The sequence below is a fragment of the Leptodactylus fuscus genome, chromosome 2 (assembly GCF_031893055.1).
Source record: "Leptodactylus fuscus isolate aLepFus1 chromosome 2, aLepFus1.hap2, whole genome shotgun sequence".
Lineage (NCBI taxonomy): Eukaryota > Metazoa > Chordata > Amphibia > Anura > Leptodactylidae > Leptodactylus > Leptodactylus fuscus.
Window position 1 is genome coordinate 218,738,847 of NC_134266.1, and position 282,885 is coordinate 219,021,731.

Genomic DNA, 282,885 nt, shown 5'->3' on the forward strand with positions numbered 1-282,885 from the left:
ATTCAGGTCCGACCTTAGACTCCGCCTCCTCCAGCAGAGCCAGCGCTGATTGGCCGAATTCCGTACTCTGGCCAATCAGCACTGGCTAATGCATTGTATTGGCGTGATGAAGCAGTGCTGAATGTGTGTGCTTAGCACACACATTCAGCTCTACTTCATCGGGCTAATAGAATGCATTGGCCAGCGCTGATTGGCCAGAGTACGGAATTCGGCCAATCAGCGCTGGCTCTGCTGGAGGAGGCGGAGTCTAAGATCGCTCCACACCAGTCTCCATTCAGGTCCGACCTTAGACTCCGCCTCCTCCAGCAGAGCCAGCGCTGATTGGCCGAATTCCGTACTCTGGCCAATCAGCACTGGCTAATGCATTGTATTGGCGTGATGAAACAGTGCTGAATGTGTGTGCTTAGCACACACATTCAGCTCTACTTCATCGGGCTAATAGAATGCATTGGCCAGCGCTGATTGGCCGAATTCCGTACTCTGGCCAATCAGCGCTGGCTCTGCTGGAGGAGGCGGAGTATAAGATCGCTCCACACCAGTCTCCATTCAGGTCCGACCTTAGACTCCGCCTCCTCCAGCAGAGCCAGCGCTGATTGGCCGAATTCCGTACTCTGGCCAATCAGCACTGACTAATGCATTGTATTGGCGTGATGAAGCAGTGCTGAATGTGTGTGCTTAGCACACACATTCAGCTCTACTTCATCGGGCTAATAGAATGCATTGGCCAGCGCTGATTGGCCGAATTCCGTACTCTGGCCAATCAGCGCTGGCTCTGCTGGAGGAGGCGGAGTCTAAGATCGCTCCACACCAGTCTCCATTCAGGTCCGACCTTAGACTCCGCCTCCTCCAGCAGAGCCAGCGCTGATTGGCCGAATTCCGTACTCTGGCCAATCAGCACTGGCTAATGCATTGTATTGGCGTGATGAAGCAGTGCTGAATGTGTGTGCTTAGCACACACATTCAGCTCTACTTCATCGGGCTAATAGAATGCATTGGCCAGCGCTGATTGGCCAGAGTACGGAATTCGGCCAATCAGCGCTGGCTCTGCTGGAGGAGGCGGAGTCTAAGGTCGGACCTGAATGGAGACTGGTGTGGAGCGATCTTAGACTCCGCCTCCTCCAGCAGAGCCAGCGCTGATTGGTCGAGTTCCGTACTCTGGCCAATCAGCACTGGCCAATGCATTTCTATGGGGAAAAGTTAGCTTGCGAAAATCGCAAACTGACAGGGATTTCCATGAAATAAAGTGACTTTTATGCCCCCAGACATGCTTCCCCTGCTGTCCCAGTGTCATTCCAGGGTGTTGGTATCATTTCCTGGGGTGTCATAGTGGACTTGGTGACCCTCCAGACACGAATTTGGGTTTCCCCCTTAACGAGTTTATGTTCCCCATAGACTATAATGGGGTTCGAAACCCATTCGAACACTCGAACAGTGAGCGGCTGTTCGAATCGAATTTCGAACCTCGAACATTTTAGTGTTCGCTCATCTCTATTTATATTTAAATGTATTGTCCAAGAAAGATGCAGACATCTTGGGTTAAGATAAGATAATCCTTTAATAGTCCCACCATGGGGAAATTCAGTGTGTACCAGCAGCATAGATAATACAGTAATATAATACAAGAAAGAACACATACAAGCTCATAACAGATAGAAAGATACTAGGAGTCATAACAACTAAAAAGAAATAGAAAGACTTCAGGATCATTTAGTTCTCTGTGCGGAGTGATCTTCGCTTAGCTTGATGGGTCTCCGATAGCGCTCCTTCTCACACTTGGGGTAAAGCAGTTGGTTACTGACAGTACTGCCCAGTTCTATCACAATCTCATACATGGGATGGGAATGGAGCATGGAGCTCACCAAGGACAGTGTCCTTCTGTCACCCACCACCTGTACTGGGTCCAGGGAGCTCCCTAGAACAGAGCTGGCCCTTCTAACCAGCCTATCAAATCTATTTCTATCCCTAGCTGGTATGTTACTCCCCCAGCAGGCCACACTGAAAAAATGACTGATGATACCACAGAGTTGAAAAAGGTCCTATGAAGTGGCCCCTGGACTCCAAAGGCCCTCAGCCTCCTGAGCAGGTAGAGTCTGCTGTGGCCCTTTCTGTGCAGCGCCTCCAGGTGATCAACCCAGTCCAGCTTATTATTGCGGAGCACACCCAGGTACTTATAGGTCTTTACTATCTCAATGCCTGTCCCCTGGATGTCCACCGGATTCGGAGCACCTCTCCGCTTACTATGTTAGTTTGACAGAATCATCCAGAATTTTTATAGAATTTTAAAAATTAAAATTAAAGGGCGCTTTCCACCTCCCCCAAGCATATTCGACTGCTATCACTGCATTACAGAGCACATTACATTTGTATGCACATAGCTTTGATATGTATGTTACTTTAGTAGATTTAGAGGAAAACAATGTTGAAATATTATGCAAATGAGGTAGTTGTTGCACTGGGGGCGGGCCTTCAGCCTTGGGAGCATGGTTCTTCATGTTCAACTAGGATGAGCAGGAGAATGAACTCCCACTGTATAGGGTAGCAATGGTAGGAGATGGTAGGAGTCTGAGTGACAAGAACGGTGATCCAGGGAGCAGAAGGCCCGCCCCCCGTGCACCAACTGCCTCAACTACAAAGTTGTTTGTCCTCAAATCTATAAAAGTGACATACATACTACGTTATGTTGTGTATCACTGTAATGTGCCCTATAACATGGTGCAGACAGTTCAGTACACTTGGGATAGATGGTAGACTCCTTTTAATCTTTCCATATGATACATATGATCTTGCTCTCACAATGCCTGTGACTTTTGCATGATAATACTGATCTATGTATTTATTATAGCCTATACAATTATATGAAATGAATGCTTTGTAATGTATTGACCATCACAATTTCACAATGTGCTTATATCCATACATACATTTTCAGTGTGAATACCCGTATGCACAAACATTATTGCTTTTGGTATATTCTGATGCACATGTTTTTTCGGAAGGTCTTTTTATTTTACACTTGCCATCCTGTTTCTCAACTATTATATATGTTATATCAAGTCACTCCTTTGAAGCTCTCCTTCCCTTCCTCCTCCCAGTACCAGTTTGGCTCCCCAGATCCTCCTTTTTCCTCGTAGCGGGATATTTCGCTGAGAGTCAGGTTTTTTTTATGCTGTCTTTCTGATTAATTCCCTTGGTCAATAGAAGATTGGCTTTCTCTGGCTGCGTGAGACACACACTGAGTTGTGCTGAGGCATCCCCATTCACTGCACTGCTGTGGGAGTGAAGACATACTCCACTTTAACTCCATAACAAAGAGGCTATCGCTTCTCCGCCACAATGATTGTCAGCACTCAACAGAACCTTGGGACAGAGCTGGTCAGTATATATGAAGATTCATTTACTTATGTAGAGGGATGCAATGGAGAGCTGACTATAGGCACAAATGAATAGGCTCACTGCAACATGGGGCTAGATGTGTAGCTGATATTATTGCTAACTGCATGTCTGGTACCTTCACTACCTTCACTTCTACATGGGATGCACCTTTCATATATACAGATAACTTCATTGTCCAGGTTTATGCTTAAATAACCACCAGAATCCTCAGGTTAATACGTCTAGAGGTTTATTCATCCCTTGACAACTGTGTCTTATGTTATTGATTATGCATTGTCTATATAGAGTCTACATTCCAGAACTAGAATAAGGGAATTCCACATTGCATTGGCTTAGACTCACCCTTCTATAATGGGGCAAACACCTCCTATTTTACTGCAGCCTTTCCGAGAACACTATATATACCAGTGCTAACCTATATATTGCATGCACTGTATATATTTTCTTCCATGTATCATACACAGACAAATAATTCTCTAGGTTCCTCTTCTGCTTTTATTAACAACCTGTAAGTTAGCAGTATCCTGTTGCAGCATACTACTATATAGCCAACTGTCAGACACAATAATGTCTATTATGTACGGGTTCTCGCAGCCAGATGGCAGGATGTCACCGAAATGCATGAAATCTACTGGTGTCTGTTTACGTTGAAGATAGCAATTAGTAATGGCAGGGCTGCATGTCACGCTTTGTGCACATTTCTTCTTTTTTATACAGTCTGTATAATGGTGAATTTATCACTCAGTTATTTTCTGCAATTGCAGTCACGGCCACACATTTGCAGAGCTGTAGGGAGATTAATCTGCATGAATAGCTCGGTTTACATGGTGTGAGCTTCAGTTTACAGTCTGGAACTCAATGAATGCTCTGCTGTAGCGTACTACTCTGTTATGAGGACATGCATGAGTATCTTTTAGAGAAAAGCTTGGATATCTATCCAGTGTGACCATCATCATCAGTACTGACAACCTCTAATGTGACTGCTCATTCTTATAGAACATGGTAATCCTATATAAGACGATAAGTCGGAAAATAAGTATCCAAATATTTTCCTTCCCTTGGAAACATTGGTTAATAGAATTTTACAGACATGGTTATTAGAGATGAGCGAACACTAAAATGTTCGAGGTTCGAAATTCGATTCGAACAGCCGCTCAATGTTCGTGTGTTCGAACGGGTTTCGAACCCCATTATAGTCTATGGGGAACAGATACTCGTTAAGGGGGAAACCCAAATCCGTGTCTGGAGGGTCACCAAGTCCACTATGACACCCCAGGAAATGATGCCAACACCTCTGGAATGACACTGGGACAGCAGGGGAAGCATGTCTGGGGGCATCTAACACACCAAAGACCCTCTATTACCCCAACATCACTGCCTAACAACTACACACTTTACACACTCAATACCACCTCTCTGACAGTAGGAAAACACCTTGAAACATGTGTATTTGGCACTTGCAGTGAGGAGAGCTTGTCACCAGCAGTGAATTTGGCCCTTGTAGTAAGTTGAGGTTGGCACCAACATTTGTTTTGAAAATCAGGGTGGATTGAGCCTCTAACCAGCAGAGTTTGGGCAAATTCATGGTGGAGGGAGCCTCTAAACACCCCAGTTTGGGCAAATTCATGGTGGAGGGAGCCTCTAAAAACCCCAGTTTGGACCAATTCATGGTGGAGGGAGCCTCTAACCAGCCCAGTGTGGGCAAATTCATGGTGGAGGGAGCCTCTAAAAAACCCAGTTTGGACCAATTCATGGTGGAGGGAGCCTCTAAACAGCCCAGTTTGGGCAAATTCATGGTGGAGGGAGCCTCTAACCAGCCCAGTTTGGACCAATTAATGGTGGAGGGAGCCTCTAAACAGCCAAGTTTGGACCAATTCATGGTGGAGGGAGCCTCTAACCAGCCCAGTTTGGACCAATTTATGGTGGAGGGAGCCTCTAAACAGCCAAGTTTGGACCAATTCATGGTGGAGGGAGCCTCTAAAAACCCCAGTTTGGACCAATTCATGGTGGAGGGAGCCTCTAACCAGCCCAGTTTGGGCAAATTCATGGTGGAGGGAGCCTCTAAACAGCCCAGTTTGGGCACATTCATGGTGGAGGGAGCCTCTAACCAGCCCAGTTTGGACCAATTAATGGTGGAGGGAGCCGCTAAACAGCCCAGTTTGGACCAATTCATGGTGGAGGGAGCCTCTAAAAACCCCAGTTTGGACCAATTCATGGTGGAGGGAGCCTCTAAAAAACCCAGTTTGGACCAATTCATGGTGGAGGGAGCCTCTAACCAGCCCAGTTTGGACCAATTAATGGTGGAGGGAGCCTCTAAACAGCCAAGTTTGGACCAATTCATGGTGGAGGGAGCCTCTAAAAACCCCAGTTTGGACCAATTCATGGTGGAGGGAGCCTCTAAACAGCCCAGTTTGGGCAAATTCATGGTGGAGGGAGCCTCTAACCAGCCCAGTTTGGACCAATTAATGGTGGAGGGAGCCTCTAAACAGCCAAGTTTGGACCAATTCATGGTGGAGGGAGCCTCTAACCAGCCCAGTTTGGACCAATTAATGGTGGAGGGAGCCTCTAAACAGCCAAGTTTTGGGAAATTCATGGTGGAGGGAGCCTCTAACCAGCCCAGTGTGGGCAAATTCATGGTGGAGGGAGCCTCTAAAAAACCCAGTTTGGACCAATTCATGGTGGAGGGAGCCTCTAACCAGCCCAGTGTGGGCAAATTCATGGTGGAGGGAGCCTCTAAAAAACCCAGTTTGGACCAATTCATGGTGGAGGGAGCCTCTAAACAGCCCAGTTTGGGCAAATTCATGGTGGAGGGAGCCTCTAACCAGCCCAGTTTGGACCAATTAATGGTGGAGGGAGCCTCTAAACAGCCAAGTTTGGACCAATTCATGGTGGAGGGAGCCTCTAACCAGCCCAGTTTGGACCAATTAATGGTGGAGGGAGCCTCTAAACAGCCAAGTTTTGGGAAATTCATGGTGGAGGGAGCCTCTAACCAGCCCAGTGTGGGCAAATTCATGGTGGAGGGAGCCTCTAACCAGCCCAGTTTGGACCAATTAATGGTGGAGGGAGCCTCTAAACAGCCAAGTTTGGACCAATTCATGGTGGAGGGAGCCTCTAAAAACCCCAGTTTGGACCAATTCATGGTGGAGGGAGCCTCTAAACAGCCCAGTTTGGACCAATTCATGGTGGAGGGAGCCTCTAAACAGCCCAGTTTGGGCAAATTCATGGTGGAGGGAGCCTCTAACCAGCCCAGTTTGGACCAATTAATGGTGGAGGGAGCCTCTAAACAGCCAAGTTTGGACCAATTCATGGTGGAGGGAGCCTCTAACCAGCCCAGTTTGGACCAATTAATGGTGGAGGGAGCCTCTAAACAGCCAAGTTTTGGGAAATTCATGGTGGAGGGAGCCTCTAACCAGCCCAGTGTGGGCAAATTCATGGTGGAGGGAGCCTCTAACCAGCCCAGTTTGGACCAATTAATGGTGGAGGGAGCCTCTAACCAGCCCAGTTTGGACCAATTAATGGTGGAGGGAGCCTCTAAACAGCCAAGTTTGGACCAATTCATGGTGGAGGGAGCCTCTAACCAGCCCAGTTTGGACAAATTAATGGTGGAGGGAGCCTCTAAACAGCCAAGTTTTGGGAAATTCATGGTGGAGGGAGCCTCTAACCAGCCCAGTGTGGGCAAATTCATGGTGGAGGGAGCCTCTAAAAAACCCAGTTTGGACCAATTCATGGTGGAGGGAGCCTCTAACCAGCCCAGTGTGGGCAAATTCATGGTGGAGGGAGCCTCTAAAAAACCCAGTTTGGACCAATTCATGGTGGAGGGAGCCTCTAAACAGCCCAGTTTGGGCAAATTCATGGTGGAGGGAGCCTCTAACCAGCCCAGTTTGGACCAATTAATGGTGGAGGGAGCCTCTAAACAGCCAAGTTTGGACCAATTCATGGTGGAGGGAGCCTCTAACCAGCCCAGTTTGGACCAATTAATGGTGGAGGGAGCCTCTAAACAGCCAAGTTTGGACCAATTCATGGTGGAGGGAGCCTCTAAAAACCCCAGTTTGGACCAATTCATGGTGGAGGGAGCCTCTAAACAGCCCAGTTTGGACCAATTCATGGTGGAGGGAGCCTCTAACCAGCAGAGTTGGTGGAAATCAGGGTGGAGGGAGCCTAGTATTAGCAGAATTGTGCAACGCTTATGGTGGATGAGTATGAGGATGCGGAGGAATTGGAGAGGTTGAGTACAGACATGGAGTTTCATGTTGGGGTGCTTTACACAGGTGGGCACAAAAATGACGGCTCTACCCAGTGGTGGTTCATTTTTATCAAAGTGAGCCGGTCGGCACTCTCAGCTGACAGACGGGTGCGCTTGTCAGTGATGATGCCACCGGCTGCACTGAACACCCTCTCAGATAGGACGCTGGCGGCAGGACAGGACAGCACCTCCAAGGCATATAGGGCAAGTTCAAGCCACAGGTCCAACTTCGACACCCAATACGTGTAGGGCGCAGAGGGGTCGGAGAGGACAGGGCTGTGGTCGGAAAGGTATTCCCGCAACATGCGCCTATACTTCTCACGCCTGGTGACACTAGGACCCTCCGTGGCGGCACTTTGGCGAGGGGGTGCCATCAAGGTGTCCCAGACCTTAGACAGTGTGCCCCTCGTTTGTGTGGACCGGTGAGAACTTGGTTGCCTACTGGAGGAACTGCCCTCCCTGCCGCCAACGTCACATGCTGGAAACATCTCCATCATATTCTGCACCAATTGCCTGTGGCAAGCATTGATGCGATTGGCCCTCCCCTCTACCGGAATAAAAGACGAGATGTTGTTTTTATACCGGGGGTCAAGGATAGCAAAGATCCAGTACTGGTTGTCCTCCATGATTTTGACAATACGCTTGTCGGTTGTAAAGCACCCCAACATGAACTCAGCCATGTCTGCCATAGTGTTAGTTGGCATGACTCCTCTGGCCCCACCGGAAAGTTCAATCTCCATTTCCTCCTCATCCTCCATGTCTACCCATCCGCGCTGCAACAATGGGACGATTCGAAGTTGCCCGGAAGCCTTCTGTATCACCATCACATCATCGGACAACTCTTCTTCCTCCTCCTCCTCCTCCTCCATTAAACGCAGTGAAGCGGACAGATGTGTGGACCTACTCTCCAGCTGTGACGGATCGGATGCTATCCCTAACTCCTCTGTGTGATCTGAGTTATCCCTGATGTCAATCAGGGATTCTCTCAGAACACACAAGAGCGGGATTGTAAGGCTCACCATCGCATCCTCAGAGCTCACCCTCCTTGTGGACTCCTCAAAGACCCGTAGGATGTCACAAAGGTCTCTCATCCATGGCCACTCATGGATGTGAAACTGAGGCAGCTGACTTTGTGGCACCCTAGGGTTTTGTAGCTGGTATTCCATCAAAGGTCTCTGCTGCTCAACCACTCTATTCAACATCTGAAACGTTGAGTTCCAGCGTGTGGGGACGTCGCACAAAAGCCGGTGTTGTGGCACATGCAGGCGTTGCTGGAGAGATTTTAAGCTAGCAGCGGCTACTGTCGACTTGCGAAAGTGGGCGCACATGCGCCGCACTTTCACCAGTAGCTCTGGAACATTGGGGTAGCTCTTTAGGAAACGTTGCACCACTAGGTTGAAGACGTGGGCCAGGCATGGAACATGTTGGAGTCCGGCAAGCTCCAGAGCTGCTACCAGGTTCCGGCCGTTATCACAAACGACCATGCCTGGGCTCAGGTGCAGCGGCTCAAACCATATTGCCGTCTCATCGAGGAGGGCATCCCTCACCTCGGAGGCAGTGTGCTGTCTGTCCCCCAAGCTGATCAGCTTCAGCACAGCCTGCTGACGTCTACCAACGCCAGTGCTGCAACGTTTCCAACTCGTAGCTGGGGTCAATCTAACAGCGGAGGAGGAGGCGGTGGCGGAGGAGGAGGCGGTGGCGGAGGAGGAGGCGGTAGAGGAGGAGGAGGAGGGGGGTGTTCTTCTCGTGTCCCTGCCAGGAATGTTAGGCGGGGAGACGAGGTACACCGGGCCAGTTTGGGAAGCAGTCCCAGCCTCAACTACATTCACCCAGTGTGCCGTCAGTGAAATGTAGCGTCCCTGTCCGCATGCACTTGTCCACGCGTCGGTGGTCAAGTGGACCTTTGTGCAAAGCGCGGAACTAAGGGCCCGCCTGATGTTGAGTGACACGTGCTGGTGCAAGGCGGGGACGGCACACCGGGAGAAGTAGTGACGGCTAGGGACGGCATAGCGAGGTGCCGCAGTTGCCATCAGGTCCAGGAAGGCGGGAGTTTCAACAAGCCGGAACGCCAACATCTCCTGGGCCAGCAGTTTAGCGATGTTGGCGTTCAAGGCTTGCGCGTGTGGGTGGTTAGCAGTGTATTTCTGCCGCCGCTCCAATGTCTGAGAGATGGTGGGTTGTTGTAAAGAAACGCCTGATGGTGCCTTTGATGGTGCAGGAGAAGGAGATAAGACAGGACCAGGGGAGGATGAGGTAGAAGTCAACAAAGTGGCGGAGGCAGATGAAGTGGTGTCCTGGCTCGTCCTCTGGAGTGCATCGCCAGCACAGTCAGCAGTGGCAGTGGCAGAGGCAGAGGCAGTGGCAGAGGCAGTGGCAGTGGCAGAGGCAGTGGCAGTGGCGTGAACGGCAGGCGGCCTTTGTCCTGCCGTTGCTGCCTGCCACTGATTCCAGTGCTTGGATTCCAAATGACGGCACATTGAAGTGGTGGACAGGTTGCTCTTCTCAGAGCCCCTAATCAATTTCGAGAGGCAAATTGTGCAGACAACACTATATCTGTCCTCGGCGCATTCCTTGAAAAAACTCCACACCTTCGAGAAACGTGCCCTCGAGGTGGGAGTTTTTCGGGGCTGGGTACGAACTGGAACATCTTGGGAGATTCCGGGTGTGGCCTGGCTTCGCCTAAGCTGCTGACCTCTGCCTCTGCCTCTAGCTACCCTTTTTGGTGCTGCACCTGCCTCAACATCCACACTACTTTCCCCGCTTGACATCCCCCCTGTCCAGGTCGGGTCAGTGTCCTCATCATCCACCACTTCCTCTTCCAACTCCTGTCTCATCTCCTCCTCCCGCACAATGCGCCAGTCAACTGGATGCCCTGACGGCAACTGCGTCACATCATCGTCGATGAGGGTGGGTTGCTGGTCATCCACCACCAAATCGAACGGAGATGGAGGAGACTCTAGTGTTTGAGCATCTGGACACAGATGCTCCTCTGTTAGGTTCGTGGAATCGTGACGTGGAGAGGCAGGTTGAGGGACAATGAAAGGAGCGGAGAACAGCTCTGGGGAGCAGGGACAGTTTGGGTTATTGTTCTGTAAAGCTTCGGAATTTTGGGAGGAAGGAAGACAAGACTGTTGGGTAATAGGAGGAGAGGAGGCAGAGTCTGACTGGCTGCTGGACAATGTGCTGTAAGCGTTCTCTGACAGCCATTGCAAGACCTGTTCCTGGTTCTCGGGCCTACTAAGGTTTGTACCCTGCAGTTTAGTTAATGTGGCAAGCAACCCTGGCACTGTGGAGTGGCGCAATGCTTGCTGCCCCACAGGAGTAGGCACGGGACGCCCTGTGGCTTCACTGCTACCTTGCTCCCCAGAACCATTCCCCCGACCTCGCCCACGGCCTCGTCCACGTCCCTTTCCGGGAGCCTTGCGCATTTTGAATTCCTAGTTAGAAATTGGCACTGTATACCAGTAGTAAAAATTGTGGGTGCACGTAACCCCAATATATTCTTTGAATTCCCAGTCAGAAACTGGCACTATATGGCAGTAGCAAGAAATGAGGGTATTTATAACCCCAATATATTCTTTGAATTCCCAGTCAGACAATGGCACTGTATACCAGTAGTAAAAATTGTGGGTGCACGTAACCACAATATATTCTTTGAATTACCAGTCAGAAACTGCCACTATATGGCAGTAGCAAGAAATGAGGGTATTTATAACCCCAATATATTCTTTGAATTCCCAGTCAGACAATGGCACTGTATACCAGTAGTAAAAATTGTGGGTGCACGTAACCCCAATATATTCTTTGAATTCCCAGTCAGAAACTGGCACTATATGGCAGTAGCAAGAAATGAGGGTATTTATAACCCCAATATATTCTTTGAATTCCCAGTCAGACAATGGCACTGTATACCAGTAGTAAAAATTGTGGGTGCACGTAACCCCAATATATTCTTTGAATTCCCAGTCAGAAACTGGCACTATATGGCAGTAGCAAGAAATGAGGGTATTTATAACCCCAATATATTCTTTGAATTCCCAGTCAGACAATGGCACTGTATACCAGTAGTAAAAATTGTGGGTGCACGTAACCCCAATATATTCTTTGAATTCCCAGTCAGAAACTGGCACTATATGGCAGTAGCAAGAAATGAGGGTATTTATAACCCCAATATATTCTTTGAATTCCCAGTCAGACAATGGCACTGTATACCAGTAGTAAAAATTGTGGGTGCACGTAACCCCAATATATTCTTTGAATTCCCAGTCAGACACTGGCACTATATGGCAGTAGCAAGAAATGAGGGTATTTGTATTCCCAATATATTCTTTGAATTCCCAGTCAGACAATGGCACTGTATACCAGTAGTAAAAATTGTGGGTGCACGTAACCCCAATATATTCTTTGAATTACCAGTCAGAAACTGGCACTATATGGCAGTAGCAAGAAATGAGGGTATTTGTATTCCCAATATATTCTTTGAATTCCCAGTCAGACAATGGCACTGTATACCAGTAGTAAAAATTGTGGGTGCACGTAACCACAATATATTCTTTGAATTACCAGTCAGAAACTGGCACTATATGGCAGTAGCAAGAAATGAGGGTATTTATAACCCCAATATATTCTTTGAATTCCCAGTCAGACAATGGCACTGTATACCAGTAGTAAAAATTGTGGGTGCACGTAACCCCAATATATTCTTTGAATTCCCAGTCAGAAACTGGCACTATATGGCAGTAGCAAGAAATGAGGGTATTTATAACCCCAATATATTCTTTGAATTCCCAGTCAGACAATGGCACTGTATACCAGTAGTAAAAATTGTGGGTGCACGTAACCACAATATATTCTTTGAATTACCAGTCAGAAACTGGCACTATATGGCAGTAGCAAGAAATGAGGGTATTTATAACCCCAATATATTCTTTGAATTCCCAGTCAGACAATGGCACTGTATACCAGTAGTAAAAATTGTGGGTGCACGTAACCCCAATATATTCTTTGAATTCCCAGTCAGAAACTGGCACTATATGGCAGTAGCAAGAAATGAGGGTATTTATAACCCCAATATATTCTTTGAATTCCCAGTCAGACAATGGCACTGTATACCAGTAGTAAAAATTGTGGGTGCACGTAACCACAATATATTCTTTGAATTACCAGTCAGAAACTGGCACTATATGGCAGTAGCAAGAAATGAGGGTATTTGTATTCCCAATATATTCTTTGAATTCCCAGTCAGACAATGGCACTGTATACCAGTAGTAAAAATTGTGGGTGCACGTAACCACAATATATTCTTTGAATTACCAGTCAGAAACTGGCACTATATGGCAGTAGCAAGAAATGAGGGTATTTGTATTCCCAATATATTCTTTGAATTCCCAGTCAGACAATGGCACTGTATACCAGTAGTAAAAATTGTGGGTGTATATAGCCCCAATTCTATTGCTAGGGGACTTGCAGGGTATTTCTGGGGTGAAGGTGGGGGGGCACACCGTTGGAACGGGTATCGGGGTATATATCGGGTATACGGGAATACACTGACAGTGTATTCCATTCAGGATCCTGGGAAAGCTGGGTTGCGGCGATTGAGCCCGTTAGTGCCACGTTACACTGACAAGCTTCTCCCTGGAATTTAGCTCTTATAAGAGCTGTTGGTTGTCTTCTCCTTCCTATCCTAGCCTGTCCCTGCCTACCCAGAATCTAACCCCTAGCTAACTGGACGGAAACCTCCGTCCCCGGTGAATTGCAAGCTCAGAATGACGCGAAGCTGGGCGGCGCTGTTCTTTTAAATTAGAGGTCACATGTTTTCGGCAGCCAATGGGTTTTGCCTACTTTTTTCAACGTCACCGGTGTCGTAGTTCCTGTCCCACCTACCCTGCGCTGTTATTGGAGCAAAAAAGGCGCCAGGGAAGGTGGGAGGGGAATCGAGTAATGGCGCACTTTACCACGCGGTGTTCGATTCGATTCGAACATGCCGAACAGCCTAATATCCGATCGAACATGAGTTCGATAGAACACTGTTCGCTCATCTCTAATGGTTATATGTAGGACATAATTACTATGGAATATTGAGATCTGTTAAAGCGTACCTCCAGTATTAAAACAACTTTTCATAAATGAATAATGCAGGTGAATATAAGAAATTCTGTAATATATCTTATTAAAGAAAAAGGCGTTGTTCTCCATTTATCAGGTGGAATTACTTCTACCATAGAAGTGTATAGAGGGGAATAAGAAACCATTGGAGAAGACACAGATTGCAGCTTCTAAGCTCTATTACACTTGGTTTCTTTTTGTGCTACTATATGTAGTAAAATAATGCTCTGCCGCTGTGAAGAAGGCTACAAATCATTTAGTAGCCAGCAGAAGTTTCTCCTCCCCCCTTCCCTCTCCATATACTTCTGTGTGTGACAGTGGTTACAGATACAGGTGCTATTAGAGATAAGAGACTGATGGAAGGTGAGGGAAACAGCCTGATAAGTGAAGAAAGAAACATAATTACTTAAGTGGATTCTACTGTCTCCCCATCATATTCAACTGCTACCACCACATTACAGAGATGACTACAGCAAAAAACAACAGACCTTTTGTAGATTTAGAGAAAAACTACTTTATACAGGGCAGTTCAGGAAAGAGATGTTCGTGGTCTGTAGAGCAAGAGCAGTGCTCCAGGAAGCTGAAAGCCCACCCCCAGCGCACCAGTGAAAGCAGTTGAATATGCTTGGGGTGGTCATATTCTCCTTTTAATGAACTATATTATAAAGTTTATAATATTCACATGTTCTTCTTTTCTGAAAAGTTGTTTTATCATTTTAGATATTCTTTCAATTATTATTACTATTATTCAAGGTCTGGAATAGGTCAAAATTAGAGATGAGCGAATTGCGTTCGATCGAGTACATGTTCGATCGGATATCAGGCTGTTCGAGATGTTCGATTTGAGTCGAACACCAGGTGGTAAACTCACTAAAAATTCGATTCCCCTCCCACCTTCCCTGGTGCTTTTTTTGCAGCAATAACTGTGCAGGGGAGGTGGGACAGGAACTATGACAACGGAGGCATTGAAAGAAAATCGGAAAAAGTAATTGGCTGGCTAAATCAGGTGACCTCCAATTTATATGAACAGTGGATTTAATATCTGGTTCATATGAGACTGTGAACTATGTGACTGTGAGACAGGGATAGATGTACTGGCAGGGTTAGCTAGGGATTACCTTTATTTAGGTGGGAATGTCACCCACACAGCTCTTTGGGGCTCTATCTGGTCGGGATCCCTGTCAGCTTGCGATATGCGCGAGCTGAATTTTTCCCATAGGAATGCATTGACCAGCGTTGATTGGCCGAATGCCATACAGAGTACAGCATTCGGCCAATCAACACTGCGTTGAATGGCCGAATACTGTACTCTGTATGGCATTTGGCCAATCAACGCTGGTCAATGCATTCCTATGCTGAGATGTAGCAGTGCTGGCCTTGCGCTCAGCTTGACTACTCTGGAGATGCAGCCAAGCTGAGCGCATGGCCAGCATTGCTACACCGGAGAACTACTGAACCCTGCTGCACACTCAGCTCTACGGCATCAGAGATGCGCTGAACCCTGCTGCACACTCAGCACTGCTGCATCAGAGATGTAGCAGAGCTGAGTGTGCGCTGAACCCTGCAGCATACTCAGCTCTGCTGCATCTCAGCTTTTTATTTGGTTTCTACTTTTATCAACTAATTTAAATATATATACTGTATTTTTCGGACTATAAGACGCACTTCCACCCCCCACCCCCCAGATTTAAGAAGAAAATGGGGGGTGCGTCATATAGTCCAAATGCATTGCCCTGCTCCTGCCACTACTGGCTTCCTGCAGTAGTGGAGAGGGTGTCCCAGCGGTGCAAACCCATCTCTATCTGTTGTGCTATTACGGTGGATGCCGTGTCTGTAAAGATAATGGCGAACACTCTGTTGCAGAGTGGTCGCCATAGCTACCGGGTCTCCGCTATAATGTACAACCGAAACCCAGAGTTAATGCCCATGATCAGAGTCCACTCTAAGGCTGGTCTTACACGACCATAGTTTAAGTCTGCAAATGGTCCGCAATTGAGGGTTTTCAATTGCGGACCATTTGCGGACACATTATACTCAGTGCGGCCTCTTACACCACCGGATATTTATCCGTGGTGTTGGTGTGCCGGGCTGCAACCGAGGTCCGCACTTTTTAGAGCATGTCCGTAATGGCCGCAATTCACGGCACTGCACGGGCTCGCCCATAGAACTCTATGGGTGAGTGCGGCAGCTCACGGACATCTGCGGAGTGTAAGTTGATGATCAGCAACTAGTGTTGTTGATCAGCAACTTGCGGACCGCAAAGGCATTACGGTCGTGTAAGACCAGCCTAAAGCCTTAGTCTTATGGTCCGATGCGTCTTATAGGCTGAAAAATATGTTTGTTTTTTTATAAAACATACACATTAAATCACAATTCCATGAAGGTGCCTGTTCTTATACAGTACCAAGTGGCAATTTGACAATACTGCCAATGTCTACTTTCTGAAAATATATAGGTGGTGGGGGGGGGGGGGGTGATGATTTTTTAACATTGTAATTTTTGGTTTTATATGTTCATCTCAAAACTGTAAACATTGCTCTGGCTGCCAAAGGTGCAAAATATCCAGAGACCCCTGACAGCGAAAGAGTTAAAAGATAATTGTTACAACAGCAAACATCAATGGATGGAATGTATTAGGCAATTGTATTAGCAGTCAGTTCCTGCAGTTGACATGTTGACAGCAGGGGAAATAGACACGCATAAGGATCTAAGAGAATTTGACAAGGGTTAAATTGTGATGGCTAGATTTGTTCATAGCATGTGCTAAGTTGCAGGTCTTCTTGGGAGCTGACAATATGCAGAGGTTAGTGTCTAACAAATGTAATCCAGTAAAGATCAAATACAGAAATGGTGAGCAGGTCATTTGTTCACGCAGCTCATTGATGCATTTGGAGAGTAAAGGTCAGCACAAACCGTAGCACAAACTGCTGGAAAGGTTAATGATAGAAAGTTGTGAAAACGCATAGTGTATCACAGCTTGCTGTGCAGGGTTGACTAACCACATACCAGTAAGGTTAGATTCACACAGACAAATTTGCCTCCCATTGTTTTCAATAGGAGGCAGTGATGGGTACTTATTTTTTCAGCATGTATCCTGTTCTATCTGAGGCTATTCAGCATGCAAACCAAAGGCGGATAGCTGATGCTCTGCTTCGACTTTCTGCCACAGGCTATACAGGGATATGAAGAGGAATTTGAGGCAGAAGACCTCAAATTCCTCTGTGTGAACATGCCCTAAGAGTGCCCATGCTGACTCCTGTCCATCTCAGAAAGCACCTACAATAGGCACATGAGGATCAGTAGCAAACCGCGGTGCAGTGAAAGGAGGTAGCCTGGCCAGAGGAATTACAACGATCATATTAGGGCTGGACAATTTTTCCTAAAATTAAAATTTGAGTCTTTATTTAAAGAGCACCTATGCGCCGCACCTCCCATGAGGCGACCTGAAGCGAGCACTTCAGGCGGCGCTATGTCAGGACCCCAGGGAGGGCGGCATTTTTGATTACGTAAGCCAGTCCAGGACAAGCTGTCCTGGACTGGCTTAGCACCGAGCGGTGGTTTGGGGAGGCCACTGGAGCAGCGCTGCTCCAGCAGCTTCCCCTCACGCTCAGGCAGAGAGCAAGTCCTCTCCATGCCTGCTCTCTGCCTTCGAATGGCACTAAGCCCCGCCCCCTTCATGGCACCACGCCCCTTAGCTCCTCCCCCTCCTCCGGGGGGGGGGGCTTTCTGTAGTTCGCCTGGGGCGGTGAAAGGGGTAGGTTCACCCCTGCCTATCGCTACCTCCACCATCTCCAGTTCTTAGCATCCATTAATAGGCGCGTTCTAGCAGCTTCTACAGTTCCCGGCCCCTGGTGGATCAGGTGACTGCCGGGTCAGAGGGAAACCATATCATGGCAGCTCCCATAGCTGTGTACACAGTGCTTGTTGAGTGCTGTGTACACAACAATCAGGAAGGCATGGATTGTAATAAACCCTCCCTGCCTTCTATAGAGGAGCTCCGACTGTAGTTACAGCCGCCTCTCCCGGTCTGCAGCTGTATGGTTTCATGTATAGGCTTAACACTGAAAGCACATACAGGTATGTTCTTGTAGGGTTAAGAGTGGACTGCCCAGATGTATAAAGTCTATGGGTCTTTCAATGGGATAATGCGCTCTGCCTAAATCGTTCAGTAATTATTTCCTTCATTTATTTTGCTTACTTATACAGCGCCATCATATTCCACAGCACTATGCAGATATTTTTATCACTTACTGTCCCAAGTAGGGCTCACATTCTAAATTCCCTATCAGTATGTATTCTATATCTAAATTCTCTATCAGTGTGTGGGAGGAAACCAGAGTATGTGGAGGCGACTCATACAAACACAGGGAGAACATACTCAAACTCAAGATTCCAGCGCGGCTAACCAATGATCCACCATGCTGCAAATTATTCAGGAATGACAAGGCTTTCAAGTGTAGACTTGGCCTTCAAAGTCCCCACTTCTCATTCCAGTGGAATGTCCTGGAAGAACAAGTCTAGTTCATAAGGATCACATATTGCAGGTTCTAGGATATAATGGATCTATATCTTGATACCAGATACCTTTGCAGGTCCTGTGTCCTGTACCATTCAGTGTTGTTTTCCCAGCAAGACCAGAGCCTACATAATACGGAGCAGGCGGTAGTGTTAGTACTGATCAGTGTATTTCTCTATGAAGTAGGAACCCGTCTATAGAGGGTGTCTGCTTAGGTAGCCTTGCTGTGTACAGAAGAATACGATTTCTATTGCATTCATTCTTTCGCCTGTGTAATGGATAGTTTATGCAAATGCACGGTATGTTGGCTATGCCAAATTGAATTCAGGCATGTGTATGGCAATCCTAATTCTAAGGCTGGGGCCCCACATGTCAGAAATGTTCGGAATTTGCTGGTGGAAAAACCACGGGAAAAATTGTGGCGTTTTACAGTTACTGCAAATAGATGGGATTCTTACAAATCCCATACCCACTTTGTGGTAAAAACCGCGTCGCGGACACGCCGCAATTTCCCAAACTGGTGCGGTTTTTGAAATCGCAGCATGTCAATTATATCTACGGAAACGCAAGCGGTTTCCCCATAGATATATTTGAAGCAGAAAGTCTGCAGAGGAAAACTCTGTGAACTTTCTGTTTAAAACGCTGAGGGAAGAACCGCAATGCGTTGCCACCGCAGTTTTTCCCGCAGCGCTTTATAGATGCAGGTCATCCCGTGGGGCCTTAACCTAACAGTGTTCTCTCTGCCCCATGTTATTTTATTTCTCTTCACCTTTGAGGATCCTTTAGCAGTTGAGGTCAGCTGACGTAGCTCCTGGGCAACATAAACTTTTGCTCTGGTCATTGGCAACTAGACTTTTGTGACTAGTTTATCTGTGGCCATGTGGAAGTGGAGTGGACACGACTTGTCTGGGATCTTTTTGGTTGGGATTTATTGATGATCTGAAGGCTGATTAATAAAAGTATTACATGTAACGTGGTTGGGACTCGATGACTTTGTTGTCCTGCTGTTTGCAACTTGTATCTTGGCCATGTAACATTCAGCGTCGTAAGTACTTGATACATATCAAGGTTTGCTTTTACTTATTCCCTGCAAGGACTTTTAAATGTAGTAATGGGGGTTCTTGCTTCTTTTTCACCTTTCTCTATTAGTTTATCTACTGTAAGGGTGCATGCACACTACGTAACGCCGGGCGTGTATGAGAGCCGTACACGCCGGCGTTACAGCAGGGCTGCCGAACACTTCCCATTCACTTCAATGGGAGCGCTCGTAAACGCCGCTGTTACGAGCGCTCCCATTGAAGTGAATGGGAAGTGTTCGGCAGTCTGCTGTAATGCCGGCGTGTACGGCTCTCATACACGCCCGGCGTTACGTAGTGTGCATGCACCCTTAAGATGCTAGTACATAAGATTTCTGTATTATCACAGCTTTCTCATCTGATCTCCCCACATAAATGTTTATACATAAGATTCTGGCAGCAGCTTATCTCCTACCATTGAATATGCCAAACGTGACAGATCCTCATCTTTGGAAAATCTGCTATGAGGCTAAAAAAGAACAGTAAAAGCAACATTTATATTTTAGTATTTGTATAGTTTTTCACACTTAGAGCGGATAAATGCCTTGAATGATGTGCAGGAGGAACGTGCTTAGCTGTTGTCTCTTCCGCCTGGTGTAATGCCCCTTATGTTCAGACAGAAGAAATGCTTCTGCCAGTCACAGAGACTGCCATCAAGCTGTTCACTTTTCCTGAAGGAAGCCAGCTCTTCCCTTGGGAAGACTCTTTGTACAGTATATGGAGAAGGGGTTGCCTTTCGCGCTTTAGGCGATCATGGATGAGTACATTCACACAAAATTTATGCACAAATGGTGTAATAGATGTGGTGTCTAAAGTTTATAAAAATGACAGTAGAAAATAAATTGCTTTGTGGCGTAACTAAAGTCTTGTGGGCTCCAGTGCAAACTTTTGTCCCGGGCCCACCACCACCCCTGTAGAGCGAATTCTTGATAGTGGTGGTTACGGGTGCTGCAGTGATACTTGACATCAATCTCAGATACATGAAAGGGATACAGCTTTAGCACCCACAACTGCAGTAATCAGTGGATGTATTACATGCTCCACAGTGGCCCAAACACACTATTATGTGCTCCACAGTGATGCCCATACACTATTACAAGCTTCATAGTGGCACACACACTATTACGTGCTCCACAGTGGCCCCCAGACACTATTAAGTACTCCACAGCAGCCCTCACACACTATTACATGCTCCACAGTGGCCCACATACACTATTATGTGTTCCACAGTGGCCCACACACACTATTATGTGCTCCTTAGTGGCCCCCAAACAGTATTATATGCTCCTTAGTTGTCCCCATACAGTATTACGCCGGCGTGCCCCACATGACGCCTAGGGCCCAATCACAGGCCCCATTAGTGAGGTCTGGGGCATCTGACCTCAGTTACTGGCCGGAAGAGCCCCGGAGCAGATGCACAGCTCAGGACAGGTGAGTATAAGTATTTTTTTATTTTTAATCACCTCCCATGGGCTGACATCCGACCGCCATTAACAATACTGTGGACTTACTGTGAAAAGCAATGTGTTTCCACTGCAGTTTTTCCCACAACGCCTTTTGGTTGCAGCTCAATATGTGGGGCCTTAGCCCAAATCACGCTCTTTTTTTTCAAACATGAAGCCTTTCCAAAATCTCTAGCATCTCCTGGGGAGCCCCCTGGACCCAATACAGGTGATGAGTGACAGAAGGATACTCTGTGGTGTCCTCCATGCGGGAGAACAAATCCCACCCCATGTATGAGACCTTGATGGCACTATAAGTGACCGTCTGCTTCACCCCAAGTGTGAGAAGGAGTGCTATCGCAGGTCCTTCCTTCCAAATGCAATCAGGCTGTATAATCTACACCAGACCAAACGAAGATCACTCCGCACAGAAAACTAATGAGTATGATTATGAAGTCTTCCTTTATTCTTCTTCTGTTCCTTAGCTGCTATGGACTCCTAGTATTTCTTCTCTTCTCAGCTTATGTGTGTCTACTTCCGTAATATATTACTGTGTATTATCCTGTATCTGTATTACTATGCTGCTGTAACATACTGAAATTTCCCCACTGTGGGACTATTGAAGTATTATCTTATCTTATCTTATCTTATAAAGCCATTGTTAAATTCCTCCCACACCCTACTCTCCAGATTTTTTAACTCCTAACGAAGAATTTCTGGTAAACCCGCTAATGGTGAGACCAACAAACTGTCTAATATGTAAGGTGATGTCCTGAGTCATCCTCAAGGACACATTGCAGGGGAAATAAGGGTCAAGCAAGGTGAAATCCAACTTGGTGTCTTACAACTGTTTACTCCCATCTAGCCTTAACAACTATTCAGCTAGTGCTTGGTTCACACATCAGTATGCTATTCCGTCCGTTTGAATTCAGTTTGAGACTTTAAAACGGACTGATGCACATACTGATTGTATACTGACACCTTTTTATGCTGATATAATAAATGTCCTTATCTCTACTCTGTTTACAATTGCTACTTTTAATCCCCTTATCTTTCCTCTAGGGGACAGAGAACATTTGCTATCAGCATAAAAAGGTGTCAGTATGCAATCAGTCGGTTTTAAAGTCTCAAACTGAGTTCAAACGGATAGATGGCATACTGATGTGTGAACCAAGCATAACAGCTATTTAGAGTATATCACTAGCTAAAGCCATCACCTCTATTGATCTTTTATCTATAACTGAAATTTAGTTCAGAAACGCATATGTATTGCCCAGGCTAATATTCTATACGCACTCCAATAAAGAAGTTTTTTTGTCCCTCCTTCCCGATATGAGCCTGTATGTAGTATAATGTATGTAGTATAATGTATGTAGTATAATGTTGCTGAAGAATTATTAAGAAGTTATGTGCTCTCTCCAGAGCCGTGACCCCTCCTCTGCTCCTTTGATGAAAACAGTGTTTTCTGTATGAAAACTCTATTAGATCCTTGATCTGACTCCCATACACTTGCATTAATAATTTGGCCTCCTGTTCATACAGGAAATGTTGTGTTCATCAGAGGAGCAAAGAAAAGGTGAGCGCTCTGGAGGGGAGCACATAACTTCACAATAAAGCACTTCTTCCTAGTATCCCTCTTATAACACTTTGATCTTTTTACAGCATAAAAATAGTTAACATATTTTTGCAAAAATGACAAAACTGTTAAATAAGCAAACCGTTGTAAATCGTGATTGAAACCGTAAGGCAACATGAAAATGAATAACACTGTGTGCGGTTTATCATCTGGAGGGCATGAAATCAAACAGAACTGGATATCTTATTTAAATGTACTTGTGAGGAGTTTTGCCTGAGAAAGGAAAAGCTGAGTAAGTAAGGTGAGAAAGACAGAGAAGATTTAATAGTGATCAGTAACTCCAACTGCCCATGACAGCTTGTCAATACACAGCAGATTTCTCTCCTCAGCAGCAGTAGTAACCTCATATGAGTCATCAGATGGAGACATTCAATTACTGGCACACTTCTAAACTAACCATTTCATTTGGGGGGCTTTATAATCTATCTATGGGCCGATGCGAGAAGTGTGGCAGCACTCTATACACTGAACCAGGACGTATACAAAATAGAGATCACAATTACATTACTGCTATTAATAGATATCTACACATATAAATAAGCTAATATGATCTATAAACTAGAGGCTCTTTGTTGTAGATATTTCACCAAACAGTAAGAAACCCATTGAACCTCATTCAGGTAGGACCCTACACCAAATAAACATAACTCTCTTGGACCCAAAATATGTCTACAAATGTAGATAGTGTAATATTGCCACAGTAGCTTGTACTTGTTCACAGTGCTGTTTCTTTTGTATGTGTATTGAAAGGGGTGCGTGGTTACCTCAGAATTACACTAGCACTACTTTTGATTTCACAGATCTATTTGATTGGAATAGTGTATGGTCTTCAGTTTCCCATCTGCTTAAAGAGGACCTTTCATCACTTGGGGCACATGCAGTTTTGTATACCACTAGAAAGCCGCTGAATTCAGCGCACTGTCGGCTTTCACGATCTGTGCTCAGGTGAAGAGCTATGGGTGCCAGTACCGTAGCTCTTCACCATCAGAAGGGCGTTGGAACGCCCTTCCTCACAGCAGCGTCTATAGCGCTATACTGTGAGAGGGGGAGGAACACCCCCTGCGTACTCATCCATAGACAAGCACTATCCGGAGGGGAGGGGGTGTTCCTCCCCGCTCTCACAGTACAGCGCAATAGGCTCTGTACGGCTCTGGATCCTATTTGCCCTGTATTAACATTTTTAGAACTATCCTGGGTCTAAGTCTGCATTCACACAGAGTTTGCTGCGGAAACACAGCTTTTTTTATTGCAGATTTTGTTGCAGTTTATTGAGCCAAAGCCAAGAGCGGCTACAAATGGAATCGGAAATATATAGGAAGCTCTTATACATCTAACTTCTGCTCAATCTAGTCCTGGCTCAAAAAAAGGCAACAAAATCTGCAACAAAAAAAGCTGTGTTTCCGCACTGAGTTTTTTAGGCAGGAATTTGGTTAGGAATCTGCCTCAAAATCAGCCTTCAAAAAAAGCCTCCCAATAGAGTGAAAGCATGGGGCCTCTTCAGTGGTCCGGATCCTGGAAATTCTTCATCCCTTGTGGATGTTAAGGGCCCCAGCAGCTATATATTACTCCACTCCACTCTTCTACATAGCAGAATCGTTTCCCAGCGAAACACGGCTATCTAACTGAGCGCTCGGTACCCTCTACCTACATACAAAGAAGGAGATGTCACTCAAGCAATTGGGGGAGGAGCTGGAAAGTAGTTAGAGGCAGTTATCTAAAGCAAAGTCAAGTCTCACCATGAGAAGAAACACCCCTAAAGCTCTCTTAAGCTAATTTTCATAATAATAAAATGCAAATTTTCATGAAAATGGAGCTGCAATGCAGAATACGGAAGGCATCTTTGGAAAGAGTAGACACAACCCTACATGGTACCGTCATTAGTTTGATACTGTTTTTCCTACTGACAGACTCCCTATAAACCCAAAGCTAGATGTGCGTTCAAAAAGAATGGGAAATATAAAGGAAGGACTTGTATATAAATCTCCGTGCTGCTGAATACATTTCTGGCTTTGGCTCGAAAACTGCAGTGCCCGTTTAGAAAAATAAAAAAAATCTCTTTATTATTCCTTTTGCTTCTGAATTTTGTGTTTTAGTAGCTTCTGTGACTTTTTAATACATTGTGGATAATGTATAATAGCTGTGTACCATTTGTATAGAGCTTTGTGCTCCTTGTTTTACAATGGGATCCCGGTCTATTGGTTTCACCCTAATTCATTATTTGCAACTATTTCAGAATTTTCTTTCATAAATTCCCTATTGTTTTTTGCTGAATTAAGAGCAGATCTTGAGTTATCTGAGGGTCTATAATGGTGCTCTTTTTTTGAGCCTGAGAAGGAATAGCCAAGTAAAAGGAGAGGGAAGGGAAGAACGGAACATTAATTCTGTCCGCCAGCACCAATGCACATTACAGGACTGCATTCTACACATGTAGCTCCCTGGGAACTGCTCCAATACTTTTTATCATGGAAAGTGTGCAGCTTGCAGTACATTTCCTTTGTCACTTTACGAGTCTCTTGAGAAAGCGGTATGCCGCATGCGTGCCAAAACAGTTTCTAGACATTATTAAATAAGCATGCATTTTTATCTTGTGTTTACATGTAGCCCCAGGAGCCCATTGCTTTGTTCCGGGCTTGGATCTTCTCATTAGTATAGTCTGACCATGATCACTGTACATGGACAGATTGCTTAATATATGTAATGTCATAGACAAGGACAAGAGGGGGGGCAGACTTAAAGGGAACTTCTTACATAGGCAGATCACTTAACATATATTACAGCAATAAGAAGCAGGGGCAGACATGCTAAATGTGCACTCTGTACAGGGTTCGGAAGGGAAAGCGGCCCTCTTAAAAGCAGCAACTATTAGACTGAGCTAATGAATTACAATTATAATTACTGTTATATTGCTAGAGAGACATAAGGGAGATATTCTTTAATATGCGGGATGTGATAATATTGGAGAGCAAGGGACCTATATACTGTATTCATATACTGTGCCTGCACAGCCCTTGTCTATACACATCTTTGCTAGGGTGTAATATAGCACTGATCCGAACCATTGAAAGCCTTGTATTCCATATTAAAGAGTACATATAACTGGTGTAGCAATGAACATTATGGAACAAAAACACATTTTTAATTGCATTTTTACTTTGTTTATTCCCATGCACAAAAAAATTGAATATTTAAGTCCAAAACGATAATAATGAAAATACAACTTGTGTCACCAAGGTAGTAGGGTAGGTAGTAGTAGCAGCTATTATGCTCCAGTGTGTATACCATAGCCTCCCCTCTAAGATTGTGCATGGTAAGAAAGCTGACAATCACTGATAGAACCACCCTTTTGACTTCGCAAAGAAAAAGCAGATGTTGTAATGGTAAAATATACATTATCTGGAATACTTTACCACAAACCTAAACATCAATGTGCTCAGGTCCTCCTGCTCCACATGGCGATGCCGGCAGATTGCTCTGCTTTTTCCTGGTAACAGGTTCCCTTTAAGCATAACACTTTGTAGGTATATTAGACACTCCAATCTGCATTGTTAATGTAATTGGTAAAATACAAATAAATCATTTATTTCACAGTATGTATTTTTGGAATTGAGCGTTGTATTTTCATTCTCAGGACATGAGCTCTTCGGGTGCACCACCTCGTAACTGGCGTGGAATTGGCCTGGCAGTGCTGGTGATTTCTGTGGTTATGTCACTTGTCCTATTAGCAATATTCCTGCTTTCTCCAGGTAAGGAACAGTAACATTTAATATTACAAAATTAAGAAATGATCTGATATGTCCTATTTCTAAAGCAAAAAATTGCTAAGGTTAAGGTCAGACGCTGACTTTGCAGTAGGGTGCCCAAAGCAGGCTTCCTACAGTGGACCCACCCATACAAAAACCAGATGAACATAGCTGGTTGGTGCGGCAGACTTCCAGGGGGCTTCCTGTACAACCAGCCAAGGTTTCAACCTCTGTAGTACAACAACTGCGTTATTAAAATCCTATCCACTACATTTGTATTGTACTACACAAGGGGTTAACAGCTGGCTATTCTGTCACAGGTAATCCGTTACAAATTCATAGCCTCAAACTAAGGTGACATTTGCTTAATGAAGTCGCACGAATGAAATGCAAAATGGCCGTGAAAAACATCACGCCCAAAGGACATCCATTTTCATGGATCCCACATACATTTGAGTGAAAGCAGCCAAAAATAGGACATGACCTATATTTTGATAGATTAGCAAAATAACGGTCATGTGACTAGCCCCCATTCAGATGAATTGAGTTTAATTCTGTTGTGTGATGTCCAATAAAAAACACATGGAACACGGCCATTGTTCACTGACATGTGAATATAGTTTGATAGTTGATATATGATTGGTATTTTCTTGTAACAGCAGTGATACGGGGATGATTTATCAGAAGACTGGCATTCAAGCCATGAAAAAGTTGCAAAGTTTTTGTACAAGTGAAAGTTTCTTTGCAAAATTTGTGAATTTACTGGTTTATGTACATGCTATACTGTCTATATGCTTTACATGCTGCATTATCTCCCAGATAAGGGTTGGTTCACATCTGCTTTTGTATTCCGTCCGGAAAGAGTCTGCATGGAGACCCCCCGAACAGAACAAACGCAATTGTAAGCGCTGTGCTGTAAAAGCACATGGACCCCATTATAGTCTATGGGGTCCGTGTGCTTTTACAGCGCAGCGCTTACAATTGCGTTTGTATTCCGTTCGGGAGTTCTCCATGCAGACTCTCCCCAGACGCAATACAAAAGCAGATGTAAACAGGGCATAATACTTTATCACTGGACAGAATGAGGCAATGAATCAATTACCGTAACTATGTACAGCACCCTCTTCTACTCCCCTCCCTGCTCCATAGAGTTCTGGATATGAGCTGGATATGGAGAAGACATATTGAAGATAAGGAGAAGGAAAGAAGCTTAATAAGTAGTGAAAAAAAAAACTATAATTAATAAGAAATACTACAAATACTACTACTATATTACCATATACTTTCACCAACCACTAACTTATTTAGCATACAGTACATGTATATGACTACTATTGACATTCTTATATTGCTTTTATGCTAGAAATAACTGAGATTTTGTGTACTGAAGCGATTGCAATTACAAATATTATCTCAATGTGTACAATGTTAAAACTTCAGTAAATAGTAGAAATATATTATATACACTGGTGTTTTAACTGCTTACCTGACAGATATCCCAAGACAGCCTGAGAAATTATACCTGACATTATCTGACCTTGAGAATCCAGACTACCAAGTCTATATACCCAATCTTATCTGGGCAGGAGGTAAGTACAAGGAACAAGTATGGAATCTGTAATGGAGCCCCCTAGCATGGATGTTTATTAGCATTATGTGAACCTCGTGGTCTTGGTTTTGTACTTTACTCCATAGAAATGATCAATGCTGACATTAAAGGGAGTCACCAGAACCCAACATATCATACCAGCACTGCAGATAGATAGCTTAGGGTCACCTGAATCTAACAGAATATCCCCCTTGTGAATTGGCGCCTCCATTGCCAAGTTGTCACCGAGATCTATGGGGTGCTTATAGTATTGGGGCTTGGCAGTGTGCCATCCAAAAACTGTATAGAAATCTAGTTATCATGTTCTGCTGCACAAAACTAGGTTCGGGTAATATAACACCAGTACTATAGATATTGCTGACCCCCAGTGGGAGGCGTAAACACTCTATCATTGTCATGTAGCCAAAGACAAGAACAAATGTGGATACGTTCCACAGCAAGACCAAAAACACCACAACAATATGTACAGTTTACATGCTCTGGTAGTATTTCACTTTTTTTTTCTCAGATTCGGAAATAATTCAAGAAACCAGAGATGGTAATTTAATGAGACTGAATTTAGAAACCAAAAAGACCTCAATTCTACTGAGTAATATCACCTATGTAAGTATATGAATAATCTACCTACAGTGGCTTGTAAAAAATAATACTACAGTCGACTCTCGACATAACGTATCGGTATATAACGTATATTTTCTCAGGTCCCGACTAATCTACATGTATTTTTATCCCGTTATAACGTAATACGGTTCGCATATAACGTAGCTCTTTTTTGGACCCCCCAGCCAATTGCATGCACTTTTCGCCGCATATAACGTAGTATATGACGAAGCCTGCCTATGTGCAGGTGAAACGCGCGTCGGGCGTTTCCTTTCTTGTTGGTAGGTAAGATGGCAACATTGTATTGTTATACCACCTAGGAGAGATACTGGGTTCCTGGCTTTTTCACACTGCTGTCAATGGTTAGGTGCATCCTGCACCATACATTATTATATATTGTTGTTCTTATCCAGGACCATTCCTACTTCATGTAATTGTTATTGGCCATCTGTTTTCTACCTACTACTGGCTAGTTGGTACTGTGTAGTTTTGTCTACCCCCACTTGCTTATAGCAATTGTATTATGTAATTGTCTCTCATATATGTCATGTGATTCTTACTGTTTTAGTAGGTATTAATAAAATTTATTATGTTTTATTAATCAATTGTGTGGTAGTTTTGTACTGTTGGACATGATTGTATACCCACACATAAGTTTACATTTTTGCCTCTTTTATGTGTTATGGTCTATATAACGTAGTACGTTGTGTACAGGCGGGCCCCACCCAGCCAATCGCATGCATTTTCTGCCACGTATAAGGTAGTACGTTATACTTGCGAGCGTCTGACGAGACTCTCACCGCAGTGCCCTCTGGGTAGATTAGTTCGCCGGAAGCAAGGCGCAAGTGTCTCGTGTTGTGTGACGTTCCAGTTTTCGTTGTTTATTGACGTCGCAATGCCTCCCAAAAAGAGGACTAAGCTTACTGTGCGGCAGAAGGTAAGCCTGACATGGAGTTGCACACTGTTAAAGATCGTTTTGTGTCAATTGCATCGCGATTTCATTATGTGTCTATTCTCATCGATCAGGTTGAAATCATACGGGAGTTGGAAGGCAACTCTAGCCTCAGACAGATCTCGCAAATCGCTACAATATGCCTCTGACGACGGTCAATACCATTGTGAGAAACAAAAAGCATATCCTTGAGCAGAGCGACAAACTCGGGAAGATGTCAGGAAAACGTTCCAAATTCCGCAAAGCAAAGCATGAGGAATTGGAAAACATTTTGATGAAGCGGATTAACCCTTTCCTGACATCCGCTGTAATAGTACGGCGCATGCCGGGTGTGTAACTATGGCTTTACGCAGTAGACAACTGGCGCTTATGTCTCCGATCAGTCCCCAGACCGATCGGAGGCATTAACTCCTCTGGCGCCGCGGTCAAAGGCGCCGGAGGCACCATTTTCCCAGCGGCGCATGGGCGCCGCCATTTTGCCAGTGATCGCCGGCGCCTGGAGCAAGCTCCAGGGTCGACATCACGTTTCCATGACAGCCCAAACGGTCTGCATTCACTTTCTTTTGCAGGCTGGTCTATGCAGCCTGCAAAAGAATGATGATTTTTTGCAATGCGTTCGTATTGTTGAGGAACCAAATTCTGATTCTGAAAGCAGCAATTCCGTTTCCGAAACAATCATGCCAAAATATTCCAATGTTCTCGATTCGTTTCAAAAGGTGAAGACTTTCATTAGCGCTTTCGATGTCGGTGAACATATCATTAATCAGGTAGCAAACGTCGAAAGTGTGCTGTACGGGTTGCTCACGAAAGCTGTGCAAAAGCAAAACCGTATTGAGGACTTCTTCTATCCTAAAAAGTGAATGATATGGACACACCTTGTACATATAAATAAATGTAAATATTTTTAATTTGGCTTTTAATACATATCTAATGAATTACCTCTGACATTCTGCGTTCTGCGCATGACGTATGCGCACGTACGTATTTTATAGGGCCGAAAAAGGTGCTAGTGTGAATAACGTATTCAGGGTCCGGCACCGTGAAACATACATTGGGAAAACGACATATTGGTTGGGAAAAGTTGGTGGTCAAGTCCCTCTATTGAATTACTGAGGTAGTCTGGCGTGTTTTTGGACTCCTGTTGGGCTGGTGTCCCGAGGAGTGGTTTGTTTATTAACTGCCATTCTGGGTTGTATGGTGTCCCTGGGCCTGTCCTCGCGGCTGGGGGTAAAGGAATTTGTTTATGGTGAACAGGCTGGTGGCCAGACTTTTGGAGCTCCAAGGACCTCCCCCTCATTGGGTATGTGGGCTCGTTATGGTTAATTTTAGTTAGTCAGGATGTTAATTAAGCTATGGGTTAATGGTTGAAGGGGTTTATAAAAAACTGATTATTTATTGGTTATTAAAGTATATCTTATAAGAGGGTAAATATTTTGCATAGTGTTATCTTATTTGTTATGTATGTAATAAAATGGCTGCTGTGGCTAATAAATCCAACCCCCTGTCTCGGTCTTTATTTACTGGGAAGGTTTGGCTAGGGGAGGGGGTGGGGGCTCTTTAGGGGGTGATCATTTTATTAGCAGTCCAGCAGTTGGTGGTAAGTAAGGGTTTTGATCCTCATTTCCTCATGTTCCATTGTCATGCAGAATGTTAGATTTTCCTGCGGAAATGTTGCATTTTCCCCATAGAAAATGCAAAGGCAAAAATGAAACACACATGGGGAAAGCAGTAAAGCATACAAGTGTTTTTTCTGCGCTCTTTCCTTTGAGTTTCTGATGCATTTTTTTCCACAGCATTCTTTCTTATGTTTTGTTACATGTGTCCTTGGCCTAAAGGGTTTTTCCATTAAATAAATTCATCGACTTTCATCAGAATAGGCTATAAGTGTATCATTGCTGGCAGGTCCATTGCTGTAACTGTAGAAGAACATGTAAATCCCGCACTCCAACCAGGCATTAAATAAAACCTGACTTTTATTAGAGTATTAAAACATATCCATCCAAGGTAAATCCAATACTAGTATACTTAGCACCCATGGATATGCTTTTAATTCTTCAACGAAAGTCAAGGCTCCAATGAAGTGCTGGATACAGAATTATGTATATCAATCTGCACCCTGAAGGACACTGCACAATGGAATATACTTAGGCCTGGTAAGCTGAAATATTTGCTCTCCGCAAATTCATCTGTTCTGGTTATCCATTCCTGTAATTCCCATGATCACAGTAACACGGGTCTTGAATATATTCTGGTGATCATTTGGGTCTAGCGATCGCTTGATAAATGTGTTTTGTGAGAAATCCCTTTTTTAGCATTTCACCATTCAATGTCTTATATGTGGGAAATATAGCTCAGATACATTTGTCTCTAGTCACATATATGTATATATAAGTCACCCTAATATTAGTAGTCTAATTTTTTTGTAGACGTCTCTGCAGATGACCAGTGCAAAGCTTTCTCCAGATCTCCAGAATCTACTCCTGACTACAAAAAGCCAAAAGGTATGAATGCCTTCTATATATGTTGTATTTGTGGTTGTGTAGGGGTTTGGAGATGTTGTTTTGACATCACGGTGAAGAATCTGTAATTTTTTGGTTAAAGTGGCTGAATTTAGCTGTTTTCTGGTATCTCTTGTGGGACTGTCAAGTATCAACTGACAAATGAACAAATATAGAATATTAAAAGGATTGTCTCGAGACCCCAGAGTATAATAATTGTTCATGGGTGGTCCACAGTGGGACATAATATTGTGTGCAGTGGCCACTATGGGGAATAATACAGTGTGTGCAGAGGCCGCTATGGGGCATAATACTGTGTGCAGGGGCCACTATGGGGCATAATACTGTGTGTGCAGGAGCCTCTATGGGTCATAATACTGTGTGTGCAGGGGCCACTATTGGTCATAATAGTGCGTGCAGAAATGCAGGGGGGGGGGGGTGTCGGTTGGTCGGGGTTGTCGGCGTCAGTTTGGGGGGGGGACTCCATGTCAAAAGTTCGCCACAGGGACCCGCCATTGTTAGTTACGCCACTAGTTATATAGTTGTTGCTCGTCTGCCATCTTCTACAAGTAGCCAGCTTCAGAAGAGCCACTCATCTCACCTACCTTCACTAAGAATTATTATTAGGGTCACTCATTTTTGGATACATATTGTAATGGAAACCGCCCCTTAGCCCAGTTCCTTTGTAGTTCTTCTTGAATAATACAAGTTAACATTAGCAAGAAAAATGTTTCTCATTCACTGCTTTACATCGTCTGCCAGACTCCGATTAAATGCATTAGTGGATGGCACTGAAACTTTTATGATTTATGAACTGGTGCTGAATCCGCAAGAAAGCTAATAGGAGAGAAGCTGAAGTGTGATATATGAGCTCCCTGAACCATGGGTGGCAATGACAGCCGAGAGGAGCTGCTAATATTCTTGTTTTAGTTGCTAATCAATTCCAATAACAAGTTCTTCTGTACAGATGATTATATGAAATTTGTCATTGCTAAATATGTAACAATTAAAGCATAGCTCAAATAATAAAACTCTTTGCTTTTCTCATGTCCGTGATAATACCAATGCAAAGCTATTATATTCATGGTTTTTCTGCCTTCGCTGCCTACTGGGATTACTGCACAAGAGGAAAGCAGTCTTAGGCCAAGTTCACACTGCCAGGACAATAAAGGTTGTTGTGACCTGTGAGAGAAACAAAACTATCATTATCAAAGTTTACCTTCTTAACGTATACAAATAGATGACTTTACATTTGTATCCATCTTCATTCACCTCAATGATAAAAACATCAGTAACTGAAGATTGCTTTGTTTTATTCAGCTAGAATGAAAAATACTGCGGTCTGTGTAAGGCCCGGTTCACATCTGCGTTCGGTATTCCATTCAAGGAGTCCAGATGGGGAACCCCATAATGAAATACTGAACACATTGACAAGCGGTGAGCTTAAAGAGGACCTTTCATGGTCTGGGGCACAGGCAGTTTTATATACTGCTGGAAAGCTGACAGTGCACTGAATTCAGCGCACTGTCGGCTTCCCCGATCTGTGCCCCAGGTAAAGAGCTATCGGCCCCGGTACCGTAACTCTTTACAGTCAGAAGGGCATTCCTGACAGTCAGTCAGGTACGTCCTTCTGTACAAGCAGCGCCAATAGCGCTGTGCTCTGAGCCAAGGGAGGAATGCCCTCTCCCCTCCTGATAATACTCGTCTATGGATGAGCACTGTGAGCAGAGGGAGGGGGCATTCCTCCCCGCTCACACTGTACAGCGCGATAGGCGCTGCTTTGAAGAACGACGTACCTGACTGTGGGGAATGCCCTTCTGACTGTAAAGACGGTACCGTGACCAATAGCCCTTTACCCGGGGCATAGATCGGGAAAGCCAACAGTGCACTGAATTCAGCGCACTGTTGGCTTTCCAGCAGTATATAGAACTGCCTGTGCCCTGGACCATAAAAGGTCCTCTTTAAGAAAGCACACGGACCTTATCCTAAATGGGTTTTCTTGGATTAAAATATTACTGGCTTGTTCCTAGGATAAGTCATCGATATTAGATCAGTGAGGGTCCAACACCCGAGACAAATCAGCCAATTGAAGAGGTAGAAGCTCCCTGGTGAGCTCTGCCTTACAGGTTATGGTTTTTTGCATTTCACTTCAATTCAAGTGAATAGGGTTGAGCTGCAATACCAAACACAACTGCTGTACACTGCGCTTGGTAATTAGGCTGCAATGTAGTATCCAGCTGAGCAGTGGCGGTGCTGGGTGTTGGATCCCCACCAGTCTACTACTGATGACCTATCTTAGGTAGAACATCTGTAAATATTATCACACATACAATTTTTTGTTTTACAAAACTTGTTCTTTGTTTCTAGGTTAGAAGAATTTATAACTGGTTAATGGCTAAGGGGGAAAATTTAGAACCAATGATGAGAGTGTAAGGAGCCCTCACTCACTTTAGATCTTCTCCCCATCACATCTGGTGTACCCCAGCACTGTAGTCGGGAAGTATCAGTGGCAGAATACTCTTACACATTTGTAGTAACAAGAACACTGTATATGTACTTCGCTCAGATATACTGTACATCAGCAACAGCATAAATATGTACTAGAACTTCTCACATATACAAAAGCCACTCAGAGTCCATGTACCACAGTCCATGTACCACTAAACTGCTGGTTGTCACTTGATGTAAATCTCACAGCACATGACTGCCCATATATCTGACAACCAGCAGTTTAAGCTGAAGAAAATGTGACATGGTACACGGGACTTGGCTTCATACTACAATTCTGAATGTGGCAAAGTCATTTGACATGCATGGAGAGAGACATGAGAGGCAAACCTAATGAGGTAGCAACACAATTCACTGGAGTGACTTGGCGACACAGTTCATGGGTGCACTTTGGAGGATGGCACAAAGGTGTTGCAACGTAAAACAAGGTTCTGCTTCTTTAAAAATGTCAAAAGGCTGGTCTTACACGACCGTATTAACTATACGGTCCGCAAGTTGCTGATCAGCAACACTAGTTGCTGATCGGCAACATAGGCTCCACAGATGTCTGTGTACTGCCGCACTCGCCCATAGAGTTTTATGGGCGAGTCCGTGCAGTGCCGCAATTCACGGCCATTACGGACAAGTCCTATAAAATGCGGACCACGGTTGCAGCCCGGCCACACCATGGATAAAACATCTGATGGTGTAAGAGGCCACATTGAATATAATGTGTCCGCAAATGGTCCGCCATTGAAAACCCTCAATAGCGGACCATTTGCGGACTTAAATTACGGCCGTGTAAGACCAGCCTAAAAGGGGAAACAGGATCTCATCACCCAATGCAAAGAGAAGATAACATTAACAATCTGTATACACATCCATGACATGTAATACATGGTCTAAGTCAGTGGTTCTTAATCAGGGTTCGATCGAACCCTAGGCCATATGCATGGTTCATTTTGTTTACCAGTAAAAAAACATATATCTATGTCTTGAATTTGGAAAAAAATCATATTTGATTTATCACTAAAGAAGGGTTCGGTGAATGTGCATATGAGGGAAACTGGTGGGTTCGGTACCTCAAACAAGGTTAAGAACCACTGGTCTAAGTAAAATGTACTCGATAAGTATATGTCAATGCATCATAAAATGTAGATAGACACATACCTAAGGCAAAACATAAGACCATTAACATAAAGTGTCACAGGGAATGGAGCCGCGCTGAACCAAGCTGCCCAGATAAGCAGTTAAAGGGGAACTCACACACTAAAGGTTGGTTCAAAACTTTATAAGAGCAGTTTTTATCCCAGGGAACCTTCTCCAGTCAGGTCAAGTCATACGGGATAGTTAGATCCACTTCTTATCCTCACTTCTATCATAAATTTCTCACGTTATTTGTTATACTGCTTCATGGTACTCTCATAACAACTTCATGAATGGTCACTAAACCTTTCAGGAACCCTTGCACAAATCAATAAAGTGAATCTATGAAAGTGTATAATATATCTTATCAGAAAATAATTCCTCTTTCTATATATCTAAACTGACTTCCACCCAGACATGTTTGTTGAACTTTGGCTGTAGCAGAAACTCACAGTCATCATGTTGTCATGGTATAAACTCACAATAGAAGTCTATGGAGATGGACCTCTGGAATAGTGAGCAGCTAAGGGGGCATACACACTACTGTTGTTAGTGTCCATTATTGGCCTCCATCAGAAAATGTTAATAATGGACAGTAACAAATCCGTTAAAAATTCCATTAATTTCAATGTGATTTGATCTGTTGTTCGTTAGTATCCGTTTTCACCAGATCTGTCACAGGTCCATTACTTTGGCAGACATAATAATCCAGGGTGTAGGGCTTTTGGCTCTGTTTAAAATGACGGACTTATGATGGATGTGACCTGTCTGTTATTTTTTTAGCATTAATGTCTACGGCTAATGGACATATGACGGATAGTAATGGTTAGGGCGGGTTCACTCCTGCGCCCGATCTCCATTATGCTGGTTTCCGTCTTCTGCTCTGAGAAACTGTTCAGGAGACGGAAACCGGCAGGCAGTTTTCAGACCCATTCATTTGAATGGGTTTGAAAAGTGTCCGCCTGTGAGTGCCGTGAGCATCTTCTGCTCTCCGCGGCAAAACTGTTTTTTTTTTAACCGGACACAAAGTTGGACATGCAGGACTTTGTGTCCAGTTAGAAAAAAAAACTGTTTCGCTGCGGAGAGCAGAAGACGCTCACGGGCGCTCACCGGCGGACACTGAATGCCAGTTTCCATCTTCTGCCGACAGAAAACGGAAACCTGCATAACGGAGATTGGGCGCTGGTGTGAACATGCCCTTAGTTGTCAGTAATACCATCCGTTATATCTCTGAAAGCAGAACAAAAAAACAGACGATGTAATAACGGGCATTAGTGGACACTAACTGATGTTAATGTGTCTGTTTATATATCAGTTAGTGTCCATTTCTGTCTATTATGATAAGCATCTGTTTTTTCTTTTTGTTTAATCGACCCTATAATAACAAACTTTCAAACAGTAGTGTGAACATCCCCTAATTTGGAAGTTTCTGTCTCACCCCGAATGCTTTACTAATCTCCATACTTCTCTCTAATGTCCTGTATGATCCCGCTGCACCTTCTGTTTGTGAGAGAGAGTTATGTCTATGTCTTTCTATCTATGGGAGACATCATCACAGCTAGTCTCCAGCCAACCAGCGAGAAATGAAAATTAGAGTCCACAGAGGAGAAAAACTACTAAAAATGCAGAATACAAGTCACATAAGGCCAGAAATCCTGTTATTCTTCTAGTACACACATTGTACTATTGATTTATACAAAGGTTCAGTATGCGTTTGACTTATCACCAGAGGCTGTTTTCACCTGATCTATGAGAGATTCAGACAGAATGTTTATTCTTAAATGTAGCTGCTCTGGTAACTTGAAGTTTTTGCAACTAAAAGCATGCTGCTTGCTGCCCCTGTGCTAGCTTTTATATTTCTTGCACAATAGCATTAAAGGGGCTCTATCATTGGGAAAAGTCATTTTTAACTAATCACATCCTTGCATAGGCTTTAGAAATGCTATTCCACACCTACTTTTAGTATGTAAATTGTCTCAGTGGTTTTTGAATAAGTCAGTTTTTATTCATATGCTAATTAAACTGGATGCATGATGCATTGTGCACCCTCTTTGCTATTGTTTCCTATGAGTGTATACAGCACAGGCTGCTGCTGCTGATGATGATGATGACTGAGCTTCCTGTTTGCACACACACACAGGAGATAATAGCAGAGACGAGTGCTGCTGGGAACTTCCTGTGCTGGCTGGAAGCTCATTAGCATATGAATAAAAATTGACCACTGAGGCAATGTACATACTAAAGGTAGGTGTGGAATAGCATTTCTAAAGGCTATGCAAGGGTGTGATAAGGTAAAAATGACTTTTTCCCAATGATAGAGCCCCTTTAATATATACGTTCATTGTGATAACCTTAGATGGAAACCTCCTTAGAGGGTGTTATGTAAGAGTGTTTACAAAATGTATCAAAGGAATTGCCTAATCTGGTAAATGATTGTGCCCTATCTTGCAGAGGAGGAAAATAAAAAGTATTTTAAGCATATAGGGTTAAACATAATTCCACTTCTTTTGGTGAATGCAGATATATATTTTTGTACAAGGGTCATTAATGCAGGGCAGGATGTTTGAACCCTGCTCTATTTCATTTAACGTATGCATGCTGTATATTGCATTATATATATTTGTTAGTAGTTTTGATTGGAAACAACACCCTAAAGACAACATTCTCATTTGATGACATACAGTCCTATGAAAAAGTTTGGGCACCCCTATTAATCTTAATCATTTTTAGTTCTAAATATTTTGGTATTTGCAACAGCCATTTCAGTTTGATATATCTAATAACTGATGGACACAGTAATATTTCAGGATTGAAATGAGGTTTATTGTACTAACAGAAAATGTGCAATATGCATTAAACCAAAATTTGACCGGTGCAAAACTATGGGCACCTCAACAGAAAAGTGACATTAATATTTAGTAGATCCTCCTTTTGCAAAGATAACAGCCTCTAGTCGCTTCCTGTAGCTTTTAATCAGTTCCTGGATCCTGGATAAAGGTATTTTGGACAAACAATTCAAGTTCAGTTAAGTTAGATGGTCGTCGAGCATGGACAGCCTGCTTCAAATCATCCCACAGATGTTCAATGATATTCAGGTCTGGGGACTGGGATGGCCATTCCTGAACATTGTAATTGTTCCTCTGCATGAATGCCTGAGTTGATTTGGAGCAGTGTTTTGGATCATTGTCTTGCTGAAATATCCATCCCCGGCGTAACTTCAACTTCGCCATTGATTCTTGAACATTATTCTCAAGAATCTGCTGATACTGAGTGGAATCCATGCGACCCTCAACTTTAACAAGATTCCCGGTGCTGGCATTGGCTACACAGCCCCAAAGCATGATGGAACCTCCACCAAATTTTACAGTGGGTAGCAAGTGTTTTTCTTGGAATGCTGTTTCTTTTTGGACGCCATGCATAACGCCTTTTTTTTTATAACCAAACAACTCAATCTTTGTTTCCAAAATGAAGTTGGCTTCTCCAAATGTGCTTTTGCATACCTCAGGTAACTCTATTTGTGGCGTACGTGCAGAAACGGCTTCTTTCTCATCACTCTCCCTGACAGCTTCTCCTTGTGCAAAGTGCGCTGTATTGTTACCGATGCACAGTGACACCATCTGCAGCAAGATGATGCTGAAGCTCTTTGGAGGTGTCTGTGGATTGTCCTTGACTCTTCTCACCATTCTTCTTCTCTGCCTTTCTGATATTTTTCTTGGCCTGCCACTTCTGGGCTTAACAAGAACTGTCCCTGTGGTCTTCCATTTCCTTACTATGTTCCTCACAGTGGAAACTGACAGGTTAAATCTCTGAGACAACGTTTTGTATCCTTCCCCTGAACAACTATGTTGAACAATCTTTGTTTTCAGATCATTTGAGAGCGGGCTGTTCATGTTCGGCGACCATCAAACTTAACTGAACTTGAATTGTTTTGTAGAAAGAAATGGTCCAAAATACCTTCATCCAGGATCCAGGAACTGATTAAAAGCTACAGGAAGCAACTAGAGGCTGTTATCTTTGCAAAAGGAGGATGTACTAAATATTAATGTCACTTTTCTGTTGAGGTGCCCATATTTTTGCACCGGTCAAATTTTGGTTTAATGCATATTGCGCATTTTCTGTTAGTACAATAAACCTCATTTCAATCCTGAAATATTACTGTGTCCATCAGTTATTAGATATATCAAACTGAAATGGCTGTTGCAAACACCAAAATATTTAGAACTAAAAATGATTAAGATTAATAGGGGTGCCCAAACTTTTTCATAGGACTGTATGTAAGGATGGGCCTCAGAGCTGGACTTCACACATGCTAAAGAATCTTGTGTTCATTGTCTTCCTGCCCAGAATATTCCATTCATTCCAGAAGGGTATTTAAAAGTTATATACACTTTTTGGTTTTTGTCTATTGCATATATCTTTTAATAAACATCATTTTTCAGGATTGCATTAAAAATGTCTTACAGTTTGCTTTCTGAAGCTGGCATGTGTTGCTATGCACTGCAAGCTGCCGTGTCCTTCGCTTAGTAAAATCCATAACAGAATCCCTCAAGCCTCTCCTAGGCATGTAGTACCGTGTACAGTAACACAGACAGTTCTTCCGACTAGAAGTACAGTGATACAGTTCTGTGATGGGAAATCCACACACAGGGGTCTAAAGCTGGGTTCAGACAGGGTTTTTTGGGCAGGATTTTGACGCAGAATCCGCGTCAGAATCCAGCTAAAAAAAATGCCTCCCTTTTTCCGCAAACAGTTTGTTCCCGCTCAAAGAAAAAAGAAGCGACATACCCTTTCTTGAGGCGGATTCCGCGACACGAACACTTCCTCTCGACTAGGCCCATTCATTTGGGCCTAATCTGGAACGTAATGCTGTGGCTGGATGTCGGTGCACTGTATGTACTGGACTAGCATCCAGTCGCGGCTAGCCACTACTTGGACCGGATTCTGAGGCTGCCTCTGCCTGAAATGAGCGGAAAGATGCCCCCCCCTTCCCAAATAAAAAAGATATCCAATCCGGCTATCTTTGGATGCATAGTGGAGCCCCACTAATTAGAACAAGCCCCCCTCAAAATTGACAGACCAAATTTCCCCTTATTTGGCCCCCACATAATAAACAACCCCCCTTTTTTGACACACCACATGATACATGACCCCCTTTTCTGGACCCCCTTTTCTGGGCCCACCACACAGTATATGACCTCCCGAACTTTGCCCACCATAAGGTATATGACCCCCTTTTTTGCACCCACAGTATATAACCTCCCTTTTTTTGTCTCCCATAAAGTATATGACCTATTTTTATTGTCCCCCACATAGTATATGACCCCTTTTTATGCATTCCCCCACAGTATATGGCCCTCTTTATGGCCTGCACTCAGTATATGAAGGTTTGTTTTTTTTTACCTCCCCACACACACAATATATATCTCCCTCCTAGCATATGTTACCTAGCATATGTTAGGCGACTACCTATGGTATTATTGAAATAGGTAGCAGATGATCATTTATTCACCTGTCCATACTCCTGTCCAGATCTCCCTCTGCTGACACCTCCAGCGTGTGCTGTGGAGTGTGCGTTCTTTGGTATTGTGACATATGCTGCCCCCTTAGTTTATTCCATGATGCGCCGCCTCAGGTCATTGCTTCGGGTCACCTCATGGAAGATGCGCCACAGTTGAGCTATATGTGCATGGTTATGCAAACTAGTAAGTGGAAGGTGAAGAAGGGAGGGGGAGAGCTGAGCTGAAGCTGTGAAGGTGAAATGAAAGCAACGAGATCATGTGACTGGTGCTAGAGAACACCCATGAGGTGGAAATTGGAAATAAAGGTTGCTGAATGCAAGGGAAGGAATGCTCAATGCCAAAAACAGGTAAGTGCAACTTTTTTTTTTTAATCCAGCAACTTAGTTAGATGTGAGTTTATTGAATTTTCACAAACAAATTTGTCCATAGTCTTGAAAAATTGTAACCTCACAAACAATAATGTGAAATCCCTAGTTTGTCGAATCTGAACCAAATTTTACCACAACAGGAAAAGAAAGATTTGGGGATTTCTTTGGCAGGTGAAATGAGGTATACGGTTCTGTCCTGTAACCCTGAGTCCAATGAGACAGTATTGCACTTGTTTTGTTTGTGTGGCTGAAAGTAAGCCACATGTATAGTTAGGTTATCAGTTCTGTTCAGCTAGTGGCTCAGACGAGCAGGTATTTATTTTGTTTTTGCTAGAAGTTAAAGCTGTATTTTGTTTTGCTCATTTTATGCCTGAAGTCAAGGTTTATTTTATTTCCTGTTTTATTTCTAAATAAACCAGTTTGCTGCATATTTTGTGTCCCTGTCTTGACTGTTTGGGTCCGCACCACTGCTTCTACCGAGATAACTTCCCCACAATACATAGATACAAGAAAATAAAATCCTACACTTTTCTCTTATCCCCCACTCAGCAGCCTTTGGTATATACTAATACTGTACCAGGCTTTATTTAGAAGAAGGCCAGCTCTATATTACAGTCATACATATAAACCGCAATACTTTGTCTAACCCTTTGTACTAACCCTTGTTCCTAACTTTATCTATATATGAAGACGTATAACTTTATTGTATCTTGAGCTGACTTTAGAGTTTTTAATAAGAGTAAAAGTCTCATACATAGCAGTTTGTTGTGACCTTCACACTAATGTTTTTACATATTTCATTGTGCTATATAAGTACATTACATCATTTACCATATTTTACAGTTATGTTAGAATACCAGTGTCTTAGAATTTACCAAAGTGACAACAGAACAGATCTGATTTACTAATACGTCACTGATTCTATATTACATAGCATATTACAGCATATTTAAGTAACAGATCTGCTTTTTGGGGGGTTCCTCCTACCGAACTGCTTCACATGATGGATGTCATGGTCTATCTATTGACTTCTGTTATATGAAGCAAAGGAATTATTTCATTTTACAGTCGAACCAAGTTTAGTGGAATAGAAATGTAGGTTTCCGCATGTTGTGGCAGTAATACAGTCCCTAAAATACAGCAATATTACAGACTATGCAATATTTTCTTGTTTTTGTATATTTGTTTAGTTTGCTTTAAACTTTACAAGGAAATTTGTCTTGCACATAGAAATTAAACTTGAAGTTATTTTTATTTTCCCTGCCAAGATATTAATGAAAATTAAAAAAGACATGTTTCTTACTGGAATCTTACTTTACCTTGTTATGTGGGCTTTTATATATTGCAGATTGCAGGGGTGTCTTTCATTGCTTCATATAATGTGTACGATATCAGAAGCAGGTAAGATTACGAAGGTATATTAAAGAAAAATAGCGCATCTTTATGTTTTGTGTGGCAAAATGTACTCAGCGTGAGCCAAATGCAGATAGATGGGGTTTGCCAGAAATTGTTATTTATCGACTTTTCTTATCAGCCATTTGATCAGTCATCAGTATCAGATTGGTCCAACACCCAGATCCTGTCCCAATTAGCTTTTTCAGCCATCATAAACCATATACCGTGCTCCTATTCAAATGAATGGGAGGGTTGCTGCCAGAGCCGCACCTCCGGAGGGGGCAGCAGCCACGGCAATCTGATTTATTTATTTTTTTATTTCTTTTTTGTCTAAACTAGCGCAGGAAAGATCCGCTCTGAAAACAACCCGAACGGCCCTCTCCTGCACTGGTTTATACCTCTGTGTCTCAGCACAGGAGGCGTCATCAAGCCTCCTGCGCTGATACGCAGACATCTTATTGCCGGGGAAGTGAAGAGGTGGCGGTAGCGGGAGCAGCGGCGAGGTTGGCAATTTTTAATTTTTTTAATGTAGATTGTGAGCCCCACATAGAGCTCACAGTGTACATTTTTCCCTATCAGTATGTCTTTGGAATATGGGATGGAAATCCATGCAAACACGGGGAGAACATAAAAACTCCTTGCAGATGGTTTTTGCCCTTGAAGGGATTTGAACACCAGGACTCCAGCGCTGCAAGGCTGCAGTGCTAAGAACTGAGCAACCGTGTGGCCCCCGAGGTTGGTAATTTAAGTACCTTTTTTTTTGTTTTATAATAGGCCACCACCTGCTGGAGTATTCCCAGAAGGTAGAGACCTATTTACCTACCTCCCCGTGCCAGCTCATAGCCGCCCCCTGCTTCCCCTTCTACTATAGGATGCAGGGGGAGGCTGTGAGCAGGCCCAGGCCTAGGCCACGATCCCACTACCGCTATTATTTTACTCAGGGGTCTTTTCAGACCCCCGAGTATAATAATCGAAACCCCAGGGGAGGTGAGAGAACATAATAAACAGTTTTACTCACCTCTCCAGGATCCGATGTTAATCCTAGCAGGCTTCAGGCCTGTATGGTAATGTCCCAGACGTCACATGGCCTGGGACATTGCCATACAGCCCTGACGCCTGTCCTAGTAGTAACAGCCTGTTACTTCTAGCGCAGGCTTTGGGCCTGTATGTATGTGCCAGACGTGACAGGTCCGACTCCTAGCAGGCTTCAGGCCTGTCATGTCTGGGACATTACCATATAGGCCTGAAGCCTGCGCTAGCAGTAACAGGCTGTTACTACTAGCACAGGCTTCGGGCCTGTATGGTACTGATAGCACAGGCCCGAAGCCTGCTAGGATTAACATCGGATCCCGGAGAGGTGAGTAAAACTGTTTATTATGTTCCCTCACCTCCCCTGGGTCTCTGATTATTATACTTGATCATCCACCTCAGGCAGCAGAGAGGCTAGGTTCACCACTGGTTGCTGCAGTTCCAGCTTCTACTTCTGGGTGTCAGACCCCGACCATTCTTATACTGATGACCTATCCAGTGGATAAATCATTAGTATCAATTACCTCCAGATCCTGGAAACCCCTTTAAGCATGCCTGAGATAAACATACATATAAGCAAATGATAATACTATAAGGGCTGACTAGATGGCCATGTGCTCTTTTTCTGAAGTCAGTCTTCTGTCTCTAGGTTTCTTTGTTTCAATTCCCATTTACTTCAATGGAAGCTGAGTGGTAGTACCAGCTCCTGGTTACTGAACAGGATATAAAGCCATCTGCTTCCGTCTCTGTGCAGTGTATAGTATAGGCATCGGAGGTGTCCCCAAACAGATGATCCATTTATCTTACGGATGCCCCATAAAAGTCTATACATTCTGTATACTAGTTTTTTTTTTTGTTCCAGACATATACTGCCAACTGTTTGGAAAAATGTGGTGTGAATTGAGCCTATTAAATATTTGTGGAGTTTTATTAACACTAGCTTGCTGTTTGATTGATATGACATTGTCTGTCCCAGAACAGCAATTGCCACATTTACCAATAAAGCCCTATAGATATATGTTGCAGGTCTTCTTAGAAAACCATGACCAGCATTTTCCTTACTTCTGGCTAGCACTGGTCCTCTGCTCCCTATACAGTGTCAATGAAAGATGTGTTTAAGCGAGTGCTAAAATATTTACCAGGCTTGTTCCTGAGAGGCGCAGGTACAGTTAATAGTAATTTAACAGAATCAAATTTGTTGAGTGGCCTAAACCCAAGTAATATTAATTTACAGAATATACTGCAATGCGGGAAGTAGTTTTTTGCAGTATGAGATAAATGTCAGAATAAAATAGAAATGCAACAAACGTAAAGATTTTAAAGCTGAGGAGAGCAGTGCAGTCCTGGTTTTATTATTCTATCTATTTCTGTATCTCTGGCACTAGTACACAACGACACAATCCTTCAGTCTCTTCATATTGAAGATTGGAGAAATGGTAGCAAATAAATAGTGCCCTAAAAATATACCCCCAATAATACAAACACAGGGGGCCACAGGCTACTTACTTAACTTATTGCAGGGACAAGAGGTGCATTGATAGTACTGCTTATCCAGCCAGTCAGAATTCAGTAACCATTACTTGAAGATGATCATTCACCACCTCCACCAACTCCAGTTCCTTGCATCACTTAGTAGGCGCAGCTCCACCCCTTATTCCGGCAAAGTTGCAATTTCTTCTTTAGCCCCCACTGTTCCCAAGAAATCAGTGCAGTCAGCTTTGGTGCCTGATATGCTCTTTACTTTCTCTATGGTCAAGTAGGTGGTATCTAGCCAGAACAGACAAAGGGTGTGATTCAGACTGGAGAGTGTTAGATAGCTCAGAAACATGACCCCTTGCCTGCCCCTACTTGACCCTGACACTACCTACCTGACAGTACAGAGACAAATTATCAGACAAGCACCAAAACTAATGGCACCAATTACTCAGAAATGGTGGGGGCTAGAGAAAAAATTCCAGTTATAATGAAATAAGCACAAAAGCACATATTAAAGGAGACAAAGAACTAAACTTGGTTGAGATGGTGTGAGATCCTCTTTAAATATCTACCTGCGTTCCATAGACTTCAGATCTTAGAACATTTATATCTATGGTTTGTGACCTTAATTTTTTGCAACCATTCTCCTGCCTTCTTTTTGGGTTGCTATGATGATAATAATAGTAACAGATTATACCAATGTATTGTCATCATTTCCAGGGAAGTATGGAGTCTCAGCCCACCCGGAAAAAATAATACCAATCTACAGTATGCCGACTGGGGACCACATGGGAGTCAGCTGGTAAGTCATCATGAAAATGGTTACCATTCCAGTCTCCATAGCAGGCAATAGGCAACAGACATTTCAAGAGAAATTCTCATTTTTGCCCAAAGAATTTAAATGTTATACTTTATTTTTACTTCCTGTATGCTTATATAACACTAACATATTCCATGGCATTGTACACAGTTTATCACTCACATGAGACCCCTTTCCCCAATGGGGCGCACAATCTAATTTTACCAGGCTATAGACACACACCATTTTCATAGGAAGTCAGCTAACTATATACTATAAGCTATATACTATACAAATGGATTATATTCTATTACTAGCAGTACCCGCGACTTCGTCCGTGGAACCCTGACCCCCTGTGTGACCCACCTGTAGCGCCGCGCAGGCTTCTTCCTTTGCCTTGTGTCCACAGCGGCTCCCTTTTCCTCATCTCCCCCCTGGCGCCCGCCAACCCCCTTTTTTTCTACCCACTCCCTCATGTGCTTGCTTCTTTCTCCTACCCTGTGCCCCTTTTCCCCCCTCCCCATGCCCCCTTCTCCCGTGTTACCTACCCCATGCCCCCTTCCCTGTCTTACCTACCCAGTGACCCCTTCCCTCCCCCCCCCCAGACCCTGTGTCACCTTTCCCCCCACCAACCTGTGCCAACGGCCTCACCAAACCCCGGGCTCCCCGTGCACCGATGTTACAGGGGTGCCTATGAGGGCCCCCCTCCCGCGGCAAGCCATGTGCCCCCATTCCATCTGTGGGCGCTGTGGCGGCCCTGTCCCCATCCCCCTACCAGGGGCCCCCCAGGTTTACCTGCCCAGGCCCCCCCATTCCCACATCCCCCACTGGACCGGCAACCTCCTCACTCCCAACACCCCACCCCTCTCCCTTCTCAAAGTCCCCTAACTCACCTGTCGTCACAACCCTTCTCCTGCGGCCGAATGACACTGTAGATAGCCCTGAGCAGACATCTGTAACATCCCCGACGGACATGCAGAGTCCAGAGGCCGCAGTGGGACAGCAGGCCGAACCAGCATTCCAGACCGCGGCGCAGGCGACCCCCTGTCCGGCCGCGGCAGAGCACTGCGGTCCTGTGGTAAGCCCACACAGGCGGGGCAGTGTACGCACTTCTCGCTGCCCCAGAGTACGGGCACTGGTTCAGGATGCTCTGGACCTCTGAAAGCCGCCATGTTCTTGTGGACGCCGGCCGATAGCTCCGCCCACATAGAGAAGCGGCACCCATCCAGGTGAGCTGCTGATGGGGCTGGGATGACGTCATCCCAGGTCCTACAGCGTCCCAGGTCCTGCAGCGGGTTCAAAAGTAAAAAGCACCGGTCACGGGAGTGAATTGCAGTAGTGTACAGGAATTCCATGTAGCCTATCGTTCAATCCGGGACCCAAGGTATGTATGTGGGCAATTTCAGCCAAATCCGTTCGCCCGTCTAGGTGTCATTGTCTTTGGGAAAAAAGAGTTCTGTATTTATCCTATATACTGTAGTTAGATATAAACCATCTAATGTATGACCCTTAGTAACCAGAACTATCTAAAACAGCTTCAGGAAATGCAGCTCATACTATGTTCTCACCATTATCATTTCTACACACCGCACTTTATGTCACCCTATGTGACTATACTATAACTTTACTGTAAATTAAAAAAGTTATTAATTGAGCTCAAAATTGCTTAACAATTGTAACTAGTGCTGCTGTTGTTTTGTATATAGACTTTATTTTATTGTTTGATTTAGGTGTTCATCTTTGAAAATGATATATATTATCAAGAAGTGGCTTATGGTCCTGCGCTCAGACTTACATCATCTGGAGATCCAGAAAAAGTGCTCAATGGGATCTCTGACTGGACCTACCAAGGTCAGGCTTTATAAAATGCATTCATCTATGTAAGCATCCAAAAACATCTCTAATCTGAAACTATAATCTCTCTTAAAGGGTACCTAAGTTTTTGATAGAATTTACATGCCGAATCTTTTTGGGGACATCTCTCTGTGGATGTTTGACCAATCAAATGTGTTAATTTATTCTTTTTTTCTGGGGACAATCATGGCATTTTGTTTGCAACTTGATTTGCAGCTCGCTCACAGCAATGGGGCAGGTACATAGTGTGGACCACTGCCAGTGGTTTACTTAGCAACAATTTCCATGATGCTCAGAAGTTTGCAAAAAGCTTCATCCAATTGTCTATGTATTAGTTATGGCACTATTTGAACAGGTCTTATACAGTATATGTACTGTATATACACTGTCTACCAATAAGTATTTGGACACCTATGTAAATGAAGATATCTGCGGTGGTGATGTACATCACACCTTGGTCCCAGTGCATGGTAAACTCAACTACAACGCCTATTGCACTATTTTAGATAACAGTGTGCTTCCTACATTATGGTGGTTCTATGGGTTGGACCAATGTTACTTTCAGGATGACAACGCCAGCTGTCATGTAGCGAGGTCTACCATGGCTTGGTACAGTGACAATCAGGTTAACCGACTGGACTGTCCTGCCCAGAGCCCAAACTTGAACCCTATCGAGTTGGATCGCCAAACTAAGAGGTGTAGCAGCCGTCCAAAATCGGTGAAAGAACTTAGGGGGCGTTCACACTACCATCAGTGTCCGACAGGTAGTGTCCGCTCCTAGTGTCCATTCAAAATCTGGCACGGACATTAGGAGCGGACACTAGCTGTGTCCATGACACTTGTCATTCATTTAAATGGCGATCGGGTGCATTCTTTTGCACTCCATGCCTGTCCTTCCCTGTCCACTTGTAAAGATGTCCGACATGTAGGTTTTTTCCACAGGTGTCCAAATACTTATTGGTAGACAGTGTATTAGGTCCTACACAAGCTAATCTTTTCACAAGCACCTCTCACCTCTCATCCCCATGCCAAGTCAGAGGAGTTAACCAATTTGTATGTCTTTTCCCTGCTTTTCTGTTATCATAGACACCGATCTTTGCACTGATAAAAATACCTCACTATATCCAGTGAAGAAATGCTAGCCAACATACACAAAGCTGAGAGGAGATAAGTGCCTTTACAAAGATAATGTCTGTGAGGGAGCAGCTTGCTCAGTCCTCCTATTTCTTACATTGCTGTCTCAGAAGCCAAGGATGTATTTTACTTAGCAACAGCTCGTAGGAAGTGGATTTAAAAGATAGCAGTCCGCTAGTAGTGATTTCCAATGTTGCTTAAATCATAGAGTACCCCATCCTGAATATCCTCAAGTGATGTGAAAAGTTAACGATCATGTAAACTCCACTGCAGAAAGTACCCACTTCATGTAGCTGGTTATCATATATCAGATATCAGCTGAGCTGTGTTTGGACCTGTGACCTCTAGTAAGGTTTGGCTTGCTTGGTATCTAGCCTATAGTAGGAACTAAAATATGTTCCCAGTACCTGTTACTTTGCGGTACGTTTCTAATGGAAAAATTACAGAATTGGTCCTAGGTGAGCTCAGGTGATCTGGTGCCATTATTCTATATGGTCATGTCCTAAACGGAGACCTGTCTTCATCTGCCTGCATTATCGAACATAACGTAACGTATCTATTTTATTTGGATTTTTTATATTTATTGTATACATTTTGTAACATTTTGTAACTAAAGGATCTTTAGTATAAGACCATTTGAAATACTGAAGTATACTGTATGACTTACAGGTATTGTCCAGTGTTAAATATCTTGTATTTGCCGGTGAGACTTGTGTCCACTGTTAAATATCCGGACCTGGCCTTGTCCACGATAGGAAGAAGTCAGCTTGTTATAAATCAGTGTAGAGGTTTATTAATATCTTGAAGGAAAACACAGGAACAGGGAAAGATGTCCAAATAACACAAATATCAATCAATTGTCAATAGCTTACATCTTCAGAGAAGTTAAATCATCTGGATATCTTGTAGTTACAGCTTGGTTCATGCTTGTCATCTGGTTGGTGGACTTGGGTTGGTTACGACGTCCATGGATGTCCATCTGCCTGGACCACCCACCCTGGTGTTCCCAAAGACAGACCTCCTGGTCTTCCCCTGGTCTTCCCAAAGACAGACCCAGACATGTGTATTTCTTACTCATTTATATTCATGAGAGTGGGTGTTACCTTCCATCTTGTAGCTATGTAAGGAGATTTCTAAAATAGTGTACACTAACCGCACCCATGTTCCAAGAATATAAGACTATGATGTCAGTAGAGTGTTAACCCCATGTCTGCTAGAGAATATTGTAAATATATAATATTTAACATTTCCCCCTTTTGAGAGTGAAATATCTGTTTGAACTCTCAAGATATACCATACGACAATATTCATACAATTAGATTATATCTTCTTTCTTCTTTGCTGAATACTGGAACTTAATTTTCATTAATTTTCCATATAACAATAATTTCATCAATTTACAATAAATTTTATCATTATTAAATGTTATGTTATGGTAAACTGTGATCAAAGAGGAAAACAATTTGATCCACTATCTAACCTACACCTGATGAAGGCTCTTCTTTCATCGTCTGGTCTTCTGGTCATCTTCTTCCATCATAATAGAAGGCTTACCACAAATGTAGTTCTTGACATAAAGTCCTTTAGATTTCCTCCATGTTGTGCAGATATTATAACATTGTCCATTAAAGTTCATATTATGAAGATATTGATATAACAACAAAGTCCATATGTTATGTTTCACTTTACCAAGACATAGACTGTAGAGGAGTTTTTCCTTTTGTAATTCCCTTGACCACCTGTCACTGTAGAATCATGTGACACTTCTGGAGCAATACTGCAAAAGCAAGGCAAGTGTGAATTCTGACATCATCCCTGCTGCTTGTCAGTAAGGTTCAGTCCTGGAATCTCAGTCTCTTGGATACACAATATCTGTGTTCGGGTTTTATCATTCACAACCCTTTTGCTCACCAAACACCTTGAAGTCTTGAAATAGAGAGGATCCCACCAAACATTGATGAGGACGTCTTTATATCTGTCCAATCATCAGCTGATCAAAGGTTCCAACCTCCAGTAATAATTTTTAAACACAGTCCTTGGCATAAGCATATAGAATCATACCTTCAGATTTTGTCTTTTCCCGCACATCTTCTTCTTGTAACTGTCAAAGTCTTTTTATTAACATTTGATATCAAACTTTATCATAATCTTGGACTTGATTGAAGAAATTTTTCTTTCCCTAATAACTAAGCCAAATTAGGCAATTAACTAAACTATAATATCACAGTGTACCATACCACTCATTTATATATCATACTTCTCTTTATATTGTATCAATATTTATATTTGACTTATAAAATATTGATATTCAATACATTTATCAAACTATCTGATAATAGTACTTTGGATACAATAATCTATATAAACATCATATATCAACATATATATCTTTATATCTATATGTATGAATATATATGTGTACTTTACTTGTGATGACAAATTGCAACATGACTTTGAAATATAATGTGATTTCATTATTAACTACCATTCTATAGACAATCACTATATTTATTCTTCAGTTAGAACTTTTCACCAATTATACTAAACATATGTTCCTATATGAATGTGTTATCATACTTAATCATACATTTTCCTAAAGTTTAATCACTTTATTTCCTTTTTAATAAGATATTATTTTATTTTAAACATTCATTTATTAAATATCATTGTGTTCTTTATCTGAGACACAATATTAACCTTTATTCATAAAAACGTATGTGCCTAAAGTTTCCTCTTAACACCTCGTCACTTCACAGATTCCTGTGACCTTTTTCACCTTTCAGATACCTCCAATACCAAGAATAGAGACAAGACTTAAGACATTTGACTCTGTCTTACACTTAACTGTATATATTCTTGTGTACTGGCTGTATATGAATACCATATATATGAAATAAGTATATAAAACATAAACATTTCAAAATGTCACATCCTATAATCAGAAGTTTAAAGAATAAACCAGAGACTATCACTCTTGATATCCCATATCCTTTGATGATATTATGCTTTTCCTTTCATGAAGATGATAAGCTTATCTCATTTGCATATAAGACATTTATGTTTACCCAATGTTGTTTTCCCAATGTTTGTGGATGTTGATGTGTGTAAGTGTATGCAAGTGTGTGCGTACATGTAAGAATACATAATCAATAATAATACAATAAATCAATACTGGCTATAGCTAACTAGATTTTCTGCCATAACTAATATATTTATTATCCCATGATCCAATTACCCCAATAAACCTTTATTGTTTGTCAGGTTTGAACAAATATATTGAAGAGCTATCTATATCATAGCCAAAAGCTTCTTCTTTTGCAACAAACTATTCACAAACTAAAATAACCTTCACCCTAGTGCAGCTGTCACCTTTTCCTCAGCTCATGTGACTTAAACACTTGGTATAAACATATGAGGTTCCTTTCAATGGATTTCACATATATTTGCTAATTTCCCAATTTAATATAGAGGATCATATAAGATAAAAAATAGAAAGAAATAGAAAATAGAAATAGAAAAAGAAAATAGAAAATAGACATCTCTTTGTTGGATAGATGTTTCTTTTTCTCCTTGTTGGATGCATCCTGATTTTCTTAGGCCTATTTGTGATGTCACAGATCTGTTGTATACACGAGTCGACTCGACACATAACACTTAACACTTATACTGACCAGCCCATTAGGGTCACAGGTCACAATGTGTTGCTGTCAATCAACTGACCACATGAACGAACACTTAATTCACAGTAAGTAAGAGCTCCATGCCTAGTTACATGCCTTTAAACAAAATGGATTATAACTTGAAAATCCTAAAAACATGGACTTTACATGAAACTATTGAAAAACATGCTTAAGGTAAGTTATAACTTATATCACTTTATCATGCATTGTTATTAGTCACACCATGTTAATCTCTTTACTCATTAATAGTTAGACACTCAATGCATTCTTTTGGCTAGAAGAAAGAATGATGAATGAATGGACATCACTGATTGAACTGCTGCATTTTTCCATATATCTATATCTGAAGAGAAAAATAGATAAACTTTAGCAAAAACCAAATTAATACAATAATGATTTTAACCAATGGACAGTTTAATAACTTTATGGATTCCTAATACTATTTGATCATATTCATATATTGTACATATATTCATATACATGTCATATATTCATATATTGTACATAACATGTTCCCCCTCTCCCTGCTTCCAGAGAGTGGGCTATGACAAAAAGTCTTCACCACACATCAGGCTCTCCTCCTGTGTGTAAATATATATTATGATTATGATCCAAAGTATTATTCACTATAGCATAATTATGATTATTTATGAACATCATCACATAATCATGTGGATTATACCTGATCATTGGACTTTTCCTCATATAAAAGGGATTTTTTTTTTTTTATATAGCCAAATAGTACGTAAGTAAAACTCAGTAGACAGTCATTACATCAGAGATACTTTTAAATTTGATCCCTGACCTCCTTTCAGATATATATTTTTAAGTTAAACCCATGAACTTCCTGTCAACACGTCCATCCATAATAGCCTCGCCAGGTCATGAGAGAATGCCAAGCTTGCCCTTTTCCTAAGAATATAAGACAGGTCAGATGCCATTGGGTTACTGAAAAGATCTGACATTTTGGAGACAACTGGTACATTCCCAGATACAATCTTTTGACTATCAATAGATTTGGTTGGCTGCAATTCTTTAATTTCAGTTAATACTGGAATTTCAATTTGTGGATTTTCCTGCATGGCATATGGTTTATATGCAACATGTAATTTCCTACGTTTCTCATAGATTTTGTCACTTTGGCCAATACCTTTCCTCCTACAAATAGGGGACACTATAACCGGATTTGACAGATGCCTTTTAATAGGCTTTGCTTTTTGCTTTGGACATACTCGGTTTGCTTTTGCCATTTGTCTCTCATGTGTTCTGGCCACATCCAATAAACTAGCAGCTTCAAATAAAGTCTTCTTATCTGAGGCACTGGCAAGGGTGACTGCATCCAAAAATGTGAACTTTTTAACAAAACTTTTCACCATAGATGAAGAGTTCACCTTTTGAATGACAGTTTTGTATGTCCTTTCAAATTTAGACATGAATGCATATGTACATTCTTTTCTGCCAATCTTTATCTCACTCAGTATGTCAGATGTTGGCATGCTGTCACCTCTAGTGCACCAGATTAGTTTCTTTAATCTCTCCACATCACTGTCTTTTAACCATTCATCTGACTCATTATCATAAGACATTTTTGCAGACAAACGTTCTGTAAAATCAATAGGAAGCCATAATTTAAACATTTTGTTTTTTTGTTCATTAGATAGATCAAATTTCTCTGCATGGCTTTCAAAAATTTCTGAGTTTCTACACACATGGATCTTTACATCATATGTGAGAATGGCTTTACTCAGATTGATCAAATATTCCTGAGATTTTAATTTCAATTCAGTTTCTTGTATCTGTAATTGCTTTTCATTTGCTGACATATCTATATCTGTGCCGTTACGAAGGTCACCTTGGATATTAGGACTGGAGATGACCTCTGCTACAGACTCTATTTCTTCCACCTCACCATCTATGGCCATTACTGCCACATGGTGCTCTTTGTCAACATGTTGAGATTTCTCATTATCTGTCTGAACAGATTTATGCATACTATTACTTAATTTCTTTTCTGTTACCACGTCATTAAAAATCTTTACCAAAGAAGCAATATTCCTAAATACCTGCTTCTCTTTTGTAGAACAAATTCTATTTTCAATCTTAGAATTTGCCTGTTCACATTGTGTATATAAATCTTGCCATATACTCGCTAAATTGTCACTAGACAAAACTTTATACTCAAAGTTACACTTTTTAGACAATGACTCTAATTTTTCCATACTTTAAAAGTAAAATCTTTACTCACCACTATAGAAAGCTTTAGCTTGTCCTTGGAACAGCTGGTCCCTGTCATCAGAACGTCTCAGTACGTCTGGCACTTGTGGTCCTTCTGTGTTTCCTCACAGGCTTTCCTCACACAGGCTTCCGTATCATATAACACGTACAACAGTCATCTGTATCTCACCAATATAAGTTCTTTTTCGAAGTCTTCCTGAATCTTGCAATTCATACAACTTGCAAAATACACCTCTCTTCCCCCTTAATTGCAAGTGAACGGAACAAGAAAAACAGGAAAAAAACGACCGTGCTTGGCTCGCCACTGTTAAATAGCCATGAAGTAACGGAGGAAGGCTGGCTCGCCACTGTTAAATATCTTGTATTTGCCGGTGAGACTTGTGTCCACTGTTAAATATCCGGACCTGGCCTTGTCCACGATAGGAAGAAGTCAGCTTGTTATAAATCAGTGTAGAGGTTTATTAATATCTTGAAGGAAAACACAGGAACAGGGAAAGATGTCCAAATAACACAAATATCAATCAATTGTCAATAGCTTACATCTTCAGAGAAGTTAAATCATCTGGATATCTTGTAGTTACAGCTTGGTTCATGCTTGTCATCTGGTTGGTGGACTTGGGTTGGTTACGACGTCCATGGATGTCCATCTGCCTGGACCACCCACCCTGGTGTTCCCAAAGACAGACCTCCTGGTCTTCCCCTGGTCTTCCCAAAGACAGACCCAGACATGTGTATTTCTTACTCATTTATATTCATGAGAGTGGGTGTTACCTTCCATCTTGTAGCTATGTAAGGAGATTTCTAAAATAGTGTACACTAACCGCACCCATGTTCCAAGAATATAAGACTATGATGTCAGTAGAGTGTTAACCCCATGTCTGCTAGAGAATATTGTAAATATATAATATTTAACATCCAGTAGGACACATTGCCTCTCATGGTGTGTTTGTGTTGCAGAGGAATTACTACACAGCTATGCTGCTCACTGGTGGTCTCCTGATGGAGCAAGACTTGCCTACCTGACTATCAATAACACACTTGTACCGAAGATGGAACTTCCTCACTTTGTTGGTGCTGACTATCCAATATGTGTGCGATATGCCTACCCTAAGGTATGACTAGGAAGAGCTCTGGGACTGTTAGTTCTCCTGAACGCTCCATTGTGCCATTCTTCTGTTATTCTTTCTGGAAGTAAAGATGTAGCAAGCACCAAAGTGAGATCCAACACACTGCTCTATTTATGTAAAGCTCCATTATAATAAATTACAGTCAATGGCAATGACAGTCTCACATATTTACTAATATTATACAAGTATTACATGTGCTGTTGTACCCCTGTACTACTGTATTATGGTGGTGCGTGTTTATATTTTTAATTTACCGGGTATGTCTATGATAAACTGTAGTTGCTTTCAAGGGCTGTTTTCTTCATGTTTTTACACACCTGTCTTGTGAATTTGCATGTTAGATTGCCTATGTATTCTGACTGGTCCATTTTGTTCTTACATATCCTTGTAATACCACATACAGTAGAGTCAGTGGTGTAACTAAAGCCTTGTGGGCCCTGGTGCAAACTTTATCTGTGGCCCCTACACCCTCCCTACAGCGTATTCTAGATAGTGATGATTATTGACCCTGCAGCAGTATCTCAGATACTTATAAGGGATACAACTACAGTACCCACAACAGCAGTTAGTAAGAATACCATGAGTGAGTAGTGCAGCACTCGACATGTGAGGGTAAGTTCATAGGGGATTTTTTGTTACCGGGAACCTGAAGCAGAGGCCGCCCCAGGTTCCAGATCAAAAACTGGGTAGCCGGAACTGAAAGTCAGTGCAGTGCATCGGCATCCAGTCGCGCACTCCACTTCGGATTAGGCCCAATGAATGGGCCTAGTCTGGAGGAGGGAGTGTCTTCAGGTCAAATCACGAGGCGAAATGGCCCGAAGAATCAGCATCTTGCTTCTTTTTTCCAGGAGCCAGAAAAAGACCTGAGCGGCTCCCATTGATTTCAATGGGAGCCGTCTTTTTGGTCAGGATTTTGTGGCGGATACGGCCACACGTATCGGATACGGCCCTATACAATAGGAGTTGCGTGCTCTGGGAAACATCTGATCTGCAGGGTCCCAACAATTTAACATCTAATAGATCAACTGGAATCCAACACTGAGGTCCCTGCTGATCAGCTGTTTGAAGGTGCTGTGGTGCTTTTGCGATCGCCATGACCCTTTCACATAGCACAGGACCTGTTTTATACTGACCATGCAATGTAATTACAGCCTTTAATAATATGGCATAGCTGCTATAAAACAGATGGTATGTGATGTGCTTAGTGAAGGGAACCCACATAGTGTATCATGTCCCCAAGAGCCACCTTACAGTATAATGCTCCACAGTGGTCCCTGCACAGTATAATATGCTCCACAGTGGCCCCTACACAGTATAATATTCTCCACAGTGGCCCACACACAGTATTATATGCTCCACAGTGGTACCCACATAATACAATATGCTCCATACAGTATGATGTGCTCCTCAGAGACCCTCACATAGTATAAGATATTCCATACTGGCCTCCACACAGTACAATGTGCTCCACAGTGGCACCCTTCAAAGTATAATATGCTTCACAGTGACCCCACACTGTATACAATGCTCCCATGCCCCCTAGAGCTGCTTCATTGAGCCACTTCAAATTTTTATTCCTCAGACCCCAGAGTATAAGTTGAGGCCCAAGAAAGGTAATTAAAAATAACAAACACTTATACTCACCTTGCCTCACCTCTCCTGGGCATTTTTATTCTGTCTTGCTCTTTCCAGAATCTTCTTCAGTTCTCTTCTATCTGCGATTGAGGTTATGGGCGCTAGAGGTCATTGTTGGGACCTGCGATTGGTCATCAGTGGTCACGAGGGGTGTGCTCATGTCATTACACCCAAGTGACTGCTGAGGCCCAATCCAGTACTTTAGAATATATACATACAGTGGGGCAAAAAAGTATTTAGTCAGTCACCAATAGTGCAAGTTCCACCACTTAAAAAGATGAGAGGCGTCTGTAATTTACATCATAGGTAGACCTCAACTATGAGAGACAAAATGAGAAAACAAATCCTGAAAATCACATTGTCTGATTTTGTAAGAATTTTTTTGCAAATTATGGTGGAAAATAAGTATTTGGTCACCTACAAGCAATCAAGATTTCTGTCTCTCACAGACCTGTAACTTCTTCTTTAAGAGTCTCCTCTTTCCTCCACTCATTACCTGTAGTAATGGCACCTGTTTAAACTTGTTATCACTATAAAAAGACACCTGTGCACACCCTCAAACAGTCAGACTCCAAACTCTACTATGGTGAAGACCAAAGAGCTGTCAAAGGACACCAGAAACAAAATTGTAGCCCTGCACCAGGCGGGGAAGACTGAATCTGCAATAGGCAACCAGCTTGGATTGAAGAAATCAACTGTGGGAGCAATAATTAGAAAATGGAATACATACAAGACCACTGATAATCTCCCTCGCTCTGGAGCTCCACGCAAGATCTCACCCCGTGGGGTCAAGATGATCACAAGAACGGTGAGCAAAAATCCCAGAACAACGCGAGGGGACCTAGTGAATGAACTGCAGAGAGCTGGGACCAATGTAACAAAGCCTACCATCAGTAACACACTACGCCGCCAGGGACTCAGATCCTGCAGTGCCAGACGTGTCCCACTGCTTAAGCCAGTACATGTCCGGGCCCGTCTGAAGTTTGCTAGAGAGCATTTGGATGATCCAGAAGAGTATTGGGAGAATGTCCTATGGTCTGATGAAACCAAACTGGAACTGTTTGGTAGAAACACAACTTTTCGTGTTTGGAGGAAAAAGAATACTGAGTTGCATCCATCAAACACCATACCTACTGTAAAGCATGGGGGTGGAAACATCACGCTTTGGGGCTGTTTCTCTGCAAAGGGGCCAGGACGACTGATCCGGGTACATGAAAAAATGAATGGGGCCATGTATCGTGAGATTTTGAGTGCAAACCTCCTTCCATCAGCAAGGGCATTGAAGATGAAACGTGGCTGGGTCTTTCAACATGACAATGATCCAAAGCACACCGCCAGGGCAACGAAGGAATGGCTTTGTAAGAAGCATTTCAAGGTCCTGGAGTGACCTAGCCAGTCTCCAGATCTCAACCCTATAGAAAACCTTTGGAGGGAGTTGAAAGTCCGTGTTGCCAAGCGACAGCCCCAAAACATCACTGCTCTAGAGGAGATCTGCATGGAGGAATGGGCCAACATACCAACAACAGTGTGTGCCAACCTTGTGAAGACTTACAGAAAACGTTTGACCTCTGTCATTGCCAACAAAGGATATATAACAAAGTATTGAGATGAAATTTTGTTACTGACCAAATACTTATTTTCCACCATAATTTGCAAAAAAATTCTTACAAAATCAGACAATGTGATTTTCTGGATTTGTTTTCTCATTTTGTCTCTCATAGTTGAGGTCTACCTATGATGTAAATTACAGACGCCTCTCATCTTTTTAAGTGGTGGAACTTGCACTATTGGTGACTGACTAAATACTTTTTTGCCCCACTGTATATGTTCAGAGATCACACAGTTAGGCCTGGGCTACATTCAGATTTAATGAGTGTTAAGTACTAGCTGCAGTTCACAATACCACAATGGAGGACATAAGACTGGCATTTCCTATGGCATTTTCTTCATTAATTTCATCACTGGAGAAAAATTTCCTCATTGACCTCTTAATAATTTAGGAGCACTGCAGGATGTCCCATGCACCAGACATTAAATCTTTGCCAGTCAGGAACTTGCATAGATTTCAGGTATAACTTATCCCTTGCTCTGCCCAGCTCTGGCGAGCAGGTCACAGGACAAATAATGTGACATATCTTTGGCGCATAAAGGGCTTTGTGCTGAATATGTGGCACATTTACATCCCATCTATGCTAGAAAACAGGTATAGATAAATTAGTACATTTCCTCCAATGAATTTCTTAAGGCTAGGGTCATATAGGCAGAGATTACAGACTTGCTGGTGGCTAACCCACTGCAATCTACAGTACAGTAGCAGCTCTCACCTACATGCTGCAACTAAAACTTGTAGTGCAAAGTGACTCCATGTATTGCTGTGGGTTATATCTGTGACTGTCAACCTTTGCAATACAGGTAAGCAACCAGCAGGTGAATTCAGGTAAATTCTGCCTGGTGTTCACAGTCTGTGTCCTTGGCCATACACTTCAGCTGAGTTGTGCCATTTATGTGCCCTTCATTCCAACCTAAACTTGATCATAACACTTGTCCTTGGGAGAATGGCGTACTAATCCAGTGAAGCTGAATTGCGACAAGGTGTGTGGAGCATGATAATTACCGCCAGCTCATTATTAAGGCAGTCATTAGCATATAGATTTGCGAATAAACTTTACTACGGCCATTTTGCCTGTCTGGCTGTTTTTCTCCAGTTGTTATAAATGTCACTATCATTTATTGATTTATGTAAAACGCTTTCCTGCCCTTTACTTCAATGAGGAATAATTACATTGTTCAGTTGATGGCTTTGCAATTCTTCAATACTTTAGCTGCTGCAGAGAAGATATTGTTTCCTGCTTCCAACACTGATCTTTATACTTACTTACGTACTTTACTTACTTATATAGCGCCAACATATTCTGCAGCGCTTTACAGATATTGTCATCACTCACTGTCCGATGTAGGGCTCACAATCTAAATACATAATGCTGTACATAGGGGGGTACCGTTATCCAACATGTTGCTGGAAGGGGTTTTTGGGCTATGTCAAAACGTGCATTTGCTTGAGTTCACATTCCACCATAGACATATATGAGGGGCGTCTGTTATCTATGTCACTATTGTAGATATGGAGAAAAATAACTTTAAAGTCTTATGCAAATGAGGCATTTGGTGCACTGGGAGCGGCCCTTCAATTCTCTAGAGCTAAGCTTTTGCAACCTACCATCTGCGTTATGCTGATGCTCCCACTGCTATGACATCACCCATTTTACTTGAGCAGTAAGAGCAGTGCTCCCAGGAATGAAGGCCTGCCCCCAGTGCACCAAATGTCTAATTTGCATAAGAATTCAAAGTAGCTTTTCTCAAAATCTAAAAAAGGGACATCTATAATAAAGGTATGATATTTATCACTGTAATACGCTCTGTAACATTGCAGTAGCAGTTTGCATGCTTTGGTGAGGTGGTATTATAGGTCATTTAAGTTATAGTTAAGTATATTATACAATTATAAACACTGTATATTGAATTAGATAGTAACTTTTACAGGAATTCAGGAACATTTTGAAAAGTTATCTTATAAATATGTTCATGTTCTGTTAACCTAAAGCCCCGATATAAAACTAATATAGACAAACAATTCTGCCTTTTCTTGGCCACTTGCTGCATTTTTTTTTAAGGCAAAACCAGTTTTTTTTTAGCAGAATTGAGAAATATAAGGACTTACTATATATTTCCAATTCCTTTAGTATCCATACTTGGCTTTGGCCAAAAAAAAAACATAACAAAATCTGCAACATGGGGCCTTAGCCTTACTTTCGTTATTTTGAGCCAAAGCCAAGAATGGCTACAAATAGAATGGGAAATATATAGGAAATACTTATATTTCTACCTTCTGCTCAATCCACTCCTTTCTTTGGCTCGAAAAACTGCAGCAAAATCTACAATGAAAAAATCTGAGTTTCAACGTCGGGCCTCAGCCTAAAACAGTGATTTACATTAAATGGGGGTACAAAATTGATTAACACAGGCATACTTGGAAACTGCAGAATCCTCTCTAGCAGGTACTAGGATTAGGTTCTTAGAACAAACGTACTGCTCACAGACCCCCTTTAAAACCGTATGCAACTTGATGCACAAGTAAAAGACACTATAAGGGTGAGTTCACACTGAGTATACGCCAGCTTATTCTGAACGTAAAACACGTTCAGAATCAGCGGCGTATAAAGCAGTTCCCATTCATTTCAATGGGAGCCGGCATACGATCGCTCCCCATAGAAATGAATGGGCTGCTTTTTTCACTACGAGCGCTCCCATTGAAGTGAATAGGAAGTGCCCGCGTGTACGGCAAGCTCTGCTCATGTTGAGCCGTACATGCGAGCACTTCCCATTCACTTCAATTGGAGCGCTCGTAGTGAAAAAAGCAGCCCATTCATTTCAATGGGGAGCGCTCGTATGCCGGCTCCCATTGAAATGAATGCGAACTGCTTTATATGCGCTGATTCGGAACGTGTTTTAACGTTCAGAATCAGGTAGCGTATCAGTAGTGTGAATGCACCCTAACACCATATATTATCATTCCAATGCTGTTCTACAAATAAATTTCACCTGTCACTTGTTAAATCTGGACTCCTACAGTCCCAAACAGAGAACAGCATGACGTGGTATCCTTTGGTTCACATTTTAGTATAGTAAATGCCTTCATTAATTTGATTCATATTCAGTTTAATGAAGTTTATAGAGCATTGGAGAAATCCTGCCTAGTGTTCGGGAACAGTGGTTAATATTCTTGTCAATTTCTGGGTAATAATGCATATCAGTAATAGTAATGCAGATCTCTTCAGAGGATTTGCTTGCTGAGAATATCATTCCAGTTAATGTCCATAAAATATCTTCGCTTTCTATAATTTTGCTTCATTAAATGTTCTGCTATAAAGTCTCTATTGTTATACCGTTACATAATACAGGCTAGTCCCTATTCTCAGTCCTAAAGTGCTTATTAGGCTTACCGCCTGCTAGCATTTCTTATCAAATTCTAGAAAAAGTGAATTTATTATACTGTTGGGTGGAGATAATTGTCAGGCTTTGACGTCTATTAGAATCCTTTAAACATAACTGGACATAGCTGTGTGGCTAGTAGGCTTCTTTCAGGGGCAGACTGTAGGGGCCACCAGCAAGAACCTTTTACAACTAGGATCTCATACTGTAGGGACTATCACTCTATCACTCTATGGCATGGTTATCCTGCTAAATGTAGTATATTATGCAGCCAGAAATAAAGATACAGCTTTTAGTTGCAATATGAAAACCATACTTTTTGAGCCGGATTCTGAGGCGGATTCCGCGTCAAAATCTGGTCCAAAAACCCAGTGTGAATTCAGCTTTACAAAGGACTATCTGCTGTGTTGTACAGTAGCAAAATCATGGCTAAGATTTTTCTAGATCCACATGCTATAAAGAAATATTTTCAACCCGACCATGTCATCTATTGCTGCAAGTTTTAGCAGCAGCTTTCAACCTTTACAAAGTGATGGCTATCTTGATTTATGGCCGCTTAGAGCACTTCTGAGAAAGGCAATAATCACTTACTAGACAAATCCCGCTGTGCTCTGGGGCTCTTGTCTAGGTAAGACATCACCGGAGAGATCCCAAAATCCAGCTAAATTAAATTTTTAGATATTTCTTCAACCACAACTACAATGATAGCTATATAGAGATATAGAGTGATTTACTCTGTGTATCCAGTAAGGAATAAGTGTGCAGTCCTTTGTAATAGGAATAGTATGTATGTAGCGTGTAATTATTATAGTAGACTTCTTTTCTATGCACTCACCAGATATTGTTTCAATACCTGCAGGCTGGACAACCCATTCCTCAAGTAAAGGTCTTTGTTGTGAATCTACGCGGTCCGTCTCATACAGTGGAGATCTTACGTCCTGATACTTTTGAGATCAGGTATGAAAACACTACAGATGTAAAAGGGTGTTTGTCACGCCTATAACAGTGCTGTGTAAGGGCCCCTACCAGAAGCTCTATTTTGTGCCTCTGTAGTATGACAGGAACAATGTAGTACTGCCTGTGACTGTCTGATGTCCCTTCTGCCAGTTACATAATCTACTATCTAGAGCAGGGGTCCTCAAACTGCGGCCCATGGGCCACATGCGGCCCGCCAAGCACTTCTGTCTGGCCCCGCCGACAACGCCGGCAGGTGTGCATTTATAATGAAGCTCCTGGGGGGCTTGGGCCAGGCCATGGAGCGCACTTCACTTTACCTATTGGAGGGCACTGCTCACGATGTCTGTGCAACCTGCTCTGCCTCCGGCCCACTGTTTAAAAATTTTGAGGACCCCTGATCTAGAGAGTCCCCTCTCATGGTCTGTGAATGGGATGGAGTGAACAGTCTGTCCCCCAGTTCACATCTGCATTCAGTATTCCATTCAGGGAGCCCAATTGGGGACCTCCCCCAAACAGAAACCTATATGCATTGAAAAGTGGTCAGCTATGAAACCACATGGACTCCATAGACTATAATGGGATCCGTGTGGTTTCCACTCAGTTTCCGCATGAAACATGCGGAGAGAAAAGTGTTGCTTGCAGTACTTTTCTCTCTGCATGATTTGTGCGGACACTGAGCGGAAACCGCACGGACACCATTATAGTCTATAGGGTCCGTGTGGTTTCTTAGCTAACAGCTTTTTAATGTGTATAGGTTTCCATTCAAGAGGGCCTCAAGCGGACTCCCCGAATGGAATACCGAACCCAGATGTGAACCGGGCCTCAAGTAGCAGGAGAGTAAGAAACTTTTGTCATACCATAGGACCAGTGGCGTAACTACGGCCGTAGCAGCAGAGGCAGCTGCCACAGGGCTTGGGACATCAGGGGGACGGTGACAGCCGCTACCGTTGCTATCATTATACTCAAGGGTCTTTTCGGACCCCCGAGTATAATTATCGGTGGCCCGGGAGAGGTAAGAAACATAAAAAGCACTGTTACTTACCTCTCCACGATCCGGGCAGGCTTCGGCCTAATCGTCTGATGTCTCATGACCCCGGCCTGCATCCCGGGTCATATAACGCCTGACGTACTTGAAGATGGACTACTTCAGAGGCCAACAGCGTAGGAGCCGGGAGATAGGTGAGTAACAGAGTTTTTTTTAATGTTTTTCTCCCCCTGGGTCTCCAATTATTATACTCTGGGGTCTGAAAAGGGCCCCGCCAAAGTTAATTGCCCAGGGCCCCGCAAAGCCTGGATCCGCCACTGACAGCAGGACTCATAAAAAAATGCGTCCTGCTCGATCTTGCTATAGATTATGCAGCTTGAGACTCCCTGCTGCTTAGGCTCATTCATCCGGGCCTAATCAGCAACGGAAATCCGTGACGGAATGCTGATGTCCTGCAGGTGAAAATGCCGACAGCGGAAGATTAAGAGGAATTCCTGTTCATTTTCCACCAAGTGAACATACCCTAAAAGTGACTCTCTAGTAATTTTTTGCTAATATTATGTACCTATTCCTACAATATATATAATTCAGCTAGTATTTATTTATTGCTCTATATATGAAAGGTCCTTCTTTTCAGTTGGGTCATGTGACCTCAATCTGACCTGATGAATATAACATGCTTGTCTGTCTCTCCCAATGTCCATTATCTTCTGACACTACATGGACCGTTTGATACAGCCTTTCCATAGGGGAAACAAACTGCTATCAGAGCTCCGGCTTATAGATAGCTCTTGTCACACCATTATAATGAAGGTCGCTGGCAGTACAGCCCGTCTGACTGTATATTTATGGCCTTTTAGATTATTTAGGAGAATATAAATAGGAAAAGGATAATTACACAGCTTCTCCACAGGCTTAGAGGGTGCTCGGTCTAGCTGCCCATGTGACGCAGTGCAGGGATTGGTAGCAAAGCACAAAGAAAGAGAAGGTGTTGGGTGATAGCAAGCAGACAATGAATAGCAGGGATATGATATAATAGCAGTATACATAAAAGAAGTCCCGGCAATCAGGTGAAGGGTGTAGTGATAGAAAATGTATTTTCGCTGGACTACTTCTTTAAAGTGAAATTCTCATCTTCAAGATCATATTCAGACTTGTAACTTAAACTAACTTAAGTGTTCGCTCTGTTTGGCAGATACAGTTCATTGTTCCTCCCTGGTTTCAGACCACCTCCTAGTCACCTATATTCTCTTCTCTTTCTCTACAAAGTGCTCAGAGCTGCTGAGCCCTGAATTGGTCTAGAACAGTGCTTGATCAGAGCCTCTGTTATCTCTGGATGTAGATCCAAAGATTGTACAATATCCAACAAATACAGAGTTTGCTGACTGATCCCACCTTTTTTCTTTCAGAGAATATTACATCACCATGGTCAAGTGGGTAACTAACACTCAGCTTGCTGTGCAATGGCTAAGCCGCCCACAAAACTTGTCTCTTCTCACCATTTGTGATACAACTACTGGTATCTGTCTGGAGGTGAGTGTTTATTATACCTATGGGTAGGAGGGCAGAAAATAATACATCTGGATGTCAGACCTGTTAAAAGGATTTTTTGTCACCAAATATTTTTTGGGGGAGCCAGAAGCTGGTAGTGCACGTAATAGAAGAGAACGTGCAGCACCGCTGCTATATATGTAATAGGAGTGACATAGCACCCTATCCATTCATAGATGCTTTGGAGGAATTTCAGCGCCACTCCTATTACTTCTATAGGAGCAGAGCTGCATGCTCTTACCATCCAATAACAGCTTCCAAGCACAGCTGATCTGTCTGGGTGTTGGACCTCCACTGATCACATACTGATCACATACTATCATATGCATAGGTCATCAGTATGAAAAAACTATTTGGGTTTGGAAAACCCTTTAATTTATTAACAAAGTAGCAAAACCACAGTGTTATATATCTGGGGGAAAAAGATTCATTTTATCTTACAAATTGATGTTAGTGGAGGACATTAGTGCTCTAAAGTAGTCTAAAGAAACAAATATCAGAGTAAGGGTGCATGCACACTACGTAACGCCGGGCGTGTATGAGAGCCGTACACGCCGGCATTACGGCAGACTGCCGAACACTTCCCATTCACTTCAATGGGAGCGCTCGTAAACGCCGCTGTTACGAGCGCTCCCATTGAAGTGAATGGGAAGTGTTCGGCAGCCCTGCTGTAACGCCGGCGTGTACGGCTCTCATACACGCCCGGCGTTACGTAGTGTGCATGCACCCTAAGGGCCCATTCACACTATTGGTACACTGCCTGATTCTGAACATTAAAACACGGTCAGAATCAGCGCGTATAAAGCAGATCCCATTCATTTCAATGGGGAGCTGGCATACGAGCGCTCCCAATTGAAATGAATGGGCTGCTTTTTACTCTACGAGCGCTCCCATTGAAGTGGATGGGAAGCGCTCACGTGTACGGCTCGGACTGAGCTGAGCGCCGGGCCCCTTCACACGGCGAGCCATACACGTGAGCGCTACCCATTTACTTCAATGGGAGCGCTCGTAGAGTAAAAAGCAGCCCATTCATTTCAATGGGGAGCGCTCGTATGCCAGCTCCCCATTGAAATGAATGGGATCTGCTTTATACGCGCTGATTCTGACCGTGTTTTAACGTTCAGAATCAGGCAGTGTATCAGTAGTGTGAAGGGGCCCTAAGGGAATTGTAAACTAACCATGAAATATAAGATCCTAACATATGAGAAAATCAACCCTTCCTAAGATCTGGAGTCGTGTTTTTTATAGATAAGAGTATCAATGTTATCATTTGTTCTGCAGAACTCCACTTAAAGTCTTTGCAACAGTAGTGTATTGTACTGAATTAAAGGGGTTTTCCAAGCTACAAATATTTGGCAACCTATCCTAAGAATAGATTATCAATATCAGATTGGTGGGGAAACCCATCACCCAGCATCCCCACCTATCAGCAGTTCTCCGCAGCTGATGTACAGAAAATGGGGCAGGAAGCAGACAGCTCAGGTCTCTGTGGAGTGACTGAACTCTTCAAATGAATGGGAGCTGAGCTGTAGTAGAACATAGCTGTCTGCTTACTAGTGTCAGACCAAGTCACTACAACTTAGATTCCATTTAAGAGAATGGGTCTGGTCTGAGCACTAACAGCTCAATTCTCTGCGTACCATCTACTGAGAACAACCGTTAAGTGGGGGTGCTGTGCGTCAGATCAACACCAATCTGAAATTGATAACCTAGGCTTAGGATAGGTCCTCAACATCTTTAGGGTGCATGCACACTACGTAACGCCGGGCGTGTATGAGAGCCGTACACGCCGGCGTTACAGCAGGGCTGCCGAACACTTCCCATTCACTTCAATGGGAGCGCTCGTAAACGCCGCTGTTACGAGCGCTCCCATTGAAGTGAATGGGAAGTGTTCGGCAGTCTGCTGTAATGCCGGCGTGTACGGCTCTCATACACGCCCGGCGTTACTCAGTGTGCATGCACCCTAAGCAAGGAAAATCTATTTAAGAATATTGGTGTTGCTTTGCATATTATTAAATCTGCAGTCTCAGAAGGAAAACCTCATTTGGATTATTTTTTTCATCCAGAAACTCAGCACTTTCCCATAAACATGAGACACTGACTGCCCCACAAAATGTGCAGCCTGGGGCATGTGCCTCAGAAATGCACATTATTAATTTATTACTGCTTTGCTGGATAGACATTTTGTGTCCTATATCTAAGAATGTCAGGCAACAGAGTTTTATGAGCATTGTTTCTTCTTTCCTTTGACATTTTTTATTGTAGTAATTGTGTATAAAATCAATAGTAACCATCAATAATGGAGACATCATACAACACCTTGGAATGAGATTGCTATGTGACACTGTTCCTAGTAAACTGGGCTATCCAGACACAACTGAATCGATTGGTTTCTCTAATACTGAATTTTACATGTCAGGTTGTGTTTCATCCCTTAAATAAATTTACTCAATTCAAGTGCATTTTCTTCACTTCACCTCATTCCCCAGGGTTTTCCATCCTATATAACATATTAATCCATTGTCTCTCTCCTTCTAGACATTCCCATGTAATGAAATGGGAAAGAGACATTAATCTTTTCTTTGAAACAGAAGACTAGACTCATTGAACATTATGTCTCACTGGTGTCTGAACACAATAGATTCAGCATACAAAATACTATCCCATTAGTACTTAGTCCCAAAGAGCATTGAACATTCTTTCCCAGGATACACTGCTGCTTGTTTAACAGGGCTGTCTAACCACAGGTGCCATGCTACACATATGGTTGTGAGTGCAATACGCTCTAAGTATCACCATATTGAAGTCCGAATGAATAAAGTTGATGTATAAACTAGCTTAGAGAAACATACATAAGATAAGATAAAGATGAGATAAGAAAATCCTTTAATAGTCCCACAGTGGGGAAAATTCTGTGATACAGTTTTATGATAGTACAGTAGTATAACAAGAGAGAAACGCATCATAGCAACTAAAAAGAAAGAAACAAAGACACGCTTCAGGATCATTTAGTTCTCTGTGTGAAGTGATATTGATAATACAGCCCGACCGTGATTGTAGGACACGAGGAGGGGGTCACAGCAGGTAGATATAACACGCAGAAACTTTTTTTGCAGAGGTGGGGGACATAGTCAGCTATCATGAAAACATGTGGTAGTTCCTTTGGTTGGTAGTGAGATCTCCTGCTCACAGCTGATAGTTTGGTATCTTGCATCAGCGCTATTGTTCCTTAAAGGGGTATTCCCATGACGCTTGTTCACTAACCTGCAGGCTGTTGTGCTCTCTTCACTTCCTGCTTCTCTCGGCACATAGGTGGGTGGGGTTTCACTTGCACGGGATTGGTTGTAAATGAATTACCACAGTGTGAAGCTGATGTAGCAGAGCTGGATTTGAATCAGTTTGCATTACATACAGAGGTTACGGACTCCCTATCTCAGCCCTTATCAGCCAAATTTAATTAAACCAACTGATAAGAGCTCAGAAACCCCGGAGCTCTCACCTCCCCTATCTGTGTCATTTAAGTAGCGGAGCTTCTCAAACAGCTCAGAGCTGCTCCCATCCCCTCCCTCCCCCCTGAGAGCAGGCAGCTACATCACTTGACATTTGAGCAGATAATCCCAAGCGCCATAGAAACGAAGTGTAAACAATGAAGTGAATAAATTAAGATAGCGGCCAAACAAAGCAGTTTTGATAAAGCAATGCATTTAGGAAGTCTTAAATCCACATAAACTAGCAGTATAGATAGGATCCTTGTGATGGGACAACCCCTTTAACCAAAAAAAATGCCCCAAATGTCCTTAACCCCTTAAGGACACAGCCCAAATGTATGTTAAGGACCAGGCCTATTTTTTCAAAATTGACATGTGTCACTTTAAATGGCAATAATTTTGAGACGCTTTAATTTACACAAGTGATTTTGGGATTATTTTCTTGTAACACATTATACTTCATGTTAGTGGTAAACACTAATCAATATTTTTGTATTTACTTATTAAAAAAATAGGAAATTTGATGGAAATTTGGAAAAAATTGCAATTTTCAAAATGTGAAATTCTCTGTTTTTCAGGCAGATAGTTATACCACCCAAATACAGTAATAAATATTATCTCCCATATCTCTGCTTTATATCGGCATCATCTTTTGATTGTATTTTAATTTTATTTTGGACGTTATAAGGCTTACAAGTGTAACAGCGATTTTCCAGATTTACAAGAAATGTAACTATGTTTGTTTTTTTTTGTTTTACACTTTATTTTTTTTTTTTTTTAAAAACTTTTTTACATTGTTTTATTTGTGCTGCAAGCACACTAGAACCAGTGATCAGAGAGGATCGCTGGTTCTATACTAACTACAGACTGCAATACACGTGTATTGCAGTCTATAGAGGAAGCTAGCTATGCAGATGCATAGACTAGCTTCCCCTCGTCCTGGCATCCAAGGGGTTAACCCTCCCCCCATCGGAGCTCGCTCTGATGGGGGGAGGGTTTAAGGAGCAGAGTGTAGCTGTAAATTACAGCTCACACAGACTCCTGCTGCTGGCAACATGATTTATAGCCCGGCCAAACCCCTAGGGTGCCATGATCACTATGGATCATAGCACCTTAAGGGTTAAACAGCGGGGGTCGGTGCAATCACCGTCCCTGCTGCTACAGGGGAAGCCTGGCTGTCAGATACAGCCGGCCTCCCGTGGAGATCGCACGGGCTCTGCTTCTGAACCCGTGCGATCTCTATCACGTACAGGTACGTGGGAATGCGGGAACTAACCACATTCCCTGACGTACAGGTACGTGATTTAGCGTTAAGGGGTTAATCACAAGCCCTCCTCCTTTCTTCTTACCACTGTGTTCTACTGCCCAAAGAAGTCTAAAGTCATCCAGGTAACCAGGGTGCTGCTCTCTTGCCACGCTTACACACTCAGCTATGGTGTATACAGTGGATTCTGCTTTAATGGAGGGAAAGAGGTAGTTTTAATATATTGTATAGACAATGAACAGGTTGGACTAGTATACTTAGCATAACATGATTGGTGGCAAAGTTGTAAAATAGTTCTGGCACATGCTTATTGGATAAGAAACTGGAGAGAAGTCGCATCGCATTAAGGCTGGGGGGGGGGGTTAGCGGTCTAAACAAAGAGGAGTGTAAATTGACTGCAGGCATGGCACCACATGGCCCTGGATTCCAAGGCAATGCATTTCTGCCGCAGTCTTTTTTGCAGTGATTTTTGGCTGCACCTTGCTATGTGGGGTCTTCGCCTTACAGAGGTTTTTCACTGATTCAGGAACTTCTCACTTGTCACTCTTCTACTCTTCATTCTCTTACTTAAATTTTCTTACTTATCATTGTTATCAAGGTTTTGCATCAATACAAGTGGTAACAAGTATATGCATTTTTAATCTTTCATAGAGAAAGCTCAGCATAGTCAGCAGAATTTATAACAGTAAAAGGTAAATGTCCTGATACAGACTCTAAGCATTTTGGAAAAATCCATTATATAAGCACATCACCACTCTCCTCCTTATCCGCAAAAAGAAAGATAAGAACAATGATTCAGGACAGTGCAGCACAGAGTGGTGAGGGGCTTATGTTTGCTTTCCCTCAGGTCTAGTAGACATCTGCGTTCGGTATTCCATTCGGGAAGTCCACTTGGGGACCCCCTGAACGGAATACCAAACTCATTAAAAAGCAGTTAGCTAAAAAAAAGAAAAAAAAACCAAAAAAACGGACCCCATAGACTGTAATGGGATCCGTGTGTTTTCCGTGCAGTGTTAGCACGAATCATGGGGAGAGAAAAGTACTGCAAGCAACACTTTTCTCTCCACATGATTTGTGCAGAAAATACACGTGTGATGTTGTTATAAGTATGTTCTGTATGTTCTATTCTGCTTACTTATTCTGCTTTGTCTGCCTACCAACAGTGAGGTAGTAATAAGATAAGATAAGATAATCCTTTAATAGTCCCACAGTGGGGAAATTTCAGTATGTTACAGCAGCATAGTAATACAGATACAGGATAATACACAGTAATATACTACAGACGTAAGCACTAGAGATGAGCGAGTAGTATTCAATCAAATACTACTATCTGATCGAATACTCGTATCGGTCGAATACCATGCCAGAAAATTCCATTGAATTCAATGCAAAAACCTCCTCGTGCTCCTCGTCCTGCTACTTCCGGGACTTAGAGGATTCAATGTGTCGAACTTTGGTTTCCATGGAAACCGGAACAACATTCCTGTCTTTTCCCATAGACTATAATATTATTCGATATTCGATCGAATACTACTCGCTGATCTCTAGTAGGCACACATATGCTGAGAAGAGAAGATATACTAGGAGTCCATAGCAGCTAAGGAACGGAAGAGAAAGAAGGAAGACTTCATGGTCATCGTCATAATCATTAGTTCTCTGTGTGGAGTGATCTTCGCTTGGTCTGATGTAGATTATACAGCCTGGTCGCGGTTGGAAGGAAGGACCTGCGATAGCGCTCCTTCTCACACTTAGGGTGAAGCAGACGGTCACTTATAATGCTGCCAAGTCCCATCAAGGTCTCATACATGGAGTGGGATTTGTTCTCCCACATGGAGGTCACCACAGACAGTATCTTTCTGTCACCCACCACCTGTACTGGGTCCAAGGGGCTCCCCAGGACAGAGCTGGCCCTCCTGATCAGCCTGTCAAGTCTATTTCTGTCCTTAATTAAGGAGGAGTGGAGTTTAGGGGGAGGAGTTGTTAGACAGGGAGCCATGATGGAAGCATGGAATAAAGTGTTCTGATCTACAAAAGTAACCATCTCATAGTGGACTTGCATCCTCACTACAACACGGATACCATTATAGTCCATGAGGTCCGTGTGGTTTCTTAGCTAACCGCTCTTTAATGCGTTAATGCCTCACTGCTTGAATTCTATATCAGGACATCTACCTTTATTATGATATATTCTGCTGTCCATGCTGGGATTTCTCGCTAAGAAGCAGAAAGAAGGCCTATATCCAGCCTAAATTATATCTCTCCTGTTTGTTTCACTGATGATACCGCAAAATCTGTACTGTATTCTACCGGGTATTCATGATTAACAGAGCCTCAGTAGAATGAAATGTGCAGACCTACATGAAGGCAAAGCAGATTATTATTATAAGACCTATTACAAGCAGATAATTACTATATTTATTTGAGGAAACTTTTTCATAACAGTACTAATAACAATATTTTATAAGATTACTCTAAAATGCATATTTAGTTTACCTATTGCCTTTTGTACTGATGCCACCCACCCATGCCTAGCACTCGCTATACCCCCTTTTAAAAAAATGGCGAGGTAGGAAAAAAATAAGAAAAAGTTGCAATTTTTTGTGCAAAAAATTACTTGTACAAGGCATAACAAATCTGCATCAATATGTCAGTTGGAGAGTCTGAGTTTTGATCATGTGACACAGCTGAGGACCAGAAGTCAGTATATAACTCACAAACATAGTCACTGGTAAGGCAATCACTTTTACTACAACATCACGTACCCTTCTGAAGACCAAAGAATAAGCCTTGGATCATCAAGGTTTAAGGTTTTACTCTCCTTAGAGATGTTTGTAAAATATCCAGTATTTGGTGAAACTTGTGATCACGTGTTAAGAGGCCTTAAGAAATAGGACTCATAAGGTAACATGATAGGAAGAGTCAGCTTGTTATAAAACAATGTAGTGGTTTATTAATGTCTCCAAGGAAAACACAGGGAAAACTTCCAGAATAACAGAAATATCAGTAAATGTCTCATTAGCTTACATCATCAGAGAAGCTCATAGTTAGGTTTCTTCATCTGGATATCTTGTAGAGTTACAGCTTGGTTCATACTTGATCATCTGGTTGATGGAACTCTGGGTTGGTCACGACGTCATTTCCAATATAACAGAGAGAGATAGCAAACAGACGTGCCGTAGATCCTCCATGAATGACCACCACCCTCCACTACGACGATCCCCCACAATGACCCAGACATGTGTATCTGTCACTCATTTATATTCATGAGAGGGGGTGTTGCCCTCATCTTGTTACTTTATAAGGACAACTCTAAAATGGTGTACCCTAATTGCACCCATGTACCAAAATATAGAAGAGTGATGTCAGCAGAGTATTAGCCCTATGTATGCCATGAATATTGTAATATCATAATATTTGACAATATTCTACTCAAATCTGTGTACTCTTTTGTGTGGAAATATTCGTTTAGATACCCTTGTACTTTTGTCCAATATTCCTGAGCATTGTTAAACTCAATAAGTATAATAATTATCATCAATCTCCCCGCCAAACAAGTGATATATGAAAAGCCAATGGTATTGTCAATCTACCCAGCATCCAATGGGTCATGAAACCACACTGAAGTAAAATAATGAAACAAATATCCAAACTTCAAGGTGTCATAAGGAAGTTACAGTTTAATAATATCCAAATAAAATAATACTTAGGTATAAAAAAAAAGTACAATAAAATACTGTAATAGAAAGCTGAACAGAATTTAGAACAGGGGGTCTCAAACTTGGCCATGTAAATGGGCCACACAGAAAAAGTTGATGGTTGCATTCTTTATGCTGGGCCCCATACAGTAAAATGGTCCTTACCTGTGGTAAAAAATAGTAAAATGGCCCCCACCAGTTGTCTCCCATACAGTGGCTGGGTCCCATCACTGCTCTTATACAGAGAAAGTAGAAGATATGGGTCAAGAATCTTCAAAATAAACACTTTCATGTTTTTACTTATCTATTTAGTCCGAGTGAGCGCGTTTTACTTTCTTTATTGGTATATCCAATACGCATTTGCTCTTATACAGAGGTTATTATTACTACAGTACTTACCTCACTGCTCCCTGGCCACACTCTCCCCCTGCTCTGGGTCCTTACCTCTGCACTTCCTGGTACTTCCTATTCCAGGTGCCCATGATACATCACAGCAGTGTGCCTGGAGCAGGAAGGAATGGGAAGAGGAAAGGTAAGTACTGAACTCAAGCTGCTAATGTGGTCTGCAGCCTACAAGATGTAAAGTGGTAGGGCAGGAAGCCAATGGCTTCCTGCTCTGCCAGTTTCAGGACTGCGTCAGGGATCTTCTTCTCACCAGTTCTACAATACTGATGCATTTTTAAAAACTACATTGGCAGAACTAGTGGGCCGCAGATGACAGCATCAGGGCCAAATCTGTGAGACTCATGCCTTAGAACCTGCAAAATTTTGATAAGGAAAAAGCACATGAGAATATCTACATGTTCTTTTTGTCTGCCTTTACCTTTGTCAATGTCTAGACTTAACAAAGAGGATGGAATGGTTATGAGTGCTTTATGCTCATTATGTCATGTAATATCGCCTTCATTTGTCTCATAATAACAATGACAAATTATTTTCATTATCACCAGTGATCACTTACTGACATCAGCATGGCCATCTCCAGAACAATATCCACTTGTCATCTCTAACACAAGAGGACAATACCGCCTTGTCTATTACAAATCTGATAGCTCTCAAGAGATGCTTTACTGTCAGCAGGAGCATAAGTATCTCCATATATTGCCATTGGGCAGCTATCATCATGCCCACTCTCATCAGCGCTTATTCAAGATAATAATACTGTTGCTTATTGTGTGTTTAGAAGTACAGAACGTCCTCGGATGTGTGGATCAGCAGTCAGGTAAAGATATCTCAATTATGTCATAGTGCCGTCACTATTAATAGGTTCTGCTAATGAAAAATGTAAGAAAATTAGATAACATTTGGCATATGTCAAGAAGATAAAATGTCTTCTTAAATTTATTCAGTAAACTAATGTGCAGATTATATCTGAGTGAAAGGAACCATGTCATATTGAAGGGTATGAATGGATTAAACTATCACTGATCGCTTGAATTGTAAAAGGTTAAAGGGGTTTTCCGGGCACAAAATCTTTTTCTTTTTTTTTTTTTTTTAAAAAAAGGTCTGTTAGAGTTAGTAATGGGTTAATAATTATACCGATACACCTTTAGCAGTGTTTTGAGTGATTTCTGGGTGTCTCTGTGAGCTCATGGTATCTTCTGCATTTATTTACTTGGTGTACAGTAGCTTCCATACTACCTCCCTCTCACTGCCGCGCCTCTCTAACTCCATTACACCCCCTCCCTGTCTTCCTAGCTATCCCACAACTAGCCCTTCCCAACTATCTAACTAGTTAGTTGTGGGGAGAGGGTTTATTTTAGGGGTTAATTTTTATTTCAATTTGCATGGACAACCCTTTTAATGTTGCCTCTTCATAATTCTTGCTTTCTTAGTATATTTTGTAAGCTTTCTAGAACGTCTTGCTACTGCCTGATACAAAAAGTGTAAAGTCAAATTCCGAACCAGTGACCATCAGACATGCGTACATGCAGCATCTGGAAAGTTCTATAGATCAAGAAGGGGGGGTTGGGTTGCTGGAACACTGTAATCATTCAGAATATGATATGCCAGCTAACCCATTTTGACTTTAGGTGTCATCTTTGATTAACCTCTATATCTTGGGGTGTCAGGCTTTTCTTGACTCATTCCCCAAATTGTAAATGATTGATTCTTTCTTTTTTATTATTTTTTACTTGCTTGATTGTACTTACTTATTTTTTATTCATGTATTAGATCACTTAAATCAGTAGTATGTGGCATTCTTCATTATCACTATGCCCAGAGTCCACAGTAATACAGCGTAATTGTATGTGAACTGTAAATGAGGAGACAATATCTAAGGCTGGGTTGTCATGAACTAGTGTGACAACTGTAGGGCAACAGAACATGCAATGCCATAATGAGGTGGTGACATCACAAGCTGCCAGACAGCCATGGGACTCGCAACCTAGGGCTGGAATGGCCTATGGCAAAGATACCACGCTGCAGTCTCTTCATGCCGGGTGTCTATGTTGCAGTCTATGTTGCTGAACTATCATTAGGATAGGTCATCAATGTTTTATTCCTGGAAAATTCCTTTATTATAAATGATTTTATTCTATACAATAATATTTTTCCATTGCAAACTGTACTTACTGATATATCTAATTTATACGTTGCTAGAAATATCTTTAATATATCATTTTTAAAAATTACTTGCTAAACGCAGAGATAAGTGAGCGGCTTTCATGATAAAACTGCTTTGTTTTTATGTAGCTGAAAAATAGTCAAATTTCTAATAATCAAACCTCCAAAGGCAACTGGTGCAGTGTTCACAATGTTCCCCCCGTGGCACCATTTTAATTAGTTTAATGCTGCATCCGGTGCATTGGAAATCTGCGCATGAACCTTGATGTCCTACTTTCTTATTTGCGACATTGTCTCTTTATATTATTCTAACATTCTGAACATTCTGCTCTTTTTGCAGGCTGACCCCTTTTTTTCTGTAGATTTGACTTTCTTCTTGGTACCAGTGAAGCAGGGAGGACAGGGGGAGTATGTCCATATTGCCATGTTCCCCACACAGGTAGTGATGATATATGAATAATGTAATATAATCTTAAAATTATAAGAAATACATTTTTGCAAATATAAATAATTAACAATTTTGCATAGAATATTACTCATCTCTAGGGACAGTCTGTTGTTTTGATTGGTTACCAATGGATATGATCATGAATGTAAGAAATAAGCCATGGCTGGGATTCTGACAGACCTTGGAAAGTTTCTGCTTTCATAGTCGTATCCACTCACATACAGTCAAAACAAAAGACTTTGAGCAGACTAGAGAAAATCTTTAAAACTTCGTAAAATTTTTATATCATGTGGGGGACACTAAAGTGGCATTATACTATTAGTGCCCCTTTACACAATAATGCTCTTTAGTATCCATACAAACACAGTATAGATCTCCATTACTGCCCCACACACAGTATAATGCTCCTGAGTGTCCTCACAAAGAATGGACTCAGCCGTGAGGAGAAAGAAACACTCTCCTGACCACTGTACCCTGACCACTGGATACTTTAAAATAGGGGCAGTAGAGACAGGCAGTCGTCCGTGCAGTTTGCACAAGTGTTGCCCTTACTACAATGTATCAGGGATTATCTCTAATCTACAGGAGCTACCTTCCAAAGGGTGGCACTAGAGAACATTTCCTTTTTACCTTTGTGTACACAGGGGGAGGTGAGAGCAGGGAAGGCTGCTGCTGCTAATGATGATGATTACTCATCAGCCTTCGAGGCTCTCATCTCCCCCTGTGTACCCAGATCACACAATGTTCAGAGAGCATCACAGACATTTCCGGGTGCACCGTGGAGGCTAATTAGCATATCAATAAAAGCGGGCTCATTCAAAAATGGCTGAGAGGATTACTAAATAAAAGGTAGGTGTGGAATAGCCTTTCTAAAGGCTATGCAAATATATGCTTAGTTAAAAATCACTACAACCAATGATAGAATCCCTTTAAGACAAATATGATTAATTCAGGCAACTATTATATGGCTGTATTATATTGTCTGTATTATGGCCACAAATTTCAAACAAAGGTCTTATGACATGGATTAGCAAAGTCATAACTATGTCATATGGTGCTGTAAATTTGGGTCATTAAGTCTGCGGTCATGGTGGGATTTGCTGTTGAAATACTGACCATATAATATGATCACATTCCAGCCATCTGAATAAGGGCTTACTTTTAGGCCGCTTCTTTCCTTCTTGTTTCCTTGGCCGTTGCTTTAATCTGCAGCAGATTCTCAGGAGTGTTGCAGCGTATTAGTGTCTAATGTCCACTTCTTATTGCTGCAGCTAGGTGGGAAAGAAAACTCTTTACAAATGTTGACTTCTGGAGAATGGGATGTGACAAGGATTGTGGCCTACAATACAGACAACAAAACAGTGTGAGTATTGATTTCTGGTGACTGCTAAGAGGGCTGGGAGCTACCTTATAAAACCCTTTATTTTATAGATGCTTAGAACTAGTATAATGGAGTTCATGTGTTTAATAGGAATAAAACACTGGCTAGAAAATGCAAATATCATAGCAAATAGAATGGTGATAAAGAGGGAAATAAGAGTCACATAGGATGGAGGGATCCGATCTTGAAGGTATGTAAGAACAGATGTAAATAACAGTGCGGCTAGAAATGCAGCTGCCATATACGATATATATCCTGAACAAGTCTCACTTGGAAAGCCCTTTTTTACAAATCTAAGAGAGTGCCATTCGCTTAATAACATTCCACATTGAGTTTTGTCGCTGGCGGGTACCTTGGCCTATAAATCCATTTTTTCCTGATTCTGTATTTTTATTGGGTTTTAACCAATTATATAATGCAACAAATCAAAAACATACATAAATCAGATATATAGTCATCAATAGCAATAATAACAGAACTGCAACAGGAGGGATGGAGCTGGGGGCATCCAAATAATATACCTATAACAAGTGATCCTAGAGAATTATACAGTAAGGCATGTCGTAGAATCCACATGTAATGTCACAATATCGTGTGTGATTCCCACCACTGACTTTGTTTGGCTTCGACAACCAATTTCCCACTGTGTAATAAGCTGTTTTAGATGACAGAGGGGAAATAAGATCCACAATGAGCTTATAAGGTCTTGTCTATTAGATTATAAAAAGACTTTAGTTTGCTTCTTATTGACTTTGTTCTGACCCTTCCCGTCTTCTATATTGTACTAGTTATTTCCTGAGCACTGAAGACAAACCCAGAACAAGACATCTTTACAGGTATGCAACAAATGAGCCTCAGTATTTATATGCTGCTCCTAGACACTCTATAATACATATACTACTTACCCTACATTGCTGACAGGATAGTACAGCACAAGTTGGACTTTCCTGTACGGTCAAAAAAAAGTTTACATTGGTGTGTTTGCCAAACATTCATATTTAACGTTATTAAAATAGTACTGCTAATAGACAAGTCAACATTTCCATGACGTTCTCGGCAAACCATTGTATAATGCATATACTGTACATGAGATAAAACTAACGCACCCTTTTCCTTGTCTTAATATAGTGTGGAAACCTCAGGTTCTCTTAACCGCACATGTTTGACTTGTGACCTTATTCCAGACTGTCATTTTGTGGATGTGGAGTTTAGTCCTGGGGGCAGCTACTTCATCCTATTCTGTAAAGGTGACCAACTAACATTAATCCTTTGTATTCTTAGAAACCATAATACAATTGTGTATTAACCCTCATCTCATGTGAAACAGAATCTATCCGTAAAATTAAAGGGGTTGTCCAGGAATATTGAATATTATTGTCTAGCTTTAGGGTAGGCCATAAACATCTGAATGGTGGGGGGCTTTCCAGCGGCACTTAGACCAATCAGCTGTACAGGACCGCTTCCGGTGCCCAAAACATACACCACACAGGGCCAGAAAATTTGGCTCCCTGCCCAGGGCATGGGTCTGACTGCTTCTGGCCCTGTGTTGTGTATAGTTCGGACACCAGAAGTAACTCTGTACAACTCTCCAATATGGGTCTGCCAGGTTTGTATACACCATAAAATCCATATTCATAGACAACCCCTTACTAATAATCTACAACCTCATATGGAAACTCAAAATTCAGTTCAAGCCATTCTCTGAACTCTTAGGAAATGTTGTTTTACGGTTTTAGCCAACATTGGTTCATGAATATGAGGGAAGGATAAAGATACCAATGCAAAGAGATTCTGGACTACTCCATACGTACCATGTACCATGCCTGATGCAGATACATAAGTAATCTCGAAAGCCTGCTACTGTTATCATCTTTCTATTACTGCATAAGCCTTCATACATGGTATCCTATATGTTTTTCTGCCGCTTATAGTCCCAATATGGCTAAAGCGCATTTTGCAGTTCTGCCACCTAATCTATCCATTATTACTGGTACTGGTAGTAATTGGCTTCTTTACATGTAATAACTGTAAAATAGCAAACAAATAGCTGACGCTAGGTTCCCACTAGGGTTCGGCTTTCCATTCTTCAGGTCCATTTGGAGACCCAAAAAACGGAAACCTAATCTTCTTAAAAGGCGGTTACCCACCAGGTTTCTGCCAAAAAAAATGCAAAGTCCTGCAAGCAAGTGAATTCAGGAACAGAATCTCTGAACGGTGTGCAAATGCTGGTGTGAATCCAGCTTGAGAAAAGCACAAGAGAAATTATAGAAGATCCAGGTAGACTGGAGTCTGAACAGCAAATTAGCTATAAGGGAGACATCTAGTGGCAGCAAATCCACAAAGGCAGAAAAATCCATTACAAGTGCATTACATTTTGGTCCAGAATAAGATGTTCTATTAAATGAGACTTAGTTGTCTGACAAGCTAATGACCTTTTGTGGATACACTTCTAGTTTTGGTTTGAAAAACATCAAAAATTGCTGCAAACTGCCCTCTGTGAACACTGCTTATGTTGGCTGCATGTCTGGTGTCCAGAATAATCCAATGTTACTCTCATGTCAGATATATTGCTCATTTTTTAATATGGTTCATTATGTGTCCCAAAGGTCCAGGAGTACCTTATGTCTCTGTGCACCAAACCAGCAACCCAAAAGGTAAGCGCCATAGTCTGTCCACAACTGTCTAGTCTACAAATGTATCTCTATATCTACATCTGTATTCTGTTTACTGTAAACGGACAAAAACACGCAGTCCCATACATTCCTTTAATTCCAGTGAAGTTACAGGTTTTTTTTATATCTGTGGATCAAAAGATTGAAAAGGATCCAGAGGGCTCCTTTATGTAATTTATCTTCCAGTATGCATGGAATAATCTATAGGGTAGATTTATGGGTTGAGACCCTCAATTTGTATAAATTAATTTGTAAATATAAAATATATACGTATGTAACAAATAATGGATTAAATGTATATTTTCACTGCATAATAATTATACTATATATCATGGCAGTACTGTCACTTATATATTACTAGCTTCTGCCCACAACTTCATCTGCGGGTTGTTGGCGTTGATGATCCGTTTATATTCAGAAAATTGCTGCCGTCGATGGTTTGCCTGCTCTGGCATTTTGGCAGCTCGCAAGCTGTCCTGCTGCTGACCTTGTTCCACACACTGTGCCTGTGATTGTTGCGGTATCTCAGCAGCTCACTGGGACGCCATATAATGAGCGTGTTGTTGGCGTTGATGATCTGGCTGCTCCGGCGTTTTTGCAGCTGTCAAGCTGGCATGCCGCTGAACTCATTCTTTGAGCTGTGCCCGTGAGTGTTCAGGTATCTCAGCAGCTCGCTGCGATGCCACGTAATACATGTGTTGTTGGCGTCGATGTTCCCCCTCAGCTGCGCTTCAGGAGAGCTCTGTGACTTCTTGCTTCCTTCATAGCCCTCGTTGTTTGCAAGAAATTAGATTTTCTTTTTCCAGGTATGTTGAAAATTGGCAAATTGCCAATTTGGATTCAAGGTGTTTGCCCATGTCAGTTTGTCATCAGTGCCTGAGGCAGAGAGATAACAGCCCTGGCTTTCTGAGAAGCTGAGATAAGAGCAGTGTAATATAGTATATGAACATAAATTCATAACAGTCATGAAGCCATGTCATTTACCGGGATAAAGGTAGACTATATTTTAATCGAGGTTACAATCTATCTATGTGCCGAATTTCATTCAAATCCGTTCAGCCGTTTTTGCGTGATTGAGTAACAAACATCCAAACATACAAACGTACACAAACATACAAACGTTCACATTTATAATATTAGTAGGATACTATATACTTATTCACATTATGCAAGGTTACAGTTCATTTTCAATATCATAGATTTCCAAACGCTAGAGGACAACCAACCCTTGAAAATGTCCCTTTTTGAGAAGGATATGCCAGAGACACTGTACAGATCTGTTCAGATTGATAACTATGGTAAGTAAGATGCTCTGTTAACAATATTTCTGATGTGACTTCACTTAAAGGGTAAGTTCACACAGAGTTTTTTTACAGGCGGATTTTGTCACAAAATCTACCTCAAAAGTCGCCTACAAAAAAGGCTTCCATTCATTTCAATGGGAGCCGCTCGCTTTTTTTTCCTGCTAGCCATTTTTTTTTTTCAGTTAGCGGGAGAAAGAAGCGACATGCCCTTTCTTCCCACGGATTCTGCGGCTGACTCAGCCACGGCGTCTGGGCATGAGACTCACTCCCGGTTAGGCCCAATCATTCAAGCCTAATCAGGAGCGGGATGCCGCTAGCCGTGCGGAGAAATCACATGGTGGAAAAGGTTTCTGATGTGTAAACTAGCCCAAAGAGAACCTTTCACCACCTCCAGCAATTTAATAACTTAGCATGTGTGAGTAGGCACCACTTGACTAATTGAAGAGCAATTTTTTTCTCTAACCCCCACCATTCCCAAGCAACAAGTGCAGTTAGTTTTGATGGTATCAGGCAGGTGGGAATGATTCATAGCCTACATCTCAATGTGAATTCCCTTATATGTGACACTTACATTTGGTTTTAAGAGAACATTTCATCACCTCCATCAGTTCCAACTCTTTGCACGTTTCAATAGGCCAGTTGTGACAGTTTTGGCATCCATTATGTTAATTCGGCTCTATACTGTCAGGTGGATGGTCCAGGGCTGCAGAGCACAGACATGGACCGCCCACTTGACAGCCAAGACAACTAACTGCACTGACTGCATCCTTCAATAGACTTTGCTTTTTCCAGGAACAATATGTTCCAAACCCCCATTGTTCCCAGGCAAAGAGATAGAGTTGACAGAGGTGGTGAAAGGTCCTTTTTAATTTTCATGTCCTAACACATTGCAAATAAACTTTATTACTCCTCTTAGTTATTCCAGTTTTCTCATGATACTACTCATGTCTATCAAAGTAGCTTTAAGAGGGGTCAGTAATGCTATAAAATCCACTTTTGGGTAATTTGTGGTAAATGTGGTTTAGTAAATCTCTCCCACTAAATGCATACGGTTACATTTTCATCATTACATTTTTTCTTTCCTACCTGTCAGATCTTCCTGTCCAACTGACTCTCCCTTCAGGATACCAGGATTCAGAGTACCCTTTGGTTTTCTGGCTGTAAGTGATATTGCCTATGGCTAGGTTATCTTAGTTATCCAAAAATCCCATTCTGCAGTAGTTATTATGTCTGGAGTTGTATTCAGCATAAATCCTAGAAGTGCCATACATTGATAGCACAAAGGCTTCTACAGTTATCTTGTACCCTCTGGGTATTAGGTTTACCATTATGTTCTCAGATTTCCACTGTAGATACCTACATACCTGAGAGTGATCTAGATGTAGGGTTCATAAGTCGGGTACATGTTTTTCTAGATGTTATGTTATATTGCCACAATTGTCATATTACTAATTTCTATGACATGGCAGTGACAATGTTGACAAAGTCTTTTTATAAATGGTCTAAGACCATTGTGGTTTTATATGACTGACCTTATTACCTATACGTATTAGTATTTAGTACGGTACTTACTATATACAGGAAATGATATTTCATTATTTCAAAACTAGAACCAGGTTTATTTCACCACTTATAGGCCCGAAGCTCCTGGGGTACAGCAGGTCACAGAGGAGTTCTCGCTTGCATGGCAGTCGGTACTAGTGAGCTCATACCATATCATCGTAGCCCGTTTTGATGGCCGAGGATCCAAAAATCAAGGACTGAATTTGCTTCATGAAACTGATCGGAAACTTGGTTCTGTGGATGCTAAAGATTATATGCCGGTGGTGCAGTATGTCTGCTTTATATAGTCACTGTCTGCTTTAGAAGACTCTTTGAGTTCTTTCTATAACATATTATCTGCTATTTTATGCTATATTATGCTATTTTATTTCTAATGGCTATTTATATACAGTTAAATACTACTATGCAGCAAATTTAAAACTTAGACATGTGCTGACATAGCAAGAGTTTGTGTTGCTGGATTTTGTATTATTCTGTATTACATTTTTGTAGTGGATTTTAGCCTTTGCATAGGAATGGGTAAAATTTGGAAGACATTTCTGATTTGAAAATGCTAAGGCACCACGTTGGGGAAACGCAGCAGAAAAAATAACTACGTTTTATAGCACCAGCAGAGTGAATGAGATTTCATTCATCCCAACCGCACGTTGGCGGAAAAAAAATGCTGCAGAAACGTGTTTTTGAAAGACACATCATGTTAAAGAGGACCTTTCATCAGATCGGGCACATGCAGTGTTATATACTGCTGGAAAGCTGACAGTGCGCTGAATTCAGCACACTGTCGGCTTTCCCGATCTGTGCCCGGTGTAAAGCGCTATCGGTCCCGGGACCGTAGTGCTTTAGTGTCAGAAGGGCGTTTCTGACAGTTAGCCAGGGACGCCCTTCTGCCCAGCAGCGCTTATCGCGCTGTACTGTGGAGCGGGGAGGAACTCCCCCCTCCCGCTCCTGATAATACTCGTCTATGGACGAGCTGTGTGAGCAGAGGGAGGGGGGCGTTCCTCCCCGCTCCACAGTACAGCGCGATAGGTGCTGCTGGGCAGAAGGACGTCCCTGGCTAACTGTCAGAAACGCCCTTCTGACACTAAAGCACTACGGTCCCCGGACAGATAGCGCTTTACACTGGGCACAGATGGGGAAAGCCGATAGTGCGCTGAATTCAGCACACTGTCAGCTTTCCAGCAGTATATAAAACTGCATGTGCCCGATCTGATGAAAGGTCCTCTTTAAGTTTTGTTGCAAAATTTTTAGCTTTTTTCTCTATATATTTAACAAGGGAAGGAAAAAAAAGAGCAAAAATAATGCAGTGTTTTGTAAAAAGAATCTGTCAGGGTGATTTGGGACACTAAACCACCCACAGGTTCTTATTGGCTGGGGGTTTAGTTTCCGAAATCACCCTGCCTTATATTCCCCCTGCCACTGTAATCCCCGCGCTGGCGCAGTTCTTCACTGAAGCCAGAGTAGTATGCATCAGCCTCAGTGCACATGCCACTGTACCTCTGGGACCTGCACAGTGAAGCTGGGGTGTATGTCCTCAGCGTCACTGAAGAACTGCGCAGATGCCAGGAGCACCAGAGATGAGTGCAAAGAGACTCTTCAAACTCATCTCTAGGAAAGTATAAAGGCTTTGTAGGGTCAGGTTTACACTCTGTTAAAAATGTATTTTTCCACTCATGGTATATATATGGTATATATATACATGTTCAATGTAATGCACAAGTCTGTAATAAGGCAGAGGCTTCAGTAAGATGGGTATCCCTTGATTTTGTATAGTAATGATCCTAGAAGATGTAATCGATATCGGAGATGTATAATTATAGTGGAGGTTTTAATTCACTCTTGACCTAATTAAACAATCATCTTTTCTCAAGGCAATTGAAACAGCTGCCGTTTGTCGACAAAAATCGTATTGGAGTATATGGAAAAGTAAGTGAAACTTGTCTGTTGTAGAATATACTTAAAGACATTTCAACACTTGCATTAGTATGCCCAGCAATAAAAACTGCACACATTATATTGACAATTGCTGCGGTTTTCAGTGACAATTTCAGCTTTACATGCTCAGGTGAGACATGTCTTATATTGTTTCACTGGTTAAAAAAAACAATGTACAGGCAAAAACTGGGACAATGCTCAGTAAACACAAGCTCCATGAAAATAAGCCCTAAGTGAAATCTTAAATTACTGTCTGGACTGAATATGTTAAATTTGTTGACAGCTGTCACTAGACAGAGCCTAGATACTAACTGTATACTGGTAATATAGATAATGTATTAAGACTGTGGACCCACTTTGCAAAAAAGGCATTGAAAAAAAAAAATTGTCTTACAGTATAAGCAAAGTGAACATTATTTTAATCCTATCCACACTGCAGAAAAAAGCCTACAGAAAAGCTGCGTGATTGTCTTAACTGCAGAATTGCGACCATTTCCACTATAGATTTGATAGGGGAAGGACAAAAGCAGAGAACATTGCAGATAACAACACAGTGAATTTTCACTGTTTCTTTCTGCAGTGATTTTTTTAGCTGTATTTTGCCAATTGGGGCCATATTATTATTATTATTATTATTATTATTATTATTATTATTTATTTATATAGCACCATTAATTCCATGGTGCTTTACATTTGGGGGATAGCTGGATAGTATTGGAGATCTTACCCTTCTTAACCACTTCAGTACCGGGCCAATTTGTGGTCCAGGACCAGACACATTTTAGGTCTATTTTGTATGTGCGGTTTTGAGGTCTGTAACATTTTCTCGTATGTCTCAGTCAACTATTTTTTGCGTCTTTTTTCGGGGACACATAGGGCTTTATTTTTATGTTATTTTCATTTTCAAATGTGTTTTAATTTTTTTTATATCCAGGAAAATATAAACAAAATAGGAGGGAAATTGTGTCTAGTTTTAAATGTATTTATTTTTTAATTTAATAACACAAAGTGTCACTGAAAACTTTATAATATAGTTTTTCTCTCCGTTACGGTAATTTTTATTTCGTTGGTGTCATCGGGAGTGAGGCTATAACCTTTAATAACAGCGTTTTATTAGCGTATTATTTATTTATTTTTTATTATTATTTTATTTGCATTTTTTTAAAACTTTTTTATTATTCCAATCCGGAAGTGGTTAAACACCCATTTTTATCCCCATTATACTATGAAGCTGACCTTCTATAAGAAGAATCCCCCATTCCTACCAAAGACCATTTTTTTCAATTTTTTTTAGTGGAACCCTATTTGAAAAGAGCACACATTGTACCCGCATACACTATGAATCTGGGTCTGGGTCTGCACCGCTCTACTTCACTGGATTGAAGTGAGCTGGAGTAGGAGATTTACAGGGGACATTTGGGGAGAGAAGCTGTGGACATTGTGCCACATCATTGGAACAGAAAGAGGAGGACCAAGGTTCATAGGAAGAGGAAGACGGCCAGAGATGGGGAGGGTGCACTGATCTGCCTGCTTTATTGCTGAACAAGGGAGCTCGCAGACTGCCACTGAGGTGTAACAATCCCAATTTTTACAAGACAATTCTGGGAGCTGGTTTGCAAAGCAGCAGAGGTTTATGTAAATCCCATCCAGAATGCGCTTTAATGGGGCACAGTGAGAGCAGAAAAAATGAATAGTGGAGCCATGTTATTGACTAGGAATGAGACCATGGTGGAGACCATAATGCTGGTGCCAATTTGAGGTGAGAAAAGGAAAGGGTCACCATAAGCGCTAAGAAACGGATGGGGGTCACCTATAATTATGTACAGTAACATGGCTGTATTATTGGTCCTAGTCTGGCACTGGTTCTGTGTAATATGTTAATGTGATCTCAAGCATAAAATATAGGATTTTTGGCTTTCTTATCATTATTTTTCCTTTTTTGGGGACTGTAAATGTTTTATGACTCTATTAGATACTTTTACTATTTTCTAGGAGGGGACCAGGGGTGGTTCTCTCAAAGAGATGAAGGAAAAAGAATGCAGGTTAATGTGACAGTTTTTCGGTGCAAATTTGAATTGTTGTCTCTGAGAAGTTCCACAGTGAAAAACTGCAGAGCTAGACATGTATCAATCTGCTTTGGTACATGAAAATAATGTACTGTATTTTTTTTGGAAAACCACAGCAAGTCATAGTTTTGCTACAGTTTCAAATTCCATTTGCTAGAAGTACTGTATAATATTGTAAGATGTGTTTTTGCAATCTTAGAGTTTTTCCCCTAAATGGTCACCATTTTGCCAGTCCAGTCTCAATTCATAAAGGCTGTTGGGGGATACACTGCACTACACAGTATTTTATATAGGATTTACAAGTATCACCTCTTTCTATGACCAGACTATCAGACTATTAAAGGGTTGGTAAACTGTCAGTTTCTGTTATCTCTAGTTGCTGAATGTTATCTATTGATGTGGGTTTATCTTATCTTAGTAGCTAAAGTTCAGAGACATTTATCTTTATGTGACAATAAAAGCACTTTCTATAGATTTCACTTTGGATGAATTTACATTAATGTGTAATATACAACCGGTGTATTGTTGTGGCTCTTCCATGTTTTCTGCAGATCCATTCTGGAGAAAACAACTAAGTACAACAGCTCAAGGCACCTGACATAGCACTACATAGTAACACATGGAGCACATATCTACTGTGTGCATGAAGCCGGATTGGAACATGCCCAAACGTATATGTTTTGCTACCCAACCTCCCCAAAAAATATATTTAAGGCAACATCACCATTAATATCTTCTCACATTTTCACACCCATAAATGTTTAACGAGAATCACCTCCACCAACTCCAAATCTTTTTTTTATGTAGATTGTGAGCCCCACATAGGACTCACAATGTACTTTTTTTTTTTCCCTATCTGTATGTCTTAGGAGTATGGGGATGGAAATCCATGCAAACACAGGGAGAACATACAAACTCCTTGCAGATGTTTTTTTTTACCCTTGGCAGGATTCAAACCAAGGACTCCAGTGCTGCAAGACTGCAGTGCTAACCAACGAGCCACCATGTGGCCCCCTCCACAACCCCAAATCTTTGTATCCTTCAATGGTTGCCGATCCACTGATTCCAGCACAGTTGGAACTTTTTCTATAGCCCCCACCATTCCTGAGCCAACAGTGCAGTTAGTTTTAGTACAATTATGCTCTCTACTGTGAGGTGGGTAGTCCCTGTCTTTTTGTCTTCATCTATTGAAGAATGCAGTTGAGTATGAGTTAGAGATGGGGCAAGTGGTGAAAGGTCCTCTTTAACATGTGGTGCATACATTAGGCAGACCCATAGGTCCACATTATACCAACACAGGCCAAAATGGTGCTCATTTACAGTATATACCGGTAGTGGTCACATATCAGTTGTACATAGGCTCTCTGCAGACGATAATGCTTGAATATTGTATAGTTAAATCCAGTAACACATAGGTGATGAATCCTCTAACTGGAGTCATTCGCAATTTGTATTCTCCTCCATTCAGCCCAGAGTGCCATCATGATTTCTCCTATATACGACTCATGTCTTCGGCATTTGCTGCCCAGAAGACTTTCTGCCCAGTGCTAATGCTCTTTAGTGCATCCACAGTCATGATGACTCCCTTAGTGCCAACACAGAGTAATGATACCCCTTAGTGCCTCCCCAGGTAGGGATGCTAGATCATCTCTGTAATGATGTCCCTTTAGTTCCCTACCAAAAGTCTCCACACATAGTAATGATTCTCCATTTAAGCCCCCACTCAGTAATAATTTCCCTTTAATGCCCCCAAATGGTAATGATGTTTTTTTAGTCCCTTCCAGCACAGTAGCGGCATGGCAGCAATAGACCATTGAAAGTCATCATCCAAACTGGTGATGCCTCTGTGTCCTAATTTGAATACGAGGGGCGCAAAAATTAGCCATGCCTCTTCCACGTAAATAAAGCGCCAATACGCATGTCTGACCAGTGTTCAATTTACTTCTCTGTGGCTTCTGGTGAGGAATCCCCATAGCATTGACTATAGTTCCGGTCATGGAACGCACTTGAGTTTCATTAACATGCAAGAATCTACTGATACAAAACCCCAGAGATCTGACACTTATCACCTATCCACAGGATAAGTGTCTTTAATGATAAAAACCTCGTTAAGAACCATAAACCAACCCCCAATGCCTAGTACCTCCTGTATGTAAGTATTTTGCTGGAGTACTTGCTAAGACTGCGCTAGGTTCCAATAAATCATAAGATTAGAGAGTTCATTCCATCATATTGACTCTAATTGGCTGCAGACCATTAGTTTAATTTACTGGAACCAATGTCAGCTCTGCGTATGTTATGCTAAGATTGAATATCACACTCCTCTTGGTTATTTATGAGGTGAATACATGACAAGTAGTAATATTCAGAAGCTTTTTGAATTTTGCATAAGCCTACAGATTTTTTGCTCTAGCTGATCTTCAGCTGAACTTGCAAAGTTCAGTATGACGAAGCAATTTTCTAAGGTGTATGGGAGTGACTCTTCCCACAGGATATAAACTGCTAGAAGTGTCAGGGGAGATCAGAGGAGACTGACATAAGAAAACATGTGCACGTTCTGCTGAGCTGCTGGTATATATGTGGTATATTGGAGAGTCATGATGAGTAGCTGTCAACTGAAAATACAGTCACATCCAGCCATTGCCTCCTTCTGTAATCCTGAGTGTTTGCATATATTTTACAAGTCACAGGGTGAAGCCCACTACTTAGTGTAATATTGATACAGCCCCCTGTTTACTGTCATGGTCTGTAGGTTATACAGGTTATGCAGCCTAGACATGGGGCACATTGACCCCATAAAAATCACCTTCCTGTACTCAACTTCAAACAGATGAAACAAAAGTGCCATTCCAGGAGCGCCTGCTCAGCTATTACAATACTTGTGGCCTCTGAATCTGGCTGTCAAATAATAATTTCATTGTGTTACGGCCGAGTTGTTGTTAGATCAATATCTATCGATTACTTCCCCCCTCAGTTATAAAACGTCTTTGTTCTCTGCTGGCCTCGGCTTGAGTACTCAATTACATTACTTTCCAGGTAGGAGCAGAAGAACCAACAAGGCTGTTCTTTTTCCTCCTCTCTGAATTATAGGAAATAAAAGTTTCCTGTATTTGTGGGAAATATGATACAGAGAGATTGTGTCAAAGTGCCTTTCCTTATGTGAATGATAGCCCAATTTACAGTACATTGTGTAGGCTCTGTAAAATCACAGCTGGGATGTAGATACGTCATACATATAGTGTCTGTTGTGTTTATTCCTAGCTATAAATAAGCTTTCCATCACCCTTACTCTGTATCTGTACACATAAAAGTGGCACCCCCTAATAACCAGCACCCAAGTATTGTGCCCCAGTTGCCTCCTCTAGCTACGCCCCTGGCTTCTTAAAGGGGTTGTGTAGCCTCATGCAAAAAAAAAAAAAAAAAAAAGCATACCTAAACGTTTACAACCTCTTTAATGTTAGAAATCATAGTGCTGGTGATTGATAATAGTGAACTTCGTGCTACTATATTAAAGCAAAATGCTTTTGTCTCCTGCTATTTCCTCCTCCTTCTCCTGCACTGATCTTTGCTTTTGCATTTATTTCTCACAGCCTTACTCAAGCAGTCCATAGCCAGAGGGCTGAAAGATAAGGAGAAATGGCTAAGGCCAAGTACACATCTGCATTGGTGACTCCACCGCAGATTCCACCTAAATTCAGTGGAGAGAAGTTCTGGAAGGAGGACTTTTCTCTCCACCAATTTCAACATAAAACTGGTGGAATCCCAGCAGACCCCATTACAGTCTATGGGGTCTGCAGGTAACTTCTTTTTACTGTAAGTGGATTCACTCTTTGTCTTTCAGGTCCAAACGCTAGTGTGAACCTAACGTCAAGCTTCTAATGATTTACCTTCCACTGAGCTGAATAATATTTCACCTGAGAATAAAGAATCTGTATAAAGACATAAGTCTGTTACTTCAAGGTTTAGTCACCTCTCCTTATCCCCACATATGGCTGGAGTAAGCATGAGAGAAGTGAATTCAGTATCAGCAACCAGTGCAGGAGAAGAGGGGGAGAAATAACAGGAGAAAGAATCATTTTCCTTAATAAAATACATTATGGAGTTTACTATTATGACCCACACTATTGATGAGGAAAAGGTTTCTGAATTTAGAGGGTTATTTTCATCTGCTGACCTGATAACTTTGATAGGACTTATTGCCATCCCATGTAAGAACAGTGAAGGGACTGCAGTGCTGAGCAGGACAATAATGTCCAAAATGGGAAGAACCCTTTAATCACCAATTTTTTATCACTTCTGAAAGTCAGGTATGTCTTGGTAAGCAAATGTATATTGACAGGGAAGATGTCATTAAGAATATGGTCCATCTTCCTTTGGTTTTCAGTATTGGAAGTGACAATGGACATGTATATCATAGCCTAAAAATTGTTAGAATTTCAGTCAGGCAAATTGTATTAATTCATCTTTACTTTTTAGGCTTATGGCGGGTTTTTGGCACTAAAACTGCTGTCACTTCCCGATGAGCTGTTTGCTTGTGGTGTAGCAGTTGCTCCTATCACAAGTTTCCACTTACACTGTGAGTATTTATTGAGAAACACAAATTTAGACCAAATACTCCATTTATACAGTGCAGTTTAGCTTTTTCTCACATTATTGTAATGCTGAATATATCTCTGCAACAAATATGTCATTAGTACAGTATACAATATTAAATGGGTTTTCCAGGGGTGAAATTTTGTTTCAAAAACACTCAAAGGTGGATACAAAAATAAATGAAGGAATAATGATGACTTCTGGCTGATCCCCACTGCTATGATTCAGGTGCTGCCAGTGTCTCCATACATGCGGGAAATGCCTGCGAGTGTCCATTCAGTCATTCACTGGTCGAGGGTAGGTCACTGGTGCAGCGGGCAGGGGTTTTAGCGCAGTGGCTTAGTGGTTAGCACTGTTGTCTTGCAGCGTTGGGGTCCTGGATTCGAGTCCAGCCAAAGACAACATGTGCAAGGAGTTTGTATGTTCTTCCCCATGCTAGCCGGATATTCCAGATTCTGCCCACACTCCAAAAACATACTGAACTTAGATTGTAAGCACTACATGGGACAATGACTGCAAATGACTGTAATGCACTCAGAATATGATGGCGCTATATAACTCAACAAAATAAAATAATAATTTTAGTGTATTTTTCCTGTTTGAGAGACACCAGGAAGTAAAGACCAGCAGGAACGCAGGCAGCATCTAAACTGGTGTGGTGGGGGATTAAATAGAAATGACCATCTGTTCATTAAATTTTTTTTAACCACTTTTGACTGTATAGACAGACATGTGAATGGATTATATCCAGAGATGTAAAAACTACCCAATTTTAGATGTCTGTTTTAGGCTGGAGCCTAGCTTTTTTTGTTGTAGATTTTACTGTGGTTTTTTGAGCCAAAGCCAATAATGTTTTGAGCAGAAGGTAGAAGTATTAAGTTCCTATATATTTCCTATTCCGCAGGCTAAGGCCAGGGCCCCAGGGGCGGGAAACGCTGCAATTTGGCCGCGGCGGAAACGCCACGGGAAAAATCGCGGCATTGTACAGTACTTGCAAAGAGGATGGGATTCATGCGATTCATGTCAATTATATCTACGGAAACACCGGCGACTTTAGATATAATTGTGACAGAAAGTCCGTGGAGGAAAACGCTGTGAACTTTCAGTTCACAGCACTGCGGGAAGAACCGCAATGCATTTACACCACGGTTGTTCCCGCTGCGCTTTAGCGCTTTAGCCTACGGTCCCACGTTGCATTTTTTGGAGCCAAAGCTAACAATGACTACAAAAGGAATGGGAAATATATAGGAAATTCTTATACTTCTACTTATTGCCCCATACATTCATGGCTTTGGCTCAAAAAAACACAGCAAAATCTGCAACAAAAAAAGCTGCCTTTCCACAACGTGGGGCCTCAGCCTTAAAGAGATTTTGGTGTCTTAATTTTTGGGACCATAGTGAGATAAGCTTAAATATAGCCAAGAACGTTGCTGTGTCTAAATCACATAATGCTAAATTAATAATTCTTTTCTTTTTCTGATGTAGCGGCTGTACTTTCAGAGCGTTACCTGGGGATGCCATCACAAGAGGGTTCAGCTTACATGGTATGTTTTCTGATAGTAAGAAGATATATATATATATATATATATATATATATATATATATATATATATATATATAATGAAGGAAATAAGTATTTGATCTCTGATTTTGTAAGTTTTCTCACTGACAAAGACATGAACAGTCTATGATTTTAAGGGAAGGTTAATTTTAACAATGAGAAATAGAATATCAAAAATAAAATCCAGAAAATGACATTGTACTGTATACATTTTATTAATGTATTTGCATTTTGCATAGAAAAATAACTATTTGATCCCTCTGGCAAACAAGACTTAATATTTGGTGACAAAACCCTTGTTGGCGTGCACAGTTTTTTGTAGTTGATGATGAGGTTTGCGCACATGTCAGGAGGAATTTTGGTCCCCTCCTCTTTGCAGATCATCTCTAAATTATAGATTTAGAGCTTCTTTTTGAGCCACTCCTTTGTTGCCTTGGCTGTATGTTTTGGGTCATTGTCCTGCTGGAGGATCCAGCCGCGACCCATTTTTAATGTCCTGGCGGAGGGAAAGAGGTTGTCAATCAGGATTTTACGGTACATGGCTCCATCCATTCTCCCATTGATGCGGTGAAGTAGTCCTGTGCCCTCATCAGAGAAACATCCCCAAAATATAATGTTTCCACCTCCATGCTTGGCAGTGGGGATGGTGTTCTTTGGGTTATAGGCAGCATTTCTCTTCCTCCAAACATGGCGAGTTGAGTTAATGCCAAAGAGCTCAATTTTTATCAAATCTGACTACAGCACCTTCTCCCAATCACTCTCAGTATCACCAAGATTGGTCAGATGAGACAAAAATTGAGCTCTTCTGCAAAAACTCAACTCGCTGTGTTTGGAGGAAGAGAAATGCTGCCTATGACCCAAAGAACACTGTCCCCACTGTCAAGCATGGAGGTGGAAACATGGTTTGGGGCTGTCTCTCTGATAAGGGACTCTTAATACCAAACTTCATCTGTCAAATGTTTCCCTATCCCTAGGTGATAACCATAATAGGAGTCCAAAGCATTCAAAATCCTCCATTGGACCCACACCCCTCCAACCTTCATTTGAAACAACCGATGCCAATAGTACAATAGAACCTCCCCCTTTCAATACACAATTAAGGCCTAAATCCAATTTTTATCCTACGTACCATAGAGGAAGTAACATCGAAACGTTTTATTCGCTGGTGGCCTCAGATATTAGACAACTCAATACAAATTCCTCATTAGACAATACCAACCTTACTCTCAAAGAGAAGCAAGCTCTTAAAGAACTAAAGGAAAACACGGACATTGTTATCCGCAATGCGGACAAGGGGGGAGGAGTGGTAATACAAGATAGAGAAGTTTATGTCATCCTTTCCGACACACAATATTACACACCCCTACATATTGATCCCTCAGTCGATCATCTGAAGGATTACAATAGACTTATAAGGGAAGCCTACATCAATGGGGTCCTCACAGAGAAAGAGTTCCCATTTCTTAATGTAAAGAATCCTTCTCTGGCAATCTTTTATCACTTACCGAAACTTCATAAGGATGCACGTAACCCCCCTGGGAGGCCAATCATTTCAGGCATCAATTCAATTACCAGGAACCTATCCCAGTACATCGATATCATGCTACAAAAATATGTCATCTCCCTACAGTCCTATTTAAAGGACTCTTCCAGTTTGATCAACTATCTCCTGCCCTTAAAATGGAAACCCACCTACAGGTGGGCAACCCTTGATGTGAGTGCACTGTACAGTAATATTTCACATAATCTGGGCCTCTCTGCAGTAGAAATGTTTCTTACATCAGACCCGACAATACCTTCTTTGCAGCGCAAGTTCATTCTAGAGGGAATAAGTTTCATCCTCAATCATAACATTTTTGATTTCCAATCACAAGTGTATATACAACAGAAAGGCACAGCAATGGGGACCCGCATGGCCCCCAGCTATGTGAACCTGTTCATGGGGGTTTTTGAAAGAGATTACATACATTCTGAACACACCTGGAAAGACAATATAATATTCTACCGTAGATACATTGATGACCTGATATTTGTGTGGGAAGGTACACAACAGTCTTTTGAGTCCTTCTGCCATTATTTGAACACCAACACTTTTGATATCCAACTATCAGGGAAATCCGATCCAACCACCATCGAATATCTAGACCTCCTTTTGATTGGTGATAAAGGCAAAGTCCACACGAAAACTTTTTTCAAAAGCGTGGACTGTAATAGTTTATTACATTTCGAGAGCTTACATTACTCAAAATGGAAGCATAACATTCCCTTCGGACAGTTCCGCCGGATCCGACGGAACTGCACAAAGGATGAGGATTATGACTCCCAAAGCTCCATTTTAGTGAACCGCTTTAAGGATAAACACTATCCACCTGACCTCATAACAGCAGCTATGGAGAAAAGCAGGTTCCCTTTCCCAATAGGACTGCCTAGAAACGAAACAAAAACCTCCAACCAACGATTTCCATTGCAATTTTATCACAGCGTTTAGCTCTATGCATAGGGATATACAGAACATTCTAAACAACCATTGGCATATTCTACGTAATGACCCTTTCCTAAAAGATCTACTGCCTGTTCGACCAGGGGTAACCTATAGGAGGGCCAAATCTTTAAAAAACTTTTTAGCACCTAGCAGGTTAAGACCTATCAAGCATTCTAACCCCCAATCAGCTGTTCTGACCCCAGGGAGTTTCAAATGTTTTAGTAAACGTTGCAAATGTTGTTTTTCCATTGGCCATCAGGTAAACTCTTTTATCAGTTTTAATACTCAAGAATCTTTTAATTTACAGTATCATTTCGATTGCTCTTCTTCTTGGGTCATTTATTTACTTCAGTGCCCGTGCGGCCTACAGTATGTGGGCCGCACCACCAGACCTTTGAGGGAACGAATATGCAAACACCGTTGCAATACCACTAATGGGTATCAAAAACATAGCGCGCCTCCATTTATCACCAAAATTTTTTTATAAACTTCCAAGTTATCCCCATAGATACTGTTCCCCCGTCCATCCCTGATCGTCTTAGAGCCCTTAATGGGAGGGAAATGTATTGGATTCATCGTCTCAATACACTTCATCCCGCGGGTCTGAATATTGCATCAGAAGATGTAACCAAATAGCTCTCATTCTACAATTATTTTGCTCTTTACTAGCTATCAATTGTTTTCCTTTTTTTTTTTTTTTTTTGATCTATCCCACACTTCTTCACATCTTAGTATTCCACCATGTGCACGTTGTGTCCAATATTTGATATTTCTTTCTCTTGTATTTCAACTATTTATCTCAAGTTATTTCCCAGTACGATGTGTTTAACCCCTTAGTGACCAGCCTATTTTAGACCTTAATGACCAAGACAAATTTTGAAAATTTGCCCTGTGTGACTTTATCAGTGAATAATTCTGTAACAGTATAGCGCATCCAAGCGATTCTGATATTGTTTTTTCGTGACATGTTGTACTTTACTGAGAAGGTAAAATTAGACTGATATAACTTGTGTAAATTTATTAAAAAACTCGCAAATGCTGAAAATTTTGAAATTTTTTCAATGTTTTCCATTTTCAGCTGCGATATCTCACATATGCACAATAATACAGGGCAAAAAAGTTACTAGTTATATATTTCCAAATGTTCCTTTTGTGTTTCAAGCATATTTGAAATAATTTTATCATATTTGAGTAATTTAGACAATTTAGAAGTTTATCAAGTTTATAAGCAAATTTTGGAAATTTTGAGTTTGTGATTTTTTCCTGTACCAAGCTATGTTTGCAGACAAGAATAGGTGACATAATGACAGAACCTCCCATTAAATGACCCAATTTGTAAAACTAGACCCCTTCAGGTATTCTTTGAGGGGTATAGTGAGCATTTTGATCAAACAAATATTGTTTTGCAAGAATTATTACAAATGATGAAAAAAATTACATTTTCATTTTCTTCAAATATGTGTCATTTTAAAACCAGTTTTTTTGCACACAACACATCAAAAAGAAGAAACACACCCCAAAATATATCACCCCACTTCTCCCGTGTTAAAAAATGTACACTTTGTGGCCTTAGTCCTATATATGCATATACAGTAGGGCCTAAGAGGTAGGGAAGGCCAAATGGATTTCAAAGCACAAATTTTGCTTGCAGATATTTTAGGCCCATTGCACATTTGAACAAGATTTGAGTTACCAAAGCAATTGAAACCCCCCATAAATTACACCATTTTATAAACTAGACCCCTTAAGGTATTCATTGAGGGGTATAGTGAGTATTTTGACCCCATAGGTTTTAAAAGAATTTGTGTCAAACAAAAAATTGTCATATTCTGTACACAAAAGAGTCATTTTAAAGGCAGTTTTTTTGCACACAAGGCATGAAAATAAAGAAAAACACCCCAAAATAGATGGCCCCATTTCTCCCGTGTTCAAAAATGTACACTTTGTGGCCTTAATCCTATGTACGGACGCACAGTAGGGCCCAAAAAGATGGGAGCACCAACTGGATTTCAAGACACAAATTTTGCTTGCAGATATTTTAGGCCCATTGCACATTCAAACAAGATTTGAGTTACCAAAACAATTGAAAACCCCCCATAAATGACCCCATTTTATAAACTAGACCCCTAAAGGTATTAATTGAGGAGTATAGTGAGTATTTTGACCCTATAGCCTTTTCACAGATTTTACTAACCTTGGGATGTGTAGGTTAAAAATTACTAAAATGTCCCTTTATCCCCAAAGTTTTCATTTTCACAAGGGGTTAAAAGAGAAAAAGCCCCCCACAGTTTGTTACACAATTTCTCCTGAACACGGCAATACCCCATATGTGGTCATAATCTGCTGTATGGGGACATGGTGGGGGTCAGAATGGAAAGAGCGCTATTTGGGTTTTGGAGGGCAGATTTTCCTGGAATAGTTTTCAGGTGCCATGTCGCATTTGCTGAACCCCTAAAGTACCAATACAATGGAAACCCCTCAAATGTGACCCCATTTTAAAAACTACACCCATCAAAGAATGTATCAAGGTGTATTATCACTCTGAGCCTAAAAATGCTTCCCAAAAATTAATGTACAAAATGAAAATTGAAATTTTGAAAGAAATCTGCCATTTCGGTGCCCAATACGTTGCACCCACTTTGTTTTGTCAGAGACCTGCACTCCTGAAACTATTAAGTGGGCCATCCCGGGTAGAAAAAAGTTATATATGTGGGTGTAAACTGCTGCTTGGGCACACAGCAGGGCTCAGAAGGGAAGGTGCATTGCACTTTTTAGATTTTGGGGTACAGAGTTAGAGGGACCCTCTGGGCGCCATGACATTTTTGCAGAGCCCTGGAGGTTCTAGTAAACTGGAATTCCCTAAGAAGTGACCCCATTTTGTAGGGGCAATTTTAGGGTCTCTGCAAATGTGACGTGTCCAAACACCAACAATCTAAATCTGCACTCCAAAAGCACATAGCGCTCCTTCACATCTACGCCCTGCTGTGTACCCAAATGACAGTGTATGCCCACATGTATGACGCTGGTGTACCCCGGATAACGGACTTAATGCCATATGTGGGTAGAATCGGCTGTTTGGGCACAGCCGGGGACAGAAGGGAAGGAGCGCTATTTTGGTTTTTGGAGCACAGTTTGGTTTTTGGACGTCATGCCACTTTTGCAAAGACCCTGAATTGCCAATAAAGTGGAATCTGCAGACATGTCACCCCATTTTGGACACTAGCCCACTGATGGGATTTATCAAGTGGCGTAGCGAGCGATTTTAACCCTTGAGGGTTGCATTTATTTAGTTTCCAGAAATGAAATCGCAACTGACAATGAGAAGTTAAAAATTTTTTCCAGAGATTCGCCATTTCAGTGCCCGATATGTTGTGCCCAACTTATGTCAGCAGAGATACACACTCCAAAAACTGGTAAGTGGGTATCCCGGGCACAACAGCTTTCAGAGCGTTCATCTCTGATACAAGGCGGGCACAACATATTATGCACTGAAATGACAGATTCCTGGAAAAATTGGTATTTTCACCTCTCACAATCAGCTTCGTATTCATTTATGGATAATAAGTTATAGCAACACTTGGGGGTTAAAAATGCTCTTTGTACCCTTGGATAAATCCTTCAGGGGTGTAGTTTCCAAAATAGGGTCACATATCAGGGGATTTCACTTTACTGGCGTTTCAGCTCTGCAAAAGCGTCATGGCATCCAAAAACCAAACTGTCTGTGCTCCAAAAACCCAATAACCCTTCTTCCCTTCTGTGTCCGGCTGTGCCCTAATATCAGTTTATACTCACATATGACATTACGTCCATTATCCCGGGTACACCAGTGTCATACATGTGTCATACCTGTGGCATAAACTGCAGTTTGGGCACACAGCAGGGCGCAGAAGGGAAGGAGCGTGATTCGGCTTTTGGAGCACAGATTCAGATGTTTGGTATCTGGACGCCATGTCATGTTTGTAGAGCCTGTAAGGTACCAGAAAAGTGGATTCCCCAAAGGAGTGACCCCATTTTGAAAACTGCACCCCTCAAAGAATTTATCAGGGGGTGTAGTGAGTATTAGTATCCCGGACGTGACTGCACAGCGGATGGCGAAGAGGGAATATATAAGCTGTGCAGAGGACATTGCAGACACCAAATTCCCTACTATGTCCCAGTAGCTCCTATAATTGGGGGAGTCACTCTGGGGGTCACTTTGGGGGTCATTTCTGGTGTCCGTTCCCTCATAAGGTGTAAATCTGGGGTGTCCCCTGATATCCGCTCGCACACCTTATATATTCCCTTCCTGCCGCAGCCAGTTGTATTCTAATGATTTGGCGATCTAGTGATTTTTGCGGGTTTTTGTCTTCACATTATTAGATGCTATATTTTCTTTATTTTTATGGTGACGTGGCCATATAAGGGCTTGTTGTTTGCGGTATGAGGTGTATTTTGTAATGACACCATTTTTGGGTGCTTACAATCTATTGAGTACATTTTATTAACTCTTTTTTTGCTGGATTTAAAAAAATAAAATCAATTCTGGCATTGAGTTTTCCCTTTTAAATTTTGCGCCATGCAGCGTATAGTATAAGTAACATGTGACCTTTATTCTGCGGGTAGGTACGGTTACGGCGATACCTCATTTATAGTATTTTTTATGCGATACTAATTCTGCAGAATAAAAACACATTTGGGGACATAAATCAGTGATTTTTGCATCGCCATCTTCTGAGAGGCGTAACATTTTTATTTTTCCGTGGACAGTGTTGGTTGGGGGCTTATTTTTTGCGGGACAACCTGCGCTTTTTATTGGTACTATTGTGGGGTGTATATGACTTTTTGATCACTTTTTATAGCAGATTTTCTAAGGTGAGATGGTGAAAAATCATTACTTCCGGCGGGTTTTTTCAGTTTTTTTCCCCCGACGTTTACCGTATACATTAAATATTATTTCAGATTTATTGTACAGATTGTTACGGACGCGGCGATACCAAATATGTATTGTTTTTATTAATTTTTAGTTGATTTTTTTTACATAACTCATTTTCTATAGAAAAAAAGATTTTTGGGGCTTTATAACTTTATTCATTTTTTTCAAAAGCTTTATTTATTTCTTTTTCACTTTTCTTCACTTTTTATTTGACTTTTTTATGTGTCTCTTTTAGGACACTTGATTCAGCAATGATTTCATTGCTGAATCAGTATTACAGGCTGGTGACACAGGAGACACAGGCTGCACGTGTCTCCAGTCTGTAACAGGAAGCCAAGCGATGTAGACGCATCGCTTGGCTTCCTGAGTATGGGGCAGGATCAACAAGGTAACAGGGGGCTCAGGCAGTCTGGGGTCACTGGCCAGACCCCAGACTGCATGTTTTGTATATCGGCACCCCCCGATCTCGCCGCGGGGGGTGCCGATCTGACCGGCACCATCACGGAACCGCTTCAGTTCTGTGATCATATTTGATCACGGAACTGAAGGGGTTAAAACCCCCCCATCGGAGACCCCTCCGATGGGGGGTTATGGAGCAAGGTCTTAGCTGTAAGATACAGCTAAGATCCGCTCCAGTTACGTCGGCACTGACAGGGAATCCTTCCCTGACTGCCCGACGTAGTTTTCCTATAGGGCAGTCAGGAAGGACCTGTCAGTGCCAACGTAGATTCCCTATGGGCCGGTCGTTAAGGGGTTAATATTTAATTGATATTTCCTTCTCATGTAATTTCAACCCGGTATTTCTGTACTCATCCAATCTCCAGTCCATCCCTATTTCCTAGTCACCTCTGGGGTCCATGCATCCACAATTCTTTCACAAATCTTGATCCATTTTACCTAACCGTATTCCAGCAAGCTGGTTAACTTAGTATTTTCGTTTTATTTGTTCATTTTCCCAGTACTTAATTAATACACTTATTTAATTCATTTTACCAATTTTATCAATTTTCCGTTTCCCTTACACTCTTTTTTGATCCAATTCATTCAATTATTTGTTTTTTCTTTCATTTCTTTTATTTATTTAAACACATTTTTTCCTTTCTGTTTCCCATATTTATTTATTTATTTATTACTTATTTTTATATCAATTTATCTTATCACTTCTCTTTATTCAATTATTCATTAATTTATTTAATATTCATTCATTCATTCATTCATTCATTCATTTACACTGGTCAACAAATTTTCAAAAGTTGTTTGTTTCTGAAATGAAATGAGTCATTCCCTAATGATTTTTATGTGCTGAATTCAAATATCACAAGGAAAACTGTCAATTGGCTCTAGTTTCTATGATATCGAAGAGTTCTCATTTTACTGTTTTGTGAATTGTATAGAATATGATACATATTTATTACTTCTGCAATAATAGAGGTGCAAGTTTACTGTTTTTAAAATTTTGGAAATATACTCTTAGGAAACTTAGTTTTATCTAAAATCAACTATAATTTATAGTCATATCTAAGAATTTTTTTACAAATGAAGTATCTTTATTGAACTTTGGAACGTAGATCCTTATTGAATTGCTATTCGGCTCCTTTACTCACGTCTCTTGTATTCAGACATGGGATTGTCTCTGATAATTGTCCAGCAGTAGTCTGCAAGCATTGATGGGTTCCATTTACCCTGATATCTCTTTTCCATAGTCGCAATTTCCTGATAAAATCGTTCACCATGTTCATCGCTCACTGCTCCACAGTTTGGTGCAAAGAAGTCTAGATGAGAGTGTAAGAAATGAATCTTTAAAGACATGTTACATCCCAGGTTTTTATATGCCTTCAGGAGATTTTCAACCAACTCTTCATAATTATCTGCTTTGGTGTTTCCCAAGAAATTAGCCACGACTAACTTGAATGCTTCCCATGCAGTCTTTTCTTTGCCACGCAGAAAATGGTAAAACTCGTCATCTTGAAGAAGCTTACGAATCTGAGGACCAATAAAGACTCCTGCTTTTATCTTTGCTTCACTCAACCTTGGAAACTTACAGAGGAGATATTTGAATGCCTCTTCATTTCTATCCATTGCCTTTACAAAATTCTTCAAAAGACCAAGCTTGATATGTAAAGGAGGTAACAGAATCTTTCCTGCTTGAACAAGTGCTGGATACATAACATTTTTAGTCCCTGGCTGCAGTGACTTTCTGAGTGGCCAGTCTCTTTTCTTGTAGTGTTCTGATCTTGCACGACTGTCCCACTCACATAGGAAGCAGCAGTACTTGGTGTATCCTCCCTGTAGACCAAGCACTAGCGCTACCACCTTCAAGTCACCACAGAGCACCACAGATGTTGATCATAGTTTATGCATCTCAAGAGCTCTTTCATGTTGTTATAGGTTTCCTTCATGTGAACAGCATAACCAATTGGAACTGATGGTAGTGCATTGCCATTGTGAAGTAAGACAGCTTTAAGACTTAGCTTTGATGAATCGATAAATAGCCTCCACTCATCGGGATTATAGCAGATTTTGAGAGCATCCATTAATCCACAAACGTTATTGCATACAACAAGATGACCCTCTATGAAGAAGAATTGGACAAGAGACTGTTGACGGTTCCTAAAGAAATAAATTCGAACATCTGCCAACAGATTCCACTGTTGAAGTCTGGAACCTAAGAGCTCGGCCTTACTCTTGGGCAGGTCTAGATCTCTAACAAGATCGTTAAGTTCACTTTGCGATATAAGGTGCGGTTCAGTGGAGAGTGATGCAGGAAAGTCTGGATCTGACGAGGTAGATGGTTCATGACAAACTCCTTCTTCTTCCTTGTCAGTGGAATCGAGCGAGAATGTTTCTGGAGCATTTGGAACTGGTAATTCTTCAGAATGAGCTACTGGGCGTATCGCAGATGGAATATTCGGATACTGTAAAGTCCACTTCTTTCTTTTTGAAATTCCTTTCCCAATTGGAGGCACCTTGCAGAAGTAGCAATTGTCACTATGGTCAGATGGCTCTCTCCAGACCATTGGCACTGCAAACGGCATAGACTGTCTCTTCCGGTTCAACCACTGTCTGAGATTTGAAGAACATGTATTACAGCATATGTGTGGAGCCCAACTCTTTTCCTGGTTGCCTATTTTGCAGCCAAAATACAGGTGGTAGGCTTTCTTAACCAAATATAAATAGAAATATAAAATGCACGTCTATATCATGAAAAGTAAAGCCAATTTTAAAATTTTAGCATCAATTTCAATCTCAGCACCCCAAAATTAGTTAAGAACAACTGGTTTGATGCCCGAAACATTTTGGCTGTTGACCAGTGTTATTTTTCACTTCATCCTCTCAATCATTCCTTTTCTTTTCATACATCTTCAAATCTCATTCATTTCCCCTTCATCTATCTAATCGTTTCCATGCCCTTTCGAGTATAGTCTTTCCTCTCTCTGCTCATGAGCGCCAGTTGTTCCCTCTGCATATGTACGCCAGTCAAGCTACAGCCCTACAGGCACCGCTAAACTTTGCCGAAATACTCTTTGACGCATGCGCAGAAGATTAGCCAGGACGCTGATCCTTCGCGGCCATAATTCCACGTGGGGCACACTGCGCATGCGCACCTTTTAATTTGAGCGCGCGGAAGCACTAGCGCTCCAGCCACTTTATAAACCAACAGTTTAGACCAGGGAGGCACACATCCTGCCCGACTTGTCTTTTTTAGTAAGTACCAGCAAAGGTTCATCATATTTGTTTGTTTTTTCTGGCACCCTGAGCTTTTATTGATACATATGTATTCAACTTAAGATAGATGTTTTCAGTTTATCTTTGTATTTTATCAGCTTCTGTTATATGATGGCACCTTCTAGCTCTAACTTTGTGTGGGGCTGTTTTTCTTTCAGTCCCTATATGGGTAACAATCAATTTGGTTATATAGCACTATGTATGAATTATGTTTTTAACATGGAATTTCCTTGGGTATATTCTTTTTTATTCTAATGTTCTACTGTCCCTTTTTGTGGACTCTTATTTATTAATTGAATATTTTGTGTCGCGATCTAGTCTTAACATTTTAATTGGTACATACCATCTATTTAATGTAGTTCTTTTTGCACTGACAAGTACCACTTCCTAATGTTCTTAGACTCAGTTTCATTTTATTTTATGTCTATTGTATACCTCCTATACATTAATTTATATTTCTATTTTCCATTGGGCCAGATGCAAAACTTTGGTTTTAGATCTATAATGCATTTTGTTTATTAATTTATCATCCCTTAGTATATATTTTTATGTTTACAGTACTGTACGCACTTGAAAAAGGGTTCTACCCGAAACGCGTTGTGCTTCTTCTGTACTTTACATCAATAAATATCGACTTAACTCAACCTGTCGATTGGTTTTCGTTCTCCCCATATGACCATTTGAGCGCGGATCCTTGCCTCCCCCTTTATATTACAAATGTTTCCCTAGAATATTTATGACCGTGTGCAGATATCCACCATCCTCTCTCTTCTTCTGTCTGTATCACTAGGTGGCCTCTGTACTGAATAACATCCAGAGGTTACGGGACCAGCGTCTGCTACTGGTCCATGGCACTGCAGATGGTGAGACACGCTCCATGGAATGAACAGGTGCATGTTGTTCCACTTCATTTGAAATGCATTTTAATACATAGCATGTATTTCTTGTAGAACAGGAATGCACACACATTGCGGATACTTATTAACTGGTATGAGAACCCATGAACATATTACATTGAACAATCAGATATTAACAAAGCATCGGCATCTATCTGGCTGCTGTGGGTTACTGCACATTTGGCCTTTCAGTGGATAACCTTTCTGGTATGCATGATGGAGGTAGACGCCTGTAGGAAACATTAAAGTGTAAGGAAACTTTTATTTGTTTTTACATAGATCAATAGTGCAGGTAAAAGGAACAAACTTGCAATATAATTCACTAAAGCAAAGTGCATGTGTCTTTAAAGAGACTCCTTCATGTCCTCGTGAATGTGCGGTTTTATATGCAGCTAGAAAAACTGAATTTAGCACACTGCCTGCTTTCCCAGTGTTGTGCCCCTGTGGTAAAAATATCGGTGCCGTTAATTGGTGAGATACCTGTGCCAAAATTAACGGCACCAATATCTCCAGCAACCATGCACATAGCGGGAAAGTCAATATTCAGCGCACTGTCAGCTTTCTAGCGGTATATAAAACCACACATTCATGAGGACATGAAGGGGTATCAATAACTATTACTTCTGTCTTTACATGTTATATGAGTGATTGTGGTCCTAATTCCATACAAGCAGTATCACTTTACAATCGACTATATGGAGAGGAGTGAGGGAAGAGAAGGAGAGAGACAAAGATATGAGGCTGTCTACAGAATTAAATTAGTCATTTCTGTCAGAAGAAAGCTGGATAGTAAGTTCTGATAAACCAGTTGTGTTGAGAAACAAATCTGTCTCTCTCTGCTTTGAGGAGCTTGGTTATTCCCTTCCCTCTCCATAGACTTCTATTGTACAGATTTGATTGGTGCCAGAAGGAAGCAAATACTTAAAGAAACAGGCCATTTTCTTTAATAAAGTAGAGTTTGTTATGTTAACCTGCACTATGAATTTTTTCTAAATAAAAGTTTAGTTACGTTTTAATGTGGAATGCTTTCAGGCTAAACAAATGAATATCATATTGCATAATGAATGCATGTGCTTTACAATCAGGAAAACAAGAAGTACATGGTGAAAATGGCATAGTAGCTACTCCTTTATATAATGTTATTCATAGTTGATAAATGTTTAAATGATTGTATTAGGGCACACAGAACTCATAGAGGTGGGTTCTACACCAAGAACTGCTACACTATGAGCAAGAATGGAGAAGCAAAAAGCAGATCCTCTATTACATGGTCAGCATTTAAAGGAAACCTGTCACATGGAAAATGCAGCCTTCTGATGATGAAACCACTTGGGCCAAATGGAAGTCTTGGTACCAAGGCATAACAAAAAATGAAATGACATACTATTCAAATAAAATGCAATTTAAGTGAAAAAGGAAGGCATGGGTCGCACATCCTCAGCATTATCTGCTGCCATTGCTGTGATGCTGTGTCTGTGGCCTGGTGTTACCCAGAGCCTGCGGACTTAGCCTGGCAGCAGAGATGGTGTTGGGCTGCTGGGGAAGAATAGTACTAATAGCTGTAAGGGGGTGCAGAAGTAGCAATTGCTACCGGGCCCAGGAGGGTCACAGAGCCCAAAAGCCTCTCTACAATCTAAGACAACAGGATTATAGACAACACATGGTAAGTGGGGCCTCATAACATATTTGCATTTGGGATGAAGTGCTTCAGGTTATGCCTCTGGACTGGAGCATGAGGTGTTTTTTTTTTTTTTTTTTAATGTGTACTCCCTGGAAAAACCATAATATACCTGTAGACCAGTTGACTCAGAATTTAATGTTTCTAAATTCTCAACCATATCATTGTTTGTATCTAATCTTTTATACTGAAGTGAGGGTTACAATAAAAAAAGAGAGAAAAACTTTAAAAAACTTAAAAAGCGGCTTTTCACATACTCTGTACTGGCTTCAGTTACAGTGTTTGTTTCACTGTAGAGAGAACATCGGCTCCTAAGTTTGTGCTGCCTCTGGGCAAGAGTCTGCTTTTCCTATTGATAAAAGACAGGTCAACTAAATAATTCATTGTTTTCCATTATATTTCACTTCACTTACAGTATTAGTCTTTGCCCTGTTCTCAAAAGAATTAAAAATAATTGTAGAGACTTCTAATAAAAAGGGAGGGCTGAAAGTCAATAAATGTCTTCCCAAAATACTCAGAAAGATCCCTGCCCAACATGATCCACCCAATATCTTGCATATTTTGTTTGGCCAAACATGTATACTAAATGGTTTTACATACTACAGTAAGAGGTCTTCTAAAACAAAAAACTAATTTTTATTACGTTTTTTCAAATAACAAATCATAGAACATAAGAAAAAGAAAACTACCACACGTGGCAAAATAACCATTGAGAATACAGCCATTATAAGACATCAGAGGTAGAAGTCTTTTTTTAAACCCACTTAGGCTGGATTCACATCTGCGCTAGCAGCTCCAAAACCAGCAATTTTTGGGAGGAAACCCGGCAGACGCCATTATAGTCTATTGGGCCGCGGGTTTCCACAGATAACTGCTTGCTAATCAGATTGGATTTCCGTTTTCCAGGTCCCCATAGAACTGAAACCGAAGCGCTGGAGTGAACCTCACGTAATTCTATTAGGTTCCGCCTTCAATACCTACAAAGCCCTAGGCAAATACAGCCTGCTAAATGTGTTATTCCTGAACCTGTCAGACTCATAGACTTTAAAGAGGACCTTTCATGGTCCGGTGCCCAGACAGTTCTATATACTGCTGGAAAGCCGACAGTGTGCTGAATTCAGCGCACTGTCGGCTTTCCCGATCTGTGCCCTGGGTAAAGAGCTTTCGGTCCCGGTACCGTAGCTCTATACAGTCAGAAGGGCGTTCCTGACAGTCAGTCAGGTACATCCTTCTTCCCAGCAGCGCCTATCACGCTGTACAGTTTGAGCGGGGAGGAACATCCCCTCCCTCTGCTCACAGTGCTCGTCCATAGACGAGTTTTATCAGGAGGGGAGGGGGAGTTCCTCCCCGCTCCACTGTACAGTGCGATAGGCGCTGCTTTGAAGAAGGATGTACCTGACAGACTGTCAGGAACGCCCTTCTGACTTTAAAGAGCTATGGTACCGGGACCAAAAGCTCTTTACCCGGGGCACAGATCGGGAAAGCTGACAGTGCGCTGAATTCAGAGCACTCTCGGCTTTCCAGCAGTATATAGAACAGCCTGTGCCCCGGACCATGAAAAGTCCTCTTTAAGTGGAGTGACAGGGCACATGTTCAACTGCTCTGCCATTTAAAAAGGGAACACAAGACCCGATTCATGTTATCACTGAGTGTCCCAGTGGTGAGAGGCATAAATTAAAGCTCCTGTAAAATCTCTAATAGGGCTCCCATTTACCATCTGCAATCTAGAATAGTGTTTTTATGTGGTATACTATCCTTTGGGGCCCCTCAGACTCCAGGGCCTGGTAGTGACCACTGTACCCCCTACCCCCTACACCCACACTGTGATCAGACACTTCTATGGATAAGAGATAAGTATCGAGTATGGAAGAAAAAAAATATTTAAAATACACAGGCCATAAAGTAGAAAAATACCATCTTAACTTCTACAATTAGATCCCTGGAATAACATCCTACATTATTGCCTGTAGTCCTGTATATTGTGTTTTACAAGGAAGCAGACTAAAAAAGAGTTATCCAGCTTTTACTATTGATGGGATTCCCTTGAATAGGCTATCAATATTAGATCTGTGGGGGTCTGACATCAATACAAAGACACAAAGTGTACTGCATAAACACAGTAAAAGAACCAAGCTCACTGTATAGCTATGGTACCAGAATCAAAGTTGACTGCATATATACAATAAATGAACCAAGCTTGCTCAATAGACTCAGTACTACAACCAAGTCTACTGCATAGATACGGGATAAGAACCAAACTTACCACATAGATATGGAACTGAGATTTCTACATAGATACAGTACAAGAACCAAGCTACAGTGGAGACTCAGTGCCTATAATGGAGCCCATGTGACTTCTCAGAAGGCGACAACTTTAGAATGTAGAAATCCACCTTGATAGTATGATGAATGTCGGCAAGAGGTTAAATTTGTACATTAGTAAAAGTTAAACAATTTTTGCAAGTGAAAGCCTATTGAAAGGGAGGAGAGATATAGTGGATGAGAAGGAGATATACTGCAGGGGAGGAGAGATGCTGCAGGGGAGGAGAGATATAGTGGATGAGAAGGAGATATGCTGCATGGAAGGAGAGATATAGTGGATGAGAAGGAGAGATGCTGCAGGGAAGGAGAGATATGGTGGATGAGAGAAGGAGATATGCTGCAGGGAAGGAGAGATGCTACAGGGGAGGAGAGATATGCTGCAGGGAAGGAGAAATGCTGCAGGGGAGAAGAGATATAGTGGATGAGAAGGAGAGATGCTGCAGGGGAGGAGAGATATAGTGGATGAGAAGGAGATATGCTGCAGGGAAGGAGAGATATAGTGGATGAGAGAAGGAGATATGCTGCAGGGAAGGAGATATGCTGCAGGGGAGGAGAGATATGCTGCAGGGAAGGAGAAATGCTGCAGGGGAGAAGAGATATAGTGGATGAGAAGGGGATATGCTGCAGGGGAGAAGAGATAGTGAGGATTAGAGAGAGATGCTGCAGGGGAGGAGAGATATAGTGGATGAGGAGATATGCTGCAGAGGAGGAGAGATATAGTGGATGAGGAGATATGCTGCAGAGGAGGAGAGATATAGTGGATGAGAAGGTGATATGCTGCAGGGGAGGAGAGATATAGTGGATGAGAAGGAGATATGCTGCAGGGAAGGAGAGATATAGTGGATGAAAAGGTGATATGCTGCAGGGGAGGAGAAATAGTGAGGATTAGAGAGATATGCTGCAGGGGAGGAATAGGATCTTTGAGTGAGGGAAAGAAACATTTTTGCTGGAAGATTTTACAGGAATACATTGCCATCAGTTGAATTCCCTATCAAGACTTTGTCACCCAAGGGCCCACATTAACCAGGAGCTGACCTTGCCTTTAATAATTGCTTATGGCATATAGTGTGCCCGCATGATTGAAGCAAACTGATGGCATAATATAGGATGGATGCCCAGCTTGTCAGCAGACACTGATAATGTGATGATGATGGTCCATGTGCCATACAAACTATTTTCATTGAAGAGATTCTGCATCATGATGTTTTATAAGATTGCCTGACTATGATCTGCAATGCATTTTGCATAGTACTGCATGCTTACTCTTGTCATTGAGCAAAAGAGTTATTTCTGAATATCAGAGTACCAGATAAATATTTCATTTCATAATAAATAGAAAATCATGAAAATGGGAATTGATGTCCAATTTTAAGGCACATTAAGGTGACATTAAATGAATGGAGCATTTGGGAGTATTTAAGTAAAATGGCATGCAACCAGATCTGCCCAACCTTCAGAATGTATTTCTGTCTATGACATTGTACTGCTGTATGATTTAATAGGGAGTCTGTTAGCACAAACCTGAGATATAAAATAATCACAGTACATTGTAGGGCTGTCAGCACAGTGTACAATGATTTATTTCTTATACAGGACCGCTGCTCCATTCTTGTAAAGATCAGACTTTTATCCCTATACAAATGAGCAGAAAATAGCATTGGGGACATTGATTTCTATCATTGGGCTTTAAAGGGGTTGTCCCACATCGCATACTCACCAGTCTTCGTTGCTCTAAAATCTTCTGTCTTCCGGCTTTGTTGCGTCATTGGTGGGCGGGGTCACATATGCAAAGCCAAGCGGCGAGATGCCGCTGGCCCTGCGTGCGCGCTCATAGACCAGTCTAGCCTTCACAATGCGAATACAGACCCGGCATCCGCCTCTCTCTATTACAGCGGATGCCGGGTCTGTTTTCGCATTGTGAAGGCTAGACTGGTCTATGAGCGTGCACGCAGGGCCAGCGGCATCTCGCCGCTTGGCTTTGCATATGTGAATACAGACCCGGCATCCGCTGTAATAGAGAGGCGGATGCCGGGGAGTGTAGACGCCGGCACAGATGTACAGATGCCGGCACAGATGCCAGCAACATCGCTATGCTCCTGCCCTGCATGAAGCCAGCAGCGGCAGAAGCGATGCTGTTATTCCGCTCCTCCGCCCCCCAAGTGATCACAGGGCTGGAAATATTAATACATTTATATTTCACTGCTTTTAATTGAACGGCTCTGGTTAGTCATTTTGATTGTCATTATAAGGTTTGTTTTCTATATTGTTCATTAACTCTCCGTTTCCCTCCATGTCTACTTTCTTCAATCAAAAGCCAATGTGCATTTCCAACATACAGCTGAACTCCTAAACCGTCTGATCCAGGCTGGATCCAATGTCACTAGCCGGGTATGTCCGCAAACTTAGGTCAATTTAAGTGTATGAGGGAAAAATATTGAAATACGGTAAATACTGCATACACATATGTGTGTTAGCATTGCATATTGCTAAACACTAATGCAAATACAGATCCTATGTACTCTACAAATGTTGACATGTTGTAGATCAATATTCGCCATGCAAAGTTAAGCAAGTGAAATTGCTCTTAAAGGGGTTATCTACACAGAATATGGGGAAAGTGTCAGATTGTTCGGGTCCATCCTCTATAAACCTTAGAGATTAGGAGAATGGGGACTCAGAATTTTCTCTGACTGCTCCATGTAAATCGAGCGCTGGAGCACGTGTCAGCAGATTATGTACTTATTTTATATCTTGCTCTTAGATTTATCCAGATGAGGACCATTTCTTCCTGTCAAAAGGCAGTCAACATCACCTGAGCCTGTCAATAGTGACCTACCTGCAGAGCTGCCTTCAGAGCGAAGGTATCAGACAGACAGAGGAGTGAGTAAGGACCCTGTAAGACTTACAAAGAGCACAAGATGTTGATGGTCTCCAAGTGGGCAGAAGGAACATTGAAAGATGTATCTGCTGGAAACCCTGGAACTCAAATCAGCTCAGCATTTAAGAATGAACTAGATCCGTGGCAGTGAATATCCTCAGCTGTCAGGGAAGACCTGGGTAGATCATTTCCAGATAAATATATAGACACTGCAATCCTGAACGAATAATCTTACATCATGTGTTGTATATCATTCATGCAGTCATCATGTTGTTTCTGTGTAAAGACAGCCATACACATAAGACATTCGCTCTACATCCTCCCTCCTTAGACATTTATGTTCAGCTCATCCGCGCATGCTTGTTTATTTCAGTGGGAACAAAATACACAATGTCCAATCCTCTTTGATCCTTAAAAATGGCATTAAGAAGTTACTTCAAGCCATTGATGGTTGGTGGAATCCACAAACATTAATATGTATCGATCTTGGGTTGCATATACTGTACAAATTACAACTAAACTATATGGACAAAAGTATGGGACACCTAAATATTAAACCTACAGGAGCTTTTATGACATCCCATTCTAAATCCATAGGCATTGATATGGAGTTGGTCCCCCTTATACTGATATTGGATGAGAGGGTCTGGCTCACGATCTCTATCCTAGTTCATCCAAAGGTGTTGATGAGGCCAGAGCTCTTTGAAGGCCAGTTGCGTTCTTCCACAACAAACTCACCTGACCATGTCTTTATGGACTTTGCTTTGTGTACTGGGGCATAGTCCTACTGGAACAGAAAGTCAGAAGAAGGAGAGCGTAGTTGTCCATAATATCTTGGTATGCTGAGCCATTAAGATTTCCTTTCACTGGAACTAAGGGGCCAAGGTCAACCCCTGAAAGACGACTTCGTAACATTAACCTTGCCTTTACAAAACTTGGCATGGTGCTGTCAGACAGGTAACGTTCTCCTGGCATTCACCAAACTCATCCAACAAGCGGCCAAATTTTCAATAACTCCACTGATAGGTGATAGTGGAATATCTAGGAGGGAAGAAACTTTCCAGACAGACTTGTTACAGCAGTGGCGTCCTGTTACAGTCCAGGCTGGAATTCAGTTTATTCTTTAGAATGGAGCATTCTTTCACCTATGTCTATAAAAGTGACTGCATGTATAGGATTTTATACTCCTCTGTAATGGACTGAATTCAGGTTCAGGGCTCGTTCACATCTGCGCCCGGTCTCTGTTCATACAGGTTTTCGTTTCCTGCACAAAACAGAGCAGGAGACGGCAAGCAGCAGGACTCTTTCAAACCCATTCATTTGAATGGGTTTGAAAGGTGTCCGGCCGTGAGCGGCGGTGAGCGTTTTATGCTCTCTGCCGCAAAACCATTTTTTTTAAACCGGACACAGATTCGGACATGCAGTACTCTGTGTCCGGTTTTAAAAAAAAACGTTTCACGGCGAAGAGCATAAAACGCTCACTGACACTCACGGCCGGACCCGGTCTGACAGCTTTCCATCTTCTGCATGTAGAAGATGGAAAGCTCAGAACGGAGTCCGGGCGCTAGTGTGAACTCAGCGTCAGTTATGTGTCGCAATACTTTTGTCCCTATAGTGTATGATTAAACAGTTGTGCTATTCTGTAACTCTAGAGGGCAGCAGAGCACTCTCTGTGTATATTCCAGAATGGAAATGAATTACATTATTGGATATTTAATAAACTGTCTTTTTTCCTTTACATATGTATTTTTGCATGTATAACAAATGCTCCTATACATTTAATTTGCACTGAGGAATCTTGTAATAAACTAAAGCCGTACCTTGTACAAAGTCCTATACCCTGTTGTAATTTGCTCCCTTTTCAGCCATTTACAAAAGTTGTGAGTAATTATAAGGGTAATTTTACTGAATGGTGATGAAGCATAAGGAAACACATAGGTTATAATCACATTCCTATAAAGCTAAGCTCTAATTACTTTTCAGAGGCTGCCAAGTCAGTTTATTCTCCTGCCTAGTGTGTAAATAATGGAGATTTATTCACCAAAATGCAGCAGAGCTCTGGCACACATGCCAGAATTTAATAAGTGCTTTAGACACTTTTGCTCCCTGACAGACAAGGGATGTGGTAAGTGGGTAAGACAGTGTTTCATACAACTCTATATAACCAACAAGTAAGTGCCAGCACAGTCAACAATGAGCATGTCAGATTACTGTTTTCCCCATACTGATTATGTGGGGGCGGTAGCCTCAATGGTGTACTTACACAAATGATATGGGCCAATGAAGAGAGGGGCCCAATGCTTAACTCATTACCCTATGTGACAAAGATTTATAGCTTAGCAACTATGTGCTATGTACCCTAGTGTTCTGTCTAAATCCCTATGAATTGAACTCCTCCTAGTGGTGACGGCACACACACAATTATGGTATATTATGTACTATTGGAAAAGAAACCGAAGATTTAGAACTGTATAGGGGAGGTTTATCAATGTATTTTGCCATATTGAATAATATGGTGTTGAGAATGAGCATTTATTCCACTGTTTTGGATATAGAAGTAAAGTCGGCATGACGTTTTTATTTAAAAAGTGTTCCTCTTACATAAAAAAAAATGAATAAGATATGTCTCTGGGTGAGTAGCTCCCTAATACTCCTATGTAGGCTGATGTCACGCTGACATCCAATCTCTATGACTACTGATAATAAACCTGTAGCGGAACAGTAAAAGCTAAAAGGGAGCCTGTCAGTTCCAAAATGCTTCACAAACCAATAATTGTTCCATATAGGGGACTTTAAACATAACTATGGGGCCACAAAGCAATAAAGCACTTCAGAGATCATCTTATGGAAATGCTGATCAGCCTGCTAATGCTCCGGCGGGTGGGGAAAGGGGTCTGATTTGTCTACAGTGGTGCCCATTGTATCCACACTTGATTGACATTTTCATCCTCTGTCTGCATCATAGGCCAAAATAAGCTTGACCATATGACCTATGAGCATACTTTTATGGTGGAATGTTTAGAAGGTTCCTGGGAAAAAAGATCTCCCAGGCAAGTTGATAAATCTCTTGAGAGTGGAGCAGTAATATTTTATGTACGAGGGACAGGGATGCTATATTATTAGAATCTCAGTGGGAAAGGTGGCAAGAAGAAATGGGAGGAACACGACACTAAAAGATGTATTCTGTAAAAAAGGGCTCATGACTATGCAACAAACCTTCACCTCCAGGACAGTGGTCCAGAAATGTTTACAGGTATTTAGTTAAGGTCCAGTTCACATCTGCGTTCGGTATTCAGTTTAGGTAGTCTGCTTGGGGACCCCCGAACGGAATACCGAACGCATTAAAAAGGGGTGAGCAATGAAACCACATTGACCACATAGACTATAATGGGGTTCGTGTGTTTTCTGCACAGTGTCCGCATGAGTCATGTGGAGAGAAAAGTACTTCAAGCAGAACTTTTCTCTCTGCATGACTCATGTGGACACCACATGGAAAACACACGGACCCTATTATAATCTATGGGGTCAATGTGGTTTCATTGTTCACCCCTTTTTAATGTGTTCGGTATTCCATTCGGGGGGTCCCCAAGCAGACTACACAAATGGAATACCGCACGCAAATGCGAACCAGGCCTTACTGTGCTATTAGATAACTTTAATGTATTGCAAATGGAGGCAATTATTTATTAAACATCAAATTAAAAATTTTGCTCGCCGTACATATAACATGCATGGGTGCTATAATTCTTTAAAGAGGACCTTTCATCACTTCCACCTAGTCAAGCTTTAGCATATATCAATAGGCACTGCTCCACTGATTCCAGCGCAGTTGGGATTTTCTCTCTAGCCCTCAACATTTCCTAGCAACAAGTTCCTTTGGTACCTAATGTGCTGGTTCAAGCAGCAGCAGTGTCAAGCAGAGGCTGTGATCCAGAGCACCAATCAGAGGCAGCCTGTGTCGGAGCTCAGAATCAATCCTGCTTGCTCCTGCCTGACACCGCTCTCCTGATGCAATGTCCTATTTAGTGCAGAGACTAAATAGCAAGGCAGCCAAAACTAACAGCATTAATTGATCAGGAATAGTGGGGACTAGAGAAAAAATTCCAATTAGAGCAATGACTATTAATGATATAAAGGGCTGAACTTGTTGGAGGTGGTAACAGATCCTCTTTAAAGGAGAAATTATCATTAGAGATGAGCGAACAATGTTCAGATCAGCCGTTCTGAACAGCACGCACCCATAGAAATGAATGGAAGCACCTGGCACGGCGATCAGCCGCCGGCAAAGTGTACGTGCCAGGTGCTTCCATTCATTTCTATGGGAGCGTGCTGTTCGGAACGGCTGATCCAAACAGTGTTCGCTCATCTCTAATTATCATTACTAGAGATGAGCGAGTAGTGAAATATTCGAGATTCAATATTCATTTCGAGTAGAGCCTCAATATTCGACTACTCGATCGAATATCGAATCCCATCATAATCTATTGGGAAAAATGCTTGTTTCAGGGGAAACCACTATTCGCCACCAAGTCCACGAGTAGAAGAAGGAGAGTGTTTAGGAGGAGCGTTGTGCAGTTAAAGCGCACGGAACCCATAGACTATAACGGGCCCGTGTGCTTGCTGTGCACTGCCCGCAAGAATGATTCGTGCGGGCAGTGCGCGGCAAGCACACGGACCCCTTATAGGCTATGGGGTCCGTGCGCTTTAACTGCACAGTGCTTGCTGTTGCGCTGATATTCCATTCGGGGGGTCCTCCTGCAGACTCCTTCCGGGTGGGAGGCAAGCGCTAATGTGAGCCGGCCCTTACTCGTCCTGCAGAACCAGCATTGATTGGCCCAATACTATACACTGTATAGCATTAGGCCAATCAACGCTGGTTCTGAATTGAATATTTACTGCGAATACCGAGTAGTATTCGAACGAGTACGAGTATTTCGATTACCGTAGTATTCTATTGAATACCTACTCAATCGAATACTACTCGCTCATCTCTAATCATTACCATTAGGCTACCTTGTGGTATACAGAGACTTATTAGACCATGAATGCCTTGTTAAGCATTCTGGAAAAGGAATATGCAAATAAGTTCTTGCTGTTAAAAGGGCAACTTGCTCAAGTGCCACGCTTTGAAAGGTAGCTTCCTATAAATAATGTCTGTCTTTCATGAAACCTAGCAGCATAATCTGGGAATAAAGCCAAACCATAATATTTCCTCCTACAGGGAAAAAGACCCACCTGCAGAAATCTGTTTAGAGGTTATTGCCTCTCATCAGTGCAAAGCAGGGTACTGCTGGATACTGGCTTCTTTAACTTTCTCTGCAGTGTCTGTGTAATTTTTTCAATTTTTGTGTTTGGAAAAAAAATATTAATAAACTGTGGATGATGTGAGATTTGGGTGAAAAATTACTGCGGCGGGAAGGGGTTAAATCCGCTGAAGGCTTGTGGATGCTTGAAGTCAGTTAACAGGAATGTGTCTATGCAAGTCTGTATTTGCTATTAGGCATTAGAAGTCCAGTGCAAAAAGCACCTCTGTGCCAACCCTACACCAGACTCCATAGAGAAATTGGCATCTGTCCAGAAGGAAGGGAGATGGGGTTGTGATTTTGAAGGTATCCACACGTGTAAGCCCTCGTTTACATCAGCGTTTGCATTCCATCCGGGGGGAGTCCGCATGGGGACCCCCTGAACAGAATACAAACGCAATTGTAAGCGCTGGTGCAGTAAAAGCACACGGACCCCATAGACCAGGGGTGCTCACACTTTTTCATGTGAGCTACTTATAAAATGACCAAGTCAAAAGATCTACTACCCACTTCTTGTGGGTGAGGCCTGGGCCTCAGCATTGTCAGATTGACATCGGATCCCGGAGAGTTAAGTAACATTGTTTATTATGTTCTCTCACCTCCCCTGGGGCTCCAAATATTATACTCGGGGGTCTGAGAAGACCCCCGAATATAATAATAGCGGTAGTGGGATCACGGCCTGGCCCGGGTTTATTCACTACCGCCCGCCACGGCCTATAGTACAAGGGGAAGCGGCGGTGGCAATGAACAGGCCCGGGGAGGTTGGTAAATAGGCCGCTACCTGCTGGGAATACTCCAGCAGGTAGCAGCCTATTATAAAACAAACAAACATAAAATTCTCATACTTACCAACCTCGATGCTGCTGCTACTCCCGCTGCTGCATCTTTTTCTCCTGGCAGTCGTCTGCATATCAGCGTAGGCAGCGTGATGACGCCGCCTATGCTAAAACGTAGGCATCTGAACCAGCGCAAGGAGAGCGGCAGCTTTCCTGCGCTGATTCAAACAAAAAAAAGTAAAAATAAATAAATAAAAAATGTCACGCGATCGACCCATACGTCCTTTGCGATCGACCGGTAGATAGCGATCAACGTTTTGGGCACCCCTGCCATAGACTATAAGGGGGTCCATGTGCTTGCTGTGTGTTGCCTGCACAAATCATGCGGACAGGAAAGTAGATGGTGAACTACTTCCCAGCGGAGATCTGGCAGCAAGCACATGGACGCCATTATAGTCTAAGCGGTCCGTGTGCTTTTACTGCACCAGCACTTGCACTTGCGTTTGGTATTCTGTTTGGGGAGGGGGGGTCCTCATGCGGACACCCCCGGACGGAATTCAAATGCTGATTGAATGAGGGATAAGAACAGTATACAGAGGGAAGGAGACAAGTGTTCTCACTCTGTAGTGAATGATGATCGGTGGAGCAGAAGCTTCTGTGTACTACTCCACCAATCATGACAGCCAGTGGAGTCTGAAAGAGGTATTAGGGTGCATTCACACTGAGTAAACGCTAGCTTATTCTGAACGTAAAACACGTTCAGAATAAGCGGCGTCTAAAGCAGCTCCATTCATTTCTATGGGAGCGGGGATACGAGCGCTCCCCATAGAAATGAATGGGCTGCTTCTTTCACTCCGTGCAGTCCCATTGAAGTGAATGGGGAGTGCCGGCGTATACGGCAAGCTCTGCTCATGCCGGAGCGTACACGCCGGCACTCCCCATTCACTTCAATGGGACTGCACGGAGTGAAAGAAGCAGCCCATTAATTTCTATGGGGAGCGCTCGTATCCCCGCTCCCATAGAAATGAATGGAGCTGCTTTAGACGCCGCTTATTCTGAACGTGTTTTACGTTCAGAATAAGCTAGCGTTTACTCAGTGTGAATGCACCCTTACACTGTGTGTTCAGGACATTATACTATAAGGGACCCCTACTTGTACAATATACTGGCATATAGAGATATATCTCTATATACCAGTAAATAATCCATGAAATAAAATTACTATTGAAGCTTTGGGGAAAAAAACTCCTATATTGTGAAGAGCTGGGGCTGCCTGCCTTCCTTCTGCTAGTGCTACTTCTGGTTAACAGAAATAAATAAGAGGCCAATACCACATACCGTATTTTTCGGACTAGGTTTTAGAGGAGAAAAATAGGGAAAAAAAATTTTCAGGCAAAAAATGGTAAAATATTTAATATATGGGAGTTGTAGTTTTGGAACAGCTGCAAGGCCACATTGACAGGTGACCCTGCAGCTGTACGGGGATGTATAGGGCGTTTTTTTTGTGGGGCCAGGTGTAGACCGGGCATCTTCAGACACAGGGATACCTAATGTATATGTTTCACAGTAATGTTATACTTTTATATGTATTCTAGGGAAAGGAGGTGAACTTTTATTTTATTTTTTATTATATTTTTTTTAAGTGTTTTTTTTTTTTTTTTTTTTTTTTTTTTTTACTATTTTAATATCCCCCGCCTAGGGGGCTTGAACCTGCAATCATTTGATTGCAAGTCCCATAGACGGCAATACAAGTGTATTGCCGTCTATGGGAGATTCTATACATTACTATCGCGGAGGGTCATAGACCAGCCGCGATAGTAATATATAGCTATGACAGGCCTCGGAGCCTTCATTAGGCTCCCAGCTGTCATCGGAACAGGTCGGCTCCTGCGGCCTCGCCGTGCAGGAGCCGGCCTGCATCACTAAAGGTATGAGGCCGGGGGGGGGGCTAACTAACTGTCGGGACCTGCGGAGGAGCAGTGGGTTTGCAGCATGGCCGTGCTACTGCCACCGCTGGTTTTCTTCAGCGGCAGTAGCACGGCCCCGGCAGCTGAGACAGTCCCCGGCATCTGCTGTAATAGACCGGCGGATGCCGGGGAGTGTCTTAGCTGCTGGGGCCTGCAGTATTGTCACACTCCTGCCGCTGAAGAAGACACTCCCCGGCATCCGCCGATCTATTACAGCAGATGCCGGGGAGTGTCTTAGCTGCCGGGGCCTGCGTATTGCCGCAATACTGCCGCTGAAGAAAACCAGCGGTGGCAGTAGCGCGGCCATGCTGCAATCCCACATTCAGACTATAAGACGCACCCTCATTTTCCTCCGAAATTTGGGGGAAAAAAAGTGCGTCTTATAGTCCGAAAAATACGGTAATAGGGGTGGGAATTAAATCAAAGATAATAAGGAAGACAACCACACTCAAAAAATATACACTGCTCAAAAAAATAAAGGGAACATTCAAATAGCACATCCTAGATCTGAATAAATGAAATATTCTCATTGAATACTTTGTTCTGTACAAAGTTGAATGTGATGACAACAAAATCACACAAAAATAATCAATGGAAATCAAATTTATTAACCAATGGAGGCCTGGATTTGGAGTCCCCGCAAAAAAAAAATAAAGTGGAAAAACACACTACAGGCTGATCCAACTTTGATGTAATGTCCTTAAAACATGTCACAATGAGGCTCAGTAGTGTGTGCGGCCTCCATGCGCCTGTATGACCTCCCTACAATGCCTGGGCATGTTCCTGATGAGGTTTCGGATGGTCTCCTGAGGGATCTCCTCCCAGACCTGGACTAAAGCAACTCCTGGACAGTCGGTGGTGCAATGGGACACGCTAGAGGCGCTACCAGGAGACATGTCAGTACATCAGGAGATGTGGAGGGGACCGTAGGAGGGAAACAACCCAGTAGCATGACCGCTACCTCCACCTTTGTGCAAGGAAGAACAAGAGGAGCACTGCCAGAGCCCTGCAAAATGACCTCCAGCAGGCCACAAATGTGCATGTGTCTGCACAAACAGTTAGAAACCGACTCCATGATGATGGTATGAGGGCCCGATGTCCACAGATGGGGGTTGTGCTCACAGCCCAACACTGTGGAGTACACTTGGTATTTGCCACAGAACACCAGGATTGGCAACTTGGCCACTGGTGCCCTGTGCTCTTCACAGATGAAAGCAGGTTCACACTGAGCACGTGGCAAACATGACAGTCTGGAGACGCTGTGGAGAGCGATCTGCTGCCTGCAACATCCTTCAGCATGGCTGGTTTGGCAGTGGGTCAGTAATGGTGTGGGGTGACATTTCTTTGGCCCTGGATTCCTCCTAATGCAGGATAATGCCAGACCTCATGTGGCTGGAGTGTGTCAGCAGTTCCTGCAAGGTGAAGGCATTGAAGCTATGGACTGGCCCGCCCACTCCCCAGACCTGAATCCGATTGAGTACAACTGGGACATCACGTCTCGCTCCATCCACTAACATCACGTTGCACCACAGACTGTCCAGGAGTTGGCAGATGGCAGTTGATGGCAGTTGGCAGATCTCCTCCCAGTCCAGGTCTGGGAGGAGATCCCTCAGGAGACCATCCGCAACCTCAGCAGGAGCATGCCCAGGCGTTGTAGGGAGGTCATACAGGCATGTGGAGGCCACACACACTACTGAGCCTCATTTTAACATATTTTAAGGACATTACATCAAAGTTGGATCAGCCTGTTATGTGTTTCTCCACTTTAATTTTTTTTGGGGGGACTCCAAATCCAGGCCTCCATTGGATAATAAATTTGATTTTCATTGATGATTTTTGTGTGATTTTGTTGTCATCACATTCATCTTTGTACAGAACAAAGTATTCAATGAGAATATTTCATTCATTCAGATCTAGGATGTGTTATTTGAGTGTTCCCTTTATTTTATGAACAGTGTACAAACATTTGCATCTAAATATGGGGGTATGCATCCTTGGTGTGCTTCTGGCATCTAAAGGGTGGGCATGGTTCCATGGGGTACTGCTGGCATCTAAAGGGGGAGCAGGTGTGTCTGGGGTACTGATGGCATCTAAAGGGGAGGACAGTGGTCCCTAGGGGGTTGAGACGTGGAGTTCGGTATCTGTGTGGGTTCCCTGGGGTATTGACTTTGTGTGACAAGTTCTTGGGGTACTGCTTGTGTGTGAGAGAGGGTACTGGAGGTGGCCCCAAGGTGCTGCCAACTTTGTGCATGTTTGGGGGTCCCTGGGATGATGTATGTGTAAAGGTGGTACTATTCCTTTAGGTACTTCCACCTGTGTGCGTGTTGCAGAGGGTCCGAGGGGTGCTGCCACTTTCTCAGGATAAGCCAATATTAGATCTGTGGGGGAACCAACACCTGCAACCCTTGCAGATATTTGGTACAAGCTACAGAACACAAAAAGACCATGAACCTACCTGCAGCAAGTCCATTCTGGTCAGGTCAGTAGTGAGACAGCTAGAATGGAGTTGTATGGAGGACCTACCCATCGTAACTACTGAATATACCAAGACCATGAACCTACCTACAGTAACTACAGAATACACCCAGACCATGAACCTACCTATAGTAACTACAGAGACCATGAACCTACCTATAGTAACTACAGAGACCATGAACCTACCTATAGTAACTACAGAATACACCCAGACCATGAACCTACCTATAGTAACTACAGAGACCATGAACCTACCTATAGTAACTACAGAGACCATGAACCTACCTACAGTAACTACAGAATACACCCAGACCATGAACCTACCTATAGTAACTACAGAGACCATGAACCTACCTATAGTAACTACAGAGACCATGAACCTACCTATAGTAACTACAGAATACACCCAGACCATGAACCTACCTATAGTAACTACAGAATACACCCAGACCATGAACCTACCTACAGTAACTACAGAATACACTGAGACCATGAACCTACCTACAGTAACTACAGAATACACCCAGACCATGAACCTACCTACAGTAACTACAGAATACACCCAGACCATGAACCTACCTATAGTAACTACAGAGACCATGAACCTACCTACAGTAACTACAGAATACACCCAGACCATGAACCTACCTATAGTAACTACAGAATACACCCAGACCATGAACCTACCTACAGTAACTACAGAATACACTGAGACCATGAACCTACCTACAGTAACTACAGAATACACCCAGACCATGAACCTACCTACAGTAACTACAGAATACACCCAGACCATGAACCTACCTATAGTAACTACAGAATACACCCAGACCATGAACCTACCTATAGTAACTACAGAATACACCCAGACCATGAACCTACCTATAGTAACTACAGAATACACCCAGACCATGAACCTACCTATAGTAACTACAGAATACACCCAGACAATGAACCTACCTATAGTAACTACAGAATACACCCAGACAATGAACCTACCTATAGTAACTACAGAATACACCGAGAACATGAACCTACCTATAGTAACTACAGAATACACCCAGACCATGAACCTACCTACAGTAACTACAGAATACACCCAGACCATGAACCTACCTATAGTAACTACAGAATACACCCAGACAATGAACCTACCTACAGTAACTACAGAATACACCCAGACCATGAACCTACCTATAGTAACTACAGAATACAGAGAACATGAACCTACCTATAGTAACTACAGAATACACCCAGACCATGAACCTACCTATAGTAACTACAGAATACACCCAGACCATGAACCTACCTATAGTAACTACAGAATACACCTAGACAATGAACCTACCTATAGTAACTACAGAATACACCCAGACCATGAACCTACCTATAGTAACTACAGAATACACCCAGACCATGAACCTACCTACAGTAACTACAGAATACACCCAGACCATGAACCTACCTATAGTAACTACAGAATACACCCAGACAATGAACCTACCTACAGTAACTACAGAATACACCCAGACCATGAACCTACCTATAGTAACTACAGAATACAGAGAACATGAACCTACCTATAGTAACTACAGAATACACCCAGACCATGAACCTACCTATAGTAACTACAGAATACACCCAGACCATGAACCTACCTATAGTAACTACAGAATACACCTAGACAATGAACCTACCTATAGTAACTACAGAATACACCCAGACCATGAACCTACCTATAGTAACTACAGAATACACCCAGACCATGAACCTACCTACAGTAACTACAGAATACACCCAGACCATGAACCTACCTATAGTAACTACAGAATACACCCAGACAATGAACCTACCTACAGTAACTACAGAATACACCCAGACCATGAACCTACCTATAGTAACTACAGAATACAGAGAACATGAACCTACTTATAGTAACTACAGAATACACCCAGACCATGAACCTACCTATAGTAACTACAGAATACACCCAGACCATGAACCTACCTATAGTAACTACAGAATACACCCAGACCATGAACCTACCTATAGTAACTACAGAATACACCCAGACCATGAACCTACCTGCAGCAACTCCATTCTAGTCACCTCAGTACTGAACAGTCTACATTGGAGTTGGCACAAGCAGGTTCTACTCCCAGTAACTCCTCTCTACACTGGTCACTAGTGAGGCGACCAGATTGGAGATGCTAGAGGGAGGACCTAGCAGGACTCCATTCTAGACGCTAATAGTACAGTGTAGCTGTATCAGAACTCCGCCCCTTCTTGGTCACGTGATCTGCTTTAGCGTCTTCTCAAGCCGTAGATTGGAGACATGTAAAGAGAACAGATCTTCTCTCTAGCGCCCTCTAAGTTCCGTGGTGACGTCATCAATAGGCGACTTTTATGTTAACGCTGGAAGTTGTGAACTGCTTATAGCAACGAGATAAAGACAAAAAGCAGGAGGAAAGGAGTGTGTAGAGGCTGCAGGGCAGAGCGGCGTGACAGCGCGAGAAGAGGCCTCCATCTTGTGTCTTGCAGGGCATTCGGTCTGACGCCTGGACATGAGCACGCAGGTGAGGCTTCGCTTCATAGTCCAGTAATAGGCTCCACGTCTGATGCTCACGAGTTCTAGAGCAGAAACCACAGGGCTACAGATCAGCTGGTCGGGGATGCTTTTAACGCTGATACTATACAGTGCTCAATGTCCTGTTAGTAGATGGCTACCATTACTGTTACTCAGTTCCCATTGATATCAATAGGGGCAGAGCTGTAGAAATGGAGTCCAGTCACTATACAGATCATGGAACTGTCTGCTTCTGGCTCTGTGCATTATATAACACTGGACATCCAGTGGATCCATGCAGTGTACACTTACTGCACCCACCCAAACGTGTCATTACAGAGGTTAGTTTGACAGATTGCACACCCCATATATGGTGACTGGAGAGGTTTGGGCACAATGACAGACAGCGGCTTATGAAAGCTGTCAGGACTGCTAGATCTGAATTCCTATTGATCTCTCTGTCAGGAATTGTTGTGTTTTGCCCCCCACTCCCACACAAAAAATAAAAAATTGATAGTCATACATTTCTTTTGACGGTATCTATAAAAATTTCCTGACAGAAATGTATAAAAGATCCAGATCCTTTTATTTTTAAAAAACAGATATAAAAAAATATATACATTTATTTTACTTTAACCAGTAGAGTAAAGGTAACGTCTTGTTGTTACTGCACAATGACAGCTGTGGGAAAACAAATAGGCAAAACCCATAAGGAAATAGTGGGATTTATTTAATAAATAAATAGGTTTTTTCTGGCTTCCCAGTACATCCGATGAAAAATAAAATGGTGCCATTACAAAGTACTATTTGTTGTGCATGCAACAAGACCTCATATGGTTTCTCAATCCACAAAAATAAAATCCAGTTTAAAAACAGGCCTTATAAAAACGTAGCGCTATCCTGCTGCGTACTTCACCAGAGTACTTACTGCTTCTTATTGTCATTGCATAGTACCATGTCTCCATGGAATATGATTGTAGTGACTGCTGTGTGATCTCAGCAGGGTATATAAGGCCACTTCACCCCTAAAGTGTTAATCTCTGTTGTGATCGGCCAAAGGATCCAAAACATGGACATTGTAACTTTCAGATTGATGGGCACAAACCAAACACTTTCCATTTGTTTCCATCATCATATGAAATGCTAAAATAAAAGTGGACGGTCTCTTCTGTCAGCTTCCTATTGTTTTGATGGGGAATAAGGTGTGGTGTGCTGCTGTTGTGGCGATCTCCTGTGATTATAATGTTTAACACCTGCAGAATTTTTTTTTTTTTTTTTTTTTTTTACCAATTTTGGTGTTTCCTTTTTTCTTTCCACAGTATAGTATCCTCTACAAGCAAGAGCAAGGTAAGATTCATTACTGTCTTCATTTTAGGGCTCTTTCACACAAACTACAACTCTGTCCATGTGCTGTTCATGGAAAAAAAAAATTGACAGCACATATACCATTTATAGTTAATGGGGCCATTCACACGTCCTTTGTTTTTCATGGACAGAGAGATGCCGAGAAAAAAAAATTGTCATGCATTACTTCTTTTTCTCATTTCTCTACTCGTCTCCACCAGTCAGGTCTATGGGTCCATAAAAAAAAAAAAAAAAAAAAAACGCTCAAAGACGTTTCACAGATACATTGCTGGGAAATAAAGAAAACGGCGTCCGTTTTTTTTTTTTTTTCTAGTTTTGCAAGAAGGATAGATAGTGTGAAACCATCAATATAAAACTAGACCTGGCAAACAGACAAATTTATAACTGGGGCTGGCACCTCTAGTTAGATGTTTTAGTACTTGTGTCTTCCTTATGCTACCTTTTGGTCGCCTTATTTACTGTCTCAACCCTTTGCTTCGATTTGGCATATTATAAGTAATGTCCCTTTTTTTTAATTAATATATAAATACAATTTTCAAAACTGTCTACTGAGACTCCGTGTCATAATATAATAAATGAATCTGACGCAACACCTGTATGCCAGTGTTTTGGCATAAAGTGAACCAGAATTAACAATATTAGATTGTATATCACAGTGGAACAGGTCATGTGATACTCTGCACAGATATTAAAGGGGTTTTCTAGGACTTTCTGATTGATGACCAATCCTTAGAATAGATTACAAGTTGTCAAGGGTTGGATACCCAGGCCACCAGTGATCAACTGCTTCAAGAGGCTGCAGAGTTTGGGTAAGTACTGCAGCCTTTTCAGTACTTGCCAAGCACAACGCTGCACACTTGTGCTGCAGTTAGGCCATGTGACCGATGGTCTGTGAAGCAGAGGTGACGCTCAGTGAGCTCCAGCGCTGCTTCAACCATTAGATCCACAGCACAGGGGCCTGAGGTGTCAAAACCCCCATAGATTTTCAATTGAAGACTGATCCTAATGATAAGTCATCTTTTAAAAGTCCCTGAAAACTAATTTATGTTGAGGCCCCACGTTGCGGAAAAACACCTTTTTTTTTTTTTTTTTTTTTGCAGATTTTGTAGTGATTTTTTTTTTTTTTTTTTTTAAAAAAACCAAAGCCAAGCATGTGTACATAAGGAATGGGAAATATATAGGAAGGTCTTACACTTCTACCTTCTGCTCAATCCACTCCTGGCTTTGGCTCAAGAAACCACAAAAAACGCAGCATTTCCGCAACATAGGCTACGGTCCCAAGTTGCAGAAAGGCAGCAGAAAAAAACTGCTGCCTTTTACAGTACTATAAAAGTGAATGAGAATCTGGCTATTCCCATCCAAACACAGCATGTCAATTTTTCATGCAAAAATGCTTGCATTTTCCATAGAGATTTAAAGGGATCCTATCATTTAAATACTTTTTTTTTTTCTCCCTACCAGGTCGGAAGGCTATTCGTCTCCTACCTTTAGAAGTCTTCTCCAGGCCGCCATTCGCTTGAAATACCGTTTTTTGCCGGTATGCAAATGAGTTCTCTCGCAGCACTGGGGGCGTCCCCAATGCTGCCAGAGAACTCTCCAGGACCGCCTCCATCTTCATCAGGAACGTCATCTTCCTGTGTCTTCTTCTGCCGCAGGCTTTGAAAATTGTAGGCCTCGGGCAGAGGCATCTGCGCATGTCCACAGGCCACAAGAAAATGACCACTTATTTACTGTGTAAGCGGCCATTTTTCTTGTGGCTGCGGGCATGCGCAGTAGGCTCTGCCCAAGGCCTACACGTTTCAAAGCCTGCGGCGGAAGAAGACACAGGAAGATGACGTTCCTGACGAAGATGGAGGCGGACCTGGAGAGTTCTCTGGCAGCATTAGGGATGCCCTCAGTGCTGTTTGAGCGCTGGGGCACGCCTCCAGTGCTACAAGAGAACTCATTTACATACTGGCGAAAACCAGTATTTCAAGCAAACGGCGGGGCAGAGAAGACTTCTAAAGGTAGGAGACGAATAGCCTTTCTTAAGGCTATTCCAATGTGGTAGGGAGAAAAAAAAATGTGTTTAAATGATTGGATCCCTTTAACAAGGGAAGAAAATCTGTGCAATGAAAAAGCTGCAGAAAAACGCAATGCGTAGCCTTAGGCTAAGACCCCAACATGGAGCCACAGCCTTATATTGACTTTGTTATGGTTTAATAGTTGCATCTCCCACTAATATTTGTAAATGATCTTTGGAAATGTATGGTCACATGGGTTTGTCCCATTCTTTCCGCATACTGACCCACAGGCGTTTCTAATTTATAGCCGCCATAGTACTCTGATGGGGCAACCCCCTTTCAGTCTTATGTGTGTGTTAGAGCGTGTACTGTAACATTTATTATAATTTCTTTTACTATTCTTTTGTGCAGCGCATAATGATGCCATATGGTCTGTAGCATGGGGGAAAAATAAAAATGATGGAACAGAAACTGTAATTAGCGGTTCCCTAGATGATTTGGTCAAAGTTTGGAAATGGTAAGTTGATAAGATCCATATCCAGCATGGTTACAACATTTAAGCTTTGTCTCTGGTCCTCAATGTGCCTGAAAGTCAAATCTACACCAGCTGGAGCTGCCTTGAACTTGAATTACAGCAGTTTCAGGTATAGAATGGAATATGTTGTTTTGTAAATAAATGGATTTGTGGAAAAAGTCAGAAAACTGGTGTAGGGGAATAATGAATTTTCAGTATTATTTCCTGCACTGCACTGAAAATACAGTAAAACCAGTCTCAAAATACAATAGGAAACAGTGAAAGTGTCCAGTGTCCAAATTTTCTGACCTAAGTAACGTAAAGAGCAATGCAAATAAGGGCTGCAGCTATGAAATGTTCAGTAGTTGAGACCGGTTTAGTTAAGCGCTTCCATTTTCCACAGTTCTCACAGCCGCCCATTCCAGCAGCAGTTTTTTATTCTTGTGCTATAATGTTGTTTCTATGACAGAATAATTGTAAGACCACAAAATGTTAAACTTATATGTTGGTTCTTCCCTTGCAGGACTGATGAGCGCCTAGAGCTACAATGGACACTTGAAGGCCACCTTTTAGGGGTGGTATCTGTAGATGTGAGTCCGAATGGTAACATTGCAGCTTCTAGTTCTTTAGATGCTCACATCCGACTATGGGACCTTGAGTCTGGCAAGCAGATCCGTTCCATTGATGCTGGACCAGGTATGAACACTTAGACTATTTTAATGATTTTAATTTAGGTCACATAGTAGCATTTATTTTTGGATGTTTGATTTGTGTCACAATATGGAGATTCCTTTCCATGTATAGAGTACATGACTAACCATTATATATCCCTCCAGTGGATGCGTGGTCTGTTGCCTTTTCACCGGACTCGCAGCATTTGGCTACTGGAAGTCATGTAGGAAAAGTGAACATCTTTGGGGTCGAGACTGGAAAGAAAGAATACTCTCTGGACACCAGAGGAAAATTCATCCTTAGTATTGCTTATGTAAGTTATTGTGTGTGGTTTTGTTTTTGTTTGGGGTTTTTTTTGTTTGTTTGTTTGTTTCACTTTGTTCTGACCCTATGCCTCTTCCCCCCCCCCCCCCCCTCTATCTACAGAGCCCAGATGGAAAATATTTGGCTAGTGGTGCCATAGATGGCATTATCAATATCTTTGATATTGCCACTGGAAAGCTTCTCCACACGTTGGAAGGTAAGAACTTTAACATACAACATTCACAAATTGTTATTAAATCTTCCAATACTTCCTCCATGGGGTCATCAGAAAACAATAACAGTATTCCTAACCCTAATTCAACTGAATTATGCCAACTCTCTTTTACCTTATTTTATTTGTAAATGTCTAGAAATAAGGAACTTAGCCATCAGTCCTGACAGGCATCATAGGGCACCATTTTTTTTTATTTTTTTTTTTTGTTAAAAACTATTGCTGAAATATCAAGCATATCTGAATGGTGTGAGGTTGTAACTGTGTCTAACCCAGTGGTTCTTAACCTTGTTTGAGGTACCGAACCCACCAGTTTCCCTCATATGCACATTCACCGAACCCTTCTTTAGTGATAAATCAAATATGATTTTTTTTCCAAATTCAAGACATAGGTATATGTTTTTTTACTGGTAGACAAAATGAACCGTGCATATGGCCTAGGGTTTGATCGAACCCCAGTTAAGAACCACTGGTCTAACCTCTTCTAAGATCATTAGGTTGTCAGACGCCGTGTGCTACTATGCTGATTGGACATCCTTCATGTAAGGTAGTGTAGATGGACACCTTAAACAGCTTGTTACTCAGAAGGTCTAAACAAATGTGCTGACTGCGCCTGTAGCTGGAGTGCAGAATTAGTAAAGTTAGTGTTCCACGACTTGGCAGTCTGGTTAATGTTACATTATATTGTGTATTGCATTATGTTATATTTCACAGTGACGCTTTAAACTTGCGTTTGTGAGTTTCAACATGGGAGAATTTGTCTATTAATCTACTGTGATATAAGTCACTGACAGTAGTTGCTCCTGCAGTCCAAGAAGGGATTGACTTCATATCTAAGCGCCCTTTCAATCATTTAGATACACAGTCTGTTACATATTTACTTTTCATAGGAAATTATTTAATAAACTCTTGTGTCTATATTGAGATTTATTTTTTTGAAATGTACATAATGACAATATCTTAAACTTTCTCTTTTTTTTCTCACCAGGACATGCTATGCCCATCAGATCATTAACTTTCTCTCCAGATTCTCAGCTGCTGGTTACAGGCTCTGATGATGGATATATCAAAATCTACGATGTGTGAGTTTTATAGCTGAAAGCAATGTTTTCTTCATCTTGTGCTGCATATACCAGATTGTTGTCCAGGAGAATTCTGTTAATTTGAAGCTTTACCTTTTGAAGATACTATAAGCATACCTAACATTTAAATGAGCGTCCCCCAATCTTTTGTACCCCGAGAGCCACTTTCAGCATGGACAAATGGTTGTAAGCTACAGTCAATATGTCCTTTGTGAAAGTGTTCTACTGTAATTAATAGGACCCATATACATTACTTGTGGGACTTCAGGCAGTTTCTTTAGTAACAGTCTCTCCTGGCATGTGGTAGAATCTTTCCATGCCCAATGTCAGATGCTGCTACGGTCCTGAAAATGGCTGCTGATGAGGGGTGTATGATACAACCTAACCATCTGCACCTCACAAACGCGCTATACCTCCTCTAGTTTCTTGCAAACTCAGGAGCTGTGCAAGTGCAAACAAAAGTAGTATTCTGCCTACCTTTTACTGCAGTTACACAGCTTCTGGACATGCAGACATTTAGCATGAACGAGCTGCATTTCAATGGGACGTGCTGATGAGTGGTAAAGTGATTTAACTTGGCCATCAGCAGCCATTTGCAGGACCAGAGAGGCATTTATTTGGTGTATAAGATTTGGTTAACAAGGAAGTGTGACTCTACGAACTGCGAAAACAGGGAAGACCTTATAATAGACATATAATAGTAAGCGGATGTATACTATCCCCTTTAACCTATTAACCACTCGTCTCCATCTGCACTTTTATAATTATACATCCTTGTAGAAGTACATTGTGGCAGAGGGAAGGTAATGGATTTTGGGGAAAAATGAGGAGCCATTCCTGCCTACTTTAGACATACCTGACAGCCTCCTGCAAAGCACTGGTGGCATTAAATCTCACACTACAGGAGGAGGAGGTAGCATGAGCAATGGCTAAAGCCTTTTTTTAATAGTACTTCCTGTTCTTGCTCTCCCCCCCCCCCCCCCCATACTACAGAAAAATGTAGGAGCTATGTGTTCACCCCTCTGTAGATGCTCCAGTCTACCACGCATATGGTTTATAGGCTACAGGTTGGGGATCCCTGCTGTAAACAAACATTGCATAAATCAGTAGTACAGTCTGTAGTCTGCAGCTTTATACTCTAGCTATAGTTTGCATTTTTGTATGAAAACAGGAATTCTGCTCAATAAATTTCTCACTCAGAAACAGACCCAGGACTATGCAGGACATATACAGAGAAGTACTGAAATGTACTGATGTAAATAAAGTATTTTGGTTGCTATAGAAGGCTCCTATTTGGTTGTTTCATCACATGAAACCTCTTTCTGCTGCTCCCTCCCTTATTCTGCCCACTCTTACCCCCTCTCCATAACTTTTGCAATCCAAATCATGTGACCTGCAGTACGCGTTGAGATAGTTGAGCAAAGTAAGGTGGAGCAGAGAAAAGGCCTAATATGAGCAGAAAGAGGAATTTATCTCTAATAAGATATGACACATTATTTTTGTGATTCTGTGTACTATTGATTTATGGAAAGTTTGCTGGAAGGTTAGTAACAAGTTAAAGAAAAGTATTATGAAAATAAATAACTAAGGCTGCTTTCGGGGACTCCGTCCCCATTGTACTTAAAATATGCGGAGAGAAATGTCCTGCAAGCAAGACTTTTCTTTCCTTCAATTTCGGGAGGAGCTGACCTAAAGAACAGAAACTTGAACGCTAATGTCACCATAGCATAACCTAGATTCCCTGCATTCATTTGATTACTGCTGTGTATTAATACCTGAGAGGTGAATACAGTTTGTTCAACTGATATATTAGGTTAAATACATATATTTCTGTTTCTTTTGTTAGACAACATGCCAGTTTGGCAGGAACGCTCAGTGGACATGCCTCCTGGGTACTGAATGTGGCTTTCTCTCCTGATGATGCTCACTTTGTCTCTAGGTAGGAAATATTGATGTGCCACACATCAGTGCTGGTGATTTGGGGTTCTTACAAAATATTCATGTATGTATTATCTCTCTTTAGCTCTTCTGACAAAAGTGTTAAGGTTTGGGATGTTGCAAGCAGAACATGTGTACATACTTTCTTTGACCACCAAGAACAGGTAAAACTTTAAAGTTGCTCTTCTCACTTATTCTGTGTGCCAATGTTAAAAGGTCGCCTGTTAGCATGAGATGTGCCTGAATTATTAAGAGCCTCCAACCTCTTAATAATTGAAATCTGCATAAATTTCACGTATAACTTTTATGCAAGCTATTTGTTGTGAGTTATAGATAAAAAGTGGCGGGGGGGGGGGGGGGGCAGAGAAGGAACAATGAGGTGCATCTTGGATGTTTAAAAAAAAACAAAAAAAAAAAACTGTCCTACAAATTACAAATGTTGACCTCCATTTACACCAGAAACTGTTCTCTGTGACCACTAATGTCTGTCACAGTTGTCCGTTGTTGCCTTCTATCACAGGATATTAGCAATGGTAGTGTGAACTCCCCCTGACTGGTTCTTTTATTCTCTAAAAAGATGAAGTCTTGCTATGGACAATTGCCAAAATATGTAAATGAATTCTAATAGTTTTCTAAATAAGACTAATTTGTGTTTTTCCTTCTTAGGTTTGGGGAGTACAGTACAATAGGAACGGGTCAAAAATTGTCTCTGCCGGAGACAACCAGGAAATTCATATATATGACTGTCCCATTTAAGACTTCCAATCTTAGGGACTGACAGATATCCACCATTCCAGCTTGTCTGTTCCTAATATAGACTGTCATCTATCCCGGACCTGTATGTGCTACTATAAAAGAGGAAGCATATTTATTTGGATGAGATATCGCGACACTGCAATTCATGAACCAACCTCTAACAGAAGTGGCTTTTCAAATACATGTCTATTTTTTTTTTTATGTTGCAATTTTTTCCCATATGGTGATGCGACAAGAATTAAATTTTTTTAATGTGTCACTTTTTAACCGCTTGTTTTGAAATGTGCTTGTTATCTAATGGACATACTCATTATTCACTTAATCCTTTCCCTGCAGAGGAGATCTCTCATGTATACTGTCAGGATGGTACTTGCCACTAACTTCTCTGTCTCTGCTGTACACCACTTAGAGCTGAGCTTCCGGTGTCATGTTAAAGTTGAGATTATTGCTGTGATGCAACCGCAGATGTAGACAGTTGAAGAACTAGTCAGGAGTAGGAGCTGTATATGACTTTTCAGATTTAATATGACATTTTTGTAGTTCAAGGTGGTGTACAGCCTGAGAAGAAGCTATTTGAAGTGCCTCCCCCTCCAGCCTCAGTCTCTCACCTCTTACTTCAAATGGCATGGGGAACAGAATAGGAGCTAAGAGGTATTAGGGACAGGAGGACAGAATTATACATTCTCCTCCTAAGGCCTTATTCACACATCACTGTTTTGGACAGTGATTGTGAGCCAAAATCAGGAGTAGAGTCAAAACCGAGTACTGTACTTCAGCGATCAGAGGTGCTTCAATTGAAGTAAATGGGAGCAGAAGTCCCCCAATGATCAACAATTTGTCCTCTGTGCAGGATAAATATTTTTTCACAGCATAACCTCTTTAAAGGCTTTATACAGTGACTCTTATTACGTCTGCTGGGGTTCTTTAGGCTGCGTTCACGCAGAGTTTTTTGGTCAGGAAACTGACTCCAATTATTCCTCCAAAAAACGCCTCACCATACAGTCTTATGGTGAGGCGTTTCTAGGAAGAGGAATTTGAGTCAGTTTCCTGACCAAAAAAATCTGTGCGAACGCAGCCTTATGTGTTGAACTTCAGGTTTTTGGGCTGGCTCTCACACAGGGTAAAGTGATTGGAACCACCTAAAGCTTTTGTCCTTCTTTCCTCCTTCCTTTTCATGTTCAGTGGTATTACATGTACAATGAGGACTGGAAGCCTAGGCCATTGTAATAGTAAAACCACTCCCTACAGTGCATGAAATGGTGGGAGGAGATACCTGTTCCCAGCACCTGACCCAGTGTCTGTATACAGATACTGTGCCTGAAACCCAAAGTTTGGCACATAAAGTGCTTTTTCAGGGGTTCTTTAACACATACACTCACCGGCCACTTTATTAGGTACACCTGTCCAACTGCTCGTTAACACTTAATTTCTAATCAGCCAATCACATGGCAGCAACTCAGTGCATTTAGGCATGTAGACATGGTCAAGACAATCTCCTGCAGTTCAAACCGAGCATCAGTATGGGGAAGAAAGGTGATTTGAGTGCCTTTGAACGTGGCATGGTTGTTGGTGCCAGAAGGGCTGGACTGAGTATTTCAGAAACTGATCTACTGGGATTTTCACGCACAATCATCTCTAGGGTTTACAGAGAATGGTCCGAAAAAGAAAAAACATCCAGTGAGCGGCAGTTCTGTGGGCGGAAATGCGTTGTTGATGCCAGAGGAGAATGGCTAGACTGGTTTGAGCTGATAGAAAGGCAACAGTGACTCAAATAGCCACCCGTTACAACCAAGGTAGCCAGAAGAGCATCTCTGAACGCACAGTACGTCGAACTTTGAGGCAGATGGGCTACAGCAGCAGAAGACCACACCGGGTGCCACTCCTTTCAGCTAAGAACAGGAAACTGAGGCTACAATTTGCACAAGCTCATCGAAATTGGATAATTGAAGATTGGAAAAATGTTGCCTGGTCTGATGAGTCTCGATTTCTGCTGCGACATTCGGATGGTAGGGTCAGAATTTGGCGTCAACAACATGAAAGCATGGATCCATCCTGCCTTGTATCAACGGTTTAGGGTGGTGGTGGTGGTGTCATGGTGTGGGGAATATTTTCTTGGCACTCTTTGGGCCCCTTGGTACCAATTGAGCATCGTTGCAACGCCAAAGCCTACCTGAGTATTGTTGCTGACCATGTCCATCCCTTTATGACCACAATGTACCCAACATCTGATGGCTACTTTCAGCAGGATAATGCGCCATGTCATAAAGCTGGAATCATCTCAGACTGGTTTCTTGAACATGACAATGAGTTCACTGTACTCCAATGGCCTCCACAGTCACCAGATCTCAATCCAATAGAGCATCTTTGGGATGTGGTGGAACGGGAGATTCGCATCATGGATGTGCAGCCGACAAATCTGCGGCAACTGTGTGATGCCATCATGTCAATATGGACCAAAATCTCTGAGGAATGCTTCCAGCACCTTGTTGTATCTATGCCACGAAGAATTGAGGCAGTTCTGAAGGCAAAAGGGGGTCCAACCCGTTACTAGCATGGTGTACCTAATAAAGTGGCTGGTGAGTGTACATCTGAATGGAGACATGCTGGTATTTATGACACTCTCATATCTTCAGGTTTTTGTAGAGTACATTTTTTTGCATCAAGGTATGTTCATTTTCTGCCACAGGAATAGCCTTGATGGATCACCAGTATAGGGTATCTGCATTGCATTGCAGCTCTCCGCTGCTGATTAGGCACAGATGAATAGGCCACATCTGCAGGGAGTCCTGAGCCGTGGCAAGATTGAGTGTCCTGCTGCAATCTCTGTCCTGGACAAAGATAAAGTATAAGCAAGTAGGTTTAAATAAACAAAACAAAAACATGTTCCATAGCCCCATCTGTGTATAAGTCCTCACTATCCAAACATAGGGTTAATTATCCTGTTTGGTGAATGCCATAAAAAAAAATATATACCAAAGTGCGCAAATTTAACCTATTATGCTGCTCACCACACTTTCCACAAAAAAATAGCAATAAAATTTCATACCAAATATTGATGCCTATTAAAAAAAAATAAAATAAAATAATACAACTTCACTGCAAATAAAGAACCGCCCTGACATATCTCCATCAACAATACAGTAAAAAGTAGGCATAGCATAGGCATCCGAATACGGTGACTGCAGGAAAATCAGTCTGGTAAAACATATTCAATGCAGAGTGAACACCTTTAAAAACAAAATGCAAAACATTCTGATAGAATTGTGGGTTTTTCACAAGGACCCCCCCCCCCCCAAAAAAAAAAAACTAATAAAAAAATACCTGGAAAATGAAAGTACAACTCGTTACGCAAAGAATAAGCCCTCACATAGCTATGGAGATAGAGAAATTTTAAAAGTTAGGAATTCTGGAAGATGAGGTAAAATATTAATTAATAAAAAAAAAAGTTGCTGCAACCGTATGGTGTTAATGTAGCTCAGCAGGCAGTAGCCATCAAAATGTGCCAGCTGCTTGGTAAAAGTTTCCAGTAGAGCAGAAAGTAATGCTCTCCAAGGGTAAGTTCACAATGAGATTTTTACAGGCATAATCCACTTAAAAAAAACACTGCCCCACTCTCCCATATATTTATACGAGAGTCCCATTCAAAATCTTTCAAAGGCCATTGCAGAACGGGAAGCAGAAAAAAATGGTGCTAATAAAAATAAAAAAAAAATATTATTATAACTTGTAATTTCCCCCCTTATAAATAGCTTCCTCTTATGAATAATAGTCTCCATTATCAGTAATATTAATAAATAACAGTGCTACCTTCTAAATAGTCCCCCTTTTAAATAATAGTCCAAACTTAAAGTGAATAGCCCCCTCCTCCCTCCAACACTAAACTATTACTCATGGGGACTATTATTTTTAAAGGAGAACTTTTATTAGAGGGAAAATATTATTTATAAGGATAAAACTGTATTACTCTAGCATGTCTCCACCTTTGCAAAAATGTATCCACGTTATTATGTACAATATTGTTTTTGTGGCTTATACCGTTATACCGCGAAATGGCGTTGCAAGATCCTAGTATGTTCAAGTTTTGTGCTCTAATATCCACTGAGGAACTGGCTTCTGAGTACGTCCACCAAAATGACTTACTTCTTTCCGAGCAACAGCTCCAGCAGCAACAACCACCACAAGAACAGTGTTTTCTTGGCACCCCTCGTTGCACCGGGAAAAGTTAGCAGGCGATCCAAGCGTATCAAATCAAACAATCTTTATTGGCACGTCCGAATAGATATTTGGCATTGCCAAAGCTAGTAAAGTGTGTGGTGGGGTGGGGGTGGTGGGTATGGGGGGGGATTTGGGGTATAACAGTCCGTGGAGTCTCATCTTCCTCTTGTTTGGTGACAGCTGGACACGTATTGGGCAGCGATCTCCACAGTGGCCTCTTCTTCTCCCAGTAGGATGTAGAGTTTCCTCTTCTCGTCTGCAGATATGAAATCTGGGATGTGGGCAGAGAGTCTTTGGTAGTAGACGGCCCTCACAGCTGAGTATTTGGTGCAGTGTAGCAGGAAGTGGGTCTCGTCTTCTAGGGCCCCCTGGTCACAGTGCTGGCACAGTCTGTTCTCCCGTGGCTTGTACGTCTGCCTGTGTCGCCCCGTCTCTATCTCTAGGTTGTGGGCGCTCAGTCTGTACCGGCTCAGGGTCTGTCTGTGTTTGGGGTGGCGTATTCTCTCCAAGAAGGTGGCCATGGTGTAGTCTCTTTGTAGGGATTGGTACATGGTGAGTTTCTTGGAGTTATTTATTTCGTTTCTCCAATCTTCAATGTACCGCTCTCTGTTTGCCTCTGTGGTTGCCTTTATTATGGCCTTGGTTATCATCTGTTGGTGTTTTTGGTTTGGTGGTTGGCTATTGTTTGTTTGGGGGGTGTCTGGTTTACTCAGGTGGCTTAGCCATGCTTGGTGGTGGTAGGAGTCGGGCTTGCTCCCCTGGATGTGCATCTGGAAAGCTAGCGCCCTCTTCTGTATGATGAGCCATAGGGGGAGTCTGCCTAGCTCTGCCCTGCAGGCCATGTTGGGGGTGTTGCGATGGACATGGAGCATCAGAAAGATTACGAAGGTTTCCATTGTAGCAAGTGCAAGAAGTGGAGGGCAGCCAAGAATGCTATAATTGAGGGAGAAATTTGCGGCGCCTCACAGGATGATCAGTTATGGTCGTTTTTTGTCACAGTCGCAGATAATGGCAATGAAATGAAAGAAGAAAAACAAGGCACTGAGCCGTTCCTGGTGTAGTACTTTCAGTATACAAAAGAATAAAAAGGATAACAGGTGACTGCTCAACTGATCAGGTTGTGTGGGACACAACAACCAATAGACATATCGATCAATGAGGTGAAGGTGAGCAGCTGCTAGTCTCTGTCACAGGGATGTCTGAACAGATAGAAGAAATGGACCAGCCTCCAAGGGGATAGGCAAAAACCAGCGCTCACCCAAATGGACAGGTGCAAAAGGCACCTGTACAGACTAGCCCAAAGAAACCTTAAACAAGAAACATAACACGGATGTAATTTGCAGTTACCTAGCTGGGTTTTTTTTTTTTGCAAATCCGCAAATATGGGTGACACACTTATCCGAAATATTGACTGTTTTTGTGGACATACAACACTGATACGGGAGACACACGGACCACAAAAATTTAAAATGTTTAAAAAATCAATTAGTGCTATTAATGGGTTAATAAATGCAGCCACATCCCTTTAGCAGTATTTTGAGTGATTTCTGGGTGTCTCTGGGAGCATCTGGTATCTTCTGCATTTGTTTACTAGCTTCCTGCTATGTAACTTCCATGCTAGCTATCGCTCAACTCACTCCCCCCCCCTTCCTCTCTCCCATACACCCTCTCCCTGTCTCTCTTGCCATCCTGCTCACAACTACTAGTCATTCCCCACCTACTCAGTTAAGCCCATTATATACTTACTGCATTTCTTTCCAGTCTTTCTGGAACGCCCATCCTTCTTTTCTGACTGCAGGCGCGTGCTATAGACCTAGTGCTGCTCTGTAGCCGATGATCCACCTCTACTGTACAGGTCTCTGATGCTGCTCCCACGCCTGAGCAGTAAAGGTGGATTATTGGCTGTACACCCCTTTAACACTGAGTTGTGTTTTGCAGACTGCAATTTAAACATGGTTGTGTGCATGATGCCTTACAACCCTTGTCTGCTCCTGCCTGACTTTGCCCTCCTAACTGTCCAGAGCCTAAAGGGGTTTTTCGAGCAAAAAATCTTTTTTTTTTAACGTCTGTTAGTGCTATTAATGGGATAAAAGTGCACCCATATACTTTTAGCATTGTTTGGAGTGATTTCTAGCTGTCTGTGGAATGTTCTGCATTTGTTTACATGTACCTTACTACTTTATAACTTTCTGTGTACCTGTCACTGCTCCCCCCTCCTCTCTCACTGTGTTACACTCCCCTCCCTGTCTCCCTAGCTAAACTACACTAAGCTATCCCACCCACTACTAGCAGCCTGGAGACACTGCGCACAAACTGAAATGAACTGTGAGGCATGCACAGTAGAGATGGATTGCCATCTCTACTGCACATGTCTTGAACTCACCTCCAGACTGCTCAGCCGCTTCAAGAGGAGAGGAGGACCCATTCCGGACACAGGAAGACACTTAAAGGGGCTCTATCAATCAAAATCAATTTAAAAAATGTATAATTACCTATATCCCTGGAGCGGTCACATGACCGCCCCAGGGACACTTTCTGATAATCCGGTCATGTTCCGTTTCAAGGCTTCCGAAACTGAACGTCACCAGTACTCTCTCCCCCCCCTTTCCCATCCCCATCAATACTTAAAGGGGCTCTATCAGCAAAATCATGCTGCTAGAGCCCCACATATGTGTGAATAGCCTTTAGAAAGGCTATGCAGGCACCGTAAATTTTATATTAAACTACCCCCCCCCCCCCCCCATTTTAAAATAATAACCTAAAAAAGAATGTGCTCTACTTACCGAACGTGCACGCTGGGCGGACATTCAGGGTGTGTCTTCATCTTCATCCCCGCCTCTTCTTCCTCCGATGTCCTCCGGTTCCGTCCTCCTCCGGCGCTCGCGAATGGACTTTGAAAAAAAAAAAAAAATGACCTGGGCGCATGTCATTTTTTTATATCAGTGTCCGCTCGCGAGCGCCGGAGGAGGACGGGACCCGAGGACATCGGAGGAAGAAGAGGCGGGGATGATTTTTTTGCTTATAGAGCCCCTTTAAGTATTGATGGGGATGGGAAAGGGGGGGGGGGAGAGAGTACTGGTGATGTTCAGTTTCGGAAGCCTTGAAACGGAACATGACCGGATTATCAGAAAGTGTCCCTGGGGCGGTCATGTGAGCGAGAAAATTCCAACTGTGCCAGAACCAGTGGAGCAGAGTTTAGTAATGGATGAGTAGTTGGACTTCTTGTTATGGTGAAAGGTTCTCTTTAGCAATATTATAGTCTAATAGCACCACCAGCTTTATGTCAGCACCATGTACACCAGCTGGGAGCCATGTACTATAATGGGAACTGATGGGTTTACAACATTGCAGCATTATTCTGTCCTGCCCCTGTATAGCAGCGCGTACAGAATATAGGAAGTACAATGAATGTCTCTATCCCTGGCTCAGGATAGTACGTGGTGCTGACGTCACAGTCATGTGATCGAGGTCTTTCTAGAAACTAGGTACCGGAGCTCGCCACGCAACTACCTTGGGGGCCTAGTGTAAGATGTAGGTGTCCTCCCTATGCCTGGTCAAAATCAATGAATTAGTTAATTGTCACAGACAGTTTTAGGATTGTTATGGTTTCTGTCCAGTGGAATGACAGGCGATGGCTGATACTTATAAATTAGACTAGCCCTCAAACGAGACTAGCCCTCATTGTAAAAAGGCAGGGTACAAGGCAGCCGCATTGAAGGGCTTCATTGCTGTCAGTGTTGCTGAAGCTGCCGATGTGGACAGGAGCCGGTAACTTGCTGGGCAGCAGGGTGCAGGGATTTGGGATGGGGATGCTTCGGATGATGCTGTGGTGTTGAGTTTTGGGTAGCAATGGTTTCATACAATGGAGTGGTACTAGGAAAGTGAATGACATAATGTTACTTTCGTAGCTTCTGGACAGTACTGCAGTAAGTTACACAAAGTAATGGAGTGACCCATGTGATCTAGCCATACCGCACTGTGTAATGCTCAGGTATAGGGAGCTGTTCACATGTAGTAACTGAACCTGTCCAGATACAAAGTATCCTTCACACCAGGCAGCAGCAGATAATAAGTGAATTCACACATTGCAGCTTTTGCATAAGTTTCTGCAGCTGCTAATTCATGTGAATGACACTTGTAGAGCCCCATGTGCGTCCCACCAGGACAGCCCCATCTACAGACATTTCCGCAGCCATACGTTTTGTTGGAGAGATCTGGGGGAACATTGTGCTCAGGTGAAGCCATCCTCCTGTGTGTATGGCCACTGTCCTATATCACCTTGTCATGTCTCTTTATAAATAGTTCACCAAGCTCCAATTGCAATTTCTGGCCATGACCCCTTTTTGGATGTGACCAAGGTGTTAAAGTTACATAAAATGACCGTCACCCCAACAGCCCAGCCTCTGAGATTTGCTTGTTTTTCCAAGGGTGTTAGGAGGTCACCTTTTTTTCGGGGAAAGTTGGCAAGTATGCTGTGTGTAATACTGAGGAGATGCCACTATCTCCGTGGGTAAAGCTGTTGGTGGTAATCCCATTGGGATCTACATTAGAAGCACTGTGGATGGGATTAAACCAACATCATCCACACACTGTGAATAAATACTGAGTGCCCGGAGTGTGATTATAGGTGGTTCATGCAGCTGGGAATGGAATGGGAACATGGCTGCTTTCGTACTAAAATAGAACCATATTTATCTACTGGTTGCATCTGGTATTTCAACAGAGCTCCATTGATGTGGAAGAAGCTGATCTACAATACTACGTGCAACCTACGGACAGGTATGGTTCTGCTTTTACAATAAAGTAGCCAATGTATTGTCCTGCAGTGAAACTGCCCATGGCGGAAACTATTGTTTAACCTCTGGCTAGCAAAGCTTAAAAACAGCCACAGGATCCACACCAATCGACATGCCGAGAGTTCCAAGCCTGCAGTGCAAGACACTTTGTGCTGTTTTTTTCCCCACTGTTTAGGTGGGAATGGGATTCATTTCACTGCTGCTGTAATATGCAGATGGTTGGACTTCAGCAATTTCACTGGCGGCTGCTGTCAACTGGCAGTGTGTGGCCCCAGTCTAAATTCACATCTGAAACGTCTATGAATTTTTATGTGTGACCATCTAAGGGGGTTGGTATTTATAGAAACGGCAGTGTGTTCTTTTTCTGCAATGTGTGGATGAAGTTACACAAAATCTATTCACTTTGCTGGAACTGTAAAACAAAGTTTTCTTCTTTTTTTTTTCTGCACTTTTTTTTTTTTTTTTTTTAAAGCCAAAGCCAAGAACAAAAGAAATGGGAAATATATATAGCAAGTGCTTACATTTCTTTCTTCTGCTCAATCCAGTCCTGGCTATGTCTTAAAAAAAAAAAAAAAAAAAACCCTGCAGCAAAATCTGCAACAAAAAAACGTAACCTTGGGCCTCAGTGCTAGTCTATGGACGAGTACTGTCAGGAGGGTCGTTCCTCACTGCTCAGTGTCATAGCTGGGCAGGCATCAGACATGACGTAAGGAACGCCCCCTCTGGCAGTACAGTGCTATGTACTCTACTGTCAGGAGGCGTGTTCCTCACAGACTGTCAGAAACTTCTTTATGATAGTGAAGATCTACGGTAATGGCACCAATAGCTCTTCACCAAGGGCACATAACTGGAAAACCGATAGTTTTATATACTGCTAGAAAGCTGATTCAGCGCACTTTCGGCTTTCTAGCGATATATAAATCTGCAGTTGCCTGAGGACATGAAAGGTCCTCTTTATGTAAAGATCTTTCCAATGACCCCCTCACTAAGATTTCTATTGCTAAGAAGTCACATTGTAAGCTTTTGAAACCTTAGATCAGCATACACAAATTTACCTTAACTATTTCTGGCATTTGGGAGCAGTTTCATCTAGTCAGGCTGCCTCTGATTGTAGCTCTGAATCACACCCCCGGCCTGATACTGCTCTTCTGACATTACAGAGCTTAAAGGGACTCTACCATTAGAAAGGCTATCCATCTCCTACCTTTAGATGTGGTCTCCATCGCGCCGTTCCTTAGAAATACCGGTACTTACCGGTATGCTAATGAGGTCTTGGCAGCAATGGGGGCGTCCTTCTTTTTCCTCTGCCTCCTCCCCTTGTCTGTCGTCTTCTTTCTTCGTCATGTCTGACGCCTGCGCAGTCGGCTCTGACAGCGAGACCCCGTTAGAGCAGACTACGCATGTCGGCCGGCGGCCATATTTCCAAGGCTGCAATTGCATGCATGAGCAGTACGCTCCTCACATCTTCGCCGAACAGAGTGTACTGCGCATACTCTGTAAGGTCCGTACAACCCTCCGACGCCTGGATGAGTTCACTTGCGCGTCAGAGGGCTGTACGGACCTTACGGACACTCTGTTCGGCGAAGACGTGAGGAGCATACTGCGCATGCGTGCAATTGCAGCCTAGGCAATATGGCCGCCGACTGCGCAGGCATCAGACATGAAGAAAGAAGACAACAGACAAGGGGAGGAGGCAGATGAAGAAGAAGGACGGCCCCATTGCTGCAGAGACCTCATTAGCGTACCAGTATTTCTAAGGAACGGCGTGACGGAGACCACATCTAAAGGTAGGAGACGAATAGCCTTTCTTAAGGCTATTCCGACGTGGTAATTAGAAAAAAAAGTTGCTTTAATGGTAGAATCCCTTTTAAATAGCAGATCAGACACCAAAACTAACTGTGCTTATTACTCAGGAATGGTGAGGGCAGGAATAGTAAATTCCAACTATGTTGGAATCAGAGGAGGGGCTCCTATTAACAGATACTAAGAACTAGAATTGGTGAACATGGTGAAAGGTCCTGTTTAATATATGTTTAAAAAACACTAAATATAATGTATTTACTAGGACTACCAAGACACCCACCACCGTAACTACCTGACAATAAATACATGACCTCATTTAGGACAATCCGTAAATTTCTGCTTATTTTGTAATGATTGTTTTACCACGATGAATTGTGTGAAGATGCCACAAAGTCCATCTATGAACAGTTCAATCATTTACTTTGTGTTTGATCAATCTACAGGTTTTGGGGTGGACACTATATAAAGATGGTGATCCCTAAATCCCGTGGGCTTCTGCTGGCTCTTATTCTAGCCCCATTTTTCAGTTGTACTCTGGCCAGAAGAGGGCAGGATGTGCACTGCGGAGGTAAGATTACCTAAGGATGCCATTCTGTACTGTCTACCATTTGCGTAAATATTTTATGTGGAACTTATATTTACATTTAGGGCTAGTTCACACGGGGCAAGAGGGGGCGTTTTTTGGCGCGGAATTCTCCTCAAAATCCGCCCCCTCTCAATAGAAGTCTATGTAGACCGCTAGCGTTCTTTTTTCCACCAGCGGTTTGTTCCCACTGGCAGAAAAAAGAAGTGAGCTGCCCTTTCTTCAGGCGGATTCCACGGCTGATTCAGCTGCAGCATCGGCCTGCGACAGAACCCTCCGGACTAGGCCCATACATTTGGGTCTAATCCAGAGCGGAAAGACACAACAGGATGTTGTGCACTGCACTGGCATCCCATCGCGGCAGCCGTGACGGAATATGCACACACGGAATCCCTGTGTGAACTAGCCCTTATATGTGTGATTCTACTTAAGTGTTTAATTTTTTTCTATTTGTCTGAAAAGAAGAAAATAACTTTTGACACAAACCAGTCAAATACAAGCCTAAAGGAGTAAAACCACAAATTCTGCAGCACTTGGTATTTCTAACATATGAAGTTTTTCATGAGTTCTCGTGTCATAGAAGCAGCATTTGCTGCAGATTCCAATAATGCAGTGCAAAAAGTAAAAATCTGTTTCTGAGAGACCATTGTATGACTTTAGCACTTTAGTATGCAGCAGCTACACTGGCCGTATACTATATTTAGTCATCACCGTGGTGGGTTTGCATGTCACTTACAAGCACCCTCAGTTTAGGACTACGTGTTATGCAGCATGTAATGTAGTGACTATAGTGGCATACTGACCTATAGGTTTGGTTCTTTCATCTAGTCACACGGGACTGTGTTATGATAGCCCACCCTGTAACAGAATATATAATCAATGTCCAGCTTATGATGTCCATGAACATTAAAAAAGTTAAACAAAATACACTTGGAACAAAAATAATGATTGTTTTAGCCGGCAGACTGTCATCTTCATGAAAAAATATCTTAAAAGTTGGCTGTCCGTTCTTGTCTTCAGATTTTCCGTGACCGGATGTAACCAGAGAGATTGTCTGTCCAGTGTTTTTGTACATGTATAGCCAGTCCGAACAATTGTATCAGCCATTATAGACTAAGATTTGTATGGCTTCATGGGCAGAACCATTGTTCTTCAGATGACGAATTATTCATTGCTTGTTCGTTCTACTTCTATCTAGGGCTCAGTGATTATGACTAGAGATGAGCGAACAGTGTTCTATCGAACACATGTTCGATCGGATATCAGGGTGTTCGCCATGTTCGAATCGAATCGAACACCACGTGGTAAAGTGCGCCAAAATTCGATTCCCCTCCCACCTTCCCTGGCGCCTTTTTTGCACCAATAACAGCGCAGGGGAGGTGGGACAGGAACTACGACACTGGGGGCATTGAAAAAAATTGGAAAAAGTCATTGGCTGCCGAAATCAGGTGACCTCCATTTTAGACGAATAGTGGATTTCAAATCCGGGTCATATGAGAATGTGAACTTTGTGACTATGAGACAGGGATAGCTGTACAGGCAGGGATAGCTAGGGATAACCTTTATTTAGGGGGGAATGTTATTAAAAATAACTTTTTGGGGCTCTATCGGGTGTGTAATTGTGATTTTTGTGAGATAAACTTTTTCCCATAGGGATGCATTGGCCAGCGCTGATTGGCCGAATTCCGTACTCTGGCCAATCAGTGCTGGCCAATGCATTCTATTAGCTTGATGAAGCAGAGTGTGCACAAGGGTTCAAGCGCACCCTCGGCTCTGATGTAGCAGAGCCGAGGCTGCACAAGGGTTCAAGCGCACCCTCGGCTCTGATGTAGGAGAGCCGAGGGTGCACTTGAACCCTTGTGCACCCTCAGCTCTGCTACATCAGAGCCGAGGGTGCGCTTGAACCCTTGTGCACACTCTGCTTCATCAAGCTAATAGAATGCATTGGCCAGCGCTGATTGGCCAATGTATTCTATTAGCCTGATGAAGTAGAGCTGAATGTGTGTGCTAAGCACACACATTCAGCTCTACTTCATCGGGCTAATAGAATGCATTGGCCAGCGCTGATTGGCCAGAGTACGGAACTCGACCAATCAGCGCTGGCTCTGCTGGAGGAGGCGGAGTCTAAGATCGCTCCACACCAGTCTCCATTCAGGTCCGACCTTAGACTCCGCCTCCTCCGGCAGAGCCAGCGCTGATTGGCCGAAGGCTGGCCAATGCATTCCTATGCGAATGCAGAGACTTAGCAGTGCTGAGTCAGTTTTGCTCAACTACACATCTGATGCACACTCGGCACTGCTACATCAGATGTAGCAATCTGATGTAGCAGAGCCGAGGGTGCACTAGAACCCCTGTGCAAACTCAGTTCACGCTAATAGAATGCATTGGCCAGCGCTGATTGGCCAATGCATTCTATTAGCCCGATGAAGTAGAGCTGAATGTGTGTGCTAAGCACACACATTCAGCACTGCTTCATCACGCCAATACAATGCATTAGCCAGTGCTGATTGGCCAGAGTACGGAATTCGGCCAATCAGCGCTGGCTCTGCTGGAGGAGGCGGAGTCTAAGATCGCTCCACACCAGTCTCCATTCAGGTCCGACCTTAGACTCCGCCTCCTCCAGCAGAGCCAGCGCTGATTGGCCGAATTCCGTACTCTGGCCAATCAGCACTGGCTAATGCATTGTATTGGCTTGATGAAGCAGTGCTGAATGTGTGTGCTTAGCACACACATTCAGCTCTACTTCATCGGGCTAATAGAATGCATTGGCCAGCGCTGATTGGCCGAATTCCGTACTCTGGCCAATCAGCACTGGCTAATGCATTGTATTGGCTTGATGAAGCAGTGCTGAATGTGTGTGCTTAGCACACACATTCAGCTCTACTTCATCGGGCTAATAGAATGCATTGGCCAATCAGCGCTGGCCAATGCATTCTATTAGCGTGAACTGAGTTTGCACAGGGGTTCTAGTGCACCCTCGGCTCTGCTACATCAGATTGCTACATCTGATGTAGCAGTGCCGAGTGTGCATCAGATGTGTAGTTGAGCAAAACTGACTCAGCACTGCTAAGTCTGCATTCGCATAGGAATGCATTGGCCAGCCTTCGGCCAATCAGCGCTGGCTCTGCCGGAGGAGGCGGAGTCTAAGGTCGGACCTGAATGGAGACTGGTGTGGAGCTATCTTAGACTCCGCCTCCTCCAGCAGAGCCAGCGCTGATTGGTCGAGTTCCGTACTCTGGCCAATCAGCACTGGCCAATGCATTTCTATGGGGAAAAGTTAGCTTGCGAAAATCGCAAACTGACAGGGATTTCCATGAAATAAAGTGACTTTTATGCCCCCAGACATGCTTCCCCTGCTGTCCCAGTGTCATTCCAGGGTGTTGGTATCATTTCCTGGGGTGTCATAGTGGACTTGGTGACCCTCCAGACACGAATTTGGGTTTCCCCCTTAACGAGTTTATGTTCCCCATAGACTATAATGGGGTTCGAAACCCATTCGAACACTCGAACAGTGAGCGGCTGTTCGAATCGAATTTCGAACCTCGAACATTTTAGTGTTCGCTCATCTCTAATTATGACTTAAATCAAAGTTGCAATTAATTGGGCATTTTACCTCAATTCCGATTAATAGCAATTATTTTACACCACGCCTCTTTATAATAAGACATACCCCCGAACGGGGTTTTATGATGAGGGCAAAAGGGATTGTTGAGAAGAGCTGCTGCATATGTCTAAAGGGAGTCTAGGACTTCCCCCTAGCGAATTCAACTGCTCCACCACATTACAAAGCACATTGCAGTCATAAACCACATACCTTTGTTATGTCACTTTTGTAGATTTGGCGAAAACCGGCTTTGAATTCCTATGCAAATGAGGCAGTTTTGGTGCACTGGGGGCGGGCCTGCGGGCCTGTCAGCCCTGGAAGCAATACTCTTACTGCTCAAGTAGGATGGATATTGTGAAATCAGTGGGTATGGGAAGAACAAGCAGAAGATGGTAGGGGTCTGAGTGGTAAGAGTTGCGACCCAGGGAGCTTCTAGGCATATTCCAACCTTCCAATATATTCGATCCTAGGGTGTGGATTCCTCATCTATAACAGTAGGCAGGGGCATAGTTACATGTGCATGAAATGACTATATGGTCTTGTGCTCGCACTGACCTCTGTGTATGCACTAAGTTCTGATCTAATAGATCTCAGTATTATTTGGAATAATAACATATCTTTTCTGTGTCAGCTTGTCGGGCTCTTGTTGATGAAATGGAGTGGGAGATCTCACAAGTAGATCCCAAAAAGACAATTCAGAAAGGATCTTTTAGAATAAACCCTGATGGCTCACAATCTATAGTAGAGGTATGTGGAAATTTTACCTTGTAATAGATATTTCTTGCCTGCATTTACATATTTCTGAAAATGACTGTTGAGCAGCACCTTGAACATCTGAAATATTCCTGTGAAGCTAAAAATATCAGACCTGTTTATATACAATAGTTGTGTTTTACAAGCGGCCAAGTGATTGGAATGAAAAGTATCTAGGGTAGATGCACAAAGCCAAGAAATAATACATTTCTAATTATTTTAACACATATATCAAAATCTTGCTTGTTAAATATAAATGTGTGAAAACTTTTCCATACAAGTTCAAATTGTAGAAAGTGTGTATGTGTGTGTGTGTGTGTGTGTATTGGGGGGGACCACGGTGGCTCAGTGGTTAGCACTGCAGCCTTGCAACACTGGAGTCCTGGGTTCGAATCCCACCAGGAACAACATCTGCAAAGAGCTTGTATGTTCTCCCTCTGTTTGTGTGGATTTCCTCCCATTCTACAAAGACATACTGATAAGAAAAAAAAATTACATTGTGATCCCCTATATGGGATCACAATGTAATGAAATGAAATGATCCCTATATGGGGCTCACAATCTACATTAAAAAAAAAAAAAATTGAAGAAAATGGCACCGTTTTGTAGGATAAGATTCAAGAGTAAGGGGATATTCCCACTATGGTTATGAACATTTGTGGCTCTCATCCGTCAAAGGTGAAAATCAAAAAACCATACTCGTCTGTCCCCAGTGCTCCAGTTTCCCCCAAGTCTTGTTCTGGCAGAAGTCCTCATAGCATGTAAAAAATTAGGCCTAAGGAAAGAACCCAAGACATCACTCACATGTGCCTTCTGTGCCATCCCGATTCATTTCCTTAGGCCTGATTGGCTTCACCAGTAATATGCATTGAGGACTTCCACCAGTAGAAGCCCTTGGCTGGACAGTAGACAGGAGTGACAGGTGAGTGTAGTTTTTATTTTTGTTGTTGTTGTGGGGTTGTTTTTTCCACCTTCCCTGGCCTCCCTACCCCTTAAACGGTAGTAAACTGATGAGTGCAGACCTGGCTCCCTTCCATGTATGTACATTTCCATTGACTATAAAGAACATGACTGTTTCTTCTGTCAAGTTTCTTTACATTTGTAACAGAAGAAAGTCCTACATGCATGACTTCTTCTTTTTTTTTCCCCTCCATCGGAAAAGTAAAAAAAAAAAACATGATGGACACACTTTTACACTGGTCAGTATAAGCTACATAGGGGGTGAATGATTCTACAATTCTACATCATACCAGTCAGCTGATTGGGAGCACATTTGCCCAGGCCTAGTAGAGGGGAAAGGTCATTCCTGTGAATGCTTGTCATTGGCCTAATAAGGGCCTTAAAGAGGTTTTACCAAGAACATAGCCATATTTCAATCTGTAGACAATTCAAAGTAAACGGTTTTGCAAATACAAATAATTTAAAAATGTTGCAGAGTTTTCAAGACGTTCTCTAACTATCTTGGTGGTCTTTTGATGGCTATGACCATGAATGCAGGAAATTTCTATGGTCTGGGACTTTTCAGAAAATCAGCTGTGATGTCATTGTGGGCCAGTGATCTGGCAGGGTCGCACAACACAAACACACACACACACAAAGTTGAAGAATTGATAATGCATTATGTCTACTACAATATGGTTCCATTTAAAGATACAACTTGTATCAGCAAAATCAAGCTGGGTCCGTCAATGGAATAATAACATGGTTATGGCTATCAGAAGACAGGGATGAAAAACCAAAACATATGCCTTGTCCTGAAAGCCAAAATAGGCTGCATCATTAAAGGGTTAAGGAGGTAGTATTAGTATTTCTGCTGTTTGTCTTGCTCACTTCATGTCCTGTGGGGATCAAGTCATTTTTATGTCTGAATTTGTGTTTCTCCTTTATCTGCAAAAGGTGTAAAATTTCTATATTTCTTATCATATTAAATTTAGGTGCCATATGCCAGAACTGAAGCTCATCTTATGGAGCTTCTAGAGAATGTTTGTGAAAATATGAAGGCTTATGGTGAAAAGACAGACCCAGAAACGCATCGTAAAGTCTATGTACGCGTCCTTTCCCGTGACGGTAAAAAAATGGATGCCTCGAATGCTAATATTGACAGACAAGTCATATCCGATTTAAAATTTACAGTAAGTATTGTTGAGTCTTGTTTGTAACCTCTACATTGTAGTACATTATGTACCGCTGCAAAGCTGACTTACAATTTTTAAGGTTTGTGCCCCAGTGTCAGACACTGGGCAGTAACAAAAGCCCCCTGATGGTACTCCTCTATAGTCTTGTACTGTGAATGGGGACCTTCCATAACACCCAGCAAAGATTCTGGGGTGTGAGGCCGCCTCCTGATAGTAGCCGAAACTAACAGCACTAATATCTCTAGCATCGGGGCACATACCTGCAAAACCTGAATTCAGTATACTGTCAGCTTTGTAGAGGTTTATATCATGCCACATCTTATAGGACATGAAGGGTCCTCTTTAAATATGATTGCGAATATATTTATTTGCTTCACAGTTTTATTGCTCTTCAGATAACAAAACTCCTTTAATATATTTGTTACATCTTGAACTGTCCTAAAGTAAAATGCATATACATGGGGAAAATAGTAGCACAGATATACACCTGATCATAGCCCATGGTTTGCCTTGATAGGAGTCCACTTTTTTTTTTTTTTTACTGCTTTTTAGACTTCTTCTTTAATAATGATAAATTAGTTGGATAGTTGCTGATCCCAACAACGTTCAGTAATATATAGTCTGTCCTTATATCAGTGGAGCTTGTGGGACACCTATAGAAGAATTCTTTTATATATTTCTTCATTTTGAACAGCAAAGATAATATTAAAGGGAAGGTTTGCTGTGATTTTGTTCTTGATCGGTTCACTTTTCCTTTGTTTGTACATCCTACTTTATAATGGTGGTGGATCTACTGGTTAGCCATATACTATGTATATAAATATTCTTCCTTGCTTTATTGCAGAAGAAGACATTTAGAAAGTATTTAGGTTTTACTAGGCAATATTGTCCTGAGCTTGGGTTTTCAGTGTGGTTTGTAATGTATATGAATACAGAAGATAATATATTATAGAAGTAAACTGTAGTTAAATGTCTCTTTCTAGTTTTACTTTTTAACATGCTTAAAATAGCTGATTTATTGGAGTAAGAGTATCTCTGGCACGTGCTGAATTCTGCCTTATAAAGAGCGTTATTTAGATAGGTAACATATTACAGAGTTTATGACACAGACGGTGCGTGCCTTTAGGGGGCATATGACTTGCTAAACAGTAACTGTCGAATTTCTGCCATGTCCTCAGACTGTTTGCCTTTATTCACACATGCATTGTGTGTGAGATTTGGACATTTAGGAGGGGGATTTATCAAGGAAGGTGTTTAGTGCACATTATGATATAGCTGGGTTCTTCATACAGTTTGTACAAGATAATTTAAAAGTCTTAGTTCACATTAGGGCATATTTATTATGGCACTGTGCCACTTTTGTACTGTAAAAAGGCCTTGGCAGATGATTTGCCTTATAAGTAGGCGCATCCTCCTCCAGAGCAGAGATTATCGAGTCCATTGTAGAAACGGCTGGTTTTGGTAAATCTAACCTAATAATCCCTATGTAGGCTTTGACATGATTCAGGGATGTCCTTCAGGCCGCTTGCCTCCACCCAAACCTGATCATTCAAGCTGCAGATAAAAGGAACCTTTTAGGTGTTCTATAAACCTGAATTGACCCCATTGTGTGCAGCATTATGTAATGACCTTTCCTTGTGTGCCCCCCACTAAATGTTCTGTTGCTGAAAAGTTAGGCTATAAGCTTTTAAAACCTTAGATTGGCATTTAAAAAATTTACCATAAACGGATCTTTCACCACCTCTGCCAAATCCAGATCTTTGTATAATGTAACACACACTGTCCCGCTTATTTCAATTTTTTCTTTAGCCGCCACCATTTCTGAGCAATAGGTGCAATTCGTTTTGGTGTCTGACATGTTACTTAGGCTTTTTACTGTTACATAGTTACATAGTAGATGAGGTTGGATGAAGACATTAGTCCATCAAGTCCAACCTATAACCCTACAATCCCTACAGTGTTGATCAGGTGTCAGACAGGGTCAGGAAAGCGGTGTGTGATTCTGAGCTCTGACACTGTCCACCAATGAATTGGAGATCTGAATGTTTGACAGTACAGCGCCTAAATAATATATCATACACCAAAACGTATAGCCCTGATTGCTTGAGAATGGTAGAGGCTAAAGGAGAAATTACGACTGCAAAGGAGTTGGTGTAGTGGCACCTATTACCAGATGCCATGAACTGGAGTTGGTAGAAGTGACGAAAGGTCCTCTTTAACTAGTCACAGGGGCAGGGAGCAGATTCATCTAGTCATAAAGTCATTGTACTAAATCACACCCTGAGAGGATGACAGTTAGGTAGGGTGTTAGGCTGATGTCAGACAGTGAGGGACATTGTATGCCTAGATGAAGCTGCTCCCGCCCCCATGACTAGTTAAGGTGAATTTGCATATGCTGAGCTAAGACTTTAATAGTGTAAAACAGAACTTATAGTGAGGTGCGCCATAGGAAAGGTCATGTTCCATATGCTGTTGCCAGTTTAGGGTGGAAAAACGCCTGACAGGTTCACTTTAACAACAGTGCTTAAAATACCATTGATTTATAGAACAGCTGGATTGTAGCTTCTATAAACTGTGTCTGTGCTAGCCTACCTATACCTTTCGTGCTCCAGCTTTTGGGAAACTACAACTCCCAGCATGCTTCAGACACTTTGGTGGGAGTTCATGGTAAGAGTGTTGAAGGTTGCTGATCCCTACCATAGAGGGAACACAGTGATTTTTCATAACCAAGCTACCACTTTGATTAATTCTTCAGACTGATTCCTCAAAATTTTTGCCTTATTTTGGGCCTTTTTGAGATGGTTTTAGTGCTTATAAAGTAAATAAATTGAGCAAAACTTATCAAAAAGGTGCTTGAGATGCAACATTAATATGCAAATATAGGTCCCGTTTTATTTTTGTTCGTTTTCACGGACCCCTCCATACACTCAAATGAAGGGAGAAGTACAAACCCAATTCTGAATATAGTACAAAAAAACGCGCAGCAATATCTGCAACAGAAAAGCAGCTTTTCAGCGACATGGCGTCTGAGCCTTAAATAATTAATATTAATAATTGAGAAACACTGTCAAGTAGCCACTACTGATGGCAATAAGAGGGGTGGTCCATGACAATCTTGCCATCTTGCTTGTGATGAGCAGAAACTGTTGTCACTGAAGTATTTGATGCAATTTTATGTTTCAGGTAAGATTTACTGGTACAATAAGTGTTGACCTTTTTTTGTCTCCTATTACAGCCCTAGACCACAGTCTGTTACAGTACTATGGGTGGGTTGCAGTGTGATATGTTCTTCCTTAGCCACCTTTCTACTAACACATAGCTGACTCATTAAATCGGAGCGATCAGTTATGTTTTTGATGTATTGGCGTGATAATGTGCTAACTGCCTTGGCATGTTGCATTTTTATATATTAATATAGCTTTCATGCAGTGTGTATGTACGTGTTTGTTTGTGTATATATACATTATGCCACTTTCTCTCCATTTTGTTTTTCTTTAGCTGATATTTTTATTTGGCAATAAAAAGAATAAGTGCCATGCTTGATTTTCAGGCGGACTCTGCCTTAAAACTTCCATTGAAGTGAATTGGAGACAGGAAAACTCTGCCCAGCTTTTGCGTAACTTGCAGATTTCACAGTTTCACGTTTCCCTGCACTATTATTGAAGTGAAAGCTGCGAATATATGTAGTTTAACCGGTGTTATCTTGGGTCTACTGGAGATGCAGAAGATCACGACTCTAGCTCCCACATCTCCGGAGTCAGAGCCATTTCAATAAACTTCTGTTCGGAGAAAAGTTTAATATTCTTTGCTCAAACCTTGAGCAGGATATAAAAAACTGTTTGCATGCTAAGGGGCTTATTGTCCCAAAATGCACAAGCGTTTTTTTCTTTTTGTTCCATCACATTGTCTTTTTTGTATTTTGTTTCATGGAGTAATTAAAAGTTAAGTTTCATTATAATAATCTCCTGGCTTGTCCTTGGATTGCTGGAACTTTTAGGGCTAGTTCACACAGGGGGTGTTGGGATGGATTTTGGCACCGAGAGTGACACGGGGAGCCGCGTCACTCTCGAGTCAAAACCCGCCTGCTACAACTGTCTGTCGTGGCTTCCAAATTCATTTGAGCCGACTCCGGAGGTTGTAGATACCGAGGCTCAATGAGCCACGGAATCCGCCTGAAGAAAGGGCAGCCCGCTTCTTTTTTTCACTAGCGGCAAGCGGAAAAAAGACCGCTAGTGGTCTCCATAGACCACCATTGCGAGGAGGCGGATTATGACGTGGATTACGTGCCATAATCCGCCCCCTCTGTGCCCATGTGAATGGGCCCTTAGCCAAAGGACTCACATGGCATCCAGCAGCAAAAAAGTGCTTTAGACGGAAAGTTCACAGAGGTTTCCTTTACGGACTTTGTTTCAATTATACCTATGGGGAAACCTGCTGGTTTTGGAAATTGCAGCATGTCCGCACTGCAGTTTTTACCGCAAGGTGGACATGGGATTTGCTAGAGACCCATCCATTTTGCTCTGACTGTAAAATACCGCAATTTTTTTTTCTGCGGCTTTTACACCATGTGGAGCGCCGGCCTTATACTGGTTTTTTTTTTGGATTATTGTTTCTGGCTGAGGGGATTGAAATCTGTGCATGAGGAGCTGGAGCTTAAATTATATCCGGTGTCTGGACATGTAGGTTGGGCTGTGTATACATTTTCTTCTTTTTTTCACGTAAAACTGTCAGGGGGTTATAGTCTGACCGTATGTTCGGGGACAGATGGAAGGGTAGGACTAACTATGGAGACACACCAGTGCAATGTTGCTTCATTTTTTTTTTTTTTTATGTGAAGTAAAGTAATATTAAAATGATATACAAAGCCCAAAAGTCACACAATTGGAACTAGTGACCCCTGCCCAGATCACACCTGATCTCCAATGTTTGCAGGTACCATTATTTCTGTGTGTATATGAGTATTTTACTTCTTTTGCTGTAACTATTTCTAAAACAACATTTCTGTTTCTTCTTTCAGTGTGAACGTATAGTTGAGGAATATGAAGATGAGCTAATAGAATTCTTCTCTCGTGAAAGTGAAAATGTGAAGGACAGACTGTGCAGTAAACGTACAGGTAACTTATTATACCTTACTATAATGTATCATAGATGGACTGTAGGTACTTAGATGTAAATGACTTCTGGATACAGATAGCCGAGGACCCCTAGAGAACAGTTATGGGCCCCTTGTTTTCTGATATCAGATCATCACTCTGTGTAACAGTACACCAATAATTATTAGTCATGAACTTCCTTCACTTAGGCAGTTATCCACAATCTAATAGAAAGCCACTATTAAAGAGAGAGGGCCCCCTGACCTACTGGGCCCCTGCGCAGGGTGCACCAATAGTATATAATCCTGTATGTTGGTCCAATAAATCACCCTGGATTTCATTGGCGCATAGATTCGTGTCCTGCTCTACTCTTTCTTTCCCAAGCTCACTGGTCACATAGTTGCCATTGCTTTTGTCTTTGTGATTGCAAGGAAACCATTATCTACAGAATCTGTATCTTCTAGTGAGGAATTCAGTCCACTCCACAATACCTTTATAATTAGAGAGTGGAGAATACAATGTAATTCTGCAGCCATTATACTGTCATTTCCACACAGGCTGTTAGGGCAACACAAAGTAGTCTTTAAATGGTTGAATAAGCTGGTTTGGTCCGAAAGCTACTAACTATTTTTCTCAACATCCCCTTCTACGTACACTCTTATGTGTTCTCAATAGGAAGATGAAAATAAGCTGCTGCCCTCTAGAGGTGCCATATCTCCAGGTTCAGACTAGCGCACAGGGGAATTCCCATTAGGCCATTAGACTCCCAAGCCCTGCAAGACAGGTGTATAGCACTCGCTGCACTACATACCATGTAATAAAATTTGAAGGATATTTAACAAATTACCCAATTTATTATATAAATGTGTTGTGTGGCAGAGATGACATCTAGGCACAAAGGCAGCTTGCTCAATATCCTCCCTCCTGAGCTATTAGGACCCTCGTCTAAAGCAAGGGCAAGTCAGCAGGTTACTAAAAGGGCCACAGGACAGAAACCGTCCAAGCTGAGGAGTAGGTGACCGGCTGATACTGAAAACAATGTGCATTAACGCAGTTTTAGAAATGTGTGAATGGGAGGCAAGTAATAAATGTAATTTTGATGTTTATTGGGCCCCCAGAATGAATTTCACTGCTGGACACTAAAGCACCTCAGTCCCACACTGGAGATTCAACGGATCTCTTCCACATGATGCAGCTAAAACCTGCACCAAAAAGTGACAGATTGCAGTGTGGCTTTTAACCCATTAAGGACCAGTTGCAGTGTGTCTTTTAACCCATTAAGGGCCAGTTACAGTGTGTCTTTTAACCCATTACGGACCAGTTGCAGTGTGGCTTTTAACCCTTTGAGGACCAGATACAGTGTGGCTTTTAACCCATCGGGGAGCAGCTGCAGTGTGGCTTCTAAACCTGCAACAAGTGATTTATGTAAAGGCTGAAAGCTGCGGGATTCCTGCAGGCGCGAGCAGTAATTTACACCCGATAGTGGGTGATTTTTGCTAGACCGTTTACAGGGGAAGAAGTTGCTGAATTTCTCTGATGGAAAAACAGTAGTATGTTTTGTGGCATGTGAACTCAGCCTTAATTTACAGACAGTCCTAGTACCAGAAATCTGGTGACCTGATTGAAGAGACTTTTCTCTTGACTGTCACAATGAAAGAATTAACCATTAGAACAGGATCTAGATCAGCGGTTCTCAACCTGTGGGTCGCGACCCCGGCGGGGGTCGAACGACCAAAACACAGAGGTCGCCTAAAGCCATATACATACATATATATATATATATATATATATATATATATATATATATATATATATATATATATATATAATACATATTTCCGATGGCTTTAGCAGCTGAGAAGCCGTGCTACTGTCCGCAGCAGGGTAGATCCTAGTGGGCTGAAGGACCTGTGATGATGTCATGACCATGTGATCGGACTCTGGATTGGGCGGAGTTATTCAGTACAGTGCCGAGTTACACAGAAAGAGAAGGCTGCAGTGAATGGAGACTGGAAGGTAAGATGGAGAGAAGAGAGAGCATGTGTAAGCAAGAGGGGGAAGGGGGTTCAGGCTGTGTGTGAGCAAGATGGGGGGTGTTTCAGGCAGTGTGTGAGCATGATAGTGGGGTTCAGGCTGTGTGTGAGCATAATAGTGGGGTTCAGGCTGTGTGTGAGCAAGATAGGGGGTGTTTCAGGCTGTGTGTGAGCATGATAGTGGGGTTCAGGCTGTGTGTGAGCATAATAGTGGGGTTCAGGCTGTGTGTGAGCAGGATGGGGGGTGTTTCAGGCTGTATGTGAGCATAATAGTGGGGTTCAGGCTGTGTGTGAGCATAATAGTGGGGTTCAGGCTGTGTGTGAGCAGGATGGGGGGTGTTTCAGGCTGTATGTGAGCATAATAGTGGGGTTCAGGCTGTGTGTAAGCATAATAGTGGGGTTCAGGCTGTGTGTGAGCATAATAGTGGGGTTCAGGCTGTGTGTGAGCATAATAGTGGGGTTCAGGCTGTGTGTGAGCAAGATGGGTGTTTCAGGCTGTGTGTGAGCATAATAGTGGGGTTCAGGCTGTGTGTAAGCATAATAGTGGGGTTCAGGCTGTGTGTGAGCATAATAGTGGGGTTCAGGCTGTGTGTGAGCATAATAGTGGGGTTCAGGCTGTGTGTGAGAGCAAGATGGGGGGGGGGTGTTTCAGGCTGTGTGTGAGCATGATAGAGGGGTTCAAGCTGTGTGTGAGCGTGATAGGGGGTTCAGGCTCTGTGTGTCAGCAAGGGGGCCCCCCCATTCAGCAGATTTTGTGAAAGAGAGCTTTTGTGATTAATCGCTATGTTTAAATGATGTTTGATTTGTAGCAATGAGAATACATAATGCATATCAGGTATTTACATTCCGAATCATAACTGTAGCAAAATTAAGGCCCGTTCACACGGGCACAGAGGGGACAGATTATGGCGCGAAATCCACGTCATAATCCGCCCCCTCACAATGGAGGTCTATTCAGACCGCCAGGCTTGTTTTTTTGCGTGAGCGGCATGCTGCCGCTCACGGAAAAAAAAAAGCAGGCTGCCCTTCAGGCGAATTCCGCGGCTCGGTGAGCCATGGCGTCCACCTGGCGGCAGCAACCTCCAGAGTCGGCCCATTAATTTGAGCCAACTCCGGGGGGGGGGGAAGCCGTGACAGTCGTGGCAAGCGTGTTTTGACCCGAGAGTGATGCGGCTCCCCGCATCACTCTCAGTGCCTAAATCCGCTATAACACCCCCTTTGTGAACTAGCCCTTACAGTTATGAAGTAGCCACCAAAATTATTTTTTGGTTTGGGGTCACAGCAACATGAGGAACTGTATTGCGGGGTCACGGCATTAGAAAGGTTGAGAACCACTGATCTAGATTGTCATTGTACAGTCAAGCACCAACCCTAGGGCCACATGAAACGCCTGTGCAGTACTTGTTCTACAGCACTCTAAAAACTCTGTTAGGTCTATCGCTACAAAGCATGTTCTATAGAAATGTGTCTTGATGAGTAACTGTTGCAATTCTTTTTCTCTCTCTAGATTTGTGTGACCATGCTGTGCACATATCACATGATGAACTTTGATCTGCAGCTTCTACCTCATAGATGGTCCATAAAGCGTCACAAAAAAAAAAATGTGAACGGGGATTAGTACATTTTGTTTCTTAGTATTTTTTACATTAAAAAGTTACTTTTGTCAACATTTATTTTGTCTGTCTTTTTCATTGTGTACCAGTCTAGGGACATGTATAAGTAGCTGTAGGTTCTGCGTTTATACTGCGTTTTGTATTGCACATTTCTATGACCACATCTTCATGGAGTTCATATGTTCTCTGTGTGTTTACATGGGTTTCTTTCACAGTACAAAAACCTACTGATAGGTAAGAGCCCTTTTGCTCGGTCCAGTGATTCGGAGAATGAACGTTCCTATGAATACTTATTCCTGATCGTTGGCCCATGTCTCTGAATTGCTGACCAAAAAGCAATAACTTATTTGGCTGATCCTGTGAGCATAAATGTGCTTGTTGGTCAGCAGCACATCTCCCCTTCTGAACAGGATGCAACAATAATGGAAATGGTTATGTCCAGGTTTTTTGTTTTTGTGGCCTATCCTTTGGCCCATGCTTGGGCGTGCATCTGGTCCCTGTACTATGCTGCCCACAGAGCCTGAAGCAGATGGATCTATGGACTGCATAGTGGTCGGGCATAGTTATAGCAGTTCAGGTCCTGTTGATGTGAAAGGGAACTGAGCTGCATTAAAGGCCCTTGGCCACTATACAGGGCACTTGGCTTTCTGCCTCCAGCTCTGTGCACTGTATAGTACAGAGACTCACAATCACATATGTATGGGTTATTTTTTAAAGGGGCTCTATCATTTTTAGTTAAGCACATACTTGCATAGCGTTTAGAAAGGCTATTTCATACCTAACTTTTGTATGTAAATTGCCTCAGTAGTTTTTGAAAAAGTCCATTTTTATTCATATGGTAATTAGCCTTCTACATGCACTCCAGAATTGTCTGTGATCACAGTCTGCTATTCTCTATCTGTATGAAAGCAGAGAGGCTGCTGTGTTGATGACTCATCTCTCTGCTCTTGCATACATACAGAACAGCAGACTGTGCACACAGACACATCCGGGGTGCGCAGAGAAGGCTAATTAGCATATGAATAAAAACTGACTTTTTCAAAAACCACTGAGGCAATTTACATACAAAAGGTAGGTGTGAAATATCTTTTCTAAAGGCTATGCAAGGATATGCTTAGCTAAAAATAACTTTTCCCAATGATAGAGCCCCTTTAAAAAAAATAAATGGACAGTTCCTTTAAGTAATTAATATTTATTTGTATGGTTAATCATCTTGCTATATTAGGCCTGGTTAACATCTGTGTTCTGTATTCCATTCGGGGAGTCCACTTGGAGACCCCCAGAACGGAATACTGAACACCGTAAAAAGCGGGGAGCAATGAAATCACACGGACCCCATAGAACAGTGATTTTCAACCAGTGTACCGCGACACATGGTTGGGTGTGCCGCGGGGAAAGTTCCCCAAACGCGTGCCAAGATTGGCACGGGAGACCTATTTTGCTGGCACAGCAGCCAGTCCCCGACGTCCGTGTACTTGTAAATGTAGACGGAGCGTCCCTTCACTGCTCTGCTAGAGCTGAGGTGTAGGACACGCCCCCTTCTCTCCCTGCCCACCAATCAGAGGTGAGCCTCTCACTGCACAGGATAAGGGCTCCTTGGACCTGCTGCTACACGTGAGGAGCTCCTGCCGTCTGCAGCCCTGAGAGGAGAGGAGGAGAGGAAGCTGAACAAAGTAAAAGTAAAAGAAAACACCAGGTTAGTAACTATTCTTATGAATGTCAGGCATTTGGGGTTATTACTTTAGTTTTAGTAACTCCATGTGCCTCACATTAATAGCAATTAACCCCATCATGTCCCTCATATTAAACCCTGTGTGGCTCACATAAGAGTTAATAACATGTGTGACATATGGGGGTACTATATAATGAAGATATTTACTTAATTATTACCTCCATATGTCTCCCATATCAGTATCCCTTATGTAAAGCACACAGGGGGTTAATGTGAGGGACATGATGGGGTTCACTGCTATTAATATGAGGCACATTGAGTTGTAACCTGTAATGTACATGACCAGACTTTTTATACACAACTGTGGATAAAAGTAAAGACCTATACATTTCTAAGGACCCATATATACAGCCATTCTTTTTGTGGCTGTGTATCTGGGCCAAATTGAAGAGCTCAAAATTATAGAGCAGGTCCTATATCTGTCCTATACGTACCCTATATCTGTCCTATACGTACCCTATATCTGTCTGCATTTGTGGCCCTGTCAATTAATTTTTAATGTTTATATCAGTGAAAACCACATGCGTGCCACTTGTATGCAGGAGGCGTAAGGCTGAGGCCCCACGTTGCATAAACGCAGCGTTTTTGTTGCAGATTTTGCTTCAGTTTATTTCAACCAAAGAATCAACCATTTACAATCTATATTATTAACTATATGTATAATATGTACTGTTTTAGTGTCATTTTGTGCCATTTTGGTTGGTGGTGTGCCCCGGGATTTTTTAAGTGTAAAAAGTGTGCCGCGGCTCAAAAAAGGTTGAAAATCACTGCCATAGAATATAATGGGGTCTGCACGAATCATGCGGAGAAAAAAAAAGTGCTGTTTAAGGTACTTTTCTCTACACATGATTGGTGCAGATACTGCGTGGAAAACACACGGACCCCATTATAGTCTATGGGGTCCATGTGGTTTCATTGCTCACCGCTTTCTAATGCTTTAGGTATTACGATCGGGGTATGATTGAGGACACCCCGAACGGAATACTGAATGCAGATGTGAACCAGGCCTAAGGGCTCGTTCACATCTGCGCCTGGGACTCCGTTCTGCAGGTTTCCGTTTCCTGCACAAAACAGGACAGGAGACAGAATGGGTTTGAAAAGTGTCCGGTCGTGAGTGCCGGTGAACGTTTTGTGCCCTCCGCGGCGAAACAGTTTTTTTGTTTTTTTTTTTAAATCCGGACAGTGTTGGAAAGTGTCCGGTTATAAAAAAAAAAAAAAAAAAAGTTTTATTCATGGAGAGCATAAAACACTCACGGCCTGACTCGGCATGACAGGTTGCATGCAGAAGACGGAAACCTGATAACTGATTCCAGACACTGATGTGAACCAAGTATTAGTAAGATAGCCCTGCAGTGTCAGTGCTGCCCTCTCGGCAATGACCTATTTGTTATACTTGTCCACTGTAACAAGTATATTGTAATATGTTGCGATGTGAACACCAGTTGCTACTTTTGTTGTCTCTCCTGGAAATGAACAGTTTAACCTCTAAGTCATTCACCTCTGTCACTTGATCCTTGAGTCTTATACAATGTTAAACTACCTGCTTCATTTCACTATGCTATTTGCACGCACTAGTGTAACGCTAGCCGATAGTGTTTAAGTAAATATCAAATAAAGCCATTATTTGAAGTAGCATCATAGTGCAGTGTCATGACAGATTCAAGCTAATACATGCTGGAGGAAATTTAACAAGCCTTTAATATCAATTTATTGGTGGTTATTGTAGTGACCTGTCTATGAAAAAAAACAACACAGAATTGCAGGTTTTTTTTTTAAATAAATGCTGAATAAAACATTATATGAACCCTAAATGGTTCAAACTAATACAACTTGTACCGATAGTGATGACAATTGGAATGGGAATAGTTTTCCAATGCATTCACAGCACTGTATAAACAAGCTTAGGCTGCACACCAGAACGACAGAGAGCCAGACCACTATAACAAGTTACCCGTGGACCCTGTAGACTATAATAGGGTCCACTAGGTTTTTGCAATAAAACTGACAGACAGAAATTTTCTTTGTGCAGGACTTTTTGATGATTTTTGGCAGTTTCTACAGCAGTTTCTTTGGCGTAGATGTGACCCTAACCGTACTTTATAGCATACAGCTCCCAACCACCCATATTGTCTGAATATGATTTTTTTTTTTTTTCGGCTAGGAAAAATTCTGCCATGTGAGCACAGAAAAAAACTAATTGAAATGAAAGGGAGATAAATTTCAGGCAGAATTTGGTACTGATTTTGAGGCAGAATTTGCCTCAAATTCAGCTGTATGAACATACTTGAAATGTAAAGACCTATGATTGTCATTTTCCTGGACAGGACAACACTTGCTTGGAATGTGCCATAATCCCATCTAGAACCGGATAGTACTTTGTAGTGTAAGTGCGGGTTCACATCTGCGCCCCGGGCTCCATTTTGTAGGTTTCCGTTTCCTGCTTGAAACTGGACAGAAGACGGAAACCTGTAGTCATTTTTCAAACCCATTCATTTGGCCGTGAGCGTTTTGTGCTCTACCACGGACATGCAGGACTTTGTGTCCGTTTAAAAAAATACAAACTGTTACACCTCGGAGAGCACAAAACGCTCACGGGTGCTCACAGCCGGACACAGTCTGCCGGGTTTCCATCTTCTGTCAGCAGAAGACGGAAACCTGAAAAGATAGATCGGGCACAGTTGTGAACCTGCCCTAAGACGCGTTGTTCTGTAACATAATGCTATTCAACATCACAGGTTCAATATAAATGATGGGCATGCAGTTTAGGGGTTCCAGAATAGTATATTATTTGTGAAATGGTGTGTTTTTATTCAGACACATTCATTCTTCACAAGTAAATGTAATTAAAAAAATAAAAAAAAATCTGTTGTTGCAGCGTTTTTTTTCAGTAGGATTAGAGAGGAGATTGATTGTCCTGTCTGTGATTATATTCTGGCCACACCATCCTCAGTCGGTCAGTGACTAATGGTAACTATGCATATCTGATCCAGTTTGTCTACTGTCTGGGCTGCTGCATTTTATGGACTGTAAAAGGCTAGAAATGACTTCTAATGATACGCTTGTTCAGAGCTAATATCCATAGCTAAAGGCAGAAAGTGCCTGCTTTACAGTGAGGAACCAAATAAAATATCTTATTCCTCACAGTAACAACATATTCTCTATTCCCACTACTCTATAAACCAACTCATGCCGGGTGGGATTAGTATATGCCTGTGCAGAGTCTCATTTTGTCAAATACTGTCATTATTACATAATTTTGATGAATATCATTCAGATCTGACATAGTAGCTGTCACATGATCAGCGCAGAGGCCTGGCTGACTGACAGTGGTGGCTTGGACTGGAGAGAATTTTGATCCCGGCCATTAAACCTGTAACATGAGTAGAGACACGCGGCAGGGCTGTCCACTCTCACCGCTGTTGTTTGCTTTAGCTGTGAAACTCCTGGCCAGACGTCTTAGGCGGGACCCTCTCTACCAGGGTCTACTCATTGGCTCCCGGGAGGAGAGAGTTGCGCTTTATGCCGACGATCTCCTCCTCTTCCTGACTAATCCTTCTCTATCATTGTCCCGTGCCATGGAGGTATTAGATGAATTCGGCAATTACTCCGGCCTATGCACTAACTGGGCTAAATCCTCTTTTATGCACATTGATCATGCCTCAGCAGCGGTGGGAGCTGGAATGATGTGTGGGCTGTCGGTCGTTCCGGCCTGTAAATCCCTTGGCATAGTGATTCCCAGGGACCATAAGAGGTTCCTGGACCTGAATGTATTCCCACTCATTTTGCATTTTAAACTTAAATTCCAGACCTGGGCTGCTCTGCCCCTGTATGTCACAGGTCGGATTAACCTGATCAAAATGATAGTCCTGCCCAAATGTTTATATGTGTTGAGCCACTCAGCCGTGCCGGTGCCACTTCAATTCTTTAAATAGATGGACTTTTTACTGACTTCCTTCGTGTGAGGCCATTCCAGATCCAAGTTGAGATTGTCTGCCCTCCAGAGACCGAAACAGCTCGGTGGTGCGTCCCTTCCCGACCTGTTTCTTTATTGTTTAGCTGGTCAGCTTCGCTTTGTCAAGCCTTGGCTCTCCCTGGAGCCACTTTGGGGCCCCAAGCGCATCTGGCTCATCACCTGGACTTGCGTATCCTCTGGCCGGTGTTGGACTGCTGACACCGGGGTTGCCTTGCTCATTGTTGCCACTTTCAGTGTTTGGAGTGAGTTTGGACTGGGATGAGACGGCGCTGTGGCAGTTCTTTGTTTGAAACTTTTCTGTGATTTATTTTATGCTCTTATGTATATGTACTCTCCTGATTGTATTTTATGTTTTGTTATATCACCTTCAATAAAACGAGTTAAAAAAACAAAAACCTGTAACATGATGTAGTCAAGAGTGACCACAGATTTTAAGTAATTTAATAGACGAAGGGGCCCCTAGGTCTGCAATGTATAGGTCTTGCTTGAAAACTAAACCTTGCCCCACAAAAAAACATCCGACATGGGCTGTCACCCTGAGCATTTTTGTGGTTTATTCAAATCTATTCAGCCATTTCAAAGATATAAGCCCTATTAGTGTTGATGAAAAATAGGATAAACTAGTCAAGTGGGCGGTACCACTGCATGACACACAGTGCACAAGGACTCCATCTCCAGAGAAACCACGTTGTTAAGGGAGGTTTCCCACAAAGTGGGGGATTTTTTTTAATCTGGTCACAGCAGTTATCTGTGGTAAATCTGGTGGTTTCGGTGCACGAATGTCACTTTGAGAATGGTGGTCAGAGCAGGCCACACAAAACTATATGCATTCCCTATGAAAAAAAAAAGACTGTTACAGAGAAGGGAAATTAATGAAAAATGTATTTTAGTGGTATTTTGTGCTATTGAAAACATTTTTAAAAAAATGTTAAACACTTTTTTTACTTTTATGATTTTCCTGGATCGTAAAATGAATAAATAAATAGATAAACTATATAAAAATAAACCCCGGTCTTCATATTTCCTGGGCTGGTGGAGGGTGCGAATCTTCTATCGGGGTCCTAAGCCTTCAGTGAAACAGCTCGTAGCTGGCGCAGATCTCAGGCATCTTTAATGTCAGCTTTCTGTTATAAATGATAAGAAATCTGATAGGAATGCCGGCTCTGCCCCCTTTACAGAAACATGGTAAGGTTGGCGTAAAAGAGTAAGTTTTTCTGCACAAACCAAACTCACACAAAATAATGTGACTTTTTTATGCTTTGGCAGCCAGGAAATCTGCCCTTTCACAACTACATGAATGAAAAAAACATGTCTTGCCTTGAGAAAGGTTTGGTTTTGAAAAATAAACCATGGCTGCTGACCATGGCTAGAATCACATTATAAATATTCACATGTACTTTTGAGGAACAACACAACCGGCTCTGCTGATGATCGGCTTGTTTCTGAGGGGGTGGGGTTGGCATTTTTAAAACAAAATACAGTGGGGGATGGTCATGATTCGTTCTCACATAACTTTTTTGGTAGAAAGTAGTAACAAATCTATGATTTGCAATTATTTGATGCCGCTTGGAACTTAAATAATCGTAAGTGGTGTTTATGTGCTAGTCTCACCACTTTTCTGAAAGTGGGCAGGGCTAGGACGGAGTCATTAATTGTGCCGTATTCATCAACATTTACGCCAGGAAGGATGGGCCTCCATGAATTAAGCACGCCCTCCACTGGTGCAAGGGACATTTACACTGGCATAAAATAGGCTGCTCTTGTTAATTCTCCCCGTATGCTTTAAGTACAGTCCTATGAAAAAGTTTGGGCACCCCTATTAATCTTAATCATTTTTTGTTCTAAATATTTTGGTGTTTGCAGCAGCCATTTCAGTTTGATATATCTAATAACTGATGGACACAGTAATATTTCAGGATTGAAATGAGGTTTATTGTACTAACAGAAAATGTGCAATATGCATTAAACCAAAATTTGACCGGTGCAAAAGTATGGGCACCCTTATCATTTTATTGATTTGAATTCCCCTAACTACTTTTTACTGACTTACTGAAGCACAAAATTGGTTTTGTAACCTCAGTGAGCTTTGAACTTCATAGCCAGATGTATCCAATCATAAGAAAAGGTATTTAAGGTGGCCAATTGCAAGTTGATCTCCTATTTGAATCTCCTCTGAAGAGTGGCATCATGGGCTACTCAAAACAACTCTCAAATGATCTGAAAACAAAGATTGTTCAACATAGTTGTTCAGGGGAAGGATACAAAAAGTTGTCTCAGAGATTTAACCTGTCAGTTTCCACTGTGAGGAACATAGTAAGGAAATGGAAGACCACAGGGACAGTTCTTGTTAAGCCCAGAAGTGGCAGGCCAAAAAAAATATCAGAAAGGCAGAGAAGAAGAATGGTGAGAACAGTCAAGGACAATCCACAGACCACCTCCAAAGAGCTGCAGCATCATCTTGCTGCAGATGGTGTCACTGTGCATCGGTCAACTATACAGCGCACTTTGCACAAATAGAAGCTGTATGGGAGAGTGATGAGAAAGAAGCCGTTTCTGCACGTACGCCACAAATAGAGTTGCCTGAGGTATGAAAAAGCACATTTGGACAAGGCAGCTTCATTTTGGAAACAAAAATTGAGTTGTTTGGTTATAAAAAAAGGCGTTATGCATGGCGTCCAAAAAGAAACAGCATTCCAAGAAAAACACATGCTACCCACTGTAAAATTTGGTGGAGGTTCCATAATGCTTTGGGGCTGTGTGGCCAATGCCGGCATCGGGAATCTTGTTAAAGTTGAGAGTCGCATGGATTCCACTCAGTATCAGCAGATTCTTGAGAATAATGTTCAAGAATCAGTGACGAAGTTGAAGTTATGCCGGGGATGGATATTTCAGCAAGACAATGATCCAAAACACCGCTCCAAATCCTCAGGCATTCATGCAGAGGAACAATTACAATGTTCTGGAATGGCCATCCCAGTCCCCAGACCTGAATATCATTGAACATCTGTGGGATGATTTGAAGCGGGCTGTCCATGCTCGGCGACCATCTAACTTAACTGAACTTGAATTGTTTGTCCAAAATACCTTTATCCAGGATCCAGGAACTGATTAAAAGCTACAGGAAGCGACTAGAGGCTGTTATCTTTGCAAAAGGAGGATCTACTAAATATTAATGTCACTTTTCTGTTGAGGTGCCCATACTTTTGCACCGGTCAAATTTTGGTTTAATGCATATTGCACATTTTCTGTTAGTACAATAAACCTCATTTCAATCCTGAAATATTACTGTGTCCATCAGTTATTAGATATATCAAACTGAAATGGCTGTTATAAACACCAAAATATTTAGAACTAAAAATGATTAAGATTAATAGGGGTGCCCAAACTTTTTCATAGGACTGTATGATGTTTTTTTCCACATAGGCTTCTCTATAGGACCTAAAAAAAAAAAAACATTAAAAAAATTACCTTGAAAATCCTTGCTAAAGTGCTGAAAAAATAGTGTGCATGAAGAAGTTTTATTAGGGTGATATTCTAGCAGAAATGCTATCCCCTGTTTACAGTCACCTTTACATCTTGTCCAGTAGAGCAGGACAAGTGTACATAGCAGCTAGGAATGTGACAAGAGCAGGGAAGACAGAACAATGATGGATGAAAGCAAATGGGTGGGCGATAGAATAACAAAGAGAGGGAACATGGAGCAAGAGAAGAACTGTTTCATTCTGTGAACTTGTGTAACCAGCTACAATGAGCTGATACAGATGTCCATAAAATATAGTAATAAAATTATATGGCTGTCTATGAAATTAGCCCTAATGTTTATATGTGTTTGTTATAGTGAGATTAAATTATGAGCCCCATTCCATGATAGGATTGATGTGAGTGATGGTTGTGCAGCGCTGCAGAATATGTTGGCATTATGTAAGCATTTGGTAAATACAATATAAATGTGTAGCATTTAGGGCAGGTTCACACTACTGTTACTTAATGTCCACTGTACTCATCTGTCACAGGATGAAAGCAACATACAATAAATGACAGATACAGACTGAGCCCCCTCCATCTGGTGTCCGTCTGCATTCAACTCAATGGAAAAAACATGACGGCTGCTTTCTTTTGTCATGTTTTTTACTTCTCTGTTGGAAGAAAAAACACAGCATCTATCATATTGTTTACATTAGAGTCAATGGAAACGTACACAGAAGGAAGGGGATCTGTCTGTGTCTTATTACAGTTAGGGCTAGTTCACACTGAGTTTTTTTGGCAGCGGATTTTGACGCGGAATCCACCTCAAAATCTGCTGCCAAAAACGACTCCCATTGACTTCAATGGGAGCCGCTAACTTCTTTTTCCGCCAGCTGGTAGCAAAAAAAAAAGAAGCAACATGCCCGTTCTTCCCGCGGCTGACTCAGCTGTGGCGCGAGACTCCCTCCCGATTAGGCCCATTCATTCGGGCCTAATCCAGAGTGGAATGCCGAGACGGGATGCCGGTGTACTGCATCGGCATTCTGTTGCGGCTAGCTTCGCAGTATATTCACACACGGAGTCCATTTTTCGCCGTCTGAACATATCCTTAGAGGGGTTGTACAGGATAAACTTTTTTTTTATATTAGGCCAGGGAAGGTTAAAAAAAAAATAAAAAAATAAATAAATACTCACCTGTCCCCGATGCTCTGGTGTCTCCCAGCATGGTCTGGTCCTGCTGCTTCAACGTTTTCTTTATTTTTCAGCAGAAGCCCACACGGCACGTAGAAAGAGACACGGGACATCACAGTGCGCCAGAGACTTCCACCGCACGAAAACACCAGTCAGCAGGCAGGACTTGACCGCATTGGGAGGCACCAAGACAGGTGAGTATATTGTTTGTTTATTTTTTTCCACCTTCCCAGGCCTAATATAAAAAAAAAAAAAACATTTATCCTGTACAACCTCTTTAATGTCCGTTGTCTATGTCATATGACAGCAACAGACATTAATACTGGTAGTGTTAACATAGCCTAACAAACCGTAAATGAAAGTGGATCCAAACACAAATAGGCATGTCATAGTCCATGCACAAATTCACATGATGCCATTGGCACTTTATATACCTCTATATTGATGGCTGCTGGCAGACAGCATTTTATATATATATATATATATATATATATATATATATATATATATATATATATATATTTGTTTGTCTATACAAGGCATTTGGAGCTCTGACCACTAGCAAAGGGTTTGTCCAGTCACTTCCAAAGGCATAAAATAAGTAATACCTTCCCAATCCCCCTCCACTGCTTCCTAGGTTCTCTGCTTTTCCCCCTACGCCCAACAGCAGCACAACTGGGGTATTCCTGCCCCTATGAGCTGTTAGGACAGGTGGAATTTTTAATTACCTAACAGCTTTTGACCTCTATAAGAGGCCGGAAGACCTTCTCCTCCCTTGTGTTTTTTTCTGTCCTGTGGGACAGGACAGGTGGTCAGGGGGGGAGCAGGTGTTCTGACCTCCTATAGGGGTCCACTACTCTCCCCACCGGTACCTGACAGCAGAAGATCTTTTTTCTGGACATCCTCTTTTTTCAGCAGAGGTCCCCTTCTCCCGGCGTTGACCCTGCCGGCTCGTGCACGCTCCTGTCCGGCTGGGGCGTCGGGTCGGGGCTTTCCCCTAGGAAGGCTAAACCTAGGAACCTTTCTCAGGTTCCTCCGGTCCGCCATCTAACAGGGTCCGCCGCACATGCGCAGTGCGCGGGTCTCGTGGCGGACGGGAAGAGAACAACCCCTAGACACGAGCATTGCACGGTAGTTCGGGAGGGGGGTCCCCCGGTCCTGGGGACCATACCTGGGTCAGATCCCCCTCCCCCTGTCTTCTCCCCTCCCCTTTTTTTTTTTTTTTCATGAGATTCTGGCTCCGTTGTAGCCCCTGCCCCTTGGGCGGGGCTCCGGGCAAAACCCCGCCCCCTGGCCTATTTAAGTCCCCTTAGAGCTTCAGTTAGTGCTTGTCGCTCCGGTTGCAAGCACATCAGTTGGTGAAGCTCCCTGGTCAATTTCTGTGCTGGAGAACTGTCTTCATTGACTAAGGTTTGGTGGACATGGCCGGGGGGGGGGGGGGGGGGGAGTTGCATCCCTGAGTGCAGTAGGTAGTTAGTGTATCCTTTTTCTTCCTCCTCAGAATGTCTTCTTCTTCCTCCACTGTTCCGCCTAGAAGGAAGGCTACTTCCAAAAGGAAGCATCTGGCGTGCGCTTCTTGTAGAGTGCCGCTGCCTGATGACTCCCAATATCGCTTCTGTCAGGGGTGCAGGGCCCCCTCTGTTGAAACAACTCCCATGCGAGAGATGGTGTCCTGGGTGAAGGGGTACGTCCAGGACTCCATGAAAAGAATGGAAGCCGTCTCCCTGGCCAAGAGGCCACGGCTGGATTGCGAATTGTCCCTGCCGCCTCTGGAAAAGCTGCGCCTCAGGGATGTGGAGTCGTCTTCTAGTACGGAGGAGGAGAAGGAGATTTTTCCCCTGGACAAAATGTCCAGAGTATTCAAGACCCTAAGAATCAGAGACCGGGAAGGCGGGGAAGGCTCTAGCCGTAGGTCTCGTACCTTCAGGCCCTCTTCGGAGATGCTCCGCCTGATGGAGGGCGAATGGAGGCACCTGGAGAGATCCTTTGCGCCATCCACACGCTTCAAGGCACTTTTTCCCGTCTCTGAGAGTCAACTAAAGGCGTGGGGTCCCCCGCCAAAGGTGGACGTCGCCGTGGCCAAGTTATCAAGGCGCTCCATCCTTCCATCAGAGGACGGCTCGGGCCTCAGGGACCCCATGGATCGCCGAGTCGAAGGATCTTTGAGGCGTGTATATTCGTCCGCCTCTGCCCAGGCCTCTTTGGGCATGGTCGCGAATGAGGTAGCAACTGGCTTACGCGCAGAATTGTCATCCCTGGCCAAGGACATCGATTCCGGTGTGGATCGTGATGATCTCCTCGCGGCAGTGTCCGACATCACGCTGTTGGTGGATCACCTGACAGAGGCTACCCATTTTCAGACCCGTCTGGCGGCTAGATCCATGGCACTGGCTGCTGTGGCTCGCCGACCCCTATGGCTGAAGCCCTGGAAGGCTGACCTTACCTCCAAAAATAGCCTCTGTGGTCTCCCCTTTGAGCCCGGACGGCTGTTCGGAAGGGAGCTCGACCACATCATGGAAGGCTGGGCCGACTCCAAGGGCAAGAACCTGCCACAGCCCCTTGAAGGTCGGAGTACCTCCTTTCGAGGAAGAGGCACTCGAAGAGGCGCCAGAGGCCAGCGGCGATCTGGGAAAGGAAGAGGTCGGGGCTCATCTCGTGGCCGTAAGAATGCCCCCTTCTAATTCCCTCTCAGTACACCCCCCCCCTTCCTACTCCCCCCCCCTCCCCTGGGGTGGGCGGTCGTCTTTCCCACTATGTGGAGGCCTGGCAGCAGAATATTCGGGACCCCTGGGTCATCCAGATGATCCAGGAAGGTTATAAAATTAATTTTGTTTCCCAGCCGCCAGAGAAGATGGTAAGAACCCGCCCTCTTCAGGGCCCCAAACAACTTCATCTGGAGAAATTGATTCAGGAGTACGTGGACAAGGCCGCGCTAGAGATGGTTCCTCACGCAGAACAAGGCACAGGCGTCTACTCTCCAGTCTTCTTGGTCCCCAAGCCATCAGGCGAGTGGCGTATGATCATCGATCTCAGGTATCTGAATCACTTCATCCGCAGGCTGCGGTTTCGCATGGAAACCATAAGGTCAGTACTACCTTTCATGCACCCTGGAGATCACTTTGTCACTCTGGACCTGAAGGACGCCTACCTCCACGTACCCATCTTTCTGGCACACCGAAAGTTCCTAAGGATTGCCGTAGACATACAGGGGAAAGAGGCGCACTTCCAGTTCGCAGCCCTCCCGTTCGGCATATCCTCCGCCCCCCACACCTTCACAAAGGTAATAGCTCCGGTCGCTGCCGCCCTGCGCCTTCAAGGCATATTCATAGTCCCGTACCTGGACGACTGGCTTCTGAAGGCTCATTCAAAGGAGGTTCTTACCACGCAGGTGCAGACCGTCGTAGCTCTACTAGACAAGCTGGGGTGGCTGGTAAACTGGCAGAAGTCAGTGATGGTGCCATCAACACGAGTTCAGTTCCTGGGACTTATTCTAGACTCTCTCAACATGACGGTCTCTCTACCCTCTCCTCGCAAAAGGAAAATTGCTCGGGCGGCACATCATTTGTCTTCCACACGGAAGGTCACCATCAGGACGGCGATGAAGGTCCTCGGATTGATGTCCGCTGCCCTAGATGCAGTTCCTTGGGCCCTATGGCATATGCGCCCTCTACAGAACGAGATCTTGAGAGTCTGGAATCACAGTCCTTCAGGTTTACAGAAGCCAATCCAGTTAACCATCAGCACCCGGCAAACCTTGCCCTGGTGGACCCATCTGCGAGATGGGAAGTCCTCGGTCCAGCCCGCCTGGACCCTGTTGACTACAGATGCCTCTCTCACAGGCTGGGGAGCTCATCTGGGGGAGACCCCGGTTCAAGGTACATGGAAGCAGCGGGAGAGGACGCACTCATCCAACTGGCGCGAGCTTACCACAGTTCATCGAGCCCTTCTGTCATTTGCACCACTTCTACGAGGGAAAGCGGTCAAAGTAAGATCAGACAACCTGACGACAGTCCACTATATCAACAAGCAGGGAGGAACCAGGTCCCCCTCGCTCCTGCAAGTCACCAACCTGAGCTTCTCCTGGGCAGAACGGAACCTCTCCCAGCTGGCCGCGGTACATATCCAGGGCCGCCTGAACATCCTAGCGGATCAACTCAGCAGAGGCCGCCCGACCGCAGGCGAATGGTCCCTGAACCAGGACATCTTCCACTACCTGACCAGGAGGTGGGGTCTCCCCGAGGTGGATCTGATGGCCACCCAACACAATGCCAAAGTAGAAAGGTTTTGCTCCCTGTACCGGGAAGACAACCCTTTGGCTGTGGATGCCCTGTCAATACCATGGAGGTTCGAACTGGCATACGTGTTCCCTCCCATCCCGATGATACCGAAGGTATTGGCGAAACTCAGGCAGGACCAGACTTCGGCAATAGTGATCATGCCGTTCTGGCCAAAAAGGGCATGGTTCACCGACCTTATCCTTATGAGTCGGGGGAACTACTGGAGGCTTCCACCAGTCAGGAACCTGGTGTCACTGAACAGTCGGCCGTGCCTGGGCCTAGACAAATTCAACCTCACTGCCTGGAGGCTAACCGCGCCATACGCGCAGACAGAGGATTGTCCCAGGGAGTGCTAAGTATCTTAGCCCATTCAAGAGCAGAGGCAACCAATCAGAGCTACCAAAGGATCGCCCAGATATTCCGAGATTGGTGTACAGGCAGCCACCGCGATCCAGACAGAGATGCAGTCCTAGAGTTCTTACAGAACGGCCTGGAGAGAGGACTAGCACCTGCCACCCTCAAGGTTCAAGTGTCAGCTCTATCTGCTCTCCTGGAGACACGGTTATCACAAGATCCTCTTGTCAAACAGTTCCTTAGGGGGGCTGCCAGGCTCCGCCCCCAGGTACAGCCCCCTGTCCCCAGGTGGGACCTGGCCGCGGTTCTACAAGGGCTATGTGCGCCCCTCTTCGAACCATTATCTGAAGTGGACTGGAAGTACCTGTCATTTAAAGTGACCTTTCTGTTGGCAATAACCTCCGCCAAGAGGGTTGGCGAATTGCAGGCTCTAGCAGCCTCCGAACCTTTCATAACTTTCTTTCCTGACAGAGTACAGCTAAGGTTCGTCCCAGGATTCTTGCCAAAGGTACCCACACTTCAGAACACCAATCAAGTGATCACCCTACCGGGGTTCTTTCCCTCCCCTGCCACTGAGCAGGAGGAGAAGCTACACACACTGGATCTGGTAAGAGCACTACGTATCTACCTGGATCGTACAGCACCGTTCCGAAGATCAGAGAATCTTCTGGTTAATGTGTTTGGCCACAATAGAGGCGCTAAAGCATCAAAGGTAACCCTGTCGAGATGGATCAGAGAAGCTATCAGCTGTTCCCTACGGGCTCAGAATCTTCCTGTTCCAGATTTCCTACGAGCCCATGCCACCCGATCAGTGGCGACATCATGGGCAGAGACACGGTTCCTCTCTCTGGAGCAGATATGTGCTGCAGCCTCATGGAGCTCACAGCTGACTTTTGCCAAACACTACAGATTGGACTGGCGTACGGCCGATGCTACAGCATTTGGGCACTCCGTCTTGGCATCAGCCTGCCAGGAGGTCCCGCCCTAGGGGAGATAATACTTGCTAAATCCCCAGTTGTGCTGCTGTTGGGCGTAGGGGGAAAGAAAGATTATGAATGATAATCTGTTTTCCCTTAGCCCAAACAGCAGCACAAGGCTCCCTCCCTAAGAGGTGCTATTGTACAGATTTTGTGTATGTGTGTGTAGCTCTTGGCATAGATTGCTCTGTATATCATACTTGTTACTAACACAAGGGAGGAGCAGGTCTTCCGGCCTCTTATAGGGGTCAAAAGCTGTTAGGTAATTAAAAATTCCACCTGTCCTAACAGCTCATAGGGGCAGGAATACCCCAGTTGTGCTGCTGTTTGGGCTAAGGGAAAACAGATTATCATTCATAATCTTTCTGTCTTTGCATTGTGGCATTCAATAATGACACTTTGACATGGATATGTGACTGCTGCAAACTATCACTGGCCATTCTGCACATCCCCGAGGTCCCTACTACACCAGTCAAGTGTCTGTGCTGAAATATCATCAGTAAAGTCCAAAATACAGAGACCAGCAGGGAGCCCAGGAACCAGCAGGGGTTGATACTGAGGGTAGTCTCCTGTCACGTGGTCAAAGATCGCCATGCCGCCCTATGACTCCATGAATAATGTAACTGAAGAGCGTCATATTGTAACTCCAAGAACGCTGCAACCATGACTTCAAGATGTAAAAAATCAAACCGCCATTCACTTACATCATGAATGGAGTTGCAGGGCAACATGGTGGTTTTTGATCATGTGTCATAAGTTGTAGCCAAAATCGCTGTGTAGCCTTCAGCTAGGTTCACATAGACATGGGGTTTTTTTCTGTTATACTATAACTCTAGGAGAGAAAAGTTCTCTGTGCAGTATTTTTCTCTTAGTGGAATCTGCGGCAAAGTCTATGTAGGATGCAGATGTGAACGCAACACTGAGAACTGGGAAGTGAATGCAACTTGTAGTCAGTGAATTACAAAACGTGTGTTTGGGTTATACAACCAAGTTATACAACCACTTATATGAGCAATTACACATTGCTATTGGCCTCTAAGGAGTGAATGGTGTGACTGTGAGCAGGGCAGGTAGTAACGGTAGTCCTGTCAGGGCTCCTCACAGATTCCCGCTCTCCTCCCGCCTAGCCCTGCGCCGGCAGCCGCACACCCAATCACAGCTCTGCCGTGTTATGTCACGTGAGTGTGAGCCGGCAAGGGCGCCTTTGTAACAAGAACTGCTGTGTAACCTCTTCGACATTTTAGGAGTTGCCTCGGTGCCAGTCACGTGACTGTGGCACCCTGCCCTAACATCCCATAATGTACCGCGCTAACAGCCGCATACTGTACTATGGGCCCCCGACATATTAAAGCGTTAACAATAAGCTGCACGTCAGGTCAGCAGTGACGTACAGCTCGTAAGATGGAGCGCGTAGCCGCCTACTTCCAACTTCTGCGCCTGCGCTCTAGTGTCATATTACTGGAGGAACGACCCTTAATAGTAGGAATGAATACAGAAAGGTCATAATTCTGCCCCTCGTAAGATGGCGGCCATACGTCGGCGTGCCGAGTGCGGTGACGTCACTAGACAGAAGGCGGGGTCCGAATCCTCCTTTTCAACCTTGTCCCGGCTCCGGCCTTTCAGGCGCCTTCGGCTTTGCCGGTTTAAGTAAGACGCTGCTAGTACTCCGGGCCTCCGCCTTCTCCTGGTAATACACCGAACTCCAGCCGCCCCCACCATGTCTCTCATCACCGCCGGACGCCTGTGCGCCCGTATTCTTGGGGCCAAGGTGAGTATTAGACTGCGAGCCCCGGCTGTAGCGGCTGTGCCGTGCACATGTAACACTGACTGCTCACTAGTGCCCCGTGTAAGGGGAGTCTGTAGGAGCCGGTCCCGCTGTCTAGGACCACACATGGGATGAGAGGCTCTCCCCACCCCCTCCTGTCCGGCTGCTCCTTCTCTATACTAAGGAGATCTCCCATAATCCCGTGCGAGCACCGGCTCTATAACCCGAGCTATGGGTACATATGTATCACATGTCTGTCCTATATAGACAGTGTATTATATGGGGGCATGCACTTGTATACTGTATGTGTCCACTACTCATAAGTCAGTGCAGATCTCGCTGGGCTGTAGCCGTCCCTTATCCGTACACAGCAGCAGTATTTGTAGGGCCGCATGTCACGTATAAGTCATAGTTGGTCTGTAGCTCAAGGTTGTATTGTGGGGAAGATACTAATGGTGTTGGGTGCAACAAAGCTACACAGCCCCCTGAGCTGCTAGTCCTGGGGGGCGACACATGGATAGTAAGTAGATGGAGCGCTCTCTGCTTCTATTCATTGCAAATCATCAAAAAATCCAATCCCTCTCTTTGTTGGGGTGCCATATTTATCATACATCACTTAGGTGATATTTATTGGGGTGCAGGCTGTGTAGCATAGTGTCCAGGCTGGGGCCTGGTGGCAGTTTACTGTTTTCTTGGATGCAGTATCTTGGTCCACAGGTAAAATCTGTCAACATCAGCGATTGAAACCTTAGGGTAAATTCACATACACCAGGTTTTTGCAAAATGAGGTTGTTTGTGCTGTATATGCATGGATTTCTGTGAGCCGTTCCAGATGAATGAGTCCGTCACACAAATGTCTGTGTGAATTCATCCTTACTAACATTCTAGTTCTGAGCATTTGTGTGAAGTCCTATTGACATTCCAGTGACTGCTCCGCTATGCAGGTTAGAGGTCAATAGATGCTCCCAGTCCTACTCTGCATATTGCACTTTGACTGCAGAGTATCAGCTTTGTGTAGGTGAGAAGGTTCCGTCTGCCAGAAGAAGTTTAGTGTATTTTCCTCTGTAGATAAGGAGGGGGTGGGGTTCATGGTCTGCTGGTCAACCTTTCCAAGGAGACTGTGTCCTACAGGTTATCCTAAAGCTAGTGGTGTCTTTGTGAGAGTCATGTGAAGCCTTCTGATGTAAGATGGTGATGGCCGCCCTCAGCACATGACACTGGGCACCACAAGGAAGATTATAAATAATGACATGTAATAGCCCTGAGGTGCCCATGTTCTGGAAGGAGTGTTCAGTGTGTCCCAGGACAGAAACAGCATCTTCTTCACTTGTCCACTGAAAAGTACTAGATGTATATAGATATGGAAATATTACAATCTGGTAACAGTGTTGCTACTTTCCTATGTGCAATATTGGATAAAAGGACAATTTCATTTGGGAATATATCCACATGATAATGCAGAGCCATGTGAGGGGCTGAGCATATCTTGCCCCATATGTCACACCCCTCTATGTGTGTCCTCACTCATTCGCACAGCCCAGAGAGGTCATTTGATACTTCCCTACAGGTCTGACTCATATCAGGAAGAGTCCATTTACTTAGGAAGTAAACCCTGCCCATCACCCCACCACACCCCTATCCCCCTCTTTGTGTGAAATCCACAGCTCATCTGCCCAATATGTGTACAGTTTGGCGCAGATTTTCAGTGTAATGACTGAATTTGCTGCAGATGTGTAGAGAGAATTCCATGGTGAAAACCTGCAGCGCACATTGATACTTTAAGTCTGCAGCACTGGTCAGTTTCTGCTGTGTCTTATTTTTTGTGCAGGGTATATCTGGGATCTTAATTTATCATCCATTTTTCTGCTGCTGTACACACTGAAGATATTTTACCCACAGCTTTGTGGCAAAAAATCTGCAGCACATTTGTTTCAGGTATTATTATGTGCATGTTTAATCCACTTTAGAAAAGTGATCAGCCCTAAAGATATGTGACCCTTTATCCTACAATGGGTTTTGACACACAAGACTCTTGCAGCTAGGTCAGGTGATTGGAGGAGGAGGGGGGGTATTGGTCCCTTGCCAATAAAAGGAACTGCAGTGCAAAGTCAGCAAAAATAAGGCATTTGTGAGAAGTCCTATTTGAGGCTGAGGCCCCAGAAATGCAACCTTTTTATGTTGCATATTTTGTTGCTTTTTTATTTTTAGTTTTTTTGAGACAAGGCCAGGAGTGGATTGAGCAAAAGGTAGAAGTATAAGAACTTGCTATATACGGTATTTCTCAATACTTTAGAAGCCATTATTGGCTTGGCTCATAAAACCACAACAAAATCTGCAACAAAAATAGTTGCATTTCCACAATGTGGTACCTCAGCCTGAGAGTATTTTGCGAATCACCAAGACCCTTTCATTTTGGGAAGCAACTGGTAAAATGACAGTTTTTGTTTGTTTTTGGTTTGGTTTTTTTAAATAAAAGAAAAGGGCAGTAGCGAATTGTTACTTGGTCCTTTGTAAGTATTTACATGTATAAAATTATTTGGCCTCTAAGGGCTAGTTCACACGGGGCCAAAGGGGCGGATTTTGACAGCGGAACCCACGTCATAATCCACCCCTTTACAATGGTGGTCTATGGAGACCACTAGCAGTTGCCGATAGCGGAAAAAAAGAATTGAGCTGCCCTTTCTTCAGGCGGATTCCACCTGACAGCCGCAACCTCCAGCGTCAGCCCATTCATTTGAGCCGACTCCGGGGTGGGGAAAACCGCGACATCGTGGCAGGCGGGTTTTTACCATATTTTGACTTGGCTCCTCGAGTCAAAATATGGTCAAAACCCACCCCACCGCACCCGTGTGAACGAGCCCTAAATCTGATTTTACTAAAACCTATGAAATAATATTTTCAGAATTGGAAGAGCTGACGTTCTTGATCATGAGGGAAGACGTGTGCTACATACGTCAATAGCCCCTTTGTCATACTCATACCCTTCAGTCAGGCCTTGGCCCAGCAGGCTTCCTCACAGACAATTACTCTGAATTTAACCATAAAATTTTTACCCGTCTCTTTCACAGTAGCCAAAGGGATGTATATAGTTGTATACATGGTTTTTGCTTTCTCAATAAGGTAGCTCTCCTTGCAGACTCCAGTTTGTGCAGTACAAAGCAATATTGATACTATTGTAAATTATTACTACTTTAAAGAGGACCTTTCATGTCCTCCTGCACATGCGGTTTTATATACTGTTAGAAAGCAGACAGTGAGCTGTATTCAGGGTGTTCCTCATGGCTCAGTCATCGCTGGGCAGTAAGGAACACTTCCTATGACAGTACAGAGCTATGGACGAGTATTGTCAGGAGGGGCGTTCCTTACAGCCCAGCTAGACTGCCAGGAACGTCCTTCTGACGGTGGGCAGAGATTGGTGCTGAGATTAATGGAACCGATATCTCCAGCCCGGGGACTCACAGTGGGAAAGCCAACAGCGCGCTGAACTCAGGACACTGTCTGCTTTCTAGCAGTATGGAAAACCACATGTGCAGGAGAACATGAAAGGTCCTCTTTAAAGGGAGTCTGTCACCAGAACCTTATCAACCCAGCTCTGCAGATATAGATTAGGGTCACCTCAATCAAACGGGGTTCCCTAAATCTGTCCCTCCATTGCAGAAATATTACTGTTTGTGAACATACAAATGATATTTGGAGCAATGAGGGCATTTCTGTTGCTTTAAAGAGGTAAGCATCATTGCCGTTGTTGCTCCAAAGAGCTCGTTTGCATATTGGTAAAAGCCGTAATGTCTCGGCAGTGGAGGCTCCGATTAGTAAGTGAAAAACACAGGTTAGGGTCACCTTAATCAAACTGTCACCGGAACCCAGCATTTCAACCCAGTCCCAATGGATAGACAAGGTCCCCTTCAGGGTCTTGTTTATAGATATGGATTGTAATGTAAAGTATCCCCTAGAATGGAGCGGCGTGAGAGAGTCTTCGGCTCTGACTAGATATGGGTTACCCCTCACTCACATCTGTTTTGGTATTCCGCCTGGGGGAGTTCGCATGGGACCCCCCCCAAGTATCCCCTGCATACCAAACACAATTGTAAGTGGTGTGCAGTAAAAGCACACGGACCCCATAGACTATAATCGGGTCCTTGTTCTTACCGCGCCCTGCCCACACAAATCATGCGGACAGGAAAGTAGTTTGTGAAGTATTTTCCTGTCTGCATGATCCCTGAGGAGATCTGGCGGTAAGCACACGAACCCCATTATAGTCTATGGGGTCCGTGTGCTTTCACTTGCACATCGCGTGCAGTTGCGTTCTGTATTCCGTTCGGGGGTCCTCATGCAGATTCCCCGGATGGAATACCAACGCAGATGTGAACGAGGCCTTAACCATCTGTATATAGGATTTGCCTGATGCTTGGTCATGAGCTCAGTAGCGTTAAACTTTTTTTTTTTTTTTTCTTTTTTGTTACGCTGAATTGTGCATTTTTTTTTCAATTCCTCATTATTTTAAGAGAACGGTCACATATTGCAGCAAACTGCACGTTTTTTGCTTTTAAGTGTTTACTGAAGACCTCACAAAAACATGACCAAAAATAATCCGCACAGGGAAGAAGTCTATGGATAGCATCATTTATATGAATTTACTATTCACCATTTATCATCTGGTGAATAGAAGTAGTCTCCTAGTAACATTATGTGACTAGTAATGACTGTTCTGCATAGTTATTAAAGGAGTTTTAAAAGTATTGCACTGTCCTTAGGATAGATCATCAATATTAGATCGGTGAGGGATCCAACACCTGGCACCCTTACTGATCAGCAGCCATTCTGTATGTTGGCTAAAATAAGCAGACTCATGAGTTGTCTGTAATACTTCTGGACATCACACATCCATAGTATGCAGATTTGTGAATAAACCCTAAGGCTATATTCAGACGTTGTTGCCTGTGTGTTCTAGCTTTAATGTGTGGGCTACAATATGACTTTTATTGTTTCCCTTCTAATTGATTTTAACAGTTGAATTCCAGCTGCTGTCTAAGTAATTGCTTTGAGTTGTGTGTAGTCTTAGAGGCAGCAGCTGTCAGTCAATAGTTAAACCAATCCCTATACTACAAGCAGTGCAGTGTAGCCCTGGCCTAAGCAGAATAGCCTAGCAGCATAGCCTAGCAGCATAGCCTACCACACCTCTGTGTGCAGTATAATAGACAGCATTGAATTCTATGTAATTCTATGTATTCACGTTGCCATGTGTTAAAACTGATCTGCTCAGTGGATAATAGAAATGTAATGTGAACATAACTGTAGTAAGGGAGACCTTTCCATTGTTCTGATCCTCTGATGGTTCAGTATAACGGACTGGCAATGGCAGCCTAGCTTAAGGCGGGTTCACATCTGCGCCTCGGTCTCTGCTTTCAGGTTTCCATCTTCTGCAGACAGTGCCTGCCCGTGAGCGTTTTGTGGTCTCCGTGGCGAAAGTTTTTTTTTTTTTTTTAACCGGACACAAAGTCCTGCATGACCAACTTTGTGTCCGGTAAAAAAAAAAAAAAGAAACTGTTTCGCCGCGGAGACCACAAAACGCTCATGGGCGGACCCTTTGCAAACCCATTCAAAGGCATTGTGTCTGAGGCAAATCAGGGAGCAAACCCACAGCAAAATTCATAGGGCCAGAATTTGGAGAGGAATCTGAAGTGGAAAATTCCTCTTCATTTTCCGCTGCCGGAATTTTTGCGTAGGCTGGTCGCAACTGAATGCCGATGCAATGCAGCAGCATTCCGTCGCAGCAGCCCACAGCTGATTAAGCCTGGATGAACGGGCCTAATCAGGAGCTTCTCGAACCGTGGAATCTGCGGCAAGATCAAGCAGGACACTTCTTTTTTTTTTTTTTTTTTGCGTCATGCTGCAATCTCTTCCTCCTATTGAAAACAACGGGAGGTTGATTGAGGAGGAATCTGCTCTGGATTCGGTAGTGGAAACTGCCCCCAAATCCGCTGCAAATTCCTTCATTCTGAACTGATCGTAAATGAGTGTGCCGCTGAAGACTAACTCATAGAGCACTTTATCCAATTGAAAAAAAGCTTACAGTGGTGTAGCCTTTAACTAGGTGATTCACAGTGTGAACTAGTGTCAGGCAGAAAGAAGGTAGAATATGCTGTAAAGCCTCTTCCGCATGGTCTATTTTATATCTGTGTCTGCCTGAACTGGAGGTGGGGAAAAAAAAAAAAGGAAATTATGAGATGTACACCTCATCCCTATTTAGAGTCCCTGTCTGGTTTTGGCTTACAAATGCTGATACAAAATACAGCTGTCTGACTGAGGCCTAAAACCTAAATACCAAGAGTGGCTGAGTGCTGCACTGCACCTTGTAACTGTACCCAGAGGTATTCTGTACAGGACTGAAGTGTCCTTGGCCCATAAGGTCAGGTTAAACCAATCTATGAGATGTTAGATAAGGTAGTCATGTGCTGGTCATTTATTATGTCCATATATATTCAATATTAGCCAACAGCTAGAAGTGTCAGTGCACCAGCATCATAGATATAGTATATGTGGTTGGAATGTCTCCTGGAGAGCTATGAGGGTTGAGTGTTTCTGCTCATGTGATGCTGGTGCATGTGATGTCTGTAAGATAGTGTTAGGCTAAGCCCCACGTTGCAGAAAAGCAGCTCTTTTTGTTGCTGATTTTTCTGCGTTTTTTTTTAGACAAAGCCAGCAGCGGATTGAATAGAAGGCTGTACAGAAACATTATATCTCGGAGTATACCATTTCTTTAACTCCCATAAAACTTCACAGTTTTACGCTTTTTCCAGAACTTTGGTTCACTTCAATGGGAGTTACACAAACTACATAGCTCAGAGATATTCCATTTCCATAAAGCCTAACCATAGCTGTCAGTCTTCATAGTGAGGTCAGGGTCACATATTCTAGAAACACTGTTCCCATGTCTGGAACCTCCAATGTTATCCTGTGGATATGCCATAAATGTCTTTCATGGGAAAATCCCTTTACTAGAACATATATGCTATAAATCTATGAATAATTCTTAAACTGCATTTTACTGAGGATAGACAAAGAAAGGTCCACAAAACTCCAGGAAAGTTGAAAGAAAGAATCCAGATGCTGCTACCCATCCGTATTCTGTAAGACAGGCTTTGTTTGGATGGAAGAGGTTGAAGGTCGGCTTGTCTGGTCCTGCTGGTTCTCTGGATGCTGAGTTATTGGAATTGTCCAGTAACTTGTGTTGCTTCGAAGAAACCAGTTTGTTCTTGATGACCTGGATGTAGTTCTGAGCAAACTAGCTACATGATGGTCGTGGTTTGTGTGTGTGTATACATACAGTATCTCACAAAGGTGAGTACACACCTCACATACTTGTGATTATTTCATTATATGTTTTCATGGGACAGCACTGAAGATATGACACATTGATACAATGTCAAGTAGTCAATATACAGCTTGTATAACAGAGCAACCCTGGTGTGCCATCAAAATTGCTCAACACACCGCCATTAATGTCTAATCCCCCGACAACAAAAGTGAGTTTTCAGTGCTGTCCTATGCAAATATATAACGAAATAATTACTGACTTTTCTGAGATACATTGTGTTTGTGTGTTGTGTGTGTATATATATATATATATATATATATATATATATATATATATATAAATGTCTCCTCCCTGTATGTGCTAAGTTAGTTATTAAGTGTATAGGGTGTTGTCTTGTGCAGCTTTTGGTTTCTAGGTCAGTGGGTGTGTGAAGCTCATTTTGCCTTTGTCCCTGCTCTGATGTGGGCAACTTCACCAACCTGTAGGACGTGACTGTTCAGCTGAGTTATTCAGCTTTTGTTACATCATTGAACATTTTGCTCTTTTTGCTTTGTTTTGCATTTCTCCCTACTCAAAGAATTGCACCTTGTGATCTGCATCCGAGTTCAGTGTCATACACCCATAATGCTGTAAGTTGTCAGGGCTTTTGATTCCAGGGGGTGGTCTGCTCCCTACAGTCTCCCATGTATATTGCAGGTGGTGGAAGTATGGTTGAAGTATGCAGAGGCATTGATTTACTGCTCTCTAAGTAATAATATGACACTCGGCTTTATAGCCTTATTTTATGACAGTCTCGGGTCTGTAGCCTTATTTTATGACATTGGTTGTGTAATATCTAAAGGTTGTGGTGACAAAATGCACTTTGGAAGATGAAACTCTAAAACGATAGGCAAGGTTTCCAGACGCACACGTGCCTTTTATGAGGTCAAAGGTTTTTTTTCGCTGTTTAACTTTGTTCAGTGTCTTAGCATATGCAAGTATATTTTTATTTCACTTTGAGTGACTGAAATAAAATTAAAAACTCAAAAAGTGTGAACATTTCAGTTCCCCAATACTGTCAGTAGGGCTCAGGAATTAATAGAAAAATAACAGAAACGTAATGATTACCGGTGATTTTGTGCACATTGGCAATTACGATATTCGCAGGGTACCATCTGCAGTTTCGTTCGAACAAAACTTGTCCAAATCAAAACTCCTATTATATTCTGGGATCTCTTCTGACCCAAGACTATGATGGCCGGTTCTGAACCGGACCGAATCTCGCAAGGTTCGCCCAACACATAATCGTTAGCGGGGCGTGACATAAATCGTCATTAATTGTAATCAAGGTAAAATGCCCAATTAATCACAATTTTGATTAATGCCTTAATCACCCAGCCTTGCTTGTCAGTACATCAGCCCAACACTGACTAGCGGCAATACAATATAATGATTACGGACAATTCTCCTGTTCAAAAGTCTACAGTTACTTGCTTATTCATTTAATTCATCAGACTTAGAATAGTCTGCTGATATTATGCACAGATAAGACTGGGGTCATATTTGTGTTGGAGACTCAATTGCAGAAACCGCTACAAATCATCAGAGAGAAGTCCTGAACCAGCCCACTGTCCATTTTTCGGGTCCCCCGGTGCACCAAAACGACTGAACACAAGGCTAGAGTGAACCTACCTTATAATGTTAGACGATATCAGTATGGTGGAATTTCATTAGGTGGTACCTATCAGGAGAAAATGATAAAAAAAAAAAAACCTATTTGTTTTAAAGGGCTATTCCTATCTTGTGGGTGGTATGCAGGCCAGTCTTTGAAACCCCCACCAATCCTGTTAACAAAAGGTCTACAGTCTCTTTCCTTGGACCTCCTGACTGGGTTTAATTGATGCTGTGCAAAGGACCCCCAGCACTGAATTAGCATTGCGGCCCCTTCATTGTTAGGAGAATACCTCCCACATTGATCTCCTGCCATCTGAGTGTCCTGTCTTTATGTACAGCCTCAGTAATTTCATGGACATGAGGCCTAAGATAGCATTTAGACCGCTATAATGCATCCATAGTCCACGTCACAGGTCACATTTAGTCTTGAAGTAGCAGTATCATAGAGCGCTATGTTTCTGTGAGTATTACGACAGTCTGAATGTGACCTTAAACTAAGAGAGCTATGAAGTACAGGACCAGGGTGCGCTCGCTGACAAGTCCTGCCCCGACTCTACTCCCATACAGTGCTATATACCATAATTTCCTTACTAACAGGTTTCCTTGCAGTGTATTTTCCTCCGTGGAAATGCTGTAGTGTCAAACTACCCTTATATAGTATCCTTGTGCTGTTGGTATGTTGTATGACAAGTCTCTGGATATGTTCTGCTTTGGGTGTGAGATCAGATAAATCTCTGGATTCTGTTGCAGCTATTGCAGATAGAACCAGATTGACTTTCGCTATGCTCCACATTTGGATTTTTGACAAAGCATCCGGTATTTCAGGTACCTTTCATATTGTATGCTTAGTGTCACCTCAGTGCTAGGCGATAGGTCTTTGTAAGATTTATTCTAAGGGTGTATTCACATTGGCTTATAGTGCACTGCGTGGTTTTGCTATGATTTTGGGATACCACATGCTTTCAGCCTTTGTGAACACAGCTTGAATGATTTGTACATATGTATGCTATATGTTGTTCCAAAGTAGCTTTCTGTCTCCTAACCCTTGCAGTAACATTGGCTTAGATACAGTTGTTACCCAATCGGGATGGTGCAGATGCTGATTCTGTGGACTAGTTCTTAAAATTATTTTTCTATTCTAACTTACTGGATTTTTTTGAAGGTTTAGTATATAGCATAGCACATGGGTATCACTAGATATGCCAAGCGAAACAGTCAGGACATAAGCGTGTATGGAGTTCGACATGCCACATCCTTGTGGCAAGGATCTCCTAGAGGATCATGGTAGTCAGACGTTGCAGTTTGTGTGGGCCTCAATTGAGACATGTTAGGTTGAAAACCGCTGTTTAGAACAGAGAGCTGAACTGAAGAGAAGTTGCAGAAGAAACTGGTTAAGTCCATGCTGTCAGCCATGAACTGACTTTAGGTCTAGTTCACATGGGCTAGTGACCGCGTATTTTGGTCCTGATTTTGACACGGAAAGCGCGTCAGAATCAGGACCAAAATGCACCTGTCGTGACTTCCCACTCCGGAGTAAGCCCAAATGAATGGGCCTAGTCCAAACAGATTGTCTTGACGCGGACACACCACAGCGATTTCTGTCATGGCGTCCACCTCAAGAAAGTGCGGCTCGATTCTTAGTTCCACAAGCGGGAACAAACCGCTAGCGGAAAAAAGATCGCTAGCGGTCTACATAGACCTCTATTGTGAGGGGGGGGGATTTTAAGGTGGATTCTGTGCCGAAATCTGCCCCTTGTGAACTAGCCCATGGTATAACTTTGGTGAGAATTACCTTGCATTTCTGATGAAAAAGGGCCAAAGATGTTCAATTTCATGGGAGAAAAGTCAGCAGCAGCTTGTCCACTCTGGTAATGAGAAGACATGCATGCTAGGCTGCTCCCACCTCCCCCTTCTGTTTCTCTAGGCACAGAGCCATTAGTGTTCACTGCCAGGGCCAATGCAGCACAGTCCAATTCACTGCCCCCTTTCAGGAGCAGCAGACATTGGACCACAACGGATCCTTAACTGCTGGCATATTTAGTTTTGTCATAGCTTTCAACTTATCAAAGTAATAAAGTAGTGATTTCTCTGATTAGTTTGACTGTAAATTACAATCCACAGCTCCCTTTGTAAGTAAACCTCTATGGCTGTAGTCTGATTTACATTACCTCTGTTGCAGCTAAACTACTACTCTTCGTTGCAAAATAGTTACAGAAGAGATAGCTGGGGAACGCCATCTTGTACGTCCTGGGTGCATTTACACTGACAGCCGTCTTCAATGCTTCCTCCAGATGTCCTTTTCAACTGGATGCCAAGATCTTATTTCTCCCTATTCAAACTTCGGTTCTCACAGTATATAACAAGCTGTCTAGTGTTTATGCTTTGACGTGGTCCTGGCGGAACCCTATACATATCTTCCCTTGGTTACCAGCTCAGGTTTCCTCCTATGAACCCCAAAGCAGTTGGGAGGTTTCTTTGAAATTGATATTGTTTGGTTGGTGTTAGAAACTGGGAAATGCTGCAGCTGATCAGGTATTGCGAACACCTCCGAGAATCATTACGCATTTGTGTATGGAGACTATTCCCATCCCTTGGGTTTCCTAGACTGCTTTTTATATTCACATTGGCAGGCAACAGCCAGTTATTTTCCCTCTGTTGTCCAAACAGCTGAATAATGGGCACAATCTCTTCTTTCTTCTCCAAACAGAACTCCCCTTGTGTTCTGATCGCCGCTCGCCATGCCAGCTCTTCCACGGTAAGCTCTACATCTTTTGTCTCCTTTTTGGACATATTATTTAATTTGATTGGTAACGCCCACTTGGTAAACGTTCAAGATTTCCTGCACAGTTTCTTCTAACCTTTTTGTTTTTCTTTTAAAGAACCTAAAAGATGTCCTGTCAGACCTCATCCCCAAAGAACAGGCAAGAATCAAGAACTTCAGGCAACAACATGGGAAGACGGTTATCGGCCAAATCACTGTTGACATGGTAAGAGGACCCAAAAATATCTGTAGTGTATAGAATGGTCCCATGGCAGATAACTGATCACTGGGGCCACTTCCATTAAAGTAAAGGTTGTTTGTGGCGCAACACTTAAAAGGGGTCTTCTACATTAGATGGGTGGGTTATGACTTCTGGCAGTCCTGCTATAGTGACTGAGAATGTACTACAAACACTTACCTGTTAACTTCAGAGGTAGTGAATTTTGAAATACCTTTTCCAGCCACTAGGGTGTACAGAGTTGTGCTAGTTCCAGGGCTGTACAGCGCCTTTGTACGGCTGTTCAGTGGGGGTTGAATAGTAAAACATAAACCTGAATATTATGATAAATTTGTGTACGAAGAAAACGGGTATACTTCCTTAAGTGTCTTACTTATTCTGTTCTTTAGGTATATGGAGGCATGAGAGGCATGAAGGGACTAGTCTATGAAACATCTGTACTTGATGCTGATGAGGTAAGATTTACAGACAAAGCAAGTAACACTATTCTGTTTTATTCCTATAACTCACATTTAATATTTGTTTCTAGGGCATTCGCTTCCGTGGTTACAGCATCCCTGAATGCCAGAAGCTGCTGCCCAAGGCACCAGGAGGAGAAGAGCCAATTCCTGAAGGACTTTTCTGGCTCTTGGTCACTGGGGAGGTGCCCTCCCAAGAACAGGTACAAATCCAGCAGAAACTTTATGTAATTTGCTGATAGGCTCTGGCTGACCGTCACTGATGGTATTACTATGACCTAATTGGGGAAAGTAGTAGGGCAGGATCATTGGTCCAGGCATTTAATTATTTTAAGTGCCTTTTACTAATGGCATTGCCTGATTGCAAGGTTAGTGCTCCATTCACAGCATGATTCAGTGTAATAATGCACTTCATCTTTTTACTCCTCCAATAAGTGCCCTTTACTGATTCTGGCACAGTTGGAATTCTCCGTTCCCAGGACCCCTGACCTGCTAGAGAATATTATTGTGCTAAAATTAACAGAAATGATTACTCTGAAACCATGGGGGCCAGAGAAATTCCAATGCACCAGAATCAGTGGAGACGCTCCTATTTAAGGATGCAGCTAGTTGGAGTTGAAGGTGGAGAAATGTTCTCTCTATGTAGATCCCTACAGCAAAATCAGCTGTTATCCTGATATGCCAGAACATGATCTACTACGATTAGCAGATTATAGTTACGGTGTTAAAAGGGTTCTCCTCTTTAAGACTGGAGCCCCACGTAGTGTAAACGCTGTAGCAGAAATACAGCGTTGTATAGTACCTACAAAGTGTATGGGATTCTGGATAATTTCATCCACAGATTGCAGGAAATAAATCAGCAGCAGAAATGCTGTGCTTTCAAAAATACTTGCTTTTTTGTAAATCGCAACATGTCAATTATACCTGCAGAAACGCTGATGGTTTCTGTATAGGTATAATAGAAGTGGCTTGCTAAGTGGGGCTTTAGGCTGAGTTCACACGGGGTATTTTGGTCAGGATTTTGAGGCCGTATTCGCCTCAAAATCCTGACTAAAAAGACGGCTCCCATTGAAATCAATGGTTCCGGCTCCCGGAAAAAAGAACGGACATGCTCATTCTTCAGGCCGATTCGTCTCACGAATCCGCCTGAAGACACTCCCCACTAGGCCCATTCATTGGGCCTAATCCGGAGCGGAGTGCGCGACTGGATGCCGGTGCAGTGCATCGGCATCCAGTTATGGCTACCCGTTTTTTGGTGCGGAAACTGAGGCGACCTGCGCTTCAGTTTCCGGACCAAAAAACCCCGTGTGCACTCAGCCTTCTCCTCAAGAGTTTTCCAACTAGAAGCTTTTGTCACCTGTTCACAACAGTGCTGTGCTATGCTGTTTCTGGCAGTGTCCTCACTTTGTATAAAGCACCAGGATGCGTGCTTGAGTGCTCCTTTAATTTGCTCCTAGTCTTTTTCTTTTCTTTTTTTTTTTCTTTCTGTTCTGGAGATTGCGGGGTGTCCTAGAGATTAGAGGGTAAATGACTTAGACTAGAATAACACTATAACATGACAAATTCTTACTTTTTTTTTTTAAACATATTTTCCTTCTACTCATGTCACTCTTGCAACTCTTCTTTGTCAGGTCAGCTGGCTCTCTAAAGAGTGGGCAAAGCGGGCTGCTCTACCTTCTCACGTTGTAACTATGCTGGACAACTTTCCCACCAATCTGCATCCCATGTCTCAGTTCAGTGCTGCTATCACAGCCCTAAACAGCGAGAGCAAGTTTGCTCGGGCTTATGCTGAAGGCGTTAACAAGGCCAAGTACTGGGAGGTAAGGATTCCTGACTGGCATATGATCTATGTAGATATTTAAGCTGTTACATTACATACAGAAAAGATTTAGTGATCACGTTAAATTGTTAAGCTTACCTCTGTCTACATTTTAATATGCATTACCACATTTGTGCTGATGTATGATAAATCCGCTTACATTTTATGCCTTTAGAAATGCATATTCTTCTGGCACTGCTGTCATGGGGGGGGGGGGGGGGGGTTGGTCTCTGCATTTCAAGCCTTAAGGCAGATTTAACCTTCATACTTTTTCATAAAAATGTAGAGCAAATTCAGCGGTTATTTTACCTTGCCTTGAATCTGAGATTCTGCTTATGTGCTAGCTCAGGATACAGTGCAAACAGATGCTTTGCTATCATTGATTTATAATACTCTGGACATACACAAGGGAATTCATTTTCTATCTGTAACAGTTTGCTAACGTAGATGTGATGCCTCCGTGGTGTAAGGTCCTCTTTTGAACACTTTGCTTTCTGTGCTCTACTCTGCCACTTAGTGGAGAGAAAAAAATCGACAGGGACTCATCCTGTGAAATATTCCATAGCTCATGCCAGAAAAGTGGCACAAGTTCGCCTAATTGGCTTAGACGTCAGTTTGGCGCACGGGACCAAAATGAATGATGATTTCCAAGTATCTCAAGCCAGCAGGGGAATGGAAAAAGAGACAGTCTTCCATCATGTTTACTTACTAGCTGACCATTTCAGATGGAAGTGAAGGCTATGTCCAACCGTCCAAAATCTGCTGTAGGCTAAGGCAGGCCGGGTTCACACGATGTCTTTTGGCACGTAATGTGGCACGTAGACGCCGCAGGAGCTTTTGCGGGCTGTATACGCTCCCATTGATTTCAATGGGAGCCGGGACCGTATACGCGGCGCTATTCTGCGGCCATGATTTTGCAGTGGCCGCAAAATAGCGCCGCGTATACTGTCCAGTCTCCCATTGAAATCAATGGGAGCGTATACGGCCCGCAAAAGCTCCCGCGGCGTCTATGTGCCAAAAGACATCGTGTGAACCCGGCCTAAGGCCCCCACATAGTGGGTTCCAGCGCAAAGGCACTGTGGGATAAACTGCGGCGGAAAAGCATCAAGGTTTTTTCCACTGCACCTTTCACAGAAAGTTCACATAGGAAGACTGCTTCAATTATACCTATAGGGAAACCACCGGCATTTCTGTAGGTCTAATTGACATGCATTCGACTTCCAAAAAGTGTCAGTTTTAGAAACTGCAGCATTTGCATTACACATATTTTTCTGCAATGTATGGATGGGATTTACTAGAAACTAGAGATGAGCGAGTACTGTTCGGATCCGCCGATCCGAACAGCACGCTCGCATAGAAATGAATGGACGTAGCCGGCATGCGGGGAGTTAAGCGTCCGGCCGCCGTCAAAGTGGAAGTACCAGGTGCATCCATTCATTTCTATGGAGCGTGCTGTTCGGATCGGCTTATCCGAACAGTACTCGCTCATCTCTACTAGAAACCCATCCACTTTGCAGGGACTGTAAAACACTGCGGTTTTATGCCACTTGGGGCCCCCGGCCTTAGGAATAGAAAAGGTGCTTCAAGTCATTACTGCTTTACAGAGGGCCCCCATGTGGTGGTTTTTGCGTTTTACAGTCACTGCAAAGTGGACGGGATTCTAGTGAATCCCATCCACATATTGCAGAATAATACGAGCACCGGAAATGCTGCGATTTCCTAAACCGGTGTGTTTTTTTTTTTTTCCCTGCAGCCCGCTACATGGGGCCATACCCTTAGGGTATCTTTACACTGTAGAGTGTAGTTAGCCCAACTGGACAATTTAGGGCCAGTGTCCAGTTTTAAAAATATAGCACAACTATGTGTGACTGCCTGCTGGCAAAGTAGTTTGACCCAGTTGGAAAATTTCAGCTGGCCAAAAATAAGTGTTTGGCATGACCGGCTACTTTTGCCAATTTGTGCAGACATTCTGCAAATGTTTAGTAAGCTGAAATACTGTCATGATCAGGCAGGTTAGTTCTGTCGATGGTAAGATAAGTCATACAAAAAAAATCCCACCATTGATAGATTTTTGGAAGCGTTCACTCAAACTGCGGCTAACCTTAAAGAATCTTATAGCATATCTCTGGAAATATACAATTAGAACTTCAGATGGTGGCACATGAAAGCTGAGAATCGCAACTTTTATATGACATCAGAACACCAGAGCTACTTTAATACGTTAAAAAAAAAAAAATGCCAAGGCCCCCCTCCCCCACCATTCTCTGCCCATCCAACTCAGTGACAGGATTTCTGCTGGCAGTAAAGAAACAGGAGGGGGGGGGAGAAGGTACACAAAGTTGGTTACAGCACAGAATTTCGTAGGTAGGAGAGTCCATGATTGAGGTATATAACAATATTTGACACAAGCTGCCAGAAAATCAGAAGTTGTTTAAAAAGTTAGGTTAACGCTTAGTCTTGAGAAGCCAAATGTCTTCAGATCTTCATATTATGTTTCTTTGCATTTAGTCCAGAAGGTCATAATTGTGTCCTTGCATCACCTTCTATCACACTGTACTAATGTTTATGAAGGAGGGGCTAGGAGTTTCCATGAGCGTCTCCTCTCCACCCATCTATGTCCTTGGCTTCGGGACAGGTCTGTCACACATTTACACAGAGCTCTGCGGTTGTCAGGGCACGAAGACATGTGGTGTTACAATGTGTGGAGATTCCTGTACTGAGCTTGTTATAACTTCCCTATATATGCACGGTAGAGCTGAATTGGCAAAGAAAAGCTATTGTTTGTTAACCTAACCCAACAACTGAAGCTCATGTGACTTCTCAATGTCATCCAGCCCTTGGAGTCTCTGAGGTAAATCCCTCCCATCAGCTTGTATGTACATGCTCTGTTCAGGGCATGCAGACTATTTCATGTATGTGCTGGGCACGAGGGCTGACGTACTGTGGTGGACTCCTTGACGCTGTTCTGTAAAGGACACATGGAAAATACTCTGGACATCTGTAATAAATCTGCTGCCTGTGCAGGAAGACACAGCTGATTCTTCCATAGCCGGTGCACTATATATCTTGCTGATTTAACACCCAATAGAAATGTAATAGTTATATGCAGCAAGGTGAAACCAAACTTTTGTTCAAGTAATATAACTTGTCACAATGTGGAATGTGAGTCTGCGAAAGTGAAACGCAACCAAGTCATTGGGTGGCCCGAATCTGCAAAACACATGACATTCCAGGTTGTTGGTTTGCACTCCAGATCCCCCCCCCCCTTATTTTTTTTATTTTTTTTTCAAGTAACACTTTTGAATGTAATCTGTGTATTTTGAGAGTCCATCTCTTACCTCATTCTGAAAATATTTGTAGCGTATAAAACTTTTCCTTGGACCAGAACAAATTCTTTCCTACAGTGACCCATTGACTTCTGTTATAATCCACTCTATATTATAATGTGGGCATTTCTCTTCACAAGCATTTAGCTGGCTCTACACCTTATTGCTAGGTTCACATTAGCGCTGTACCATTGTTGTTCGGGGACCCTAACAGAGAGGAAGACCGCAAAAACAGCAGTTACGCAGAGGCCAACAGACCCCATTGGTTATAAAAAAAATAAAAAAAAAAACCTGAACGTGTCGGAGGAAAAAGCCACAGATGTGAACCTAGCCTTTAGGGTATGTTCACACGGAGGAAAAGGTCGCGGAAACCTTTTCCACCGTGTGAATATTTTACACTGCTCGCATCGGCATTCCATTGTGACATCCCGCTCCTGTGTAAGCCCAAATGAATGGGCCTACACTGGTGCATATCTCAAGCCACGGACGCTGCGGCTGATTCAGCCGTGACGTCCGCGGCAAGATAGAGCATGTCACTTCTTTTTTCCACTACTAGCTAGCAGATAAAAGAAGCAAACGGCTCCAATTGAGGTCAGTTGGAGCCGGTTTTGGCAGCGGATTTTGACTCATTGGTGGAGAGTTAAAAGATTGAAAATTCCAGTCTTTATATCCCCTATGTAGGGTGCTTATGGGGTGAAATTGGTCATCATTTGTACAAATTTTTAAGCATAAAAGGGAGGTGGGGCTACAGTTACAACACTCCTTCACCACAATGTTTTTTTGGTAGATGTTGCATGAGTGTTACAAAAACACTAGTTAAGACAATGATTGGGGCTTTATGCTGCCCAAAAATTCTGTAATCATGTGAAATCCATGTCTGCCCTGTTAGTCTGGTATATTGTAAGGCTTTATCCTCCCACTGAAGACTATGATCTATAATTTCTGCACTGCAGTTGGCTGGTAGGACGAGTAAGCCTGCATCCGATATATCTGGCTCCTTCCTGTGCCAGCTCATAAAAACATTTTAAGCAAATATAAGAAAATTAAAATTTTGAGACCCTCCCCCTAAGCTTGAAAAGAGATTTTATTTTTAGACAAAATTGTCCAACCCCAATTCAAGTTAATGGAAGCAGAGCTGCAGTTCCCAGCACCGCTGCTAACAAATAAGTAATCTCAGTAGCCAATATTCTTGGATCTTGGACACAATGATGTGGCCACATCACAGCTGTCCAACATCTAACGTGTATGGCCAGCTTTACATAAGATGCTAGGTTCGCACTTGCATTATGTTGTCTATTGTTTTGGTCTGTTAGAGGACCAGAAAAATGGACTAGCGAACACGTGTATGGAGCTCTTTGGCTACATTAACTACACTGTCCACCAATAAGTATTTGGACACCTATGCAAATGAAGATATCTGCGGTCGTGATGTACGTCACGCCTTCTGCCATTAAATAGGAAACCGCATTGGCATTAGTTGCATGCGGGATGCCACGAAGTGCAGAGTTGTCAGATTTCGAGAAAGGGGTAATAGTGGGGTACCACAGAAATGGTTGATCCTTAAGGGACATAGCAAGCGAATGGAATTACCCAAAATCGACAGTGGCCTATGTGATTATGAAGTGGAAGGTGAACAGTGATTGTTGGAATGTGCCCTGAGTCAGCAGACCCCCGAAATTGGGAGATAGAGACCGACAGGTGCTGGACCTCTAAGCAGGTGTTTTGGGGTCAGACCGCTAAGAATCCCACTGATACGCATAACACAGATGTTTTACTCCTGATGTGACTGCAAACCCCTGGTGGATACAGATGCACACCCCACCCCCTAAGGAGCAGTGGAGATAGCCAAGTGCTGTGCTTAGACTATAACTGGTGCTCTCATTGTAGTGAATGGGCGCAGGAATTCACTGGATTCCACCAGGAGTTCGGCCAAATTCACAGCAAAGGTAAAACACCTGGATCAGCAGAGGTCTCAGCGGTCAATCCACTACCGAACAATGATACATCCCATCCTATAGAGAGGGGATAAAATTTTACTCATGGCATAACCCCATCAACTAATCATCCAACGGTTGTGAGATAGAGCTCTCACTAGATATTATAGCCATTGTCTCTTTCTGCCCTATGTCTGCCATAACCACTTGGTCACCTTCACCACCCTCCCCTCTCCATAAACTTCAATGAGTAGAACTGCACTTTGTGTACAGCCTTACACGTGTGAATTTGATCAGTAGATTCAGAAACCGTGGATGCTGCAGGGGACGTGGAATGAGAAAGTCTATTTTATCTCTAGTATTTTATGAAATGTATAAGGGTTTTAGCTGAAAAAAAAAAAAAAAATATATATATATATATATATATATATATTATACACACACACACACACACTATCATCTGCCCACAACTTCGTCTGCGGATTGGTGTTGGCGGTGAGCCGCATATAGTTGGCCAAGTGATGTTTGTATGATCCGTAGTATGAGCCCCTGCGCTGTCCCCGGATGCGCCCCCGCCCCTCTTTCTGTCCCATGGTCCCCCTACGTACAGCTCTCCCCCGCCCAGCCCTCTTACCCCTCCTGTGCCACAGGCCTCCCTTGCCCATGGCCCCTCCCTTATCTGCACCCCTTGCTCCCCGGGTGCAGTATACTGAGGTGTATGTGCATATGGGGGGCAACTGGCAACCCCCTGTTGTCCCTTTTCATCACCTTTAGTCTAATAATGCCATCTAAATTTACCTTGGAATTTGTCTGTTACAAAATGTTCTGCTGCAAAGCCAAAAAGAGTGAAATGTCTGAGTGTTTGGGCATTGGTTCTGTTTGTTTCTGACCTTCAGCTAGGTGTTTGTGACTTGTAGAAGGCGTTCATGTATTGTGGACACCTGCTACAATGGGATTTTCTCCTAGTGTTGCTGTACAACAAGGCATAACCGCATTAAGCAGTTCTATGTGGTATGAAATTGTGGTTACTGTACTTGGCCATACACATGAAATGCTTGCCAGATAAACACTCGGCTGGCCGACTCCTATTTTCCCATCCTGTAAGTCGGACTCATGAGCTGAGCAGTCGTGTATTTCTTTGTAAATAAAGGTATTAGCTGCTGCCAGATCCTTCTGACAGCAACTTATCTCTTGTAAGAACCAAGGATCCAATGTGATAAATGGATCCTACCTGATCACACCTTTACACAACATTTGTGATCATGGAGAACTCTGACACCTCCATACACATTAGTCAGGCAATCTTGCTGAAATTGTTGTGTTTTTGTGACTTTTCTCTTTATGTATAGGCAGCTTTATACCAAGCATTGCCTGATATATTTGAATTATTAATCTCAACTTTTTTTTTTTTTAAAGTTGATCTATGAAGACTCCATGGATCTGATTGCAAAACTCCCTTGCATTGCCGCCAAGATCTACCGTAACCTTTACCGTGAGGGAAGTAGCATTGGCGCCATAGACTCCAACCTGGACTGGTCCTACAATTTCACCAACATGCTGGGATACACGGACCCCCAGTTCACAGAACTCATGAGACTCTATCTTACCATCCACAGGTACGTGGGGTAACTTTGAAACTGATAGTTTTCCAATGCACCAGAGCAGAGATTTTAATTTGGCATTGTTCATAAAGTATAATCTTTCGCTTCCAAAGGACTGCAGGATAACACTTATTACAATGCGCAGAAGATACTGAATGACTAATATGCACTTTTATCCTCTGAACTATTCAATTGTAAAAGCTACAGTAGTTTCTATGAAGCTAAAGTATATGTATAGACCGTCTGTGTGGGATGTATTTCCCGGACTGAACTGTCATGTGCATAGAACTCTCTGCATGGACATTCAGGAGTGTGTGACCTCCCAAATGGACCCCATTACTACATACCAATTTGACATAATTCCATGAGTTTACTACAATAGCGATCAAGTTTAGCCACTAAGTCTAGTTGTGATTTGACAGGTTCTCGCTGACACCTGGCACGTCCTGGTCATTGTGTAGATCTTGGGATACTGTAAACCTTTGCTAACAAATCTCCTGACAATTGTCATACAGTTGCACACTGTCAGAGGAGCAGGTTTTATTTTCTAGCATGTCATCTGAGTGACTGGCACCACATGGGGGCTTGAAATAGTATACAACATTTATTTCTGTGCGGCTTGTGATCTACAGTATTATTCCCTGTGGAGAGAGCTGATATTTTTTGCTTTTCAGTTACTGACTTGTTTTCTTTCCATTCCAGTGACCACGAAGGAGGAAATGTTAGTGCACACACCAGCCATTTGGTTGGCAGTGCCCTGTCTGATCCCTACCTCTCTTTTGCCGCTGCCATGAATGGACTTGCTGGTCCTCTCCACGGACTGGCCAATCAGGTCTGTGTAATATCACAAATCTATTCTGACTAAACAATTCTTCCTGTACAGCCAAAGTAAAAAAAAAAACAATCTATCTATCTAATCTTTTACTTGCAGGAGGTACTGGTTTGGCTAACAAGTCTACAGAAGGACTTAGGTGGAGAAGTATCAGATGAGCAGCTCAGAGACTACATTTGGAACACCTTGAATTCTGGCAGGGTATGTGCATGCTGAATATTACTGTGTTAGCTCTTTGTAGTACTGTTGTCTCCGTTGTACCTAATTACATATTTAATATTGTTCCTGACAGGTGGTACCTGGCTACGGTCATGCTGTCCTCAGAAAGACCGATCCTCGCTACACATGTCAGAGGGAATTTGCCCTGAAGCATCTTCCCAATGATCCTATGTTCAAGCTGGTTGCTCAGCTCTACAAGATTGTACCCAATGTGTTACTGGAGCAAGGAAAAGCCAAGAACCCCTGGCCCAATGTAGATGCCCACAGTGGTGTCCTCCTACAGGTACAACCATGGCAAATCTAAAATTGTGTTCTAGTGTGTCACCCTTTTCTGCAGGCTTCACTCTTTGTTCTATACATAGCAAGAAAACGTCTCTGATAACTCTAACCGCTTGCAGACATTGCTTTTCCTTCTCACATCTTAATTGTCATTGTAACCCCTTCTTCAGCTTGCAGATTTAGGGGGAGGGGGATTCTCACCTTACCCCTAAACTATCCACCAAAATTAGACACAGCATCCACATAATACACTGTGCTATAGTAGTTATTGTGCAGTGTATTATATAAGTGATAAAATTTGTCCCCTTGGGACTAGAAGTTCCATAATTAAAAAATGGGCATTGCTGCCTGTTTATTGACACAGTAAAATAAATTTTTAAAAAATCCTGTTTAATACTTAAACAGTATAACAACAATTAGCAAAAAGTCTTGTCCCTCTTCCCTCCAAAAGAGAAAAAAGTTTGCAAAAAAAAAAAAGTCATGGAAATCTGGAAAATAAAAAATGGAGCTTTTGCTCTTTAGAAAGCATTTTATATTACAATAAAGGATTATATATTCTACAAAAGTCATAAAACTTAAAAGGGAACCTGTCAGGGCTGTTTGGTGCACTAAACCAGTCAAAGGTCCCCTATAGCCCTATACTAAAAAAAAACAAAACTCCAGATTTAGTATGCATTAGGTGGACCTTGAACCTGAGGGTACCTGAGTGAGAGACTTTATTTTCTGGCTGGATACGATTACAGCAGTGCCAAAGAAAATAAACTTTACATGTTATTTAAACCGGACTGTGCCAAATGTATGGTATAAAAATCCAATTGTGGATTTTTAATATTTACTTCCCAGCTGGAGTTAATAAAAGTAAATCAAAGAGATATGTACCCCAAAATAGTACCATTAACCACTCCAACTCTACCTGTACAAAACAGGCCCCATACAGCTACTTTTAGTTTTGCCCTTTTGGTATGCAATGTCAGAACACCAAAAATGGCTATTACAAGGGCCTGTAACAAGCTTTTGTCTAAGGGGATAATGATGTTTAATGATGTTACGCTTTATTTCTGTCATTCCTACATTATTATATATATATATATATATATATATATATATATATATATATATATATATATATAGCAAAGGTGTTAAAAAAGGACGCATCAATGTTTGTGAATGGATGACCATCAGTAGGCATCTGATTGCATCCAATTTTTGTATCTGTTAAAGGGATATAAAAACACCATAATCTGAATGTAGCTTAACCATTATTTCCTATCCACAGTGATCGAGACCCTCCAGCAACCAGACATTTATTCTTTAGGCTGGTTGCAGACGCCCATGCCAGTGTTCAGTGTGCTATCTGTGAATTTCTATGGGCCTTTACACGTGAGCAGTCATGCGTGTGGGCCATCAGTCCGGGCCGCAAAATATAGAACTGGTCCTATTCCTGTCCTATCTTGTGGCCCTTGCTTCTTTGGCTTCTATTCACTTAATGAAAGGAGCTGCAGAAGCACGGCTGGTGCATAGGTGGCACACTGGGGACTACTGCGTGTTCCCCACGTGCCACCATACCTTTAATTCACAGCTGGCCAGCAGCACATGGTCGTGGCCAACCGGCCTTATTCTCTGGATAGGGAATAAGTGGTGGTAGTGGGAAAGCTCCTTAGACTATGAAGGTTATATTAACAGACAATGTTCAGAATTGCCATAGCTGCACAAGGATAAATGGACACTCACATACGGGTATAACAATACTGAATGACACTTAAAGGGGTTGACCGGTCACCCAACATCATTTCTTTTTTTAAACTGATGTGATGAGTTTATTGCAAACTAGTGAAACATTCAAACTGGGCTTCTCCTAGTCTGCACTGTAGCCTTTGGCATATTTTCATTCCAGGACCATTCTGACGTTAAACTGTATAAAACTGGCACCTCCATTGTTTTCACATCCCAGAGTCTTGTGACCACATCACTGTCTAAAACACATACATGAGACTCTGTTTATTCATTGGCTGCTTGCTGAGAACTTGCGAGGCTGCTGCTCCAGCCATCCTGTTTGTGGCAATTGATATTGAATCGGGCAGAGGAGAAAGCTATTGCACAAGATGAACCAGAACAGGCCCATCCCTTACAGGTCATAACCAGTAGAGACTGACAGAAAGCAAGCAACTGAGGGTGGAAAATGGATTATTATTGTTTTAATAGTAAAGCTCATATACAACTTGACGGTAACGTCTTGTCTCTGGACAATTCCTTTAATTTAAAAATCCCAGATGCGGTCCACTTACTATAAGCTGATGCTGTAGTAGATGACAAATACATAGATTTATAAGATGCATTGTGCTCACAACTGATTATTTTGTATCTTTCTACAGTATTACGGTATGACGGAGATGAATTACTACACAGTCCTCTTTGGTGTGTCAAGAGCGCTGGGAGTCCTATCTCAGCTCATCTGGAGCCGTGCACTCGGGTTCCCTCTGGAGAGGCCCAAATCCATGAGCACAGACGGCCTCATGCAGCTAGTCGGAACAAAATCTGGCTAAATAAATATGGCATACCGAAGGCTTTACTCACTCTGGGTGAACAGCCAAGTAAAAGACAGTACACCTTTCGTTTCAACAGACTGCTTTGCACCCCATTGTCTTCTGAGCGCTGACAAGAACCACTTCTGGTTATTTATGCTGAAATACGTTAACTTCACAACATATTCTGTTCATCTTCCTTCCCTGTTGGAGAGATTCAGTTCTCCGCCAGGAAAGGCTTCAAGTGCTGCCAGTAGGGATCAGACTCATGATTGGTAATTCAGTGGTTACCTGTACCCTCCATTTTACTTATTTATAAACCAGCTGTGCAGACGTATAGCCTGCAGGACTCAATGCACACAATGCACCTTTTGTCTGCTTCAATAATACTGTGAAAAAGCAGTGCCCTTTGCAATTGCTCTAGGAAAGGGTCTTACTTTGTAGAAGATTTTTGGTAAGCCACCGTTCATCTTCTACCACCTTTTTGGGCCCTTTTTGAATGTAGTTGGGGAAAAACACACACACACACATACTACAGCTTGGCAGTGTTTGTGTGGTCAGTTGTGAAGCTATCCGTTCCAGGCATGTGTGACGCTTATAGGATAGATACAATTTGTCCTGGACTCTGCTGGCTATTATTCTAAGATTTTCCTTTTATTTTTCCATCTGCGTATGTTCCCTTCAGAGGTCACTAGAGAACCAAGAACTGTCTCGCAGCAAGACTTCCTGCGAGAATGTGCAGCTTTTATTCCTGGTTCAAGTCCTTTGTTTTTACTTTGCGGGTCTTTTTTTTTGGTTTGTAGACTCCAGCTTTCCATGGAATATCAGTTATGAATGTCTGAATTATTATATTTTTCCTCTTCAGTGTGTGATAGAGTAAAAACCACTGTGATGGAGCTGGTCAGGTGTTTAACAGATTTGTTTCTTTTGTTTAAAAGCTGCTTTTTAGCCTTCAATTCCTTAGTAGACCCCCAGTTGAAGATCGCACAAGCTGTGTTGGGGTTTTTTCTGCAAGTTTTTATTTTTTTTGTGGTACAGTTGGAAGTTATTTTATTACAACTGTCAATAAGAAAGTAGCGACTGGAAATAAGAGCCAGTAACAATGCAGAAAATTGGCATTATCTCGCATTACTTTAAGCTGCTACCATCCTGTTTCAAGATCAAACCAGTTGTCATATGTGCTCCAAACCTGGTCAGACTAGTCTGGTAAAGCAAACTTCCTCGGCAGCACTGGAAATTGCCCATAAGCATCTAGAAAGAAAGGGAATCAGTCAGACTTAACTCTATAATACACTCCTCACCGCCCTCTAACTGTGTGATATTCCTGCCCCTCCTCTTGTCCGTGCAGGCAGAACATGCCAGCAAATGCTGTGCAGATTACAGATGGATGTTCAGATTCACAATAGACTTAAGGTTGTTCTGTAAAAAATGCAAAATAAATGTTTTTATTAACTACATGATTACTGTTTGCTTGACTTTTTGAAGCAGCTTCTCAAAGGGACACTAAACCCTGAAAACCAAGAATAAAAAAAACTGTATGATATGTTAGAAGTTGGGCCTGCAGACATAACTAGATCTGAACTGCAGCTCTGAGCAGTTTAGCAGAACTCTTAGGCTGGGGTCACACTGCTGCCGCTGTCTGCCCCTGGGTCAGATTTAAAACCTATTTTTAAAGGTGACTGTGTTCATGCAAACAAACAAAAAAACTGACAAAGTCCTGCATAACTGTAAGTGTTAATTATAAACATAAGTGTATAACTGAACACAGCCAAATCTAAACTATTATTCTCTGGGGATCTTCAGACCTCAGAGTACAATGAATGGAGACCCCAGTGGTGGTGGGCATACATCACAAACAATGTTACATTCCTCTTCTGGACTCTGTAGCAATGCCCTGCTGTTTTCAGCGCTTCTGACTGACGTCAGGGACCGTTGAGACCTGTAACAGGCAAAAAACTGTCAGATAGCAGGGAGTCGTGCTGTAGTCCAGGAGAGGTGAGTAACTGGTTTTTTTTTGTGTTTGGTCACCACCCCTAGACCTCCGCTAATTAATACTCTGCGGTCTGAGGAGACCCTCAAATATAATCATTTTGTCTCGGTCAGAACAAAATTGCTAATTTTGTAATAACTGAACCGATATACCCACCATTATACAAAAACACGCCGGCTATCCTTGTTGATTTTCGGTTATTTTTCAATTAAGCCCAACCCAGCCCTACATTGAGCGTAATGAAGACTGTGTGCAGATCCAACACATGAATTACCGTATTTTGCGGACTATAAGGCGCATTACCCATGAGCGCCTTATAGTCCTGTCTAGGTTCATATATAAGGCGCACCGCACTATAAGGCGCAGCGCTGTCTGGTGCGCCTTATATGTGATTGAAAGTGGCGGCTTGCAGACTTTGCCGGCGGCCACTTAACCCCCCGCGTGCCAGCCGCTTCTATCCATTTCAATGGCACGCTTCCATTGAAATGAATGGAAGCGCTCGGCACGCGAGGAGTTAAAGGGATTCTACCATTAAAAGTTCTTTCCTCTGACCACGTCGGAATAGCCTTAAGAAAGACTATTCGTCTCCTACCTGTTGCCATATCCAGCGCCGCCTTCTTCCTCAGCTGCGTCCACCCCTTCTGTGTCCCCGTCGGGCCTCATGGATGACGCATGCGCAGTCGGCTCTAACAGGCTCTCGCAGCCAGAGCCGACTGCGCATGCGTCATCCATGAGGCCCAAAGAAGAGACAGACGGGGCGGACGCAGCTGAGGAAGAAGGCGGCGCTGGCTATGGCAACAGGTAGGAGATGAATAGCCTTTTTTAAGGCTATTCCGATGTGGTCAGAGGAAAGAACTTCTTTTAATGGTAGAATTCTTATATTGGAAAAAAAATGACGGGTTGATGGATTGAAGCGGCGGCACGCGAGGAGTTAAGTGGCGGCCGCCTGCCGCTTCCATACATTGCAATGGGAGCGCGCTATTCAAATAGTATTCGCGCATCTCTAACTTCAATTGTAAGAAGTTACAATTGAAGTTAGAGATGAACGAATACTATTTGAATAGCACGCTCCCATTGCAATCTATCAATTAAGCCCAACCCAGCCCTACATTGAGCGTAATGAAGACTGTGTGCAGATCCAACACATGAATTACCGTATTTTGCGGACTATAAGGCGCATTACCCATGAGCGCCTTATAGTCCTGTCTAGGTTCATATATAAGGCGCAGCGCTGTCCGGTGCGCCTTATATGTGATTGAAAGTGGCGGCTTGCAGACTTTGCCAGCGGCCACTTAACCCCCCGCATGCCAGCCGCTTCTATCCATTTCAATGGCACGCTTCCATTGAAATGAATGGAAGCGCTCGGCACGCGAGGAGTTAAGTGGCGGCCGCCGGCAAAGTCTGCGTGCCGCTTCCATACATTGCAATAGGAGTGTGCTATTCGAATATTATTCGCTCATCTCTAACTTCAATTGTAAGAAGTTACAATTGAAGTTAGAGATGAGCGAATACTATTCGAATAGCACGCTCCCATTGCAATGTATGGAAGCGGCACGCAGACTTTGCCGGTGGCTGCCGCTTAACTCCTCGCGTACCGCCGCTTCCATCCATATATAAGGCGCACTTTCAATTTCTGAGGAAATCGTAGGATTTTATGTGCGCCTTATAGTCCGGAAAATACGGTACACAGGGAGAGGAGAGGACTGCATCTGTGTGGTTATGATCTACTTTGTGCAAATCACCTAGCTTTCTCAGATCCCTGAAATGTAAAACTAGCCCAATGTGTCAGAGGTTTATATATAGGATGATTTTGCTTCTGCAGCAGTATTACAGTACTGACTGCAGGGTCCTGAAAAGCACATTTGACATGATATGGTTATGTGACAAAGGGGGGAAGATTTAATTAGAGACATGCGAATCCCATGCCCACTTTGCGGAAGCAATCGCAGTGCAGACACGCTGCGATTTGCAAAGCTGTTGCGGCTTTGCAAATCGCAGCATTTCCATTATATCTACAGAAACGCCATCGGCCTTCCCGTAGATATAATGCTAAGAGAAAGTCTGCAGAGGAAAACTCTGTGAACTTTCTCTTCAAAGCGCTGCGGAAAGAACTGCAATGCGATCACGCAGCAGTTCTTTCCGCAGCGCTTTAACGCTGCAATTACGGCCCGTGGGGCCTTAGCTTTAATCCAAATTGGCAGTTTGTGAAATTTAAATGGGGTGAATGCCGGGAAAAAGAAATCTAATTTGTCGCTAACAACGAGAGCTATGAAGGAAGCCAGAAGTAAACAGAGTTCTCATCAAGCGGCGTTGAGGGGGATCATCAACTCCAACACCACACTCCTTATATGGCGTTGCAGTGAGCTGCTGAGATGCCAGAACAATCACAGGCACGGTGTGAGGAACAAGTTCAGCAGCAGGCAAACCATCGACGGCAGCAATTTGCTGAATATAGGCGGATTATCGACGCCAACAACACGCAGACAAAGTAGAGGGAGGCAGAGGCTAATAAACTATAAAGTTAAGTGGGATGTTAATTTTTAGTAACAAAAATATGTTGTCGTATTCAAAGGCTCCACAATATCTCTTAGGTAACGCTGTGGGAGCCATTTTCTCTACTGCTCTACAAACCAATGTTCTTTCTGTGGCCCTGCTATGACGACTCCTATATATCCTGCTGCTGAATACCATAAACTGCACTAACACACCCCATTAGAGCGGCCTTGGCTTTAGCAGATGTCACCACTAGGAGGGGGGAGTAGATGGGACAAAAAAAAAAAAAAAATCTGATGTGTTTGAGGAAATGACCCTCCTCCATCAAGGATACTGCCTCCTGTCCTCTACACTCCGGGAGGCGAGCTGCATTTATTTTTTCTATTTATGACTGACTGCAGGGGACACTGCTCACTTACAATGGGGTCTGTATTTTGCAGAGGAAAAATAGCTCTGCATGCAGATGTGATTATAGACTAAGCAAAGCATCTGTGCTAGGTGCAAACTAGCATCGGCTAACCAGGGGTCCGCAAACTTTTCAAACGGGGCCAGTTCACTGTCCCTCAAACCATTGGAGGGACAAAATATAGTTTAAAAAAAATTTAAGATTATATGCTACACACACACACACACACACACACACACACACACACACACACACACACACTCTCTCACTCTCTCTCTCTCTCTCTCTCTCTCTTATTTATACTTATCCATGAAGATTGTGGCCTACACTGACAGTTTTCAATTGTATGTGTATTTGCAAAAGCTTACTAACGGGGAATCTTGTACTGGATTCCCCGTTAGTGAGTGATCCGAGCAACGGCATGTGGGCCACATGCGGCAGGCCAGACAGATGCATACCTCCCAACCGTCCCGATTTCCGCGGGACAGTCACGATTTGGGTGACATGTCCCGCGGTCCCGGTTGGAGGGAGGTATGTCCCGATTTCAACTCAGATCGGCGTCCAGAGGACGCCGATCTGGGCGGCTGAAGCAAGGAGCTGACACAGATCAGCTCCTCGTTTCCCCGCTGCCCGCCTCTCTCCCTGACACATGCGGCTGAAGCTGCTCGCGTGCTCGCTTCGCCGCTGCGTCTCTCACTGACACATGCGGCTGAAGCGAGGAGCTGACCTGTGTCAGCTCCTCGCTTCGCCGCTGCCGCCGGCTCCTGGCTTGTAGACGCGATGTACAAGACAGGAGCCGGCGGCAGCGGCGAAGCGAGGAGCTGACACAGGTCAGCTCCTCGCTTCAGCCGCATGTGTCAGCGAGAGAGAGACGCAGCGGCGAAGCGAGCACGCGAGCAGCTTCAGCCGCACGTGTCAGGGAGAGAGGCGGGCAGCGGCGAAGCGAGGAGCTGACCTGTGTCAGCTCCTTCCTTCAGCCGCATGTGTCAGCGAGAGAGGCGGGCAGAGAGCGGCGAGGGAGCGGAGGAGAAGGTAAGTTTAATGTGGAGGTGGAACGTGAATCTGGGGGCAGATGAAGGAGAGGACGGCATGACACTGGGGGCAGAGATGTGGGGACATGAATCTGGGGCAGAGATGGAGGGACATGAATCTGGGGGCAGAGATGGAGTGGACATGAAACTGGGGGCAGAGATGTGGGGACATGAATCTAGGGGCAGAGATGGGGACATGAATCTGGGGGCAGAGATGGAGAGGACATGAATCTGGGGGCAGAGATGGAGGGACATGAATCTGGGGGCAGAGATGGAGGGACATGAATCTGGGGACAGATGTGGGGACATGAATCTGGGGGCAGAGATGGGGGACATGAATCTGGGGGCAGAGATTTGGGGACATGAATCTGGGGGCAGAGATTTGGGGACATGAATCTGGGGGCAGAGATGGAGAGGACATGAATCTGGGGGCAGAGATGGAAGAGGGACATGAAACTGGGGGCAGAGATGGAAGAGGGACATGAAACTGGGGGCAGATGAAGGGTGTATATGAAACTGGGGGAGAGATAGAGGGGGGACATATAATTTACGGGTGACTGTAGGAGGATTATACTGTGTGCGGGCACATGAAAAATTAACAAGTGGGCGGAGTCAACACAAAAGTGGGCTGCGGGCTGTAGTTTGAGGACCCCTGGTCTAACCGTTGTTACAACATAGAGGCAGACCGCGAAATAAGTGATTACTCACATTGACTATAATGGGGTCTGTCGGGCGTTCTCCACACAGTATCTCCACATGATGAAACAAGCATTATATAGTTGTACCTCACAACATTTGTTTTGACTGTTTGGGAGGTTAACCTCCTCCCCCCCACCCCCCTCCTCCTCTCTGGGTTAGTTATGGTAAATTATTGTAGTATAATAATTTCAGCCCCAGGGGAGGTGAGGAAAGATAATAAACACTTATACTCGCCTCTCCCGGCAGCCAGCTGTGTCTTGCAGTCATTTCTCATCCTCTTCGGGCTTCTTGTGACATTACACTACTTCGGTTTGGGCCTTAGTGGTCATATAGGGTGTGTTAATGCCATGACGCATTAACCCAGCATTATGACATCAGCGCGCCCTCATGTGACAGGTGCAGCCCAGTCACAAACCTCAGTAGTGTCCTCCAGGGCATGTGAGTCAGAAGCCTGAAGAGGATGCCAGGACCTCGCCACAGATGCCCAGGAGAGTAATGTAATTGTTTGTTATTTGTATTCTCTTCTCTTGGGCCCACTGCTGAAGGCTGAGCCGCGCTCTGCTCCAGATACTCCAGGAGGTCGCAACCCACAATTTGGCAACCATTGCTCTAAATGGAGGCGCAGATGTGAACGGCAGCCTTAGATGGTTGTCAGCTGAGGAAGTGTTTCACAGCGCATTTGTTCTGGAGGGGAGGGACAGATAAGGACACCCATACAGATCAGAAGCCATTAATTTATTCACGTGCTCTGTGTATTGTCTTGTTTTGATTCCTAGCAAGAGAGTGGAAAGTATTTACTTAGAAAACTAAATAAATCTAGAGGGAAAGCTAAGGTTGTGTTCACACTGAGTTTTTTTTGTAAATTGAAAAAATCTGCTTCAAGAATTAGGAAACTTTGTTTGTTTTTTTTAATCTTTACATGTTTTTTGTTTTGTTTTTCCTTTGCTTCAGCACACTCTATGGACCTGGAAAGTAATAAAAAAAAAAAATATCATAGAAAAATGCAAAAAAAAAATAAAATAAATCTGGCACATTGCTTTCAATGGATTTTCATGGTGGAACCTGCCTAAAGATAGATGATGTTGCATTTGCTTTGTTTGCTTTGAAAAAAACAGCTACTGACTTCCATTGATGTGAATGGGAGGCGTTTGTTGAGGCAGATTCTGCCTCAAAAACAACCTGCAAAAAAACACTATGTGAACATAGCTTGAGCTTCCATGCTGTTATGTAAAAGTGAAGTTAGGCCTCTGTTCTAATATTTTATAGGACATGCTCTGTAACTATATCAGGCATAGGGCCTTACTGTCTGCAGGAGAGAACAAACTAGTCAATCTTTCTGTTATATTTGGATATCTCAAGTCTGTGCACAGAAAGCCGCCTGCCCTTACAGCAATGGGACTACCGTGTTTCTTCAAAAATAAGACAGGGTCTTATATTTTTTACGGGTTTTTATCAAGGGGATGTCATTAGTGGATTGTGAGCCCCATATAGGGTTCACAATGTATATTTTTCCTTAGCAGTATGTCTTTTTTTGGAGTAGGGAGGAAATCCATGAAAACATGGGGAGAACATACAAACTCCTTGCAGGATTCAAACCCACTGAGCCACCATATTGTCCCCTGCGTCTTTTTTTTCTTTTCCCATGAACAATCCACTCGCCAGACCCCCTTACACCCAAAACAAGAGTCTGCAGGTGCCACGGGTGGATGGGCTCAGATTTGTGTCACTGTCAGGCCCTTTGCCATTGCATCAGCGTTCCACTACAGCCAAATGTAGCAGTTAGCTCCCCCTGGTGACTGGAGGCTGCCACAATGGAGTGATGCCAGCAGGACTGGTTGTGTGTGAGAGCCCAGTACTAGCGGCATACAACCCTTATTGTTGTGGAGAACGATCTCACTAGTGACATCTTGTACAGATAGCTCACTTAGAGTCAATGTCCGATTCTTTTGGGAGTGTCCGCTTTCCTTGATGATGGGTCTACTGTATCGGTTCTGCTGTATTCTATTTTTTTTTTTTTTTTTACATGTGTAACTGCATGGACACTTTTTTAATGAATTGTAACTAGGTCTCATTTTCAGAGTAGAGCTCATATTTCAAGTATACTCCAAAAATCCTGAAAAATCATTCTAGGGCTTATATTTGGGGTAGGTTTTATTTTCGGAGAAACATGGTATAACCAGCATACAAGTGAAGCAGTAGGTAAAACGATTATGAACATGTGTGGTAGATGGTGAATATTTTTCAAATATCTTTTTTTTTTGGGGGGGGGGGGGGTTTCCACTACATTAGACGTCATTTAGGCTGTGCAGCCATAAAATGAAAGCTATGCCCACCTTATGTGGCTAAACTGAGGATCTGGGGCTATTACCAGTCATCCAAGTAATGCAGGGTACAGACAGTATATCACTGAAGAGACCATGCCTATTCATTCTAGTCTGACCCAAGCAAAGAATGGAAAGTGACAAAGGAACACAAAACCTACAGCAATAATCTATGCAAATAATAAGTTTATGTCTAAAGACAAGAAGGTTAAAGAGTCACAAAAATGTCAGTGTGAACTGAGAAGATTGCAGCACAGATGTAAAGTTCAGGATGGTCGTTGTCACTGCCTGGCGTCGCCAGATATCATATTTCTGTACAGTATGTTCTTCACTACAGACGTTCTTTGAGATCTAAGTTTAGTCCATACCCTCCCTCTGCAGGAACTGGGGCTGTAATATTTGTCTTTCATCGCTGTGTTATCTTTTACCTATTTGGTACAGAATGTTTAATAATAAAGAGGAATAGAACTACGGCCTTATTCACACGACAGTATCTCATTGTGTTTCTTACCATTTTTAAAGCAAATGCCTTGACTGAATCCTATACAATGGAAACAATTATTTATAGCTAGCGCACCAAATTCATTGGATTGGTGGATACCATATAGATTTGGCATCTCACTAGAAGATGTTGTCTCTAAAGCAAATTCTCAGATGAATGACCCATCACTTTGTGCCAGGATATTGGTGCACACCAGTAATAAACCTGGCACATTTTACAACTCCACCCCAATCCAGATCTGCTATCACCTAAGAGTTGAAGGGGTTCCTCTGAAACGGGCAGGCTTAGCTGACAATGTATATGACAATCACTTGTGGGGTAGGGAAAAGGGAGGAAATATTCAGCCACCAGCAGCAATAACAGAAATTAGATCAAACAATGACCATTCCACTTAACTTTCCTTGTAATGCTGGGTATCGCACGGAACTGACTCCTTCGGCTTGGAGCTGTAAATATGCAGATCGTTCGGAAATTAGAACCAGCGTGACCCCGTTAGGAAAGATAAAACTCTTCTTTATTTATTCAATCCATGAAAAAAATCTGATACGCATGAAAAAGATAGAAACTGCGCCAGACTGACGTGTTTCGGATAATGGTATCCTTTCTCAAAGTCTGGTCTGAGAAAAGAGACTCACACAATCCCTTATGTGGGGCCGCAATCACAACGTCATAATTGACAATTGATTACAGATGTCTAATCTTATAGCGACTCCACATAAGGAATACTACATCATGAATACAAAACAAACACATAAAAAAACATGACAATGTTGTGATAACAAAGTTACACAATAAAAACATAATAAAAAACTTTAAATGGGGGAGTCTCTTTTCTCAGACCAGACTTTGAGAAAGGATACCATTATCCGAAACGCGTCAGTCTGGCGCAGTTTCTATCTTTTTCATGCGTGTATCAGATTTTTTTCATGGATTGAATAAATAAAGAAGAGTTTTATCTTTCCTAACGGGGTCACGCTGGTTCTAATTTCCGAACAATCACGACAATGTATATGGCCAGGTTATCCCTGGAGAATCCAAACATCCATTCTTTTCCAGAAATCCTATGGAATCATCATTGAAATGAACACTTCCTGGTAATCCATAGATTTTAGCTGATCTCTGGGATCCACCATGGTGAAGCCCCCACAATATTTATCTTCTATACATCTTAGTCCATCCTATGAAACACTGTAGTATAATCATAAACTCCAGAAAAGAGCATAAAAGAAATCAGTCAGATAAAGGTTTCTGTAAAACAATGTATTTTCCCTTTATAGACGGACCATCTGAAATACAGCATAGGCAGACATATTGCAGACTAAATCATTATATGATGGGTATACAGCTCACTAGTGACGTCAGATAGGTTTGCGGTATATTTAATGCTAGCTACTGCAAGTGTCAGCAACACATATAGCAGCTACTGACATCCTAGGAAAAATAATGTCTGACTGTAATGACCTCTACTCCTGACAAAGCAAGCAAGACTTCTTAGGATGTAAGTGTAAGCCGTACCCTGTATCCAGGTAAGTGGGGGGTTGGGCTCCTGCATTGTTCATAGGGATTGCTAGAGGTGCAGTTTGTAGTTCTGTTCAGGGCGTGTGAGCTATTAAACAATTTAGAAACTGGCAATGCCCATAAGACCACACCTCCACGTGTGTACCTTTCGGTGATGTGTTTTATTTTTTTATTCTCGTCCCTGCTTCATTGATTTGTCAGTCAGTATTACCAGTAAGTAAATAACATGAACGGCAATAACAACACGGCATGTGGGAGATGAAGACAGCATGTTCCACAAAGATGGCTCTGCGTTCTAGTCTTGAGGTCCCAGAAAAATCAAGCAATAACTAATATACAAAGACAAGTGGTCCCTGTCTTTTGCACCTAGGAAAAGGCAACATATTTATAACAAAATAAAAAAAAAAATGATGGATACCAGCGAGGAGTCAATACAACAGCCAAAAAAAAAAAAAAAAAAGTTCAGGAAAAGCTCTGAAATCCAGTACTTTTCTCATTTGTGCACTCCTGGTTCCTACAGCAGCAGTGTGAACAGTGGGCAGTATTGCACTTTTTGTAAACTCTTGCATCCAGATCAGATTTCCATCTCTTTGTGCTTTTGAGCCCCCAAGGGTCAAGTTTGATTTTCTTCACTTTTCCCACATGGAACCTGCAATACATGCCTATATACATACACTCATCCATCTGTAATATTCAACTACTAACCTCCTTGCATTAAAGCAGAATTTTAAGGGCTTAATGCCAATGGTGTCCCTGGCATGGAGGAGGATGACCGCTGTGGCACTTTCAGTTCCTGTATCATCTACCTCGTCTCTTAACCAGTCCAATTTGGAAACATAAAGGAGCTCCATTGGTCATTTGGCACAAAGGCTCTCAAGCCTACGGTCATGCTAACCTTTGCATAGAATATACTGCTCACCAAGCCTGATGGTCACAGTGTGACTTCCCCCTTCGCATTATGGTTTATTTCCGCTACTGGCCAGGTTAACCAAGCCAAATCAGATACAGTCTTTCATAAAGGTTATGGTACCATCATGTTATCAATGGAAAATCCCCAGAATGCATACAGTATTACGAGTTATTGGGCCCTGGAGCTGGTATACTGCAACTCTACAATGAAAGGAAATGAACATATGTGAAGAAGAGTGACCAGGTGATCCGTGAATAAGAGGAATGAGCAAAAAAAAAAAATATATATGTATATGTGAAAGAAACCAGTAGTGCCTTTCTGTAAAACATGAGGGGCTTACTATGATTGTATAGAAATATCTATATAGGCCTAGCTTTTGTCAGTGATACCACTATTGCAGGAGTAAGATAGAAGTCCCTTCCCTATAAATGATGAGCACCCATCTCTCCAGATCTGAGATCTTAAAACAAATACAGGATAGCACACGGTTAAAATAACTCAGTCCCAGGTGATGCTAGGCCCGCTATAGTGCAGCTTACCAGCCTCTCTTCACCTCCACTGGACACTATTGATAACTTATACAATATATTTCTCAGCACAATCAGATGTGAAATTAAATAAATATGTTTTTTTAACAAAAAAAAAAAAAAAACTACAAAAACCCTACATGTGGTTCTGAGCTCTTAAGTCCCAGAGAGTGCACAGTTTGAGACTCCTGTTCCATATTCTGTGTGTGAACTTTGGGTTGTCTTGTGCTGATGTTTCGGCACGGTCTCTCCCTAGACAGTACGGCTGAGGCGAGGACATCACGTCTGGTGTATTTCATGAAACATCAGTTCACGGGGTATTGGCGTTTCTGGACCAAAGTTCTTCCCCGCCCGTCTCTCAAATGCTGCGACCATCTGCTTCACCACCTCATCAAAAAAGACAGTAGCCAGCTGGGAATGCAGCAAAGACCGAAACTCAAAGGAGATCTGGAAGACAAACAGGGGAAGTTAAAATCACCGATGTTACATTTGGGTATTCTATCGGGACTACACATACTGGATAAATGAGGTATTGTACGGTACAAGGTGCTAAAATTAAGAACCAAGCTAAGCTAGTCCATAGGACATGGCTAATAGATAACCTATTCTCATTCCTCTGCCAGTCCCATTACTAGCTATCCACTGCCTAGGAATACATATCAAAATACTGAGTGACATAGGAGGCTATCCACAATCTCTCCCTTTCATACATATATCCATGTCATCATCTTCACAATTTTTCTGGTGCATTCTCCATACTTTGGATGGTGGGGTAACAAGTTACAATGTTAGTAACCTGAACACCTTTGTCAAAAAAAGCATGCAACCCAGTGTATACTACACAGCTGTACAAGCAGCTTCCACCATTACCTACTATCTCTTCCTCCTTCCACTCACAGATTATAAGCAAGGTCCTATGTATGTCTGTGCCAGTCTGTCTTATAAGGGTATGTTCACATGGCAGAATTTGCCACAAATTCATCTGGGCCTAATCAGTGGCAGAATGCCAATGCCATGCATCTGGTCACAGCAGACTGGAGGTAAAAATGGCGGTGGAAAATGAAGCGTAATTCCTCTTCATTTTATGCCGTGTGAACATACCCTTAGTCTGCTGTTTTTTCATCTTCACTAATTGTTTATTTAGCCCTTAAGTACAATGGTTTCGATCATACACCACTATCATACACATATTATGATAGACACCATGATAGTAATTAAGGGTTAAATGGAATCCATCTCGGAATTCACTTCACACACACACAGAAGTCTATGGAGAGGAGGAGGTTGTTAATTGATTTATTGCCTTTATGATTTGCAGAGTTAGACCTTATTCACATCCACAATTTACAGACCTATGCCACCTGCGGTTTTCACAGACTGTATACATATCTATTTATTTCAATGTACTTATTCAGACATCCATTTTAGTTTGTATTTCTTTCACAGACCATTGGTCTTTGGAAATAAAACAAAGAAGCACATTTTGATGCAGATGCAGCACAATCAATCTCAGTTTATGGCATCCATATGTCACGTGTCATCTGTATTCACTGACAGACATTTAGAAGTGCAGTAAATGTTTAAGAAACAAAAACACCGCAGGTTGATCAACCATGGACAGCACATGGCTCTCAAGGTGGAGTCCAGTCCATGATTATCATGGGCATCACATATCTGCAAAATGGAGGAGTATGAATAAGGCCTTGAAAGAGCTCCTTAATGGCAGCTTCCTCTCCCCTCCACAGATTTGGATGAAATAAAGTAACTCAATCTGTTAAGTGGAGAAGGAAACTTATCTCTTTATACATTTTCTGATATTCACTTATGAAATGTTAATTTATAAATAAAGGTATGAGTTAAAAAGAGGTTTTCCTGTTCCTATACCATATTTCATACTTAGACATAACCAAAGTCCTAATAAAAGTCTTCTCTGCACCACCATTTGGTAGGTATCCCGGTTTTCTTCGGTATGCAAATGAGTTCTCGTAGCACTGGGGGCAGTCCCTTGCACTCAAACAGCACTGGGGGTGTCCCCTGAGCTGCGAGAAAACTCTCCAGCGACGGCCTCTGCCTTCTTCTGGCACACCAGTCTCCGCAAAGTCTTCTTCCAATGGTTTCTTCTGGATTTAAATGTCACGCATGTGCAATCGGCTCTACCATCAAGCAGAGCCGACTGCGCATGTCTGCAGCCATTTTTTTGTGGCCTGCATGCATACTGGTGCTGTTTGAGTGCAGAGGACTGCTCCCTGTGCTGTGAGAAAACTCATTTGCATACTGGGATATCTATCGAACGGCGACGCGGAGAACACATCTAAAGGTAGGAGAAGAATAGCCTTTCTTAAGATTATTCATACATATTGGTCTTAAAAAATAATTAAAAAAAAAAAAAAAAAAAAAGGGAGTCTAACGATAGAATCCCTTTAATGGTGCTTCCGGGGAATACCAGCAGACTGCATACTATCCCCAAGCACTGCAGCAGCTTCTGGAGCCTGGAGGAGAAGCTTATCCATGTAGGGTCAGTATGTCAGACCTCTTCAGATCAGTCACTGAGGACTTATTTTGTGGTCATGAAATCTGCATTATTGGTCAGCAAACCCCTTTAAGAGGTGCTTTAAATAATAATCATAATCACTTGTATTACTCCGAGGGACTGGTAGTTAATTTTTTACATTTTTTTTAAGCAACTTCCCACTTGAAATTAAGAATCCCACTTTAATAAAAATTAAGAAGGATCAAATAAATATCAACTAACCGAAAAGTCTACAGTGCATGTACGAGGATAACCAGGGATGCCAGGACTAAAGCGCCAAACGGTCTCCAAATGGTTGAAGAGACGACCATCCGTACAAGCAGCCTGAAAACATAAAAAGAGACGTATCATAGCACTATGCAGACGCACTCTGAAGAGATTTGGCTGGAAGTTGGCCCAGGTTCCAACTTTCCTGGCATGAAGCAATCTCAAGTAATATAGTCTCCTTCCATGCCTTGTGACCTTGAGATCTACCTTACCCTTTAATAGGCTGCAAAATATATGTGGCCCAAGTCCAAGCTGGCACAGATGATCTTAGAATTATGTGCAGCAAAAGAGAACAAAATCATAGTGCAGATGAGGTGGACGAAGACACAGGACATGTTCCTGCACCTACAATACTAGCACACAAATATATAAGCTTATACTTAATCTCTTACAGAAACTAAGCATATAACGATGCCCTGATTTTACATTTTCATGCCTATTATGTCATTATCAATATGTGAAGATTAACCTGGCTATTTTAAGGGTTTTTTGCAAGCAAATCTTATTCACTGTATTATGAATATTGGCAGCTTTGTAATACACTTTCGGGGAAATACATTATTGTCCTTATGTCAGTATCATTTGGCTATTTAGTGTCATGTGCGACTAACTGTAAATCTGTGTTTTTGCACCAACACCCATGCCACATGCATGATCATTTACGCCACTTTTGCAGCATAAATGACAGCAAAATCTGTGCAGGAAAAAAAAAAATGGAATAAATTTTCACTTAGGCGCAGGGGGCCTGCACATAATGTGGCTGCGCCTCTTCATGAATTAAGCACATCCTCTGTTTATGCACTGCACAAATACTGGTGTGCAATACGCCATACTATGATTTCCCCCATAATGTGTACATTCACCATACACTTCAAGATCTCTGAATGTAAACCGTAAATCTCCATTCGCTGTGAGTAAGCAAAGGACGGAACATGCCATAATATAAGTGCTGTATATCGGATCTCTCTCTTGTAATGAGCCATAAACATGTGTCATTTGGACTTGAATTGAACAGGTGTCAAGTTTTAATAATAAGGATATACTGATGCACAGATGGTGTTGTTAAAAATGCAGAAAACAAAAACAAAGCACATTTTTGCTGTGGTTCTCAGTTCAGCTGCATTTTGACAAGAATATACATTTCTGATGTGGTTTTGATTTCATCTGAATACACCCTAAAGTTTCCATTCACAGAAAGAAACCAGAACATGAAGACATTACAGCGAATAGCTGAAATGAAATGGAGTGTGTTTTTTTGAACACACACACACTACATGGTGAAATGTCATTATCTGTAATATACCTTACAATATTGCAATATATCATACACTTACTTTGACTAAATGAGGGCGCACTAGTGTGAGGATAGAGGTGTACCGTTCCAGGATAGGTGGGAAGCCAACCTCCAGCTGTGCTTTAGCATATCCAGTGCGTTTGGAGATAACTGTGGACTTTTTACACCAAGGCACAAACTGTTTGTATTCCTCCACATTGGACACCACTTCGTACATTTCCTGCATGGAGTACCTATAGAAGAGGGAAGATTAATGACACAAACATGGTCAGGCTCAAGATCACAATATAGAGTATGCATTAAAATGCAAATGGTACATATTTTAACTTTAAAAACAGTCTAGACCTAGCATTGATGTGAATTCTCTAAACAGACAAAGCTTTCCATCTTCAGGACAGCACTACATGGTAATATAATGTGAACTGAGCACAACCGCCCAAGTAGCATTAGATCCTGCCCTACAACAGATCAAGCAATGTGTTTGGCCTGCTCTACCCACAAAGATGAAGTGCAACGCCCCAGCACTGAGCAGAACACATTGTTTGACTCAATGCACACTTACGGAGACACACTAGCTGTTAGGCACTTTACATGCACATATACATTGCTAAGACCATGGCAATGGCCATTTTTATAATTTACACCAGTTTTCTGGCTTCAGCGATGCCTGAAATCTTCACCACCTATGAGCTGCATAGCTGTCAGTGTAAGTGCCCTGTTTGCTGGAGGATACCTCTAATTCATGACAAGGCCTGAACCTCATCATAAATCAGTCAAATTCTTCACCAGCACAGGATGCCTGCCTTTATAAAGCTCAACCCCAAGAATTACACACATGGGTAAGCAAATGGTACAGTTGTGTAAGTACTACATAAAGGAAGCCTTAAAAAAGTGCCATGCAAAAAAAAACAAAAAAACACGACATGTCACGTAAGGTAGAGAAGATCTGGGGTGGGTATGTGTCAGCATACACATGGCAGCTGCATCTGCTTATCATGATCATGTGCGGTACAGATACAGCCGCCTGTTGTACTATTTTGTAGAATACTACATATATGTGAGGAGAATGCTTTCACTTTCAGGCAGCGTCTTGTGATCACTCATTTCCTCATGTAATGCGTAGTTACATCTGTAGATTTCCTGCTGATGCCAACACTGGGACATTTTAATAGCACAATTCAAGGTTCTCACAATTTTGTTTCTTTTCTCTGACTGTCGTGGGGCTGAACAGGAAAGATCTCACATGTAGAAGGGAATCTGTCAAGACACTCATAGGGTGGCCATACATATATCATCTTTAAGAGACTATTTGAGGTCTCAACTAAAAGGATCATTATCTATCTTCTAAGCCGTATGTATCCCAAATGACTCTATCAGTTCCTTTAGTAAAAAAGGACCAAGTTAGTTTAGGTCCGCTTACAACAAAGTAGTCAGGGGGCATTCCAGGAATTACTGACATACCCATCCCCCTGTGCACACACACAGTGGCTCGGAGTCATGTATGGTCATATCTTGGACTGGACATAGCTGGCTCTAATAACTCTAAGGTTGCATGCACATGATGCAGACTAGCAATAAAGTTATTATACAGAAGCATTAAAGTCAATGAGATTTTATTAAAGGGGTTATCCAGAGAAGGTACAAAATTTCCCTGGCAGGGACAGACATCCATCGAATCCGCTCCTTCCTCACCCCAGAAACTACCAAGACGCTAGTCCATGCCCTCAATCTCTCGCTTAGATTACTGCAACATCCTTCTCCATGGACTCCCAGCAAACATTCTCACCCCCTCCCCAGTCCATCCTAAACTATGCTGCTCGCTTAATTCACCTCTCCCCCATTCTTCATTGGCTGCTCCCCTCTGCCAATCCCTTCATTGCCCAGCGTATTGAGTTCACGCTAATAACATTAACATACAAAGCCATCCACAACCTGTCCCCTCCATATATCTCTGACCTAATCTCCCACTACCTCCCCACACGTAACCTCAGATCCTTCAAAAACCTCCTACTCTGCTCTACTGACATCCGTTTCTCACACAACCGTCTCCAAGATTTCTCCCATGCATCCCTCATACTCTAGAAATCCTTACCAAGACACATAAGACTGATCCCCACAATCACAGGCTTCAAGAAGGCCCTGAAGACTCACCTATTCAGGAAGGTCTAAAACCCCCAATAACACTATCACCGCACCACCATTTGAACTGAGTCTCTCCCTTCACCTTCTGTCTCTAACCCCCCCCCCTCCCCCCTTCCCTCATAGATTATAAGCCCTTGCGGGCACGGCCCTCTACCCCACTGTGCCAGTCAGTCATTGTTAGTATTATATTTGTTTGTATATTTTGTGTATTGTATGTAAACCCCCAAATGAAAAGCACCATGGGATTAATGGTGCTATATAAACAATAATAATAATATTATTAATTAATAATTATAATTATTATATTATTATTATTATTATTATTATTATTATTAATAACACACAGCTATACTCCTCCATTGCAGAACAGCAACTCCCGTTCACCTTGCAGCTGTGTTGCTTGAACAGGTCACTGAGTACAACTCTAGCGATTGGTTGAAGCTGCAGTAGGTATCATCCTGCAGCACTGGCAACACAGATCAGCGAGATTGGGGGCTGACGCTGGGACGATTGGGATGACTGCCCAGCCACAAAGGACATTTCACTTTTTCTGGATAACCCCTCTAATGTCAAGTACACAATGGGGTAATATTTATAAGAATGGCATAGGAAATGCCAGTCAATCTTTCCCCCACTGCTAAAAGATACTCCACAATTATTGAGACACTCTGGATTCTTAAAAATTCTGGTCCATCTCAGGATTTTCTATGCAACATAAGTGATATCTACGCCAGTCAGAGAGTGATATAGTTTTCTGCTACATATTATAGTAAATTTGTTAGGACAGGAGTGTCCACAGACGGCAGATCAGCCCACTTTCTTATAAAGTGAAGAGCAAAGTGCAGAAACAGAGGTTGCATGCAAAGATGCAGCAGTTGTTCACCAGTTTTATTGTGTACAAGTAAATTATTCTCTCACTTATTTTTTTCTTGCATGGAAATTCACGGTCAATTCTTTATATAGACTTTCACTGCAGATTTCACCTCTCTCAAAGTGAAAAGTTATAAATTCAAAGTGTCGAACATTCACACATATCTTGTAGCAGGTATCTACAGAAGATCTGCAGCAAGCGCTCAAGTCTGCATGAGGGGTCTTCTGCAACTATTGCTTCATAGAAAATGGTTACATCTTTCGGTGTCAATATGATGATGTCCTTCCTTTGAATGTCATTGAATTCTCATCTAACACAGGTTTGTTCAATGTAAATAAGGGCTAGTTCACACGTAAATACTGCCTGGCTTATTTTGGTCCTGAAGAAAACCCGCTTCCTAATTTGGAGCATTTACTGGAGCAGTTTTTGGTATAAACTGCTTCAGAAAATGCCAGGCAGTTTTCCCCTCCCCTAAAGTGAATGGACTGTTTAAAAAAAAAAAAAGCTAGGCATTTTCGGTCGCGCTTTTTTTTTTTCGCCTCCCATTCACTTCTATTGCTTTCCTCAGGTGGAATCCGCCTGAAGAAAGGTCATGTTACTTCTTTTTTCAGCTAGCAGCAAAAACTGCTAGCAGAAAAAAAAAAAAAAGCAGTCTCCATAGACCACCATTGCATGGAGGCAGATTTTGAGGCAAAATCTGATGTCAAAATCTGCCTCATTGCCCCCGTGTGAACTAGTCCTATAGTGTATACCAAGGAATGTATAGGACTGTCAGAGCCAGGTTCCTGAAAAGAATTGCCCTCTGTTTGTCCTTCTGCTTCTCCGTAGGTACAAACATTTGGTTTTCTTGGAGAGTTATCTCTTCAACCTTTGGATCTCATGTGATCTAAATCCTCCTTTGATGTATTTGGTTTTTTGTGTGGTTCTGGGATTTGACCATTTTATTTGCAGATATGTAAGCACTCAAATATTTACTGGCCTCCCTTAATGGCCTGCTTTTCGACTACAGATAAGTAGATAGTGTACACTATCTTCAGAATATGCCTTCTCAGCTATTCAACTGAACCAAGAGGAGTCATATGACACTTCCCTACACCCCTGACAAAGTCTCACTACAGGGTTTTCTGTTGAAATGGATGTTGTGAAAGACATTTAGACTCCACGGACACAACAGAGTTTGCAGCGGAATGCAGTCAGATGACACAAAGCGATATACGAATGTCACCCAAGTACAATCTGCTGCAAACTTGGCCCCACATCGGATGCTAATACAGTCATGTGTATGGAGTCTTCTGCTACATGCACCTGCTGTGAATTACACTTGGAATCTCAATGAGATGTTCTTTATACTCATGTACACCATGCAGATTTTTTTTTGTGCAAAAAAAATGACATATGAGGTGGAGCTCAAATTTAAAGAAAGTGAATTCTTTGTGCAAATTGTTACCATGGATTTTACCTATTTCAATAAGAGGAGTGAAAGCAACATTTAAATTTGCATGTAACACACACACACAAATCTGTAGCAAAACTTTTCCATGTTCCAGTGGATGCAAGACCATGCTATGGGGCTCAGGAAGTTTTGCTGCTCTTCCTGGACTCCAGGGGGTCCTTTTTTCTGGGGGGTTTTCCAGGAGTCTCCTGGATGTTCCAGGAGATGGTGACAAATGTAGCACCATATGAAATTTAGATTGTGATCCCTGCTTGGGACAGTCTTGACTATAGCTGTAAAGCTCTGTGGAATATGATGGCGCTATACAAGGAAGCCAAATAAAATAACTGTGTTGAGCAGTCTAGCTTTGATCAGCCACTGAAATTTATTCTACTATTCATTCATTTACTATTTTAGTCAACTGCACAGACTCAAACTTCAAAAGGAGTCAGTGAATAAAATCCTGGTTTCAAGTTGTCAACATCTGGCCGAAATAAAGAACCTCACAAAATTGTGATAATCTCGGGGGGGGGGGGGGGGGGGGGGGCATCTCAGCTGTTTTACATAGTGCTGCAAAACACATACAAAAAGAAATATCTAGAGTTAAAAGCCAGAAAAATCCATTTACCCTATGATTCTCCTTTCAGAGTATTCTTTCCTCTTGTTACTCAATGGGCTACCAAATCCAAGGAAGCCTCGACAATGCTGCACACAAGGGTTGTTGGCATCTTGCAAAATCCCTCTTGATGCTCTCGTCATAAGAATGCCGCAGGAAGACAGATGTCTGGGAAAAAAAAAAGCACAAAGTCAGAAAAGCAAGGCATTTCACCTAATGCAAGAGCTGACCATTATTTTAGTCTGGATATGAATGAAAGGCCTATCTAGGCCAGCATCTAACACAGTTTAAAGCATAACTAAACCTTCAGACAAATTTACATTTTCTGGCAGCGTGTGTCACTAATACATTTTGTAATATACTTTATTAACGAATTTTGTCTCCTTTCTGTGAAATCCTGACTCTAATTCTGTGTAAAATAAAGAGAAACTGATGGTCACCCAAATAGATAAGTATCCCAAACATTACTGTTACACATAAATATCCCAATCCATACTGTGTCCCAACCCCAAGATATCTCTAGAAAGAAGACAGGTAGAACGACAATAGAATCCCCTCTTACATATGGCACCAAAAGCAAACGTCTTATAATGCCTGAGATATCCCTGTCTGTAGTGACCCTCCCCTCCGGCTGGTTGCAGACCACCGAGCTGCAAACGGCCGGTCATGAAATAAAAACATGGGCGGCATACAGGGATGTTCCCGTGTGCCGCCTGTGCACGGACTTTGCTTCCACGGCTCCTTTCATTAAATGAATAGGAGCAATGGAAGCACGGGCCGCAAAATAGGACATGTCCTAGCTAATGTGGCCCAGACAGTCGGCCCACACACTAGACCATGAAAATCACGGTCATGTGTACCTACCCATAGTAAAGAACGGGTCAGCGTGCCATCTGTGAAATACCAGGATAGCACACTGACCCACACCACACCATCTGCAAGGGGTCTTATGTTCTCTTCATTTCACACACAAGCCCATACACTGTACACAACGAGAAGTACGAACAGCACTCAATAGAGAATCAAGGGAAAGGATAAAAGATGCAGGGTTTCACAGAAAGGAGCCAACATTATATAATAAAGTAGATTATAAAATTTATTAAGGACAAATATACTGACAGAAGATGTCTGAAAGTTTAGTTACGCTTTAGTAATAGACTGGATTTTTTTTTTAATAAGGCCCTAAAACCCAGCAAAAGTACATTCCATAGCATCAGATCTATTTTTTTTTGCTATATATGAATGAAATTTGCAAGTGTGTAAAAGACATGCTATAGTCACATGAAGTCTGCTGTGTGTGAATGCATACAACTGTGATAAAGCATTGCATTCATGTTATATGTTAATATATAGCATACCTACACTAATTCACCTCAACCTGGCACTTACAGCTTCTGTGCCCCGCCTGGGCAGTGAATGCCCTGGACAACTACATTCACTATAACTCACGACAAGAAAACTGGCATGCGTTATACCTCGAATCGCCGTCAGTTCCCGACTCAGGCGTGCCTACATACATGTGCAATAATTACTAGAAGGGCCGGAGCCTCTTAGTAACTCTGTGTCTTACACCTGTCAGGGAATATAAAAAACAAAAAAAACTTTGCAAGTCTTCAGTAGGTGATACCTTTTTTAATGGCTAACTCATAATGATGACAGAATATGACGTTTCGAAGCTTTCCTCTGAGCTTCTTCTTCAGATATAACCTGTCAGGGAATGATTTAAGACTAGCATGTCTTGACAAATTGACCCTAAATATCTGCTGCTGTTTTAGCCAAAGCAGGAAGGAGACGTGCAAGTCATTTCTGTATTTTTTCCATTCCACTCCTGCACATGTGCAAAATCTGCAGAAAAAAACGAAATGTATGTCTTCAGAATAAAGGCACTCAAGTTTATTCCTCCATTGCCTTTATCTACTAGAATAAGATGTCAGCTTGGGCCAGGCAATAAGCAGTGTGCATTACAATGACTTAGCCTGATCCCCAGGGCTGCATACAACAGAGTATTAGAAATGAAGGGTGATATGAACACTATCCGCAGTGACGCTGATCAGATTTACCACTTACATAACTGACAAATTCTCCAACGTAAGGCAACTTGGCATCTACCCAAAACAAATGGGACCATTGAGACGGTAAATATCTTGGAGCTTAAGACCTAGAACAGCAGATTATTATTTCATGCCTAATAAACCCATGGACGCAAGAGGCACTGAATAGAAAATGTGTAGTGAACATTACCATAGTGTGGACTCAGGGTAGGGCATTGCACGGTGTGGCACAAGTCCATCAGGAAGATCCTCTCACCTTCATGTGACCCTGAAGATTAGGTAATGGAGGGGTAGGTATGTCCTGCAGCCTGGTTAGTAGCAGGGTATATATACTATTTATTAACCCAGACATATAAAACCAAATACTGTCCTCTAATAACCTACATTAATCAGACGTTAAAAGTTGTCTAAGACATGGAATAAAAATATTGCAAATACATCCCTAAGGGCAGAACTGTTCTTAACCAAATATGTGTGCGATACAGTGTTTGGAAGATTGTTTCTTTCCACCCATAACACAGTGTTAGAGTAGTGAGTTATATAAGAGGACTCCCCAGCTAAACCTATTACAGATGCTGGGAGTCACCTCCCCCGCCTCTCGTGGTGGTGTCTACTGCCAATTTACTTCCAGCTCTGCCGTGTTTACCAGCCAAGGCCTTGCTTGGCAGCACTGCAAATCCTAACAATTCCATGACTGTAGATGTAGTACACATAACAGTGCGATAACTTCCTCAAATTCTGAAATAACCATTCCATACACAATGCCTGGGAGCGCAGGGAGACGTATTCTGAGGACAAAGCAGCAGGAAGCAGAGATAACACAACCCCCCAGAAGACAATGGCAGCCGCGCTCGCAAGGTCCTTCACAAAATAATCACTCGGGGAGAAGAAGGAAACAATAATGAATTATTTTACTATGCAACAAAAAGAATAAAACTTTCAGATGCAAATACAGGACCAGCCAAAGCACCAACCCTATAATGGGAAAGCTCACAATCAGAGAATCCAATTTCATGGATTCCAATTTACGTAACATAGGTCTGTATATCATGGATTACCCAATCTGTCTACCTTCCCAAAATTACTAATCTCCCAGGACCCTTATACAACAAACATGGAGTCAATGGTATTAAAATGCCTCTTCAGCAAACATCTGGGCCTTGGGGGTGGGGGGGGGGTGGTAAAACTAACAGAGCTCTCTTTACTCCTGTGTGGGGGGAGGAAAGGGGCAATAAATTGTCACCAAGAAAAAAACGTGTCACATTACAGCAGCAAGAACCTTTACCCAGGGCCAGAGATTCTGTTGCAGATGAAATCTGTGTGGGATTATAGATGGACTATAGGTGGCATCCCATGGATTGTAAGCCCTCGCGGGCAGGGCCCTCTACCCCACCGTGCCAGTCGGTCACTGTTAGTATTATATCTACCTGTATATTTTGTGTATTGTATGTAACCCCCAAATGTAAAGCACCATGGAATTAATGGTGCTATATAAATAAATAATAAATGGATTGTATAGGATACGGATACAGCTTGTTTTTCACAGCTCAGCTCTTGTGCTATGTATTTGGCACTGTAAGCAGCAGACAGCTCAACGTCATGCCCACTTCAGTCAGATGATGGAGGTATCATGGGTTCACGTGCTTTCCTTTAATGCTAGTTTGGCTATCGGATATCATTGCTCAATTTTTAGCTGTACACTGTTAATACAGCTCTCATGTCAATAGGCTAGACAGCTACATGCCTACATCACACACCCCCTTGGCTTCTAGCATGACCAAGGTGCAGATGTCACAACTCATATTCTCAATGATGTAAAAATTTAAAAGTGGTGCATATTTTTTTCTTGGTTCACCCAGGGCCACACTGGCAGACTGTGCTACTTAAAAGGGCTGCCATTATGTACGTTCTCCCTGTGTTTGTGTGCAGAATATCATGGCGCTATACAAGTAATCTAAATAATGAATTAAAGGAGCTTTACTGTATCCGACTGACCATGGCTAGGTAAAGATAAGAGAAGTGGGATTTCAGTGGTTTGTCTACTGACATAGGTAGAGGTCCAAGAGGTGGGCTAGCAGAATGGAGAGATGTGCGAATATCAATTGTCTCAGATAAAAATATCCATTTTGGAGACACTCGTAAATTGTAAGTGTTCCTGCTGCTATCCATACAGGTTCACCTAAATTCCACACTTATATAAACTATATATACACACATTCAATTACAAGGACTAAATGTTAGGTGACAGACGGGTAATGAAAAAAACCCTTGTCAGCTGACTGTCTGGAATTTTCCTGTAGCTTCACAATGTAACCTTCACTTTACCTTTTATAAAAGCTGACATTGGACGGCTGCTTGTCCCTAAAGGCAGAATATACCAGTATAAAGCTAGGTGCACACTGGGCAGCATGGGTAGAACCTCCATTTAGTTGTTTTTAATGGACTATGAGGGGTAATTTCAGGACATGCCCCCAGAGAGGACCATGTTATAACAGCACATTTCTGCAGACGTTGGCCATGTACGGTTGCCATCTATAAATACTCAGCCTCAGTCCTCTGCACTGTATTGCTGGATCACAAGTTGTTATTGCAGATGTCGATGCAGTGAAGCGTGAGCACCAATCTACTACATAACACATCCATCTGCACTTGTTTGCATTGGTCTTTGTGGCTGCATTGTAACATTATGACCGCCGCATGTGGCCGTAACCCCACCTGTATATGGTGGCCACGATTATGCTGGTAAATACCTCTAATATTATACGCTCACTGACCTCTGCACCCAGGCGGCATTTTGTTTGCATGCAGTTGCAGTGTTAGATCACTCCCTTTCACAAGCCAATACAAACTACATGGGGGATGAACAATCGCTAAATCGACTCTATATCCTTTATACAGGCTCATAGTTTGTTGGCAGGACATCCCCGTTTACATAAGGTAATGAGCTGGTGACAATGGATCTACTTTTTTGTGCCACATAAAGGAGACGATCACACGATGAACAAGCTTTCGCTCATTTGTCAGCTGAATGTGGTGCTGGCCATGTCGCTGTTTCATGCTCATAGTGTTTTATTATTTTTGTTATTACGGCATATTTAATTTTTTTTTTTTTTTTTTTTTTTTTTTTACAGATAACCTGTGAAAGTCCGATACCGAGACCCAATTCAAGTAATAGATACAGAGCTGCAGCCCCATCTACTCTATAGCGCTGATGCTACTGCTATGCTGCAGCTTTGTCCTTTGTTTCCAGCCCCACCCAGGACCTTCGGGATGAGCTGATCAGCGCTGAGTCCAGGCGGCAGATCACATACTGATGGTCTATCCTGTGGGATATGGCGAAGTCATTAGTATATAAAAACACCTGAGCCCCAGAAAATTGCTTTCAATATATTTGGATTACGTGCTCTCCTATAGGTTTACCCACAAACCCGATCAGCCAGCAACACCCAATAACTATGTAACAATGTATGTAAAAAAACCACAGCTTAGACAAGCGCAATATAGTGAGTCTACATCTGCAGATCCTATTTATTTTTCAATTCAACAGCCCATGGAGATGGAGAACGGTACAAGTACGCTATTCATGTGTTCTCCACATACCCAGACATGGATAACGATAACAAGATTGATTGGTTTTTATGGATCTGAAAAACTGATAAGCCACAGCTGTTGGTGATCAACACTGATGGCCTGTGTCCATTAAAAATGGAAATGTGAACAAGATCTTAGGGCAGTGGTTCTTAACCTTGTTTGAGGTACCGAACCCACCAGTTTCATATGCACATTCACCAAACCGTCCTTTAGTGAGAAATCAAATATGATTTTTTTTTTCCAAATTCAAGACATAGGTATATGTTTTTTTTACTGGTACACAAAACGAACCGTGCATATGGCCTAGGGTTCGATCGAACCCTGGTTAAGAACCCCTGCTTCAGGGTAAGGATTTGTTAGAGCGGTTTTTCAAGCTAAAACCTCACCGGATGGGCGAGAGCCTCAAAGGCACAGCTGGGAATAAATATAAAAATGCATGAAAAATAATGAATGAATGTAGACGCCTCGCCCTTGGGGGCTATTACACATTCACTAGGTTTTATTTCCTCTACACCAATGAAAACCACCATCAGTGATCGTGTGTTTCACTTCCAATAACCACGTAATAAGGTATTAAAGGCAAACAGGGATATTTCAATCCCTCTTATTTTCTTCTGACAGAGGACAATCCATTGCAAGAACTGCTTGGTAGCAGCCCGATAGGAGTAAACATGGACGCTCAGCCAAGGCAGATAACGCCACTAGGATTATAGGTGCACAATGGTGGCATATTGTAACCCATAAATAAGTCATCTTGGTTATTAGTCACATACTCGTGGCTACGAACACATAAGGCCAACACAGCCATTCATGGCATAGATAGATAAAGGGCCCACACCTATGCACAGATGAGGGGCCCCCGCTCAGATCTTTCTACAATCCTCACAGCAGAGAATGGAGGGAGCTGCAACACGGCACCATTCATTCTCTGCCAGGAGGGGGCGGTCACCTCAGCCCATATCTCCATATAGCTGTGGGCTCCACATAGGCCATACTTATGTACTGAAATATACAAAAAAACATATTATATGGGAATAGGGACCGATCTATATCCATATCACCCATAACCCTATGGAAAGGGAATAGGACAAAGCAGCACGCTGAATAATCCTGCAAACACCATAAACAGTCCATATCTGCTTTGTCTGGAGCCACTGCAGACCCCAAATGTGAACAAAGCCTTAAAGCACTCTCCTAATGGTAAAGAGTCCTGTGTATACTGGATCAGAATGGCTTCAAGGGCCTTATACATGAACCAGTATATAATTCTATTCCCAGCTTGTTCAATGCACCTCACGTAGAATGAGTGCTCATGAATGGCCGGACCCCAGAACACCTGGGCGGACTCACTTCCTCGTGACTGATGGGAAACCTGTTGCCTTATCTCTCACATACATAAGAATTACCATTACTGGTAGAGCCCATTACAGGCCTGATATGGGGGTGAGGGATACCAGTCACACACAGCTGGTAGATCCCTATGCACGGTTATATCATTGCACGGACTCTTCGCCCTCAGAAACTTTTCTGCCCCTACATAGACACCTCCGCCGGTCCCCCGTTTACTACAAACTTCACGTGACTGCCCCCTAGCCCCGCCCTGTACCCGCACACATACACACTCGCGCCCCCCACAAATGCTCTCACCTGATTGGATGACGCTGCGCCCTCGGCCGGCAGCCACGGAGCCCCTGGAATGTCTGGAGCCCGACCCAGTCACTGAGGGAGCGCGCCCCCATACCAGTAAGGCGGCCCGCGCATTTAGCGGCCATTGCTGCGAAACAGGAGAAACCGACGAGACCGGAGTGTAGTTTGGGAGGAGCCGCTGCTCGGCCGGACTCCTGAGTCTGACCTCGGAGAAATGCCGGTTCAGATCTCCACTGTCACTGGATCCTACGTCATTCAGTTACCATGGCGATATCGGTGACGTTTCCTCGTGAGCTCAGCCGTGACGTTGGCGGGAGTATGGAATTGTGGGAGTTGTAGTTTTGTATTGGCTCTCTGAGGAGTTTTATGTAACGCTATGTTCCCGCGTGTCCCGTGACGTACACCAAGTGTTTCCACAACATCATTAGTATTGGCGCTGTCTGCTGGATAGAGGGCGAAAGCAGAAATAATTCTGATGTCATGTGGAAGTCTCTTACAGCAGCAGGGGGCTCCTTCATGGCCTTGTGGGAAGTGTGCAGGGAAAATGGACAACTCAGCTGTAAAATAAAGTCAGAAAACGGAAAAAAAAATTCCCAAAATAATGATTAACCCCTTCCCGCCGTGACATTTATCAATTTTCGTCTTTGCAGACTGCTCTATGTAGAAATGCTGGTATTTTGCAATTCATTAGCTTTGTAATGCATTAGTAACCAGACCCCTAGGGGGGCTCTAATAAATGTATACTTTTTTTTTTTTTTTTTTATGTTTTGAAAAAAAAAACAACCTTCAAATCACCCCCTACCCCTCCTTTCTCTAGAACACATGTAAACGCACTTAACTACTGTAAAACACCTACACATTAGGTATCCCTGTGTCCGAAAACACCCGCTCTGCAATCTATAAAAATATTTTTCCCGTACAGTAAACACCGTAGCGGGAAAAAATAAAAAGTGCCAAACTGCCGTTTTTTTCACTGTTTTGCCTCTGATAAAAATTTGAATAAAAAGTGATCAAAGCAAAAGCAATTCCTAAAACAGTAGAACTGAAAAGTACACCCGGTCCCGCAAAAAAAAAAAAAGACGCCCTATACATCCCTGTACACAGAAATATAAAAATGTTATAGGTGTCAGAATATGGCAACTTTTAGAAAATAAATTTTTTGGCATAGTTTTGGATTTTTGACGCACGTAAAAAATCCTCTGGCGTGTAGAACTGAGTGCAGACACGTGTATCTATTCCTCCGGCATGTAGAACTGTGTGCAGATGCGTGTATCTATTCCTCCGGTATGTAGAACTGTGTGCATATGTGCGTATCTAATCCTCCAGCTTGTAGAACTGTGTGCAGACGCGTGTATCTATTCCTCCGGCGTGTAGAACTGTGTGCAGATGTGCGTATTTATTCCTCCGGCGTGTGAAACGGTGTGCATACACGTGTATCTAATCCTCCAGCATATGGAACTGTGTGCAGACGCGTGTATCTATTCCTCCAGTGTGTAGAACTATGTGCAGACGGGCGTATTTAATCCTCTGGCGTGTGGAACTGTGTGCAGACGTGTGTATCTATTCCTCCGACATATAGAACTGTGTGCAGATGTGCGTATCTATTCCTCCAGCATGTAGAACTGTGTGCAGATGCGTGTATCTATTCCTCCAGCATGTAGAACTGTGTGCAGACGGCCGTATTTAATCCTCTGGCGTGTGGAACTGTGTGCAGACGTGTGTATCAATTCCTCCGGCGTATAGAACTGTGTGCAGACGTGTGTATCAATTCCTCTGGCGTATAGAACTGTGTGCAGATGTGTGTATCTATTCCTCCGGCGTATAGAACTGTGTGCAGACGTGTGTATCTATTCCTCCAGCATGTAGAACTGTGTGCAGACGGGAGTATTTAATTCTCCGGCGTGTGGAACTGTGTGCAGACACGTGTATCTAATCCTCTGGCATGTGGAACTGTGTGCTGACGTGCATATCTAATCCTCCAGCGTGTGGAACTGTGTGCATACGCATGTATCTATTCCTCCGGTGTATAGAACTGTGTGTAGATGTGCGAATCTAATTTACTATTTTATTAGCCCCCTCCCCCAAGGGGGTTGAATCTACAATCATTTGATTGCAGAATCCATACACTGCAATACAACTGTATTGTAGTCTATAGGAGATTTGCTACATAGCTATTAAGGCTGGTCATGGTTTATTATGGGGTGGGGTTTATTGGAGTATAGTTTATTATTGGGCGTGGTTTATTAAATTGAGGATAATTGTTGTGTGCTTTATTATGGGGCGTGGTTTATTGTTGTGTGGTTTATTATGGGGCAGGGCTTATTGGAGCATGGTTTTTTATGGGTTGGGATTTATTGGAGTGTGGATTATTGTGGAGCGGGGTTACTGGAGTGTTATTTATTATAGTGTGGGTTTATTCGGGCGGGGTTGATTATGGGGTGGGGTTTACCTCCATTAACAGTTTCTGTCCTCATCTATTGTCTCTATCCTCCTTCTCTCATAGATTGTAAACCTTTATAAGCTGAGCCCTCAATCACACTATGCCAATTGGTCACTTTTCGTATTGTACTTGTTTTGGTATTGTATATAAACCCTCAAATGTACAATACCATTGAATCACTGGTGCTCTAAAAAGAAATAATAAATGGAGTGTAGCTTATTATGGGAGTAGTTTATTGGAGTGTGGTTTATTTTGGGGTGGGTATATTCCAGTGTAGTTTATTATGGTGCAGGGTGTGGTTTGGCAGTGGGATTTCTTGGAGTGTAAGGGCCCCTTCAGACGGAGGATACGCTGTCTGATTTTGAACGTGTAGACGTTCCGAATCAGCAGCGTTTAAAGCCGGTCCCATTGCTTTCTATGGGAGCCGGCATATGTGCGCTCCCCATAGAAATGAATGGGCTGCTTTTTCCCATTCATTTCTATGGGGAGTGCGCGTATGCCGGCTCCCATAGAAAGCAATGGGACCGGCTTTAAACGCTGCTGATTCGGAACGTCTACACGTTCAAAATCAGACAGCGTATCCTCCGTCTGAAGGGGCCCTAATTTAGTATTGGGTGGGATTTATTGGAGTGTTTTATTATGGGATGAGGTTTATTGGAGTTTGGTTTGTTAGGTATTAGTGTAGCATGTCTCCACATTAGACGCTTCTCCACATCGCGAAAGCGCGCGAAAATGATTAGACGCGTCTCCACATAATGTGTACCGTAGTGCAGTATGTCTCCACATCTTCCAGAAGAACCAGTGAAATCTGCCTAGTGATGACCTTTGACCCTGAACTACACATCAGCTGAGGTAAGTGAAAAAAGGCGGGAAATTTGAATTACAGTGCACAGCTTACACTATCTTTACTTCCCTGAGTTAACCTGAGGAGAAAAAGTATATTTTATTAATTTACCACACATTTTGGGTACCATGCTGCCATGTGTCCCCCAAGCAAGCCTGCTTTGAGGGTCCCTTGTCATTCTCCACATCGCGAAAGTGCAGAGTAGGTATAAATATCAGGCTTAGTAACAACGCGATATATGGCTTGGCATTGCTTGTAAGCGACCGGATGGAGTGCAATAATTGAGGATGTTTCATGTCCTATGCCAAAATGAGCCAACACTTCGGGCCATTATTCAGCGTCACATCATTCCTGGATCGGAAATTTGGTCGGACGAGTGGGCAGATTATGCAAATATTCCAAATTGGCCTGGTTTTCAGTACACTCATCGTACTGTAAATCATCAACAAAATTTTGTAAACCCTTTCACCGGCGTCAACACCCAGAGAATCGAGGCAAATTGGGGTCATGTCAAAATGGAAATTCTGCAGAAGATGCCTGGTACTTTGCCGAATTTGTTGCCAGGACATTTGGCTGAATACTGGTGGAGACTGCAGCATCGAGAGACTCCATTTCACAACATCATTGCTGAAATTGCTTGTCAGTTCCCTTTACTATGAGTTTTTCGAATGTGGAGACATGCCACACTAGAGCAAAAACGTATGGAGGCATGCCACACTAATACCGGTTTGTTATGGGTCTGGGATTATTGGAATGTGGTTTATTATGTGGTGGGGTATATTGAAGTGTAATTTATTATGATGCATGGTATGGTTTGGTGTGGGGTTTATTGGAGTGTAATTTATTATTAGGGGAATTTATTGGAGTGTGGTTTATTATGGGGCGGAGTTTAGTGGAGAGTGGTTTATAATGGGGTGGTGTTTATTTGAGTGCAGTTTATTGGAGTGTACACTTCTCACTTCTCCTTGCCTTCTGCTTCTGTTCTGCAGGCCAGACTATTCTTCAGTTCCTTTGTACCACCATGCATTTGTCTTGGCAAATGGCCAGTTTCCTGTAGTGGGAGGGACTACCTATCTTGTAGGGTGACATCCAAGTCTTTACTTGCACCATGTGAGAATGAACCAGAAAACTGACATGAGCAACCAGAGGGAACTTAAATTGCTACTTAACACCAAAGATGGAAGACTGTCAGGCATCTCTATAGGTGTAGGCGTAGGCAAAAGTGTAACAAACACTATATAGTGGTTTACGTTATGAAATGTTGAAAAGCAAGACTACAGTACATACACAGATAGAGGAGGAGGAGGAATGCTGGAGGTCAATTTTCATGTACATGCGGCAGGTCAGATGGCTGCTCCATCAGCTCCTTTTAAAATGGACGGGGACTACTATTTCAGTTTAATAAAATTTGGGTGAGACAGCAGCCACCCAATCCAGCCCATTTATCAGTGATTTCTGAGTGTACTGGGTTGATTGGCTGCCACATGAGTTGCTTTCCCAAATGACAGAGCATTTCTAGTGGTAGATCAAGTGCCATAAGCCCCAGGCTGTTCACCAAACTTCAGTATTCCACCCGCCACACGATGTCTACAGTCAACACCAGCTTACTGTGTGTTATTGATACAAGTAGTTCCGAAGATTTGCTATAGCATGACATTGATATCCATTTTCCTCCTTCCCTGCTAACTTTGATGATATTTATCGACATTTTACAGGCCAAAATCTGAACTTTAAAGTCCACCTTTGAATACACCAAGAATGTCCATTTATGTGTGAGTGTACATAAAACCTGTCCCTTTTTTTCTTCCCAAGGTGGTCCTGGCAATATTAGGACTGTTCTCATGTATGCCCAGCACCAAAGTGACAGATCACATTGACTATGACATGGACTCTCTCCTTCAGTGTGACACTGGTGACTTTTCTCCATGATGTTGCTTATGAGTCTATTGCTCTTTCAGCAGTCCAGTGATGCAGACAGCACAGAGCTGCATCCATATTGGTCTCACAGTGTAGGTAAGCTAAATGTGTTGTCTTTCAAATGGGTTCCCACTGAAAAATGTACTAAAAAAAAATGGTCTTTGGTTAGATAAAAGGGGTGGTAGGGAAACTGCCACTCTGCTTATAGAGTGACAGCATCCATAGACTATTATGGGTGAAAAATCTGTCACTGGGAAAACTGTTTTTTAAAGGGAGGGAGTCTTCTCAAAGGAGTGTTCTTCTAGAAAGGTTGTATTGTATAAATATGCCAATAATAAACACTAAGACTGGGAACACAAAGTGCAAAGTGACCTGTTAACTATTGCTGTGAGCTTCACCAGCACCTTTTAGGCAAAAGCCCCATGTTGTGGAAACGCAGTGGTTTTTCTGTAGATTTTGCTGTGTTTTTTTGAGTCATGCTCAGGATTGGCATGAAAAGGAATGGCAAATATAAAAGAAGGTCTTAGACATTTCCTTCCGTTAAATCCACACCTTAATTTGACTCAAAATATTGCAGCAAAATATGCACCAAAAATGCTTTCCACATTTTGGGGTCTTAGCCTTCTTCTTGCTCTGCAGCCTACAGAGCTCTGTGCTCTCTTCACTTCCTGAATTTCTCGGCACATTGGTGAGCGGGGTTTCATTTGCTCTGCTATCTGCTATGTTTGCAGTCAGTGATGAGGGATTGCTTGTAAATGCATTACCACAGTATAAAGCTGATGTGTAAACTGATGTAGCAGAGCTGGATTTGAGTCAGCTTGCATTACATACAGAGGTAATGGACTCCTTATCTCAACCCTTATCAGCCAAATTCAATTAAACCGGCTGATAAGTGGAAAAGCTGAAGATAGACAGCACAGTAATTCTGGAGCTCTCACCTCCCCTATCTGAGGAGCTCCATTGCTTGTCAGACCCTCCTTCCCCCCCTGAGAGCAGGCAGCTACATCACTTGGGAAATGAGCAGATAAGCCCAGTGGCCATAGAAACAACGCAGTGTCAACAATGAAGTGAATAAATTAAGATAGCGGCAAAACAAAGCAGTTTTGATAAAGCAATGTATTTAGGAAAAGTCTTAAATCCACATAATCTAGCAGCATAGATAGGATGTTTTTCATGGGACAACCCCTTTAAAGGGATTCTACCACTAAAACACATTTTTTTTCTAGTTAACACATCGGAATAGCCTTTAGAAAGGCTATTCGTCTCCTACCTTTAGAAGTGCTCTCCGCCGCGCCGTTCGTTCAAAATACCGGTTTGTACCGGTATGCTAATTAGTTCTCTCGCAGCGATGGGGGCGTCCCCATTGCAGCTCGAAAACCGACCGCAGCGCCGCCTCTATGGTCTTGGGTATCCTCCCCTTGCTTCTTCAGCGTCCTGTCGGACGCCTGCGCAGTACGCTCTGTTCGGCGAAGATTGCCGAACGTACTGCGCATGCATGAAATTGCGGTGCCCGCGCTATGGCTGGGACCGCAATTTCACGCATGCGCAGTACATTCAGCAATCTTCGCCGAACGGTATTTTGAACGAACGGCGCGGCGGAGAGCTCTTCTAAAGGTAGGAGACAAATAGCCTTTCTAAAGGCTATTCCGACATGTTAACTAGAAAAAAATGTGTTTTAGTGGTAGAATCCCTTTAAAGCCACAGGAGATGTCTGCAGGTATGCTGCAGCAAACCTTCCTGATTTCAGGTGTTTTTTTGCAGTAGGAACTTTCAGGGAAAGAGATTTTTGAATTTCCTGCAGTCTGTTCTTTTTTTGTTGGAAATTTGTTGCTGCTTTTTTTTTTTTTTTTTTTTGAGTGGCTTCAACAGGAATAGGAAATATATAGGAAGCTTGTACACCTTTCCCTTCTGTTCAAGTAATTCCTGGCATTGGCTTGAAAATCCACAGCAAAATTGTGTAGGAGGAGTTTGAGTCAGTTTCTTGACCAAATTCCTGACCAAAAAACTCAGTGTGAATGCAGCAGACTACAACCCCATGCTGCAGGAATGCAGAATTTTTTGCTACTGCAGAAACATGACTGTGTTTATTATCTCTGATACACAGTCATAGCTAAAAGCTTAGCTTGGACACCTCTCCTCACACATCCTCTGCTCAAAATCATCAGCCATGTCCCATTCATAAATTTTAGGAGCATTTATATTTCCCTTCCATTGTCTCTCTGGACACAGACCACCAGGAAGACATATCTGTGCATACAAACTTCTAATCATTCCCAAGCTTTGTCAGTGTCGTCCACATAGTAGTCATGCCTCCCATATTAGACTATATGCAGCTAACCTACTTTTTTGCCATGAAAGGGTTTATTTTGTCCAACAGTGGAAGGCTGTGCACAGAGTTTTTTGACGCTGAATCCGCCTCAAAATCAGCCTCCAAAAAAAGCCTCCCAATAGAATTCTATTGGAAAGCTTTTTTTGGAGGCTGATTTTGAGACGGATTCAGCCTCAAAATCAGCACTCTGTGTGTACTGACCCTTAAATCTCACTCCATCTCACCAAAGGTCAGGAAAAATTAATTTACAATTCTCAGACTGCCAGCCATCAAATAAAATCAGAAAGGAAACAAAAGTGTATCCAGACCCAGTGTGTTGATGGCTACCTTGGCTTCTGGGCCCAGCTGAATCTGTGACCCTGCAACCAGTAATAGCTTCTCCAGAGCCAGACATGTTTTACTTTGATGTCACTATATTTCTCAAACCCTGTACTGTGACCTCATTGTGCCGTTATCATTTTAATTTGACAACACTGTGTTTCTTTTCCATTTTCTGCGATATCATATCTGTGACATCACTGTGTACATTATCCCTATACAGTGATATCAGTGGATTATCTGTTATTCCTTTACTTTGGCATTGCAGCATACATTATTTCCGTACTGTGACATCACTGTGTTCATTTACCCTGCATAGTCACATCACATACTGTTACATCAAATTGTCATTATCCCTGTACTGTGACATCTTTATGTAAATTATCTCTGTGCTGTGATATAATTCTGTACATTATTTCCGTACTGTGACATCACTGTGTTCATTTACCCTGCATAGTCACATCACATACTGTTACATCACATTGTCATTATCCCTGTACTGTGACATCTTTATGTAAATTATCTCTGTGCTGTGATATAATTCTGTACATTATCTCTGTACAGTGACATCACTGTGTTCATTTACCCTGCATAGTGACATCACATACTGTTACATCACATTATTCATTATCCATGTTTTGTGACACCGCTGTTTATTACCCTGTACAGTGACATCTTTATGTAAATCATCTCTGTGTTGTGACATCATTCTCTACATTATCCCTGTACTGTGACATCACTGTGTGCATTACTCCAGCCCATGAAATCACTGAACAAATTATCTGCCTCCTGTTACAACACTGCTACATTATCAATGTGCAATATATCCAAATTTGTGCCTCTCTTTTTATGTATACCACAGAACAGAACTGAACAAGATATTTTACATTTTCTTTGGTACATTTCCATAAAACACATCATCATTACCGAATCTTCACTTTTATTTGAAATGCAACCATGACAGCAGTCCAGATAAATATATCACTTGTTTACAGGTAGTTTTGAAAAATATTATTTACAATATTATATATTTTTGACACACTGATCTTCTTTACAGAGTTTACTGTTTAGATTTATAAAGCTTTTATCTTACTATGTGTTATGCAGAATAATAATATACTGCAGGTATTCTACACATTAGTTTCTCAAATCGCAGCAGGACAGGCAACAATGACATGTCCTCTGTAGTGATGTCACATCACTGGCGCAGCCAATACCTAGGGATCTCACAGTGGCTCTGAAATCTGAATAAAATCCCTGGACATCGGAGTGGTGCTGGTCGTAGATCATAATATTAGACATTTTGTCAGAGAGTTTGATCATTGTCAGAACATTCATTTAGGCTGGGGCCCCATGGGACGGAAACGCAATTTTCCCGTGGCAGAAACGCCACAGGAAAGATTGTGGCGGTTCACGATACGGTCAAAGTGGATGGGATTCTAGAGAATCCCATGCCCACTTTGCGGTTAAAACCGCGGTGCGGACACACCGTGATATCCAAAACCAGCACAGTTTTGGAAATCGCAGCATGTCAATTATACCTACGGAAACATTGGTGGTTTCCCCATAGGTATAATTTAATTGAAAGTCCTCAGAGGAAAACTCCATGAACTTCCTGTTTAAAGTGCTGTGGGAAGAACCGCAATACGTTGCTGCCGTGGTTTTTCCTACAGCTCTTTATTGCTGAGGGACATCCTGTGGGGCCTTAGCCTAAAAGGATTTGTGAACCTACAATAAACTTATATAGGTATATTGAAATTATGTATACAGTACAGCAACAACTTCAGAGATGTTATCATAATCAGCGGGATAGAAAATTTTGAATTCACTGCCTCTACTGTGCCATGTGACATTTGAGATATATAATATTAATTAGAAAAGCAGCAAGACAGACATTCAAATAGTAAAATACACATTTGGAAGTAAATATAAAATTATTTGTGAGTTTTGCTCAATAAAAAAAATTCATTTTATTTGGTGGTAGTCATGCTATGTGCCTGTAAAATAAGGCTTAAGGTTTTGTATACATTGCCTGCCGTCGGCATGCATATTCAGGAAATCTACATCAAACAGGGGCTTGAGACAGATGCAAAACAGTGGCATCCATCCCCCACAGCAATCCATTGTTTGAAGAAAAAAAAAAAGTAACACCCCAGAGTATAAGATTTTTATTGTGGGGGTTTCAGGTGTTCACTGTATAAGAAAGCTTGGTCTGAACTGCTTTTCTATACAGTTTAAAAAACAAAACATAACCAATGCATACTATATAGACAGAGGCCAAAAGAACACACTTTTGGCCTTAACCTGTGTGAATGAGGGTCTATGGAAAAGTTTAGCTACACACTGGGAGTTGCAACCACGTTTCCAGTGGGGACAGGGCACCCAGTGGTTGGACATATATGGCAACTAAAATGCTATAAACTTTTCATGAAAATGCTTTTAAGATTACACTGTGCTAAAAATGAATGCAGGATTATATAGCTGTTTATATAGCAATAGGTAAGGAGGAGCATGACACAAATAAGGCTATAAAGTAAATTACTTTGGATATTTAGTAAATTACATTTACATAGCTGATCTCCAACTGTTGAGCCCAGATAGCTTCGAAAGTGTAGCAGGAATGTTATAAATGTACATTTCACTATGTAAAACATATAAAATACAATCATATAACATAATATAAAGCACTAAAATATACATTCACATACTACATCATTTATTAGATTACATGGATTTAAAGCATACCTGCAGTTATAAACAACGTTTCAGAAATGAGTTGTACATTTAAATATAAGAAATGTTGTAATATATATTATTAAGATCTGCTATTGCCACATTCTGTGCACTCCTAACTTCTTATCTACAAACCTAGCAGTGTTAAAAGCTTTCTGAATAGCAGAGTGAAAAAACAGCAATTATTTGAGTATCTTTTCTAAACCCCCACTCCTCTGCATGGAGTAATATGTAGAAAGTAACTCTTCCTGAAAAATAGATAAGAAAACATATTCTTTAATAAAATATATTACAAAGTTTCATATATTAACCTACACTATTCATGAAAAGTTGTTTAGAACTGGAGGTACGCTTTAAATTACTGAATTACAAACAAGGGATACATGAAATATTTTATTTCTCATTTTCACATTTTAATGTACAGATACAGAGCGCCCTTGTTTGTAATGTACAGTAAGACCATACTTATCTGTCAGCTATTTGTTACACAGTCTCTAGAATTCATCACGCCTCTTGTGTAGATCCAGAGTGCCAGCATTGTACAAGTTATTCCTGTTCAGGTTCTGGTTCTTCTGTTGCCTCCTTTGTTTCATCTGAAAGACAGTGACATATATATTTTTCACAGGGGCACAATATAAAGATCCTAAATCTGTATAGGACTGAGGCAGCACTGTTATAGAGAGTAGTATCATCTTGAGGGAGAACTGGTGAATTTCTTCATCACAGTGAAGTATTGATGACTATCTTCAGAGATACAAGGCTCCAACACTGGTACCCTCACTGATCAGCTGTTCAAAACAGCTGCTAATGCCAGAACTATAATTTGTAGAAAGTTGAAAGCTGATGGCTCTGTCCACTGTATAAGCCATACAATATTACTGCCACCCAGCTCCCATTTATATCAATAAGGGTGAGTTGCAGAAACATAGTTGGCATAGTGAATAGAACTGTCTGCTTCGTGCTTCATACACGGTGTACTTCCAGTGTGGGCTTCTGTTGTGTACAGCTGATTGATGGAGTGCGGGATGTCCAGCCACCACTGATCTGATATTGAGGACCTGTCACCAAGTAGAAAATGCTAAATCTTATCCATTCCAAGTCACATCCTATTTAATTGGCTCTGTCACACTGAACTATTTGTTTTTTTTTCTTTGTAAAATCTGTGTCCACTTGATCAAAAGATATGGCCCTTGCAGGTTATAGCTCCGATTCTACAAGTGGGCAGTAACCTTTTGTTTTTCTCTGAGAAAATAAAAGGTCCCTGCCCAAATGGAGAATTCGAGCTAGATTACATGCAACCTTCCAGGGCCATATCTTGTGAACAGGTGGATGGATTTTAAAAAGAAAAAACACTTATAGCTTATTCATGGGCACAGGGAAATAAAGGAATGTGTTTTTTTAGCATTTTTTACTTGGTGACACGTCCTCTTTAAGGAAAACATGTATTCTAAAGATAGATCTGAGAAATCTTTTAAGACAGAACATACATGGAACTCTATACCTAATCCTTCCATACATTTGTTGTCCTTCCATGTATCTGCAAATTCCTAACATAGGAATATGTTCTTACCAGTAATTCTGTTTCCTTGTGTCCACCATGGCGGTATCACTGGAGGTTGATCCTTGCCCTCTGTAGTGACAGGAACATAAAAGGGGTACATAAAGATTTCTTCCTACAATCCTACATACTAGTGTTTACTAGATTTCAGTCATAGACAAAGAATATTATGTAATAAAACATCTAATGTATTTAGAAAGAGTTTTAAGAGGGAATTGTGGCGTCCAATGTAGACATGAACTCTGACTTTATTATGAGGACGCCATGATGGCATAAGCAGAGAAATACCAAGCGAGTAGTATCCTAGAGATGATAAATGGCTCAAATAATTTTTCATTCATTGCTGCCCAGATCCCAGCTGGATTGTATGTCAAGTTTATCCAGACTATGGCCAGCTCACATAGCTGCTTAAGGCTGAGACACCCCGTTGCATAAAAAGGCAGCTTTTTTTGTTGCAGATTTTGCTGCAGTATTTTGAGCCAAAACCAAGAATGCCTACAAAAGGAATGGGAAATATATAGGAAGTTCTTATACTTCTACCTTTTGCTCAATCCACTCCTGGCTTTGGCTCAAAAAATGCAATAAAAAAAAGCTGCATTTCTGCAACGTGGGGCTTCAGCATTAGATTTATTTTAGAGAATCATCAGCCTATTTTACCCTAGAAAAATGCTAATACTCTGGTGGAATGACTTTTAGAGATGAGCGAATAGTATTCGATCGAATACTCGTATCTGTCGAATACCACGCAGGAAAATTCCATTGAATTCAATTCAAAAACCTCCTCGTGCTCCTCGTCCTGCTACTTCCTGAACTTGGAGGATCCAATGTGTCGAACTTTGGTTTCCATGGAAACCGGAACAACATTCCCATCTTTTCCCATAGACTATAATGGTATTCGATATTCAATCAAATACTACTCACTCATCTCTAATGACTTTATATGTTGTACACATGAGGAAGGAGGTGTAAGCCCCAGAAACATTGCCCTGGGTGACGAGGCACAGAAAAGACTCAGCCTTCTTATGGACTTGATTTCTTTATAGCTTATCAAACTTTTGCCTATTTACATTGCTGGTGTTAATTTAGTTGGATTTCCTGTGGATTCTATACTATGTGTTGATTTGACTCAGTCCAAATCCAATTATATTTCATCCAAGTAGTTGAATATTTTTTCACTGATGACGGTGATAATAAATATTTGATGAATTAAGAGGTTGGTAAAACATTGTCATAGATTTCTTAGACAGAAACTATATATAGGCTTGTCATTAGTGTGACAGATACCACAACCCTCTAAAGTTGAGCCAAATTCTCTCCATCTTAGTATTGGGTTTCCCTTAGTCTGCAGAAGTATCTCAAGCAGTCATCTGACCCTGGCGTGAAATCAGAGTCACATTAACCATCTAAAATACTGAGTGCTTTTTCCATTAAATCATAAAACATATTAAACTTTACTATTGTTTTCCGTCATCCCAAGTAATTTTTCTGTAACCTTTGGAGAATAGTAACTAGTGCTGTTGATGTTTGAAAAGTATTACTCCAGTAATATTTATTTCCTCAGACTATCCCTGCACTTGTATGGGAGGTAGATTGAGGCTCCAATAAATGTGTTTAACCTCCTCTTTATACAGGAAATGTATAATATGTGCATCAGAGGAGCAAAAAGATGGTCCGCGCTTGGGAGGGGATGATATAACTGCACCAAAAAGCTGTGAGCAAGTTATTCAGTAACATTACACTACACAAAGGATCCTTTTCAAACAGAGGGGTCTTATATAATATACATCTATTAATGTCATTACTGTACACTTATGCCATGTACTGTAATAGAACCACACACAATTCACTTACATTAAATACTAGCTGGTACCCGCGACTTCGTCTGCGGTGATTGTAGAAGTGGGTATATACAGGCGTGGGTAAGGTTTTCGTAGTGTGTATAAGGTATGGGATATGAAATGTAAGTTTGTATCTTGTTTTTGCTGTAATTCAGAGAATACGTGAGACTTTTGTGTTGAAGTTAATTTGTATTTGAGCTGCTATACGGTGTTGTGAGAAACTTTACATAGTGACTTTGGGACAGAAGTATTTGAAGTTAACCCTTTCCCGTCGATGGCATTTTTTGATTTTCGTTTTTCGTTTTTGACTCCCCTCCTTCTAAACCCCATAACTTTTTTATTTCTCCGCTCCCAGAGTCATATGAGGTCTTAATTTTTCCTGGGTCAAATTTTTCTTCATGATGCCACCATTATTTATTCTATATAATGTCCTGGGAAGCAGGGAAAAAATTCAGAATGGGGTGGATTTGAAGAAAAAATGCATTTCTGCGACTTTCTTACGGGCTTTGGTTTTACGGCGTTCACTGTGCAACCAAAATGACATGTCCCCTGTATTCTGTGTTTCGTTACGATTCCGGGGATACCAAATTTATATGGTTTTATTTACATTTTGACCCCTTAAAAAAATCCGAAACTGTGTTAAAAAAAATTTTTTTGAATAGTCGTCATATTCCGACAGCTGTAACTTTTTTATACGTCCGTGTACGGGGATGTATAGGGCGTCTTTTTTTGTGGGACCGGGTGTACTTTGTAGTTCTACCATTTTCGGGAAATGCTATTGCTTTGATCACTTTTTATTCAAATTTTTATCAGAATCAAAACAGTGAAAAAACGGCGGTTTGGCACTTTTGACCATTTTTCCCGCTACGGCGTTTACCGAACAGGAAAAATATTTGTATAGCTTTGTAGAGCGGGCGATTTTGGACGCGGGGATACCTAACTTGTATGTGTTTCACAGTTTTTAACTACTTTTATATGTGTTCTAGGGAAAGGGGGGTGATTTGAATTTTTAATCCTTTTTATTTGTTTTTATATATTTTTTACTTTTTTTTAAACTTTTTTTTTTGCATTTATTAGACCTCCTAGGGGTATTTACATGGGTGGGCGGTGTTGCGGATTGTCAGAGCGGTGGGGGTCGGCAAACATGGCTGCTCCGGAGCGTTATAGAGCGCCTCCTGGAGCATCATTAAGGTGAGGGGCAAAGTGGTAAAGTATATGTATATGTGATTGTGTGGGGTTAGGGGCGAGGCTGTAGAGGGCAATAGGAATTTTGTGGCTTGCTATGGTCCAAAGTGTGTGAGATTGCAGAGATGGTGGTGTGAGTTTGGCTTTTGTGGGGGTCCTGGCACAAACGTATGTGCGCTATTGTGACGAAAAGTAGCCTATTGCGCAATCCAGTGTAGTGACTATGTTTGTGGAAAATTTCAGCCAAATCGGTCGAGCGGGTTTTGCGTGATTGACTAACAAACATCCGAACACACAAACCCACAAACATCCAAACTCACAAACTTTCACATTTATAATATTAATAGGATCTGTACTAATAGAACAGTCTGCAGAACCTCTTTCACTTTCAGCTGTGTACTAGGGATCATAGGCACACATCTCTGTTATTAAGCGGTAACAAAACTAGATAAACTATCATTTATATCTAGAGGGCATGTCTTGTGCGCAAATAAGTAGATCAGAAGTGTTAGAGCATAATCCTCCATTTTGTATCTATCACCATTTTGTGTATGATTTATATATATATATATATATATATATATATATATATATATATATATACATACATGTATGTAACTCTGTGTGGTGGGCCCCTGAGTAATTAAGACACAGTGCTAAGGAACGTGGACAATAATATCCTTCTTATCACAAAGACAGCATTCCAGAAGATTTCTTCGGTACCTAGCATCTTCTTATCTTTTTCTATTTTATATATATATATATATATATATATATATATATATATATATATATACAGTGTACAGGATGTTTGCTTGTGTATTATGTCACTTGTATCCCTCTTTGTCTTATGAGAGAGCTCACCCCCCCAACACCCCCCCGCCTGGAAGCTATAATGAGATATTGCTCCTATTATGCCTTATCTAATAGCCATGTGCCAAAATTATTTTACAACTTTATAATCAATCATGTTATGCTAGTTATACTAGTCCAGCCTGTTCTTTGTCTGTACACTGTACTTAAACTACCTTTTTCCGCCATTAAATTAGAACTCACTTATTACACTATCAGCTGTGTGTATACGTGTGAGACTTCTCCAGGCCTGAACTTTGACCTTTGATTTGGATCTGTACAACATACTCAGAGGGATCCCTTTGCTGTCCCTAACAGATGTTTTATGATAATTAAAAGGAGATTACACCTAAAAACTTATCTACACTAATGGTTTTACTTGGAAGAGGCGCAGAACAATGTCTCTTCCGTAGTCACAACCTCACTTCAAATCCTACCAACCTCTGAACCTCCAGACACAATAGCTTACATATAAGTGAATTATATTTGTCATTCAACATCAGTTATATTTTTATAATCTTTCCACTTACAGTTCAATGCTATTTTATGGTTTGCACATGTTATATATGGTATGGATTAAGAAAAATTGCATCCACAAACTGCAGGAAAAAATTCTGCAGCAGAAACTGATCTTTAGTGCAGTTTTTACATACACAGTATATCTCTTTATGCTGTGGATATCCACAGCAGATTTCACCCTAGTGTAATGTGTGAGTTCTGTGACAAATATGCAAATATTACATGCAGATTTATTGTGTACTTTACCATGGATTCTGCCAGCCAATATTGAAATTGGCCACAAATAAACTCCTTATCAAACAGGATTAATTTGTCAGCTATGTCTGACTGGTTTCCACAGCTAGAAAGCAACATTAGTAATGCAGTTCTACAGCATTTGCCGTAATACTTTCAATTGAGTCAATTCGCAATGAAATTTAACAATTTGGTGACCCACAACTAGCAACGGGCGAATTGACTCGTATCAAGCTGAGTTCGACCCGAATATTCCAAATAGTTTTTTTTGTTTTTATGAAACTGAACAAATTGAGATTTGTTTGGGGCAAACTAAAATGGCCAGCATTATACTCTAGAGTCTCCTTAGACCCCAGAATATAATAGGTGGAGGCCCAGGGAAGATGAAAAAAAACTCTTGCTTTTGTGGTGATGTCATGAAACCGGGGTTACCAGTGGTCGCATGCGCATGCTGAGTGTCATGACCCCAGGTGCATGAAGTCACTGGGGAGGCCAAGACAGAACACCAGATCCCACGAGGGGCACAAGAAAGGCAAAGTTAGGAGAGTATGATTTTTTTTTAAATTTCTTACACCTCCACTGGGCCTCCACCTATTATAGTCTGTGATCTATTATACCCCAGAGTATAATAATTACAGTCTGACATAATGTCAGCTGTATAGATAGGTTCCAAGGTGCCCTTACAGTGTAATATACTGCCCGCGATCGGGCATTAGCTGACCGAGGCACCATTTTACCATGCCCTGCGTCCTGAATCTATGTCAGCTGGGAGCCTTGTGAAGGCTCCCGGCCTGTCATTCTATACTTTCTATTGCAGGCTACTCTATGTAGCCTGCAATAGAAATGATGGTGTTTTTTTTGCAATACATTGCAATGAATTAGTATTGTAATGCAGTGCATTAGTGATCAGACCCCCTGGGGTTCAAGACCCTTAGGGGGTCTAAAAAATGCAAAGCAAAAAAGAAAAAAAGAAAAAAAATATATAAAAAAACCCCCCAAAAAGTATAAAAAATTCAAATCACCTCCCTTTCCCTAGAACACGTATAAAAGTACTTAAATACTGTGAAACATATACACATTAGGTATTCCTGTGTCCGAAAACACCCACTCTACAAATCTGTAAAAATATTTTTCCCGTATGGTAAATGCTGTAGCGGGAAAAAGAGTCAAATGTGTCAAACCACCATTTTCCCTATGATAAAAATTTGAATAAAAAGTGATCAATAGCAATTCCCGAAAATGGTATAACTAAAAAATACACCCAGCCCTGCAAAAAAGATGCCCTATGCATTTCCGTACAAAAGTTAGTGTCAGAATATGGTGACTTTTAGAAAAATAAAATTTGGGCACAGTTTTGGATTTATGTTAGTGGGTTAAAATGTAAATAAAACCATATAATTTTGGTGTCCCCGGAATTAACCATAGAATACAGAGGACATCTCATTTTGACTGCACAGTGAACGCCGTAAAAACAAAGCCTGTAGGAAAGTTGCACAAATGCACTTTTTTTTTTCAAATCCACCCCATTCTGATTTCTTTTTCCAGCTTCCCATTGTACAGACTAATTAATAGTACTATCATACCTCATATGGGTTTGAGAGCGAAAAAGTAAAACAGTTATGGGCTTGGAAGGGGGGGGGGACAAAAATCGAACAAAAAGCCTGTGGCAGGAAGGGGTTAAGCCAATTTACGGTGTTGTTTGTATTGAAACTTTTTGACCTGAAAGAAATCCAGGATCCATGCCACCTGAATCTAGACGAATCCTGAGAGGTTTGCCCATCTCTACCTATAACACTGAGATGATAGGTTTATAGCTCAAACATCACCTTCTTCTGTTCGCTCTTCATCTGCTTCATCTTCACCTTGCTCTCGCTCTTTTCTTACAGATTCTGGTGGCCATCGCAGCTCACCACTTTCTACATCAATTATATCTGTTGGCTCCACCACAATGGACGGCAGCCTTCCTCTCATTTTCACTGGAATTTCTTCTTCTTCTTCACAAGGATCTGGAAAGATCTAAAAAGTGCAGGGTAGCCAATAAAGATACCATTCATGGGGGACATTCAGGGACTTTTTTTGCGGTCTTGAACAGATGTAACACTGTTGTGAATAAGACTTTTACATTTCCTGTTCACACAATGTCATTCAAAACTACCGTACTTTTTTTTAGGGTTTGCCTCAGTTTTGTATTTAAGAGCACTCCCTTTCCCCTACATATATGTTTACATAAAGAAAATTGAAGACTATAAAATACATAAGAGCCTTTACTCTGAGCTTACTTAGCAAGCAATGGTAGATTATACTGTGGAAGTTAGGGCAACCTCCTGGGATACGATGCCTTAAGGGAGTCCGTGGCCACCCAAACAGCCACCAACTAGGATTTCATGGCTCCACTGCAATTAGTATGTGCAATCTTAATTTGTATGTATTTATGTAGTAAGCTTGGTTCTTATACCATAACCATGTAGTAAGCTTGATTCTAGCACTACATCTATGTAGTAATTTGGGTTTTGGTAGCATATCTAGGTAGTAAGCCTGATTCTTCTATCATAACTATAAACTAGTTTTAGTACTGTTACCATATCCAGGTACTAACCATCAGATCATTTTAAAATGTTAGGCTAGCAGGCAGCCTACAATGCTATAACGCCTTATATAAACATTATAAGATTTGAAACCCATGGCTCGAAGCCAAGTTAAATAGCGGTAATGTTATCTGAATTTAAGAATATTTTCTGATGTTATTGTTAGCTGCCTGACCATGTTGTGACCGGGCAGGGGGGATAATAGCAGGGTGAGTTTATGTAGGAACTGAAAAGCAGAAACTGAGGATATTATTTTGTAATTATGGTATCATTTTCTTGCTACTGTTCCTTCTCTAATGATATTTATGTGATTATTTCATTTTCTATACATACTGTCATCTCAATTTTCTTGCACACCCCCCCCAAAAAACAAAAACAAAAACAAACAACAAACCAGTAAATCTACTATAAATGATCAAAAGATGAGTTATACTGAATATTGTTCCACAAAACTATATATCTGCTCAGCTCCTTCTGCACTATAATATACTCCCTGCAGATTGTATTCCGTTTTTCCTGGTGACATTATGCACTGTTACCTTCTAAGGAAGAATGGGTAAATGTCTCTGTAGTTGCTAGTAGGTTTTTGCTGTCCGGTTGAAAAATCGGACATCTTTGTGAACAGACACTTAAGGACAGACACGGACTGTAAAGAACACACCTGATGTCCCATTTAAATCAATGCAAAATGTATGGACACAGCTAGTGTCTGATGCTAATGTCCACGCAAGATTTTGCGCGGACATTAGCATCGGACACTAGCTGTCGGACACCGACGGTAGTGTGAACACCCCCTGACTGTAGATTTCCCAACTACAGCTCCTGGAAGTTTGTTCCAAGCCTCAACTACTCTTTCAGTGAAATAATATTTCCGAAAAGAGTAGTAGAGCCTGGGAACAAACTTCATCTGTTGTTGCTGTGTTGTTGTCTGCCTCCATGCTGTACTTCACATAGTATATCTGTTGTTTTGTAAAGATCTTGCAGGCACCTGTATGTGGTAGTGCCACTAGAACCTGCCAGTGTCACTGAGCAGAAAACATGGTTTCTAGGTTGCCAACTTGCAGGAGGAGGTAAAGGTTCGTTCACACCACCGCTGGTGACCGTCACTAGTGTTCGTTACATGATTTTAGCAACGGACACCAAAGAACCGTCACAAATCGGTTAAAAATTCCATTGGTTTTCATGGGATTTTATCTGGTGTCCGTTAGTGACCGTTAGTGTCTGTTTACACCAAATCCATCACATGTCCGTCATTTATCGCGGACAAAAAATTCCTGCATGCATAGCCAGGCAGACCAGGAGGGGGTGTTAGAGAAAGAGGTCATATTTTTGTGTGCTTGAAGTACAGTATTATGTGATGTGTACACTGTGTTACAGTTGTGGGTAGATGGAAGCCGGTCAAAAGTATTGATATATTGGGCATGAATTTTGCAATAAGCCCCTGAAATCACTTATACAACTAAATGACTGCTGCCCTGGCTGTCCTTTGCTGCATCTTGTTCATAAGACGCTAAGCAGTTGCTGAACGCATCCACTGTATATGTACATACAAGCGTAACAGAAAAGCCCGTATCTTTGGTCTTCAACATTATTTGTAGGTAAAAGCTAACAAAATGTAACCATATACATAAACTATTTTCTATGATCTGATGTACATTTATTTTTCAATCAAACAAATATTACTGTTGATATTATGTTATTTCCAATTACCTGAAAAGGCAGACGGCTGTCACTGTGTTTTAGTGCTGCCCCTTCCAAGCCATGAACCACTTCATTTACGTCCTCCTTCACCGGGAGGCAGAGGACCGACACTTCATTCATGATGCCTCCTGGAAATATTTAAAAAAATCTTAATTTTTTTTATTAATATTTTCCGGGATTCACTGGTAATATTAATTATTTTATGTACTATACATACTATACACTATACATACTTTTAATGGAAAGAGGCCCGGCGATATGCCAGCCCAGAGGAGTATAAATATTTATACTCACCTGTCCTGGGCTCAAGATCCTGTCCAGCACGCTTCTGTCATGTGACTGTCATGAGGCCTGTTTTAGGGGCGCACTGATGTCATTACGCTGCCATGTCCCATGTGACCGCTGAGGTCCAATCACAGGCCTCAGCAGTGACGTCTGAAGAGGGCCTAAGGCAATGAAGACAGCATGACAGAGCGAGGATGCCTAGGAAAAATGAGTATGAGTGTTTATTTTAATCACCTTCCCTGGGCCTCCGATTATTATACTCTGGGGTTTGCGTAGACCCCAGAGTATAATAATATCACCGAATTATATGTTGAGAGTATATAATGCTGGGTGGGGGACAATGTGGAGCATATAATACTGGGTGGGGGTCTCTGTGAGGAGCATATAATATTGTGTGGTGGCCACTGTGGGGAGCATATAATACTGTGTGGGGGCCACTGTGGAACATATAATACTGTGTGGGGACCACTGTGGGAAGCATATTATATGGTGTGGGAGCCCACTGTGGAGTATATTATACTGTGTGTGGGGTCACTGTGGAGCATATAATGCTGTGTGTTGGACACTGTTGAGCATATAATACTACATGGGGGTCACTGTGGAGCTTATTATACTGTTTAGGCCCCGTAACTATCACTATCAAGAATTTTCTGTAGGAAGGGGGTAGGGGGGCCCCAGACAAAAGTTTTCACTGGGCCCACAAGACTTTAGTTACACCACTGATCAATGGGTACTCAAAACTCACTCAAAAACCTAAAAGGAACACATATTTCTGAACCAAAAGTAAATATATAGTATATACTTGTATTACATACAGAGAGAAGGACATTTTTCAGTATAGTTGTGGCATCCATTTTTGCAAATGTGATAACTAGAAGTGCAGCCATTTCGGCTGACTGTGATCACTTATAGGTGAGAGTGCAGAGATAGCTATGTAAAGTACACTGATAATGTGTCTAGGATGTGTCTTGTGGAATTTAAATCAAGAACTAGCAATGCTGTAGGTGCCGCACACATAAGGTGGAACATAATGAGTTAATTTAGATGCTAAGATTTTTTTTAATGAATTGTGATTGTAATTAATATAGGTTTACACTACTACTATTTAATGTCTGTTGTTCTCATCCGTCACACAATGACAGCAACAGACATTTACTGACAGATGTAGACAGAGCTCCTTCCATCTGCATTCACCCCACTGTAAAAAAAACTTGAGGCAAGCTTTCTTCTATTATGTTTTTTACTATTCTGACAGAAGAAAAAGTCATGCAAGCAGGATTTTTTCTTCCGTTACAAAATTAAACAAACGTGACGGAAGATAACATCCATCATGTTATTTCCATTAGAGTGAATTGGAACATCAGAGGGCTAAGTTTGTGTCCATTACTTTACTATAGTTAATGTCTGTCTTATGACGTCTGACGGCAACAGACATGTAATGTGAACATAGTCTAGTGTAGTCAGCAAATCTCACCCAGAATATAAAATGATAAAATTCTTCATGCATCTCTTAAGCTCCTATGAGGATGATTTTTTTTTTGGGTGGGTCCTTACCAACCACGATAATGATTAATCACTAGATTAAAGAGGTTGTTCTGGATAAAAAAAAAAACATACTCACCTCTACCCGGCGCTCCATGGGCCATCCAACGCAGTCCAGTCCAGCTGCTGCAATGTTTTCTTGCTGGCTGTGATGTCTTGGTTCCCTTTCCTTAAGCTGCCAATTTGCCCCAGTGTCCACTGATTGGCCTCAGTAGTCGAATGACCTCTGAAGACAATCAGCGGCCTAAGAAAAGGACCAAAGGACGTCAGTGACATCCTATGTCCTTCGCTGAGGCCTCTGATTGGCCTCAGTGATCGTGTGTGGTAGGAACTTCCGTTGAAAAAACATAGGAGCAGCAGGATCAGACCACAGTGGGAGGCAAAGGTGCAAATGGGACAGGTAAGTATGGTTTTTATTGGGTTTCATTTTTCTATTTTTTTTTTTCAATTCCCTGGGCCTAATTTTAAAAAAAATAAATAAAGATTATCCTGAACAACCCTTTTAAGTTGTTTTGACTGTCTATTAGATTATATATAGAGAGTAGTGACGTATTTTGTGGACTGACAATATTGATGTGGTTTAAGGAAATCACCTATATATGGTTCTGCGCATTTATCCTCCTATGTTGTTGGTGTCTGGATAAGATAGTGTCATATCTTAACTATGCTTATTTCGGGTACATTTATTTCAGGTTCAGTTTCAGGAAAGTAGGCTATTGTGGCATCACATCTGAGTTTTAGGCTAAGGCCCCACGTTGTGGAAACACAGCTTTTTTTTGTTGCGTTTTTTTGAGCCAAAGTGAAGAATGGCTACAAAAGGAATGGAAATATATAGGAAGTTCTTTATACTTCTCCCTTCTGCTCAATCCACTCCTGGCTTTGGCTCAAAAAAACGCAACAAAATCTGCAGCAAAAAAAAGCTCCGTTTCCGCAACATGGGGCTTTAGCCTTGGATAGGTAAGCTACCGTGACGTCACTGCTGTGTTTCCATCAGAAAAACTGCTATGTCATCACAAGTGGTTTTTAGTTGGTTGTTTTTGTGACAATACAAGTATGTTTAAAGGGAGTCTACCACCTCCCTCAAGTATAACTACTTCCACCATGTTACAGAGCACAATACAGTGAAAAACAACATACCTTTGTTATATACTGCATGTCAGTTTTGTAGATTTGGAGATAAACTATTTATGCAAATGAGGTGCACTGGGGGCGGGCATTCAGCCCTGGGAGCATTGGATGGATGATGGATGTACTAAATGTACAGTGCTGCGGAATATGTTGGCGCTATATAAATAAAATGTATTATTATTATTGATGTTATAGAATGGGAGTATCAGAGTATCAATTCTCACTTCATGTGGTGGCACTTGCAGAAGATGGGAGGGATCCAAATGGCAAAAGCAATACTCCAGGGAGCTGAGGTCATGACCCCGGTTCACCAATCCCTCATTTGCATAAAACTTCAAAGTTGTTTTTCTCCAAATCTACAAAGTGACATACATAACAAAATGCTGTGTTCTTTATCATTTTATTGTGCTCTTTAACATAGTGGTGCCAGTTGCATATGTTTCAGGGAGGTGGTGGATACTTTTAAGGCCAGGGACCCATGTGGCGTAAACGCAGCAATTTGCCAGTGGCAAAAATGCGCTGCATACACGTGGCGATTTCCAAAACTGGCACGGTTTTCAAAATCACAGCATTTCAATTACACCTATGGAAACACCGGCGGTTTCCCTATAGGTATAATTGAAACAGAATGTCCACAGAGGAAACCTCTGCAAACTTCCTGTCTAAGGTGCTGCAAGAAGAATCACGATGCGTTGCCGCTGTGGTTTTTCTCGCAGTGCTTTTTTGCTGCAAGACACCTAATGCGACCTTGGCCCAAAAGAGTTTTCCAGATCTGTTGATGACCTATCTGTAGAATAGGTCAGATCTGGGGGTGGCCTGACAACCTCACTGATGAGATATTTGAAGGGTTGGTTTGAACAAGTGCTGCATCCTTATTATGGCTTACCATTGACTGTGTTTGGTATTGCAGCTCAGTCCCATTCATTTGAATGCAACTGAGCTGAAGCATGAGCATTTGACCAATGTATGTGATGTCACTTGCCTTATAATAGAAAGTTGTGATTGCCCAAGCTCCATTGCCTCTTCAAACAGCTGATCTTGGGGGTGCTGGGAGTCAGACCCCTATCAATATGATATTGATGCTCTATCCTTAGGATACCTCATAACTTTTATAGCCCTAGAAAATCCCTTTACGTTAGGTAAATGGCTTTCAGGTTTCATGACATTACAAGGGTGTTAAAGTGTGCTGAACTGCTGTGACATGATCAATGGGTTAGTAAGGTAATATGCTGTTATACCACAACTGTGTCATCTACGAATACGACATCACAACAGCGCAACTTTTCATCAGGTAAGCTCAGGGGTACCATATAGAACAATAAATCAAGAAGCCCATAAACAATTTGCACACAGTGGTCCTTTCTTGATGGTGTCCGCCCTTGGTATCATGGTATAAAATACTGTCTCTCTCACCAGGAAAGTTTTGTATGGGAACAATTTGTACTATTAAATTAATACAGTCTGTAAATATCTATTATGTTCTGACTTGTTGTTCCCAACATTATTGTCTAAATTGTCCCCCACTGCAGTGCAATGTAACAGTAATAAAATTAACCTCAAATTCACACTATGCAAGTAGTAGACCTTAGGTTAGAGTAAGCCTGATGAAATGCATTGCGCATGAAACGATCGTCGCTTTATTTATGTGTCTTTCCATCGAACTCCATTCCCGTGCACCGAAGATGTTTTTAAACAGATGAAGTAAAAGTCTAATGATTTTAACACCCGTTGTCTGGTGAGTGCCCTGACCTTCTACTTTTTTCATTGTAGACCTTAGGTTATTTCATGGGCAGCAGATGGAACTCTTACCGTGACTATTTTTTTGTACAATAACTTGTTTATATACATTTCTCAGGAACTATAATCTTATAATTTTCCATGAACATGGTGCTGTGACAGCTACCTGCTGTAAATACTTCTGAAATGCCCGGTATCAATAAAATGTTCCATAAAAATACTTCAGTGGGTATGCGGAAGAGAATCCAAAGATGACAAGCCCTGAATGGCACTCTGACACAGTTAGCACTGCTGTATAAAATGTCATCTCCTTATTGAATTTTATTCTTTAATATGATTAAAATAAAATATTTGTGAAATGTCCTACCTCTCAGTGGTTGTACAGTCTCATGCTGGAAGCTCGTAGATCTCTTCCCAGCTGCTCGTAGTCTTAAGACGGCTCTGTCCTTGGAACAAGCTAATCCTCATTTCCCCATGATCCCTGCTACGTCGCATTCTGTGGTACCAACCGAGCTCAGAGCAGCCATTATCAGGACTTAAAGGTCTTCATTCATGAGAAATGATGCATCGTTTTTTTAATCATATAAATGTATACAAGGCTGGGGGCACTTAAAGACACATAATACTGTTTCCAGTAGCTACATACCTGAATGGTGGCACTGAATTAGGCAATTAAGGCTGTGTTCACACCACATATCTGCTTGTTATACACTTCTCTCAGAAGGTACTGAAAGTAAAGAATTACCGAAAAATAATAGTTCAGATTTTAAAAAGCACGCCCCAAACTCTTTTGCTGCCATATGCAGTTTTGTAATATTTGCTGTATATACTGTATATGTTACAGAACAGGAATCTTAGAATATTAACTATATGTTATATAATATAGATGTAGGGCAGTTGTATAGAGAGGCAAATGGGGAATTGTCAAAGGCCCTCATGTCCTAGGACGCACCAGAATATAAGATCCCCCACCCCCCCAAGTGAAAACTAAAGCTAACCAGTGTTGTTATGTGGTATATGACGGCATTATCTACAAAATGAATTACAGTATATGTGGTAACTAAATGGTAGTTCCCATATTGAATGCTTCATATTATTTTGCCACTATACAATGCTTTTAAGTTGGCTGTATAAGGCAGCTTTGTCTGACGCTATATGGCGATATGGCAATTGGAGCGGCTGTAGCCCTCCTGCAAATGAATGAATGGGGGACTGGGGTATACATTCGTATTAAAGCTTTACCAGTGGAGGGACTGTACTGGTAAGCTTTCTTACTCCCCAGATTACCCCTTTAGGCTAAGGCAGAAAAGCTGTTTTTTTGTTGTAGATTTTGCAAAAAAAAAAAATTATTTTTTTTTTTGAGCCAAACCTGAAAACCTAGCTCTTCAGGAAAACCTACAACCTCCCACAACTCTGCTGCCACTACCCCATCATGTGACAAGCTTTCCTTGTAGATAGTAAGCCCTTGCAGGCAGGGTCCTCTCTTATTCGGTGAGCTGGTCACTTAAGTTCATTTATTGGACTTATTTTTGTATAGTGTATGTAGACCCTATACAATCACACGGTAGGCCACATTTATTCAAGGCAGAGTACATACCTGATAATAATCCGATTTCATGGATCCCCCATAGAAATGAATCTATTGAAGGATCAGTGAACTCGGCCCCAAAAACAACAAGTTCTAATTTTTCTCGGATCACTCACACGGACCATTAAAACAATAGTCATGTGAATAGATCCATTAAAGGTTATGTGGCCATTAATACAACAGCTATCACACAACCGATGAACTGTCGTGTGAATAAGCCCTAAACAACAGTTCCATTCATGAATATTGGACATGAAATTGTTGGACATGATTGTGCCAATATCCTGTTCTAAACAAATGGACAAGGGATAAGTAAAATGCTATCCACAATATAGACCATATTCAAGACCATCAACTGATACATCCAACACTCTACTAATAGAGAGGTGCTGGACAGACGACTAGAATACACAGGTCCAGTTGTTCCCGTGGAGTCGGGGGATGGGAGACATTGAGATTTGCTGATTCTCAAAGAGTAGTAAAGCAGCTTGTGGGTGGATTATCCATTATCTTCTCAAAGACAGGCTCCGGAGAGGGGGAGGGTCAGTCTGGGACAAACATCTGATATCCTTACACAATTGGAGAGCAGTATTTCTAAATTACATATCACTAGTTGCGACAAGCACTGTAGAGCTGGATACCTATACACATAACCTATACATTTTACTTATACTACTACACTTTATGTATCAACAAGCTGCAGCTACATTTTATTCATTGGTCAGCTACTGCAGCTAAAAATAGATATGACCACAGCATTTACACTAAGATACACTGACTGGGACCGCTGTCCTGGAGGTACACGTATTTATTCTAAAACTGCATCAAGTGAATTAGGCCATGAGGGGCGCTCTATCAGTGTGACTGAGGTGTCTAGGGCTTACCATTTTGGGAGACCACTGTACAGTTACATTGTAAAAATTCCTAAAATGTCAGGGCAGGTTCACACCTGCGCCCAGTCTCCACTTTAGGCAATCCAGCGGGTTTCCGTCTTCTGCCCGAGAAACTGGACAGGGGACGGAAACTCAGGAGTCAGTTTTCAAACCCATATGTAGGACTTTGTGTCCGGTTAAAAAAAAACAACTTTCGCTGCAGAGAGGCAGAAGACGCACACGGGCAGTCACTTTGCAAACCCATTCAAGTGAATGGGTTTGAAAACTGACCGTTGGGTTTCTGTCCCCTGTCCATTTTCTCGGGGCAGAAGACGGAAACCCACTGGATTGCCTAAAGCGGAAACCAGGCGCTGGTGTGAACCCGCCCATACCAACATAAATGTATTTTTCGGTAGTAGCTTGCTGTCTAGCCCTTGTCTCTGGTTGTTTCTATCCTGAGGTCAGTAGTCTTCTGCCTGGCTCTTGCCTTGAACTAGGGCCCTCTTACAATACTGGTATTTGGGGCCCCTGCAGTATATTTTAGAAGATGGGGCCTAGGGAGGAAGGATACTGGATGGCCTGACTCTGCACCCATATGCCACCAAATGTGTCTACAGTATATAAAAAAAACTTGATAGTCTATTACATAATTTAACCTGTATACTACATACCTCCTAATTTTCAAAGGACTGAAAGAGGGACAGAATGTGTGGCATGGTGCGAGCACCGTGGCAAATTTAGTCCCACTCACTTACACTTTGACACTGTCCATTGGAATCCATTTCTCTTTGAGCCCCCACAGTCATCCTGACATGCTACGCCTCCCACATTATAACATCCACCTACAGCTGCCTCGCACAGTAAAAAGTTCCCTTTCAGTTACCCCCCCCCCCCCCCCAAAGTATAAAGTCCCTCACCAGCTGCATCAGGACGCAGATGAGTTGAAGCTGGGACATACCTACTGTCAGCCAGCACAGTGGGACAGCAACCAGAATCCAGGAATGTCCCTCTGAATCTGGGACCGTTGGGAGATAGTGACTCATAGCCCGGTTAAAATGCTGTACAATGAGTATATCTGTATGAAGTAATATGAGCGTATTGTGCTGTGCCAAGGTGAGCTTGGGACCCACCTGGCCCTGGGGTCCACCAGGCCACTCACCTGTGGGTCAGTAGAGCCATTGCTCTATACAGCGTAGGTTTCCTCTTTCAAACACACTCGTGTACTTTTTTTTTGGAATTGAAGGGCACTTTAAAAAACAAAATAACATTACCATGATTTTCATACATTTGTTTACAGGATGCCGAGTTTTGACCCGGCATGTAATTTCAGTAGTACCATTTTAGTTCATAAGGCTTGGTGATTATCTTTTATTATTTTTTTTTTTCTGAGAGGTAGATTGAGAGATAGTCAATTTTCGTTTTTAGCTTTTCTTTCACTTATAGGGTTAAATATTTTTTTTCTTTATTGTTCAACTAAAGGTCACAGCAATACACATACTTGACATACTTTTTGAAGGGATCCTATCATTAAAATGCAATTTTTTGTGACTATCACAAACAAATTGCCTTAAGAAAGGCTATTCATCTCCTACCTTTAGATGTCTTCTCCGTGCCGCCGTTCGGTAGAAATCCCGGTTTTCTTTGGTATGCAAATGAGTTCTCTTGCAGCACTAGGGGCGGTCCCCAGTGCTCAAACAGCACTGGGGGCGTCCCCAATGCTACGAGAGAACTCTCCAGCGACGCCTCCATCTTCTTCTGGAACGACCTCTTCACGCGTCTTCTTCCGGCCTTAGCTTGAAATTTCTACGCATGCACAAGTCAGCTCTGCCATTAGGCCTCGGGCAAAGCCAACTGCGCATGCCCGCCTGGTATAAGCGGCCATTTTCTTGTGGCCGCATACACAGTAAGCAGGGTAAGACATCTATAGGTGAGAGAAGAATAGCATAAAATTGCATTTTAATGACAGACTCCCTTGAAGTTTTTCCAACATAAAACCCATTTTTATAGAAAAAAAGGGTAAAAAAAAGTCAGTATGCTTTTTTTTTTTTTACATTTATTTAACTGTGTACAATGTATTTATTAAGTCCACCAGGGGACATCACAATGTAATCAGTTGTCTGCTGATATATTGCTTTAGTGTACTAAGCATTATAGTCTGGCAGTGTAAAACGACAAGCAATCTATTAGGCCATGCCTTTAGCCTTAGTGGGGCCCCTAGCTGCCATGACAACTATTGGCACTCTGTGATCCCAGTGTAGTGGTAGTGAAGGAGCAGAGAAGGCGCCTCTCCTTTTGTAAACACAATAGACAGTGTGGTCAGCATTCACCACAACATCTATAAGGTTAATAAGCCGTGATCCATGTTATTTCCACTGGGCTCCTGCGGCCACAGCTGTATGTCCAAGTGACTCAATTATCTTCTACATCTGAATATACAGTTCTGTATGGGGGAAGGGGTTACAAAATAAGCAATGGACCCAAAAATGTCAAGAAAAAAAGAAAAGGAATAAAGGCATCAAACACTAGGAGAAACACCCCAAAAGTTCTAGTCTTGATCTTATGGTCATAACTCTAATAACAAAAAAAAAATCTTAATTTCATTGTTTAAAATTTGCTTAAAAATAGCACATCCTTAAAAAAAAAAGTCTACATTTGTATCCCACCATTAACTGTGCTGCTGGCCTCCGCAAGCCCTTGAGAGCCTTGACAACATATGTGTCTCTCTTCCTGCTGCTGACCTCAGTACGTAACCTCTTCTGTCAACATACCATTGATCTTCCACCATAATACAGGTCCTGGGAAATTGGGACAAACAACTCTGCTGGCCAATGTGCCAAATGTTTTATCTATCACGTTTCCACCAAGTCTCAAGAAATGAGTTGTAAAATTGCACCACCTTGTTACCTGCCACCCTTCAGTACCAGATAACCTGCTGGGGCCTGTGGTGGGGTGTCACTCATTTAGTGGGGCTGCCCCTCCCTGTGAGGCTTCTGCCATTCTGTCCTAAGAGTAATTAATTAGGTGACAATGTCCCTGCCCCCCCTTTCATGCTTAGTATGACCCGATCTGCATACAAAATTTTCCACAACACTGGAAATCAGTCGAGCCCCACCCAGTCCCAGAGGGACCGTGAAATAGCCCAAACCCACTGCTTGGAAGAATTTACTGCTTTAACCAGAGAAGAGTCATTGATTCACTAGCACTTGGCTTCACTGACCCTTTCAATCTTCCCACACGTACCCAGCGCCCGCACCTCTCATGAGGCGACCTGAAGCGACCGCAGTAGTGCTCCTTTTAACCCCCAAGTGCAAGAATTACAAGTGGGTGGGAAAAAAAAAACAGTCCTCAAGCCCAAGGAAGGGCTAGACAGACATTCAAAAGCCCCCCTCCCCCTTCCCCAGCAAACCCCCCCCCCCCCCCCCAGCACTCCAACCCTTCCCCAGCACTCCAACACAATAATGGTGTCTGCTGTTTTAGTATTAACCCCAATCTTTGACTTCGGGGTCTGCGTCCGTTTTTATGACAGCCGGGAGCCCTGTGAAGGCTCTCCAGCCCATCATTCTATACTTTCTATTGTGGGCTATTCTATGTAGCCTGCAATAGAAATTCCGGATTTTTGCGATGCATTGTATTAGTAATCAGACCCCTAGGGGGTCTAATAAGTACAAAAATAAAATTTGAAAAAAAAATAAAAATATTAAAAAAATACAAAAACAATTCAAATCACCCCCTCTGTGACCCTAGAACACATATAAAAGTATGTAAGTAAGTAAGTGTGAATACTGTGCAACACTTACACGTTAGGTACCCCTGTGTCCTAAAACGCCCGCTCTACAAATCTATAACAATATTTTTCCTGTACAGTAATCGCTGTAGCAGGAAAAAAGTCAAAAGTGTCAAACTGATGTTTTCTTTACTGTTTTGCCTCTAATAAAAATTTGAATAAAAAGTGATCAAAGCAATAAACAGTCCCCAAAATGGTAGAACACCCGGCCTCGCAAAAAAAAAAAAAAAGACGCCCTATGCATCGTACATGTAATTATAAAAAAGTTACAGGTGTCAGAATATGGCGACTTTTTATAGGGACTATTAGGGGCATTATTAATACAAGGGGGTATTATTAATAAGGGGCACTATTCAAAGAGGACCTTTCATGAGTTGGGGCACATGCGGTTTTATATACCGCTGGAAAGCCAACAGTGCGTTGAATTCAGAGGCTTTGTGTAGGTGAGGACAATATGGGTCGGGTGCCTGGAGAAGTGAGGAGTCAAAAATGTCTGTGTTGCAAACTTTACAGAGACAAATCACAACTGGAAGAAGTGGTCATGGCGGTCCAGAGGGAAGAGATGGGAAATGTGAGCGATTAGTCAGGAATGTCTCCGGTAAGTCACCACAAAATGTTACTCACTGTAATGTCATGATTCAGTCCGGCGCGGGGGGGGGGGGGGGGGGGGGATGGGGTGCCTTTCTGTCGTCCGTCTCAGGCAGCAGAAAGGCTAGGTTCACCACTGCACGTGCCACATACTTCTTCTAGGCTAACCCTTATATCCATCATACCATGACTGAAGCTTTGGAATGGATTGCCATTTTGCCAGCTTCTAATCCTTTCAGCACCTATATTTCTTTCTTTCTATAGGGGACACCCCAGTTGGTTTAGTTCCTGTCTTCATTCTATCTAGACTTCTCAGTCTGTCTGGACACTTTCTTTACTTTTATAACCTGATCAGTTCATACATTATGTGCCACTGGACCTCCATAATATTCATGACACTACAATCTTGTGTTATTTGGTTGCCCCCTATAGGAATTTTAACTCCTTTGCGTCCTATCTGCACACACACCTGTTTAGTTTTTGGATTTTCTAACCGTCAATATATTTTTCAAATGAATTATTTATATTGCTGTGTCTTTGTTTTATATATAAAATAAAAAAAATTGAATTTGGAAAAATATTTATGTGGTATTTATGTAATAGTAACAACCCAAATAATAAAGCTAAATATTATTCATACTGCACAATAATCTGGAAAATAAAGCAATGTTTAATATTTTTTAAAACAAACAAACAAAAAATTATATACATCCCAACACAGAATCAATAAAAAACATATAAACTACAACTTGTCCCACAAAAAAACAAGCCCTAATATAGAAAATATTATCGGGAATTAATACATTTATGTCTCTTTAAATACAGCAAATAAAAATTAAGAAACAAAAACCTGAAGGCCCAACATGATTTTAACTTTAAGTCTGTCAGGTCTACTAATTCCTCCCAAACCAATAATATTGCCATGTTAGGGCCTTTAACAGGAGCAGAAATATATTTTTGTTGCCACAAACCAATGCAGAGATAATCATCTTTTTTTATTTACAAATCAATCTCAAAGCAATCTCATACTGATTTACATTTCCATAAAAAGATGATTATGTCTGCATTGCTTCAATGTTTGTGGCCATATTTCTGCTCCTATTAAAGGTCCTACATGGCACTATTATCGGTATGGGGGGTATTTTTGAACTGACAAACTGCCTTTAAAGAGGACCTTTCACCATATCTGGGCACATGCAGTGTTATATACTGCCGGAAAGCTGACAGTGCGCTGAGTTCAGCGCACTGTCGGCTTTCTCGATCTGTGCCCGGTGTGAAGAGCTTACGGTCCGGTACCGTAGCTCTTCTATGGTCAGAAGGGCGTTTCTGACCATTAGCCAGGAACGTCCTTCTGCCTCGCGGCGCCTATCGCGCTGTGCTGTGGAGCGGGGAGGAACGCCCCCTCCCTCTGCTCACAGTACTCGTCCATAGACGAGCATTATCAGGAGAGGGAGGGGGCGTTCCTCCCCGCTCCACAGCACAGCGCGATAGGCGCCGCGAGGCAGAAGGACGTCTCTGGCTAATGGTCAGAAACGCCCTTCTGACCATAGAAGAGTTACGGTACCGGACCGTAAGCTCTTCACACCGGGCACAGATCGGGAAAGCCGACAGTGCGCTGAACTCAGCGCACTGTCAGCTTTCCGGCAGTATATAACACTGCATGTGCCCAGATATGGTGAAAGGTCCTCTTTAAGAGGTTAACAAGCATTACTGAAAAATTACATCAGTGGGAAAAAAAGCTAGCGGCACCCATTGAAGTCAATGGGAGACTTTTTTTTCAGCGCTATAAATTCAGCGCCAACTAAAGCACCATTTTCCTCTGTGTGAATGGACCCTTATAGTAAGTCTGACTGAGGTACGCTCACATCCGCCTTGTTCCCAACTCCATCACTGTCTTTGCCCCCTTGCAGACTACCATGTGCTAGGTCAGTGTGATAACTGGGTTTTTCCCAGATAGCACATTGACCCATTCATTTCTATGTGCCTGTGCACATGACCACGAATTACACGGGGTCGCTTTAAAATGTATGGCAGCAGTAGAATAGCCTTTTTAAAAGCCATTCGGACATGAGTTTAGTTAAAAATGAGTTTTCTCAATGAGAGACTCCCTTTAATAACGTTATGCAACTGATGCTCATTAACTCAGTACTCCCTAGAACTACACGAGCGTACTGTGGTGGCGCAGTATGCTTGTGTAGGCATTGAATCAAGATGGCGGGTGGAGCATGTGCTGTTGGTTCTGCCCAAACCCAAAATACACGTGTAAAAATAAGACTCACATTGACTTCAATGATATTTTTTACACGTGTATCTTTCAAAAATACACGCGCGTTTACTCCGTGTGAAGGCTCCCTATGGAGTCCGTGTGCTTTCACTGCTCATTGCTTGCAAATGCGTTCGGTATTCCGTTCAAGGAGGTCCTCATGTGGACTCCCACGAACGGATTACCAGCGCAGATGTGAATGAGGCCTGAGCCACTGTCGTGAAAGTGATGTGGGAGGCACAAAAATAGCAGCTGTGACAATAATTGCTGCAACTGGCATTTTTTTTTAAACTGTAATTTTTATTAAAAGGATTTTTGTAAAATACAATACAACACAAGAGTTGAAAACATAAAAAACATGAAGTGAAGCAATGCATATACCATCAAATAGACTGGAAATGTGTACACATCACAAAAACCTGAGCGTGGAAATGAGGGGGTGGGGGGGAAGGGGAAGAAGTCAGAGACCATTCAAAGTAGAGTATGCGTCCCAAGATGACCATATAGCCTGGAATGCCTCAACAGTATGATTAAGTGTGGCCGTCAAGTTCTCCATACTACGGACATCCTTAACTTGGGCTACAAGATCAGAGCCAGAGGGAGGAGAGGCACTCTTCCATCGGAGAGCAATGAGAGTTTTGGCTGCGGTACAGAGATAAAGAAACAATTTAGAGGTGTGCTTACCCAGATGAGCAGGGGGGAGATTGAGGAGATAGATGAGGGGGTCTAAAGGGACACCTTGAGTAAATAGAGCGTCTGTAAGGGACTTGACCTCCAGCCAGAACGGACGGATCCCTGGACAGTCCCAAAAAATATGATACAGGGTACACACTCCTGCCCGGCAACGCCAACACAGGGAAGAAATGTTAGGATTAAGTGAGTGGAGTAAAGGCTGGGGTATGGTACCAGTGCATAAGTAGCTTGTACTGGGTACAGGTGGAGGATTTAGCTGCACGGGACCAGATAAATTGCCATTGGTTCGGGGAGATCTGCCTGTCCAAGGCCCCAGACCATCTCTCCATATATTTATGCGATATGGGGCCCTGCCGTCCAGAGGAGGAAAGGATACCATAAATAAGGCCTGCAGTAGAGGTGCCCGCACGACATAGTTTTTCAAAGACAGTCGGTGGGGACCCCTCCAGAGAGCCGAACTGGGTAAAAACAAAATGGACAATCTGCTGGTAATGCAAGTATTCAGTGGCGGGTAAATGTAGTTCTGACACAAAATACTCAAAGGGCCTGAGCACCAATGTCAGCGGGTCTATTAAGTCAGCGACACGGAAAAGGCCAAGCCTACTCCATGGTCGCACCAAAGCTGACGTAAGTCCCTCCGGTAAGAGGGGGTTGTACAAAAAGGAAATCATGGACGAACACTGGGAGGCCAGGGGAAAGATTTTATAGCAGGTAATCCAAATCGCCTTTGTGAAGCTTATCAACTGGCATTTTAACCACTTCTGGATATAAAAAAAAATGAAAAACATGCAAACCCCCCACCCAAAGAAAAAAAAAAAAAAAAACAACATAAAAATAAAGTCCTACGTGTCACTGAAAAAAGACAAAGAAAGTAGGAGAAAAAAGCTAAAAATGTTATAGCCCTCAAAATGGAACATACAAACAGTCCGAAAATGTGTCTGGTCCTGCTGCAGAAATTGGCCTGGTACTGAAGTGGTTAAACAGCCACAAACCTGAGGTTTTCAACTTTTTTTTAATATCGGATACCTGCAAAGTCATAAATCTCCCCAAATGTGATATAAAAACACTCGCAGTCATTTCTGCGCCCCCACATCACTTTCATGTGACGTTTGGGTTGCACTATGTTTAATATAATATTGTGTGAATAAGGCCTAAGGTCTCGGGTGTGACCCCTAGCTATGCAGGGCATTTGTTTCTTCATACTGCCATCATACATTCAGTCATCAGTTATATGATGGGCATCACTGGAAACCAATGAAAACGGAAGAATCCGTGGGCTCCTAAAATGTGAACTCTGCCTAACATGCAAATAAAGAAACAATCGGGAGGGTTTCATGTTACTCTCAGCATGACAGGCCGAGTCCCCGCATACACAGCATCCCCCATATAACGGCCGAACCCTCCCCATACTAGGAGTCCAGACTGGACCAGACACCTCAAAGAAGGCCGCGCTAACACTAGGCCCCGCCCCTCTCTGTCCGGTCATGTGACCTGCACTAGGCTCCTCCCCTCCGCTCTCATCACTTCAGCTGTGTGCGCTTGCGGCCTGGTTACACAACAATCCTCTTGCGGACTGTCCCCCCGCTGTCCTTGCCGGCCATGTCTACTGCATACAGGATACTAGTGGGCTCCCTGGCGGTGGCCGGTTGCACGGGGCTCGGCTGCTTACTGTGGTCGTTTATAGCACCGAATCAGGACCAGTTAGCAGAAATGCGGAGGGTAAGGATCACCTCAGCAGCCTAAGCTATCCCCATGGAGACTGCCCCAGACACTAACAGTATGAGCAGAAGAGAAGTGCGCCATGGGTGTTATATAAGGCTCTGTCACACAGCCCTCTTACTGTCCCTGGGCTGTAGTTATACCTGGTGCACTGGTCATATGTGGCCCCATGTACACAACTGATGTTCTCAGGACTGCAGGGGGGCCACAGATCTCATACACAATACCATCCATGTGCTGTATGTTCCTGGACGTTTACATGACAGTTCATGTGCTTGTAACCTTATTACTGTCCCAGGCGCCAGCTCAGAGGCAGGCAGAGATAGGAAAAGCATCAGCCATAGCTATGTATTATTCAGTGTCCATATAGAAGACAATATAAGGGAGGTCAGTATGGGTCACACACCACTACAGCTGACCATACTCCCTGAGAATATCGGTGCCATACAGGGGGGTCCTGTACTTAGGACCCCCCTCTATGAGCTACAGAAATGCCTGGTTGGCTCCTGACTGGAGATGTCGGGCGCTGAACCCGCGACGACTAATAGTTGAAAATCGCAGATGAACTTGACATTAATTGACATAATGTGCAAGGAAAAGCTCGTTTTGTTTTTTTTTTTTTGGTTGAAGATTTTGAGCCAAACCTAGGAGTGGCTACCAAAGAAATGGGAAATATAAATGAATCACATGCTTGTCCACTCCTGACTTTGGCTCAATAAAACCACAGAAAAATCTGCAAGGAAAGACAAGCTACTTTCTCCCAAATGCCTTAGCCTAAATGGGTTTTCCCATTAAACAAGTTATCCCCTATTCGTAGGATAGGGAATAAATTGCAGATCAGTAGGGGTCCAGCCATTCAGACCCCCACTGATTGTTCTCAACAGAACTGTGGTCAGGCAGTGTTCACAATAGGAACACGGAGATAACTGTAGTACAGTGACTGGCTGTCTCTGGCAATCCCATTGAACTGAATGGATAAGTGTGTGTGCTGTCCACTCACTTCTCCATTCAGAATGCCGTGGCAATGGAAAAATTAAAACTTGTGGCTATTGGAAGACAGGGTATGAATAAAAATCAACTGTAGTGCCAAGGGATCAAATATCACTGGAGGTAAGTCAAACTTCTGATATGGTAATAAACAGACACTTTTAATGTTGAAGAAGGACAGCAGCGTACCCTTAACAAGTAAAAGTTAAGCTACTGTGAATATGCCAATAAATCTTAATTTTAGGTTTTACTCACCTTCATGTTATCAATATTACAGAAGGAAATAAAGGAAAACCCGGCTATGATGGAAGAGTTAAGAAGTCAAAACGAGATGGTGTTCAAAGTCCTCAAAGACGCAGCCAACACCAATGTGAACATCACCCACAAATCTCAGTGGAGCTCAAGATGATGAAGTCTTCCAGCAAAAAAAAAACTGCAGATGCAGCCATTTGAAGCGCTGGCTGCAGGACCATGTACCAACTCTGGACTTGCTGCTTCAATTTGTCTATTGGAGCTTAAGGACTTGTATTGTATTTGTATCTAAACTAAGATTTTTCTGCCTGACTCCTGTAACAGAAGCCAATATATCAATCTCTAGGAGGAAATGTTCTCAGTCCTGTGTTAATGAGACAGAGACACTAAATGATGAAATTTATGAAATGCTATAAGGCTACGTGCATACTTAAAAATGTTTGTACATTTTCTGGACCAAAATCCATACACCTCGATTTGTTGTGTTTTTGGTTGCTATTTTCATCCCTTTCATTGATATAGGTGAACACAAAGCATTGACACTTTGCCGATTTTAAAATATGCAAAATATTTCCTAGTGGAAAAGGTTTGTGTTGTGTACATGAGATTGAAAGGGTTATCCAACCTCCAAAAATGATCTGCAAATACATTCATAGCAGTGCTAAATACTCTCTGTTCCCTTGTTTAACTTTTCTTGGCTTTTTTTTTTTTATTATTTACTTGCAAATCCTTTTATCACTGTTGTGTTATTTACATGCAGTGAATCTGTGAACAAACTACATTTCCCATGATGCCACCCCCTTCAGTGAAATCACAGGTAATAAGTAACTCACATCTTAGGTCACATGTTCTGTGATGTTTTGTTCAAGCTCACTTTCCCCTGTGAGCATAAAACACTGGGAGATGCATCATGGGAATTGTAGTCTCATCACAGATTCACTGCAGGTAAATAACAGTGATACAAGTAGTGTAAAGTAAAGCCAAGAAAAGGCTGCAGATATTTAGCACTGCCGTGGATGTATTTACAGATAACTTTTGGAAGCTGGATAACCCCTTTAATTAAAAATGCTACTGTAGTCTGCAAATTTTCTACATTAAAATCTATGCAAAATTCTCAGCGTGGGCATGTAGCCTAAGGTCTTACTCTTACAACCGACTCTTGGCTATGAAACGTGGGAAATATACAAGTGTGTTTGCTGAATATACCAGCTTGAACAGTGGAGAGCTGGAGGCTAGTACACACAGAGCTGGGACTCTGTCGTTTACATAAGACCTCAGGGCTTCAACCAGGACTTAAAGTATTCCCACTTACCGTATTTTTCGGACTATAAGACGCACCCAGGTTTTAGAGGAGAAAAATAGGGAAAAAAAATTTTCAGGCAAAAAATGGTAAAATATTTAATATATGGGAGTTGTAGTTTTGGAACAGCTGCAAGGCCACATTGACAGGTGACCCTGCAGCTGTACGGGGATGTATAGGGCGTTTTTTTTGCGGGGCCAGGTGTAGACCGGGCATTTTCAGACACAGGGATACCTAATATATATGTTTCACAGTAATGTTATACTTTTATATGTATTCTAGGGAAAGGAGGTGAACTTTTATTTATTTTATTTTTTATTATATTTTTTTTAAGTTTTTTTTAAGTTTTTTTTTTTTTTTTTACTATTTTAATATCCCCCGCCTAGGGGGCTTGAACCTGCAATCATTTGATTGCAAGTCCCATAGACGGCAATACAAGTGTATTGCCGTCTATGGGAGATTCTATACATTACTATCGCGGAGGGTCATAGACCAGCCGCGATAGTAATATATATCTATGACAGGCCTGGGAGCCTTCATTAGGCTCCCGGCTGTCATCGGAACAGGTCGGCTCCTGCGGCCTCGCCGTGCAGGAGCCGGCCTGCATCACTAAAGGTATGAGGCCGGGGGGGGGGGGCTAACTGACTGCCGGGACCTGCGGTGGAGGAGTGGGTTTGCAGCATGGCCGCGCTACTGTCACCGCTGGTTTTCTTCAGCGGCAGTAGCGCGGCAATCTGCAGGCCCCGGCAGCTAAGACAGTCCCCGGCATCTGCTGTAATAGACCGGCGGATGCCGGGGAGTGTCTTAGCTGCCGGGGCCTGCAGTATTGTCACACTTCTGCCGCTGAAGAAAACCAGCGGTGACAGTAGCGCGGCCATGCTGCAAACCCACATTCAGACTATAAGACGCACCCTCATTTTCCTCCGAACTTTTGGGGAAAAAAAGTGCATCTTATAGTCCGAAAAATACGGTAAATGGGAGAAAAGTATGATGTTCCCTAAGCACTGGTCAAGGAGCTTTATGGTGGGAGCTTTTTAAAATCACTATTTAAACTTTTATGAGAATATATTGGCTTATTGTTTTGCCTCATTCTAAGGATCTTCTAAGATGCTGGTAGTAGGGGTATTATATTATAATATTTAATAAAATTTACACTTGTATATAATTATGTATAATCAAGTTTTATTGAGGGTTTAAACACGGTAATGGACAATCATCATAGAGAAGTAATAAACAATAAGCGAGACGCGCAGGCCTCCGACCAGCAGAGCATAGCATATTACAATTTTGCTAGTGTCAAATAAAGCAATCAGTAATGGAAAGGCATTGAAATTAACATTCGAGGAAGGGGGATGGGGGGATTAAGACAAACACAGGGGGAACCAGACAAGACAACAAACAGAAAAACAAGAACCAGGGAAACAGAGAGGGATAGGAGGGCAGAGGGAGATCGACAAGGGAAAAAAAGGGACTACCAGCGACCAGAAAAGAGAAGAAGGTTAGAACCACGAGGCCGCCGATCAAGAACAGGAGGAGAACTCTGCAGACTCCCGGAACAACACCCTGGGCCGCCAGAGACTGTCAAACCTGGAGGGATGCGCTCCACAACCAGGGTTTCCATTCCCTGAATAAGGAGAAGCTCCTGCAAAAATTCAAGCAAGGAAGGCGGAGCAGTACACTTGTATATAACGTACTGCATGGTTCCACTTTTTTTTTTTTTTTGTAGTAGTCAGTAGCATTTAGGCTAAGGTCCCGCTTTTTTTTCTGCAGCGTTTTTCATTGAACTTTTGCAGAATTTTTCTATGCAGACTTTCTGACATTATTATACCTCTGTGGAAAATGCCAGGGTTTCAGCAGGTATAATAATTGATATGTTGAGATTTTTAAAAACAGGCAGTTTTGAAAATGCAGCTTTATTGCTGCCTATTTGTTTCTGTAATGGATGGATGTGATTTTTCAGAATCCCCTCCACGTTGCAGGTACTGTAAAACGCAGCCTTACAATGCAAAGCAATAGCTAAGGGTTGGTTCACATCTTCGTTGGTATTCCATCTGGGGGAGTCTGCATGGGGACCCCCCGAATGGAATACCAAATGGAATTGCAAGCACTGTGCAGTAAAAGCACACGGAGCCCATAGACTATAATGGGGTCCGTGTGCTTGCTGCATACTGCTCACCCAAATCATGCGGACAGGAAGGTAGATTGTGAACTACTTTCCTGTCCGCATGTTCTGTGCGGAGGGAGATCTGGTGGTAAGCACAAGGACCCCATTATAGTCTATGGGGATCCGTGTGCTTTTACTGCACAGTGCTTGCAATTGCGTTTTGTATTCCGTTCAGGGGGTCCCCATGCGTACTCCCCCGGACGGAATTCCAACGCAGATGTGAACGAGGTATAAGTCTTGGTACCCGCTCTCCCTAATGAATAACTTTCCAGCCGCACCAGTTCTCAAGGATTGTTTTCAGTTAGTTCCTTTTTTTTATATGACCAGAGAAAAAATACTCATTGCATACACAATGAACTTCTGTATATTACCAAACCAATTCTATCTTTATTGGAAGGACACAAATTTAACAGATCAGATAAAACTCTAAATGGACACACACCCAACAATATGGTGATACCCTGTGAGAATATTAACATTGTCATATCAAATAAGTAGTAGCAGTGCTATGCATACCTGGCTAGATACAGATATGACATACAGTATATGGTAAAACCTGAAACTATTAAATTTGTTTACAGTTTTGACCCTTCAAGTTCCTGACAGTAGTAGGCAGGTGGTAAACTACCTCTGTGGACGATTTTAGCAGTAGCATAACTGAGAAAGTGACCTTTTAATCTGGCTTGTAGGTGATCCCTCCTGCTTGCCACTAACCAAGTGTTCTCTGCTCTTTCTAGTAAGCTGCTCCACAAGGGGAAGGGGGAAGGTTCGCGATATAGGCAAGGGGAGCAAGAGGGACCCCCTGCAAGAAGATAGCTTCCGTCAAAGTCCTGACCTCCCTCCAGAAACGACGAGGGGACAAGTCCGGAAATGTAATCTATATGGCCAGCTTTAGTTGCCACACTCCTATCCATTGTAAGCAGTTGCTGACAGACTCTCTTTGAGGAATCAGACATACTTACACATATAATAAAGAGGATAGAAGACAAACAACAAGGGCAGAATAATACCCGCCAGTATAAAGCGCAAAGCATTGAGTAAACTGGTAAAATAAATGATTTGTCCACCTAGAAAATGTTCTTTTCCTGGAATCATTACCATAAGAAGCATTTTCTGGGCTATTCATTGTGAGTGTAGTGGAACACAACTTTATTTGCTCAACACAATTTTTAAACTGTGATGTTTTGACAATAAGCCATGTGTCCAACAGCGTCCAATGACCTTCAGGGGATGACCTTTATGTGGGATTTTGAGCTCCACTCAATCTATGACAGCTGAACATGTTCTGTTGCTAAAAGTATGGGTCTTTAATAATTTCTCAGTGCCCTTTGGCATGTCCTCTTGGCCTTCCTCTTTCCTCATTATGCGCAATGCATTACTCTCTATAGAATGGAATGTGCTATTGAGGTTTGGTTACAGCATATAGCATCACTGGCTAGACTGCAAAGATTGCTTTGTTCTGCTTTCTTCAGAAAAGCATCCAAAGCAATGTGCACATTCATTAAAGGGGTTATCCTGCTTTTTACAATTGATGTCCTATCCATAGTATCATTTCCATAGTATGAGTAGGGCTTTGACTGCCAGGACCCCTGCAGATCAGATGTTGTTTGGTGCTAGCGTGAGCTGCTGTGCTTACTTGCAGAACTTTTTATAGCAGCCATAGTGCAGTGGTTGTCCCATGGACTTGAAGTGGACAACTACTATAATACTCAACTCACCTGGTATTAAAAATATGATGACTGCAGCTCATGATGCCACCAAGAAATAGCAGATCTGTTCCCATATATCAACTCATCTAAAGTTTATTTCCTATCCTATGGATAGGACTTCAATTTGAAAATGCTGGATAACCTCTTTAAGACTGGAGTGTTAAACATGGAGAATAAAAAAGACCTGGACTGCATAACCCAATATTATACATCAATCTATGCTTCTCAGCAAACTCTACAAAAATGAACACTAGATTCTTAGTATACATATTGATCAAGATGTATGAGCCCACTAGCCACATCATGGTGACCTCTGCAGGGCGGGTCCCCACCATCGCTGCTGCCAGGCTGAGCCCCACACACTGGGTAACATCACCTAATTCTGTGCTCCTCAAGCATCAGATAAGCCATTATTTTTATACCCAGGCGTCTTGATTTTTGTGCTGCATTTTATGAAGTCCACATGCTAGAAAAAGAAACATAGTCCAGCAAAGAGCTGGCATAAATTTCATATTTCATGGCCATTTTCTACCACAATTGTGTGAACCTAGGCTTAGGATGCTTTCGCATAGTCAGTATTTTACAACAGTATTTGTAAAACCAGAAGTGGAACCTACACAGAAAATTATACGTATTTAATATATGTATTGATAGCAAGTGATGGAGACAGCAGGAGATATCTAAAACGGAGTACCTTTTCTCACCCCGCTCAATCCAGAAAACTCTCCTACCAGTTTAGGGAGAATGTGCGTGTTTAGAGCGGATGATAAGGGTTCCCTTTCTTTTGTATATAGCTTATTAAACACCCCACCAATTGATGGTTTGACTTTATGATGGCCTGGGAGTGAGACCTGGGCAATACCCTGAGCCCAGCCCAATGGGTTGATTGCTGTACATCAATTAAGGCAGCTGGAAGGTCACACTAATGGAGTCCTCTTTAAAAGTACTTCACAAGATTTATTTGGTCCCCCACTGACTCCAAATTTTTTTCCTACTGTCTTTAACCTTTGCTTTAGAGGTTTGATGCCTTAGGCACCACTCTCCATGTGTGGTGGTCCTGCCCCCATGACCAACGCTATTGGTGTAATCCATAGGATCATGCAATGGCTTTTCAGACAGTCTTTCCCGTTCCAGGCCCCCACATTCCTTCTCAATGTTAAGCCTTCTACTTTAAAACACTCTCAATTTAAGCTTCTTCATGATATTTAATTTGCCGCCCTGTTCCACATTGCCTCTAGCTGGAAAAAACTCTCTCTCTCTCAGTGACTGAGGTTATAAGGCGGGTGGATACCATTATGCTTCATGAGAAGATTAATTCCACTATTTCCGATACCTGCCCGATCTTTGATAAGGTCTGGGCACCTTGGGTCCACAGGTCTCTCATCCTGGGACTCAAGCTTTACTCAAGTAACTGGAATGAGTTCCCATTTACATCCCCCCACCCCAGATGACTTTCTAGACATCGACTCTCATTGCTCATGTACACTGTAGCACTACTTTCTCCTTTCCTTCCCCATGATTTAGGTTGACTTTATGTTTTTATTTTTTCCTTTTTGTTCCATTTAACTGTATGTCTATTACATTGGCTTCTATTACACCATCCATGACATTTCTGGTTGTCATCCTGTTTCCACTTTGCACCTATATCCTGGTTGTTATACTGTTTTCTACCATTACTGAAATTTAATAAATACCTTATAAACCAAAATGTCTTCCCAGAAGAGTGGAAGCTGTTTTAGATGAAAATGGGGAACCCACTCTATATTGATGCTCATGGATTTAAAAGGGGATGTCATAAAAGTCGCTGTAAGTGTCCCAATACATTTGTCCATATTTTTGTTTTCCAAATTCTATCTAGAGGTAGCAATATGCCATTATGCAAGAAAGACGTTACATCCACAAAGCTACTTTAGTAATCCTCTTCTAAGGCATTTTATTTTAATTTTTATCTTTTTTAGTTTTCCTTAAGGAATTTTGAATACTGAATATCTTAAGTCTTCTGTGATAGAAATTAATGTCAAACTAGTTTGCATAATTTATAGACTTGTATGCCGAATAACATATATTCAGAATAAAAACAGCAGTGGAAATATATTAACCCTCATGGAAAGATTTCCTGCAATGAACTTCACCAGAACAGCCGTCATTAGAGTGTACAGGACACACATTTCTTTTTCCGCACGCTGCTTCTAGATGTCAAGATGAGTATAGCGTGAGGAAATGGAATTTGCACTCTCCAGGTTATAAACAGCATAAAGTGACTGAGGAAGAGACAACCTCTTTCAAGGTCGTTGGATATGAAAGTCTTGGCAGCCTTTGTAGGACAGACTTGGTCTGCTTGATTTATTGATTTCTAATAGTCTATAAACTCAAAAGCGTTAATAAAAAGAATTGTAACTTCCATATGGAAATAAGGCTGTGTGTGGTGTATTCTTGCTGATAGCTTTGGAGTTATATGCTCCACTCCAGAGCACCAACCTCCTCTCTGCTCCTCTGATGCACTGTGTGTTTCTTATGTAAAAAAAAAAGTCAGGCTCTGCGCCCTAAGTCATTTGGCCCCTCCTGTACTCAGACGCCCCTGCTAAGCATGAAAACCTCTGTTTGGGCATGGCATTATTTAACTATACACATTCCTACGGCGCAAATGGCGCCTCTGTTTAAACTGCCAGTGTGTTACTTGATCTCACTCCTACCCCATCTGAGTTTGAACCAGTGGTCAGTCGCTGGCCTTCAGAAGGTTCACCAGCTCTATGTAGAGGGTCATTTAAAATCGTTTACTATGCTGATGGAGGAGGAATTTAAGATTCCTCAGAGGGACTACTATAAATATTTGCAAATCGGACACCTGCTCCAATCCCAAAACACCTCCTACTTTGTGTTCCTAGAATGGCTCTCTGGCTTTGGTGACCGGCAGCTCCTACCAAAGTAGGCTCCTTGGCCTTTTATAGCCATAGCCTCCTCTCTGTCCCTTCAAAGCAGGTTAAACCTTTCTGCCTGATCCGTTGGGAGTCTGATTTTGCTATGTGTATTTCTCTCCAAGAATGGTATGGGGCCGCTGTATTTGTCAGGCGAGTGTCGAGGGGTACTGCCCACTGGGGGACAGCATGTAAAATATCTATTTGCTGGTATAAGACCCCTAAACAACTGGCACATATAGACCCCTCCTGTCCGAACTTGTGCTGGAGGGGTTGTGGCAAGTTGGGTACTCTTATATATATATATATATATATATATATATATATATATATATATATATGTGTGGTGGGATTGCCCTTTGGACTGCCACTTTCTAGCTGATGTCTTCGTTGGCGAGTATCTACATCCTGCCATCCTCAGGCCTAGCGCTCTGTTTTTTGGATGTGATCTCTTCCCAAGTGGCATGGAACAGTGCTGGGTCAGATTATTTTAGCCGCCAGGTCTATGATTGCACGCCAGTGGAAGTGTGTACCCTGCCTGATGGTGGCGGAACTCATCCAACACGTTAATCTCGCCTACACTCTGGAAAGGATGCTGGCATGTAGAAGTCATAGGTACTCCAACTTTCGTTCTAACTGGGCTCTTTGGACTGACTATATTGACCGAATGGAAGGCCCTCCATGCAACAGGCCTAACCCCTCTCCCCCGAAGTATCTTTTCTTACTTTGTTACTAGACGAATCCTGCTGTGTACTCTCAGTTTACTGTCTCTGTAAGTTTGACAAGCTGTGTGATGTTCTGTTCTTCTATCCTCTTCCCCCTCCTTTTTGTTTGTACCGGCTTTGACTGCCCATTACCGGGCACAGATTACACCTGACTGTCTGTCGCTTGTATTATTCACTTTTATGACCTATGCACCTGTTATACTCTGTTGCTGCACCATATGATTGTACAAAGTGGGTACTTGTTTATTCCTGTCTTTTGTTATTTATTGTCAGAAAATTTCTTCTCAATAAAAATTTAAAGTTTATTTAAAAAAAAAAAAGTTTAAAAAAAAAGTCAGGCTTCCGAGTCAGGGCTATAGGAGTTTGATTGAGTTTTTACTAGACTTGCTTTATGTGTCTCAGATGTAACTTCGCAATATAACAGTAGTTTATTCAATAACATTACACTATACAAATTCTCATTTTCTGAGGGTTTTATTTATTTATTTTTAAGAAATCGTCTCCTCCATATTCAACTGCACCAAGGTTTTCCAGTGCTCAGTACAGTGATAAATTTACTTACCTTTGTACATCACTTTTATAGAAGTAGAGAAAAACAACTTTGAAAGTCTCATATAAATGAAGCTTTCGACTTTCATTTGTGACTCCCCACCTTCCAAATCCCATAACTTTTTTATTTTTCTATTCACAGAGCCATTTAAAGGCTTAATGTTAGCAGGACAAATTGTTCTTCATGATGATATCATTTATTATTCTGTACAATGTACAGTACTAGGAAGCTGGCAGAAAATTCAGAATGGGGTGGAAATGAAGAAAAAGTGCATTTGTGCGACTTTCTTACAGGTTTTGTTTTTACTGTGTGCACTGTGCAGTGAAAAATATTTTGTTTGTGATACACACTTGAAAAAGGGCTTGTTCTCCCAAAACACGCCATGTGTGAACCAAATGAAATAAAGAATTTTACTTTGGACCAGCGCTCTCTCTACCTTATCTTTCCTCTACATTGGATGTCCTGATGTGTAAATTATCTTACTACGATCCTGAGTAATTGCTTACTGGGGTCCATGTGTCTTGGGAATTATCCCTATATGCGATAAAAGTGGTTGTGAACGTTTATCACAACCAATGAAGGTGAGCAACCAATTGTTTGTTTTTAACCTAATTCCATCATATGTTTGCAGTATCACGATATTAGCGCTCGGTGCTGTTTTTCCAGTACACTAGTTTGCAAACATGGCTGGGCACAAATAGCCTATCCCATTGTTAGTCCTTGAAAATCCTGTTTCCTTATTAAGTATGGACTTGCTCAACTCTGCAGTATGAGTCACTTCACCACTTGGCAACCTACTGTCCAAATCCTGCCTGTCCATATCCAAACCAGGATCCGTGAATGGTTTTGTTCCATAGTTTGGTTTCTTGAACAGACATTAGTGGTTGCAACCCCCTTATAACAGCACACTGCACTTCCCTTGCCATCTCTCTGCCTTTGTCTCTTAGCTGGTCATGTTTCAATGAAACAGTTAGGCTTGTCTTACACGGCCGTAATGTAAGTCCGCAAATGGTCCGCAATTGAGGGTTTTCAATTGCGGACCATTTGCGGTCACATTATATTCAATGCGGCCTCTTATACCACCAGATATTTTATCCGTGGTGTGGCTGGGCCGCAACCGTGGTCCGTAGGACATGTCCGTAATGGCCGTGAATTGCGGCACTGCACGGACTCGCCCATAGAACTCTATGGGCGAGTGCGGCAGTTTACGGGCGTCTGCGGAGTCTATGTTGCTGATCAGCAACTTGCGGACCGTAAAATCATTACGGCTGTGTAAGACCAGCCTTAGGGTGTTCTTGATCTTCCCATTCTCAT

At 42.4% G+C, this 282,885-nt stretch overlaps 6 protein-coding genes across 7 annotated transcripts; 5 read left to right on the plus strand and 1 right to left on the minus strand.

Annotated features, from left to right (window-relative positions):
* Window positions 1–3,262: 3,262 nt before the first annotated feature.
* On the plus strand, window positions 3,263–114,007 carry LOC142195647 (inactive dipeptidyl peptidase 10-like). Its single transcript, XM_075265580.1, has 26 exons — window positions 3,263–3,372; window positions 26,040–26,154; window positions 27,645–27,740; window positions 28,269–28,363; window positions 31,739–31,813; window positions 42,679–42,731; window positions 45,951–46,032; window positions 47,760–47,880; window positions 55,890–56,044; window positions 63,543–63,640; window positions 66,035–66,158; window positions 75,807–75,845; window positions 77,532–77,630; window positions 78,911–79,002; window positions 79,809–79,856; window positions 80,149–80,267; window positions 81,627–81,674; window positions 82,892–82,990; window positions 84,090–84,156; window positions 84,633–84,827; window positions 86,428–86,482; window positions 93,034–93,133; window positions 94,636–94,694; window positions 106,622–106,694; window positions 113,042–113,115; window positions 113,489–114,007. The coding sequence occupies exons 1-26, from the start codon at window positions 3,334–3,336 to the stop codon at window positions 113,609–113,611; spliced, it is 2,343 nt and encodes a 780-aa protein (XP_075121681.1). The 5' UTR covers window positions 3,263–3,333; the 3' UTR covers window positions 113,612–114,007.
* A 12,426-nt stretch (window positions 114,008–126,433) lies between these two features.
* Window positions 126,434–135,824, plus strand: SKIC8 (SKI8 subunit of superkiller complex). Its single transcript, XM_075262853.1, has 10 exons — window positions 126,434–126,702; window positions 128,012–128,039; window positions 130,472–130,577; window positions 131,098–131,270; window positions 131,411–131,559; window positions 131,673–131,766; window positions 132,770–132,863; window positions 134,710–134,802; window positions 134,887–134,965; window positions 135,468–135,824. The coding sequence occupies exons 1-10, from the start codon at window positions 126,691–126,693 to the stop codon at window positions 135,555–135,557; spliced, it is 918 nt and encodes a 305-aa protein (XP_075118954.1). The 5' UTR covers window positions 126,434–126,690; the 3' UTR covers window positions 135,558–135,824.
* Window positions 135,825–143,239: 7,415 nt separating this feature from the next.
* CNPY2 (canopy FGF signaling regulator 2) lies at window positions 143,240–162,174 on the plus strand. Of its 2 annotated transcripts, none has more exons than XM_075262855.1 (6): window positions 143,240–143,325; window positions 146,815–146,939; window positions 151,190–151,305; window positions 153,246–153,443; window positions 158,464–158,560; window positions 162,080–162,174. In XM_075262855.1, the coding sequence occupies exons 2-6, from the start codon at window positions 146,840–146,842 to the stop codon at window positions 162,121–162,123; spliced, it is 555 nt and encodes a 184-aa protein (XP_075118956.1). In that variant the 5' UTR covers window positions 143,240–143,325; window positions 146,815–146,839; the 3' UTR covers window positions 162,124–162,174. The 2 variants fall into 2 exon arrangements, with proteins under 2 accessions (XP_075118956.1, XP_075118955.1); XM_075262854.1 differs by lacking the exon at window positions 143,240–143,325 and adding an exon at window positions 143,510–143,540.
* A 17,544-nt stretch (window positions 162,175–179,718) lies between these two features.
* Window positions 179,719–206,336, plus strand: CS (citrate synthase). Its single transcript, XM_075265564.1, has 11 exons — window positions 179,719–179,922; window positions 191,598–191,645; window positions 191,770–191,877; window positions 192,279–192,344; window positions 192,419–192,550; window positions 193,979–194,167; window positions 200,843–201,042; window positions 201,730–201,859; window positions 201,959–202,060; window positions 202,152–202,361; window positions 204,730–206,336. The coding sequence occupies exons 1-11, from the start codon at window positions 179,872–179,874 to the stop codon at window positions 204,898–204,900; spliced, it is 1,407 nt and encodes a 468-aa protein (XP_075121665.1). The 5' UTR covers window positions 179,719–179,871; the 3' UTR covers window positions 204,901–206,336.
* Window positions 206,337–215,562: 9,226 nt separating this feature from the next.
* COQ10A (coenzyme Q10A) lies at window positions 215,563–233,950 on the minus strand. The gene is made up of 5 exons (XM_075265573.1): window positions 233,718–233,950; window positions 226,441–226,596; window positions 221,408–221,600; window positions 220,029–220,130; window positions 215,563–217,723 (listed from the first exon to the last, which is right to left on the minus strand). The coding sequence occupies exons 1-5, from the start codon at window positions 233,840–233,842 to the stop codon at window positions 217,556–217,558; spliced, it is 744 nt and encodes a 247-aa protein (XP_075121674.1). The 5' UTR covers window positions 233,843–233,950; the 3' UTR covers window positions 215,563–217,555.
* A 36,809-nt stretch (window positions 233,951–270,759) lies between these two features.
* On the plus strand, window positions 270,760–273,533 carry UQCC3 (ubiquinol-cytochrome c reductase complex assembly factor 3). Its single transcript, XM_075262856.1, has 2 exons — window positions 270,760–270,969; window positions 272,234–273,533. The coding sequence occupies exons 1-2, from the start codon at window positions 270,850–270,852 to the stop codon at window positions 272,363–272,365; spliced, it is 252 nt and encodes an 83-aa protein (XP_075118957.1). The 5' UTR covers window positions 270,760–270,849; the 3' UTR covers window positions 272,366–273,533.
* The last annotated feature ends 9,352 nt before the right edge of the window (window positions 273,534–282,885 follow it).

Coding starts and splice junctions, on each gene's coding strand:
- COQ10A (XM_075265573.1), bottom strand. CDS start 233,842: ATGGCCGCTAAATGCGCGGGCCGCCTTACTGGTATGGGGGCGCGCTCC. Junction 220,131..221,407: donor TGCGCCCTCATTTAGTCAAA/GTAAGTGTATGA, acceptor TTATGTTTTCAG/GCTGCTTGTACGGATGGTCG. Junction 217,724..220,028: donor CATGCACTGTAGACTTTTCG/GTTAGTTGATAT, acceptor TTTGTCTTCCAG/ATCTCCTTTGAGTTTCGGTC.
- UQCC3 (XM_075262856.1), top strand. CDS start 270,850: ATGTCTACTGCATACAGGATACTAGTGGGCTCCCTGGCGGTGGCCGGT. Junction 270,970..272,233: donor AGTTAGCAGAAATGCGGAGG/GTAAGGATCACC, acceptor TCAATATTACAG/AAGGAAATAAAGGAAAACCC.
- CS (XM_075265564.1), top strand. CDS start 179,872: ATGTCTCTCATCACCGCCGGACGCCTGTGCGCCCGTATTCTTGGGGCC. Junction 179,923..191,597: donor CCCGTATTCTTGGGGCCAAG/GTGAGTATTAGA, acceptor TTCTCCAAACAG/AACTCCCCTTGTGTTCTGAT. Junction 192,551..193,978: donor AGGTGCCCTCCCAAGAACAG/GTACAAATCCAG, acceptor CTTCTTTGTCAG/GTCAGCTGGCTCTCTAAAGA.
- LOC142195647 (XM_075265580.1), top strand. CDS start 3,334: ATGATTGTCAGCACTCAACAGAACCTTGGGACAGAGCTG. Junction 31,814..42,678: donor TGACTACAAAAAGCCAAAAG/GTATGAATGCCT, acceptor TATATATTGCAG/ATTGCAGGGGTGTCTTTCAT. Junction 82,991..84,089: donor TGTTCAGATTGATAACTATG/GTAAGTAAGATG, acceptor CCTACCTGTCAG/ATCTTCCTGTCCAACTGACT.
- SKIC8 (XM_075262853.1), top strand. Junction 128,040..130,471: donor CCTCTACAAGCAAGAGCAAG/GTAAGATTCATT, acceptor TCTTTTGTGCAG/CGCATAATGATGCCATATGG. Junction 134,803..134,886: donor GATGCTCACTTTGTCTCTAG/GTAGGAAATATT, acceptor ATCTCTCTTTAG/CTCTTCTGACAAAAGTGTTA.
- CNPY2 (XM_075262855.1), top strand. CDS start 146,840: ATGGTGATCCCTAAATCCCGTGGGCTTCTGCTGGCTCTTATTCTAGCC. Junction 146,940..151,189: donor GCAGGATGTGCACTGCGGAG/GTAAGATTACCT, acceptor TTTCTGTGTCAG/CTTGTCGGGCTCTTGTTGAT. Junction 151,306..153,245: donor GCTCACAATCTATAGTAGAG/GTATGTGGAAAT, acceptor TATTAAATTTAG/GTGCCATATGCCAGAACTGA.